Source organism: Eretmochelys imbricata, chromosome 1 (genome assembly GCF_965152235.1).
Source record: "Eretmochelys imbricata isolate rEreImb1 chromosome 1, rEreImb1.hap1, whole genome shotgun sequence".
Classification (NCBI taxonomy): domain Eukaryota; kingdom Metazoa; phylum Chordata; order Testudines; family Cheloniidae; genus Eretmochelys; species Eretmochelys imbricata.
In genome coordinates this window covers 268,182,785-268,452,110 of record NC_135572.1, presented here as the reverse complement: position 1 = coordinate 268,452,110, position 269,326 = coordinate 268,182,785, and the positions used below count along the sequence as shown (strand labels likewise).

The 269,326-nt window shown below is 45.5% G+C and overlaps 3 protein-coding genes and 1 pseudogene across 8 annotated transcripts; 1 reads left to right on the top strand and 3 right to left on the bottom strand.

Annotated features, from left to right (window-relative positions):
* The first annotated feature begins 18,325 nt into the window (after positions 1 to 18,325).
* CHADL (chondroadherin like) lies at positions 18,326 to 24,600 on the top strand. Its single transcript, XM_077807595.1, has 4 exons — positions 18,326 to 18,484; positions 19,403 to 21,076; positions 23,280 to 23,446; positions 24,246 to 24,600. The coding sequence occupies exons 1-4, from the start codon at positions 18,326 to 18,328 to the stop codon at positions 24,481 to 24,483; spliced, it is 2,238 nt and encodes a 745-aa protein (XP_077663721.1). The 3' UTR covers positions 24,484 to 24,600.
* A 4,450-nt stretch (positions 24,601 to 29,050) lies between these two features.
* On the bottom strand, positions 29,051 to 52,124 carry L3MBTL2 (L3MBTL histone methyl-lysine binding protein 2). 3 transcript variants are annotated; one of them, XM_077830553.1, is made up of 17 exons: positions 52,005 to 52,124; positions 50,460 to 50,724; positions 50,016 to 50,149; positions 49,536 to 49,659; positions 49,346 to 49,425; positions 44,164 to 44,281; positions 42,842 to 42,976; positions 41,018 to 41,106; positions 38,345 to 38,576; positions 37,212 to 37,291; positions 36,181 to 36,285; positions 34,627 to 34,774; positions 33,839 to 33,921; positions 32,811 to 33,045; positions 31,936 to 32,001; positions 30,754 to 30,876; positions 29,051 to 30,017 (listed from the first exon to the last, which is right to left on the bottom strand). In XM_077830553.1, exons 1-17 carry the CDS (start codon positions 52,023 to 52,025, stop codon positions 29,908 to 29,910), a joined length of 2,148 nt encoding a protein of 715 aa, XP_077686679.1. In that variant the 5' UTR covers positions 52,026 to 52,124; the 3' UTR covers positions 29,051 to 29,907. The 3 variants fall into 3 exon arrangements, with proteins under 3 accessions (XP_077686679.1, XP_077686687.1, XP_077686697.1); XM_077830561.1 differs by lacking the exon at positions 52,005 to 52,124 and adding an exon at positions 51,370 to 51,676; XM_077830571.1 differs by lacking the exon at positions 52,005 to 52,124 and adding an exon at positions 51,522 to 51,676.
* Positions 52,125 to 76,575: 24,451 nt separating this feature from the next.
* Positions 76,576 to 80,344, bottom strand: LOC144259382 (histone acetyltransferase p300 pseudogene; annotated as a pseudogene). The gene is made up of 2 exons (XR_013344840.1): positions 80,252 to 80,344; positions 76,576 to 78,632 (listed from the first exon to the last, which is right to left on the bottom strand). The product of XR_013344840.1 is annotated as a histone acetyltransferase p300 pseudogene (transcript).
* A 21,208-nt stretch (positions 80,345 to 101,552) lies between these two features.
* Positions 101,553 to 234,415, bottom strand: EP300 (EP300 lysine acetyltransferase). 3 transcript variants are annotated; one of them, XM_077830522.1, is made up of 32 exons: positions 232,785 to 234,415; positions 211,168 to 211,826; positions 182,842 to 183,018; positions 177,109 to 177,370; positions 175,290 to 175,403; positions 173,741 to 173,977; positions 153,994 to 154,087; positions 153,161 to 153,298; positions 152,463 to 152,580; positions 151,559 to 151,733; positions 148,954 to 149,031; positions 148,230 to 148,339; positions 147,588 to 147,746; positions 146,744 to 147,187; positions 145,985 to 146,176; positions 144,767 to 144,923; positions 131,678 to 131,796; positions 130,095 to 130,334; positions 129,154 to 129,242; positions 126,612 to 126,692; positions 123,028 to 123,084; positions 121,527 to 121,604; positions 120,126 to 120,193; positions 117,129 to 117,279; positions 116,430 to 116,576; positions 115,789 to 115,902; positions 114,067 to 114,232; positions 113,169 to 113,333; positions 112,199 to 112,273; positions 107,380 to 107,541; positions 106,628 to 106,909; positions 101,553 to 104,904 (listed from the first exon to the last, which is right to left on the bottom strand). In XM_077830522.1, the coding sequence occupies exons 1-32, from the start codon at positions 232,876 to 232,878 to the stop codon at positions 102,655 to 102,657; spliced, it is 7,452 nt and encodes a 2,483-aa protein (XP_077686648.1). In that variant the 5' UTR covers positions 232,879 to 234,415; the 3' UTR covers positions 101,553 to 102,654. The 3 variants fall into 3 exon arrangements, with proteins under 3 accessions (XP_077686648.1, XP_077686656.1, XP_077686666.1); XM_077830530.1 differs by having other exon boundaries at positions 147,588 to 147,743; XM_077830540.1 differs by lacking the exon at positions 112,199 to 112,273 and having other exon boundaries at positions 232,785 to 234,414.
* Positions 234,416 to 269,326: the final 34,911 nt, after the last annotated feature.

Sequence of the window (269,326 nt, the reverse complement as noted above, 5' to 3'; positions counted from 1 at the left end):
ATAAGATTTATTTTTTTTTTTAGCTTGGAAGCAATGCATTTAAAGCCTCCCCACCCCCACCTTTATTTTGGACAAAATGGAACGTTCAAAAACCTGCACCAAGACAGCGGCGGGGCTGGGTGTATGGGAAGGTTAAATGCTACCACCAAAGGACAGTGACTGTCAGCTTTGAACGGCTTGTTTGGCCTGGAATTCACATCCTCCGTGATGTCAGGGGTCTAGATGCACCAACTGACCTGAGCCCTGTACTGCACCAGAAACACAATTCCTTCCTTGCTCCCCCCATCGCGTAGCACCCAGCTCCCCTCCCCAGCCTTTCACAGGGGCTAGGCAGGACTGGTGCAAATTCCTTCTCTGCTCCTGTGGCTCCCTCCTGGCCTTCACTAGGCCTCAGCTCTGGTCAAACTTGAGCTGCAAACATCTTTTCTGCCTTCCCCCTTCTCTGGGTCCTTCTTATGTCCACCCTACCCCCACGGGTGCAAAACTACATGCCAAAACAGCAAGAGAGAGAGAGAGAGAGAGCTGCTTTTTTGGGATGGGGGTGGGGGGGTGGCAGAAGCTGCAAACAATCCCCAGGGAGGAGGAACTGACTCCAAAAGCATGTTCTCCTGAGATTTCCAGTCCAGCTTTGCTATAAATAGCAACCCCCCAGCCATGTAGAGGTTGCCTGTCAAATGGAAACCAGTCACCAACTCTGCCTCTCTCTCCTGGCTGTGAAAGACTTTGTGAATCACATGGGTGCCACAATGGAAATCCCGCTTCTCAGAACTATTTATGTGAGGCAAGAGGCTGTGCATGACCCTCCCTGGAGAGTCTCTGCGGGGGGCATGGACTGGGTTGGATAAAAGGGGCCCTAAGCCACAGGCTTTTCCCATCTCAGTTTTCTAGGCTCTGCTTTATTGTCCAGGTCAGTCACAAGGGGCGGATACAGAACTGTCTGGTTTACTCCTCGGGGCTCTGTGGGTGAGCGGCAGACCCCATTGGGCAATTCCTGCTCAGCTATGGGATGCCAGGGAGCAGTTAGAATCACAGAGACACATACGTGGGTGCGGATGTGAGCCTGGGTGGGGCAGATATGGTGCAGTCTACTTTCTCCTCTGGGCACTGGCTGGCAGCTGTCACATAACTGTGCCAGTCCTCATGCTCCATGCTCTCGTCAACTGGGTCTGTGGTCATCTTGGCTTGGTTGCTGCTCCTGCGATGACGGGGTGACCCATCTTCATCATAGTAGCGCTGGAATTGGATCGGCCGCGTCCGCAGCCTATAGGTGACGGCCAGGGCCAGTGCTGCGAGTGCTAGGAGAGCGACAGCAACACCGAAGCCCACGGCCGAGTGGCTGTGGCCAAGCGGGGCGTGCACGGGCTGTGCATCACTAGGAAGGCCGGCAGTGCGCTCTGCTTTGCACTGCCGGGCGGCAGGGGCCTGGCACTCCAGCAGATTCTCATTCTGGGGGATGACGCAGACTCTGTATTCAGTCCCTGCGTGGAGATCGTGGAGCGTCACCTCGGCCAACCCTCCCGCCACCCGCAGCACCTGCTCATCCTGGCCAGCCGTGTACCGCACCTCAAATTGGTCGTGGTCACCGGAGAAAGCCCAGGCAACCACCAGGGAAGTGTCACCCTTCGTCCTGATGCTGACGCTGCTGATGTGGTCGGCCAAGCATGGGTCCCACCTATCCAGCACACGGTGAAGGGAGGTAGCTGAGTGCATGGTGGAGCTGGGGAGCCTCCTTGTGGTGGTCAGGGCAGTGGAGGTCGTGGTGATAGCTGTGGTAGCAGCCCGTGGGAGAGGTATGTCTCTGGACAGAGCAATGGCTGTCAGTGTATTCATGTTCTCAGAGGGGCTGAGGGTGGTGGAGTCCGTCCCAAAAGGTGGGCAAGTCAGCTTCTGTAACTGGGCAAGGGGGAAAAAAAACTCACATGAGAGAGAATCGGCTCTTCTGTTTCTTTAGGGCCTGGATGAAGCACCAGCAGAGATAACTCCTCCCCACTGACAGGCAGAGGCTTCTGGGAGGGAACAGCCCAGCCATCCTGCACCTCAGTCCCAGATAGGGGTGGGAGATCATTTTGAGGGGTTTAGGACAGGAAGTGGAGAATGCCTGATCCAGTTAAAACTGTGGGGGGATTGGTGATACTGGAAGGATATAAATTACCCAGGTTAGAATTGTCCCAGGATACCAAGGTAATACCGCAAAAACAATGAGGAGTCTGGTGGCACCTTAAAGACTAACAGATTTATTTGGGCATAAGATTTCGTGGGTAAAAAAACCCACTTCTTCAGATGCATGGAGTGACTAACAAATAAATCTGTTAGTCTTTAAGGTGCCACCAGACTCCTCGTTGTTTTTATGGATACAGACTAACAATGCTACCCCTCTGATATAAGCTAATACCTCTTACACAATCAGTCCGGGGGTCTTTTATGGGCAAGAATGTCAGTGTGGCTCTGTTTTCGGGTGACCACGTGTCTCGGAACCAGGACTGGCTCAGTTTCCAGGGCCTGTCCCAACCTGCCAGTGGCATTTTGTCCTGTTTCTGGAAACAACTCTGGTCCCCTGGGGAGACCACCAGCCAACTGAGCTGGGAAAGCTGACAGCAGGTTGAATGGCTGTGGCCCTGCTTCCCCCAGGCAGAGGCAGATACCAGGAGAGGTGTCTGTGTGCTGTCCACCTCCCCTGCACTTCAGGTGAACAGCGGATGCAGGACACAGAAGGAGAGGTGTGCGGGGAGGGACAGGCTGAGAGTGAATGAGACAGGATGAAGAAGGGTGTGGCAGAGAGAGGAAATGGGAGATAGGAAGGGAAGAGCTGTGCTGGTCTTTGCATTAAGCCAACATGAACTTGTATTTGAACAATTCTATTATTTTTATTCACGCCTCACATAAAGTGGGATCCAGAGCCTGCCATAAGCTGTGTCCAGCTCCGAACGCTGACACCCAGCGTCTTCTGCACTGCAGGATGGCCTCTGCGGTGACACCCTAACCCAGCAGCCCCGGCTGCTCCCCACAAGAGCTAGAGAGAGCGGGGGAAGCAGGAAAGAGAGGAGGGGCAGAGAGAGGGTCTGAGCAGAGGAGAAAGAGAGGAAATGAAGACAAAAAAACACAGTAAATAGAGCGTGCATCTGCTTCTTTCTTCCCTTCACTAGCTGCCAAACCTGCCCTGTATGCACCGTCCTGATTCCCCTCCCACCCCAACCACTGAAACACATGAATGCCATGCCAGGCCTACCTATTAACACACATCCCAATTACTTTCTGATTTTCTGTGACCTCCCCAGCCCCTCCACCCAAAAGCACTACCTCCCAGCAGACAATACTGTGGGGGCCGTGGCCTGGAGTGGCTATCTCAAAGCCCCAAGGGTCACGGAGCTGCTATCAGCTGCAATCAGAGGAGATCTTCAACTCTGCGGAAGGGGCCCATGTTTTCAAGCTAAAGGACCGAGTTTCAGCTCCCCAGGGGAATTGGGCGTATTTAAGTAACTGTCTGTTGTCTGCAGCGCATGGAACTGTCCGTGTCCCATCCGCATACTGGCCAGGCCTCACCCTGCCGTGAGATCTGCAAGGGCATTGGTTACATCGGTCCTCTCCCTTTTAAAGTATTGGGCCGAAGGGAGAAGAGACTTAGACTGGAAATCCTGTGCGCCCCGGCCCCAGCCCACCACTTTCATGTATTCTGGAACCACCGGCCATTACCTCTATGTCCACCAGGAGCTGTCCCTGTAGCGCCCCCGGGGAGCTGCATTCCACGGGGCTGCGTTCTTTCCGGAGCACCTTCTTCTGCCAGGTGCGGAGCCAGATCAGGTTGCAGTCGCAGCGCCAGCTGTTCCCAGTCAGATACAGAGTGGAGAGCGACCTCAGGGAGGACAGAGGCGGGAGCGACTCCAGGCTGTTGTTCCTCAGGCTCAGCAGCTCCAGCCAGCGGAGCCTGGTGAAAGCCAAGGAGGTGATCTTCTCCAGGGCCAGGCTGTCCAGGAACAGCTGCCTTAGGGAGCGAAGCCTCCTCCCAAAGGAGAGAGATGTCAGCTTCCGGATGGGGTTACCACTCAGCTGCAGAGTGGAGAGCGTGGAAGAGGTGCGGATGGCCGCGGGCACACTCACCAGCTGGTTCCCGTCTAGGCTGAGGGCCCGCAGGCTGCCTGGGAGGGCTTTGCTGGACACATTGGTAATATGGTTCGCGCTCAGGTAGAGCCGACGCAGCCGCGGGAGGCCATGAAGGGCTTGTTCGGAGAGCTCCAGCAGCAGGTTGTTACTCAGATCCAGGACACTGAGCTGCTTCAGGGAAGAGAACCCACCTGAGAGAGAGAGAGAGAGAGAGAGAGACCCATCCAGGTCAAGCCAATATCAAATGTTCTGTGCTTCAATAATCTCTGATCATGTGGCCCCTCCGCTCCCCTGGCCCTGAGTTACCCCTCCCATTTTCCCCTGGCTAAAAGGAGGTGCTGACTTGGTATCATGGACATGCAGGACCCGTCTGTGGCAGTTCTGGCCCCCATCCTCTCAGCAGTGTGGGGTCTTCAGGAAACCAACAGCTTGGGACAGGGATTAGTAGAAAAGAGGCGTGGGGCTGGTAATGCTGGTTGCTCAGGTAGCCGGCTCATAGTGGTGCTGGGGGCCTATCCATCCAGAAATACCTGGCGGGAGGTGAGCAATCTGGTTGTGCTCCAGGTGCAGGAAGATCAGATTTGTCAGATTCTCAAAGACACCCTCTGGGACCTGCTCCAGGAGGTTGTTGTCCAGGTGGAGATGGTACAGATTCTTGACCCCCTGAAAAGCCCCAGGCTCAATCCGGTGGATGCCACTGCTGCCAAGGTAAATGCTGCTGATCTCAGCCAGCTCTGGGAAGAAGCCTGCTGAGAGGGTGCTGAACTGGTTGTGCTGTAGGTCGAGCTCCACGGTGGCATTGGGAATACCAGGGGGAAGAGAGGATAAGCTGGCATTGGGGCACCGGACAAACCACTGGGAGAAGAAGCAGGAGCAGTTCACAGGGCACTGGGCATTGCCTGGGAGCTGTGTGATGGCCATGACTGGAATCCACAGCAGAACAAGGACCACAATCCAGAGCCTCGACATAGCGTCTCTGTTTGCAAGACAAGGCAGGCAGCGAGTGAGACAGATGCATACATATTGTAAAAGGCCTGGGAACAGGATCGATCACACCTTGTCCACACCTCCCTGAGACTGTCCTTCCCTATGCTATATTCTCCAGGGAATTTGTCCAGACCACTCTTAAATTACCCACTGTCCACAGAGGACTATTCCACAGCCCAGCAGATCTCACTGTTAGGAGATGTAATATAATGCAGCCAACGTGCTCCTATCACTCCAAGTTTAATAAACCTTTGAATCAATCTGAACAGTTCTTAGCCCTTTTGTTTTTACCCCACTGATGGTCTATGTGCTTGTCATCTCACTCCACTTTGGCTGAGCTACAGGAATACTATTATTTTAAATCTTCTCTTAGGTCATTTCCTGTAGCCCCTTTGTGGATTTTAGATCGTCTTCTCTGGATTCCCACCACTTTATTAATACGTTTCTGTTACCAAGAGCTAGCAGAGAATGAAGTTCTCAGAACCAGTGACATGGCTCATCTGCTACCAGCTGCATGTGACGATGTCCTGTGGGGGTCCTGCCTCAGCGCAGGGGGCTGCACTAGATGACCTCTCAAGCTCCCTTCTAGTCTTACATTTCTATGTGGCAGACCCATAGGAACAAAGGAACTGCTGAAACCAGATCAGACCATTGCTCCATCCTGTCTGGTATCCGGCCTCCAACCGTGGCCAGGACCAGATGTTTCCAGTGCCACAGTCTAAGGACACACTGTGCTTTGTCAGCAGCTGCTATAGTGTCAAAGACTCATAGACTTTAAGGCCAGAAGAGACCATCATGATCATCTAGTCTGACCTCCTGCACATAGCAGGCCACAAGACCTCACCCCACTCACTCCTGTAATAGACTGATCCTTAACCTCTGGCTGAGTTACTGAAGTCCTCAGATCATGATTTAAAGACTTCAGATTACAGAGAATCCATCATTACTCTGCAGAGGAAGGTGAAAACCTCCACAGGGTCTCTGCCAGTCTGACCTGGGGGAAAATTCCTTCCTGAACCCAAATATGGTGATTAGTTAGACTCTGAGCATATGGGCCAGACCCACCAGCCAGACACCTAGGAAATAATTCTCTGTAGTAACTCAGAGCCCTCCCCATCTAGCGTCCCATCACCGGTCATTGGGGATATTTACAATGGCAGATGCAACTGGGCCATATGCCATTGTAGGCAATCTCATCATACCATTCCTCCACACACTTATCAAGCTCGGTGTTGAAGCCAGTTAGGTTTTTTGCCCCCACTGCTCCCCTCAGAAGGCTGTTCCAGAACGTCACTGCTCTGATTGTTAGAAACCTGCATCTAATTTCAAACCTAAACTTATTGATGGCCAGTTTATATCCATTTATATATAAATTGGCCCTTAACTTAAATAACTCCGCTCCCTCCGTGGTGTGTATCCCTCTGATGTATTTATAGAGAGCAGTCATATCTCCCCTCAGCTTTCATTTGGTTAGGCTAAACAAGCCAAGCTCTAAGTCTCCTCTCAAAAGGTAGCTTTTCTGTTCCTCGGATCATCCTGGTAGCTCTTCTCTGCACCTGTTCCAGTTTGAATTCATCCTTCTTAAACATGGGAGACCAGAACTGCACACAGTATTCCAGGTGAGGTCTCACCAGTGCCTTGTATAATGGCAGTAACACTTCCCTGTCTCTACTAGAAATATCTCATTTGATGCATCCTAGGACTGCATTAGCCTTTTTCTCGGCCACATCACACTGGTGGCTCATAGTCACCCTGTGATCAACCAATACACCCAGGTCGTTCTCCTCCTCTGTCATTTTCTCCTGAAATGTTCTGAATAGAAGCTGGTCACCTCACTGCCTCTAGGGATCAACTCTGTGCCAGGCAGCAGACCTGGCTTTGACTCCTACTCTCCTGTCCCAGAGCAGGCCCAATGCCCAAACTGGTTTCTACCCTGCCATGAGGAAGATCCAGGGTTGACTCCCAGTCGCCCTGAGCCCTCCCAGGGGACACTGCTGTGCCAGAGAGGAGACTCAAATTTCATTTCTGCTGCCCGGAGTCGGGCAGACCAGGGGTATTCCAGAAATCAGCGCGGTGGCCGACACTTACTGCTCTGGGCTCCCACTTTGGGAGAGCGGGGAATTAGGCTTCTCACCTCTGATGATATTTTGTTCCAAAAGTTTGGAGGGTTTCTAGGGCTTCAAGTGGTCTGGAATAATCACCAGGTATGGCTTTGGCTGGCAATGAATTTTCACCAGTTCATACCAACATCCTCCTTCCTGCCAGGGCAACAGGACAACATGGTGAAAGAGGAGCACAGTCAGTCAGATCGGCTCTACGGTTGGGTAGCTTCATCTTTCGCTGTTCTGCCTTCTTTTATTCTCTTCTCACCCCGTTCTGCCTCCATGTGCCTCTGCCCTCTGATTTCCATTCCGCTCTACTTCCTCCTCTCCCTCTGGATTCCCTCCCGCTCCCAGGGCGACAGACTCAGGCGGTGTCAATCCGCCTTCCTACCGGGAAGGCAACGGCTTTACACCACCAAAGGATCTGGCCCCCACTGTCTCTCTGACTGCTCCTGTTGCTTTCCTCCCAGTTCTCTCTGCCCTGGTCTTGCTCCCTTTCCTTCTCCTCCTTGGCAGGGGGACACTCTCTCTCCCGTCTCCTCCTGAATCAAGTTTGTGTAGCCCAAAGCCGAGGGAGCGAACAGGAACGGCCGAGAGCCTGGGCTTCCTCCTTTTGTTCACTCATGACAAAATGGACTTCTAGAAAAACACTGACTCGGCAATCTGACAGGCAGGAAACGCAGCCCTGCGGTCTCCCCCACCCCGATTTCCTTGGTTAAGGTGTGGCTACAGTCAGGGGAGTCTACGCTGGAACATGGCCCCTTCTAGCTGGATAGCTCCATATCCCAGCTGCTGCCAGGCTCTGCCCTGCTGGGCCCTGCAGAGTCGGTGCCGCTGGAGCAGAGGGGGTGGATTCTGCACTGCCGGCGCAGTCCTGACTGGCAGAATCCCTCGCCCTGGTGGGCATGGCAGGGAGAGCAGAGCAATGCCCAGGGTGCTGAGGGAGGAGCTGGTAGAACCATTATCATGGTCGGAGCTGTAACCTGAACCCACTGGAGCTGGAGGTTCCTGGGAGGGGAAACAAACAGGGGACCTCAGGATGATGTTCCTAATCAAATCACTTCTCTCCCTGCACCACTAACCACTCCCAGGCATCAGCAATATAATCCTCCAAGAACGGGGTGTCTGAGATCATCTCTCCTCCCCTCCCCAGCAACTCATCACTGGATTTAGCTGCTTGAACCGATGGGAAACTGATGCCCTAGGATGCTCATCTCACACCCTCCAATGGGTCTCTATATGGACACCAAGGACATCCAGATTCCTAAACACGGCTGCGGTGCCCCATGTGCCAGATTCTGGTGTTAGTTACACCAGTTTGCCGTTATGCCACCAACATCCGTGGAGTTACTCTGGACTCACACCAGCATCACTGAAACCCGGGCCCCGTTTGATACATGCCCTGTGCTTTGCAGGAAGGCCCTCAAACCCACCAGACTTTATGATGGTGCAAACCACCATCACAGCTTGTTCTTTTCCTGTTACGTTCTGTTTTATTTAGTGTAGAATGAAAAGCTCATACCTAAAAGAAGCCACCGTTCTTGACTGCAGACAGCCCTTAGCCAGAGTGATGATTGTGCCACTTGGGTGCAGGGGTTAAAGTATAGGGGGACACAGAGCTACCCCCTCCCCGCTATATCAGAGGGAGAACTCCCCCCTCTTCCTTAGCTGGTGCAGGGGCAACCCCCTCTTTCCGTTTCAATAGACTGTAACTGCTGCTTGGGCACCTGGAGCGTTCTGCCCTGTCCCGTGGAATCTCGCTGCCCTCTCCGTCTGATTTGGTAACAGAAATGGGGTGGTGGAGTTAATGTGTAGCAGCCCTCTGCCCTGACAAGCTCAAAGCAAGCGGAAAAAAAGGAATGGCTAGTTACTCTCTCTCTCACTCGCCAGCCCTTCTCCACCCGAGGCTCAGCCATCACTCCTGGCACTGGCTGCTGCTGAATGTGCCGCATGCGATGAGCGGAGGCTATTTGCTCAGTCCTAGGGGCCAGGCTGGGGACAGGATGAAAAAAGAAAAAAACAATACCCCCTTCCTATTCTGCGCTGGTCACCCTGCGTGCAGCTCCCTGGGACGAGGAGACCAGCGGGTCCGTCCGAGAAACACGGGCCCGGGGGGCACTGAGGCCACGGCCAGCCAGAGTGGGGCCCCACCCTGCACTACAGCCGCGCACGCAGAGGTGCTCAACGTTTCACGGCCCCGAAGATGTCCCTGTTCTGCCCGTAGGGCACGGCCAGCTCCAAACTGGCTAATCTTCTTGCTCTCATCGCTCTGCACCTTGCCCATCAGCGGGAGTCTGTGCACTCTCCCCCTCTCCACACTCTGCGTGTCGCCGCCCAGCACCTCTCCCCATCTACCTCTGCTGAGCACGACTCCCTCCTACCAATCCCCTCTTCCTCCTCCAGATGTTGTCTCTTTCACTCTTCCCCAGCATGCGGCTCTCTCCCCATCTGCTCTCTCTCTTTAACCTGGGAGCCTGATCCTGTAGCCACTCTACCTGGGAAACTCCCATTGGGCCACCGCATTAGACCCAGGATGTGTCTCTCCCCCACCCCCAATTTTGGTGTGAGTCTGTTGCTTGTTCTGAGTTTATTGTCTCCTATGTTACTGCAAGCTCTATGGGGCAGTTCTGTTCTTCTGTGAAGCTCCAGGCTTATCTATAAGTGACTACTAATAGTGTAGGAACAGTTTCCTTTGGGGCTGCGTATTTGTGCTCCCATCTAGCCTCCAATTTCGCCTGCTTTCTGCAAGAAGTACTTGCTCTACGTTTTCACTGATTTTTCCAAATCAGTGAACGTAGCAAAATAACCCATTTGCAGCAGCTATTTCCAAATGCAAAACATTTCTCATCAGCTCTGCCCTGCCTCCACGGGGCTCCCCCTGCCCCTTCACTGACAAAGACACTCAACATCGCTGGAGCTTTCCATCTCCCTTACCTGTCCTCAGAGGCAGCTCTGCTGGGGGGTATTTGCTGCGCAGCTCCAGTGCTTTAGCCCTTCTCCAAACACCCCATACGCTGTGGACCGATTGTCCTGGTGACTCTTCCCCCTTTCAGCTCAAATGCATCCAACAAGTCACATAACCTGACGGAGGAAGCGGTGCTAGGACATGAGTTGTTTCCTCCTATTGTCTGCAGGGAGAAAGGGCACAGATGAGCTGGAGAAAGTAGAGGCACCAAAAAAAAAAAAAAAAAAATATGGCCACAAAGTTTGGAACCCAGCATGCATCAGTGTTTGAAACACCTGAACCTGCCCAGCCCTCCTTCAGGCCCTTTGTCCCTCTCTGCATTAGGAAATGAGCCAGGTTTGGAAACCATTTTCTAACCTGGCTCCTTCACTTTCACCTGGAGCAAACGAGAATGTGGTTAGCTGGCCTGCGCGGATCACACCAAACCGGGTTCGTGGCTGATTCCGAAAACTTATTCCGGGCCGGCTTCCACCAGCCCAAGAGATAGCATCCTCTCTTCTCATCGCTGAGCCTCGCCATCCAGGCCTCTGCTACCTCCAGGCTGGACTGCTGCTGCTGTGCTCTCCCTGGGGCTAACTTCTCAAGGTCAGTGATGGTCTTCAGGCCATCTGGCACCTTCGGTAGTGCCATATTTGACTGGCCTACTGGTGAGGCAGGGCAGACTGGCAGGAGCATGTTACGCCTGATCCCTGCGCTGGCAGCCAGTGCTCTGCCAAGTGAAAACCAAGGTGCTGGTCCCTGTCCATAAAGCCTGAAATGGCTACACCCCAGTAGGCACAGAGCTCCTGTGATGTCCCACCAAGTCCAAAAGTTTTGGCTCTTTGTCCATATCATGAAACTTGTGGGCACGGGGGAGCAGAGAGGTGTCCCTAGCCAACTCCTTGCCTCTGGCATTTTCTCCTGCTGGGAGCACGTCTGACTTTGTTGAGGCTTTGCATGAAATGTGGTTTCCAAAATCTCCGGTCTGGCTCATAGCAGCTTCACAAACTGGTACCTTCCCTTGGAGGTTACATCATGTGCTGTAGAACCTAAGCTTAAAAAGTGAAGTCAGACTGGATATGAACTGAGGCAGCAATGCCTTCCTGACATCAGGCCTGAGAGAAATATCAGCTGCCCCCATCATCTCAAGAGGGTGTGCGCTCTGAAGCCTCATAACAATCATTTGACTGTCAACAGTGTTGTTCACAATTTCGTATCAGAGGCAAGAGAATCACATGATGAAGGTTTCCGCAATCTCCTGCAAATGGCATCTCAGTTTGGTATCACAGGCGAACAGGTTGTAGATGGAGCTTATTTTTTCCAATCTGACATCTGTTTAGCTGACTGGCTTGGTTTGCTCCCTGCTTGATATTGCAGAACAGATGCTTCCCTTTCTGGAACTGTATTTGTGACGGGACATCTACCTGGTAAAGTGCACACAGATGAGACGACTGTGCTGGAGTCAGCATCTGCAATAATTCAGGCAGGAAATTACTTGGATTCCCATCTTGTGGAATCTGGTGTCTCTAGGCGGTTGTGGTGAGGGGGGCTGGAGAACAGGCAGCCTCTGGGTCCCTTAATACGGTCTGTATCATGGAATTGTCCTGAAGCAAACTTTCAAAAAGGTGACAGCCCGATTTGACCCCTGTCCTACTAGAAATTAACCTGAGCCCTCCACACACAAGGGCCCTTGAACTGCCACAGGAAAGCAGCAAGTTTGAGGCTCTACTGACCTGTGGCTGGCTCAGAACTGGAGACCTAAACGGTCATTCTGTCCCCCTGCAAAAGCTGGTTTTAAGCTGCTGAGCAATCGCAAGGCATCCCTGCCCCCCCCCCCCACTCTCAAAGGAGGGCTTAATCCAGCTTTAAGCTGGCCACCTTTCCTTTTCAAAACAAAGGGTCTGATCCTGCAACAGCCTCATTCACACAAGGAGTCCTAGCGAAGCCAAAGGGCTTGCCAAGTGAGGGCTACTCCCGTAGGGCAGAGGTCACAGGGGCAGGTAGGCTGAGGCATGTGTCGCTTAGAAGGACACAGGCCTAATGTTTAGTACAAGCTGCTCCCATTTTGCTTGGATCAAAGAGCAGTAGCAACAGCATCGGCTGGCTCCTGCAGCCACCCAACCCACACAAAGAAGCCAGTGTCATTGGGAGAGCAAGGAGGGGCAGGCCCTCCAAGGCTGAGGTCTGCAAGGAGGACAGAAAAGGCCACAGTCTTGTGTGTCTCCTCCCTGCACAGAAATCCTCCTCCCTTCACCCCACTCCCCGCTGTGTGCACAGGAAGGAGAGACTCCACTGCACAGTGGAAAATTCCACCCTCCTCTCCCCAGCACACATAACATTTACATTAAAAACAAGTTTCCTGTGTTTCTCTTTCCTGTGTCCCGCTGCCCAGCGTTTGCTGCTGAACGTATCCAGGGCAGTCTCTGCCCCTGTCCCTCTGCAACGCGGCTTTTTGTTGTTCAATTCAAACAGGAGCAGAGTTTTAGCTCAGCCATTCCGCACACTGGTTCAAGGACAATCCTTTCCCGAGGATCTCTCAGATGGAGTCTGGCCCAGCAAGACAATTAAAACTCTGTACCCAGCTGCAAACCAGTGTGATCCAAGATCTGAGCAACCCTACAATAACAATACAACGTGCATAGTCCAAATCTCCGGGACAATCAGGCACTAAACATTGAGCCTGCTCCTGCAGCTCTTACACAAACAGCCACATCGGAGTCAGTGGGACCACCCAGGTGAGGAAGACGTGCAACAATGGGGCCCACTAGCTGGTCCAGCTCGTGACCAAGAGCCCAGCCCTGCCCTCACTGGGCCCAGATGGGAGCAGTTTCAGGCCCTGAGATAGTGGTATGGCCGCCTTCTGATCTGCAGGCAGAGAGGTCTGCGCTTCCGGAGCCGAGAGTTCTATTGCAGATGTTGTCTAGCCGATGATCACAACATCTGGCTCTGCACGCTGCGGTCACCTGAATGTTTTAATGATCCCCACAGAGCAGTACTTTGCGCTCCTGATAGGAAGACAGCCCCCCTTTCAGGTGACCACAGCTACATGTTTGCCATCCTCACTCTCCTTACAAAACTCATGGGGCGCATTGAGCAAGGCGCCTACCCGGAGAGTTGAAGCATCTCCCCTCCAGCAAGTCCTCACTCACACAAGCCTAGGAACCAGAGTCCGGTCCAGAAGACCCAGTGCTGACGTTCATTCAGACAGACTAGGGTGTGGCACCAGAAGTGGACCCCTGATCCTGCAAATAGATGCACTAGCCCTGCCTCTCAATGTGGGATTCCATTGACTCTGTGGACTCCTGCACCCACACAGAATCCCACTGACGTCAATGTGACACCATAACGGCACAGGGGTACATGCTAATGCATCCATTAAGGAGGATCAAGGACTTAAACAGCCTAGACATTTGCTAGTGAGAAATCAGCATTTTACTTTATGAAAATTACATTTCAACATTTTTCTGAAAAAGGCTTAAATGCAAATTCTCCACCAACTGAATAATCCAGGGCATTGTACCTGACTGGCAGGAGTCTGAGCAGCACAATGGGTGACAGCTAAAACTCTGCAAAGTAATGGCCTGTTCCCGAGAAGTGCAGAGAACAAGCAACTTCCACTGGAATCAGAGAATATCAGTTTCGCATCAAGTCACTGGATCAGGGCCCTGGAAGATCTAAAAGAAAGAAACAAAAAAAAGATGGCAGAGTTATGTTCCTAAGCTCTCACTAGGCAGAGGGTCCTCGCACAGATTCCATAGACGACACCATCACATGTCAGAGAAGCTGAAACTCCCGTCGTGAAAGAAAGTAGTGGTGCAAAACTACCCATCCATCCTCCCAACTCTCTCTGCAAAGCAAAAACACCACACACACACACAGACACAAACACTTCCTTTAATAAAATAAATGAACTCAGCATTAGGGTTAGATTTTAAATGCACAACAGTCGGGACATTCAGAAACCTGTTTCCTACAGCCACTGTCACTCAGCACATACTAGTAATTTGTATTACTATAGACTTAAAAGAAAGCATTATATACATAAGAAAGCATTAAGTCTATAGTAATACAAACATATACATGTGCACAAACTGGCTAAGTTAGTTAGTTATAATGGAAGCTGCTAAAATTTAATCGATGTGCATTTCAGAGGTGAACCCTCATGCTGGATTAGTGAGCAGTGGGTTTTTATTTATTTTCATATAATGTCTATATTTTAGATTAGGTATCGTTTGTCCGCACACACGTATACACAGAGAGGGGTGAGGAGGGGAATGGGGGAAGGGAGTCAGTCTAGCTCTAACACAGATTTTACTTTTAGTGGCATGGTGACATTCAAGACAAGAAGAAAAGGAGTACTTGTGGCACCTTAGAGACTAACCAATTTATTTGAGCATAAGCTTTCGTGAGCTACAGCTCACTTCGTCGGATGTTGAGCTTATGCTCAAATAAATTGGTTAGTCTCTAAGGTGCCACAAGTACTCCTTTTCTTTTTGCGAATACAGACTAACACGGTTGCTACTCTGAAACCATTCAAGACAAGGGGTTTAAATTCCACAGCCCTTCCTCTACCAAAGGCTTTCCCAGTAAGTACAGAGGGATGCATCTGCTTAGTTGCTGCTCTCCCGAAGGCTGCGCTTCACTTTAGTTTTGCTTCTTCCCCCCCACCGTTCCTCCCCCCCGCAGCTCTGTGTGAGCATAAGCCGGGCTAGGAAAGCAACACAACACTCCATTCAGCTCTCATTTCTGTGAGTAAAGTAAACCACACCCACTCACTCCCACCAGGAGAATTCACAGGACTCTGGTAGCTGCTGGGTGAAAGGATTTCAGTCCCTTCTTCTTTGCCATTCCCATCTTCACTTTCCTCGGTTTTGCGTCACCCTAGCCCTGCTTTCCTGGGGAAGGATCTGCCTTGTGCAAACAGGAGGAAGCAGCTGGGTAAGTTGTTGGGGGCTTGGGCAGGGGGAAGACGAGGCTGGGTTGCAGCCTCTCACTGCTGTGACAGCAGCGCACTTTCACATATTAAGCCCAAATGATTTCAAGGACCTTAATGCAGCTCCTGGTCCTGGGGGTTTGTCCACACTGCACAAGCAGCATGCTGAGCGCTCCCTGCTCAGGAGAGACGTGAGCATTCAGTGACCAGGAAGGCTGCAGGTCAGGACTGAGCTGTATTGGCAGGGCCCAGGACTGGGATACGCCAGGGGTGCACCAAACGAGGATCGCACTCCCTGTGTGTGTGAGTGGAGTCTGGGATGGGTGCTGCTGCTCAGCGCTGAGGTGAGCCAGCAGGGCTTTGTGGGGCCCAGGGCTGGGATAGCTGGGGCTGTTGCAGGAGGGGCAGTGCCATGTGGGGCCCAGGGCAGGCGACGCTGCAGGCCAGGAGTGAGGCACGTCAGCAGAGTGGGATCCCCAGGTGTGGAATAGCCAGGCGTGCTGGAGGACAGGCTCAGCAGCTGTTTGTAGGGGCACAGGATTGACACAGAAGGGCAGAAGGGAAGTGCATTAACATAACAGTGGATGGAAAGCTGGCACTGACCCTGGTTCAGGAGACTCACCAGCGTGGGCCTGGTCTACGCTCAGCTCAGCTCCACTGGGGTTTGCAATGGTGGGAGCCCTGCTGCAGACGGAGCTGTGAACGCTGATATTTGCTATTCTCGCCCGTGAGATTCCCCCCACCCCCTCCCCCAGCTCTAGACTCTCCCACATACATTTTTGCCACTCCACTGACCATTCAAAGAGCCTTTGCTAACGCTGCCCATTTTGCTTCTAGCCACATTCTTAGCTTACACTAATTCGCTAAAACAGCAGCTCGAAGGCCTCGGCCCAGGGCGTGCCACGTCTCCAGCACTCAGAGCGGATTCACTGCCTCATGAAGCCTTGGCTTCTTCCTGTCCTGCGTTACCCCCAGCAGGATGGACAGGGCTCTGGGCAGGCTCAGGGCCGGGAGTGAGGCCCCTGGGTCGTCGGGCTGCTCTGCCACTGACTCTGTGACCTCAGGAGAGTCATTTAAACCTTTCCAGGCCTTACTTCTCATCTCTCCAACGTCTCTAGTGGCTTCTTCCTGGCTTTATCTCAAGCCTATCCTCCAACCTCATCTTCCTTGACCTTTCTGCTGCCGTCGACCTGTGACTCTCACCTCGCTTGGTTCTCCTTCTGCATCTCTGGTGGCTCTTCCCCCCTCCTTTCCCACTTCTCTATGGATGTTCCCTAGCGCTTCATCTTGGGTCCTCTCCTCTTCGCCCTCTCTATCCCATCACTGGGTGACCTCATCTGTTTGCAGAGGTTTAGCTGTCACCTGTGTGCTGATGACTTTCAGATATAGTTTTCTGCTCTGGACCGCTCTCTCATTGACTCTCCAACAGCTCCTCTTGGGCAGTTCACGGTCAATTCAAGTTCAGCATGGCCCAAAACAAGCTTACAGTCTCCCCTGCCAAACATCTTCACTGACTTTGTTCCAGGTTACAGCTGACCCGACCACCATCTCTTGCATCATCCTGGCCCATAACCTGGATGACATCTGTGGCTCCTGTCTCTCCTTCTCCCCAAATATCCGGGCCATTTCTTATTCCTGTCACTCATTCCATCACAATATTTCAAATACACAGCACTTTCCTTTCTGCCCTGAGGATCAAGTCACTTGTCCTCAGCCCTCTTCGGTCAATCAACCGTGACCACTTCTGATCCATCTGAAAATGCTGCTGCCAAAACCACCTCTCTCTCGCTAATTGCTCCAACCACATCACCTCCCACTGAGTCACTTCACTGGCTTCCCACCACCCTGAACATCAAATACAAACTTCTTGTCTTTGCTCCTAAGCCCGGCCTCTCAGACATGGTCTCCTCCCGCATTTCCCACCTCCACATCCAACCTGCTTTGCCAGTGCGGCCAGCCTCTCACAAACACCTCCATCCCCATTACTTCTTCCCCGCTGACCCTTATGACTGGGGCACCCCTCACGACACAGTCGCCAAGCTCACCTCCTTTCACCTCATCCAAGCCTTTCCTAAGAACCCACCTCTGCCAGAAAGTCTATGGGGAAACAAGGTGGAAGTAACAATCCAAACACAGAATCAACTTGGATGAGCCATCCAGATGGGTCCAGACCTCACTTCCAAACCACCTGATCTTATTATGGAAAACCTTGTCCTCCTGACATGTTCACCTCCCGTTGTTGCCTTCTTCTGATCCCTCCCTTGGTGTGTCCTCTCCAATACAGATGTCAAACTCGCTGGAGCAGGGATCATGCCTTTTACTTGTTATGGGGAAGTACCTTGCACCTTTGGGGCACTTGCAAATAAAAAAAATAAATAATGATGATGATGATGATGATGTTACCCCTCTGTAAAATGAGGAGACATTACAGATCCGCCTACCAGGGGTGGTGTGAGGCTAAGCTAATTAGCATTTGTAAAGCACTCAGCTACCAACTGGAAGTTGCGGTACAAGCAAGGATGCACTGGAACAGTGCTATTGATAGCGTGATTCGCTCAGAATGGCGATGAGTTACCGCAGCGTCCTACAGTACCCTCCTTCTCTTGGGATATCTGGCAACAGTAATGCGTGTTGTCACATTCCCATTAGCACATGCTCTTGTGTCTGCAGAATGCTCTCCGCTCCTTTTCTGGCAGCACCGGTGTTGTCCTTTAGCCACTCTGCCTTGGAGTGAGATTATATCTGATCTCACAAACTGAAGCAGGTTGGACCTGGTCCGTCCTTGGAAAGGAAACCTCCAAGGAAAGTCCAAGTGTTGCAGGAGGAGGTACTGGTGATTTAGCTGATGTTGCTCTGCCCTCTAAAGCCCTGATCCAGTGAAGCACGTAAGCATGTGTTTAGCTTTAAGCATGTGAGTAGTAGCCCCAACCCCTTGAGTTCAAGAATGGAAAGAGAATTAATCCAACTCCCATTGAGTTCAATGGGACAACTCACGTGCTTAAAACTAGATTCATACCTAAGTAATCTAAACTTCCCGCTGCACTTTCCCTTCGTCACACTGTCCCCTTCCCTGTCTCTCAAAGGGGCTGTAGCATTGCAATGCACCGTGAAACAGCTGCCACAATCCCCCTCAATCCCAAGGGACGCAGCCTGCGGAGCATTTAGGGTCCATGGGGATGAGAAGCACTGTGGGAATGCACGTCTCTGTCTGATTGGGGTGCCTCTTCCCTTTCTCTCTCTCACCTGTAGCTGCTTTCCAGGATGTGGGGTTCCCTGGGCCTCCTCCTGGCGTCAGCTCTCTTCCAAGCCAGGAGAGTGGCTGCCGAGCGCTGCCCACGGATCTGCATCTGCGATAACATAAAACACCACGTCACGTGCCTGAACAAGAACCTGACAGAGGTGCCCATCACCATCCCACAGGTCAGTCACTGGGCACAGCGAGGGCAGGGAGGAGAGAGAGGCAAACACAGCACGAAGTGCCCTTATACTGCCCCCCCCACCCCCACACTTGCCGCCGCTGCCACCACCGTCGCGGCCCGTCGCAACGCTCCTCACCCCCGGGGCATCGGGGCAGCCAGCCTGAGCCTCTCTCTCCCGGCACAGCACGGAGCCACACAGGCCGCTGCAGGACAGGGGAGAGGAGGCGGAACAAGACGCAGGCCAGTGTAGTTCACTTCGTGCAGATATCTGGGTTCCCAAAAGATCTGTGCAGTAACCTCGCAGCCGTTCAGTGCCATTGCTGTGAAAATCTGAAGGGGGTGGGGTGGGGGTCGAGCCACCTGCAGGGCAGTTTGCAAGATGAGCTGGTCTGCCCAGGGTCAGCTCTTCTACCGAATAACAGCATAAAAATAACTCATCTGATCAAGACAAAAAAAAGTTACAATATTTTCTGGGCAATACACAGTCAGGTCCCTACGAGGAGGTGATTGTTACAGGCCTTAAAAGCTAAAGCAGAGTCAGATGGTGAAATAAGGAAAGAAGGGAAACCCAGATGGCTGCAGGAAGGTAGTGCTGGGGTAGGAGGCACTTTCCCCTCTGAGTCCGTACTGAATTAAGGCTCACGCAGGATGCTAGCGATTGCCGCGCTGCAGGAAGCCTGGGTCAGCACGACAGACGGTCACTACTGAGACCCCAACACAGCTTTCTGCAGCAGACTGGAGGTCCTCTGGGGAGTGTCTCTTCTAAGTACTGACCAGGCATAAGCCTGCTTGTGAGATCTGGCCAGATCACAGCGATAACGACTGCAGGGAGGACAGGGACAGCCAGTCACTCTGCTGCAGAAGGGTAGGAGAGGTTGTGGATTCCATCTTCAGTAACTGATGCTTGTGTAATCAACAGGTCACCCAAAAACTGGATCTCTGGGGCAACAACATAAAAGTCATCCCTGGAGGAGCTTTCCTCCCTATCCCATACCTCACCCACTTAAACCTGCAGCGATGCCATGTGGAGAGTATTGAGGAAGGAGCTTTCAGGGGACTAGGACGACTGATCTACCTCAACCTGGCTTCCAACAGTATAGCCTTCATCTACCAGGAGTCCCTGGATGGGCTATCTTCTCTTCAGCAGCTCATCCTGGAGAAGAACCGCATAGAAGAGATAAAGCCAGGGGCTTTCAGCCAACTGGGCTTCCTCAACTTCCTCAACCTTGGCGAGAACTTCCTGGTCTACCTGCCAGATATGGTCTTCCAGGGTCTGCAGCTGATCAAGTGGCTCCGCCTGTCCCATAATGCACTTCATGTCATAGCCACGGAGGCCTTTGCTGGGTTGCCTACCCTGAGGAGGTTGAGCCTGGACCACAACGAACTGCAGTCCCTGCCCACAGAGGCCCTGTCAAGGCTGTCAGATACCACACGGCTGGACCTGGGACACAACCCTGTCACCTACATCGGCGAGGAGGCCATTGAGATGGCTTCACTGAAGCAGCTGTTCTTGGACAACATGGCCCTGCAGGATGTCTCACACAAAGCCTTTGTGAAGAGCCCCCTGCTGCACACAGTCGACCTCCACAACAACCAGCTGCAGGTGCTGCAGCCGCTGACAGAAGCCGCCCACCTGAAGAAAATCAACTTAACAGGGAACCCCGTAGTTTGCACTTGCTACATGCGGCCCTTCAAAGAGTGGATGGAGAAAGCGAGGGTCCAGGCTGATGTGCCATGTGCAGGTCCTGGTGCCTTCAGGGGTGAGCAGCTGGAGTTGCTGAGGTCCATTGATATGAAATGTGGGGGCCATGCCCCGGACAAGGAGCAGCTCCCCAGCCCAGCCACCCGCAGGAGGGAGACAGAGGGAGATGCTAAGACGAGGTGTCCAAAAGTCTGCGCCTGCTCCCCTGATTTCCAACACAGCAACTGCGAGAACAGAGGCCTCCGGAAAATCCCCAAGGGGTTCCCTGGCAACACCCAGCTCCTGGACCTGCGCCAAAATGAGTTCCGCTCCATACCCAAGGGATCCTTCCCTGGCTTGAAGGAGCTGGTCTCACTCCACCTGCAAAACTGCAAAATCACAGAGCTGCAGCTGGGTGCCTTCCAGGGCTTAAAGAAGCTGGTCTACCTCTACCTATCTAACAACAACATCGCTGCCATAGATGCTGCTGCCTTTGATGGGGCCCCCCAGCTCAGCTACTTGTACCTGGACCGCAACAGGTTCACTCAGATGCCCACCGGGGCCTTCAGCCACCTGCCCAACCTCTTCTCCCTCCATTTGCAGCATAACTCCATCAGCCAGCTGTCAGACGATGACCTGGCTGGGGCAGAGCAGCTACGTTGGGTCTACCTGAGTGGGAACCGCATCACTCGTGTGTCCCCCAGGGCCCTGAGCCCCGCCAAGATGCTAGAGAAGCTGCACCTGGATGAGAACCTTTTGCTGGAAGTGCCCACCGGGTCCCTCCGGGGTTTGCCTGTCCTTACTGAGCTGAAGCTGTCCAAGAATCCCATCCAGTATATTGGGGATGGAGCCTTCCTCCCAGTAGCCAGGTCCCTCCTGCACCTGTATCTGGATAATATGGGGCTAGAACAGGTGAGAGGGAGGGAAGGAGGGAGATGGGCGAGTGCCCCAGCCTGCTAAAGCTGAATCCTACTATACAAGTTACTGTTCAGTCACCTCTCCTCCCTGCTCCCACTGCAGGGCGCTTCCCTGCAGCATGTTCCAGTGTTTCGTCTGGACCAAATGAAGGGGTTTCCAACCCAAGGCAATGGCCCCAACACTGGGGCTTGCACCACTTCCCTTGGGAGACTATTGCTCAGCCTCAGACCTCTCTTGGAAGAAAAGCTTCCCGATATTTAGCCTGAATTGCACCTTTGTTCAGTTTCATCCTGTTACTCCTAGTGATTATGCTCCCTCAGCCTGCCCTAAACAGTCCCTCTCTCCCCCTCCTTGGCAATTGCACCTTTCACAGGTGCCAGATCTCCCCCACATCATTGCCCAGCCAGGTTACAGGCTCTTTGTTTCTTTAATCTGTCCTCATTAAGGGTTTGATCCAAAGCCAATAGAAATTGATAGTTAATAGAAAGATTCCTGTTTCTTTCAATGGGCTGTAGATCCTGCCCTAAGCTCCTCCCCCCAGGGTCCTAATAATTGATATTTCTCTCTCCTCCAATTTGTCAATATTTCTTCTTGTCCTGTGAAGAGCGATTCTGAGGGATTCTTATCTGCTACTCACCTGTTTCTCTCTCCTCTCAAGCACCCCAAATTGCCACCATCCTCCTGCCAGCCAAGGCTCCTTTCAGGCTCAACAAGGCTGCATCCGGGGCCTCCCACATTGCTTTCACAGCAACTCCCAGCCCTGGGGAAGGAGAGCACCAGACTTGGGTCCAGGGAGATTGCCTGGCCATTCAACCATCCTGATCGGTTTTACGCACAAAACCCAGAACGAGGCCAGCGCAGAGCCCAGAGTTTCTCTTGCTTGTAGAGAAGAAAGTGGAACACATCCCTGCCAAATTCTTCTTTCCCTTTCAATGGAAATTTGGGTATATTCTGGGGTCCCCAAAATGAAACCGAAACTGGTTATGTAAAGTAAAGGGGTCTCATTAGTTTTCCATAGCATGACACCCTTGTTCAGCTACTTGTACCGAATCCCACTTCATGCATGACCCCAGAATCCTCAGTGCTGGTTTTCACAGCCTCTCAAAGGAAGTGCTGCAGGAATGGTGGTCACTGAGGTGCTCCTGGAATCTAGAGACCATCCTGAGCACGAGAGACTGAACCAAACCTGAAAACCAGAGGTGGGAAAGTGGAGTGGGCTTTTCCCTTTGTGATTGTCACAGAGGCTGACAATCTCTGCCACAGGGATTAAATTAAAATGGGGAATTGGATCCACAAAGTCTTGCAAGTAGAAAGCATGTATTCTACGGCTCTGACCCAACTAAGCACTTAAACACGAGTAGCAGCCTTGAAAATGGCACTGCTCATATGCTTAAAGTTAAGCACATGCTTACATGCTTTGTTGGACTGGGGCCTGTTTAAACTGAGATAAAAAATAAGATGAAAATCAGCTAACCAGGGGCTGAAAAAGCCCCTACAATCTGCTCAGTTCAGTGTCTTGCCATTAATTAAAGGAACACCTGAGTCAAGGTGAAAAGCTATACTAAGCGTAACACATCCAGTTGCCAAAAAGAACAAAATATCAAATAGAAAAGGATGTTAAATATAGCTATTAAAAATTGCACATATTTATATAACACCGTACAAATGTTATTTGTACTTTCAAACACAGAACAGGTGAAATTCCCTGCTCCAAAGAGTTTACAGTCCAGAAAATAATGTAAAATTAGATAGGACACTGCCAACTTGAGTCTGATGCAGGTTACTTAAGAGACACAAAGTGCAACATTTCAATATGTGAAGGAGGTAAAGGCTTTCAGAGCTATTTAAGGGAATTAATATTTAGCACTAAATATTCAGTACCACAATTACATTAACCAATAAAGACAGAGAACTCACTTTTCACAGTAACTTTGAAAGTATCTGCTTCTCTCACAATGAGCTCCTGCTCTTCCTTTGTCACAAATTATGTCATCAAACTGAACTGCCTGTTGGGAAGTATTGATACAAAGTGACAGTAACACAAGCCCCATTCACAGTAGAGACACGAACCAATGAGAGCTATTTAACACACACAAACACACACAATCAGAAAGTGCATGCAGATATTTAACTGCCTATTAAAATCATCCACGGGCTGTTTTCCTTTGACTCATCAGCCCCATCTCATCATTTGCAGCTTTCCTCAAGGGCCTTTGCTGGACTGGGTCCCAGGATGAAGAGTCTGTACCTGGACAACAACAACATGCATAACGTGCCTGACTTGTGCAGCTTCACAGGGCTGGAGGTCATCAACCTGAGAGACATCCCGTTCCACTGCGACTGCCAGCTCCTCCCACTGCGCAGGTGAGTCACTGCTTAGGTCCAGCAGCCTGGCTGGGTCTGACTGATAGGAGGGTGTGGATCTCTACTCAGTTCCTGCCAGGGAGATGTTCACGCCACTGAAAATATCATTGCAACAGGCACCAATTTGCAACCTTGCTGCCAGTCTTAGCAGGGATGCTAATCCATGGGAACATTGAAATCCATGGGACTTAGGTGCCTAAATACCATTGAGGATCTGGGCCCTCCTGCCTAGAGGGGAGCACTCCACAGTATTACTGAGGCATATGGGCAAATGAGGGCAAAGAGGAAAAGCAAAGGAACTGGCAGATCAGAAAAGACCATAGGTCCTCTGGTTGCCTGTCTCACCCAATTCCCAACGCTTGATGCTTCCAAGTGAGGTGTAAACGGCACATAATGCGCCTCATTGGGCTGTAGCCTGGCATGTATTTCTTCACGACCTCAGTTGCTGCTCACCTTATACCCTGAAGTGTGAGGTTCAGAACCCCTGAAATATGTCCTGGCTGGGGTGACTGCAGCTGCGATTCTTACTCTACACAACTGCCTTTTTGGGGTGTTAAAACTTTCCAAACTGTTTGCACATGTGGGGAGACTGAAGTGCCCTGCCTGAGCTGTCCCTGTTCCAGGGGAACTCAGAGGGCGTCACTCTCCAGGGCAGTCAAGCCCACCCCAAACTCCCTTTGAACTTGTTAACAGAGAGCAAATGCCCTGGTTTGTCAGTGCAGCCATTTGTGCCCGTAATTTGCTAAGTCCACCTGGAGTTTTTCTCATCTCCTCCCTCTGTCTCTTGCCCCGTTTTCAGATGGATTGATAAACTGAACCTGCGTGCGGGAGCCACCTGTGGGTCCCCTGCAGAAGTCCGCGGGCAGAAGATCAAGCTTTCTGCTGTCTTCAAAAGCTGCCCAGGCTGGGGTATGGCGAAAGCCAGAAGGGCCCATCCAGACAAAGTCAAGGCCAAAATCAAAGCAGAAAGAAGTCCCAGCAAGGAAAAGAGGTCAGGAAAAGCCCAAGCCAGAGGCGCCAAGAAGAGCAAAGCATGAGAAGGAGCGGCCACACTGCAGTGGCTAAAGTGTCTATCAGCAGTGTGTGGCTGTGGAGGCACTTCACCAGCTAGTAGGACGCAGCTTCATGAGAGAGAAGCTTTAACGGGCTTTTATCCACGTTGCAGTGAGATTTCCATTGCACAGCAGAAAGGAGCAAACCTGACCGCAGCTATGGGAGACTGAGCTCCGGGGTTCTGGCGGGATGGGGGCTGGAAGGGATGTATGTGTGTAGTGTGTGTTGCAGGGGGAGGGAATTCAAAGAGGAAATCGCATTGAGAGGAAAAGGCAGATGTGGGAGTTCCTTCTGACAATCCTATGATGCTTTTCATGAGGGAGCATCCCCTCCCGCCCCCCCCGCTTCTGTGCCAAATTGTAGCTTGAACAGTTCCGTTTTGCCTCCCTAAGTTCCTCTTGCAGTTTCAGTAGAACGTGTTATTGTTCTCTTCCTGCCCTAAAGCGCCGCATAGTGCTGCTGTGCATTATGTTTCACCCCAGAGGTGGCTGATTTTTAGTGGTGGGGGAACAATCGGCTGTCCAAAGACAGGGTTCCATGTCATCTCTGATTCAGTGGCCAGCCCTTGCTGCAGAATTGGAGCTTTCAGTCAAAACCAATACACTTCTAGCCCGCCTCGTTGAGCAGGTAATACTGGAAACACAAACCAAGCGTAACACATGCAGTATTGACTTTGTGAGTCTGCAGAAACCCTGGAACAATAGCTTTGGGGGGTAAAACACACCCCATTGATCTCAGTGGAGAGTCAGGTCTCAAACCTTGAGATGACTGTTGAAATGCCAACATTGCTAGCTGTTCCACTACTGAAGGTTTCAGAAGAAAAGTCCAGCAAATCCCCGACCGCCCCCTGCACCTTCCCTCGTGTCAACAGCTCCAACTGTCTCCCCGCCCAAGTCCCCAGATCTCCCCCTCACACTGCTACCCTGCAGGTCTGCGTCCTTAATACAAACATCGGCAGCAAATAGAACATTTATGAATCTAAACCTCAAAATAAACAGCACAGGGGGCTACTGTACTGAGTGTATTATTTATTTTTGTTCAGAAAAGCCCCTATTTTATTTCACATGAAGGGGCTGCAGAATCTCCCCTTTCTCCAGAAAAGAGGAAGCCACACTGCAGCGCATAGGTCCCCCTCACAGCACACTAGCTGGTGCCTGGTCTACATTGAGCGAGGTGGCAATGCTCTCTGCTGCCCCTTCAGGAAGAAAGGCTCTGTAGCCAATTTTCAGAGTAGCAGCCGTGTTAGTCTGTATTCGCAAAAAGAAAAGGAGGACTTGTGGCACCTTAGAGACTAACCAATTGATTGGAGCATAAGCTTTCATGAGCTTCATCGGATGAAGTGAGTTGTAGCTCACAAAAGCTTATGCTCAAATCAGTTGGTTAGTCTCTAAGGTGCCACAAGTCCTCCTCTTCTTTCTGTAGCCAATGTGACTAGCTACACGTTATTGGAGAAGGTACATTTATCCATAATATAGGTATCACTGATCCTTTCCAATGCAGGCAGCAGTTGGATATATTCAGCGCCTCCCCTTCTGCCCCCTCCCATTTCAAAACACACTTAAAGGCAGTGAAAGACTTTTAAGGATTGGTGCCATCTAGTTTCCTGTGTGTATGGGGGGTGTCAGTTACCCACAATCCTTTGCAATAGCAAACTTATCCCCAAGTTTCATGTATCGTTTCAACACCTAGGGCCAGACCTTTGGCTGGTTTATATTGGTGTAGCTGGCCTTGAGTTATGCTGATTTACACCGGCTGAGAATTTGACCTCTAGACTTTGTTCGTGCAGACTGAAATGTTCTAGGGAACTGGAGAAAGTGTTGATCAGTTACAAGGAATTCTGCAGGGACCTAAACTTCGGCCTGGTCTACGCTGGGGGGGGGACGGGAGGAATCGATTTAAGTTACGCCACTTCAGCTACGTGAATAATGTAGCTGAAGTCGACGTACTTAGATCTACTTACCGTGGTGTCTTCACTGCAGTAAATTGACCGTTGACGCTCCCCCATCGACTCCGCTTGCGCTCCTCGTTCTGGTGGAGAACCGGAGTCGACCGGAGAGCGCGCGGCAGTTGATTTATTGCGTCTAGACTAGACGCGATAAATCGACCCTCGCTGGATCCATCACTGCCCGTTGATCCAGTGGGTAATGTAGACATTCCCTTCCTTAGCTATCTCAATTTGCCTTTTGCCATGCAAGAATCACAGGGCTACTCCCCCAGACAGGGAAGAGGCAGAGGGCTGCTCAGGACAGCAAAAGCGTTTCACATCTGTTTGTGTAAGGGACTTGAGGCTGTGTGTGCGTGCGCTCATTCTCTAGTTCGCTTACAGCAACAGAATGCTAAGAGCCTACACCAGAGGCGGGCAAACTACGGCCCGCGGGCCACATCCGGCCCCTGAGCTCCTGGCCCGGGAGGCTGTTCCCCCTCCCCCGCAGCCTCAGCGCGTCGTGTATTAAACGGCCCCGCGTAGGACTGTGCTGCTGGTCGCAGTTACGGAGAGCAATTTACTACCCTACACCGGGGCAACGCTCTGGGCGGTGTGGCTGAAGCGCCGCCAGCCACCGGTGCTCTGTGCTGTGCCGTAAGCGGGCAGGGAGCGGGAGGGGTTGGATAGAGGGCAGGGGAGTTTGGGGTTGGTGGTCAGGGGGACGGAATGTGGATGGGGTCAGGGCAGTCAGAGGGTGGGGAACGGGGGGGGGGTGTTGAATGGGGGCAGTCAGGAAGGAGAGGGGGGGTTGGATGGGACCGGTGGGGGGCAGGGAGTGGGGCTGTGTGTGTGGATGGGGTAGGGGTCCTGGGGGGGCCATCAGGGAACGGGGGGGTTGGATGGGGCAGGAGTCCCAGGTGGGAGCCTTCCGGGGGCGAGAAGCAAGGGGGGGGCGGATAGGGGGCAGGGGCACAGTCCAGCACAGCCTCCCCTAAGCAGCCCTCCATACAATTTCCGAAACACGATGTGGCCCTCAGGCCAAAAAGTTTGCCCACCCCTGGCCTACACCATATGGATGTATTATACTGCAAGAGAGTGGCAGGAAAGGACTGGCCTTGTCATTCCCCAGCACTTCAAAGAGTCATGTCCCTTCAGTATCACATGCTGCATGGGCTCTCTGAATTGCTGTGAGGAGAAATGGCAGGTGTGTTATCCCAGAGGGCCTGCTCCAGCCCCTTTGCTCACAGCTAATATTCCAGTTCAGAGGAAAAACAAACCTCAATAATACACTTCCCCTGGGGCTGGAGTTTAACACCTCTGCAGCTCCAACAAGCAGTGCTCAATCCAGCATATTTGTCCATTACAGTATGAGAGGCTGGTGCCTGAATGCAGCATGACCAATAAAATACATCTGCCATGCCTGGCACCCTTTCCAATGGTGGGAGGGGGGATTCAAAACCCTTTTCTTGCACTAAAGGCCCTGTCTCAACTTGGGAAATAGGTCATGTTTTGAAAATGTCTTTCAGTCACAACCTTTCTTTCTAGTGTAGGCAGGGCCTAAGTCAGGATGCGGGGTCCTGCCATTCCAACCATTGCTTCCTGTAGCAGACAACCAGCTTGTGAGGGCACAAGGAACAGCAAAACACTCCAAAATGCCCTGCCCCCAGAGCAGAAAAGGGAACCTTAGAGATGATTCAACAGCATCCAAGGACCCTAAGTGGAAGTGAAAATCATGTTGAAACAGTATTCTCCACTATCTTATTCTCCTGTATCATATACTTAAATGACATGAGAGCAAACACAGTACTTACCTGTATCACTGACACCTTCAGAGGATTAAAAACAAAAGACTGTTTAAAAGGTAGCATGTTAATCACCGCCGACAGAGTTTCTGCCTTTTGCATTTCACTCATCAAACTAGATGGTCAAACAAAAGTGAAATTGTCCTTCACCGGCCCATTCTTACGCACTAGCCCAGTGCTGCTGTGTTTGGGTTTCCACGGGGAAATGCAGAATTTTTTTTACATGAAAAGTATTTTATTCAAATTAGGAACAATTTCCAGGAAAGCAGTTATATAAATATGGGGGTTGAAAGTTAGTTGGCAGCTTAAGGAAAGAGCCAGAGCCCCTTGAAAAAAATTCACTGGACAAAGGAGCTAGAACATCTATTACTGCACACCTGACCATCGACTTGTATGAAAGTCAGAGCTCAGCGTGGGAAGGGGAGAGGCTAACGCCACAGGAACAAACAGTTCTGTGCCAACTGGTGCCAGGCAAAGTTCACCTCCCCTGCACACACTCCATCCTAGCTGGCGGCTCCATTTGCTGGGTGTACATACGCATCCTTCACGTTGCCATGATTGAGGACTTGACTTAGGGGACCCTTTCAGAGACCTAGAAAGCAATTCTACCACAGCGGCTGACAAGGAGCCTCCCCGACTGTGCCATGTTGCTAGCAGCTGGCACATGCTCTTTGCAGATCTTACAAACAAGCAGAGGTGGGTACATGAGGGCTAGAATACAACCACCACAACCACACCCTCCTTACTGCTTTCGTGTTCAGACTTCCCCTCTCACCTCTTGATCAGAGCAGGCATTTTGTCGTTTCTGAATCCAACAGATGAGTCTTTGACCTTCTATTACATTTTATTTACAGAGCATTATGGTACATTTCATTGGTGGAATTTACTCTGGGATTATAAAAAAATAATAATAATCCAGCAGCATTGTGCATCCTGGAGCGGGGAAAGAGCCAACATAAATACCCTACTGTCTTTGTCTGGGCTGGATAAGATTTAGCTCATCTCACAGCAGGTGAAAAAATTAATTTATGAGTAAAATCAAGAGAGAAATTCCCTCCTGTAACTTGTTTTCTACCTCCTCCATTTCCCAGCTGCTCTCTAGAGCCCTCTTAGGTTCCAGGTCCGTGTCACAGAGAGGATGAGAGAGAGGGATGAGCACATCCTGGTTGTTCCCCTAGCGACAGCAGCCATGTTCCTGACTTACTTGCTCTCCCTGAGACCGCATACAGTGGTTGTGGTTCTGCAATTTCAATGCTTCTCAGATCACAGATCGCAGGCTCCAGACACCAGCCTGAAATGCTGTCATTCTCCACACTGCAGCAGCAGCTTCCTACAGAGCTCAGAAAGAGTCATGTCTGTGGGCTAATAGGATTTCCCAGACTCAGGAATCCACCCTCAGACTGCAGCCCATCAGCTAAGTATGAGCCATATTGCTTTCAAAGTTTGGTGCCTTTTCTGGAAGCTGTGACCTGGGGTTTAAAAAAAAACCCAAAATGGAGCTTGCAGACACTGGGGACTGTTCTTTTGCGAGGATAAAGGGGAGTTTTGTGACATTTTGCGAGTGCCCAACCCAAAGGAACGACACCCCTTCTTGTCTCCTGCACAGCTTTACTTGGGGCTTCCCCAGAGTGCAGTGCACATCCTTGCTCAAGGCCAGGAGATCCCACCTGAGGGATCAGGGATTAGTCCTCTACCTCCTGCTTTATGCTGCTTATCAGAATGGGAAGCTCTGGGGCTGCGAATTCCACTGCTGACGGGTCGATAGTTTCCTCTTTTACTTGCACAGTGATAACTATTGAGAGACAGAAAGAGGATAAATCAGTCCACCCAGAAAGCTTCATTAACAGTTGGTGTCAACAGCTCCATGGGGCCCACTCTGTTCATATGGACACCCAGTGACAAATGCTTTGGGGGTCCTATCAGTCCCATTTCCCAACGAGCAGGTGCCCACATCACATACAAATACCAGCCCAACTGGCCCCTCTTCCTGGCAGCCTCAGCAGAGACCAAGAAGGGAGCAGAACACAGAGTGACCTCCCTCTCATCCCTCCAGGTCAGGGGAAGCCTATGCTGTGGGTGCTATACCTGTTCTGGGACTAAACAGGGCAAGTCAGCCTCCAGAAGCAGCTGTGTCATTCTAGGACCTTTCTCTGTGGAGAAATTCTCACTCACTCACACAGTCAGAAACGCATCCCCACTGGGACCTGCTGATGCGGGACTCAGCAGCGAGGCGTATCTCACATACAGCTGCTCACTGCATTAGGCAGCAGTCAATTCCTTTGTTTAGAGGCAGCTCTGTGTATGCTGGGGCTGCGCGAACCCTCGGCTTTCACTGCCATGGCGTTATGCAAACCCCCAGAACCTTTTCCGAGGAAGAGACAGTTAAGTCTTGGCTGTGCTGTCTCCCCAGCCCAGGCTATAGGGACCCCATGCCACGCCTGCTAGGAAGGGGAGCAGGCCACAGGATTGCTAATGGCACCCAGCATGTAGGAGAGGGGCTGCAGGCTGGAGTGACTCCCTCTCCTTACTCTCATCAGGTGCTGGCTCCTGTAAGGCCTTGCTTGCAGCTTTTGCTTCTCGTTTTGCTTTTGGGCCAGCTGGTTTCTTGGCTGCCTGCTTGAGGGACCGGGTTTTGGCAGACATCTTTTTCCCTTAACAAAGAAGAATAAAGAGTGTTGGGGAAATCTGTCCTTTTACTAAACACTGCGTTCAACCTCCCAGGGCAGAAGCTTCACGGGGCAGGGCTAAGCACACTTGAACAGCAAAACACATTCTGATCTGCTGCAAGGTCACAATATTTCTCTCAATTGGACACGCTCCCAAGTTGCTGGTGGCATCTCGCTCTGAAGTGGTGGGCAGCCTCTGCAGGGGTTAACTCCCCACACTCCAAAGAGAGGCAGTGGAAGATGGCTATAACCACCTCTCTTCCCATCATCCTAAATATCAAGCTGCCAGTTCTTACACATTAAGGCTGTGGTTCAGCACAGCACATAAGTACCTGAGTAGGCCCACTGAGCTCAGTTAAGTGCTTTGCTTAATCCTCAGGGCCTAGATCCTGAAAAACTGGCAGGGTGACCCTGTATTTGGTGTCTGTATAATTTTGTTAGTTAGGGCATTATGGCTTTTTAGACCATAAGCTCTGTGGGACAGGAAATGTCATTTACTATGTTTGTACAGCACCTAGCACAGTGGGGTTGTGGATTTTAGGTTCTCTGTCTCTCTCACACACACACACAGCAACAACATGGTCTGAGCCCATTAGCTTCTTGACCATCACCATAACCATTCTCATCATCCCCTAACACTAACTGTTAGAAGCTCACATCATGGACTGATTCCAGCTACCCAGGCCAGGCTCTCCATCATATCCACGGACAACGGGGAAGCTGCACGTTGCCGATGAACGTGTCAGTCACCTGGAAGCGTTCTCAGAGGCAGGCAGTCCTAGTCTAGATTGCAGCCAACCGACACAGCCTAGCAGCCTCCCCCCAAACAGTGCCCATGTCTCTCCTCAGCAAGAGCAGCATGACGAGATGCAAAGAGGAATAATGAAGCTATAAACACACACTGGACCAAGTGTACCCAGAGTCAGAAAAGGCCCCTCTCCTGCCTGCGGTTAGTCACACCTGAGAGGGTTTTTTTAACAGTTTCTAGCCAATGGGGGAAAAGAAGGGTGATGTGGAGGCAGGGCTAATCAAACTATCACTCACTTTTCTTTCCATAGGGTTTCTTCTTCTTCTTCGGCACCTCTTTGATCTTCACTGGCGTCGTGGGCTCTGTCACCAAGGCAAGAGGAAAATGAAAGCTGAGCTCCATCACCAGCAGATAACTGGGATGCCATGTTACAAGGCAGATACAAGACCCACATCCACCAGCCCACTCCCTCTCCCTGAGCCAGCCTGCCACAAAAGCAGAGGGAAGAGCTGGGTATAGTGGTGCTGCTAGGTGTATGGATGTGAGGGTGAGCATGACAGGCTGGGCATAGCTGGGGGCGCAGTGGTACACCAGGGAAGATGGGGTAGGGCAGGGATGAGGCTAGCAATTCTGGGATGGAAGGAAGGGATCTGAAGTGTAGCAGTGGCAGCCCCTACTAGTTGAAGAGAGGAGTGACACTCGTGTGAGGTTCACCCTTATCCTAGAGACTGAGGGCATCAGAACATCACAGGGCCTGGGAAAGGGAAGGGGGGCAGAGCTGCACCTGCTTCAAGATTGGGTGGGGTAAGGCTGTACTTGAAGGAAAGGAGAGTACAGCTAGAGGGGGGCATGGAAGTGCTCGTGTGATGCCCTATTTCAGCAGGAGCAATCCCCCATTGATTGATGGGACAGAAGACAGGAGAGACTAAAATCTACCTCAAACTGCCAGTCTTCTCTCCTCACCACGCAGATCTGGTTCCTCTGGTCAGCGAGTGAGCCAGGCTGAGAGAGGGCGTGAGGGGTGCATGGAGTCCATGTGGGACTAGGGAGATGGTTTCTCTTCCCCACAAGTCACAGAGGAGCAGGACATGCAAAGCAGTGGGTCAGAAACCTGCCACCAAATTCAGCATCACCACAATCGGGGCAGAGGAACCAATCAGCGTTCACCAACCTGGGGCCACTGGTGGCTGCAGCTGGTAACCCGTCAGCTCACACCAGCCTACAGCATAGATATCTGGTGACTCACAGTCCACCCACTGGTCATACTCGCTGTCCCAGCCATCAAAGTGGATGCTGAGGAGGCGGTGGACCACACGCTTTACGGTGGCCACGCAGATGAGTCGGGGCTCCATCAAATCCACTGCTTCCAGCTTCATGCCCGCCTTGAAGCCATGGTTTGGACAGTCCTGGGAAGAGGAAAAACCCAACCCAGTTACATCCAGGCCAATCCCAAGTCCTAATGCAAATACACCAGTGTGGTTATGCCTGTAGCTCAAGAAAAGGAGACAGAGCACAATGATGCCTCTTTGGTTTCTCTCACCAAAGTCCATATCGTGATACCTACGGGGGACTTCAGCTACCCCCATATAAACAGGCCCAAAGCCCACAAGCCCCGCCGTTCCGCAGCAAAGCTCAGCCTGACCACAGAGAGGCCAGATGCTAAACCAGGGTTTAGCTTTGCAGGGTTCAAAGGACGTCTGACTGAGCCCAGTGAGCCAGCATAGGCATGGGGACCGAGGAAGTGAGACAGGTGTGGCATTATCCCATGACACCATCATGCCATTTTGCTGGTGTGGAATGACTCCTGCCTCCCCCTCCCAGAGAGGGCTGCATTTCAGTGCGGAGATTGATCCCTGTATGGACAATCTGCGACGAGCTTGGAGATCCAAGTGTGGACTTGGAGTGTGGGCTTTAAAGAAATGCAAGTTGCCCTAATCAAAAGCCCATTCCATTATGAAATTCAGAGAAAGACAGCACCCCTTCATCACCAGCCACCAAGTGCTTTACTCATGCAGCCTACAGGAAAGAACTCAGGACACATCCTCTGACAGCAGTGAAACCTCCCAGGCATTCCCAAATAGTTTCAGCCGCTAGCAAAGAACAGCCCAGCTCAGAAACTCCCATGGTGTGTTTGGTCCTCCCTGCATGCTGGGTCCAAGCTGGTGTGTCTGCCTTGCCCCCCTCCCAGCCGGTACTCACCATGTTGAAGAGCCGCACTGGCACAGCTTTGGATTTGGTCTTTTCCAGGTAACTTGCCCAACTGAAATTCTTTGCATCATACCCTGCAAAAGTAGAAAGGTCACAGAGCATAAGAGCCGGGAGAAAGAGAGAGAGTGCAAGGAAGAAGCAGCAGCTCACAAGGCTCCACAACTAGCCTCCTGGCACTTCCAGGATGCAGCTCAAAGGAAGATAAGAGGAACTGCATTGCTCTGCCACTGCACAGCAGTCCGGGACTCCTTTGCTGAGCACAGATTGGGAACAGCATCAAGTGGTGCAATAGGTTTGAGACGTGGACAAACGTATCCAACAGGGACTCAGCAGAAATTGAACAGCCCCTGTCAATAACCACATGCAGGAGGAAATGGACTTTAAACACTTTACTAGGCATGATCACTCTCCTGCCACCAGGAATGTCAAGGGCAGTGTTGAAAGCAGGAGGAGACCCCCATTTTCTGGATCAGACAACCCAGGAGGTCTAGAATCCGCTGGCAGTGACAGAGAAGGCAAATTCAGACCACACTTCCATTTTATTTCAGATTAGGACCCATCAAATACCAAACACTCTTTGGAGCAAGGCGTGGGAGTAAGGCCAGTTTGAATGGATCAGCTGTTGCAACCTCACCAACCTTGACTCTTCAAAAAGAAGCAAGCAGGCCTGGGCCCCACAATTTTGGTCAGTCTGAGCCACAGTTGTGTCATCATGTGCCCCTAGGAGACGTGTAGCCCAGTGACCTTACAGTTCAGGGTGGGAGGTTTCAGAGTCTCACCTTTTGGAGGGGTCAGGTCGATGTTGTTCTTCTGGCAGAAGTTGACAGGGAAGATGGCATGTGAGGAAGCATGGTAACAGAACCAATCAGAGCCATCTGCAGATGCTGCCCCATCAATGCCAATCATGAGATAACCGTCCAGCAGGACCTGACAACACAGGGGGAGAGCATGAGAGGAGCAGCTTAGCTTGCTCTAAAGCCTTTCATTCTGAAAGATCCCCAAGACCTCTATGGTTTGTCTATCAGAGGATCATGCCCCCACTCGTGAAATGCAGCCACCTCTGGGGTGGAGCATGGTAGGTGCTAAACAATGCACAGCAATACACTCCAATGTTGTATCACAGATGGGGGAGTGGTAGCTTCTCCAGCTGAAACTGCAGCAGGAGTTTTAGTCAACAGGACCCAGTGACCTGGAATGGAATTTGACAGGCACACAGGGCTGATGTCAATACTCTTGGGAAAAGTGCCATAAACTTAAATAGTCAGGAGCTCAGTTTTCCATCTCAAAGGACAGTGCCTCCAGCAGCACAGAGCCCCCTCGAGGCAGTGCTGGGTCACTGGTTCACTACTGACCCAAGAGGGAACAGCACAACCCACTGACTCACCACCACCACTCCCCGCTGTGCCTTGGGAGTCCCCATCCAATCACCAACCAGGCCTGACCCTGCTTAGCCTATCAAATATAGCAGGCGCACATGATGCCAGGGCTAACAAAGTCGCCTATTCGTTCCCACCAGTTCCAATCCCTCAAAATGGATCGCGCCAGACACGGCTTCAGGGGAACATTTTCTGGACAAATAAAGAGCCCTCCTGTAATCTCGTCAACCTTTTGCTTCAAGTCCCCCCCTTCGGGTTGTACGGGGAGCCGATGATTTTCTGGGAGAGAACTGGAAGCCCACGGTGATGCTGCCTCTCAAGTTATGCAAAGTGGACTAGAGTCTAGAGAAGGAAAAGGCTCCCTGGGATCCTATCGCCCAGCACCCTGCCAAGTGATGCAAGGCGCTTCACAGGGAGCGAGCAGTGAGGGGAGAGAAAGCAAGACTGGGAAGCCAGGCCATGCAGAATGTATGAACACACACAGCGCTTCCCCTAACACTCCCTGCATCCCTTTATTCCTCAAAGCCACGCTCTGTATGCCGCGCTGACACCCTCCAGGAGCTGCTGAGGTCTTCTGGGAAAGCAGATCCTCCCTTCCGATTATCCAGGGGCAGAGGATGTGGGAGAAGAGCATAGCACATGTGCTGCATTGACAAGGAACTCAACCTGCTGCAGGCAAGCACACCTGTCCTCAGGCAGCATATACACATCTGTAAACTGACCGCAGCCTTGAGTGCCCCAGCTGCTGAAGCTGCGGGCAGCTTGCTGGCCCCTGAACAAGCACCCCAACCTCCTTCCCTGCTGCCTCACTCCCTCAGAGCCCTCCCAAAACAAGAGCCCTGCCTCCTCTCTCACAAGCCCCCGACAGGCCCCCTACCTCGTCCTGCTCTCTAAGGATGCTGAGCAGAGGCTCAGATGTCATAGGCTTCGACTCTGTCCCCTATCAGCCCAGGTTACCTTGCACACAGTAGCCACGCAGATGTTGCCCAGATTCAGGGGGTCAATAGCTTCCAATTTCATGCCTTCCTCGAACCAGCCACCCTCAGCGTAAACAGCCCGCACCTGAAACAGACCGCAGGGAAAAGACAAACTGGGCGTCACCGTCAGGACCATGGCCCGTCTCTGAGTGCAAAGGGGATTCAAAGACATGGCGGGGCACAGCAGGGTGGAAGAAGGGGAAGGGAAGGGAAAGGAAAGGTTGCCCTGAAGCAGAAAACCAAATGACTGAAACACGATTGGAGGGGGAGGGGGGCGCTAATGTGATTCAAAACCAGAGGCAAACTAACCCCAATGGAACAAAGAGAAACTCCCATAAATCAATCAATAAATCAATCAGAAGAGCCAGCCATGCCAATGCCATCCCCCACCGAGAGCCAACAAGCCTCCCAGCCTCCCATGGAGCAAGCCCTTCCTTCCAGCCCAGCCTCTGTAGCACACAGGCCTCTTACCTGACCTCCCTCAGTCCAGCCCAATCTCATGTCAGCATCCCCTTCCACCCTTGGCTGAAGACTACTGTGCATCCACCACCCGATCTAAGTACAGGAACACCTCCCCGGCGACCCCTGCGCAAGCCCTCTCCCCAATCGAGCCTCTCAGCTACTCCTCACCCAAGCCACTAGTCCTGTCTGCATCCTTGAGTCCCTCCACCCTGACCTTGAATGAGCAAACATCCTCTCCTGCTCCTGACCACATCCCCCACCCCATCCTCAAACATCCCCCATTCCAGCTCCAAGCCCCCACAGCACGCAAAGCCTCAGGGCAAGTGAACCCCCTCATACCAGCCCCGAACAAGCCCACTATGCGGAGTTCTGTGGGCTAGATACTCCTCCGCTGTTGCAAGGGAGAAGAGAGCTCAGCATCTACATGGGTTAGAGTCCAAAGAGCTGTGCTGAAGTGCGGGATGGGTCCTACCGTCTCCTGGCAAAGCTTCCCCCCTCATCCCTTCTTTGCCATGGCAGTCTCAAGGCGCGAGGGCTGAGCTCTCCTACCTTCTTGAAGAGGTAGGGGACAGCGTCACAGTAGATCTTCCGGAAGGTGGGATGGTTTGCCATGTCACTGCGCTTTTCTTCTGCCAGGGGAGGGAAACAAGGAAGAGAAGCAGAAATGAGACATCTACTGTGACAGAGGGGGAGTCCTGCTAAGTCACCATCTGATTGGAGGTCAGCAGCGATAAGAAACAGGAAGGCACCAGCTAGTCAGAGGGGGCTGGAAGGGGATGTTCAAAATTACAAAGGGAAAAAGGATCAGTCCCTTTGTATTACCATGTCCTGTATTATGGGAATAAAGGGTCCCTTGAACTCAAAGGATGGTAGATTTATCACAGATATAAACTTCTATACACAATATATGGAAACCAGGCAGAGATGTGCTCTGGGGGCTCAGCAGAAGAAAGGGAAGGACACCTATGCTGAACCTGGATTTCTTTTTTAAAGCATAACAAAGCATGCTAGCCCCTTTAGGAGTGGGTGCTGCTAGGCTGCCTCTTAATAATAATGAGAAGAATTCTAGGAACTGATGGGAAGAGTAGTCCAAGGACATATGATGCCTCTTGGTCCCTGGACTCCCCTGGGGAACTATATTGCCCACAAATTCCTCTCCTTCAAGGGCCAAGCCCCAGAAAGAGATGACCTAATGTCACATGCTCTTAAAGGGGCCAGCAAGCTTTGTCACATAAGGCTCAATAAATGTATAGCCATTAATAACATCTGTAACTATGCAGGCTAACATAAAGGTACAGTGTACTCACATTTCAGGGGGGAGAAACTGACTGCCTCTTGGGGAGTCGAATAAGAAATCACACTTGTACCACTGACATGCAGCAGAGTTTAATTGGCCAGGTGCGTTATACTGCGTTGTTCGGCCTTTGCAACATCTCATAATGGATACCAGAGGGTAGGTTACATGGCCAGACAGAACCACTGGTCTGCTATGCTAGAAGCAGGTGATGTGATTACCACAGCTGGCCCAGCTTGCAAGATACGGGATGGCCTTGTCAGAATCAGAACCATTCCATGAAAACCCAGGACTAGGGTCAACTCTAATCTTGTGTCAGTGTCTCTCTGGGACCAACCAATCGACAGCAGGCTGGGAGAGTTCCGGGAAAGGCCACATGGATTTGTACCTGTCTTCTTGATGTTGTGACCCACCCTACGTGACCAGCCCACTGGGTGGATCAGAGTGCTCCACATATGGCACCAGAAGTCATCATCGCTATCCCCATCCTCATAGAGGAGCCTCAGCCGGCCACCAATCACTGTGTCCACTACTGCCATGCGCGTCCGAGACACATGGGTCTTGTCCACTACCTCCACCCGCATGCCCTGACGGAATGGGTACTTCATGTTTTCCGCCATCTGCGAGGACAACAAACAAACAGGATCTCTCAGATCCCTTCGTCCCCAAACGCTTCACACAACACGACTCTCTCCACATGCACACTGATCACTTGGCTGCACGTCAGCGCTGGGAGGAACAGATACCTCGAGGGAGGGACACAACAGCCATTCTAAGACCGTGTACAGGGAGACTTTGGCAAAGCAGTAAAGTGCCTAAAACCACTATGGCTTTCTGCTAAAAGCAGCCAAGTCAGCAGGCTGTAAATTGGCCATTCAGCAGTCTCCGTTCAACCAAGGCAGGAGGGGAGGGGTTTTTTTCGGGTGCCACAGAAAGGGCAGCTTGACCCCGCATCCTTCCTGATAAGAATTGTGTTGAAGTTGCTGATACATGCATCTTAGAAGAGCAGGATGTGCTCCAGGAATGTCTATTGGGGCCTCAAGGCTGCAAACTCTGGAAAAACCCACACCTGGTTCATCGATAATCAGAAGGAACCTCTCGTTTGACCATTGAAACTGCTTACTTAAAAGTTTGCTTTAAGGGACATGTCATTCTATTACTAATGTATAAATAAGGGGAAAAAATTTGAGGTAGGGGGACTCTTCAGGACTGGACTCTCCCTCTGGATGAATTTTGTGTTCCCCACTAGCAGACGGGCTGCCGTTGTGCCACTCGAGAGCCACACTCAGCTTTGGTAATTATCAAAGGTTGGGGGTGTTTTACTAACCTGTTGCAGACATGTGTATAAGTGCTTGAGACTAAGTAAAGTTTAGCTTTAAGTGAAAGCACTCTGGTGTTGTCCTGTTTGTGCCAGCCATCTATCGGCTGGACGGCCGTGTCTCCCCTGATATATTTCCTGACACCACCTTGCACAGAGTAAAAGTTACCAAGAGCTTTGGGTTGAAAGAACCCCGGGTAACAACCGTGCCACTGCACAACTGGGGATAAGAAGGGCTGAATAACCAGTCCTAGTGAAATCCCTGTTACAATTATAGTTTGGTAGAATGTAACGCCTCCAGCTCAAACTGGGCCAGTGCATGGGGCTCACACCTCACTTCTGGTGAAAGTGGCCATAAGGTCTTCCATAGCTACCTCTGGTCACAAACTTATTGGAGTCTCTCAGTTGACTCAAAAGGGGAGTGGGATCAGGCCCTTTGTTTCACACTTCTTAGAAAGACTGAACCTCCAGCAACACCCTCCAACCCCACCACTATCCTGGAGCACTTGTACAGACTGACTAAGAGACTCTGTGCTAAGTCACCCGCATCACCCTCACTTTTCCTTGGGGGGGACTCCCAAATTTTGATCAGGCCCAACCCAACCTATCCTTGAGAACGTTCAAAGGCATCTGTAAAGTACCTGTCACCTTGGTCTATCAGAGCCCAGGGTCTCAGAGTGCAGTGAGATCTAATGCCATGTGGCAAAACGCACATTAGCAACATCTCTGTGGGGACACAACCCCACATGTGCCTTGTAGAAGGTTTTCTCCAGACTTGGCCATGAGGAGTAAGTGTATTTGTGTCTGGGAAAGCCTTGGACATGGTAACATTCCAGTCTCTCTTTAGCACTTCACTGCCAACTCTCCCAAGAGCTTGTCTCCACCACGGCTCAGTGGGTCTGACAGATTATCCCATGAACAAACAGCTTCATTGTAATTGCCTCAAACCATGGGAGACTCTAGTTCAGTGTCTCCAGTTCAATGTCCCTGACTACCCTGGATCCTGCAGATAAGTGAATCCCGTCAAGGTCTTTTTCTGCCAGCCATTTCATGGTATTATTTTCCCCATCAGAAATTTAGAAAGAAACTTTTCAAAACGTGCCAGCAGGGGGAGCCTGCCTTCTCGCTCGACTCTGACTGGAGTCACATCTACTAACACTCCTTCCGATTATTAAAAAAAACCTGCCTGTCAAGATCTTAATGAGTTTTCACACGCAGTGCTACTGACTGTGTGCATTTCAGGAGAGCCAGGGACGCTAGTCTCGTCAGTTTTGTTTTTCTCTCATTCCCCAGCATGTTGCCGGGCTTCCAAAAGTTAAGAAGAATGTTTCTATTCAAAACAAACAGCTCATTCACTGAAATAAAACAATTCACATTAAACAGCAGGATTTACTTGTGTGCGTACGCACAAAGGAAAACAAAACCCTCACCAATATTTTGGGCCTCAACTGTTTAAGAACATCCTTTTAAGCCCTGAAAGAGAAGCAGTCAGGCTGACTGGGTCAAAGGAACCCACATTGCCAAAGGAGCATTCTGTCCTACTTTCCAGGTGTGTCAGGCAGCCCTTAAAGGAAAATGCCCTCCCCCACCCTGCACTATGCTGGTTCTCCCTCCCAGTACCAATGAGCAACAGGAGAGGTAAACAGAGCTTGAACCAAGAGAGGGAGACTCCCCCCACAGTAGTGTGTCTCCATCTGTGAACTGGATGGATGGTAGAACCTTTCCCTTGTCCTTCCCCTTTACCTTGATGTGGAAATCCACAGGGATGGTCCTTGCTCCCACCAGCCTTTTCATGAGGTACCCCCTCCAGTCTGTGTACTTGGCGTGGATGGCTGTACAGAAACAGAGAACAACAGCTCATGTTCCTTGCCCATTGCACCTTCATGAGGACACAAAGTTAACAATGCATTTGACCTCTTCCTCCTTTCCAGGAATTGCCGGTCTAAATTCAAGATGTTCTTCCCATTCAGATACACCAATGATCACTAGTCTTTCACTCTCACACACTCACAGCCACACTGCAGCTATATACGAGCAGAATGTCAGGTTTCTGATAAGCTCACAGAGCTTTGCCACCATTTGGCACAGAAAGTAGAAGAAAATTCATTAATATTCTTTCCGTTATCTTTGCACCAAGGAGCCCCAGTTACAGATCAGGATCCCATTGTGTTAGGTGTACAAATATAGAACAAAATGGCAGCAGAGTGCTATTTAAAATAATGGCTGGTACAGAGGAGGTAAGTCAGCCCCTAACACAAGGATGAAGGGGCACTTCATGAAAATTAAAAGGCACCAAATTTAAAATGGATAAAAGGAAATCCCTTCAAACCAAGGGTCTGTTGGAGGTGGGATACTGAGCTAGAAGACATGATCTGTGCCTTGGAAAACTTACAAGCTAAGATCCCAATCCTGCAATTGGATTGACACACATGGACCTGTGCACCCATGCAGGGCCCCACTAATTTCAAAGGGGCTCCATTTGGGAGCAAGAGGCTGCCCATGCTGATATGACTGCCAGAGCAGGGCCTAAATTGGGACATGAGGTGGTATAGATTCCAAAGCCAAGAAGAGACCATTATGATCCTTTAGTCCAGTGGTTCTCAACCTTTCCAGACTACCCCTTTTCAGGAGTCTGATTTTTCTCATGTACCCCAAGTTTCACCTCACTTAAAGTCTTGCTTACAAAATCGGACATAAAAATACAAAAGTGTCACAGCCACACTAGTACTGACAAATTACCATATAATTATAAAATAAATGAACTGGAATATAAATATTGTACTTACATTTCAGTGTACAGTCTATAGAGCATTATAAAAAAGTGATTGTCTGTATGAAATTTTAGTTTGTACTGACTTTGCTAGTGCTTTTTATGTAGCCTGTTGTAAAACAGGCAAATATCTAGATGAGTTGATGTACCCCTCTGGAAGACCTCTGTGTATCCCCAGGGGTATGCGTACCCCTGGCTGAGAACCTCTGCTCTAATCTGACCTCATGTATAAGACAGGCCATAGAACTTCCCCAAAATAATTCCTAAAGGAGATAGTTTAGAAAAACATCCAGTCTTGATTTAAAGATGATCAGGGATGGAGAAGCCACCCTGAGCCTTGGTAAATTGTTCCAAGGTAATATGGGCCTAGGGAGAAGGCTGGGATAGGCTGTGGAAATGGAAAGCAACTGAGTAAGATGTGTAAGTCAAGACATGTCAATTTCAACCTATGTAAACAGCATTTAAAGAACACCCCCACATGCCAGAATTCTGCTCTTTTACCAGCACCCTTCGTGATCCTTCCAGTTGAGGATGGATAGACACAATTCCTCCCATCACCCTCCAGCACCACTCCTAGTCAACCAGAGGGAGTTGCAGAGAGAGAGCAATGCAAGAAGCTGCTTTCTGAGGACCAAGAGAAATGGACACTTTATAACAGAAGACAGCAGCGGATCTGCATTCCCAATCATTACGAACATGACACTGTGAGACGAAGCTAGGAGAGAAACCAAGACTGCTACATGTGGAATTAAACACTGGCATCTCCTCTCACAGCATGACACCCGACAGGCACTCACTCTGTGGGGGTACCAGGATTTTGCTGTTGATGGCACACCAGCCAATGGGGTGAATGTCCACTGTGCCCAGGTTGCACCAGAAGTCATGGCTGGAGTCATTCTCAAAGCCTTCGTACCGCAACAGTGCTCTGTATCCTGCCGGAGACAACAAGAGAGGGAAGAGATGCATTAAATCTTTTCTCTGCTCTGATTACTTTGTTCCCTACAATACATTCTCTAGTGCTCCAAGAAAATTAGCTTCAAGTGACTCAAGTGAAAGGACCTTCCACCCCTTCCCTTGGAAGACGAATGGAGCTCAGCAACACAAAGTCCTCCCACGAGACCTGCCGGTTTACCTTGTTTAGGTTCCATCTATTGCTCCTAAACAACTCTTCTCCCTCCTGGCATTTCCCCCTTTCAAAGACCCTTGGATGCAGTGATGAGCTGCCAAAATCTTAACAACCAGTTCCCCATAAAAAGTTCTGATTTAAGGGATGTGCCCCAGTATGTATTTTTTGTACCAACAGGGTTACCATACGTCCGTATTTTCCCGGGAGGAATTTTTAAAATTTAAAAATTCCTCCTGGACGGCCATTTAAGAACCAAAAAACCTGACCTGTCCGGGAAAATACGGATGTATGGTAATCCTGCCTAAAGTTCTTTTTTAAAAAGATGGGCCTGAACTAGAAATGAGCTCCATTTCACATGTGTGGGTCCCGGCCACTCCCTGGGGGTGTGCTAGAGTGACCAGATGTCCCGATTTTATAGGGACAGTCCCGATTTTGGGGTCTTTTTCTTATATAGGCTCCTATTACCCCCCACCCCCTGTCCTGATTTTTCACACTTGCTGTCTGGTCACCCTAGGGTGTGCACATGTGTGGGTCCCAGCTGCTCCCTGCCCCCCTCATTGAAGCAGGTGTGCAGGGTTACTGCCCTGGGAACTGCAGGGCAGCACTGGATGTGGGGCCAGCTGCAGACAGGGGCGTGGGGCAGGGCTAGCTAGAGGCAGGGGGTGCAGGGCTGGCTGCGGGCAGGGCAGGGGATGCGGAGCTGGCTGGAGACAGGAGGGTGCGGGGTTGGCAGGAGGCGTGGGGCTGGCTGGAGACAGGGCAGGGGCTGACTGGAGGTAGGGGCTGGCTGCAGGCAGGGCACGGGGGTGCAGGGCTGGCTGGAGACGGGGCTGGCTGTGGGCAGGGCAGAGGGTGCGGCACTCACTGCCTGGATGGCTCCCGTAGCCCCATTAAAGCGTCATATGGCCAGGCCAGATAGATTCAGATCTGATAAACATCCCTCAATTATCGCCAGTCCCTGTCGGTTACTGATAAGCCTCTCAAGAGACCTACCTGCAATCTGGATGACAGAGGCGATCCAGTACACCCGGCTGGGGAGCACAGCATCGCTATTCAACACCTCCACCTTCATCCCTTTCATCACGTCCTCCCACTGCTCGAACAGCGGCACCTGCAAGATTGGGGCAGAGATGACGGGAGAGGAGAGAAGAGAATGGTAATTATGATCCAGCCTGCATATATTTTGCAGACACAATCTGCCTCTTGCTCACAGAGCTGTGCTTCACAATGTATGCTTTCATTTAAACCAGTTCTTTCTGGCCCTTAGGGCTGTAAAGAGAAACTATGACAACATGAACTGAGCATAATGAGGCACAATTGCCTTCGTAAGTCTTCACACAGCCTGACACAGTAAGCTCTGAACTGTTCAGGCTTTGAAATCTAAAGATGGCTTTAGCGCCCAGATCGTAACAAGACTGATGACACCAAGTTGTTCTCTGGCTCTGGGCCAAGCAGCAGGGACTGCGTAATTTCAGAATGAGAAAGAAGAGTTTTCCATACTGCTGGTGAGCTGTGACCCTGCAGTGCCAGTCCATTAGGATAAGAGTGCTAATCACCATGAGAAAAAAGAGGCAATTGCTCCATGGAAGCTGGCTGCCCCAGACAATTACCAGGCAGCTGGACACCAGTTTGAGGTCACAAAGACCACAGTAGGGGCTACTATCACAGTTGCTATTCCAGTTGCATGGCAGTACAGTGTTATGGGGTGCGTGAGCAAGGTGGCCAATGTGCCAGAAATCACTGAAGGACTTGATTACAATTTCCAAATTGTTTCGGAGCTATCAACAGAACTCATGTGGCCCTTCTTCTCCCACAAGTAAATCAGAGGAGCACTGGCCCATGGTGACACCAGTCCCAGGGGAGCAGCATAGCAGGTACCTGAACACGTACACAGGAAGACCACCCAAAGCACATGATGCCACAATATGGAAAAATTCTAGAGCTTAAGAATGGACCAGAGGGAGGGAGAATTATTCCCATAATAAAATATTGACATGAATGGTGTCTCCACCCCCACTGTGATTCTAAGTGCCTAGCCATTTTTACCATGGCTAACAAAACCACCTCCTAACCACACCCACCCAGAGGATACCATTTTAGCTATATATTTAGCAGGAAGGTGGTAGGATGAGTTTGTTTTTTTTTTTTGGGGGGGGGGGGGGGGGCTGAGAGCAAGGCAGAGATACCCAATGACAGCACAGGGACAAGCATAGCAATTATAACATCTGTTTACTGCATAACATATGTGAAACTAAGGGAGATGACTTCTGTGAACAATGTAGCAAAGATGCAGAATCTACAGGCAGCTGACCAGGCACGCTGCTGCATTTGAAGCTGTTATTCATATTAGTAGTGCATGCAAGGGGTGAAGTATGAGACAGAAGCTCTCTATTCACCCACCTTCAAAGTGTTAATGGATGGTAGGAATTCAGTTTCTGCATTAGGACTCTGCTGCACTGGGCTTCAGTTTCTCCCTCAGTGGCAGAGGTGATCTATAGTCATTATCGCCTGAGCTTAGGGCTCAGCTTTGCCACCTCAGTTAGCAGCTTTCAGAGGTACTAGCCCCAGTGGTTTCAGTGCAGGTACTTGTCAATGTAAGGGTGACAGATGGAGGCCCTTCACGTGTACAGCGTGGAAGTTTATGGCAGAAGGTACTGGGGGGGTTCTGATGGGCTAATTGCTGCAATTAAGAGAGGTTATGCAACACTGGAGTGGAGGTAGCACATCCTTGTTTGTATGCATGTATATAGCTCCCACTTGGGTGAGCGACGTGGTGTGGGGAGGGAACTATACAGAGGAATAATTCAGTACAGTATTACAGTTAAAGAAGAGGAGGGGAGCTAAGTCAGCCAGAGGCTCTCTTATCCAGGAAGATTTTTATTAAACACCAAAGGCTATAGGCCAGCTGCAAGATCAAGACATAACAGCACAGTGCAATAGATCACAGTGGGTGATTTGTTGGAGCCACATTTACACTGTAGCGTCGGCCTGGAGGCCTAATGTTGCGTCAAGATGGCAGCCATTTTCTCCCGAGCACTGTTTATTTGGTGTTTTCTTTAGGAACTCTCTCTTCCATTTGCACGTCTCATTCCACAAAGAGTTCTGCTTCATTTTCTTGTCCTCCTGGCAGAACCTTCCCTTGTCTCTCATTTTAACCACCTTCTGAACCTCATACATGAATTCAGAACCCTGGCACATGTTCAGGAACAGGTCTTGTCTGCTCTTGTCCTGGTCCCCAAGGTCTGTGAACCTTTTCACCACAGTGGATCTGATCAGCTTCCCCCCAGGTTTCTCTGGGAGGTCTATACTGGTGCAATGGGTTACTGAAATAAAGAGAGAGAGAGTTAACAGCCAAAGCAACAGCACATCCAATAATGATCAAATTAATAATTTCACTTCAGTTTCAAACTCTAGTCCAAGAAGAAAGTATCTTGCAGGAAGGAACTAGAGATGGCAAGGACATAGCATTGGTATTCACACACCACTTCTAGGACTAAGGGTGGGTGAAGATGCTACTTAATAGGATAGAGGAAGAAAAGCCAGGAATGATCCTAACTGAATTAGGAAAGGTGACTTAGATCTCTGGCCTACACACAAAATTGCACCAGTTTAACTGAATTGGCTTAAATTGCACCTTCAGTTATTTCAATGCAATTCTGTGTTGACACTCCTAAAATCCATATAACCCTGGCTTACAGATAGCCAGTTTTAAAGTAATGGGTGTCCACGCATGGGGCTTGAACTAGTTTAACTCAACCAAATCATGTCTGTCAGCACATGTTGTGGGCCATCCTTACTGTGGGACAAAAAAGATCCTGGGCATGTTTGTGAGCATCCTTATTGTGGGCCATAAAGGATCCTGCAAACCATCTCTCTACGGGGCTCCCGTCAAGGGAAAGAAGCCATTTTAAAGAGTAAGAGAGAAAGCTGGTAAGTTTGGAGTAGTGGTTCACACAGATGAGAGGGGACCAAGCTTTGTGAGAGCTTTTGTGGGGGAGAAGGGAAACTATCATTGCCCTAATACTTGATGGCAAAACTGGAGGACGTGCTCAGAGATTTTCCAAATAAAATGTTCCAAGTGTGGGAAAAGCCAAGGGCCAAGACTAGCTGGTGTCTGATAAATGTAGAGGATTTTACTGTCAGACAATCGGGAATAGGCCATGCTATTACTGTATCCCAAACCCATGGGCTGTATTTTGCTTGCTTACCTCTTTGCCAGTAAAATATGCCAAAGTGTTTTCCAGGTTTTTAACAGCAAGGCAGACTGATGGGAGGCTGCAGGTAGATAGAGGCACCAATCTGGTTCGGCAGCCTGCACTGCAAATGGGGCAGACGGATATAATGTCACATGAATGTTGTGGCCATTGTGCCCAGCCAGTAGTTTCCTGCAATTAGAGTCTCTTGTTTTTAGACTTTTTACATTGCAATCTCCCCAAGGATCTGCCAAGTTGAGTCCAGCCACACAGTGTCGCTCAGCCAGGCACTGTGCAGGCGTCTCCACTTTGACTGGGAACGGAGGCCTATGAGGCAAAAGGAAGGAGCGGCACAAACAGGTAGAGTGTCTGGGAGGTGACAGAGCAACCAGAACAGCTGAGCTGATGAGGGATTTGGCAAGAGCTGCAGAGGCATGTGAGTGGAGACTGGCCCCTGCTAGAATAAGGGAAGGGGGAAAAAAAATGGGTATTTCCACCCTCATGCAAGGTTATAACTGCCCTTTTTACATATAGTAACAGCATCCAGAAGACCCTTTCCCCACCCTTGTGAAATAAGCCTCCCCCCTTCCCCAATCAGTACATAAAACAGTAAGAAGGTGCATACCTGCTGCTGTACAGGGCCCCGTATCTCCTGATTCCTTGTCCTGCCAACTCAGCTTGGTGGTCCTCTCCGGATCCAGGGTTCTTGAAAGCTGGCAATGCAACCAGCAGCTTCAGTTCAGCTCCTTGTCCTGCTAGTAGGACATGGCTAGTAGGCCATGGATCTACTGTTTTTCTTAGAGTCCCCTCAACAAAGCACTGCACGTGCCTCCATGCTAGTTAGTAGCAAATCGGGCAGAGTGGAAGGGTGCTCTGAACCTTATCATACTAGATCTTCCCTGCCTCCATCTCCTCACAGCACCATCTGACATGCCAAGTGATGTCCATCTCGGCCAGTCTGAACTCAGTTGCCAAGTTATACACTAAACCAGGCTGAGCTGGCCAGAGACCTCTTCCTCTCCCCAGACAGGCATCAGAGACCACACATCAGCCACAGGCCTGTGGCAGCAACCTTGTAAGATGGTCTCCTCCAAGACATGCTGGCGATAGAACCAGTTGGGTTGCAGAAGCAGATGATGTTGCTCGCTGTGAGAATACAGAGCTCCGTGGTAATGGGCTGTGTGATGCTACTTGTATGGGCAGGTGGATTCCAGCCAACTAGAGTTTTACGCCGCAGAATGTGGATCACACAGGCAATGACAAGCGTGATGGGGATAGTTATTGAGAGGACAATTGGCATCAGCGGGGCTAAGAGAACAGGCAAGCTCCACCCACAATGGCCCTGTCTTGATGTAGACTGGCATAGCAGGGAACCAGTGGCTGTTAGCTTCGCTCAAAGCAAGCTAATCCAGATGGCCGTGGCCTTGGTGCACTGCCAGTAGTGTGGTGTCTGGATGTGGTGTGTGCTAGGGGACAGCATGGCAGCTAGCGCAGCCATTTCCTCTAGTCCATGACATCACCGTGGAGTGAGAAGAACAAAGTAATACCAGAAAAACTAAAGACATTGTGTGAAGAACCACCCACAGCTCAAGTGGGGGTGGTGGGGAGAAGACATACAGACAGGGTTTCTATTTCTAAAGAGTTTGGGGTTCCTTCCAGCACAACTCGGGAGGACAGAGTCCCACCTCCCTCCCTGATGCCATTCAATGACATTTCTATCTCGCGTAACATCAAGATCCCTGCCTATTTTCCTCCTGGGGACGGAGCATGCTCCCTCCACAGGATTCCGGCATGACCAGCAAGGCTCAGACTCCCTCCCTGTCAGGAGGCAGAGACAGAGTCTGATATCCAACTCTTCTACACCATGTGGCTTCCACACCTCTTCCTCACTCATCTCATGCACACAGGAGGAAGCCAATAAGCCCAGGTAACATGACACACTGCACACAAGCAGAAAGGCACAGAAAATAAGGAGAACTCACGTGTTTGAAGCAGCTGACGGGGGCAGCCTTGTAACCATGGTCCTGCAGGTACTTTCCCCAGTCAAAGCCCAGGACAAGGGCTGCAGGAGGACACAAAAGAAGAGTGTCAAGGTCAGCTGTTCTGAAGAGGATGCAGAACACAGCCTGTCTAATGCCCAGCTCCTTCTTCTCCACACCCACCTGCACTTACCATCTTGGCCTGTCAGCGTTCCATCTGCCAGTTGACCTGTCCCCTGGGAATGGAGGAATGCCCCAATTTTGGCAGACCATGCTGCCTTGTGCAGAACTTTAGCCTTCTTTGTAGGCGGTTTGCCCTGGGGAAGCATAAAAAGAAGATGAGGTTGGGATCCAGAGGCAAAGGGATAATGTATCCCTGAAGGCAAGGTGCAGACTCACCTCCCTATCTCTGGCTGAAGGATTTGAGAGGTCATGACATTCTTCTACACTCACGGGGCCATGAAGAGCCAGAATCACCATGGATACCATGCAGTTCTGCCCTCCCCATCTTTTCCCACCCATGTAGAGAGCAGGACCCTTAGCATGCCCTTGTGTCCCTCAAGGAAGGGAGGGAGGTACCAATAAGCCTCCAGCAAGCATGGTCTTGTTGACACTTCCCCCTACAGGCGAGTCCCACTTTGATTCCAGAGGCCACCGGGTGGGTGTCACTCACCTGCAGCCTTGCCAGGATGCTGGCTTTCTTGGAGTTTGAGGAGTAGCTCCTGGAGCAGGAGACGCTGCAGAAGCGTTTGGTCTTCGAAAAGAAAGCTTCCCTTGTGCCCACGATCCCACACATTTCACACACAGCTGGGGGAGAGGAAGATACTCAGAATGAGAGCTGGGGGTGTGGCATTAACCCTGCAAGGGCTAAGCTCAGGCCAGCAATGTTACAGTGCCAGGAAGCGTAACTAACTTGACTAACCCCAGCAGAACCCCGAGAGCCTCTTGACAGAACTCAGAGCATAGAACACAATCACTGGGCAGTTCCACTCCCAGGGCATGTGTATTAAGCTAAACCACCACACATATCCTGAAGCACTGTACTGCTTTCAAATGGGTCCATATCTGTTTCTAATTAGCTATTGTGCCTCCTTATGGCACGCAGAGCATATAGTACCTGGCTCGGAGCCGCTGTCTTCCATCAATCGGCCTGTAGTGGGTGGATGTAGCGGAAGAGGGGAGGTGGGCAGCTCCCCAGCTTCACGATCTGCCACATCATTATCACTAGACTCATCCAGGCAGGAGCTGCTGTCACTGCCCATGCTGCTGTTGTAACCCCGGAAACTATCATAACCCCCAAATAAGTCCAAGTCATCGTCATCATCTTCATCCTCCTCTTCCATCCGCTTCAAGGATGGCATCTTGCGGCAGAAGGGAGACAGCTAACGGAGAGAATAATACTTCAGACCCAAGATTTTCAACATACCCTTATGCAGTAAGCCTGGCCTCAGCACAGCAGGGTTGTCCCACAAGGCTTAGGGAGGGAAAACCTGGTGTGGCTGCTAAGGATTCTATCTAGCAGACTCAAGAGCAGGTGTCTCCCACTCACTTGGGATGTGGGGGGAGGAGGGGAAGAGGACTCCCACCCGCTCAGTGAGTTCTCTTTTAGGTTTTACCCATCAGACTCAGCGTTCCCACAGAAAAAGAATTCATAGTCACAGAAGTGCAGAAAGTGGGGGGTGGCAGAAAGATGGAGAGGAGGGCCACAGTAGAGGTATAAGGAGAGATCAGTTTACAGAGGCACACAGCAAGGTAGGATCAGCAATAGTCGCACTGGAGGCTGACTGGTGACTTCAAGATCACCAGTCCTTTACTGCTCCCAGGCGCTAAAGCAGTAGCATAAGCTTTTAGGGCAAGAGGCACCCTTCAATCCCTGCACTCCATATTGCTTTCCCACTTCCTCCCGCCTCAAAACAAGAACGGCCAGACACATGCTGGGGCACAGTGAAACAGACTCGGTCCTGGTGTACGTAAGCAGATCCAACTCCCATTAAAAAACAGGGGGCTTCCAGCTGCTCCCATCGAACCTGAACAGTTTCCCGCAGAGGCGGTGGCAGGAAAACAGGAGATTGTTCACACGGCCCTGGGCACGGGGCAGAGCCAGAAGCCGGCAGCGAAGAAGTCCAGGGGCTCAGCGGCTACACCCCACGCCGAAGCCGGGCACCACTGATTGCGTTACCTCAACGGAAGGAGCCTGATCTACCCGCAGGCAGGTGGGGGCCCGTTACCGCACCACAAACCAGGCCCTTTTACGAACAGAATTCAGGGGACCCCCTGCGAAGGATCCCCCTGGCTGCCCACACCCCTGCCAACCCCTGCGGCGGGCGGGCGGGCTGGCCGGGTCCCTCGGGCCAGGGGCCGCAAAGGGGGCGGGGCGGGCTCCCCAGCCACTCCCCGGGGCGGAGCAGGCTCTGAATGGCGGCTTCTCACCCAAAGCACCTCGCCGCTGTAACGCCGGGTGAGCCCCACCCTGCCGCAGCGCAGGGCCCCCGGAGCCCCGCAGGGCAGCGCCTGCCTAGCCAGCCCCGCGGCGAGACGGGGGAGGCCGGAGCTAGCGTGTCCGGGGGCCGGGTCCCGGGACAAGCAAAAGGATCGGAGGCTGCAGTATCTCTCTGCCCCTCCTAGGGCCGGTGTCCGGCCCCCGAGGCTCCGCTCGGCTCACCTCGCCCCTCTCCTGCTCCATGGCTCCCGCCCGGCCCAGCTAACAGCTGGACGCCGCCATCAGGCACATGGTGCCTTCGCTGACCAGGCCCCGCCCCCGACAGGGCGTCACACGCCAGCCATGAGGGCGTTAGCTTCACCGTCCCCCATGTACCAGAAACGCCTATTGGCCCTTTCCTCCCGGCCAATCCCCGGAGAGATTGCTGAACAGCCGGGAACGCGTCCCCTCCCGCCGCGAGGCATTCTGGGAGTTGTAGTTCGCAACGCCCAATAGCTTGGCAGAAGGCGGCCACGGGCTGGGGAGGGCGGTTACAGCCCGCCCCTGAGGCAGGTTTCAGAGTAGCAGCCGTGTTAGTCTGTATTTGCAAAAAGAAAAGGAGGACTCGTGGCACCTTAGAGACTAACCAATTTATTTGAGCATGAGCTTTCCTGAGGCAGGTGGCTCCCGAGGCGTGGTCCGTCCTCCCGGCTGCATCATTCTCCCTACAGCCCTAGGTGGGGTGAGGTGCCTCAGGCCGAGCCTCCTTCTGTCTACTCGCATGGGCGGGGCGGGGCGGGAGGGGGGCAGGCGCGAACCTCCAGCCGCGATCGCTCCTGCCTGGAGCCCGCAGGAAACCTGCCCGGTGCTCTCCGGTGCCAGGGGCCAGGCTAGTCCTGGTGCCCGCTCTCAGGCTAATTCTGGTTTTCATGAAGCCCCAGCGCCTGCAGCCAGGCGGCTGTGTGATGGTTTCCGCCTTAAAGTCAGAGGGAGTGTGGAGAAAGCGTCACACTGTGACCACCCCCCTGCAGCCTGGAGACTCAAAAAGCAGAAGGCGAATAAAAACACCCAGTTCTTTTACATAATCTCAAGATTTTTAAAGCCAAGCTCTTGATTTTGGATGAGCATGAGTCATGATTTTTGAACATTGGAGGGGCCCTAGGGCAACTTCTTTTTTGGTCCTGGCTTTTGTTTGTTTCTCTCAGCACTTGGGGACTATGCACACCCTTAATGCACACTGGTTTTCTTGAGAAACAGCCAGTCATAAAATATAGGAAGATGGCAAGTTATTGGGGTACCTTTCTGTCAGAGAAGAGTGGTAGCCATCCTCAGTGCTGTAGTTCCTGTCCTGACTCTTAAAAGTTGAGCCTTTGCAGGAAGACAGGTTTCAGAGTAGCAGCCATGTTAGTCTGTATCCGCAAAAGGAAAAGGAGGACTTGTGGCACCTTAGAGACCAATAAATGTATTTAAGCATAAGCTTTTGTGAGGTACATACAGCTCACTTCATCAGATGCATTCAGTGGAAAATACAGTGAGGAGATTTATATACACAGAGAACATGAAACAATGGGTGTTACCCTACAAACTGTAAAGAGAGTGATCAGGTAAGGTGAGCTATTACCAGCGGGGGGGTGGGGGAGGGGAACCTTTTGTAGTGATAATCAAGGTGGGCCATTTCCAGCAGTTGACAAGAACATCTGAGGAACAGCTGGGGGGGAGGAGGGAGAAATAAACATGGGGAAATAGTTTTACTTTGTGTAATGACCCATCCACTCCCAGTCTTTATTCAAGCCTAAATTAATTGTATCCAGTTTGCAAATTAATTCCAATTCAGCAGTCTTTCCTTGGAGTCTGTTTTTGAAGTTTTTTTGTTGAAGAATTGCCACCTTTAGGTCTGTAAGCGAGCGACCAGAGAGATTGACGTGTTCTCCGACTGGTTTTTGAATGTTATAATTCTTGATGTCTGATTTGTGTCCATTTATTCTTTTACGTAGAGACTGTCCAGTTTGGCCAATGTACATGGCAGAGGGGCATTGCTGGCACGATGGCATATATCACATTGGTAGATATGCAGGTGAACGAGCCTCTGATAGTGTGGCTGATGTGATTAGGCCCTATGATAGTGTCCCCTGAAAAGATATGTGGACACAGTTGGCAACGGGCTTTGTTACAAGGATAGGTTCCTGGGTTATTGGTTCTGTTGTGTGGCGTGTGGTTGCTGGTGAGTATTTGCTTCAGGTTGGGGGACTGTCTGTATGCAAGGACTGGCCTGTCTCCCAAGATCTGTGAGAGTGATGGTTCATCCTTCAGGATAGGTTGTAGATCCTTGATGATGTGTTGGAGAGGTTTTAGTTAGGGGCTGAAGGTGATGGCTAGTGGCATTCTCTTATTTTCTTTGTTGGGCCTGTCCTGTAGTAGGCAACTTCTGGGTATTCTTCTGGCTCTGTCAATCTGTTTTTTCAATTCTTCAGCAGGTGGGTATTGTAGTTGTAAGAATGCTTGATAGAGCTCTTGTAGGTGTTTGTCTCTGTGTGAGGGGTTGGAGCAAATGCGGTTGTATCGTAGAACTTGGCTGTAGACAATGATCATGTGGTGTGGTCTGGATGAAAGCTGCAGGCATGTAGGTAGGAATAGCGATCAGTAGGTTCCCGGTATAGGGTGGTGTTTATGTGACCATCGCTTATAAGCACTGTAGTGTCCAGGAAGTGGATCTCTTGTGTGGACTGGTCCAGGCTGAGGTTGATGGTGGGATGGAAATTGTTGAAATCATGGTGGAATTCCTCAAGGGCTTCTTTTCCATGAGTCCAGATGATGAAGATGTCATCAATGTAGCGCAAGTAGAGTAGGGGCATTGGGGACGAGAGCTTAGGAAGCGTTGTTCTAAGTCAGCCATAAAAATGTTGGCATACTGTGGGGCCATGCGGGTGCCGCTGATTTGAAGGTATACATTGTCCCCACATGTGAAATAGTTATGGGTGAGGACAAAGTCACAAAGTTCAGCCACCAGGTTTGCCGTGACATTAACGGGTATACTGTTCCTGATGGCTTGTAGTCCATCTTTGTGTGGAATGTTGGTGTAGAGGCTTCTACATCCATAGTGGCTAAGATGGTGCTCCTCCCTTATGAAAGTCCTACACATCTGAAGTTTTTACAGTTATCTGTATCAGCTTGTCATTTGAATTTTCTTTGCAGGAAAGGAGTTGCCCTCATAGTTGGGGACCACAGATTTAAATAGATTTTTATAATTGACATCTTTGCCCTTCATTTGCTAAAACAGCAAAATAATTAACCAGTCTGACATTGAAGGATATCATTGGAATCATTGAAATGAATGAGCAGTTTACACCTCAGAGCTATTGTTTCAGGTACTCTGAGTCTGCATGTGTTTCTGGCCAAGTTATGCTGCCTTGTGTTTTGAGGGGTCCGCTACCACCACTGTAATAGCTAAATATATATTTGAAAAAAAAAAAAACAGGCACTGGAGAATATCTGAGACATCTGTCCATCTCACCCCAACTACTCCTTCAAACCCTTTAGTGGGCATGCATGCAAAGTGCAGCATTAATTCTTATTATAGTCTTGCTGAACTCAGCTTCAAATCAGGGAAACCTTAAGTGATCTGGGGGTTACCTAATGACAATTTGAGACTGGCCTTTTTTCCTAATAAAGAAAATCCCCACTGTAGAAGTGACATAGCACACTGTTACCATTTCATTAATGGAATGGGGGGGTGGATGGGGGAGGGGGAGAAGAGATGTTGGTAGCCCATTTATTTCTACAAACAAACCAAGCTTAGGTGGTTTCCACCCCCTTTAAGTTGGAGTGTTTTGCTTTTACTATTTGACAATTAGTAGAGACTGGCAACATCTGCCAGAAATTAAATAGGTTCCCCCCTACCTTGCATCCTGTTGCTAAGACTCCAGTTCCACAGCCTACCAGGGACAGCTGTAGCTGGACAAAAAGGAGGGGGGCGGGTTACTCCTTATTGCAAAGCTGATCTGCTCTGAATTAATTAGTTTCACACACTGTTGGAGTTGACTTGAGTATCTATGGTTTGCCTACATCTCCTGATCCTAGGAGGGCACAATGTAAAGGGGAGGATATGTGACCAGCCCATATGTCTCCTCTGGGAGAAGCTTCCAGCCCCACCTCCCTAGGCCAGGGCACCCAATTCCTCATTGGCTCCTGGTGGGCTGTGGCCACAGAAGCAGGAAGCTCATGCCTCTGGGCCCAGCTGGAGCCAGCCCCTGTTCCCCCAGGCGGAGGCCAAGGAACCTGCTCCCAGCTCCTTCCCAAGCACCCCCCACCCTGCACACAGCCTCAGGACCACCATGCTCTCCCTGCCTCTACCAAAGTTACCTGTCCTTCTCCTGCTGTGCCTCTCCCCAGCAGCCAAGCAGAAAACTGCGGGGGGCAGCACTTGACCCCACAGGCCTTCCCACTTTGCTTGGCCTAAGCAGCGAACCGTACTACTCTAGGATATGAGAGTACATGTCAGCTGTTAGTCACATTTCTGAGTACTTTCCAGCAGTGCATTAAGCAGTTATACCACACATCACCCTAAGAGCCTATGTAGGTGGGCTAGAGGTGGTGGGACTGGACCCCAAGCCAATGCCAGAGCAGAAGTTTAGATCTAAACTTTGAGCCCAGCTGAAAAAATATTAGACGGTTCTGTGGGGGTAGTGAAAGGTTTCTCTTCTCTCCCCTTTTCCAAGTGGTTGGTTCTTCAGGCCGTAAAATTAAGAGGCAGGACATATGTGTCTGCTCTAGTCACCTTTGGGTTTTGCTAGTTTCTGAACCTGGGCTTAGCAAAACAGTCTCAAGGTTGTTGCAACCTGAATGGAGTGGTGGTATGTGGTAAGACAAAGGGGAAAGATTTTACAGTCAGAACCCTAGAACCTCATCAATAGTAACAGGAAGTTGTTTGGGGATTATTTAAATGAAAGGTGCTGGGAACAGCAGTTATCTGGAGACATCCAGAGATGCTGGTGCAGTTTTCTTCTAGTTTACACCAGAAGTACAATATTGATGTAACTCACTGAAGTCTGGGGAGTTACACCTATTTAATTCAGAAGAGATTCAGATCCAGGTTTCCCTGGACACATTTCTAGTCACCTGAACCTTTAAAAAAAAAAAAGGGCGGGGGAAGCCTGCCAAGCTGTACAGAGTCAAAGAGCATTAAAGAGTTATTAAAATAAACTTCTAGGGAAGTTTATGTTAGACTCTTACTTTGCATTTACAAATCTGAATCCATCATGCCAATTGTACACCAAGAAATTGTAGTTACTTGTTAATCTTGTCCAGAGGAGGCAGCTTGGATGATGATAGTCCAGACAGTTCTTCCTGGAGGTTGGGATCTGCCAGAAGTGCCAGTCAGCTCTCCACAAAGCCTGTTACAAAAAGAATAGTTAGAAGTTCTTGGAGGAAAACTGCTCATTTGCCAACAACTTTGCTAGACACAGTTAAACCCTCCAGTTTGGTACAGGAGGATACACCCCTTTCTTACAGTAGCCAGAATGTTCAAATACTATGGAGTTGAATGGGCAGGTTCAATGCACTATTAGGCTTCCTACATGCCATTACCAAGAAGCCTTAGGCTCCAGATGCTAAAAGCTCACTTGGGAAGACTAGAGAGGCAGTTCAGAAAAGGCTACTCAAAGGCTATGCTTATGTCACCAGCAGATCCAGAAGGTGAGTCATCATGTCAAGGACAGAGTGTCTGATATAGAAGCTAGGTTGGCCCCCTAGAAGGAAGGCAGGTCAAGCCATGTGGATTACTGAAAGGGTGGCATCTTCAGATATCTAGGTCAAAGATTAGGGTAAACTCATGGACAAGAAGCCACTAACAGGTACAATACAGTTTAAGCCATGTTATTCTGCATTTGTACTTAAATAGAGGAATGGAAATGTTACCCACTATTGAAGATGGATTTTAACCAAGTTTTACCAAGGATACAGAAATACAGAGTTCTTAAAGCCATCTCCACCACCAGGCAGGGGAACAGATTTTAAGTAGATTATCCTCACTCATATTACCAGAGTTAACAAGGGTGCATTTAAAGCATATGGCACAGTATTCAGACAGAGATCCAGGGAGACACTTTAGTCTTTTATAATATAGAAACATTTAAGGGGCGCCACATAGCAGGGACTTTGGGGATTCATTTATTATGGGCACAATACAGTTTTATTGTGCCGCTGGCTAGGGAGCAGAATCATCAGGTACAGCATCAACATGGATAAGATATGGTCTCCCCATGTTCTAGTTCTGTTGCAAGTTATTTGGGTACTGTCAAGAGCACACCCCCCATATATCAGAAGGGCTTGTCAAACCAGTTTTTCCCCCCCACCAATGACCTAGTTCTTTATTGGACCTAGAATGAGAGACAATACGATCAGTGCTCATTTATGGACATTTCTTCTCAGCCAATACCAGAATGCTCTGAGTAAGAGGTATCCAAATAATTAGGGCATATGGTTTAGATGTCCAGAAGTGACATATCTAGTCTCATACTTTGTACAGCTTCTAGCACAGTAGGATCCACCCAAATCCTGAATGGGGCTTCTTGGTGCTACCTGAATACAAGTGGTGAAAGCATCCTACCAGGCTAGCAGGCTGATTTAATAAGGTCAAGCAAGGAGACTCATCTCACTTGATGAGCACTACTGTTATTGTCTTATTTAGGCTTAGAACTAGCAACAGATGTATGACAGTCATGTTAGTTTCTGGTGGTATGGAGAACTGGTTAGACTCCCTGTAATATGTCGAGAAACATCAAAAGACCCATATTGTTCTTACTAGCAGATATTCTTGTTATGGCTGACCCATGCCAGGTCCTTGCTGCTGCGGAGCTGGCAATATACCAAGTCCTTGCTGCCCCAGCAGCCTGTTCTCTTGCACTTCCCGTATGTGTCTGTGGATTTCATGGATCTTCTCAGTTAGCAGATGGTGGTATTCCTCCCGATTTAAGGAAACAGGGGAGAAAGGAAAAGAACCTGTAGATTAGACAGGGTGGGTGAGATTCTGTGGCCTGCATTGTGCAGGAGGTCAGACTAGATGATCATAATGGTCCCTTCTGACTTTAATATCTATGAGTCTATGAGATTGCTTAAAGAAACCCCTACCAATATGCTGTGCATGTACAGAAGCTGTCCCAACCCTAAATTATGCAATGAAGGAGAGTCAAGGTCAGATACTATACGGATTCCCTGCAAGGGCAACCAAAAAAAAGCCTCTTATTTGTGTGAAGGTATAAGAATTAGGTTTCAACATCCATTCTTTACTGCATGCGAGGAAAGCAGACATTGAAGTCTGGCACTACAGGAAGAGAGTTTCTTTGCTGTGAACGTATGCAGATACTAAGCGAGAAGGACACATGCTTTCCACTCACTTTCCCATTCCCTAAAAAAAGCCTTGTGACATACTAGCTTGCATTTTTTTTGGACCCTCTGGTCATTCATGGCTCTCAGGACAGCTCTATTTCAGATTGAGCTCAAGCCATAGGGTTTAAGGAACGCTGGAAGCCATTTTTGTACACTTTTTTGGCAGAGTGCTCCCTTGTTGCTATCACCAGTTCAAGGGCACTGGGGTGGTAATTCAGGTTTTTTGCTACTGTGTCACCTTGATGGTATTGAGCAGGCCTAAGGAAGAGTGCTGGCAGCCTCATCGAACTAGGACTCTAATTAGGGCTGGATCAGTGGAGGAGGACTTGACACAAGCCTAAGCCGTCACCAATACAGTAAGATCTGTGTTTGGTCTGTACTCTCTGGAGCTCTGGTAGCAGAGATAACGCCACTTACCCTGCTGTTTGCTTGTTCATACGACTCCCCTTCCACTCTCCGAGCAAATGACACCAGCCTCTCTGTGCGCTCATCTCCCAGTACGGAAGGATCGGGATTGGGATAAATCATTTGGACACTAAACAGGAAGACACCCATGCAACAGAGGATTCAGTTTCTTCTAACTGAAAAATTGCTTCTCAGTCAGTGACAGGCTTTTGGTTTGTATTTCAGGAATCTCAGGAAAGTAGTTCTAAGGCCTTGAGCAGGACACTTCAGGGGGGCGAGCTTTGACTGACAGCCATGTACCACTGTTCTCACCCCATCCCAACAGGTCATGCTGCATATAAAAAGGTGAAAGACCAGCAAAGTATTTTATCATACTGAGACAAACTCCAGGGAAGGGACTGCCTCCTTACTTATTGGTAAAGAGCCCAGCTCAGTGGGCTCTAATCTCAGCTGGAGCTCTTGGCTTTACTGTAATATGAAGACAAAGTTTCCTTGGTTATAAGTAAATATTACATAGAACTTATGTTTTTCCAGTCTATAGTCTTCATTCCCCTCCACCCCCACCAAAAAACCCCCTCCATTACTGAAGCCTACAGGTCCCTTCTTTTTACTTTTCAGCAAGCCACTTGGAGCATCAGCCACCATCTGCCTTTATTTGGCAAGGGTAGAAGAGTGTGGTGGACAGCGGCGTGTTAACGCCTGGGCCAACAAGGCCTAGGGCGGCAAATTTATAATAGCAGCCAGAGGCTGCTTCCCCCAGTGCCGGTTTGCACCCTTTGTCCCCGGCCCGACCCTGCCCCAACTCCACCCCTTCCCCACCCCCTCTCTGCCCCTATTGGTCCCCTTCCCTAAATCCCCACCCCAGCCCCGCGTCCTCTCTTGAGCACACTGCGTTCCCCCCCTTTGTGAACCTGTTTCGCGCACAAGCACTGGCAGGGAGCGGGGAGAAGCAGGACCCAGCAGTGCGCTCGGGGGAGGAGGTGGAGTGAAGGTGAGCTGCGGGCGGCAATTATTTCTGGGCCTAGGGGCGGCAAAATCATTAATCCGCCACTGGTTGTGGAGAGAGGCAGAGAATGGATTTCACGTGAAATCCCACGTTCTTCGATATAGGGCAAAGGACTTCTTAATTCAGAAGCCTGTCCCTCTTCTTGGAGGGAGAGAAGTCCCCTTGTGACACCAGAAGCCTACATCCTCTGAACATGCTCATGCTGTGCCAGGCTCACCGATTCTTGCCACTGGTTATTCCTGCCAGTGCTGGATGATTGTGGTGCTCTTGGCATAGGACCTAGGTTGGCGACAGCTGCCATTTCATCCATCACTGGGCTTAAAAACGAGGGGGACGGGGAGAGAAGAGAGATTGTTAAGACTTGGAGTTACAATTAAGATCTTAGGTAGCAGCTTTCATCTTAACACCTTTTGCAATGGGTTTCTAGACCACAGCACATGGGAATCGTTGGTGCACAGGGGTGCAATGCAGGACAAAAAGCCTAAAGGTTATCCATGAGCCACACCGCAATGGCATATTCCTTCTCCGCCCCCCCCCCCCCGCCAATGTTCTGCTTCAGCAGGGCTAGGAGATGCCCTGTGACCTCACTCAAGAACACAGATTTACACGTGTGTATTCTGCAGCATGAACCCAAAGCAAGTCCCGGTCATCTTCTAGGCCACCTGTCCATTGAGGCAGCAGCAGTGCCCAGGCAGAGCCAGTGAAAACTGAGCCCTGAAGAGACCTGTATGCAACTGGGGAACCACTCAGAGGAGGTTGTCCAGAAGCTGTTCGGTTCTGCACAGACTTCCCCAGGACATCACTGTAGTGTCACTTCAGGGACTGTGTATCTGCAGCTCCCCAGTTAAGGGATATTTGAGCTACATATAACCTGCCTTGGGTTTGTGCCAGGGAGGGCAGACCAGGGCTCAACACACCGAGGAGGCAGCTGTATCCAAGTCTGAGGCAACACCTTCATTTAGCCCAGGAAGCAAATCCCATCACTGCCAGTGAGACATAGGAGGAATTTGGTTCATCAGAACTCTGCCTAAACAGAAGTATGGCCAGGACTCCGGAAATAACAGCCACCTGTTTTTGAGATATGTGCTAAGGATTTAATGGCCATGAGCACTATTAAAGGACAGCACCTCCAGAAGCACAGGCTCCTAGCACCAGAGGAAGTGTGCCCCCAACAGGAGCAACTCACTCCCCTACCTGCAACAGCTTGGGTATTCCCTGAAAGCCTGTCCAAGCAATGACAAAGATCACCGCTCTGCATGGTCTGTCTGTAGACAGAGCTATATGAACTTGTCCAGAGGATTCCAAGTTTGCTGTCCAGGCATAGAATTGGAAGACACAGAAGCCTGTGCAGCTGCAACAAGAGGGTCTTCACTTCCAAGGACAGATGCTCAATTCTTAGTCTGAACAGAGGGTAGGTTGATCAATATTGAGTACAACTTTTCTTCTTTGGGATTTTTTTAATCTGTGTCTGGGGTGGGCGAGGGGGGAGAAGAGAAGGGAATTTAAGGAAGAACAGTCTTTCATGCAGACAAGACCTTACTTGTCAAAGTTTATACCCAAAGGAAACACAGATTCAGGAGGGAGACTGGGGCGTGGAACCTCTACACCTGCATTCACTCTCAGAGTGATGGGATCTAGAGATCAAGAAAAAAAAATGTCTGCATCTTGACCAATAGTTTGCCACCCCTTCACTAGGCTTTGCACGGTTATTTTAAAGAAACTACCCATTTAGAAAACCAATTTAATGTCTGGGAAGTGAAGATCCTTTACAATTTATCTTGGAAGTGTGATGAGAGGAGAGAAAACAGGGATTGGAGTCGTTCTGAAGAGCAAACCAGTCACTGGGGTAGATCTCTTGTTATCACAAGAAACCCTTCCTAGGTCACTGCCAGGAAGGTCCATGGCTGCTTTTAGCATAATCCATTTGTTGAACTAGCAAAGAATAAAGGCAAAGCCTTAGCTGCATGCTCCCCCAGCAGACAGTAACCTCCTTCAATATCTCCTAGTACTTGCCTCTAGTAGTAGCATAGCGGCTTTCCCTTCAGGTTTTTCTAAGCTTCCTGCCTGATTTTGATACACTCCTATGTTCAGCTCTGCCAAGAATCATCCATCTTGTGTAATACATATGCTTTGCCCCCCATCCCCTCTGCTCCCACACCACCATGTTGATGTCCCAGAATCAGTAGGGCTGCAGGAATTGATCAGAATTTACTCCCTTACTGTCAGCCCGCTAGGGATTTTCTTTAAGACTTTTGAAGTATTGCTCCTTGTACAGAGGCATATTAAATATAGGGGAAGGTTTGATACCAAATAGGAGCAGGCAACCACTAGTGAATGCTCACAAACTGGGTAATTCAGGAAGGCACATGATTAGAGGGGAAGAGTTTTGAGCAGTAAGATTCAGACAGACAATTCCTTAACCAAAGGGAACTTTAGGCAAATATGTCAGGAATTAAAGTGGTACTGTTGGAAGATGTTCCAGTGTGGAAGTCAGGCAGAAATCCAGTTGCCTTTCTCTTCCAGCATTTAGACCAGAGATTCTTAGGTCACTAGAACATGAGACACATTGGACAACACACTGTCAGCTGGAATGTGACCTTACTTTGTGGATTCCTGGGAGATGGCCCCTGGGTAGATTGTTCTGGCTGCTGACCATTTGCTTGAGGCCAAGGTAATCCCTCCATCCTGAGATGCCCCCCAGATCCTTTTCTGCAGTACTCCTTCCTTGGTGCTCATTTTCCCATTGTGTTTTGGGGCAATTGATTGTTCCTGTCTAACTGTAGTATTTGCATTTGTCCTTATGGAATTTCATCCTATTTATTTCAGGCCATTTCTCCAGTTTGTCTAGATCACTTTGAATTCTAATGCTGTCCTTCAAAGCGCTTGGAACTCCTCCCAGCTTGGTATCAACAAATTAGGTATACTCTCAGTTTAGATAATGACATAAATATATTGAATAGAACTGGACCTAGGACAGATCCCTGTGGGACCCCATGTGAAATGGCCTCCCAGCTTGACTGAAGCATTGATAACTACTCTGAGTAGTTATCCAGCTAGTTGTGCACCCACCTTATAGCAAGGTCATCTAGGCTAGATTGCCATAGTTTGCTTCTGAAAAGGGCATGTGAAACAGTATCAAAAGCCTTATTAAAGTTGATATACATCACATTTACTGCTTCCTCCGTATCCAGTAGGCTTGTTACCCTGTCCAAGAAGGATACTAGGTTGGTTTGACATGATTTGTTCTTGACAAGTCCATATTGACTGTTACTTATCACATTATCTTGTGGTGCTTACAAATGGATTGTTTGATTATTTTCTCTATTATCTGTTCAGGTATTGAAGTTAGGCTGACAGGTATAATTCCCAGGGTTGTCCTTGTTCCCTTTTTATAGATGGGTAACTTGCCCTTTTCCAGTCCTCTAGGATCTCCCCCTTCCTCTAGGAATTCCCAAAGATAATCACTAATGGCTCAGAGATCTCTTCAGCCAGTTCCTTATGTATTCTAGTATGCCTTCCGTCAGGCCCTGCTGACTTGAAGGCATCTAATTTGTCTAAGGTCAGGCCTACACTACAAGCTTACATTGTTATAGCAGTGTTGCTCGGGGGTAGGGGGTGGTGTCTTTCTTGCATACCCCAGAGCAACATAGTTTTGCTAGCATAAGTGGTAGCGTGCACAGCGCTAAGTCAGTGGGAGAGCTCTTTGAGGGGTGGTTTAATTATGTCAATAGGAGAGCTCTCTCCCATCAGCATAGAGTGGCTACAAGGGAGATCTTGGCAGCGCAGCTACATCGGTACAGCTGTGCAGTGTAAGGTCTCTAGTGTAGACGTGGCCTAAGTTGACAGGAGAGCTCTGTCTGCATCGAGCATCTTCACTGCAGCGCTACAGCAGTGCAGCCCCCTCAAAGCTCCTGCTCCCACACTGTTCTTGGTCTTCCTCTTTCTTTGAGAAATTTATAAAAATGTTTTCTTGTTACCTTTTATATCCCCAGCTAGTTTAATCTCATTTTGCCCCTCGATGCTTGTGATTTTTATATTCATCCTTTGAAATTGGCTCTAGTTTTTACTTTCTGTAGGACTACAGTTTTAGGTCATTGAAGATCTCCTGGTTAAGCCACGATGGTCTCTAACCATACTTCCTAGGTTTCCTTTGCATTGGGATAGTTTGCTCTTACAGCCTTAAAATTTACTTTTTTTGTTTGTTGTTTATCTGAAGCACAGACCTTCAGTTACGATATAATTCCTCCCTGCTTTCTCCCCATTCCTTCACATCCTTTGTTCATCTCAAGAGTCCTCTTCCATTTTACCCAACCCCCCATAGCCAGTCACCCCCTTCATACCCACCTTGAAAACCCATCCCCATGCCAATCTGAAAACTAGACTATGTAGAAATAACATACTGTGAAGCCTCTCAGCCTTTTCCTCTTGCCTGAGGCAATTGTATAATAAAAAAGTCTACAGTTTTCACAACCAGCAGCCAGAGAAAAGGCTGCAAGGAAGTGTTAGTAGATGTACATAAGGAGAAAAATATCTTTCCCTCCATTTGTTAGGGAGGTCAGAGTCTTCCAAGCCACATATTGTTTGTTAGAAACCAACACAGGGCTTTGCCTCACACTAAGGGTTGTACAAGCAAAAGAGAAAACCCAGGTGCCCACCGTTAAGAGGGCAGCATGGAGAGGTAGCAGCAACACATCTAGGACTGTCAACAGCAGAGTCACCTTTTACCAAAAGCTAGCATCACAACCACACAGGGAGCAAGAGCAGAGAAAAAGGGAGAGACAAGGTACATACATATCACCACCAGTTTTCTGCTATCCTGTGGCTGTCTCCCACTTAGCGAAGATGTAGATATTTTGTGTTTTCATTCTTGACACAGTAGCTTTTCCCATGTAGTGACAGACTTGGAGGGAGCAGGCTAAGGAGGTCCATTTAAACAGTTAATAAGGAGGAGTGAAGATGTAAAGATTAAGGAAAGACAGTTCTCTCTTTCAGCCTGGGAACATAAATCAGCCTGGGTTTAAAAGGGTGGAGAAACAGTACTTCGCAGCCTTGCTATACAGAACTGTTAAATAATCACATCCACTTTTTAAGGAAAATCACAAAAATCAAAAGCTATCAAGCACAATGCTAGAGGGAAGAGACTTGCTCTTCAAACTTTATATTAAAATAAACAGCTTACTTAATAGCAGTCCCCTACTACACATTTCCCTATTCCCATTCTTACATGCATTTCCCTCCAGGAAAGCTTAGCTATAGAGACCTGGCTTTTCTTTATATACCAGTTAGCTTTGCTACTAGCGCTCCCTCTTTCGCAAAGGATCCTAATCCCAATCAATAAATAATTGGGGTTAGGATGTGGTAGAAAGTTACCATCTCATTAGCTAAAGGCTCACAACCATGGGATCACCCACAAACCTGTTTTGAAGCCAATGGAGCTATGTTCTTAAGTCTGTCCTGCCCATGAGTCCCAGCTTACCTATTCACAATCAGCTTTGCTTGGGGGAAAAGGTACTAAAAGGGACTGTACTGAGTGAGTAATATTTACATTTAAACTATTAACCAGATTAACTATCTGCTCCACATTATTCAGATAATGGCAAATCCTCCTTTGAATCTTCCTCAGCTACACCTTGTGTCAGTGGCTGATCAGTGGGGAGGCTCCCAGACAATTCTGTTTGGCTGAGAGTGTAAAGTTTCTGTACTGCCATGAGTAATGCCCCCCGTTTCAATGAGCTCTCTGAAGGTGGACATCTGTGTCAGTGCGCAGGCCCAGAGACTTCCCTGGGGCTCTGCACATGTGCAGGGATTTACCTGCCCAGAGCTCATGACAGGACCAGGGCCTAAGCAAAGTGAGGGATTTGGTAGGACAGAACATTAGCTGGGCTGCCACGTCAGTGTGGGTTAGAAGGGGAAGGAATTAAGATGAGGCTTTCCATGACCCTGGAGGGATGGGTTAGAAGGTGCTGCCTTTAATAAATCAAATATAAAGCAGCCCTTACCTGTACCCACTGTTGGAGAAAATACAAAGATTTCCTTGTAGACATATTAAGAGGCTGCCTTGGTGTATTTTTGACAAACACCTTGCCTGGGTCGACAGTGCTGAGTCAGGGTTTAGTCTTAGCATCAAGCTTATTGGTGAATGCTCTGTTATAGAGAAGAAAGTTTGGCATTTGGGAGGGACAGAGGATTTTTCCAAGCACTGCACAAAGTTGGTTCCATTGCCCAGTAACAGAAGCCAAGGCATAAACCCAAGAAGTCATAAAACTGTGAGTCTTCTGTTTATGTATTTTTACAAAAAGTTTCACTCTTTTTTTACATCTTTGCATAGCATTAGAAGAAACCTGCATTTGAAGTTGAGAAAGGTAGGGGCATGTGAATTGCCATACCACATCGGACCAGTGGTCCGTCTGGTCCAATGTCCTCTCTCTGACTGTTCAGCACCAGGTGTTTCAGAAGATGGTGCAAAAAGCTCTCTAACACAGTGGTTCTCAACCAGGAGTACATGTACCCCCGGGGGTAGGCAGAGGTCTTCCAGGAGGTACAACAATTCATCTAGATATTTGCCTAGTTTTACAACAGGCTACATAAAAAGCACTAGCAAAGTCAGTACAAACTAAAATTTCATACAATGACTTGTTTATACTGCTCTATGTACTGTATGCTGAAATGTAAGTACAGTATTTATAGTCCAATTGATTTATGAGAAAGTCAGCAATTTGTCAGTAATAGTGTGGCTGTGAAACTTTTTTTTGTATTTTTATGTCTGATATTATAAGCAAGTAGGTTTTAAGTGAAGTGAAACGTGGGGTATGTAAGACAAATCAGATTCCTGAAAAGGGTACAGTAGTCTGGAAAGGTTGAGAGCCACTGCTCGAGGAGACACTTATGGACTAATCTGTGCGTAGTGTAAGCTGTGTGTTAGCTCTTTTCACTTCTAGTTTGGCTTGTTTTCTGAAATATGAGAGTTCATTATGTTCCTAATTCTCTGTTTTCCTTTTTTACAAACTGTGGCTGTCCTCATTCTCCATTTAAATGGCTGTTCCTTAAGATTTTGAATTATATTGTATTTTGTGATAGATTATTGTAGTGTGTGTGTGTGTGTGTGTGTGTATTTTAAAAAAAATCTGGTTTCAGAGTAACAGCCGTGTTAGTCTGTATTCGCAAAAAGAAAAGGAGTACTTGTGGCACCTTAGAGACTAACCAATTTATTTGAGCATGAGCTTTCGTGAGCTACAGCTCACTTCAGAAGTGAGCTGTAGCTCACGAAAGCTCATGCTCAAATAAATTGGTTAGTCTCTAAGGTGCCACAAGTACTCCTTTTCTTTTTGAAAAAAAAATCTGAGTTTCAGTGACTGTCTGCTTGTTCTTGTATTATGAACTAGGGTAAACCAGAGTGTCTGATCTTCCTTTTCCACGCTAGTCCTATTTTATACATTTCTATTCTGTCCCTTCTCTCAACTAAATGGGTCCCAGTCTCTGCACTCTCCTCTCACACACAAATCTTTCCCTCCTTACCGCCTTTCTTGCCTGTATCTGAATCACTTCACTTTCTGCACCCCATTGATTTGAGAGAGGGTAGCTAAACCTCAATGTGATCTCCCAGGGGGTGTGAATCAAGGATTTCTATATTGACATTTTCAGTATTTCGAACTCATTCCTTAGGCAGCCTTAACACGTCCTAGCTTTGCTTTTCTGACTGGTGTTGCAGTGGCTTTTCATTGAGCTGTCCACAGTGATGCCTGCGTGTCAGCAAGCAAGCAAAAAAATTCCCTCTTGATTTTTTTTCTTCCAGGCTTCCCGTCACCTCATCTCTGCCCTCATAACCAAACTGTCTCTTCCGCCGATGAATACGAGTTTCCTTGAAGACAGACCCAACTCCTAAGTTCTCCACCATTTATTTTGCAGCAGTGATGGCATCTTCAAATCCAGTGTCTCTGTAGGCCACAATGAAATCAAGGCAGCTTCTCATCAAAGTATTAGCGGTCGCGATGGCCATCGACTGAGTTTGTAATGCCTTGTTTACAATGTTTACTTGGAACAGGATATTGTGGCAAACCACAGCTGAGAGCAGAAATTTGAAGGTAGTGATCTAGTTTGCCAGGCTTTGTGCCTCATGTCGGATTCTGGCTTTGGATTTACTCAACTGCACCAGTTCCATCAGGGCATTGTAAACCTCAGTCACTTGGTACCTCTCTGGCCTTACGCTGTCAACGCAGCTCTCCCAGCAAGTGTCACTTCGCAGCTGCATGGTCAGATTTGTCACATTGTCCATGAGGATCTTCCACCTGATAGTTGATGCTGAAAACAGGACGTATATCTGTAAGCTAGGAAGTGTATGGTCACATCCTCACATTCCAAACTAGTCACATTGAAATAAGGCAATCTGGGGCTGTTAGAAGGGTGATCTGATCTATCACCTCCAGAGAAAGGGAAGAGCCTAAAGGATGTGAAAGGAAGTTTAGTTTGATAGTTTTCTGTTCGGTAAGAATTCACTTATCAATAGACACAGCTGGGAAACCCTAATGTCTTTATAGATGTAGTTGTGAAATCCTCACTTCTGTATTGTTTTGTCATTATAGTTCCCATTTTGCTATTGTTTATTTGCATGGTCTCTGTCTGGTTCTGTGATTGTTTCTGTCTGCTGTATAATTTTGCTGGGTGTAAACTAATTAAGGTGGTGGGATATAATTGGTTACATAATCATGTTACAATATGTTAGGATTGGTTAGTTAAATTTCAGGAAAATGATTGGTTAAGGTATAGCTAAGCAGAACTCAAGTTTTACTATATAGTCTGCAGTCAATCAGGAAGTAAGGGGGGGAATGAGGGTGGGGAAATTGGAATCATGTTTTGCTAAGGGGGGGAATGGGAACTGGGACACAGGTGTAAGGCTCTGTGGTGTCAGAGCTGGGAAGGGAGACTCTAAGGAAGGAAACTGGAATCATGCTTGCTGGAAGTACACCCCAATAAACATCAAATTGTTTGCACCTTTGGACTTCGGGCATTGTTGCTCTCTGTTCATGCGAGAAGGACCAGAAAAGTAAGCGGGTGAAGGAATAAGCCCTCTAACAATATCCTTTGCAGTGCTCCGAAGAGAGATGCTGAATCTAAAGAAGATAACCCCACATCTGACACAACCAGGCTGAGGGAATGGCAGCTGCAAGGCACAAAGAAAGCCCTTGGATTCAGCACAAGAATCCTTGCCACTGTTTCTTCCCTTCAGGTTCACGCAGTTGTCGTGGCTGCGGCAGTCATGAAGCTTTATTTTATTCTCATTCAAAATGTTCGTAAACAGTTCTGCTAGGCCTTATCCAGTAGAGTTGTCCACAGACCGTAAACAGATAAAGTGTTCCTTTACTTGGATACATCTTCGTCGTCAACCAGTCTTACTGTAAATGACATCTTTTCACTGTGACTAATGTCAGGAGTGCAGTCCGTTATTTCGGTGTAGTGCTTCGCTTTGCTGAACCGCGTCAATATGTTATCAAGCACCTTCCTTGCCATAAGGTCAATCAATTTGTTTTGGATTGTTTTGCTGCAGTAACGGTCCACAGCTTCTTTAAGAACTACTCGATGTAGGTGCTCATGCATAACATCATTGTATTTCCCAAGGAGCTCTACCAAACTGAGGAAATTACTATTATGTTCAGTGAACAACTTATCTGACGAGCCCTGGAAAGCCAAATTATTCTTTGCAAGGAAGAGGGTAATTGAGATCAGATGCTCAAGCATGTTCCTCCAAAGCTGGGTTTCTACATTAATAATTAGCTGATTTTCTACGTCTAGACATTTATTCAGCTTGAGCCTGGACTCAACCTCCATCCACTTGAAGTAGGCCGTAAAATGGCTGGGTGACTTTTCATGTGGCTTCAGCGCAGCAGCTAAGAAGTTATGCCAATAATAGTACCTGGAAACCACAAGCAAGGATTTGCGTTCTTGTCAAATATTTTGGAACAAAACCAGAACACTTTGTCAGTTGATTTCAAGTAAATTAGCCAACTCCGATTCAGTTTCTCACCATTGTCAAGCACTCTTTCACAGTGTGACTTTGAGAAGTGTCATTTCTGTTCATTCATAGGTGCCGACTCTGTGGGTGCTCCAGGGTCCGCACCCACTGGCAGCCAAGCTCCCCCTCCTTGCCTCCTTCTCTCCCTGCCCCCGAGCGCGCCACATCCCCGCTCCTCCCCCTCTCTCCCAGTTCTTCCCCCGCCTGTTTGGCGGTGCTTAGGACTTTTCAGGAGGAAGGGGGAGGAGCGGGGATGTGGCACGCTCAGGGGAGGAGGCAGAGAAGAGGCGGGCAGGGGTGGGGACTTGGGGGAAGGGGGGGCAGTGGGCACAGGGCTGGGGTAGATAAAGGCAGGGTGGGACCGGGACTTTGGGAAAGGGGGTGGAATGGGGGCAGGGCAAGGGCAGTGCAGGGGTGGGAAGAGGCGGTTCAGGGGCAGGGCCGGGGGGTGGGGGTCGAGCACCCACCACACAGAGGGGAAGTCAGCACCTATGTGCTCATTTACTGGAAACATCATATCCTTGTATTTGCCCTGGTCATTCAAAATTGTACAATCAGTATCAGCAGAGTTTAGGATTGCCGGCCATAAAGCAGGATCTGATGCACTGATTTGTGGTGTGCAATTTTTCTCACCGCTGTTTCGGTCATCATGCAAGGCTGATTCTTCTTTATCGTTTATTTCCTTTTCATGTAAACCAGATGTTTCTTTCTCATTACTCTCCTTTTCACGTGAGCCACATTCTTCTTTACCATCACTCTCGTTTATGCTGCCAGGAACACTGGACGATTCTCCATCACTTTCCTCGCATTTCCATTCCTTATCTTCCGGGTAAATCTGCTAATTCCTTAGCAATAGGAATTCCATCATTTATGCTTCTCTCCTCAATTTCTTCTGCATGGGAATGATCGCCACTGCCTAAAGCCCAGTCTAGGTTGTTCTGTTTCAGATATTTTCCCATCAAATTTTCCCCTTGAGGCAAACTAGATTGCAATTGAGCTTTTTGCTTCCTATACTGAGCTCCTGAAGGCTTCTTCAGGGACCTCTTTTATTTTCTATGGGGGAAAATAGACCATATTAGAGAGAGCAAAAGTCTACATTCCACAGTCTTACAAACTCATCAAACATCACATGTTAAGCATGGCACAAGAAGTAACAGTATTTCTTTTATATTGTTGCATAGATAGGGGTTCAATAGATATCTCTGGAGTCTCACTAAATATGTCTTTTTATTAGTAGCTATGTACACTCCTCAAGTCTTAAATCACAAGTACACTTTCACAATTACACAATCAAACAAGGTTCACAGTATCGCAGCTGGGCTGTCACTTCAGATCATCCTTATATCTCACTGACTGACCGGCAATGCCCTGCCCATAATATATCTGTGAGGGCATGGCTGACAACGTTCTAGGAGGTTCAAGGAAAATGCTGTTCTCAGAAAGTCTGGAAGGTTCCACGAGATTCTACAAAGGTCCAGAACATTCTAGCAGGTTAGTGAAAAATGAATCCACATATGGAATACCTGAAACATTTTGCTTCAAACATTCTATTTTCCCTTTTGTCACTAACAACAAAAACAGCACCCTGAGTCCGGTGCCCTCCAAGCCTGGCACTTCAGGTGGTCTCCTGGGTCGCCTGCCCCTAAATCCAGCCCTGGATGGATGGACACACACCCTTTACTCACTCTGGCAGGATTTGCCAGCCTGGCAGTTTGTCATATGGCTGAGGACGTTGTTCATGGTATGGCAATAAGGGAGGTTGCATTGTCGTACCTCACCATTTGCCTGTTCCTGCCGCTGGCACTTGTGAGCCTGTAAGAGGAGAACGAGCTGCTGTTGAATGAGTCTGCGTATTGCTGGGTCTGCCATATGTTCTCCCAACACCATCTCCTGGGGAGCTGCTGGCACCATCCCAGCTTGCTGAACTTGAGGAGTCTGCTGCTGGCCCTTGAGGGAGGAGGTGGAGGTGCACACAAATTAAAACCAAAGTAACTTTTTTCAAATACAATTCAATCAATGAGTAACCAGAGGGTACGGAAAAATCAACACTGCTAAACAGAACATGAATACAATTGTGCATTTAAAGAAATATCCCACCTGCCCTTACCACTAGTTATCAGAACTAGGAGCCAAAAGCAGAGGTGAGTTGAAGTAAGTGTAGAGTGTGTCGGCACTGATATAACTTGCAGCTTCTTCTGGACCCTGGCAATGCAGGCAGCATAACGATGTAGACTGTCCCAGGCACACACCCCTTTACAATATGTGATGTATGCCCACTAGGTCTAATGAGAGTTGGGAGACAGGTGTAAAAGCTGGTGAAACTTACATTGCAGGGCCAGGAGAGAGAAGGGTAGCAAAACAAGGAACAAGCAGGAGGGGATTAAGAGTGTATGTAGTTAAAAATCATTCCCATCCCCTTCATTTATCTCCGCCTTCTTCAGGATTCCGAGTGTGTACTCCAGCTCCACATCTGCTCCCTTACACATTAGTGAGTAGGTGAAGCGGACTGGCTAGATTTTAAATCAAAGCTATGCAAATCACCAATTTTAATGATTTAAATCAGCAAGCAGGAAACAGGTGATTTAAATCACTGATTTTAATCATGTTTTGCATTTGTTCTTTAGCTATTTTCTTGAAGACCAGGTCAATTCATGCTGGTTAGTAGTGGTCGGGCTGACCTAGGAGGGCTGGCCTTAAAAGCCAGAGGCTAAGCGACTAAGGGACCACAAACAGGGGCATTTAAGAGGGACAGGAGATTCCCCTGCTGAATGAACAAGGTGTGTGGACTAATCTCGGGATGAGTGAGCGAGCAAGCTTGTTTGGCTGTTTTTGGCTGTTTGTTTTTTCTTTCTCTTTCGGGTTATTTAAAGTTACAGGGTCAGTTGGGATTGTGTGTTTGGGGGCTGTTTGAGCCTTTGTTCCCTCGATCAGCCTTGATCATCTTTGAACAGCCTCCATCAGCCTTGGAGAGAAGGCCTTAAAAGCTAAGTGACCAAGGGGAGACAATAACATAGACCGTCATACCATTGGGGCAATACTCTGGTAGAGCTATACCACCACCTGGCGCTCTCAATCACTGACGCCTCAACCTAAGGTCAGTCTAGCCCACTGGGGTACTGGGAAATCTCCCAGGAGGCCCTTTCCCCCAGCCAAGCACAGCTTAAAAATATGGAGGGTGTTAGAATCCTGTCTCTTTAAAACGGGCAGAGAAAAGCCTCAGCACTCCACACAGGCAGATCCCAGGGGGGGCCCCCTCAGCATTGCCTTCCTCTGGCCGTGCCTGTGTAACCCACACACCTTGTGGGTGTGGAGTTCTGTCCCATCTAGTGGCACTGAGACCACTGAGAGAGAGAGAGAGAGAATGAGTCGGCTCTACAGCCTTAGCTAAGAGCCAGTTGGCTTTTAGCTCATGCGGTAGAGGCTCATGCCTTGAGGTCCATGGTTCGATCCAGCGACCAGGCTCTGTCTGAGTTATGCCAGCACTCCAGGCGTTGACGGCTTCTGTCAAATGAAAGGGTGAGGTGCTATCACAGTGCCCTGTGGGTATAGCTCCACAGCAGCTGGGAGATGGGATTCCCTGCTTGGATAGATGTACATATGCTAGCTCTGCTCAAGCTAGTGCCGGAAAAAATAGCAGTCTGGCCCAGCAGCAGCTAGCACACTGATGAATTGAGCCTTTTTCGTGCCTTCAAAGCCCTGCATTACTCCACCCACACCTATTTAATCTGACCTTCTGGTTTAGGTCATCCAACCAGCCCAGGTGCTCCCTTTGTCACTTCTCCCATAGCCAGCTCTAGGCTTTTCCCCACATTGCCCTCTAGCCCCGGAAGGCTGGTTCATGAGGCCACCACCGTCTCCTCATTCACATCCTTTGGGAAGACCCTCTTATCACAAGGCCTACTGGGAAGGAGTCACTCTCTGCTCCACCATACTGTGCATACAATGTTGCTGAGGAACCCTGCAATCTAACTGCTGTCACCCAATCCTTCATCTGCCACCCCACCCTATTGTATTGTGACCCCCTTCAGTCTATCATGAGCTGAAATTAGACTGCAAACTCTCCAGGGCTGGGACAATCATTTCTTATCTGTGCTGTGAGCAGTGGTGCCAACTCATGATTTTAATTGTAGGCACCTTTTATTAGTGGGGCCTCTGAACTTTACTGGGAGTGTTCCAGGGGAAAAGCCTGTGTGTGGCAATCTAATCTGAGAGACAATTCCCATGGTGCCGTGGGGGAAGGGGGGGAGACTTTCTCATGCAGGGAGAGCTGGCGGTGGACTCTATTTTGGGGGAAGGAGTGAGATTCCTGCTGGGGAGCTCTGACCGTACCAGGAGCTGCTGCTGAGAACCCGCAGGGGCTTTGATCGAGCAGGGAGCCTCAGAGGCTGTTGTTGTCTTCACTGTGCCTAGAGCTGACTGGGGTGGGCTTGCAGCGAAGGAACTGAGAGTAACCCCCACTCTGGTTTGGGAAAGTACTTGCAAGGGAAGGGGCACAGCAGAGACTGAGTCTGAGGAGAGGCAGAATGATCTTCCCACCGAACCAGGACCCAGAGCTGCTGACCTTTGGTGGAGCCAGCTCCAGTCATCAGAGGGGTTGTGCAGCTTGTTGCCTTGGCTGGAGTGATACGCAGAACCAACAGAGCACTGTCTCCAGCTGCAGATCTTCCAGCGCGCCCACGCAAGCCAGCGTCTAGGACTCTGAAATCCAGAGGAGTGTACACTTGGGATGGGGTAAATGGTGGCAGTGTAAATGCCAGTTAGATAAGTTTCATTTATTGCTGTGTACTGTATTTATTAATTGATTTTATTCAATTTCCCCTTGTGGATTTAAATTAGTAGTGACACATAATCTTAGGTTTCAGAGTAACAGCCGTGTTAGTCTGTATTCGCAAAAAAAAAAGGAGGACTTGTGGCACCTTAGAGACTAACCAATTTATTTGAGCATAAGCTTTCATGAGCTACAGCTCACTTCATCAGTGAGCTGTAGCTCACGAAAGCTTATGCTCAAATAAATTGGTTAGTCTCTAAGGTGCCACAAGTACTCCTTTTCTTTTTACATAATCTTAGACTCTTATACCCTGATTTTTTAAGTTGTTAAGTAAAGGTGCGTTCACTCTAATGCAAGTATATTGGATTTATATTATTTATAATTGATATTTTTGAGTTACACCCATGCCACAGATTATATTATTATTAGAATAGCTTTGTTCCTGGAGGATCCCCAGGCACGCCATTGAGTGTGTACAGGGGCCAGCCACGTGGAGGCACTGCTAATTTTAAATTCCTATAGGAGTAAACCCGGGGTTCTCAAACTGGGGGTCCTGACCTCTCAGGGGGTCACAAGGTTATTTCTTGGGGGGTCGCGAGCTGTCAGCCTCCACCCCAAACCCCGCTTCGCCTCCAGCATTTATAGTAGTGTTAAATATAAAAAATTTGTTTTTTAATTTATAAGGGGGGGTTGCACTCATATGCTTGCTGTGTGAAAGGGGTCACCAATACAAAAGTTTGCGAACTACTGGAGTAAAGGGACTGTAGCAGAGGGGTGAATAGAGGATTCCCACCTATCCAACAGCACCACTGGGATACTCAGGATCTTCTTGAATGTCAACAACATCAGGCGCCCAGGCACACACGTGAGTGTTGGCTGCTCCCGAGTAACCCAGAGAGGAAAGGGTGGTGACACAAGTCTCACGATATTTGGTGTGTTTTTTAAAACCCCAGGCCCGGGAGTCAGATGATTTAATGAGACTTTCAGCTTTCATTCAAAAAAAATTGTTTCGAGCCTGCCTGGGTGCAGAAAAAAGCCTGAAAACATGGCTCAAAACCTAAAGACAAACATATAAACCCTAAAATGTTATATATTTATTTAATCTCATGATGGGGGGGGGGAGGGAGCTGACTCATGCTCTTTGAACACTTGCCACTGGCAGTATTGTGTGAAGGGTGTTAATGCTGTGTGAAGGATATTATAAAATAACACACCCTAATACCAGTGGCAAACACACGTTGTTTAATAGTTTGACTGCACCAGAAAAGAAAACAATATCCTAAAGCATTTTCACAACCAGGAGTACAGAACAATTCTAGCCCAGAATAGCCACTAATCTCTGAGAGCCTGTACCCTAGGCTGCAGAGCTGGAGGGGGGGCACGGCACCTGGGCCATGGCCTGACCACTTTTGAGCAGGTACATGGAAAATAGGGTTGCCATTGACTAGGCCGCGTTTTCTACTCTCTTGCCAGTTAAGAGATGTCACTTGCTGGGTCTTCGTTTTGTTGATGCTTGTGCGGTGATCTTGTAACTAGCGGTCACACTCCGAATGGCTGGAAGCATGCATGGCAGCCACCCAGGTCCCACTCTGCATGCGCAGCAGGCCGGGGCCTCACCTGACAGTTGCCAAAACCGCAATGGCACCTCTCAGCGCCAAGAACCAGCCGGGAAGTGAGACAGACACATCAGCCAATGGCCAGGCTCGCCAGCAGGGAAGGGGTCAGGTGTGGAGTAGGAGAGATGGGGATCCTGGGAGAGAACAGTATGGGGGGAGGGGCTTCCGGAGGGCTGAGGCTCTTGAGAGGGGGTAGACTAGGCCAGGGATTTCAGGTTCTCAGGAATGGTGGAGCACCTGAGAGTGGAAGAGAAGGGTCATGCAGAAGGTGGCAAATCTATGTTCCCCAACTTTAAAGGGGGCATATGCTGCACTAAATCCAACCTCCCTCCCCAGCACCCCATTCTTCACAGGAACTAGTGGAAAGCCAGGGGTTTGTGGGGAGAAGTAATACAGGAGAGCTCCTGTAGATGGCCCATACAGATCCTCTCTCCTGGGATATGTCCGCACATGACTGACCCAAGAATTATCTGAGATTTAATGAAGGATTTTTTCCCATTAGGTTAGTAGCTAAAAGGGCACCTGCAGCCGCTTAGCCTTGATAGCCTGACCAACCCCACAGTGCATTGGTCTTACTCAGCTTGAAGTTTGAGGCCACTTTCAGCAGGAGGCTGCAGCACCACTGCATCTTTGGGAAACACTCCCTAAGCAGGCCTACAGCCTGGCGCTCTGGGACTCTCCTGACCAGTGCTGTCACCACAAGGAATGCAGGCTTCCGAGCCAGGGACAGAACATTCTCCTTGAGGTTGAAACAGAGACCAGCAACTTGGCTAGGATGAGGGAGAAGCCTGTCAAGGGCATTGGGAACGCAGAGGTGGGATGTTAAATGGCCCCTTTTGAAATGCTGTGGGGCGAGAATGGACAAACTGCTTCCCCTGGAATACACTATGCCGCAATCACTGAGAGGGAACTTACTGAGCAGCCCTATTGCCTTACAGTTCATAGTGCCCAGGACAGGTGCTGACACAGATAGATGGTCTCTTTCTCTCCATGCTGCCCATATAGAAAACTTTCCCCTTGTCAGGCCAGTTATCTGTGCCAAGGGACACAGGCCTACTATGCTTCACTATAGCTTAAGCAAGATCGTCTAAGAAATGTCTTACAGGGTACAGGCCTGTAGGTTCCTTGTGTTACTGCTAAATATAATAAAAGGCTAAACTAGCTCTATGGGCTACACTGCTGGCCTGGTGGAGTTGTTGGGGTGGCTGGTGTTGGTGAAGGCAATCTTTGCTGCCAACTATCACACCTGTCCTCTGCATGCTCGCTATCCTCCTCTCTGCTGCGGATGGTGCTGAAGTTGCTGTTGGAGGAGCTTGTGTTTAATCTTAAGGCAAAAGGGCACCAGGCACTTGTTCTCCTGGCAGTGCTTAGCATGGTAGCAGCAAAGAGCAATGAGCTGTTTGCAAATAGGGCACCCTCCGTTGGTCTTGCGCTTGCAGCCTTTGGTGTGTCGGACAACCCGCTTCATCTTCTGACAGGACGGCAGTGAACAGTTGGCATTACGACACTGGCAGGCATGGACAAGGGACTGGATACAGCGCTGGATGCTCAGGCGGCGGGAGTCACCAGGGCTCTGGGTGGTTGCAGTCTGCTGGTTGTCGCTCTCATCGTCTAGGCCAAGGCCCAATTTCTCCATCTTGTGGTCGTGGTTTTTAGTGTTATAACAGGTGATGCACAGGTCGTAATCCTGGAAACAGACAAAACATTTTGAAAATTAAACAGCTGTCTACATAACCTGACACAATAAATATACAAATGGGGTCATGTCACCAACAAGGGAGCCCAACTGTCCCAGATGGACTGTGGTGGGGGAATTGGCCTTTTTGTTAATTATAAAGCCAGAAGGGACCATTGTGATCATCTAGACCACTGCTTTTAGAAAACATCCAGTCTTGATTTCAAAGTTTGCAGTGATGGAGAATCCATCACAACCCATGCTAAATTGTTCCAATGGCTAATTACTGTCACTTAAATTTGCACCTTATTTCTAGTGTAGATTTCTCCAGCCATTGGATCTTGTTATACCTTTGCCTGCTAGATTGAAGGGCACTCTCATCACATTTCTTTTCTCCACGTAGGTAGCTCTAAACTGATCCAGTCACTCCTTAAACATCTCTTCGTTAAGATTGAGCTGCTTGTAAGCATGTTTTCCAATCTTGTATTCATTCTTGTGGCTCTTCTCTGAACCCGCTCCAATTTATCAACTTTTTTTTTTTTAATTGCAGACAGTAGAACTAAACGCACTATTCCAGCGGAAGTCACACCAGTGCCAAATAGAGATACTATGACCTCTCTTTTCCTACTCGATATTCCCCTTTTTATACAGCCAAGGGTCGCACTCGCTCTTTTAGCCCGTGTTGCACTGCCTTGTAATGTTCCTTCCATGGGCAGCAGGTCGCATAGGCTGGGGGAGACTTTGCCGCCCCAAAGAGCCAGATGTGACCTGCCCCCTGCTGTGACGCTCCCTGCGGACAGCTGTGGCTCCAGTCCTCTGGCTCCGAGTCCAGTCCTGTAGTGCTCCGGGGCTGGGGTCAGCCGCCTTCCCACGCTCCAGAGCTGGGGAGGCTGGGGCCATGCGCCACCCACCCTCCCAGTGCTCCTTTGGGGCTGGGGTCTAGCTGTGGGACTGGACCAATGGCTGCAGTGCCGGGGGAGGCTCTGGGCTTGTGGCGGGGTGGGGGGGGGAGTTGGTTCCAGCAGGGGTGGAAGGGTTGGGGCCTGGGGCGGAAGAGGAGGGGCTGGGGGCTGGCCTCCCACAGCCGGTGGGTCACACGCCACTCATGGTTCCCTCTAACCATTGCGCAGGCAGCTGTCAGTGTGAATGTACAACAGCGCTTTCCCTTCTGCGCTTTCAGAGCAGCGCTGTAACTTCCAGAAAAGCCCAGAAAGCTGTGGAGGAGAAAGAGGCGGCTACGAAGGAGCTCACAAATCCCTACGTGCAGCCTCAGGGGAGCGATTGGTACTTTTCCAAAAGATGCAGGGGCTAGAGGAGAAGTTCGAAGGAAGTAGGGCTCAGGGACAGGGAGCAAGAGAGGAAATACGCTGCTCGGCTGCCAGCTGAGGGGCTAGAAATCAGATGGCGATCGCGGGTGGAGAGACTCAGGGAGCTGGACTGGGTTTGCGATGTGTTCGAGAGAGAGAAGAGGGACACCGCGCCGAAGGGGGACACAGAGTGTGAGAGAGATCGGAGGACCGGAGCACCGGTTCCCATCCCCACGGGTCTGGTGGAGCCAAGGGAGCTGGAGCAACCTGCAGGGCCAGTTACTAGAAGCAGGGCGAGAGAGTTAGCACAGGCTGACATGGTACCTTCAGGAGCGGAGTCGGAGGTTGAGGCTCAGGACGGGAAGTTCGCAGCAGCAGCTGGGAGCAGTCTGCAAAGGGAAAAGTGATGCCCCAGAGTGGCGCAGCAGGAAGTGGGGTCACGTGTCCTTTCAGAGGAAGTGACTGGGGGTGCAAAGGTGAGCAGAGCAAAGGGGGCAGCGCTCTCCTCTGCCCCTACTCGTGACGAGGGGGTGCCCTTAGAGACTGGGATGGTTCAGGGACTAGCACAGGGGTTCGCAAACTTTTTTTTTTTCCCACGGACCACTTGAAAATCGCTGCGGGGCTCGGCAGGCCACTTACTGAGCTTTCCAAATGTTGTTTGTTCCGTTAGCTAACGATTGGAAAGTGCTTCGGATAAAAGCGCTTTATAAAAAACCTTAATAATAATAAACTTCTTTTGCTCTACAATAAAAGCACACAGCTCATATTTTAATAGCAGTCGTCTGACCTTTCTAATGTGATGGAGGCGCTCTCTCTCCCCTGCCACGGCAGCCCCTGAGCTGGGGCTGGGAAGGGGGGGGGGGGTCTCTCCCCTGCCACAGCAGCCCCTGAGCTGGGGCTGGGAAGGGGGGGGAGTCTCTTCCCCCCCCCACAGCAGCCCCTGAGCTGGGGCTGGGAAGGAGGGGGAGTCTCTTCCCCCCCCCCACAGCAGCCCCTGAGCTGGGGCTGGGAAGAAGGGGGGGGTCTCCCCAGCAGCCACGGCCCTGGAGCTGGGGAAAGTCGTCTCTTTCTCTGGTCACTGCAGCCCTGCATGTTCCCAAATTCCCCCCACCCCCTCTTCTCACCCCAGTGCCCCCTCCCACCTACCCCCTATTTCCCCCAAGGCCGCCACCTCACCTTTCATGTGCGTCTTCTCCAGGGTCCAGGCACCTAATTAGTGGGGCCACGCCTGTGGGGCCCCACTAATTCGGTGGGTGGCCCTTCATTTGCTTGTGTGCAGCCACCCAGGTGCGCATCTTCGAGGGAACTATCCGCAGACCACCTGAATGGAGCTTGCAGACCACTCGTGGTGGTCTGCGGACCACAGTTTTAAAAACCTCTGGACTAGAAGATGCAGTGTTACAGGTGACACAAGTAGCTAGTATCTGTGATGTAGTAATCGCTAGGTTACAACACAGAGAAAGACACCATCCAAGGAATGCTAGATCTGCTCCTCCACTCAATGTTACATTGACACCATATAGGTCAAGATCATATAGCCCCTTCGGGTGGGAACTTATTGACATTTGGATGATCACCAGCACTGCCTAGGTCCCTAGAATTTCAAGGACCTTCTTCACTCCCTTGGTATATGCTGGTATCACCTGGCGTACCTGTAGAACACCCAGTGTTCATGGACTTAGAATCATAGAATATCAGGGTTGGAAGGGACCCCAGAAGGTCATCTAGTCCAACCCCTGCTCGAAGCAGGACCAATTCCCAGTTAAATCATCCCAGCCAGGGCTTTGTCAAGCCTGACCTTAAAAACCTCTAAGGAAGGAGATTCTACCACCTCCCTAGGTAACGCATTCCAGTGTTTCACCTCCCTCATAGTGAAAAAGTTTTTCCTAATATCCAATCTAAACCTCCCCTACTACAACTTGAGACCATTACTCCTCGTTCTGTCATCTGCTACCATTGAGAACAGTCTAGAGCCATCCTCTTTGGAACCCCCTTTCAGGTAGTTGAAAGCAGCTATCAAATCCCCCCTCATTCTTCTCTTCTGCAGACTAAACAATCCCAGCTCCCTCAGCCTCTCCTCATAAGTCATGTGTTCTAGACCGCTAATCATTTTTGTTGCCCTTCGCTGGACTCTCTCCAATTTATCCACATTCTTCTTGTAGTGTGGGGCCCAAAACTGGACACAGTACTCCAGATGAGGCCTCACCAATGTCGAATAGAGGGGAACGATCACATCCCTCGATCTGCTCGCTATGCCCCTACTTATACATCTCAAAATGCCATTGGTCTTCTTGGCAACAAGGGCACACTGCTGACTCATATCCAGCTTCTCATCCACTGTCACCCCTAGGTCCTTTTCCGCAGAACTGCTGCCTAGCCATTCAGCCCCTAGTCTGTAGCGGTGCATTGGATTCTTCCGTCCTAAGTGCAGGACCCTGCACTTATCCTTATTGAACGTCATCAGATTTCTTTTGGCCCAATCCTCCAATTTGTCTAGGTACTTCTGTATCCTATCCCTCCCCTCCAGCGTATCTACCACTCCTCCCAGTTTAGTATCATCCGCACTTAGGGATGTCCTGTGTCAGAGTGGAGATGCCTTAAGTGTAGGATGTGGAGGTTTTTATGGCGAGTTACCCTGCTCACCCAGTATTATATGCAGGGGAAAGTTCTGATAGCTCTGATGCGGAACGTGCTGATCCGGGTAAGAGAGTCCCATATCCTGTATCGAGGAGTCAAAGCCCAGAAACCATAGATTCAGATCCAGGCAGCAAAAGCCCACATCCTGATCCAGGGAGATGAACCCTAGATTCTGATTCAGATTGTCCCATGGCAGCTGTTACAGAGATTAAGTCCCTAGATTTGATAGCTAAGCAAGTAGGGATGATGGAGGATGCTTTGGTTGTGAGGCATGCACAGTGTGTGCAAGAAACTGTGAAAGTATTTGGCTTACCAAGGGAAGACTGGGTTAAAATCCTACAGCTCACAGTGAATTGAGCATTATGGAGCGTTACTCCCTGAGTATACAGTAGGAGAGAGATCTTTTAAAGAAACAGTAGCCCTTTGGAATATAACCAGCACCCAGGACAAGCTGGCATGGCCATCCTGTCTAACCTAAAGCAAAGACCCAATGCTGGTTGGTAATCCTGAGTTGCAAGCCCCCCCATGGCGTAAACTTTGCATCCGAATAAATCCAGGCACTTGGCATCCTTAGGGTATGTCTACACTACGAAATTAGGTCGAATTTATAGAAGTCGTTTTTTAGAAATCGGTTTTATATATTCGAGTGTGTGTGTCCCCACAGAAAATGCTCTAAGTGCATTAACTCGGGGGAGCGCTTCCACAGTACCGAGGCAAGCGTCGACTTCCGGAGCGTTGCACTGTGGGTAGCTATCCCACAGTTCCCGCAGTCTCCGCTGCCCATTGGAATTCTGGGTTGAGATCCCAATGCCTGATGGGGCTAAAACATTGTCGCGGGTGGTTCTGGGTACATATCGTCAGGCCCCCGTTCCCTCCCTCCCTCCGTGAAAGCAAGGGCAGACAATCGTTTCACGCCTTTTTTCCTGAGTTAGCTGTGCAGACGCCATACCACGGCAAGCATGGAGCCCGCTCAGGTAACCGTCACCGTATGTCTTCTGGGTGCTGGCAGACGTGGTACTGCATTGCTACACAGTAGCAGCAACCCCTTTCCCTTTGGCAGCAGACGGTGCGATATGATTGGTAGCCGTCATCGTCATGTCCGAGGTGCTCTTGGCCAGAAGCGCCTGGGCAGACATGGGCGCAGGGACTAAATTTGGAGTGACTTGACCAGGTCATTCTCTTTAGTCCTGCAGTCAGTCCTATTGAACCATCTTATGGTGAGCAGGCAGGCGATACGGATTGCTAGCAGTCCTATTGTACCATCTTCTGCTGGGCAGGCAAGAGATGAGGATGGCATGGAGTCCTTCTTCACTGTCTGCTGCCAACCAAAGATGTAAATGATAGATGGAGTGTATCAAAACAAGAAATAGACCAGATTTGTTTTGTACTCATTTGCTTCCCCTCCTCCCCCGTCTAGGGGACTCATTCCTCTAGGTCACACTGCAGTCACTCACAGGGAAGGTGCAGCGAGGTAAATCTAGCCATGTATCAATCAGAGGCCAGATTGTCCTTGTTCCAATAAGAACAATAACTTAAGTGCACCATTTCTTATTGGAACCCTCCGTGAAGTCCTGCCTGAAATACTCCTTGATGTAAAGCCACCCCCTTTGCTGATTTTAGCTCCCTGAAGCCAACCCTGTAAGCCATGTCATCAGTCGCCCCTCCCTCCGTCAGAGCAACGGCAGACAATTGTTCCGCGCCTTTTTTCTGAGCGGACGCCATACCAAGGCAAGCATGGAGGCCGCTCAGCTCACTTTGGCAATTAGGAGCACATTAAACACCACACGCATTATCCAGCAGTATATGCAGCACCAGAAACTGGCAGAGCGATACCGAACGAGGAGGCGACGTCAGCGCGGTTGCGTGAGTGATCAGGACATGGACACAGATTTCTCTGAAAGCATGGGCCCTGCCAATGCATGCATCACGGTGCTAATGGGGCAGGTTCATGCTGTGGAACGCCGATTCTGGGCTCGGGAAACAAGCACAGACTGGTGGGACCGCATAGTGTTGCAGGTTTGGGACGATTCCCAGTGGCTGCGAAATTTTCGCATGCGTAAGGGCACTTTCATGGAACTTTGTGACTTGCTTTCTCCTGCCCTGAAGTGCATAAATACCAAGATGAGAGCAGCCCTCACAGTTGAGAAGCGAGTGGCGATAGCCCTGAGGAAGCTTGCAACTCCAGACAGCTACCGGTCAGTTGGGAATCAATTTGGAGTGGGCAAATCTACTGTTGGGGCTGCTGTGATGCAAGTAGCCCACGCAATCAAAGATCTGCTGATATCAAGGGTAGTGACCCTGGGAAATGTGCAGGTCATAGTGGATGGCTTTGCTGCAATGGGATTCCCTAAGTGTGGTGGGGCCATAGACAGAACCCATATCCCTATCTTGGCACCGGAGCACCAAGCCAGCGAGTACATAAACCGCAAGGGGTACTTTTCAATAGTGCTGCAAGCTCTGGTGGATCACAAGGGACGTTTCACCAACATCAACGTGGGATGGCCGGGAAAGGTACATGACGCTCGCATCTTCAGGAATTCTAGTCTCTTTCAAAAGCTGCAGGAAGGGACTTTATTCCCAGACCAGAAAATAACTGTTGGGGATGTTGAAATGCCTATAGTTATCCTTGGGGACCCAGCCTACCCCTTAATGCCATGGCTCATGAAGCCGTACACAGGCAGCCTGGACAGTAGTCAGGAGCTGTTCAACTACAGGCTGAGCAAGTGCAGAATGGTGGTAGAATGTGCATTTGGACGTTTAAAGGTGCGCTGGCGCAGTTTACTGACTCGCTTAGAACTTAGTGAAACCAATATTCCCACTGTTATTACTGCTTGCTGTGCGCTCCACAATATCTGTGAGAGTAAGGGGGAGACGTTTATGGTGAGGTGGGAGGTTGAGGCAAATCGCCTGGCTGCTGGTTACGCGCAGCCAGAAACCAGCACAGTTAGAAGAGCACAGGAGGGCGCAGTACGAATCAGAGAAGCTTTGAAAACCAGTTTCATGACTGGCCAGGCTACGGTGTGAAAGTTCTCTTTGTTTCTCCTTGATGAAACCCCCTCACCTCTTGGTTCACTCTACTTCCCTGTAAGCTAACCACCCTCCCCTCCTCCCTTTGATCACCGCTTGCAGAGGCAATAAAGTCATTGTTGCTTCACATTCATGCATTCTTTATTCATTCATCACACAAATAGGGGGATGACTACCAAGGCAGCCCAGGAGGGGTGGTGGAGGAGGGAAGGAAAATGCCACACAGCACTTTAAGCACAGCACTTTAAAAGTTTACAACTTTAAAATTTATTGAATGCCAGCCTTCTTTTTTTGGGGCAATCCTCTGTGGCTGAGTGGCTGGTTGGCCGGTGGCCCCCCCACCGCGTTCTTGGGCATCTGGGTGTGGAGGCTATGGAACTTGGGGAGGAGGGTGGTTGGTTACACAGGGGCTGTAGTGGCGGTCTGTGCTCCAGCTGCCTTTGCTGCAGCTCAACCATACACTGGAGCATACTGGTTTGATTCTCCAGCAGCCTCAGCATTGAATCCTGCCTCCTCTCATCACACTGCCGCCACACTTGAGCTTCAGCCATGTCTTCAGCCCACCACTTACTCTCTTCAGCCCGCCACTTACTCTCTTCAGCCTGCCACCTCTCCTCCCGGTCATTTTGTGCTTTCCTGCACTCTGACATAAGTTGCCTCCACGCATAAATGTGGAGGCTCCAGCATGGCATTGGGGAGCACAGGCCATTGGCTGCACAGAGATGGGAGATCACTGTGCAGCTCCATCCAGGACATGGACTCAGCAGTGAGGCTGCACCCAACCCTGACACAGCGCAAGGGCCGGGCCTGCCCTAGAAACACCCCATGGCCTTGCCCATCCGTGCCAAGTGCACCAGGTGTGGGCAGGCAGGTGCAGCAAGGCAGGATCCAAGTGTGGAGGGGCTTAGTGTGGGGGGGATCCAGGTGTGGGTTGAGAGGGTTTTGTGTGGGGCAATCTGGGTGTGGGTGGCTCAGTGAGGGAGCCGGGTGTGGGGAGGGATCTGGATGCACAGGGTCTTGTTGCAGGGTCCTGGGTGCAACGGTAATAGGACTCTGCAGGGGGGATTCAGGTGAAGGTGGTTGGGGCGCAATGGGGGGGGGGTCTGGTTGTGGCGGGGGATAGAGCTCAGCAGGGGGGTCTGGTTGTGGTGGGGGATAGAGCTCAGCGGGGGGGGTCTGGGTGTGAGGGGGCTCAGTGGGGAGGGGATCCAGGTGCAGCTGGTTGGGTCTCGGTGGGATGCGGATCCTGGTGCAGATGGTTCATCAAGGTGGTCCAGGTGCAGGGGGAGTGGGGCTCGGCAGGGGGGTTCTGAGTGTGGGGGGTGAGGCTCGGCGGGAGGACCAGAGTATGAGGGGGTCTGGCTGCATGGGAGGCAGCTCCCTGTACAGGGATCCCTCCCCATGCAGCTGAGGAGTGATGGGTGCAGGAAGCAGGAGTGGGGGGAGGGGCCTTTGCAGAGCTTCCTGCAGCCGGGGGAAAAATCTGGGTCTGACCCAGCCCTGGATGCCATGCAGGGGAAGAGGAAGTCCCATCCTCCCCAGCCCAGCCTGGTCTAGCAGCTGAGCCTGGTGCAGGGTAGGAGCCACCAGCTGGGTCTTCCCCAGTCCTGCCTCCTGCCCCACAGTGATTTACCTCTCTTCAGGCTGCCCTGGGCCCATGAAACATACTGCTGGGAAGGGTCATGTGACTGCTTTTGTAGCTTCCCTTTGCTTCCCTGTCAGAAAGTCATTTTTCTGCAGGGAAGCAAAGAAATCTGTGGAAGACATAAATTCTGTGCATGCGCAGTGGCGCATGATTTCCCCAGAAGTACAACTTAAAATTAAACAGCTGGTCACTTTAAACCAGGGGTTGGCAACCTTTGAGAAGCGGCATGGCAAGTCTTCGTTAATTTAAGGTTTCGCGTGCCAGTAATAAATTTTACATTTACAGGGCCCCCGCGACGGAACCCCAGACTGGCAGCGGGCTGAGCAAGGCTGGTGGCTGGGACCCCGGCTGGCAGGGGCCGGCGGCTGGAACCCCAGACTGGCAGCGGACTGAGCGGCCCCAGACTGGTGGCGGGATCCCAGCCACCGGCTTTGCTCAGCCTGCTGCCAGTCTAGGGTCCCCGCTGCCAGCCCCGCTCATCCCGCTGCCAGTCTGGATGGACGGAACCCCGGGCTGGCAGCGGGCTGAGCGAGGCCAGTGGCCAGCAGGGGCCGGTGGACGGCACCCCAGACCGGCAGCAGGCTGAGTGGAGCCGGCGACCAGGACCCTGGCTGGCAGCAAAGTGCCATTAAAAATCAGCTCGCGTGCCACCTTTGGCACACGTGCCGCAGGTTGCTGACCCCTGCTTTAAACAATGATCAGCACAAGGATCAATATATAGGAAAAGAGATTAGCTGCCCCTGCATATGGAAAGTATGTTGTAACTACGATCGCTGATGCATTACAATCTCTAAGATTGGGAAAAGTTCCTGATGTAATAAAAAAAGATGATCAGTTGTTGAGTTGGTATTGCCCCAAATGTTTTCAAAGGCTGGGAAAGGAACGATTCATATGTTTGGATTCGTGCCAGCGTTTATCAGGAGGTATAATGAGACAGCTAAAATCTGACACACCTCACCCCAACCGAGACAGTTGTTCTCTTTCTAAAGATTGTAAGATGACATGATCTTTGTATGTCTCATTCATGACCTTGCTACCAGTGTTTGACCGAGACAAGGATGTGGACATGCAATTGGTGGTTGTAGGTCACCTTGAAGACGACATCTCCAGAGAACGCGTCAATGTGCCTTCTTTGGTGGTCCATCACACTTCAACTCAAACCCGGAAAATTCCGCAGGTGGCCTGCTGCGCTGAAAAAGGGCCTTGGTACATCTGTAGATGTAATGTGTTCAAGACAGACACTGTCCTGTGTGGACTTTAGGGAGAGGAGTTATGGAATAAATCACCCTCATTGTAGTGCCTGGTGACGTTGACCAAGTGGAAGACTCTGATGGAGAGGGTGACCTATGTTGGACATGGCCAATTTTGTGTGGTAACCAATCAAAAGAGGTACAAATATGGTCCCTTGGTGTGACCTGTCACAGACCCAAATTTTTGTTTTACTCCAAAGCAACCTACTTTGACAGGGAACCAAGCCATTTCCCCTCTTCCCACTTTTGAAAACATCACCATCATTGAGTCTGACCCAGCCTATGAGGATTTAAGTATCCAAAGTACACCCACATTTCTTGTCTATAGTCCTCTGTTAAGCTTACAATTAAAGTCATTACTGGCTTGTAAGGAGACCCACCTCATACAAATTACTAACGATATGAATAAAGACAGGTTTCAGAGTAGCAGCCATGTTAGTCTGTATCTGCAAAAAGAAAAGGAGTACTTGTGGCACCTTAGAGACTAACAAATTTATTTGAGCATAAGCTTTCGTGAGCTACAGCTCACTTCATCGGATGCATGCCAAGCTATTACTCAAATTAATTAATGAAGGTGATGCGTCTTCAATAACCCCCAGGAACGATGATGGGTTATTGCCCAAAGAATTGCAATAGGGGTTATTTGAATTGTTTTAGGATGCATGCAGTATAAACCCAACAAGTACTGTCTAGGCAAAGACCTAGACAGATACCAAATATTAATTATGGTGACTATATATCCATGGTACCTGGGGTACCACTCCAGAAACACTTCAGGGTTCTGAGTCTGTTTTTACGATACCCTTCCTCCACCCTGAGAGGTGGAATATGGCGTTGTACTGTCTCTACAGATGCCTGACCGTCTACAGCCATATCTCTCTGACTGGGTTCATTTATAAATCAGCCTGTCAAAGGGGGCATGTAGCCTACAGGGCTAGCCTGCTTGCTTGCCTATATATTTTTTCTTATAGGTTTCTTATTTTCTTATTATAATAGGTTTATATTAAAGTATGCTAGCTGTAATGTAAGGGACCTACAGGCCACACCCTGTATGTTGAACTAAGGCAAAGTTAGCATACATATGTTTGGGACCTTTCTCCCAGATAGCAAAGTTGGCATACGCATGTTCGGGCCCTTTCACCCAGATAGGTGATGATGAATTAAAGCATAAGGTCCATCTATGGCTGTGACCTTTAACATAGATAGATAAAGGATACATTGAAGCAGGTTGGCATAAGGGGCTTTCTAAGTTCATATCCTCTTTAAACTTAACAGGTACAGCACAAGGAAATAACCGATATAACTGGGTAGGACAGAAATAACAAATGTGGGAATGATCTAATGTCATTAGTACGTATGTATATGTCATCAATATGTACAAACATGGCAGTCTATGGAGTATGTGTACCCTAGCGTAGTGTGGCTGAGGAAACCAAGTTTGGACATAGAAGGGGGGAGCTTAGGTGTTCAAGCCGTATAAAAGGGGTGACCCACCAGGCCAAAGCAGCTTAATTAGTTCTTTGTTTATTAGTCTGTTAGTGTTTTACTTAACTAACTTACTTTACTGACTTAAACTTACAATTAAGAACTAAGTTACCTTCTTTAGCTCTTAGGTCTTTAGCTTTTCCTAAGCTCTGCACCTCCCACTCAAGAACTGAGGAACCTGGACCCGGACTATCTTGGCATGCCAGAGTTGAGGCGGGTCCTTTGTCTCTTACTGCCAGGTTATCAAGGATGGGTATGAGTAGAGTAATCAAAAGCTTTACAGTATATAATATCACAGATATCTCTAGAACTATAGTATTGCATTTAGAAAAGGAGGACTTGTGGCACCTTAGAGACTAACCAATTTATTTGAGCATAAGCTTTCGTGAGCTACAGCTCACTACATGCATCCGATGAAGTGAGCTGTAGCTCACGAAAGCTCATGCTCAAATAAATTGGTTAGTCTCTAAGGTGCCACAAGTCCTCCTGTTCTTTTTGCGGATACAGACAAACACGGCTGCTACTCTGAAACCTGTCATCATTGCATTTGTAACTCTGATTATTTTACCATTTGATTACTATTCCATTTAGCTCAATAAAAGGCTACATTTGTCTCAGTGTGAGGGTCCTGTCTTGCATCCTGAGGGTCCTTGCAAACTCTACATAGCCTGCTTCTGGGACAAGAACCTTATCATCTTCTGATCAGATTAATTGACGAGCCTACAACCCATATGATCCAAATTAATAATATGAACCTCCTAAAATCAGGAAACACTCTCCCTACTCTTGTGAGCTGGCCTGTTGCTAGTCCACTGAGCCCCAAACTGTGGGGCACAGTCCCCCGCGGGCGGTGTGTAGGAATATTCGAGGGGCGGGGAGAGCTGCGGGGCCTAGGCCAGTCCCCACTGGGGGTGGGAAGGGAGCGCCACACTTCCAGACCTGCTCCACTCCCAGCCTCACTGCATCCCCAACCCCATTCAGCCCCAAGTCATGCTAGACCTCCAGGCCCAATCCGCCCCCATCCCCAGCCCTGCTCTGCCCTCATTTCCTCTCTATGCCTCCCACCCAGCTCCACCTTCAGCCCAAGCTCCGCTGCTGCGAATCCTTGACTGGGCAGTAATGGCAGGAAGGGGCACAGACAGATTCTATTAATGGTAAAGGTGAGGTGGAGAACACGACTGGAAATGTTTGTGCACCACTGTTTTTCATCTCATTATACTGGGGCAGGCCTTTCTGGTAGCAATCACATGCCTGTTTGTTATGGTGTTGGTTTGTTTTATAATGAAAATAAGATCACAGTCATTTTTAAAATATTGAGCTGAAAAAATACTGAAACTTTATTTTAATCAGCAACCCAAATATTTTTTCAGTTCAGTTCCAGATCAGTAGGTAGAACAAAATTATGGTTCCAGTTTAGTTCCCGTTTAAACACCAGTTTGAACTGGTTCTCTGGTTTAACTCCCAGGGCAGAATAGATTATTTGGGCAGTTCAGATACCAGGTAAGACATCAAAGTGCTCTCAGGTGGTTCTAAAATAAGCAACACAGGGACAGAGAATGATTCTAAGCATCTAAACAATGAGACTGTCTCACCAATTCCTTGCTTATTCAGCAAGGAATCGCTAAAGGAGGTAGGTGGGTGAAGTGGCTCCTGGGCCAGGGCTGTCAGGAGGATCCTGGGGGGTGGTAGGGCACTGGAGAGGGGAAAATGCAGCGGGAGGCAAATCTATGTCTCCTCCCACACACACACTTTAAATGGTGCATCTGCCTCCCTAAATCTAACCCCCAGAGTTAGGTTGCAGGCTGAGAGAAAGACCCCATCACACAGGTGGGGAGATTTTTAAAAGCTACAAATGGGAGTTAACCATGTTGCCAACTCCTGCAATTTTATGGTGGCTCTGACAACGTCTGGTGATCTTCTTGAAGCTCAAGGGGCTGGAGCCCAGAGCCATCTCAGCTTTCATTTAAAAATCAAACAAACTTCCTCGGCCTCCCACTTGCAGAAAAAAGCTTGACCAGGTGATGAGAGTGTAACCCCCCAGGCTCAGAAACCAGCAGGAAAATGCAAAGCACCAGTGTTAAAAAAAAATCTCCTGGACGCTCTGCTCCGCTGTGCTGCCCTAGGTGTGGGCCCTGTGGGAGGTGGGGGAGATGCCTCACAGCCCACTGGATATGGCTTTTCCCCAGGGTCCCTCCCTCTCTCTGTGAGCAGATGGCCCTGCCCCTTCCCCCAGGACTGGCAGAGCAGGGAGTGTTTCCTCTAATGGAAAGGGGAGGTCCCCCACTATCAGCACTCTCCCCTTTGCGTCTGGTTGCTCCTGGCCACGTGCATCTCTCGGGCGGGGCGAGGCACAGAAGTGCTGTGTCACGCCCAGGTGTCACCAGTGCCACACACTCAACTTATCCCTACCGGTGTCACCAGCCAGCTTGCCACCACAGCCCCATCACTCAGCCCCTGGTCGCACAGCCAACGGGCATTCACCCCGCCTGTGTGCAGCCAATTAACACTGGAGACGGGAGCCACCAGCCTCCACCACCATCCCTGAGGGAGGCCTTTCTGAAACCCAGTGCAGCACATTCCTATTAAAACAAGCCCTGAGATGCATGCTGCCCTCTACCCCCAACAGCCCCGTACTCAAGCATGCTCATTAATATAGAGTGCGTTACCCAAAGGAAAGTATCACAGCGCCCACTGCAGAGGGGCTGTCGAAGTAACCATACCTCTTCTGCTGCTGCGGGAACCCAGGAACGCAGTGGTGCAAACACATTACAACACTGCTTAAGACTGTCTAGGCTGTGTAACTGCACTGAGGGAGAGTCAAAAGCTGGGGAAAGGGAAGGGCATGTTTGCCCCCCGCCCATCCCTGCAGTGGTTGGCCCTGTGCTGGAATAGCAGAGGCCAGGCCGGACGGAGCCATTTCCTGGAATCGAAGTCATGCGTCTCCCACTCCCCACCACAAGGCAGCTGCTACATCCTGTGACTGACAGAACACACGCCGAGCTCTGGGGAAAGGAGGCGAGAATTTCATTTCTTGGCTGTAGATACTCGACTCTGTAGACTTGATGCAACCTGCTGAATTTGCTTGGGGAAAATGCTGTGTTTAAAAAAAAAAATCTTATTGTTCATGCAATACAGGGATGGCGTTAGCTATTTTGCCTTACGCCTAGTTCACATTGTGAGGGGCCTGACTCATGATTTGGGGGTTCCTAGTGGTACAGATGCTAGTATGGACAGGACAGTTCTGATGACCCAGTTATTTAGGCGGAATTTAAGCTGGCTGGAGAGAAGCTAGTCGTGGAAATGGTTCCATGCTGCTCTGGGTGCTTTCTGTCTGCTACTGTCCGGTTTAGTTCTGGCAGCAGAATGCAGAAAATACACCACACAGGCTTTCAGACCCTTCCCCCATCATTTTACTTTCCTAGGGTCTATCTACGCCAGCCAAGCTATCTGCCAGTGTGGGATCATGCGTGGAGGCCTGGATTTGAGAAATCTAACATCCACAGAACTGGCTAAATCTTATGACCTCTTATAAAAACACACAGAAAAATGCCTTTGAGGATCAGCAATTGTCTAGGAAGTTACTGGCGTCCTAAAGTTACCCAGTTAAGCCAGTGCAGTTAGAGATTAATGTGACTGGTTCATGAAGTCTGCTAAGCCCTCTCCCACAATGCACTAGTCACTCTCCAGTTGGTCTGTCTGGTGTACTTTCTGCATTCCACTGCCCAGGGCGGAGCTTGGCTGGAAGCCACTTAGTCGTACAAATACTGCTGCAAACTCGCTGCAGCTCATTGGCAATTTCCTCTTCTACAGGTGCGTTCAAATAGTACATCTCGGAGCACACCATCATCCAGCTGGCCTGCAATGCCAGGCAAAAACTAAGGATGGCAAGACAAAATTATATGATCAAGGACTAGAATAACCAGTCCAGAGTGGGAGGAGGACAGGCCCCTTCAACACTGCACCTCTCCACCCAGCCCAACACTCAAGGACAGCAGGAGGCCAGCAACATTAATCCTGGATGATAAGGAGGGGCAGTAGGGAAGACCAGGATGTGGAGGAGCATGACAGGGAACTACCAGGCCCCAAGGACATTTTTGGGGTCCCCCAGGATGACCACGTCAGAAGACTTACAGGGATGGTGTGCACAACATGGCAGACGGGTTGGAATCGAAGGAAGAGGCACCCTTTAAACAACGTAGCATTTTTTTTATTGCGCAATAGACCAAGAGCAACTGAGAGAGCAGATGCAAAACGTGACTTTTCCAGGTCCATGTTCAAAGCAGACACAAAAGAACAGGCATAAGGGTTTAGGAGTGTTTGTCAAGCCTTGTTGGCACACAAACTGGAACCAAAAACTAAACTGGTCGTGATTTACACCGTTAGCCACAAGTCAGTATGCGGACATGTATTTCAAGAATAGGAGTGTTCTATTTCAATATTCATAGACAAGATGTTTAACTATTTTATTCTCTCACCTGCTATGTAGTTCTGAGGACTTTTCCACACAGCAAAATGTATTGAAATGGCTCTGTTACAGCCGGTGTCTTTTGTGCTTTGGGTAACACTGATCTATCTGAGATAACATTTTAATCTGATAAATCCAAGACAATAAAAAGGTCCCCCAGCCAGAGCCGGTGCTAGGCATAAGCAGACTACACAATTGCTTAGGGCCCCAAGCAGCTCCCAGGAGACCCCATTAATTAATAGTATGTATTGTGGGTGGGGTGGCCCCCAAAATATTCCTCCTTAGAGCTACCAATGGGCTACCACCGGCACTGCCTGCAGCCCGAGTGAAATCCTCAGTGACGTCAATGCCACCTTCACCACTTTGCTCCTAGTTGCCTTCCTAGGGCTTGTACTTGTATGACTGATGGGCCACTCTTAGCTGGTGTAATTGCCGGCTGGTTCCCTTTTCCTCTCACCAGGGTTGACCCTAGACCAAGTGGCGCCCCAGGCAAGGAACGTCTTCAGTGGCCCACACTTCATTTGTTAAACTTTTGAATACCCTATTTTTTATTGCATTTGTAGCCCATTTCATGGTTTGATGCACAATTTGCACGCATGAGTCGTCCTTGTCATATAGTCACTACTTACACTCTTCAAGTCTTAAAACACAAGTATACTTTCACAGTTACACAAGGTTCACAATATCACAGCTGGACACTCACTGCAGTTAATTCTTATATCTCACTGACTGACTGACGCCGCCCTGCCCCTTGTATACCTGCGAGGGCATGGCAGACAACATTCTAGGACAGAGGTGGGCAAACTTTTTGGCCTGAGGGCATCAGGTTTCGGAAATTGTATGGAGGCCGGGTTAGGGAAGGCTATGCCCCCGCCCCCTATCCGCCCCCCCCTTGCTTCTCGCCCTTCTTCCCCACCCTCTGACCGCCCCGACCCCAATCCACACCCCCGCCCCCTGACCATCACCCTGAACTCCCCTGCCTCCATTCAACCCGCCTGCTCCCCACCCTCTGACTGCCCCAACCCCATCCACACCCCCAACCCGACCACCACCCCGAACTCCCCTGCCCTCTATCCACCCTCTGGCACTGCCTGCCCCCTTACTACACAGCACAGAGCACCGGTGGCTGGCGGCGCTTCAGCTGTGCCGCCCAGAGCATTGCCCCAGTGTAGTGTAGTAAATTGCTCTCCGTAACTGCAACCAGCAGCATGTCCCTACACGGAGCCGTTTAATACACTCCGCCAGCAGCATGGTGCGCTGAGACTGCGGGGGAGGAGGAACAGCGGGGGAGGGGCGAGCCTCCCGGGCCAGGAGCTCAGGGGCCGTAGTTTGCCCACCTCTGTTCTAGGAGGTTCCAGGAAAATGTAGTTCTCAAAGTCTGGAAAGGTCCATGAGATTCTACGAAGGTCCAGAACATTCTAGGAGGTTAGTAAAAAATGGATCCACAGACAGAATACCTGAAATGTTACTTCCAACATTCTATTTTTCCTTTTGTAGGTAACAGAAACAGCACCCCGAACCCAGCACCCCCCAAGCCCGGAACTCCATGCGGTCACCTGGGTCACCTGCCCCTAAATCCGGCCTGGCCTCTCACTCCCACAGCTCCACTCCCTGTGGCTGGTGCCTGTTTCCTGTCTAGGGTGACCAGACAGCAAGTGTGAAAAATCAGGACAGGGGATGGGGTGGGTAAAATAGGAGCCTATAAAAGAAAAAGACCCAAAAATCGGGACTGTCCCTATAAAATCAGGACATCTGGTCACCTTATTCCTGTCCTCCACATTGGGCTGAAGCGGAGGGAGTCACAGTGATGCATCACCAGCTGCTTTTACAGGCTCTGCTTAAAAAGTAATTTACCAAGGGATGAAAAGGGGCATTTGGTTGGCGATTGCTCCTCTTCCATTACGGCCTCAGAAACATCAGACATTCCAACTTTAAAAAACAAAAAACAAAAAAAACAAAAAAAACCCAAAACTTTAGAAATAGCAGCTGTTCCTTGGAGAAGACAGCAGCCGCTCTCCCAGCCCTTAGTCTAAGGTGTGGTGGTGTTTGTTAGGCATTTAAACAAGAGATTAAAAAAAAAATTGAGCCCAAACTCAATTGAGCCTCTCCTCCAGCAGTTTAGCTCCACTAGCCAGTTTGGGTGCTGCCAGTGGCATTTATTATACTAAATAAGGTCTCTTGACTGTCACCTTGTCCCCCTCTTCATTTGTCTGTTGAATACACCAGTTGTCTCATTATATGCCAAGGTTGGAAGCTCTTTGGGATGGGAATATTAAAAAAAAATCCCATTCCTAGCCCCATAGAGCCCTGATCCATGCTGGGAAATCTCTAGCTACTAACACAATATGAAGATCTTCATTCGGGCACAGTATCCTTCCAGAAAAATGGCATCCACTCATCCAAGTTATTAATGTAAAAATCCAGAAAGCTAAATAAACTCCATGAATCCCTTCTTCAAAGCTTAGCAGCCCTGGAGAGGGCTTTGTTGTGTAATGTGCAGTGAAAGTGCTAAACAACACATCTTTAAATCCAGACTGGCACGTGTGCTCTCTCTCTCTCTCTCTTCTCTACCTCAAAGAGCAGTTATTGGGTGGGATACAGGAACTGCTGGGTGAAATCCTATAAGTTGTGATATACAGGATAGACTAGATGATCAATGTGGTCCTTTGTGGCCTAAAAAAAAAAAAATGAAGCTAACAGAACGAAGATGCAGAGAGAAGATGCAAAAGATTTTTGCAAAGGGCTTTTTGGCCATGTGTACAGGGCCTCCCACCTATACATTATATGTGAAACACACACATTCACCTTCTGTAAGGGGAGTTGCATGCATTTAAAAATCCTTATTTTGGTATTTGACAAAGCCAGGTATCACCACCCCTACAACAATCCCCCACCCAAAGAAACAGACAATCCTATATCATGCTTGCATGGCCAAAATAATGAAAAGGCAGTGATAGAAGAGCCTTATAACTCTGAATTCAGCTAAGATCGGCTTCTTTAAACTGATTGTTAACATTCATACAATATTGACTCTGAACAAAACAGAATTCAGTGAGAGCAGTCAGCTTGCAAGATACCCCCCTGCACCTCATGGGCGCCTAACTGCATCTTTGGCTATTATTCCAGCTCACAACAATGGATGATTAACAAAGTGAGTAGCGAAGCACAGTCACTTGCAAATGCCTCCTCCAGGAAGAGTGGTGAATTACACAACAGACGTTCACACTTGGTAGACAAGCAAGCATGTTATTGTGTTACTGTGTGTATATACTCTCACTAGGGTTAGTTTAGGGCACGCAGTCAACACAGGTGACTACAGATTAGCACGGAGGCATGTTAGCGGAGTTTAAAAAAATAATGGCCCTGAAGATCACGTTAAATGGATCCCTAATGACATATACATCAAAATAGTTTCAGACATTAGAGGTGAGATGGCTTATTGACAAATAGCTTTAGGTCTAAACTAATGAAATGTGTAACTCAAGCCCTTTGGAACAAATAGAACACAGGGAGGACAATACACCAGGGCCAAGGTTTTCAGATGTATAGGATCTTACTGACCAGCATCTCTCAATATCAGTCCACTTCAGTGTGGTGAGTGCTCAAAGGTGCAGCACTGGGATGGATGCGTTCCTGCAGTTGCTGCTGATACACTGGTTGTGGTCATACCAGAGCAACCCCAAAAGGAGAGCCGTGTTTGCAAAGGCATGTAACACCAAACACATTTCACTTTTAAACGAAACTCCAGCAATCCCAGGGCCATGAAGCAAAAAGCAGCAGGTGGAAGAGGAAAAATTCTCCCCACCTTTTCTCAATCAATCAGTAAAGTTCAGCAGTAGAGGAAGCTGATTGAGATGATGCACCTCTAAGTAATTCCAACAGACCCCTCCCCCTGTTCTTCACAGCAACTGATGAATAGCAGGGAGTTAGTCAGGAGAAGTAATACAGGAGAGCTCCTGTAGATGGCCAGTACAGACCCTCTCTCCTGGGATATGTCTGCACATGACTAACCCAAGAATTATCTGAGAGATTTATTGAAGGATTTTGTCCCATTAGGTTAGTAGCTAAAAGGGCACCTCCAGCCGCTTAGCCTTGATAGCCTGACCCAACCCCACAGTGCATTGGTCTTACTCAGCTTGAAGTTTGAGGCCACTTTCTGCAGGAGGCTGCAGCACCACTGCATCTTTGGGAAGCACTCCCTAAGCAGGCCTACAGCCTGGCGCTCTGGGACTCTCCAGTCACAAGGAATGCAGGCTTCCAAGCCAGGGACAGAACATTCTCCTTGAGATTGAAATAGACACCAGCAGCTTGGCTAGGATGAGGGAGAAGCCTTTCAAGGGCATTGGGAACACAGAGGTGGGATGTTAAATGGCCCCTTTCAAATGCTGTGAGGCGAGCATGGACAAACAAACTTCTTCCCCCTTGAAGGAAAGGAAAGTTACTTAGCAGCCCTATTGCCTTACAGTTCATAGTGCCCAGGACAGGTGCTGACACAGATAGTCTATTTCTATCTGTGCTGCCCACATAGAAAACTTTCCTCTTGCTGCTACACAGGATTTTCCTAATCACAGTTTCCAATTCTCTAGCAGTATCTGCCAGACATCCTGTACTACTAACTTAGCAAAGTAATACCTTCACGCTAGGTTAGAATCCAGGAAAGGAGGAGGAAAGAGGGAGGTAGATGCAATTCTGCATGGCAGTAAAGCCAAAGCCCCCTGTGGCCTACAGACACACTTGGTAACAGTGATGAATGTGGGAATTTTGGTAGTATTTTTTATTTCTATGAGCACCTCAGTTTCTCTCTGGGCTTTGTATTGCTATGCACTAAGTGCAAAGGGAAGGGGCAAGGTATTGGAATCTTGCAATGGCCGGTCTGGATATCAGTGCCATTAAACTGAATAAAGTCTACACCCATGAATGGAGGAGCCAGAAGACACAAAGGAAACCCCAATGGCCAGGACATTGACTTGTAGCCACCAACATTCTTCTCACCTCCCCTGCAGGCAAACTGGCCCCATACTGGAGATCAGAGGGGAAAGGCATCACATGCTGTGTTAAGAGCTGTGCTCTCCCCTGGGATGGGGACAAAGAAGAAGAAGAGAAAGGAAGCAGAGTTGGCTTCTACAGCAGCATGACTCAGGGAGCTGACGCTCATGTCTGAACTCTGTCTTAACCTTTGCTTCTTGATGCTGACCTATGGACTTTCAGATGCTGTATGCCAGGGGACTTGGCTTGGAGTTGCTACAAATATCTATCAAAGCACTGCTCCCTCCAGGGGTGAACAACAAGCCTCCCACAGGAGCCTAGCTCAGCTGGACTTGTTGCAGGAAGCCACAGAAAAATAGGAATCCCCGGCCCCCAAAGGCCCTGTCTCAGAGGATATGGGCCTTTCCCTGTGGAACTGTTTGGATCCTGGGGAGTTACCCCTTCAGCCCCCAAGGGGCTGGTTACACGCTGGGGCAGACACCAAACCTTGCAGATCCATGACCGTGACAACCTGCTGCTGGGATTTTGAAGGCGAGCCAAAGCTGGTCACAACTCAAATCCACCCTGAAGCTCTTGGGGTCTCCCTCCCTCTGACCCCCATAATGGATCAGATTAGAGACTGATCATTGCCTACCCAGGGTGTAAATTTAGGGCAGATTTAGCATTAGCTAAGGAAACAGTCTTCACTGAAGCCTCTACAGGCACTGGCCCTGCGGGACAGACTGGAAATTTTAGGTTAGAAAATGGGCACTCTAAACTTTTGCCAGAGCCATCATCCTTGGAAGAAGGTTGGGATCAAGCAAAATAGTTCCTGGAACTGAAATCCCTAGCAAAGAAATACAAATTAACACTAAACTGAGTATCTATTATGGAACTAGGGTTAGCTGGAGGAGGAAGCAAACTGCACCTTGTCGTTAGAGGCTGAGGGATGAGGAGGAGTTCCGGCGTATGTGTATGCAGCCTTAGTTCCTTCCAATCTGCCCTGCACCTTTCCATGGCACAACAGAAAGCCTGCATTAACAGGCTGGAGAATTCTGGCTTGGTGTGGAATGTGTAGATACAGTTCAGGAGTGGTGATCTGTATTAACAATACTTGAGAGAATCCCAAGCTTCTCACTGGAGTGCTTTCCATGGACCCTAATGAGGGCTCCCCACCAGCTTTCATGTAGTCTCTACCTAGTAGGTGTATTATTGTCTTTTAGCCCAAGTTATACTCATTTCTACACTGTATTTCTCTTCCTTGTTGGTATTTAGACCTTTCAAATACTTCCTAGTAGCCATCCTATTCCCCTGCCTTCCCATAGCTTGTGGCAAACAACGTTCGTTCTTTCAGTCTTTTCTCACAACTCACTACCCACAACACCTTATTCCTCCAGTTTGACCCATAGGCTACACCTACACTTGGGAGCTGAGTTTGCGACACCCAACACACACAGTTGTACTCAAGCTACCCTGCTAAAAATAGCATAGCCAGGATAGAAGAGGTGTCGGTTCAGACTAGCTGTCCTGAAGACATCCCCAACAGGATCCCCTGGCTCTGTACCTGGGCAGCCAGCCTGAGCCGCAGCCTGTGCTACCCCGGTACACTGCTATTTTAAGTGCACTAGCTTGAGCAGAGCCAGTGTGGGTTCATCTACGCAAGCTGAGAATCACACACCCAGCTCCAAGTGTTGACAGTCACAATGTTGGCACAAAAAGCTCTTCAGGGTACTCCAACAGGAATGTGGTCTTTCAATTTTGTATCACCCAAGCAGAAGTTTGGGTTTCATATTAAGGAGCGGCCTGTGGAACTTAAGATGCTAACCTAGTCAAACACACCAACTGGAACCTATCAGGCTGGGATGGCAGCTGTGTAATGGAGGGGGACCATGTCTTGTTTTGGTAAATTACAGAGTGAGCAGATACAATTACAGAGTCTTACCAAAATGTGCATTTCTAATGCTAATTATAAACAACCCCAGACTGTAAATTTGCTTTAAAAAATGGCAAAAACAAATGTACATTAAATAATTCTCCACCATAACTTCTGACCACCAAAAGTGTAAGCAGCATATACTCCGCTGTCCTCACCATTTTAAAAATAAGCACCATAGGTGGGAGAGAGGAGAAGGGAAGCAGTAAAAAGCAGGCTGTCTGTCTCACACAGTTTATTTAACAATAGGTAATAAGAAATCAATTTTAACAGTCTATACAGTGATCGAAAGTTCGTATTTATAAGTAATCAACCTTAATTGCATGATTTACAACATTTGAGGGTTTTTTGCTTTCTATTTTCAAGTTTTACAGAAAGTGGAAGAGGGTGGGGAAAGGGGGGAGAGAGAGAGAGAAAGCAAGCATAAAGAAGAAACCCCAGGGACTTTTCTCAGGTTAAAATCATCCTCTCGGAATTGTTTCTTACCCTCTTTTTTATTTTTTTTCCTTTGTTAGATGTAAAAATAACAAAAAAATTCTTTCAAGAAAACAGAAACCACAATATATATACTACATCCATTTGGCAGCTGCCCCTGTGTATTTGCAAAAATGTTGTACAAATTATTTTAATACTTGAAGTTTTTTTTTAAGCTCAGACTCTTGTATAGAAAATTCTTGGAGGACAAAAGTAGACTTCAGGAGGGGACTGGGTTATTTAATATTTTTACATTTTTTCAAAGAATTGACATCTTTCCAACCAAAGAGGAAAAAACTGGTATTTATTTTTAATATATATTTATATATATGTAATGTATTTTTAAAGCAACATTAACCCCTTTTGTCCTCCGGTTTTAGGAAATGTTCTCCTGTGGGTTTTTTGCAGTGATGAAGAAAAACCAGAATAGGGAAAATGTTAACCATCTGCCTCAGTAAATAATAACTATCAATATTACATATTTTCATTAATTTAAAAAAAAAATAAAACCTATTGGAGGCATGAGAAGGGGGCCAATTTAGTCAGCGGCCAAAAGACCACCCTTTTCCCCTCCACCTCCCAACGCACGCATGCGAGGAAAAACAAGAAAAAGGACTGGTTATGATTCCAGCCATAACAAAAATATATTCTTTGTATTCTATTGTCCCTCAGGTTTATTTTGTTGGTTTCTTGTTTTTAAAACCACAAACTACTGCTGCAGAGTTCGGATGTGTTCCAGGGAAAAATGTTGTTTTAGCTAAGAAAGATTCAAAAAAATTTGTCTTCAGTACAAAAAGTCTTGAGAAAATAAGTTTTTTTTTTTGCTCCCAAAATGCTACAATGTGTCTAGTGTATGTCTAGTGTACTCTGTGAAAGGTTTGAATTCAAGTCTGAGTTATCGGAGCTGAGCCCCAGTTCCGTGGCGCTTGTACCATGGAGGCCTGCCATGCCTGGATTGCCAGCAAGCTGAGAAAGCATTGCACTCTGGTCCGGGCTGGCAAAGTGCCCCTGATCCATGGGGTTAGCCTGGGCAGCTACCAGTCCTGGATGTGGGGAGCTGGTCTGCGGAGAGACATGGTGTGGAGAAGGTTGAGGTTGCATCCGAGGGGAAGGGCTGGAATGGGGGGGCTGGGACTGGGGTCGTGGTGAGGGTACAGGCTGTGGAGAGCGCACTTGATTGGTGAGCGATGAAGGGATCTGCTGGCCCTGTAAGTGTGGGGACTGGGCCTGACTGGGGAGCATGTGCTGTTGGGGGCTCATAGGGTTGGGCTGAGCTGGGGATCCCATTTGCTGCTGAAGTAGCCTCTGCTGGAAAGCCTGCTGCAAACTGGCTCCTGTCTCTGCACTCATTGCCTGTGGAAGCTGGCTCATTTGTCCCATAGTTCCTTGCTGCATCTGTTGCATATGATGCTGCATCCTTTGCTGTTGCTGCTGCTGCTGCTGCTGCGCATAACCGACACCCTGGGGCTGCTGAAACTGATTATGGTTGGCCATCCCGGGCCCCAACCCCGGGCCTGCTCCTTGCTGCTGCTGCTGCTGATGGCGCTGCTGCTCCATCATCTGCTGCCGTCTCATTAGAAGATCCCGGAATTGCGGAGACATCCCAGAGTGATTCATGTTCATCGGCTGTGCCTGAGGGTTCATCCCACCCATGGCCTGCTGAGGCTGCTGCTGCTGCGTCTGTTGGGGCATGCTGGGCCTTTGGACCCCGGCCTGCATGGGGTTCATATTTTGCATGGCTGGGTTTGGGTGCACCCCTCCTTGCTGCCCTTGCATGGCTGGCTGTGGTTGAAGCCCTGGCTGCCCCTGTGGCATTCCAGGCTGCCCTGGCATACCTTGTGGATTTTGAGACACTGCATACTTGGCGGCCCTCTGCTTGATGAAAGCAGCCAGTAGCTGAGGGTTGGAGTGGAGAATGTTAAGCACCTGCTGCTGCTGCATGGGGGAGCTGGGAGACCTGAGAGTCCGCAGTAAGTTTTGTAAGGCTGCCTGGGGCAGAGATGCTGGTTTTGGCTGAGGCGCACCAGGAACCTGACCCATTCCTGGCTGAGGCGCCATGTTCATAGGCTGCCCTGGCTGGGCTACTGACATCATGGATGGTCTCTGCATTCCTGGCTGGAGCTGCTGTGGTTGGGGTAACCCACTCTGGGCCCAGGGTGGCTGCTGCTGGATTCCTGCTGGCCCCATCCCTTGGTCTATGTGACCGCCAGGCCCTCTGGCCATCTGGGGAGGGTTCATCCCCATTGGTGGCATCGGATTCAGTTGGGGCATCTGGTGCTGAATTGGCCTTTGGAAAATCTGAACTTGTGCCATCTGACGCTGAGTCTCTGCTGCTCGCTGGATCTGCATGGCCATCTCTACTGCAGCTGGAGGAGGACCCTGGACTGGTGGCTGAGCAGTCTGAGGTGGAGTTGGAGGAGTTATCTGGCCACCTGCTTTGCCCTGGGACACAGCACCAGGGGGTTGAGTTCTCGGCATGGTGTAGGGCGGCATAGTATTGGGAGGTGCAGGTTGGGGTTGCGAGGCAGGCTGGGGTGGTGGCTGGGGTTGTGGGGTCTGTGGTGTTGGGGGTTGCTGGCCTGTTGGAGTTGTTGGTGTGGCTGGTGTTGGTGAAGGCAATCCTTGCTGCTGACCTACCACACCGGTCCTCTGCATGCTTGCCATCCTCCTTCGGAGCATCTGGGCCTGCTGCAGACGGTGCTGAAGTTGCTGTTGGCGAAGCTTGTGTTTAATGTTGAGGCAAAAGGGCACCGGGCACTTGTTCTCCTGGCAGTGCTTAGCATGGTAGCAGCAAAGAGCAATGAGCTGTTTGCAAATAGGGCACCCTCCGTTGGTCTTGCGCTTGCAGCCTTTGGTGTGTTGGACAACTCGTTTCATCTTCTGACAGGATGGCAGTGAACAGTTGGCATTACGACACTGGCAGGCATGGACAAGGGACTGGATACAGCGCTGGATGCTCAGGCGGCGGGAGTCACCAGGGCTCTGGGTGGTTGCAGTCTGCTGGTTGTTGCTCTCATCATCTAGGCCAAGGCCCAATTTCTCCATCTTGTGGTCGTGGTTTTTAGTGTTATAACAGGTGATGCACAGGTCGTAATCCTGGAAACAGACAACATTTTGAAAATTAAACAGATGTCTACATAACCTGGCATAATAAATATACAAATGGGGTCATGTCACTCAAGGGATATGGACTGTGACTGGGGGAGGGGGAAAAATTGGCCTTTGTTGATTATAAAGCCAGAAGGGACCATTGTGATCATCTAGTCTGACCTCTTGTGTAACACAGGACATACCACTTCCCTGGATTAATGTCTATTCAACTAGACCACTATTTTTAGGAAAACATAGTCTTGATTTCAAAGTTTGCTGTGATGGAGGATCCATCACAACCCATGCTAAACTGTTCCAATGGCTAATTACTGTCACTTAAATTGGCATCTTATTTCTAGTGAAGATTTCTCTAGCTTCAACTTCCAGGCATTGGATCTCATATCTTTGCCTGCTAAATTGAAGGGCACTCTCATCACATTTCTGTTCTCCACATAGGTAGCTCTAGACTGATCAAGTCACCCCTTAAACATCTTTTTGTTAAGCTCAATAAACTGAGCTGCTTGTAAGCATATTTTCCAATCTTTTATTCATTCTTGTGGCTCTTCTCTGTACCCGCTCCAATATATCACTTTCCTTCTTGAATTGTGGATGGTAGAACTGAATACAATATTCCAGCAGCCCCACCAGTGCCAAAGAGAATAAAACTCCCTCTGCTTCATATTCCCATTTATACATCCAAGGGTCACACTAGCTCTTTTGACCACAGCATCGCACTGGGAGCTGATGTTCAGATGATTATCCACCACGATGCCCAAGTCTTTTTCAGAGTGATTGCTTCCCAAGATAGTCCCCTATGACCAGTGACCTGTGTTGGCCATTATTTACCACTCTCCCAGTCTTTGGATCATCTGAAAAATATCACTAATAATTTTATATTTTCCTTTCAGGTAATTTATAATGTCCTCTGTGCCCAGGTATTGGCAGAAGTCCAAACAAGTAACAGTGAAAAGTGTGTGGGCAAAACAATATCTGACATTTATACAGACCAATAGCCATGGCTTGGAAAACCTGTTTGCCCTGAGCCAGTAGAAATCTCACCTGACCAAGTGGGGTCAGGGGACCACTGGCTCCTTCCCCAGAAGGAAGGAGAAGCTCAGGGAACAGAGTAGCCACTCATCTGCTTGCTCTTCTTCAAAAGAGGAGTGGGGCACAATAGTGCCACTTCTTTAAGAAGGGGAGAGGGAGGAGCAGATTGCTTTTCCCAGTGAGCAAGGGGAGCACAAAGCAGAGGGGCCACATGGAGAACAGATGGGAGGTAAAGGGGCTTTGAAATTCTGAGGAGGACAGAAGTCCTGCCAAATGGTAGGGGGCCTGGTATTCCTAAAATTAGTTAAGAAAAGAAAACTACCAGAATTCACTAACTCAAGAACCCAGAATTTGGTTATTTAGGTGTATGTGGGAGGCAGAATGTCAAATTATATTTGCAGTTTCTCAGAACTGAATTTAGGGCACAGTCAGTTTACTGGTGGAGGAGTGAAGATTTAAATGAAATAGGCGTGGTTAAAGTGATTGTAGCCTTTGGGGGCATACAGCAGCACAGCTACTTTTCACTCAGGCTAGCACACTTAACATCCCCCATTTCAAACTGTCACAATGTAGACTGGACAGACATTGCTATGAATGTAGGTTTAGAAGTGACTTAAGGTGTTTTTTCCCCGCTAGCTCTGGGCACCAAGGTTAAGGAGACTCTTCACCTAATCAGGCATACCTCACAGACAGTGCAGTGCCATCTGGTCTCTACATGATGCTTGCATTCATTGCAGGTGTAAACAAAGCGGTCCTGGCTCTGGGTATGCAGCTCCACTAGCATGCACATGGTTGACCACTGAGCTCTTCGTAGTGAGGAGAACTCCAGGTGCTTGTCTCTAGCAAGGGTGAGGAAGGCATCACGCCCGTCCATCAAGTCACATGGAATGAGTGGGTCAGGCTCAACAATGGGAGGCAGGGAGTTCGCTGCAGGGCCAGCGATGAGACGGATCACAAAGAAGACCTGAAAAGTAAAGCAGAAGTTAAAATCAGCAGTTGACCAAGAGGCCATCAACCTTAACTACATGATAAATGTCATTTCATGACTACTGATGTTAGCATGCTGTGATGGGTGGGATGGCTTCGCATCAAGCAGACAACTTGCATGGGTCATGAAGGAATTTCCACTTCTGCACATATAACACTACATAATTCACCAAGTGCACTATGGCCCCTCCCCCGCTTTCCTCTGATGCGAATACTGACCACTGAACTAAATGGACCAATGGTCCAATCTGGCACAGCAAAGACTTTTACTTATGAAAGTTCTCTACACAGCACAACTGTGATCTGTATTTATTCCCATAGCCCTGATGGGAAAGCGTCTAGATGGGGATTCCATCTACAAATACGTACTCTTACTAAATTCTATATTCAGTGTTTGTGCACTTGGCTGTTCAAACAGTAGATACTTCTCAATCCAACGGCTTTTACCTCTTTGTGCTTCTCCATAGTGGCATACAGCTTCTGGGAGAGATCGTTGGAGACATTGGGCATGCCAGGCTTCTTCTTATTGCCACGACTTAAGCTGCTCTTGTTTTTACTTGTCTTCTTATTATTCTTCTTTTTGGCATTTTTGCTGTCTCCCTTACTCACCTGCCAGAGAAGCCAATAACTTTGAATTTGTAGAATAATAAGAGGCATTTAGGTGCCTCTGACAATTATTTAAAAAGACAGTAAATCCGTATATCAAAATTTAAAGCACTTTATTAGGCTAGCACCTCCAGTCATTGGAGAACTATAAGAAAAGCTTTCACAATTTACTAAGAAGCTAGGAAAATGTTCTTACCAACTGTCCTGGAAGTCTGAATTAATTTGATCAGAGTCATTCCAAAGATGCCAGAGTGGCAATATAACCATCTAAAAAGTATTTGAAGAGTGTAAACACCCAAAAGAGATATTTGTTTAGGTTGGACTGAAGGGGTAAAACAGAGAAAAGGGATAAAATTAATCAAAGACGGCCAATCAGAAAAAGGTTTCTCCAATGGTGAGCTCTATTAGATTGTGGAATCATCTCCATGGAATGTAACAAACAATCTTGATACATTTAAAGCTGGAGAAGTCACTGAAGAACACATAAGGAATGATAGTGCACTGTCCAGAGACCTGGGGAAGGAGTAGACAGTTCAAGTGACTTTAAGGACTCTCTCATTTCTGTTATCTTCCCACCAACAAAGCCTCCCTAACCACTTATTCCGGCTTAACTCATCTCCCTAGACTGCCTCCAACAGAGGTTTATACCAAGTTTTGTCTTTATGTCCAAGAAATGGGATTTACTCCCACTCTGATCTTGATTAACATGTGTATGTGAGGATAATGGAAGCTGCAAGGGGTGACAATTTCAATTGAAACTGACAAAAGTCAGTTTCATTTCAGTCTAGTGTGATCACAGCTCACTAATGAGTAGTCATGCCTTCTAGTCCCTTTTGTAGATGCTTTTTATGTACTTTATGTGAGAAATTGGGTATGGGAATACAGACTTTAAACTTTATTTCTTCAGTGGGTTTTATTCTGATAAACTTTAAAGTAACTTTGTCAAGATGAAAATTTCCAAAAAGAAGCTATTTGATATAATCCCCAATTCCTAAATAAAGATTACTAAACTGTCTTGTTTGCAAGAAGAAAGGTGAGATCTGGCCCTAAGATATTCACACTTATTTGGTGCTGAACCTTCCATAAACTGCTGGCATAATGCCATCTCAAGACCCTTTCACGTGGACAAAGCCATGTCAGCTTCTTTAGAAGTGTATTTGATATTTTTGGTGGTGTCGGGATGTTCCCTGAATGAAAAAACTGCACACTTAAAAAAAAATGGCTGGTTTCAGCAATACTCACTCTCTCTCTTCCCTCCCCCCGATGCTAGCCAAAAAGATGACCTAACTCAAACACAATCATATCAAGCAGCATGGCTTCAAGGGAAGACTCATCTGCTTTGTCCAAAGGCCTTGGAGGAAGGTGCTGCAAGGCGGCATAGGAATACCATAATAATTAAGGGTAAGACTGAGAAGTCTTGCCTTTAGAATCAGCAAGCCACCTGAGGAAAGGCTAAAGTTCTAGAATCCCAAGACTGATCACCTCTGGGGGAGGACGTCACAACATCAACAAATATGCCAGGCTTTGGCCAGTCTACCTGTATGTGAAAAAGCCTGCTAGCAAGCAGCACTGTCAGCAACATCGCTGTCTGGCCCCATGACTGCAGTTCCCGCTTCTATTTCTGAAGAGCCTAGAATACTACGCAAACCCTCCGTTATCTTAAGTATCTTTTCCCTTTTTCTATTTTTGTCTTTTACTTTTATTAGCTGGGAGACATCCCAGCCTTTTTCATTCTTTAATTTTAGGGTGTAAAAAAGTAGCTAAGTACATGAGCATCAGTCAAGTCGACCCTGGGAAGCTGCCAGAAAGTAAGTTCCACAGGCTTAAATAACCCTACAACAAAGTCTCAAAAATACTCATGAAAGCAACTTCAGTCTTCCGAGTCCTAAGCAATTTAAAACTGACAGCTGTAAACTAGGGTATGTAAACTGCTAAGTCAGGGTTGTCAGACTTCTGCTTATCAAAGTATTCTGTAGAGACCTGTATTTTAGTTGCTTTTTTTTTTTTTTTTTGAAGGGGGGGGGTGGGAGGGAGGGAGGGAGGATTAGCTACTACTAATTGAATTGAACTGAACTAAGAGAATTGAAATCTAAAGAGGAAGATTTTATTTGGTTGTGGTTTAGAAATTATACAATTTGTTTTCAGTATCAAATATTTAACCAGATCCAAGTTCAGACTGACTAAACCTTGGTAAAATTCTTAGTTGGTGTTTATAACTGAACTGACAGCCACCTCTGTAGATCCCTTCTTTGGATTTATAAGGACTAATTATTTGTTGAATTAATCTGATAATTTGACTAATTTGATCATTTAATTCAAATCTACTAACTTGTTGATTTAGCCTTGATTGATCTTTTTGCTTTAGCCTTAGTTTCAGTGATATGCTTTCTTGATTTTCATAGCTTCAAAAAACCAACCCAAACAAGGATCCAGAATATCCTGGGTGGATATTAGCTGGTCAAGTTAAACCCTGATCTCCCTCAATTGATCTTAGACTCTCTCAACTTTTAGACCATCTTTGTTAGAGATTGAAAGACTACATAACCGCAGAAATTCACGACTGGAATGTTAAATGAATGGTTATAATCTATTCAGGAAGAACTGAATGGGCAAAAGGGGAGAAGGAGGGGCACCCTATGTTGAAAATGGCATTACCTGTTTCTGAGTCACTCATAACTCGGACAGAAGTGATCCTGAATGCTCATACATCAATATCCTAACAGATAAAGCACACGTGGGGTATCAGCTGGTGTCTTCTACAGATCACCAAATCACACTAGGGAACAGGATGACTGCCTCCTTATCTACCTCTCTATGATCTGTAGGGGGGCGGAAAAAAACTGATCATGGGGGACTTCAATTTGAGTGACATATGCTGGAGGTCTTATGCTGCGAGTACTAAAAACATCCTTGGAATTTCAAAACATCATAGATATCAATTTCCAAACTCAAAAATGTTGCAAGCCGACCTGGGCGAATTATTTATTAGACCTCGTCTTAACAGAAAAAGAGGAATTGATCACAGAACTAAAAAATAATGGTAGCTTAGGTATAAGTGATCATGACTTGATCCCATTTATAATATGCAAGCAGAATAAAGGCCAGACCAGTTTTTATATATCTATATATCTATCTATATATATCTATCTATATCTAGATCTATATCTATATAGATATATATATATAGATATATATATATTATATCTATCTCTCTCTCTCACACACACACGGTGCTGATTTCACAAAGTTGAACACAATTATGAGCCAACTCAGCTGGGAGGAAGAATTTAATCTGAAAAATGTGAATGACAGTTCAGAATCATTTAAGAACACCTTACTAGATGCATAGAAAGCCACAATTCCACAATCGAGGAACAAGGCTGTACTGCGTAAAAAACCGATCTGATTGAGAGAGGAAATGAAGGCAGCTGTAAAAAATATATAACAAACGGAAGGAAGGGAAAGGTGATAGAAATGAATATATATCAGAAGTTAGGAATTGTTGAAAATTGATAAGGGAAGCCAAGGGGCACAAGGAGAAATCTATGGCCAGCAGAGATAAGGACAATAAGGACTTGTAAAAATGTTTTAGGGACAAAGAATCCGGACAATGATATTGGTCCATTACTAGATGGAAATGGTAGAATCATTAAGAATAATGCAGAAATGTCAGAAGTATTCTTTCCATTCCACTAGTACCTCTCGAGGATGTTAAACAGGAGCTACTGAAGTGAGACATTTTAAAATCAGCAGGTCCCGATAACTTGCATCCAAGAGTTTTAAAAGAGCTGGCTGAGGAGCTCGATAGACTATTAATGACGTTCTTCAATAAGGCCTGGAGCACTGGGGAAGTTTAGAAGAAAGTTAATGCTGTGCCAATTTTTAAGAAGGGTAAACAGGATGATCCGGGTAATCACAGGCCTGTCAGGCTGACATCAATCCCAGGCAAGATAATGGAGTGGCTGATAATTAGTAAAGAATTAAAAGAAGGTAATGTAACAAATGCAATTCAACATGGGTTTATGGAAAAACAGATCTTGTCAAACTTGGTATATTTTTTATGGGATTACAACTCTGGTTGATAAAGATAGTAGTGTTGACGTAATAAACTGCTGCAAGGCATTTGACTTGGTAACATGACATTTTGATTCAAAAACTACGACAAATTAACATGGCACACATTAAATGGATTAAAAACTGGATAAATGACAGGTCTCCAAATATAACTAAACAGGGAATCATCATCTAGCAGGTGCATTTTCGGTGGGGTCCTGCAGGGACTGTTATTGGCCCTACGCTATTTAACATTTTTATCAATGACCTTGACGAAAACATGAAATCATCACTGATAAAATTTGCAGATGACAAAAACTGGGAACAGGTCAATGATTCAGAGCGATCTGGATTACTTGATAAACTGGGCACCAGCAAACAATATGCATTTTAATATGGCTAAATGTATACATCTAGGAATAAAGAATGTAGGTAATATTTAAAGGGTTGGGGACTCTATCCTGTGAAGCAATGACTGAAAAAGATTTGAGGGTCATGGTGGATAATGAACATGAGCTCCCAGTGCAACACTGCAGCCAAAAGAGCAAATGCAAGCCTGGGATGCATAAACAGGGGAATCTTGAGTAGAGTAGAGAGGTTATTTTACCTCTGTATTTGGCACTGGGTGCGACTGCTGCTGGAATACTGTGTCCAGTTCTGGTGTCCACAATTCAAGAAGAATCTTGATAAATTGGAGAGGGTTCAGAGAAGAGCCACGAGAATGATTAAAGGATTAGAAAACATGCCTTATATAGTGATAGACTCAAGGAGCTCAATCTATTTAGCTTAACAAAGAAAAGGTTAAGGGGGTGACTTGATTACAGCCTATAGTATTTACATGGGGAACAAATATTTAATAATGGGCTCTTCACTCTCGTAGAGGAAGATGTAACATGATCCAATGACTGGAAGTTGAAGCCAGACAAATTCAGACTTGAAACAAGGTGTAATTAACCATTGGAACAATTTACCAAGGATTGTGGTGGATTCTCCATCACTGACAATTTTTAAATCAAGATTGGATATTTTTCTAAAAGATCTGCTCTGGGAATTATTTTAGGGAAGTTCTATGGCCTGGGTTATATAGGAAGTCAGACTAGATGACCAGAGTCATCCCGTCTGGCCTTGCAATCTATGAAAAACGTCAGTCATGGACTCACTGTTACGCTCATTCTGCACTACACAGCACTCTCATAGCAATTAAGACAAACCAAGGCTAAAGTCCAGTGACACAATGTGTCCACCTGAATCTGAAGATAAACTGGCTGAGAATAGTTTCTAAGGCTCCCACACAATGATTTTCTGGCTCCCAATTAAGTAGAATGATAGCAAGAATTCAACTTACAGGTAGGGAAACAGGAGGGGGAAATGGGCACCATCTGGGAAAGCGGGAGAGCTGAGTCTCAAAATAAACATGCATTTTAGATAAGCCTAAAGACAGTTATTACCACCCCCAAATGGAAGTTTTAAGCCTTAACAACATTTAATTCTGCACCAGGGACCTAGGGAAACTAAGTGAAGATATAAGAAAAGATGGAGAAATATCATGAAGAGTTAGGTAAAAGGAGTCTCCTTACATCCGTGCTCTCATTACTAGTGTTCTCTTCTCTCTTCCGCTCTTCCTCCTCTTGTTCTAGTTCCTTAATGCTCTCCTCCAGCACGTTGGGCCAGAAGTCCCCTTCAAAGTAAGGCAGCTCTTTTGCACTTGTTAGACGATCTTCTGTTGCCTGCTTAAAAATATCCTACAAAAACATACAAACCCGGTTATAGCTATCATAACTATCCAAATGAACCAGGGCACCCTATTCTCAGACACAGCAAAAAAAGCACTGAAGACATCAGCAAAAAAGCACTGAAGATACATTTAGTGGTGCTTCAATTATGGATAGTTTGGGCCGATGATTCAGGCATTTAGTCCCTACAGGGAAAAAAACCCATTAGTAGCTCAGTAGACTGCTAGCCAGTCACTACAAGCCCCACATTTATTAGATAGAGCAGCAATATCCCAACACTTCCTACAGCCCTTGATCTCAAGTCAACATAAACCTACAGACTTTAGGTCCTTCTAACTCCATCAGCAGCCCAACCCTTTATGTTGTTTTTTTTTTTTTTTTTAAATCGCTAAAATATCCCCAAAAGATTAACTCTGTTCTTCATACTGACAGTCCCATATTGGCTGTTGTTCTCTAGTATTCTCATGGCCTGTATCTTTGATTTTCTATTTCTTTGGGAGCAAAGGAAGGTGTGACATTACCGCATACCTCTTTTACTAAAATGGCTTCAAAAGATGCGTGGTTTAGATAGGATTTACTTATTTTAACCCCAGACTGCTAAATACTCAATCCAGTTCTAAAACACAAGTTAATGCCTTACAAATTTCTTTGAATAATCCTACATTGTAGGGCAAGCAGTGGGAAGAGAACCAAAAGAGACTGCTCATGAAATCCTACTGAATCTAATTTACATTTAACCAACCTTGTAGTCATGGACAATGCGCTCCGACACAGATTTGTCCAGCATCTTTTTATACCATTCTTGCAGTCGCTTGGGCTTGGGTATCTTCTGGTCAGGAGGATGGCAATGGAAAATATAGTCATCTCCTTCACTAGGCGGGCAGGCCCAGATATGTCCAGTTGTATATCTATCGTTGTAAAAAACATCAATACATCAGGATGCTAATGTGTATCACTAGGGTCTTCTATTCCTTTCAGCCACAAGGTGGAGCCAGCACAAAGCCTGCTGGTATTACAAGATGGACAACTACTGCAATCCTCTTCCTGATCTAAATTCTAGAGCTGTCACTATATATAAGCAATGGATACTGTTAATAAAAACACTGAGTTGTATTCTGATTGGCACATGCATACAATATAGCCATGCATATTTTTACTAATTAATGCACAGCCCTATTCGGTGCAGCAAAAATGCCATTTCCACCCCATCTACAGGTAAAATCACTAAAGCCTGACATACGCTTGCAACTGTCATCTGCCAACTGCATTACAATTAGATGAGAGAAGTGTAAATTCTCAGAGCAAAGAAACGGAACATTTCAACACTAGGAGCCAGGATTTTCCTTCCCCAGCAAGACAGATGAGCTGCCTACCAGCAGATGAGATCCAAAAACTAACTTGTCTTCTGAAACCTACTTTACTTTCCCAGCATTGATTCCTTTCCCTCTGCCTTCAAGCCCAATTAAAGGAAGAAAATTCCTCTATACCTGGGAGTTCTCCCAAGTATATTTCCTCTATAGCTCCTAGGGAGCATGTCTTTCAGTACCATAAAACCTGAAATCATCTAGAAAGTAATAACTGTGAAACGCTATAGGACCACAAAGCCAAATTTGCCCTCAGTTCCTTTCCCTCTATTGGTAATTTGAAAGATTCCCAAAACCAGGGAAAGGAGAGTAGACAATATGCTCAGAATTCCAGTTATAAGTACTCTTCCTCGCTTCACTGAGAACAGCCTCTGCAGATCCCCCATCGGACTCTAGGGCCTTGTCTTCACAACCACTTAAGTCAATGTAAGTTACATCGCTCCAGGGTGTGAAAAAGCCACTCCCCAGCGACGTAACTTACATAGATTTAAGGTGGTGTCTACACTGTGCTATGTCGGTGGGAGATGCTCTTCGCCGACATAGCTTCCACTTCTCGTTGAGGTGGATTAATTACATTGACAGGAGAGCATGCTCTCATTAATGTGTGCGTCTTCACCAGATGTGCTAAATCGCACTGGTGCCGATTTAGCATGGTAGTGAAGACAAGCCTTAGGAAACTTAGCTAGCAGCAGTCCTCCCCTCCCCAAAATGAGCACCTGACATCACCCATAAACACAGAAAGCAGCATGAAGTGAAGGTGTGGACTGAGCTTCATATAGCAGTTTTACAGACACTGGAATAAGGAAATTCCTTGGTGGGAACGTAGCATAATACATGGGGCCTGCTTCTAAGGTCTTTTACACCTCTAAAAAAACTGCTCCACAAGTCTCTGCAGAGAAACCACAATCTCACTGCAGTGTCATATCCCCTTCCTCCTCCTAAACCTATCTCCCATGGTTTTGTTGCCCCTTCCATTATGTCACAGGTTGAAATTAGATGGCATGCTCTTCAGGGTAGGATCCATATCATTTTGTCTGCACTGACAGGTGCCTAGCACACAACTGGATGCTGTAAAATAGGAAGAAGGATTAAAGGCTTACCCTAATTTCTTGACATATTCTAGGTATCCAATTAATATTTCATGATAGACAGCAGTCCTCAAGCATTTAGGGCGGAAGAAATGAACACTGTCGAGGTAAGATATGTATACTCGCCTAGACAAAGATGGGGAAAAAAAAAATACATGACATTACAGAACAGAAGGCCAGAAGTATTTCACAGCATTTATATACATTAATCCATGGTATTTTCGGTCCTTGAAGTACCTAATGCACAAGCCACTGTCTTCAAAGGCTATGGGTCCCATCTACCTCCAGGAACTCACATTCCTTTACATCACCTCTGGTTTCCAAATTTGACCTCCCCCTCTCTCTAGAACAGTCTGCTCCCTCTTCCTCACTGATTCCCTGTTTCTTTACAAACTAGACTCCAAAATTCATCTCTTTCCTGCTGCTGGAATACCATAACCAAATGCCCATTCTGTCAGCTACCTATCTTCAACTCCTTCTTACTATAACCATATTGCTGTAACTGTTTTGTGTTGGGATATACTATTATGAATAACAAAATTTAATTATGTTGCATTAAAGTTTTAAATCTGGGACTTCAGAAGGTTTATCCCACTGAGATTTCAGAGCAAAGTAAAATTTAACCTCCCTTGACTGGCACTGCAGTTCCTCACCTCTGATTGGGCGGGGGGCAATCTGAGCCATACTCCTGTACATGCATACCGAAGAAGCACAAGTCTACACCATCTATCTCCTCAAAAGCAAACAGGGCTTTTGTTCGATAAGGGAAGGACTCTGCCATCTCTCCACTGTCTACAAACCTGCAGATATCATAAGATAAAGAGGAGAGTAATAAATACTTTCATTCCATCAGGACAGAGAACACCACATGGTGATACATAAAGATAGTAATTAAGACAGGATTTGCAACGCATGGTCAGAGCCATTTGTCACAGGCAATGGGAAAGCAAACACTAACAACTATATCCCAGAGAAGGAAAAGTGTCCAAAGTTATCCTGAAAGTTTGTTCACTTTTCATCTCAATCTTTCTGGAGTGGAGGGATTTTAGTGTTTACATAAAGGACAAAACTAGAAAGCAACAAATACAAATAATCAAAGCTACAATACAATGGAACACAGCTTTGTTTTAAAATTGTTTAGTTTTAATCTCCAGAACTTTAATATACTTCATGCAATTTAATATAAGTGGGTGTGACATCACTGACAGCCAATCAAGAAAGCTGTGTTGGTGGTGTTCTGAATACTAGACACACTTTGCAGTTGCCAAATAGCAGCAAATGTAGAAAACTCAAACACCTATCTTTTGGGATGATGCTGGGAGCAGGCAACATTAGGACTTGAAGGGATGTACCTTGCTTTCATTCCAGGTTTTACTTCTACAGTTTTGTCAGAGGCATGAACCACCCTGACTGTGACCTCTCCTGACTCAGGGTGATTCTGTCTTCTCAGAAATTCGTTCACTCTGTTCTCCAAGAAGGTACCCAGCCTTGTAGATGGCAACCCTGCACAAACAATAAAACTCTTAACATATGCATAACTGGAATTTCAAATTCTATTTCTCTATTCATGTATTAGATTATGAGTGAGGGCACTGGCAGAATGGGCCAAGGACCAGAGTAAATCGGAGGTGCTGCCTGTTGAAGTTTCAGGCTGCCTATCCCTGTCAGGTTCTAGCCAATACTGTCCATACCCTCATTCTCTTGAGGAGAAATTCGCACTTTTTGGACAAATAAAAACCCCTTCTAAATAGAACTATTCCATTTATATCCACAAGGATTACAGTCATCTCTCCTTTCAAACAAAACCTAAACAAAGGAAGAGCAAGTATACAGGCATCTGAAGGAGTATTTGAAACTGATAGTCCACGTAAGTACACAAAGAGGCCTCAATCTCTTTTTGAGCCTGTAGATACTCCTGCAATATTAACAGTTTCTTGTCCACAGCCTCCCATTTTCACATTTGGCACATTCTTGAAAATCCCCACTACACAACAGCATTGAGAGTAAAATTTGTAAGTAAGTAACTGGAAACCCCAGCTAATTAAACAAAATTGGAAGCAGCCCTCCCATTCCTCACAGTGTTCTCAGTAAATCCAGGACACGTGGATTATGGAAAAAGCATACAGATGGTCTAACTTGAAGCACTAGTCTCAAAGTGGGTTGGTTTCCATTTTATGAGAATGCAGTTGAAGAAAAAAGCTCTGGGATGGCTAAGATGCAAACCCAACTATTTTTTCAACATTTCAAGACAATTCAGTTCTCTAAATCTCCTCCTTGCCCTTTGTCAGAAAAGCTCACTAGAAAGATAGAACTTTTATACTGTGCAATTGCTAACACCCCAGTGTCAGTCAAGTTTTGTTTGGGCTGTTTTTATGAGTATGAGCAAAATTAAATGCAACTATTTACTCAACTTTTAAAAATGCAATTTAAAGCTGAGTGAAAGGAGTCAGATTGAAAAGCTTTCAAAATCATCTCTGTCTAAGGAACAGACAATGACAGTACAAGCTTCCCACGCTTTGCCTTCATCCTGATATCAATCCTGCCCAAGGAGAAGCCACCTCTAGTACAGAGTGGTTTTGTTTCTGTGGTCAAAACCAAATAGTCTGCTCTGCCAAGACTTCTAGAGGTGCCAGCTGTGGGACAACGTTCCCTCTAATTTTTGACAAGCCATGGCGCAAAAAATTTCTTCTATGCAAATATTTGAAGCAGAGTTCAAATTTGTGCGCCATAAGGCAAATGCGGCCAAGTGAGTATTTCGTTTTTTGTGCGTGCGGTGTCTCACCATGTGCGCGGGATTTGGATCTGTGTGCGTGCGCACACGCGCACAGCTTAGAGGGAACAGTACTGTGGGGATGACTTGAATGTATTGTCTTCACATTTAAGCAAGACAGCAATCATAGAGGAGCCACTCCCCAACAACACTAGTAATATTAGTGACTGAGGTAAAAGGCTCTGTATCCCACATTAACAGTCCCCATAACCATTACATTAGTAACAGGGCCGGATTAATCTTTTGTTGACCTGGCACAAAACATATTTGTGGGCCCCTATGGGGGCCTTGGAGCAAGAGGCCGGCTGGGGGCAAGGCATGGCGTGGGCAACCCCACTCTGCCCAGCGTGAAGGCAGTGTTTACAAACTGGCAGTTGCCAGATGCACACTGGCCCGCCGATCCCTGTGCTGCCAATGTGCCCCTTCCCCGCGCGGGTCCATGGTGTACCACACAACCACCCCACCGAGCACCTCCCCCGCCCCAACAAATGCACAGTGCCCTGCACCCCCCCCCTGCAGTCAGCCCCATTACAACTCCCCAGCACCACACACAGACCCCTCACTGCCCAGCATCCCAACACACAGATCTCCCCCCCACCACTGCCCAGTACCCTTCCCCACAGCCCCACCACAACTACACAGCACCCCCCCTCAGCAGAGCCCACTGCCTAGCACCCCAGAACACACAAACCTCCCCCACTGCCCAGAGCCTCCTACCCCCTCACATCTCAGCATCCCCCCATCACAGACCCACGCCCTGCCCCTGCCAGCACACAGCAGGGATCCCCATCCCTGCCAGCACAGTGCTAGGGGTCAGGACAGCTGAAACTTGGGAGCAAAGAGTGGCCCCACTCAACCCTACCCGCCTGGTGTTGATGGTGCTCACAGTGGAGGAGACATTTCCTTGCATGGGCAATGGAGCGGTGGGGGAGAAGGGCAGTCTCCAACTTCCCCAGCCAGATGCTTCCACAAAGCAGCAGGGAGAGGAAGGCCCTGCCCCAGGGAGCCCAAAGCAGACGGTCACCAGCCTGGAGTGGCAGCTGCCTCCCCTCTGCCCCAGTCTCCACTGGCAGCTGCTGGTCAGTGACGGGGGCAGAGAGGAGCCCTCAGCCGGCCAAAAGGAGCAAGCAATGGGCTGGGAGGAGGGGTCAGGGGGTGGGGAGGGGCCAGCAGGCGGGGCCAGGGGCAGACAGAAGCCCTGGCTGGCAGGTCAAGAGGAGCGAGTGGTGGGGTGGTCATGAGCCGGGGATAGAGAGGAGCCAGCTGCTCCGTGCACAGCGCAAGTGGAGTGGGCCAGGCCCTCTTTTGAGCATGGGCCCAGCAGCAGCCATTGTAAACCTGGTACTGATTAATAAGTTGGATGTGTGCATTTTGAATAAATACTAGGGAAGTGATCTGGCTGAAATTATCTTCCCATCTCTATCCCAAAACACATGGAACCCCAGAATTTAAGTAAAAGTTTAAAATTCTTAAAAAAAGACAAGAGGGACAGGAAAGTTTCCCCTCTCTCCCAATACATTGTTAAGCACTTAGCTAATACACCTGAAATGTTCTCTGAACAAGTATCAGGAGGACTTACTTTTAGCAGAGAATTTGTTCTCTTTTCTGGTTCGTCCTGTTTTCTTTAAGCAGCCATCACACACAAAGCTGAAGTGGAAACGAGAAAAAGGAATGAATAACCCCATACCTAATGCTGCTAAGGTATTTTCCACTGAATGCATCCAATGAAGTGAGCTGTAGCTCACGAAAGCTTATGCTCAAATAAATTTGTTAGTCTCTAAGGTGCCACAAGTCCTCCTTTTCTTTTTAAGGTACTCATAGTAAGATTCATGACATGGGTTTGAAACATCAGAAAGAAAACATTCTACCAGATGTTGAAGACTAGGGAACAGCCACACTGAAAATTTTGGATAAAACTGAGGACAGGAGGAAGAGAATGGCAGTAACTCTACCAGTGGAAAGTTACTGTCATCTTAACATTTGGAGCTTTTCAAGACAGAATAGGAGAAAGCTGAATGAACAGAGCATGAACACAGCTGACCTTTACAATATGGGCTTCTTCCTCTGAAACCTCAGGTATTACCACTGATGGAGACAGGATCCTGCTTAGAGGAACTAATGGTCTGATATGATATAGAAAATTCTAGGATTCTAGTACACAAAGATTCCAGACAACTGTAGGATTCTTCCCCAAGCAGTTCAGGGCCAACCACCCTTATAAAAAGAGGAATAGGAGTAGCAAAATGGCAAATCCCCAAATTGTGCAATCAGCACAAACTATTTGAGTTTTTTACAGAAATTTACTTACACCAGAATTATAATTGATCATTTGTTATCTTAATCACTATAACTAGGAAATACTAATAGAATTTAAGTTTACTAAAGTCTTTTGTATTTTTGAGTTTCCTGATTAAGAAAGATCTACAGCAAGTCCAGCTAAGATAAAATTGGAGGTTTAGACCTTTTCAGGATGTAAACCGCTCACTAGCTGGGGTCAAGAAGATACAGTCTGCCAGTTCTATTCTTCAGCGATGCAAAAGTGTTTAAACTGAAGTTTATATAACACAGAAACACATATCCCAAAGAGTAAGGAAAACAGACCAACATAAAGCAATGGCAATTTAGTAATTATGACATCAGCATTCCTGGTTAAGGACAATCATGACTTACTGAACTAATATCTAGAAGTTCTTCTTTTACATAAAGGTATCCTAGTGATCAGCAATGGTAAGAAATGCAGAACATTTTAAATCAAGACACCATCCATTATTTAAGTTTACTTGACATTGGCATGGATATTGTTTAAAATTTTAACAGCTAATGGAATGTCTCCTATTGGATCAAGTTTTTTTAGACACAGGATTTCATATTTTATATATATAAGTAATATATCAAAATATAGGTACATACACATCAACACCTGTATAGCAACCAAATGTCATCTATTCAAGCATGGAAGGAAAAACAGCAAGCAACTCACCCAGATGGCCAGATTATTTCATTATGAAGCACACAGATCTGGTGCATTTTTCTCCCACACTCTATACATTCAACAAACCTGGATGTCAGAAAATAAGTAGGGAGAGCACATTAAATCAATGACACTAATTACAGGGTTACTTAAGTTAGCAATATTTCAAAGATAAATGTTTACTAAAACTCTACCTCATGCCTTCCCTAACACAAAGAATCAAAGGGAGACAGGGACCCTGTTCCTTGAGAGTTCAGAGATTTAAGGGTGGACCGGTGTCATTTGTGCTAGATGCCTGAGATCAGAAGCAGCCTCTGAATTTTACTCTTTGGACTGCAGAAGTACTACTACAATGATGGAAGGGATAGGGTTATGAGCCACATTTCCAGTCTTTCCTTCCATGACCTTTGCCAAATTGAAAAGCAACACTGACTGATCCCAGGGTAGGCATGTGCCCCTCTGACCTAGTCATTAGAAATTAAGAGACATTTTAGCAGCTGCAATGTAGGTAGCTGAATTAGGATCTGGATTAAGGGGCTAAAAGGTGATAAAAAAAGCACTGGTGAGATGTAGGGGAAACAGATTGCTATCTGGTCACCACTGGCTCCAGCACCTGAATGTCCACTACTTTGTTTCTCCAGCAAGAAGGCTAGAATAGCAGCCAACTCTGTATAATTTAACATACCCTGTCCTTCTGGTATAGCTCCCTGCAAAGTAGGAAGATTATAGAAACCAAGAGCAGAAAAATGCTGCTGCAGAATGATCTGATATTAATTTTGACCTCTCCATGGACTGTACCGGGGTGGCCAAACTGTGGCTCATGAGCCACATTCAGCTCTTTTACCATTAAAGTGTGGCTCGCTGAGCCCCTACCCATTCTCCACCTAACAGGGGGTAAGAGGGGAGGGAGGGAAGGAGGGGTTTGGCCCTCTGCCTTGCAGCAGGGTGGTGGGGTGGGGACTTCTGCCCTGTGAGGAGGTGGGTCTCGGGGCTTTAGCTCCACAGGGTGCACCTGCTGGGGCAGAGGGCTTCAGCAGGAGCAGGGTTGAAGCCCCGAGCCCCATGAGGTGCCTCTCACAGAGCTGAAGCCCCAAGCCCCATCAGGTGTGCCATGGCTCTCGAACTTCTGAAGACTGTTGTATGCAGCTCAGAGGGTCAGTAAGTTTGGCCACCCCTGAACTACACCAAAAGAAAGAGCTTCAAGTAGCACAGCTATCTGCATGCAGTTTTCTATCAAACATCAGAATTCAAGAAGAGTGAAATGGACTCTGCAAGTCCAGCAGTCCATAACCTCAGGATTTCATTTTCTTAGGTAGACCTGTGATGATCTGGACTCTCAGGACAGAATGCAAAAGTTGGTGCTTGCCCACCAGCCCCTGCTGGCCAACTAATGGAGCAGCATTAAGCTAAGAAAACTATGAAGTGATGGGTTTTTCCACAGGGGGTGAACAAGGAGAATGGGGATATAGATTTAAAAATAAGTAAGTTGAGTTGCCAGAGTGTTACTTACAGTTCAGGATCTAGTGTATCATTTTTCCTCTTAGAAAACTGTTCTTTGTTTATCGTACTAAGGAGAAAGAGACAGATAACTTAGTTGTGACATAAGATAAGCATTCATAGTACACTAATTTCCCACATCTTGAGCGTACCCAGGCACATTCACTGTAACTGGATTTCTTAAGTGTTTATGATGCTGTGAGGAAAGGCGTAAGAAAGAGTTCATAATGAGATGGCTGAGCACAAAGTATGTGCTTACTCCTCCCTGCAGCAAGGATGCCCTTCTATTGGAGAGTGACTACTAGTGCATGCCTCAGGTAGATTTGAATCTGAGAAGTGCACCAGTAATCTAAATGCACACCCTGGAATGGCATATAGCTATCTCAGTTTGGGGCTCAGTTTTACATTTCATTTTTTGAAAGCCTTTTAAAATTTAGTTTTGGGTTAGTTTATGAAATATATCTTTCCTCTATGAGAGACCGTTCCTACAAGGATCTATGGAAAAACTGGTATAAGCTATTATTGTGTAGGGAATACTCTATTCTCAAAACAACCTGGGTTATTCAGACCCCTTCCACAATGAGACCAGTTATAATAGCCTTCTCCTGGAGTAACACTTCAAAAAGAAACATCTGCTTCCCCCAGCAGCCTGGCACTGGTACCCAACCATATCGCTTTTCACTTAATCTTGACTATATCTTTTTACCCATCTATTTAACAGAAAAATCCCTCCAACCTTTATGAGTCTTTTGGTGATGGGGTCCCAGCCATGAATATCTGGGACGTGGCTTATGGCATAGTAACATTGGTCCAAAGAACTAAGTAGCTTTGAACTATCAATACCTAAAACCACACTGAACTTCAGTAAGTAGAGCTGTGTGATTTGGAGGGGTTGAGCGTGTGGAGAGAAGCATGCACTGAAGTTATCACAGGAACAGGGAATCAGTCCAAGTTGCATGGGATTGCTTCCCCTTCCTAGTCCCTCTATTTCAGGGTTCAGCCTGGGTTTTGCAAGATGCAGTCATCCTTCCCCAAAAATTTGAGATTTATATAAAAGGGCCAACCCTCCCTATCATCTCAGAAGTTGCATGCTATTCCTCATCTCACACATCAAAAAGTTCTGGTTTTATTAATATTCTCTCCCAACCCTTTTCTTCTAAAAACATGCTGTCGGGGGAGATGATAGGGAGAGAGGTCCCATTACCTTGAGTCCAATGAGTTTACAGGCTGCACCAAAATTAATATGAAACAAGGAGTGGTGGCATACCAAAAAAATTAACTACTGACTCATTTGAAGGAGGAGACTTTCAAATTCATTATGTAGTAGCCACTTATTTATAGGATGGGGGAGTACACCACAAATTATAAATTATTTTCTTCATTTTACTACTGTCAATAGACATTTCAACACCATTTACTAGTTAAATTTAATAATGAATACAGTTCAACTATTTGTATTTGCAATTATATTACCAAATTTGGTGTACAGAAATTAAGCCGCACTCACCACAGAGGGCCACCTTTCTTCATTCTACTTGACACTGTTGCAAATTGTGCTATTCACTTGCCTAATTTATGTGCAAGGTAGTTTATACATTGCTGTTTGGCAAGTGGCAGTTCATATGTTCTAGAAGTCTTACAGATCTCAGATTATTATAAAACTGTTTAACGTGAGTAAACTGTTACCCTTGATTCACAGAATCATAGAATATCAGGGTTGGAAGGGACCTCAGAAGGTCATCTAGTTCAACCCCCTGCTCAAAGCAGGACCAATCCCCAACTAAATCATCCCAGCCAGGGCTTTGTCAAGCCTGACCTTAAAAACGTCAAAGGAAGGAGATTCCACCACCTCCCTAGGTAACGCATTCCATTGCTTCACCACCCTCCTAGTGAAAAAGTTTTTCCTAATGTCCAACCTAAACCTCCCCCACTGCAACTTGAGACCATTACTCCTAGGGATACTATTGGAATTCTAGGGACACTACTGGAAATGCTGACTAGCACTCCAAGGCCACAACACCCAGTTCTTCTCTCTGCCCCACAGAAAATTGACAAGTGCTCCCACAGCGACCCTAGGTGTAAATGATCCCTCTGCAGCTACTCTAAATAGTAGCATACCCCTTACTGTGACCAAGATTTGGCCATTTCCTGCTTTTGACAACTTTTGCTTCCAGTAGAAGGCATCATCTTGTACCTTCCTTCCTATATGCCAGTTTCCAATTACCCAGATTCAGAATTTTCGGAGTTCCCTCTTTCTTTCCCCCTATAGAATCTACTTGACACCTTGCCCCAAGGAGGTTCCCTGGAGAGTCCAATACTCGCCCTGATCTGCAAACTAACAACTCTGCACTCATCTGCTCATCCATTGGTTTCCTTCCTCACTGGAATTCTCTGATGCAAGCCATGAGGAAGCAAACAATGTCTTAGCAGTTGTCAGAGCATCACTTTCACTACTATTACTATACAGTAATCCATGAATTCTTACAAAAATGGGGATTGGGGTGCAGGAGGGGATGAGGGCTCTGGCTGGGGGTGTGAGCTCTGGGGTGGGGCTGTGGATGAGGGGTTGGGGGTGCAGGAGGTGTTCTGGGCTGGGACAGAGAGGTTTGGAGAGTGGGAGGGAGATCAGGGCTGGGGCAGGGGGTTGGGACATGGGAGAGGGTCAAGGGGGCAGCTCCCAGAAACAGCGGCATGTCCCCTCTCTGGCTCCTACACGGAGGTGCGGCCAGACAGCTCTGCACACTGCCCTGTCTGCAGGCGCTGCCCCTGCAGCTCCCATTGGCTGTGGTTCCTGGCCAGTGGGAGTTGCGGGGGCGGCGCTTGGGGTGGGGGCAGCATGCGGTGCCCTCTGGCCGCCCCTACATGTAGGAGCCGGAGGGGGGACGTGCTGCTGCTTCCGGCAGCCGTGCAGAGTGGGGCAAGACCCCGACCCCACTCCTCAGCTGGAGCACCGGAGCGGGGCAAGTTCCAGACCCTGCTTCCCGATGGGAGCTCAAGGGCTGGATTAAAATGTCTGGAGGGCCGGATGTGGCCCCAGGACACAGTATGCCCACCTCTGTCTTACATGATTATAAGATGCTGCTCCAATAAAAAGGGTCTTAAATATCTGAATGGTAAAACTGAGTTATTCTTGCTTGTAGTTTTAGGCAGAGAACAAGGCAGAAGAGTGAACAGAAAAACCCTCCCAAAAGCAGAAGGGCTGAGATCTAGAAGGATGTTTGCTATGCACCCTACCCTCTAAAAACTGTCAATTTTCACGTGAAGATATTTCCTGACCTCTTTTTAAAGTGATATTCCTTTCCTTCCCTAATAGTATAAGTTTTGAAAGAGGTGATTGATTACTCCTTTCCCCTTACCATAGTATTGTCCAGGATTTGAAAGACAGGTGTCCTCACCCACACTTATGATAAAATCCAGATTTTCAAGCTTCTTCCCTCGCTCTATATTTGGTCCAACTCTTGAAGTAAGATTAAAGCAAACCCCTTCATTGCCTAGGTACTTCCTAACCTTTGAGAGTGCATTTTAGACCATGCTATAGATCAGAACTATCACAAAAATATATAAATAACTATCCCAAGCAGATATATGGCTACTCACGTTTGCGGTTGTGATGGGTCATCCCCCAGAGAAACGCTCTCCCCCTGGATTTCATTGAAGCACTTCTCACAGAAATGATACCTGTCAGCAAGAAGGCCATATTTGGGTGAACTGTTCCGTCCACACAACACAGCCCAAGCCAAGCAACGGAGCCACCAATCACAGCAGGCCAAGGAGGGGACGGGAGCAGAGAGCAGGTCATCAACGGCGACAGGGATATTCAATGATGTAGATTTATGGGCCCCACAGTTTGTGTTTGGTTGGTTTGGTTTTTTGGTTTGGTTTTTTTGCAATCAAAGCCAAGTGCAGACAACGACAAGCATGAAGGAGAAATAAAAAAATAACACACACACGAACAAACAAAGAAATGGGGGTTGTAGGACAAAAACAAAAAACACAAAAGCAGGACAAGACAACACAAAGCAGAAAGCCAAGGCAAAGCACAGATTAGCATTAAATCTCAAATGGAATCACAAGCAGCAACTGATTATAGCAAATAAAACAAAAGAGTATTCCATTTTAGCATACCCGCACCCTCTTCATTTTAAAAAGCAATGCCATATAAAGCAAAGAATCAAAATGAGGAAAGGGAAGAGGGTAGAAGGAAGGATGGATTGCTACTCTGGCATCTGTATCAGGATAGCAATTCTGTCTGCAAGAGCATCTGCTAGGAGATGACCAGAAGGGGGAATCTTCCACCTTAAAAAAAACACTCAAAGACTAAAGGGCCACAGGATTCTCTCCTCACTGAAGTGGACCCCATGGCTTGCAATAAGCTACAAGAGTCTCACTTCCATCAATTTAAAGGGACAGTAATCAGTCCTCAAAACCACCATCCATTTGTTTTAGGTCTGTCAAATTAAATGTAACACAGGTATTTGAAATGTATTAATTGCATTCATACTGCTCTAGATTCACACAGTATTGCCATACCCCAATTTTGAGACACAAAATAGTTTAGATATCAACAAAATGAAGCCATTCTGTGGTGTTTATTTGTATTTGAATGAAACTAGAGTGTTTTATTCAAGATCTGTTCCCCACCCCTCAAAAGTCTATTGAAACTACAGTCTCTCCATTACTAATCATGTTAACTGGAGTGTACAAAACATCTAAAAACAAAAGGAACAAAGAAAAATAAAACAAGCTGTGACAGTTTATCATAAAGCAACACAAACCAACGCTATGGGATCTGTAAAGCTAAAGAGGTCACTTTATCCTCTCTGAGCTCCCTCCATTACAGATGGAAGCTGAATCATGATTTTACTTAAACATATATTATATATGCACAGTTTATATATTACATACACACATTTATTTAAAGATCAGAAGTGAATGACACTCAAGTTATGAAAGCAAGTGTGGGTTTAGGAAGAAGATTCTTCCAGTCCATTTAGTGCTCACCAAAGGACGGCACATGAAGAGAAACTATTGACTCATGGCATGAAATGTTCTTGCATATAAAACTACTGAACCTTCAGATTCAGATTTCTTTTTATGAGACACTATGACCTCTTTTCTCCACTCCTCCATTCCTACCCCTAAAAACCTCCCTTGATGCATTGCAGCAACCCTCTCCCTGCAGTCAAAGAGGGCTGGATGCAACTACTGTTCTGCAGATTCTCAATAATTCTTTCCACCCCTACAGGCTGAATATACTTCCTCTCCTGAAAGACCTGGCTGGCTTCAGGATGAAAAACTTATTTCTTTGGAAGGTGCCAGACCAGAGAACAGAAAGCAAGAACCACACTGAATAAAAGGTGGCATAACTGGAAGATCCCTCTGTTTAGACTGAAGCGTTTAGTAACAAACCAAGGGCTGCCATGCCTGAATGTTAAGCATAGTGTTCTTTCAGGATAATAAGAAATATCTAGCAAGAAACCTTCCCTGGGAAGTCAAAGAGGTTTTAATCCTTTAATAAACTGCAGGTCAAACATACTAGCCAGGAAGAGAGTTTTGGAAGTGACAGTATTTTATATTGTTGCTGACAGCCACGGAAACGCAACAATTCACTCAAGGGGGCTTGTGATGATAAAAGCACTAATTCCCTCAGCAAGGTTTGAATAATTAATGAAGTATGTGTCAAAGACAGCTATGTTATTCACTGCAAAATTCTTCATAACAATAGCACAGAGAACCAGTTACTTGCTGAATATGATCAGAAGTTCACTGCACAAAAAAAGTTACTAACTTATCTGCTGAAGGATTGTTGTGTACTGTTTGGCAAGGAGGAAGGGCGATATAATTTATGATAGCATAATATACTGATGAAAACAAAATCTAACTACAGGATAAAAATCTACTGAATACCACAAGTGTTTTCTTTTTTTTTTTGGAAGACAAAGGAATAAGAGCAAAGGGTGCAACAAGCTTTTTTGCAGAATGGCAGCTTGCTAGTACACAATGTAAGCTGTTCAAGATATTTCCAGAAATTTAGAATGTGACATGAAGGTATACACATGTATGAAGGATGCATACATATACAGGCATGCCTCTGCCCATAGATTGATTGGTGATGCATGCTGTAACCAGTTTTACTTACCTGTTCTGGTAACTGTAATAAGTGGCATCTCGAGGGATTGTGCACAGCTGTTTGCCATAGCAACACAAAGTCTGTGGCGAGAACTCTAACTGCAGAAAGAGAAATTTTCTTAGTATTCATGCATGTTTCCACTGGCTCTCCCTGAGAAGTGGGTATGACCCATACAGTGAAGATCTGGATTACTAAAACTGCACCATTCTGTGCACAGATCTGAACAGTACCGTATGAGAGTCTATATTGAATGTTAACACTATAAAAATATTCTGTTCAGCTGTCATTTACAAGTTAGCCATTTCTTTATACACTTTTCCCCAGCAGGGAATGCACTTCCCTATTCCATGATTGGGTGAGTCAATTATATAATACCACAGAGAGATCACTTTGTTATAACACTCAGAAAAGCTGATGTACCTATTCCAAACTATGTTTAGCCTTAATACATATCCTCACAAGCTTGCTTCTAGTGTATAAAATAAAAAAATGTTGGTTTTAAGCCGTTTGTGTAGTATTAGATATTTTATGACCAAGATTTTAAAATTGACACCTAAAATTAGAGTCTAAGGTCACATCTTACACTGCAAAGAATCCCATTAGCAAGTGTTAGAGTCTGGTTCAACTGACCTGGGCTCATGGTACAGGGCTAAAAACAGCAGCGCAGACATTCCTGGTTGGACTGGAGCACAGGCTCTGAAACCTGGCAAAAGGGAATGGGTCTCCGAGCCCGAGCGGGAACATTGACACTGCTATTTTTAGCTCCATAGCCTGAGCCGGCTGACAGGTCTCAGATTCACTGACTTTTTTTTTTGCCCTTAAATAAGTGGCTTGATTTGCAGAAGTTCTGAGCACCAACAGCTCCCACTGACTGCTGCTCCTATGCTCTTTCATATTATATATTACACATGAAGATGGGAAAAAGGTTTAAGGAAGTTGCCCTTCCTTACCTTTCTCCCACAGCAATAACCAAGGCTCTGCATAACCGGATCAATTTCTTGTTCAAACACCTCTGCCAGTCTGGAGCAGTACTTATACACGCGGGATGTCTTGCGGTTATAGAGCCAGGCGTTGTTGAACATGAGCCAGATATCATCCACATATTGCCACGGCTCCTGGTACTGTCCTGTGTCTAGCTTCCTCTTGATGGTAGAGAGGTCCATGGGGTTCTTTACTATATCAAAGTAATCCTGCAAGAATGAGCGGCATTTCAAACAAGATCAGAGAAAACGTATTACAACATGATAGCGTGTGTGTTCTTTAGACAAGATTCCTCTTCAATACTCTTGCAAGCATTAGAAGTACCAACCCTAGAACAAAAAAGAGCTGAGTAATGCCAACCATGGACTATTTGTGACATACAGTGCACTCTCTCAGCAACGTCGTCCCTCCCATGTAGGGCCTTCCTTCCATTATTTTCAAGGTTGGAAGGGCAAAGTAAAGTATCCAAGAAACTAAGATGGCCAGGGAGACTAGAAGCCCACATTTACAATCACTATCATTCTATTACATACTTTTATTGTGTATCTATTTAGTTTGATATTCAATTATATAATTTAGTATTGTTCTGAAAGTGTAATACTGAAATAAAAGTCATGTAAAATAGAACAATGACTGTACATACTGAACAGGTCTTTGCAGGAATTGTGGACCAAAGCACCTGAAGCAGGATGCTGTCATGAGTTTTAACCTTTGATACATGGTATATTTGTGTGCACCAAGGAAATGAAATTAGTCTATCGCAATGATACTCAGACCTCTGGTTCAGGAGCCAAATTAGCAATCAACATTACCCAAAAGAGCCACAGTAGTGTGAATTAGTAGTTTCATTTACTGCAGTATTGGTCATATTTGAACAGCACAACAGGGGAAATACTTAGTGTTACATATAATTCTCACATCAAATAAGCTAATAATCTGTGCGAACTGATAACTTAATTGGTTAATAATAGTAAAAGCATTCCTAATTGGTTAATAATTAAATCACACTGTTTTAATATCATGTGCTGCAAAGAGCATTGGCTAGATCCAACCACCTTGACCTGGGTTTTTTTTTCCCCTACTTCTATAGCATTTAACAGTGCATGATGTAAGTTACTGTTTAAATGAATTTTCCAAAATATTTTAGCGTTGATAAGCTTCCTGAACAGTTGAGAAACTAAACTGTTGCCACATACTTAGGGTGAGAACGGCTTCCCTGGTTTCCCAGGACTTTGAGACACTGCAAAAATAGGACAGTTTGCAAATGTCCAGCAAAAGCCAGTATATGTAGGATTCCATCAATAAGAATAATTTGATGTCTTCCCATTCTTTTATTTTCTCTTTAACAGAAGACAGAAAAATAAGCCTTAAAAATAAGTTTCTCTATGCCACAGATGTGGTACATGCCAATCCTAAATCCAAACTCTTCCAATCCATCCATATAAAAATGGAGACAGGACTACAGCAGGCCATTTGGTCTCCTCAGGCAGACAAGTCCTGGAGTAGAAGCTAGGAGTTAAAAAGCAGGGAAACAGCTTGATAATAAACTTACAGGAATTCCTAGTAGTTGGGGGTCCACAGGCTGTCTGAAAGGAAGGGACTCAGGATCCTGCCGGTAAAGCGCCTCCAGTGTTGGCATAAGTGCCTGCCGCAACTCTTCAGGTTTGAAAACTTTTGAAAAATAAATACATGCAAAGTTGGAGTAATGGCCAGAAGCAAGGAATCTGCTGTAAAATTTGAAAGCTGTTGAAAACACCCCCTACACACTCTATATAAAAGAGACAAACATATTGTGCTTACACCACTCACTGCAATGCTAGGTTTTGTGGAAGACACAAATCTGATTAACAGTGTCTGATGTGAAGCCCATAATGTGAAATGACATACTGAATACAGAAAAAAACATTTACTTACATGTACACTAACTATTGTTCTTCAAGATGTGTTGTGCACATATACATTCCATTGCAAGTGTGCACACCCAATGCACTCAAATATGAGATCTCTGCCCGCTGTACCACAAGGTAGAGCATAAAAGGGGCATGATTGCCCCCTCCCTCCACTCTTTTTCACTGCTGTCTAATACCTGAATTAGCGGGGAATGTATATGTGCACAACACATCTCAAAGAATAGTTACTGTACAGTTAAGAAGCCATTTTTTCGTCTTCCAATGATTATGCACATATACTTTCCACTGCAGGTGACTCACCAGCAGTTTCCTTACAAGTGGAGGGACTTCAGATTATTTGAAAAGAAACTGAAGCACCAACTTATTACACTACATTAACATCAGCATCTGGAGAAGGCATGTACCAACCACACTGCTGCTTTGCAGGTGTCCACTACAGGAATGCTGGTCAGGGAGGTTGATGAAGTGGAATGAGCCCTAGTGGAATGTGCCATTACCCATAGTGGAAGAGACTGTAAGATCATAGCAAAATCTGCAGTCCAAAATCCAATGAGATGCTGAGCACAGGCTATAAACAGCCTGCAAGACTTTGTGAAAAACTAAAGTGTCCAGGTAAAATGCCAAAGCACTGCAAACACACTAGGAGTGAAGCTTTTCTTCAGCCTTGAGAATGAGGGCTTGGGAATAGAGCCCTGAGCGGATACAAATTCATATCTGTGGACATAAAAATCTGTATCTGTGGAGCTGCAGGGCTCTACTGGGAATCACAGTGGTGAAAGGAGCAGCACTTTGGGCTGCCACTCCTAGGAGCCAGCACCCCACACCAGCAGCTCCTCCGGCATGGCTGTACTGCTCCGAGCCCTGTCCACTGGGGCGGGCACCAGACTCACCGGCAGCTGTCCCTGGTCACGCTGGTGCGTTCAAGTGGCACGCACACTCCCAGACAAGAATCACTTCCACTCAGCGGTCTGCGTCTCCTGTCCAGGGGGTATGTGAGCCGCCTGAACACACTAGTGTGACCAGGGACAGCAGCCAGTGAGCCTGGTACGGCTGCAGCCAGTAGTCATGTCAGAGGAGCTGTGAGCATGGGGCACTGGTTCCTGGAAGCAGCAACCCAACAGTACTGCTCTTTTCACCACTACACTTCCCATTAGAGCCCTTCAGGTCTGTGGATACCAATTTATATCCACAGATATAAATTTGTATCCCAGCAGGGCTCTATTTGGGAAGAACACTGGGAGACTAACAGTCTGATTAAGATGGAATACTGATACTACATTAGGCATAAATTCAGGCTGCAGCCTAAGAGAAACTAACTTTGTGAAAAACTGTGAAAGGAGCGTCAGCTAGAAGCACCTGAAGCTCTGAAACTCTCCCAATACATGAATTTGTTACAAAGAACCCCTCTGTTTCTTTGAGAACAGCACAAGAAATGTTGCTGCCAGGGGCTCAAAAGGGGTGCCTTTAAGCAAGACAGTACTAGATTCAGATCCCATAACGGTACCAGATCAGACACAGGCAGGTACACATTAACAAGACCCCTTAGAAATCTAGAAACCACGGGATGTGAAAACACAGAAAAACTATCCATGGGAAGGTGCACGGCAGAGATGCATGTTAGGTGGACTAACAACTAATTGAGAAATCAGAGGATTTTAGATGCAGTTGATTATATGTATATTGGACTATCTCTGTGCGATTTGGTGGTAAATGGTGAGATTCCACCCAGATCAAAAACGTTTTCCATTCTGCTGTATACATGGCTCAGGTGCTGCTTTCCTGCTGCTCACCAAGCTGGCTTTGACATCTAGGGTTCGTAATCTCTCACAATTACTCAACCAGAGATCATTGATGCAGTGAGGTGCAGGGACTGCAGGTTTTGATGCAGACACCTGTCCTGGTTTTGAGCCAGGAGATCCTCAGCCAGTGAAAGTTATGGGTGACCAAGAGGAGAGCTAATTAAGGTTGGAACCAATGTTGTCCCTGACAGGCCAGTGCTACAAGGATGAAAGTTGCCTTGTCTCTTTTTTGTTTCCTGATCATCCTCAGAATGAGAGGGACTGGAGGGAGTGTGTACCGCAGATGGCTTAACCAGGGGAAAAATGGTTACCGTACCTACTTTTTGTAACTGTTGTTCTTTGAGATGTGTTGCTCTCATTCGATTCTAGGTATGTGCGCGCCCACTCGCACAGTTGTCGGAGACTTTTACCTTAGTGATATCTGTAGGATTGACTGTGGCGCCCCCTTGAGTGCCGCGCTCATGTGTCAGTATATTAGGCGCCGCTAACCCTATGCCCTCTCAGTTCCTTCTTGCTGGCAACTCTGAAAAAGGGGTAGGAAGGTGGGTAACGGAATGGAAATGAGCAACTCATCTCGAAGAACAGTTACAAAAGGTAGGTAATTGTTTTTTCTTCCTCGAGTGTTTGCCCATGTCTATTCCATTCTAGGTGACTCACAAGCAGTATCCTCTGAGCTGGACTTGGAGTTCAGAGTTTAGCGGCTTGTAGTACTGCCCTACTGAAGCCAGCATCATCCCAGGCCTGCTGGGTAAGTGCATAGTGGGACATGAACGTATGGACGGATGACCAGGTAGCCACCCTACAGATGTCCTGCATAGGCACTTGGGCTAAAAAAGCTGCCGAAGAGGCTTGCGCCCTGGTCGAGTGGGAGGTTACGCATGCTGGAGGGGGCACCTTCACCTTATCATAGCAGTAGCAAATGCTGACAGTGATCCAAGAAGAAGTTCTTTGAGCAGACACTGTGCGACCTTTCACCCGGACATCCACCGCAACGACTTGCAGAATGGCTTGGTACTTTCAATGTAGAAAGTGAACGCTCTCCTGATGTCTAGGGAATGCAGCCTACGCTCTTCCTCCAACGTATGTGGCTTTGGAAAAAAAGACAGGTAAGAAAATGTCCTGGCTCGTATGAAATGGACTACCTTGGGCAGAAATCGCAGGTGTGGCCTCAGCTGGACCTTGTCTTTGTAAAAGACCAGTAGAGGGCAGTTCCAAGGTGAGTGTCCTAATCTCAGAGACCCGGCAGACAGATGTTACTGCAATCAGGAACGTGACCTTCCAGATAGGAGGAGAAGAGAGCAGGAAGCCAGAGGCTGGGGAGGAAGACGGGGGGGAGGAGGAGGGAGATCTCCGTGTGCTGCGACAGCACCAGATTCAGGTCCCACAGAGGAACAGGATCCTTGACATGCAGGTAGAGGTGCTCAAGGCCCTTGAAGAACCAGGCTGTCCTGAGCGAAAATTGACCTACCCTTGAGCGGCAGACAAAAGGTCAAAATAGCAGCCAAGTGGACGTTGACAGATGAAAGGGACAGGCCTTGGAGCTTGAGATGCAGAAGGTAATCCAGGATTAACAGCAGCAAGGTTTGCTCGGGCTGAACACCCTTATTGAGGTCCAACAGGCGAACCGCTTCCATTTGGCTAGGTAAGTTGCTCTGGTGGAGGGCTTTTTACTGCCCAACAGGACCTGTTGGACATCAGCTGAGCACTTCTGCTCCTGCTCATTCAAACATGCAGCAGCCACGCCAGCAGGTGCAGTGCCGCTAGGTTCAGATGCAGAAGACTGCCGTGGTTTTGGGACAGCAGGTCCAGCCAGAGCAGTAGCTGTAACAGAGCACCCACCGAGAGATCCAGCAGTGTGCCGAACCAGTGCTGGCACGGCCAAGCTGGCGCCATGAGGATCATCTTCACCCTGTCCTGCTTGATCTTCATGAGGACTCTGAATTAACAATAATGGGGGGAAGGTGTAAAACAGAGCCTCCAAGCACAGGAGCGGAAAAGTGTCCGACAGGGAGCCTCTGTTGATCCCCCGAATCGAGAAGAAAATGTGGCATTTCCTGTTTTGTCTGGACACGAACAGGTCCACCTGGGAAGTTCCCCACTTGTGGAAGATGAAGCTGACCACTTCCAGATGGAGGGACCATTTGTGGTGAGATGAGAAGATCCTGCTGAGGTGATCTACCAAAGTGTTCTTGGTCCCGGGAAGGTGAGCAGCTACGAGACAGATGTCATGCTGCAGACAGAAGTCCCAGAGCCTGAGGGCTTCCTGGCAAAGGGAAGACAATCTGGCTCTGCCTTGCTTGTTGATACAGAACATAGTTGCTGGGCTGTCTGTTAGGACCTGAACCATCTTGCTTTCTATGTGAGGTAGGAAGGCTTGGCAGGCCAGGCAAACCACTCTAAGCTCCCTGATGTTGAAATGTAGGGTGCCATCGCGACTGCACAAATGACCTGGCATGCCGAGATTGCCCAGGTGGCCTCCCCACCCCAGGTCCGATGCATCAGAGATGAGGATCACCAACGTGGATGAAGCAGTGAAAGGGATTTCTTCCAACACTGACGCAGGATTCTGCCACCAGGTGTGTGAGGACAGTACATGGTCTGGAGCCCTGACCATGCTGTGCGTGTTGAGGATGTAGACAGATGCTAGCCATGCCCACAGGAGCCTGAGGCGGAGCCATGCGCGTCAGACCACATATGTGCAGGCCGCCATGTGTCCCAAAAACTGCAGGCACATGTGAGCGATGGTGAGAGGGTGGTCTTGCATGCACGAGATGAGGTCCACCATGGCTTGGAACCAAGCCTCAGGAAGGAAGGGTCTGGCCCGAGTAGAGTTGAGCATCACTCCAATTAATTCTATGCGCTGCAGTGGAGTTAAGGTTGACTTTCTCTCCTTTATTACCAGCCCAGCTCATGACAGGTGGAAAAAAAGATTGAGAAGCCACCCCACCTGATCCTGGGACCAGCCCTTTAGTAGCCAGTTGTCAAGGTATGGGTTGAACACCTTGATGCCGGAGATAAATAGCCACTACCACTATGCACTTTGTGAACACTCTTGGGGCTGACAAGAGACCAAAGGGCATTGCTGTGAATTGAAAATGGCGCTGGCAAAGCATAAGACAAAGAAAGCGCCTGTGCCTTGGGAAAATGGAAATAAGTGTCCTTGAAGTCGAGGGTGGCGTCCCAGTCTCCCAGATCCAGGGAGGGGATGATAGAGGCTAGGGAGACCATGTGATACTTCAAGTTCTTGAGAGACTTGAGACAACACAGGTCCAAGATAAGTCTGAGGCCCCCTTTTGCTTTCGGGATTAGGAAGTAGCAGAGTAGAACCCCTTTCCCTTCATGTCCTGAGGGACCTCCTCTACTGCCCCCGGCACAGGAGGTTTTTGATCTCCTGGACAAGCAGTTGCTCGTGAGAAGGGTTCCTGAAGCGGGATGGGGAAGGGGGAAGAGAAGGAGGGTCGGCCACGAATTGCAGGGTGTAGGCTGAAGAAATTGTGTTGAGCACCCAGCAGTTCCAGGTTAGCCGAGACCAGACTGATCAGAAGAGGCGAAGGCAGTCGAGGAGAAAGAGGGAGGATGGATCCAATCGTTCCCCTCTATTCGACATTGGTGAGGCCTCATCTGGAGTACTGTGTCCAGTTTTGGGCCCCACACTACAAGAAGGATGAGGAAAAATTGGAAAGCGTCCAATGGAGGGCAACAAAAATGATTAGGGGACTGGAACACATGATGTATGAGGAGAGGCTGAGGGAACTGGGATTTAGTCTGCAGAAGAGAAGAATGGGGGGGGGGGATTTGATAGCTGCGTTCAACTACCTGAAAGGGGGTTCCAAAGAGGATGGATCTAGACTGTTCTCAGTGGTAGCAGATGACAGAACAAGGAATAACGATCTCAAGTTGCAGTGGGGGACGTTTAGGTTGGACATTAGGAAAAACTTTTTCACTAGAAGGGTGGTGAAGCACTGGAATGCGTTAACTAGGGAGGTGGTGGAATCTCCTTCCTTTGAGGTTTTTAAGGTCAGGCTTGACAAAGCCCTGGCTGGGATGATTTAACTGGGAATTGGTCCTGCTTTGAGCAGGGGGCTGGATGAGATGACCTCCTGAGGTCCCTTCCAACCCTGATATTCTATGACTCTAAATGACTGGGGTGTCGTCCTCGAGAGCACCATCAAAATGACTGCTTCTGGCCTTCCTGGTTTCTGGAAGGGTCAGGCTGAGCAGATGGGTGGGAAGACTACGGGTGTCGCTGCTTAGATCCCTTAGCTCTGTCCTTTGTCCTGTAGGAACCCGATCGGGGATTTCCACAGGACCTGGACTGCAGGGGCAGAGAACAGAAAGGCTTCCTGCCCTGCTGAGTGTGAAGGCCCAAGGAGCGGAGGGTGGCACGGGAGTCTTTAAGGCCATGGAGCCTTGAGTCTGTGAGCTCAGAGAAGAACCCCACCCCCTCAAAAGGGAGGTCCTGAATAGCGGCCTGCATCTCTTGGGACAACCTGGAGGACTGCAACCAGTAGCTGCACCTCATGGCCAACATGGAGGCGACCACCCTGGCTGCTGAGTCAGTTGCATCCCAGGCCATGTGGAAGGCTCCCCAAGCCACCACTCTACCCTTGTCTACCAAAGCAGTGAACTCCTGGGCTCAATCCTGTGGGAGGGCCTCTTCAAACTTGTTAAAGGAGTCCCACAGGTTAAAACTGTACCTAACAGAGCCTGGTGGTTAGACATCCTGAACTGTAGGCTGGCCATCCAATAAAATCTCTCTGCCAAATAAATCAAGTCTCTTGGCATATTTGTTCTTTGGTCTGCCACTAATGCAGCCAGGCCTGTGCCTTTCATTCACAGTGGACACAACCAGCGACCCCACTGGAGGGTGCGTGAAGAGGGGATGACGACTGCATCACCTGTGGAGGAGCAGGTTTCCTCTCCCTCTCTGGGGACAGCTCCTTAAGTGCTGGGGTTTGGTGCGCTGCCCGTGTCAGATTTGGAACCGCATTCTGACTCCAGTGTCAGCAGGGCCAGTTTGTCCGAGGTGGCCTGGGAGAGCTAGTGAGAACATGGGACCGGCATTACTGGCACACCCCACGGATTCCAATACCACCATTGAGTGGGCCACTGTCCCTGCTGCCATGTTGTTGCTGCGGGTGCTGCGCCGGTCTCACAAGTCAGCAGCAAATCACCCCTTCTTGACGAGGGGCTGAACTCCCAGTCCGACTCGGACCACTGCCCTTCTGGCAACCAGGGTGGAACTGTCGAGGCCTGAGTCTGCCGACTGACTCTGGTCGGCGACCGGCGAGGTGAGGGCGAGAAACTGCGCCTGCCTGATGAATGGAGGGAAGGGGACCACTGCCGTGACAAGGAGCGGCCCCGCCTGGGCAAGGACCGACATCTGGGAGACCGTCTGGGTGAAGGTGACCTGGGCCTCGGCGATTTCAAACAAGAAGCTCGCCAGTATGGTGGTATGGGGACTGGTGTCTCGATTCCGGTGTCCCATGTCTTGCAGGTGGAGAGCATATTGAGGACCTGGACCTTCTAGTTGGAGATCTAGGATACGGTACCGGGGTCCGAGACCACAGAGATCTGCGCCTGCGGTCTGGTGACCGAGGGTGTTCCACTGCCCTATGAGGCGGTCCCATGATCAGCTTGGCCTTAGACGTCAGGGTTTTAGCAGAGTCTGCTGCCTGGTGTAGCACCTGCAGTGCCAGTCGGCCTACTTGTTCTTTAGCTGCAGGGGCCACCTTGGGCAATGAGGGCCCTGGGAGGGACCGGGGTCCCCTGCCTCTCCCTGGAGTTGAATCCCTGGTGAAGCTCTGGGGGGCATCTGGCCTGACATCTGTCCTTTGCCCAAAGCCCCGTTTCATTCCAGTGGTAGGGGGCTCTTCTTTTGCTGCTTCTTAGGCACTGGCAAAGGGGAAATGGTGCCAGGCAGTGCCTAGTGCCAGCGGTGTGCTCCATACCGAAGCGCTCGGCATGGGGTCCAAGTGGGAGGGCTCTGATGCAGGACCAAGTGCAGCCTCCATGAGGAGGGCCCTCAAGCAGATATCCTGCTTCTTTGGGTTCTATGTCGAAAGTTTTTACAGATTTGACTCTTGTCCTTTCTATGGGATTCCCCCAAACACTTCAAGCAGCTGTCGTGGGGGGTCACTGATATGCATTGACCTGCTGCATGTCGAGCTTGGTTTGAAGCTGGGAGAGCGGGGCATGCCCCACTTCAGGGCAAAGTCCCATCCAGGACTAATTACCAACTAACCTAAAACTTAATGGCTAACTAAGTACCTACAAACTACATCTGAAGAAGATAAAGGCTGTAAAGAACTGCTAATGCTCTTGCAATCTGCAAGACAAGGCGCTCCAACCAATCATCACGGGCAGTAAGAAGGAACTGAGAGGGCGTAGAGTCGGTGGTGCCTAATATACTGACGCATGAGCACGGCACTCAAGGGAGCACCTCAGCCAACCCTACAGATACCACTAAGGCAGAAGTCTCCAACAACTGTGCGAGTGGGTGTGCGCACACCTAGAATGGAATGGACATGAGCAAGCACTTGAAGAAGAAGAAGAAGGGCATCTGTCATGGAACCCTGGGCTTCCCCTTGCTCTGGAGCAGAATCTCTTACATTTGTTGCTCAGGTTGGCTGCAAAAAGGTCTATTAATTGGGTAACCCCACTGGCGGAAGACCTAGAGCAAAATGTCTTCTTATTGACCATTTGTGCTGGTCTATAAACTACCTGCTGATGGAATCCATAAGAGCATTCCTCACCCCTGGAAAGTGAAAGGCTTTTTAGTGAGACCTTTATATAGAGGATCCACAAATGGATCGCTTCCTGGCGTAACTCAGACAATACTGCACCTCCCTGCTTGTTCAGGAAAAACACAGCAGTGGTGTTGTCTGAGAACTTGAACCACCTGATTCCTAATGGTTGATGTAAATATCTTGCAGGCCCAACACATAGCTTGAAGTGCCAGCACATTTATAAGGAGTGAAGCCTCCTGAGGCAACCTAAGTACTTGAGCCTAAAGTTGACTGAGATCCCTCCCACCCCACACACACATCCTACCATGGCAACCCTTAGTAGATGTGTGTGTCACAAGAGTCATATTTGGTTCTGGTATGAAAAAGGAAACCCCTTTGCATATGTTCGGATGGTCCAACCACCAATCCAGGGACTAAAGCACTCAGACAGGTGCAAATGTCCTGTGAATTTCTGCTTGGCTGATATACCAAGTGGAGCCAGGTCTGCAGACATCTGATGTGAAATTTAGCATGCAGAGTCACATACATGCACATGGCCATGTGACCCAGGAGTTGTGGACAAATGCTCTGTTGTCATTGGGTTGGATTTGAGGGTTTTGAACAGAGACTATGGACTGAAAACTGTCCACGGGGAAGTAAGCCATGGTGCACAGAGGACTGCTTCTATGAAGGTTTTTCATTGTGTTGTCATAATTCCGATTTCTCTACATTTAGTTTTAAACCCATATGAGAGAACAGATGTCTGATGACGAGAATGCTGTTTTGGACATGGATACTTGATCTTCCCTGAAGTAGCCAACTATCTTGGTAAGGAAACATTTGTATGCCTAGGCAGTGGGATGCTACCACCATCATGCACTTAGTGAATACCCTTGGGGCCAATAATAACCCAAAGGGAAGCATCACGTACTGGTAGTTCTTGCTGCCTGCTATGAACCAAAGATAATTTTAGTAGTCAGGGTGTACTGCCACATGAAAGTAAACATCCTATAAATTGAGGGCAGCATACCAATCTCCACAGAAGGGATAACTGAAGCAAGTTGGTTTTCTAACTGGTTCATTTTTTTTAGGTCTAGAATGGATCAAAGACCATCTTGTTGGGAATTGGGAAGTACTGGGAAAATAAACCTTTCCATTCTGTGTTGATAAGGAACCTGCTGTATGCCTCCCAATTTAGAAAAAAAAGACACTACTTCCTGAAGAAGGGATGGGAAAAGTGGACTGGGGAAAGGAAAGGAATTTAACTAATAATGAATCCCTCCCTTACTGTTTTGAGTGCCCACTTGGCTGATGTAATCTCTTTCCAAAAACTACAAAAGAGGTAAATGCTTTCTAAATGGTGGGAGATGAGATATAGTTGGTGTGCTGTCCTCAATCAAGTAGTCAAAACTGGCTTCGGAGTTCTAAGAGGTCTGGTGAAAAGGGGCTGCCATTGACAATGACAATTGACAATGTCTAGCAGGCTTAGACCTTCTTTTAGAGGTCTCCTGAGACCTTAGCTAACAGAATGGTCTGTAACACGTTTGAGGCATAAGCTGTTTTTTCTTTGTTACTGGGGTGTAACATCAATTCTGAAGTGATGGCCTCATCCAGGAAGACAAAATATTGGGGGGAGGGTGGGGTTATTATCTAGACATTCCTCCCTTGCATCCTCTTCCTCTGCTTGCTCCAACAAAAGAAGGGGCTGAGGGTTTGTAGAAGAATCTTCCCTAGAAGTCCCCAGTATGGGAGAAAGGAATCTCCCCTTAGACTGACAGGGATCTAGACTCTCTTGGATCAGTCCAAGATGCCCAATAAAGCTGGGGGGCAGGGGTAGGTGTTCCATTCCAATCTTTGAACCATGAATGGTGGTATGTACCACACAGGGGCCTCTTTGTAAGAATGCCAATCTTGCCCCTTGATTCAGGCACCTCTAGAGCATGACCTGAACCTCCTTGGTGGAGATATGGGTCTACCATGGTCAAAGTCTGAAGGAAATATGACTCCCCTAGGTGAATGGAGGAGATGCTCCAATTGGCGTTTGTGAGCATCTCGGCACCATCAAAAATCGGGATCATGTCCTAAAGGTACTGACATGGAGGATATATCCAACAGTCATGGAAGCGAGACAGGAAGGCAAAAGGATAGGTTGATGCTGTCAACGAGGGCTGTATTCAAGAAGCCAATGGAAATGATGGAGCCATGACTGTAAATGTCAGGGCCAACAGTAACGGTTGAGACTTACTATTGGCGCTGGACAATATAGTAAAGGAGAGTCCAGCAGGGGAAGACACAAAAGGTCCTTTGCTGCAAGTAAGGCCTGCACTGTTGGTGGCACCAAAATCAGAGGCAAATGTTCTGTTCTCACTGCCTATGGTATGTATAGGACCCAAATGCTGAGGATGAGGATGCTCTAGATAACAGTAGAGATGCTGATCTCAATGGAACCAGAGTGGATGGTGCAGTCTCAGATGGTGCTGGTGAGAATCAGTGTGCAACTAGACCTTGACTTGGCACTGGAAATCTTCTGAGATTTTCCTGTGAGGTGAAGAGTGAGGCTTCAACTCCCTACCAGTCTCAGAAGACAAAGATGGTTAAAATGCCTTGAAGAGGCTGCGAGAGAAGAGAAAGAGTGGTGTTTCTCAACAAATCTGGGCTCAGAAGCTGAGACAGCTGGAGGGACACTCCTCATGGACAAGTTGTCCATCCTCTTGCGATTAGGGTCAGGTTCTGAAGAGGAATGCATTGCCTCTTCCATAAAATGAATTTTAAGGCAGAAATTCCTCCGTTTCTTCCTCCATGTTGGAAAAGAGGCACCAGTAAGACATTTGTGTCTCACATGCCCATGCCCATGCCCATCCCCCTCCCCAGGCAAATTAGGCAGCTTTTGTGCCTATCCATAACAGTGATCATGGCCCTGTTTATTTGAATGCTGGGGATTAAACTAAGCCTAAACTATAACTCTAATTATGTGTAACAGAAGTATTTCTCTAAAGGCTGGATAATCAAAGCTAAACAATGACAGGGAGTGCCAACTCTTACCACAGGCACCAAGAAAGAACTAAGAAGGAGGTGGTGGCCATTCCCCTTTTATGCCCTCAGCTCCCAGCATGAAGACAGCAGTGACGCAGACTGCCTTGGTGACACAGCTGGCAAAAGTCTCCAACTTGAGTGCACTGGAGGGTGCATTCACCTGCAGTGGAATGTACACGTTCACAATCACTTGAAGGAGAACAGGGGTCTTCCTGCGTTATAGGAGTTCAAACTGTAGTATCCAGTAAGATCAGCTAAATAGCTAAAATCTGATCAGTTAAGAGTAAATCAGCATAAACGATGGCAACCTTTGGCACAGATAAAAATGGTCCCTGAACTTTGGGGAACCGAAGGGAGGAGCTACACACAACACTGAACAGGTTTATCTGGCATCTGCAACCGGTTGGTAACTGCAGGGTACACCACAAACCTGGAAGTCGCCAAGAGAGTCTAGGTTGGCAGTTTTTGGAATGAGTCAATCCTTATTAATATGTAGAGAGTAAGCGTCACAATCCACTAACCTATAGGATAAGGGTATCCATAAATTTCTTAGGGTATGGAAATAAGATTTGGGTATAGTAGGTTGGGCCTGAATTACATAGCGTCAGGATCCTATAAAATACTATGTAAGAATATCTTAGAGTCTCTTTTCTTTGTTCCCCTATATTTTATAGACTATCTTCTATCACCTCAGCTTGTGTAGTATAGTATAACTACTCAACATTCCCAACTATTGGGGAACCATTGTGTTACTGGGCATACCAGAAGTAAGGCTGGTCCCTCACCTCCTATTACTGGGTCCTCAAGGAATGTTGAGAGTATGTTAGGTTAAGGTACTTATAATAGGAAAGTTACCACCAGGAGTTTTGGAATTCTTTTACTGTTTTGCAGTCATAAGTTTCATACCATTTATTATTCTTTTGTTAATCTCAATAAAGCTTTTATCAGTTTGGTATTGTCCTCAGTGCAAGTATTTGTGCCAAGCACCCCGAGAGTCCTCTCCCGATATAGAACTCTGAGTTCTCGGACCCTTTAGTCTGAATTGGACAAGAACCTATAAATCTTCTGTTCGGATGGCATCAGTGGCGAGCCATAACAACTAACCCATAAAATTCAGGTCAACACCCCCCAGAGATTTGAATCCCAAGACCACAACAGTTTTCTTGCTTACTTTTCCTCTTAGACTGTCCTGGTGCTGGAGAAGACTGAGTAGCTGGAGTATTGGGTCTTTCTTCCTCTTCCTTCATTTCTGACTTCACTTCTGGTTTCTTCTCTTCTTGCTCCATTGGTGCTGTTATACATTCCTTCACCACTGGTTCCACTTTAATCTGAAAAGCAGATCAGATTCCCTTCACTTAATTCAATATAAGCCCCTCATTTGCTCTTGTTGTGAGGATATAGTAAGGCAATGTCTCTTCTGGGCTTAGCTACAGCTTGCCTGCCATTTCTTTCTTTGGAAAAAATGACCCTTCCTCACTCATCCTGGCTCTCCCCTAAGCTCCTTCTTCACTTCTCCCCATGTGGTCTCTGCCAAGATTCAAATTGTTCTATGGGTAATTTATTTAACACTAAATCACAAAGACTGATCCCCCCACCCTTTCCTCTATCCCATGCAATTGGTGGGGAATCCCACCTCCCTGATCACTAGGATCTAGTCTCCTGTTTGGCTTTTAATGTGAGGACACTATAGTTTCTATCCCTTCTAGACAAAAAGTAAAGCTACTTTCCCATGAGGCCACAAGTTCCTTTAATGAAAAGTGATCAGGACTCTAGTTTTTCAGATCAAAGATATAACCCACAACAGCACAGTTCACTATTCTAGGGAATTAATCCTATAGTGACTGATTACACTAGGGAACATTTTACAGAAAAGTAACAGTTGCAGGCACATGCTCAGCTCTCACTGGGTTGGCAAAATTGAGGACCTCAATGCCAAGAGCCTACTGGCTGCTGCCACCATTTTAAGCACTGTCATCTACCCCCGCTCAGAAACAGGTCTAGGAGAGAGTGCCTAAAATAATGGTGCAGCTGGGATCTAGTGCTAGCTTAGCCAGAGCCCTAGAGGGAACATCCTCTTCTTTTGCCTTCCTCTGCAGCATGGGGCACGGGTCACTTGCTGGAGGATTCTCTGCTCCTTGAAGTCTTTAAACCACGATTTGAGGACTTCAATAGCACAGGCATAGGTGAGAGGTTTTTCACAGGAGTGGATGGGTGAGATTCTGTGGCCTGCGTTGTGCAGGAGGTCGGACTAGATGATCATAATGGTCCCTTCTGACCTTAGTATCTATGAATCGATGAATCACAGCACTCTCATCTCTCTTCCATCTCTCATATAAGTACTGACCTTGCCCAACCAATTCATGCCAGAAAAATTTAGCTATCCTCTCACCTCTGGTTTCTCCTCCATCTGGAGCTCTGTTTGTTCTGGCCCCTCTTCTTCCATTTTAATATCCATTTTCACTTCCTGCAAGAGTGGCTGCTGCTGCTGCTCAGGGATAGTCTGTTGCGAGTTCACTTCTGTGCTGCTGGTGGATGGTGGGTTTGATACCTGCCCATCAATGCTTACAGCCGGCTGTGAAAGCTGCAGGGAAACTCACAGTGACTAAAAAGGGCCAAGCAATTATGCTGCAAAGTTTACTTCATTAAGATGTGCTTTTCATTTGCTATCATGTTTCCTCAAATTTAACTGCACCTCACTTATTCCCCTCCCTTGAAAAAAAAAAACCTGACTGTTGCACAACTCTGGTCTGAGGAAACATGCTATTGAAATCTGCTTTGGACAGCATGGCATTTTAACAATTTGATATGCCTACTGTACAATTCCACCCATACACATGCATGGAAATAAATGCATTAAGAGATACATCTACTATATTTTGAAGTAGGCTCCTGAATGTGCACTAAAATTCTCTAAAACCCTTCCAACATGGAAGTGTCAGGGGTTCCAGTGTCCAGTTTACTGGTCCTGGGTCTTCAGACAAAAATGTACTTCTCAAATGTAATGCATACCCATATTGGTTCAGATGCCTCTTAAACAGGTTGTTCACCATTGTCTTGGACATAGGACAAGTAAACAAAGATCCTGTCTGAAAGAGTCTCACATCTGAGTATCCCTGGGGAAAGCATAGAAATAAAAATATTTTCTTACAGGTGTTGTGGGATGCTGAGGCTGCAGTGGTGCTGTTGGGGTGGGCACAGATGCAGTCGTGCTCTGTTGTGACAGGGGTTGCTGCTGTTGCTCTGCCGAAGGGGTGACTGGAACTGGAGGTTGGACTTGTGGAGGCAGCTGTGCCTGTGGAGGCGTTGGAGTCTGCCTCTGCGGGGGGTGCATAGTTTGTGACTGCGGTCCAGGTGGCATTGATGTAGGGGTGGGGGCAGTGGTGGTGGCTGCTGGTGTTGCTTGCGGCTGCTGCTGCTGGGATCCCAGACCTGGGGGAGTGTGGTGAGGTGTTGGGGTGCGGCTAGGTACTGGAGAGGGAGAGTTTCGGTGCAAGGTAGGCTGTGGAAGAGGTGGGCAGTGAATATGGCTCCCTTGAGAACCTGGAGCCATTACAGGAGAGTTCACAGGACAGGAAGAGCTGGTCATTTGTGCCTGTGGGAAAACAAGTAAATATATACAATGACTTGAGACAACAAGTGCGAGAAGGGAAGGGATTACCTTCAAGTGGCCACTTTTTACCTGAGTTACTAACACCTATCAGTTTAAAAGTATGACTAGCAATACTGTTGACTTTTTGCATTTCATTTACTTTAGTGAAATGAATGGGATTGTTCAATTTGACATTTTTGTTCACATGCACAATGCTGCAGTGTTTAGGTTTCCCACAACTCCTAAGAAAAATTTAAATACAATTAACCAGTTTTCACTGATATTTAAATAAGCATTAAAGAACAACATTCCCTATTCCTCCAATTACCCAATTGAAAAAAAAATAATAAAACCAGCTCACAGAGCCTGTCAGTGAAACTGCTCCCTTAAGTGAAGAACATACTTGAGACACTGGTGTCTGATTGCCAGGCTGGGTCATAGGCATGTTTGTCGCATTCATTCCTGGGGAGGAAGCAGGGAACTGGTTCTGTTGCAGAAACTGATTTTGGCTGGAAGGTTGGCCAACCCCTGGCTGCTGCATACGTGAAGCAAATCCCATCTGCTGGAAAAAAGGAAAGGCTTATTTCACAGTGGATACATACCCACCCTTAAAAATAAAATTCTATAACGTAACATCCACTGTATGGCAGAGCAATTGACAGATCTGACAGCCACTTACGTGATGCAGCATGGCAAATATGCTAATGCTCTGCTCAAAAGCAGGAAGATATTTTTACAGTTACTTCCTAATGCAGTTTATGATAGGAGTTCTGGAATTCAGACTGGGATCATGCCTCAAGTTTTTTGGGTTAGTTTCTGATAAATTCCACTGTTTCAAGGCTGTAACTGCACACACAATTTAAATCTAAGCCAGTATTAGCAGTTCCCTCACTGATTTGTGAAGACTGGCTACTCATAGTGGAGATGCAAAGGGAGAAACAACAGGACCATAGAGCAAGCAAAGAATTACTGTTTGGATAACCATAATTAAACAGGAACACCAAACCTAAAGAGTTCAACATACTGGACTGAAAAACATCCTGACCTGGTTCATGGCCCCAGCCTGGCTTAGCTGTCCAGGGTGCTGAAGAGGAGGAGTTTGCCGAGGACCCATGGGGGACAGTTGCATGTTCATCTGGCCAAACTGGTTCATTCCTGTATATTTACCCCAAAAAGATTTTAAAATAAAGGTTTCAGTTCTCATTTGGACGTCATTCAATGTTTTACACACAACTCCAATATGCTAAGAGAAATCTGTCTTTACATTAACCAGTTGCTTGGCAGAGTTTGAAATCAAGTTTAACATGTCAACTCGAACTCCTTCACATTCCTTCAGAACACAAACTAGGCTTTCCTGAAAGATACGTGTATCTATGAAATTGCTTTCAGGTATGCATTTTGGTGATTTTACTAATATTTTAAAATGTTGATTTACAAGAGACTATACTCTGTAATTTTAGAATCTGGAAAACTCTCCCCCAAAACCAACAGAACCATTCATCCAATCCACACTCTCAAATACCACCTTTTAATTTAACAAACAGCTGAAATCCAAGACAAACAGCTCTCATTCTTCCAGGATCATGAAGCACTATATCATAGGAGGAAGATGATTTTAAACAAATGGTAAGGAAGAGCAGAGAAAACTACATTCTAGCAGACTCCAGTGAGGACTGCTTGATGTCATATAACCATTGGGGAAGGCAGAATCCAAGACTTCATCCACATTCATTTAGAATTACATGGGCTTCCTTTCTTTGGACACTTACCCGGCTGTGTCTGCATGCGATTCATCATCTGATTTGGCACACTGGCACGAATCATGGTTGGGTCAGGAAGGGGACCATCTGAAAAAGAGTTGGAGAAACAGAGGTTGGGGAGTTAAGACAACAGTCCATCCTCTCAAACTTCACTTTTACAACAATTACTTTATTGGGAAATATTCAAATCAACTCCAAACACAGTGAGACCACGTTAGGTCCTAAAAGATGACTCAATGGAACAAAGATGGAAAAACTTGTAAATACAAACACGTGTGCTATTTCTTAACCAAAAATAGTTTAAGAAGTCTGAACTTTGTGAAGTTGAGGACTAATTTGCAGCATATTAAGGAGCTACAATGACTAGATGCCAGAGGCTTAAAATGTCTCATGCACTATTAAGCAGTGTTAACACTGTTCTGTATAGGTTAAACAGCAGACTGATAAATTCAATTAGAGTACCAACCTTGAAAGGACCTGTATCTCATACACTGAAATCAAGTTCACAAACTTTTTATCAAAATGCATCCTCACTTTTAAAAAACCTTAGACTAACCAAATTGTAGAGTGACATTCTGAGGTGAATGGATGGCTCAGGGGATTGGGAAAAACATTTAGCTTTTTGCCTCTACATCACTAATTCCATCTAACCCCAGTCTGGTGAGCAAAACTCATTACAATATGATGGCTGTTTAGCAGCCTGCATGAAATTCAATATTCAATTAAATTCCTATTTGGAAAATGCTTCTAAAGCTCAAAAACTAAATGAGCACAAGAGAAAAAAAATCCCCTCATTCTTAGAGGTAGGTGGCCTGTCAGGAGAATGGCCATACTGAGCAAAGGGAATAGCTCTGTGAAATAAGTTTACAGAGCTTCAATTGTACTTAGAGTACTTCAGTCTCCAGAGCTGTCAGTTCAGCACCTTGCACCAACACAAAACTAACCTTAAAAAACAAGTATGTTTTAGCACAAGTAATTTGTCATTTAATTATTACTGTAAAAAAGTGTTTTACTTACGGAAAACATATAAAAGACAGACAGACCAACTGGAAGGGGAAAGAAGGCTAGAACATAGGATGGTGTCTGTCCCACTCCATCTGACCCCCCAGTCTATTCTATCACACTGATCACCACAGCTGACATTTCTACATCCATTGTCTAATATTCCTTGGCCATGAGCAGATTTGTTTGTTGGATTGGTTGTGGGAGTTATAACATTGTAAGTGTAACGTGAGAATTTGAGCAAAAAATGATTGGAAATTTAGCCATCCATCAATCCAAGCTCTTAAGTTATTGCTCAGCATTACCCAGATGAAGCACACTGGGCCTGATGAGGTTTAAAGACATACCCAGGCACTCCTGTAAAATTTGGTCTTGTCACCCCATTTATTTACGATGTCTGAGGGACTTTTGGAGTGATACTACAGACTTCAACATCAACACGCTAATATAATATCTAGTTCTACTTCTTTTTTTCCCCATCAAGACCAAACTATATTATTTCTCGGATATCCCAGCACCTGAGAAACCTAGATAAAATCCATTGCATCCACAGCCCTTAGGGGCTCCGATTGGATAACATGGAAGCGATTATTGTGAAGGAGTGAGAAGCATTATGAGAAATACACTGAGATTTTGACTTCACCCACAGATGAGGGCATCTGTCCATCTGTCAAAATGACATGCAATTTTTGGGGTCTTTTTGGACTTTTAATTCTAAATTCCCAAATGCATTTCTGGGCAAAAATATTTTTTACTTCTGAATTTTCAAGAGATTAATATACATCCTTTTGTCTCCACTGACAACCTCTGTAGCGTCTTCTAGGCATATGTCAGCTCCAGGCTAGCTTACAGCAATGTGCTCTCCACTTTGGATTACCTTTAAATAGCTACCGGGAAGCTGCAAAAAGTGCAGAATATGGCAACTTTATAGGTAAGGGCAGACTGTCAAGAGCACATCACACCAATGCTCTAAACTGGTTACAATTCAAATTCTCTCTTTTTTTTTTAAGTTGTAAATGATTTATGACCCAGCTATCTCAGAGCCCTTTCCACAGTCACTATAACAACTGCCATTAACCAAGTTACAGTTGACTTCAGTCCCCAGAGCTGAATTCTTCATTCACACTGTCGCTGGGTCTTCTCAGAAATAGGCTCAGCTGTGGAATTCACTCAGTTGATCTGTCAGAATCCAAGTCTTGCCACTTTTAGGACACAATACACGACAGCTCTGCATACACTCTCCAAAACAAGTGTTTGGTATCCACAGACAGACAGAGGCAAGTTCAGTTAGTGCACAAGATCCCATGTGAAGTTTTGCCTTATCTTGTCAAACACCATTTTCCTCCACCAATTGAGCGCAAGTTAACTCAGATTTTGCAAGTAGTTCTTGCAAAATCTCACACAGTGAATAGGCAATAACAGGAAAATGCTCTCACCACCGTACCACATACTATTACACACTGAGCCACTTCAAGTTCTTCTAGAGAATTAGGCAATTATAATTTTGTAACATTAGCTGTAAAATGGGGGAGAAAGACTCCCATTCAGGACCACTATAATGATTTCCCTGCACAAGGTATTCCCTTTTATTAACTAACCCAACTGTTCTTACTTGCAGACATCCCCGGTTGTGGCTGCCCCATATTGGGCCCTTGATTCATGGGAGCTGGAGGCATGCCTGGTGCATTTGGTATCATGTTCTGCTTCTGCAGTCTAGTCCTTCGTTTTTCCTCTAGTTCCTTCTGAATCTTATAGATCTTCTCGGCTAACAAGTGGTAGTACTCTGCCTGTTGGGGTATAAGGGACAAGAGAATAGTGGAGACATACAATAAGTAACGCTTACAGATTAACGCTTATGCTCAAATAAATTGGTTAGTCTCTAAGGTGCCACAAGTACTCCTTTTCTTTTTAGATTAAAAACTGATGACCAGGTTCAGTGCTGGGAAAGACTTCCTTCTCCCCCTGCATATTAGAGTGCTGAGAAGAGATTTTCCCATTGGATTAGGTGAGCATATTACACAGTATTTCCTGCAACTGAAGACTGACTGACAGTGGAGATTTATTCTACCCATATTGTGCATTTATTTGACACATGCCACAGTAAAGGGTGAGCTCTGGGTTTATACTGTATTTGGGAGAAAATGAGAAACCTCAAGCATGGCACATTAGGATAAAAAGCTTTCAGACCACAAACGTGTGTCAAGCAAAAAGGCAAGATCTGAAACTAGGAAGAGACTGGAGCTTGCTGTTGCCCTTGCATATGCCAGCATCACCTTTAAAAAATAAATCTCTGCACTTTTTTCCCACTTTTGGGACACAACTTGTCAGTTAGGCCTCCACTCCCACCCCAGAAACACCACTTCATTTATTAATGGTACATTGAGACAGTACTTCAACACTGACCCCATGAATACCAGAAGCTGACTAGTCTCCATAGCAGTTGTGAATTCTGTCCACTATACTGACAGACTCATGCAGGCTCTCTGCAGCTATGGTGGGAAAATATGGCAACTCACCCTGCTATTTGCAGATTCATACATGTCACCTTCTACCTTCCGAGCATATGCCACCAGGTTCTCCATGCGCCTGTCTTTTAATGCTGCAGGGTCAGGGGTAGGAAATATGGCTTGGACTCTGAAGAGGGAAAAAACCATGAAACAGATTAAAAATATGCATCTTTTGAATTGAAATAAAATGGCCCCAAATGAAGTTCAAACACAAAGGGCTTTAATCTCTATTTCAAGCATCTAAAGAAAGTTAGAGATCATCATACATAGCAGCTTTAGGAGTCCCTATGACTCCATCGCTTTCCCGATCTCTCCCCCAATACTGCCATTTTGGAGCACAGGGCTATGTTTGATACAATAGGGATCAGACCTAAAGTAGCATCGGATATAATTTTAGGATTTAACATAAGGAAAGCAAGTAATCCCATATTTTTGCCATTATTTCTTCTGACCATCACCCCACCCTAAATCCACATTCATGTCCTATCTTGGTCAAAGCAACAGGCTTCCTCAACTTTAAAGCCTAAGCTACTCACTAGTAGCTGCTTCTCTCCTTTTGTGGGTGGGGCAGAGTGGGGTGCAACTATAAAACATTTTAAAAAGTTTCTGTGTTTATACTGGCTCCTTAGCCTCCTAATCTTAGAAAATACTACAACCCTTCTAGTTCCCCCAACCTTCCTTGGCAGAGGGAGATACCAGATACCTACAGTTTATGAACAAGATGATTTCGGAGGTCCTGAGTAATATCTTCATGCCACTGTTTTCGAATTCCGGTGTTGGATGGCTGTGCTGCTGTTGGCATAGCTCCCAAACTGGTAACACTGGCGCTTTCGCTCATCATGGGACTTCAAAATAGAATAATATGTTAGAGGAGGAAAAAAGGCTAAACTTATGAGCTTACATTAATAGTCTATTTTATACTTAAGGATGACAAACCACTATTTACTATTCGATTTACACACTACATAGGAATCACTTCACTGATCAAGGAAGCAAACCCACCTCTGGAGTGAGGCAAGATGGATGTTTGGTAGTATGGAGCAGCACTACACAACTATTTAGGAGACTGACATCAACACTACCAAATCCAATGGAAAACAGAGCAACTACCTAAAAGGAATTTGGCCCTGACACTGGGGTTTACTTCATTTCCCTTGTAAAAAGTTTGACAGAAGTTGTAATTACCTCTTTATATCTCACCTGAAAGATGAGGCACCAGAGTGCCTCTTAGCCCCACGGCAGAGGGATGACAGATTTGCAATATAACATCACATCCAGTAACACCTGCATGTTTGAGGTCTAGCAAAAAACTCACTCAGCCTAACCGTGGTAATCCATGAGACCTGATGTTTTTAACCATACCAAAAATGCCCTCAAATAAAAAAAAAAATACTCCCTTTTTCCCCCCAGTCTTAACTGCGAAGATTAGACAAATCTCTCAACATGGGAGTAGGGATTTCTCCCCCTCAGATTTTTCTGAGGTGAACCCTGTTCAGTGTTTTCAGACTATTTTTTAATCCACGTGAAATGTTCAACTTACTTTTGGGAATTCATTGCTGAATGCAACATCGACTCAGGCAGCAGATTAGGGGCTTGAACCCCCATACCTCCATTCACACCCATAGGATTAGCATCTAGATAGCAAAAGGAAGAATATATTAAAATGAATGGCTCACCACCACACAAGCTCTTTACTCAATCCTCCTCCCTCAAGAGAGGGAAAAACATTGGTAAAAAAAGACAGACATATGGATAGCTCTGAATAGTTATGAAATACTCACTTGAGGCTTTCAAGACATCTTCCCCTACTTAGACATTTTTCACGAAGCAAATACTGATTCCTTTGCCAATCAGTGTATATTGCATACTTGTATATTTCTAGGTCTTCAGAGGCCAACGTGTGTATCAGCTCTGATAATTTCCTGAATAAACTGTTATAATCTCCTCCTCTTTCCTCTCCAACAATGCCACCAAGACCGGAAAGGCAGGAGAGAAGAACAGAGGAGAGAAGTTACTTACCTTTTACAGTAACTGGGAATTCAAGATGTGTGTCCTTATGGGTGCTCCACTTTAAGTGTGCCTGGGCCCCATGTGCTTTCATTGGAGATTTTCTGTAGCAGTGACTGTTAGGCTAATGCATGTGCCCTACACATCCTCCTGCTTTGTACCAATGATATATGGGGTTGCATGGGCAAATCACCCTCAGTTCCTTCTCTACTGTAAAGCCCTAAAGAGATGAGACTCTGAAGCAGAGGGGAAGGAAGGCAGGCAGGGTACTGGAGCACCCACAGGGACTCACCTCAAAGAGCTCCAATTACTGTACGAGGTAAGTAACTTCTTCTTCGAGTAGTCTCTCTGTGGGCATCAACCACCAGAATTCCTAGCAGTACCCACTGAAGGAGACAGACTGAGTTCCAAAGCCCCTAAGGCTGTCTGTAAGACAGCAAAGCCAAAGGCAGCATTCTGTGCAGGAAGCATCAACCAAGGCATAGTGTCCAGGAAAAGCATGAATTGAAGCTCACATAGCAAACTTGCATATTTCCATAATAAATAATGTCCTTTAGTCGAGCCCCAGACATGGAGTACGATCTTGTAGAACTGACAATGACTTTAGAGGGAAAGGGAATGTTAGCAGCCACATAACAGGTGAGTACGCACCCAGAAACCCACTGGGTTGTCACAGCTAGCTCTGTCCACAACAGAAAAACAATCTTGGGGATGACTGAAAAAAAGTCTAGACCTGCCCAGATAATAAGCCAACACTCTTCTGACATCTGATATAAAGAACAGCTTCCTGTTTTGACTGATGACTGGTGTAGAATACTGGGAGATGAAATGATTGATTGACATGAAAATCTTAAGTAAGGGGTAAGAAGCATGGAATTGTCAAAGAGAAACTATCTTTGAAAACAATGGAATATGGAGAGTCAGCCACTAAAGCTCCCAGTTCTCCACTGCTTTAGATAGAGATAGTAGCCACTAGGAATGCTGCTTTTATGGAAGGGTTCAGAAGCAAGCAGATCACTAACACTACAAAGGGTGATTTCATCAAAGCGCTGAAAACTAAATTTAATTCCCAGGAGGGAGTAAGGTGTCTAATATTAGAGAAGAGGATTGACAGATCCTGTATAAATCTTGACACTGCAAGATGAACAAATACTGAGAAGCCTTGTACTGGAGAATGGAATGCTGTGATGGCAGCTAAGTGAACTTTAACAGAACTCAAAGCAAGTTCTGCTTTCTTCAAAAAGTAAATAAGTATTCTAATACCTCAGAGGTGGGAAAATCAATAGGAGACAAATTATGGTGAACACATCAATTACAAAACCTTTTCCATTTCTGAAGCTAAGTCTTTCTGATGGAATCTTTCCTACTGTTTAGCAGAATCTCCTGAACCCCTATGGCGGTAAGATAGTACTAGCTCCGAGAACCATCTAGGTATCAGGACTTCAGCAGCAGTGTTCAGCTTGGTTTGAAGGACATTCCCTGAGTCCTGTGTGAGAAGACCAGGCATCAGCAGAAGATTGATAGCTGGTCAGGAAAAGAGGAAAAGGAAACCAAATCTGTCATCTCAGCCAAGTTGGTGCAAACAAGATGACCATGGGTTTGTCCTGCTTGATTTTGTTTAAGACCCTGAGAATCAGTGGCATTGGAGGAAATACATATAGGAGTTGGAAAGGAGAAAGGCATTGTCCAGAGAATGGTGACCCAACCCCCCCCTTGAACAGAACTGCACAAGTTTTCGATTGGCTGTGGGGGCAAAAATCCATTTTTGGAAATCCCCAGACAAGACTAGAGTCTGGATCTGTCTAGTTCCCACTAAGAGAAGCACCTGCTGAGACCGCTACCTTCAGTGTTCCAGTGGGTAGGCAGACTGCTCAGATCAGAATATTGTGAGCTATGCGCCAGTTCTGTAATTTCACGGCTTCTGTGGAAAGGAAAAGAGAATCTTGCTCCCCCTTGTCTATTATAGTACATACTGGTCCTGCTCTCTGATTGGACTGATTGGCCTTGAATCATGAATAGAAAGTGCAGACAGGCATGCCTGACAGCTCTGAGTTTCAGAGCACTGATGTGTAAGGTGGACTCTTGGGCAGACCCTCTGCCTTGGACAGTATGATCCTAAAGAAGAGTTCCCCATTCAAAGACGGACATGTCAAACTATCACATGAGAAGGTAGCTGAACAGAACCCACAAACATACTTTTTTGGATTCCTCCACCATTCAAGGGAAACTAGAATAGGATGGGGATTAGAGACCTGAAGCAGGCTTGGAAGCAACACAGGTGCAGTTGAGCAGGAAGTCTGACAAAAGGTACATGCTGCAGGCATGATCTGGCAGTGACTTGAGAACAGATCTGAATTTGCACGATCAGATGTGACAGCGCAAGGAACCTAGCAAATAAACTCTGGTTGCACTGGCGTTTCAAATAGCCCCTATAAAAACTATCCTTTGTAAAGGCAGGAGGAAGGACTTCCTGAAGTTGAGCTGAAGACCAATACTGCTGAACAGAGACAAGGCCAAGAATGCTGCCAATCTGTGTAGGTATAATCCCTTGAGAAGCCAGTCGTCAAGCTAGGGGAAAGATGATTACTCACCATTAAGGAAAGTTGGGCAGTTACCGCTGCCATGACTTTCATGAACATCTGGGAGCAGTAGCTAAACCAAAAAGGAAGGATGAGATATTGGTAATGATCTTCCCCACCATGAAGCACAGAAATTTCCTGTGAGAAGGGTGTACTGCAATATGAAAACACATCCTGAAGGTTGAGGATCGGGAAGTAGTCCCCCAGACCCAGAGATGGAATGATGGCTGCCAGTGTTATCGTGAATTTCCGTCACTTTAATAAAAGTATTCAGCATCCATAGATATAGAATCAGTCTCCATCTACCCTTCTATTTGGGAACAGAAGTCCTTGGAATAGAGCCCTCTTTCCTTATATTGAGTAGGAACTGGTTCCACTGCTCCTAAACAAAGAAGTGGGTTCAGAAGAGGTTCATGAGAAGGGTCCCTCCAAAGGGAAGGGAAAGGGAGAATGGAATGGAACTGAATGGAGTAACCCAGAGTTATTATAACTTCCAACACTCATCTGTCAGAGATACTTTGCTCCCATGAGGTGTGAAAAATGGAAGAGATGATCTCCAAAAGGTGGAAAGTTGGGTAGCGTAACATGATGCAGCAAGAGGCCTGGATTGGCATGTTCGTGCTCCTCAATCGAGTCAAAAAGAATGTTTGGCTATCGTTGGGCTGCTGAGTTGAGGTTGCTGTGGCAGATGGTCCCTGCTGACCTTCTGAGTCTATCATGATCATCTAGTCTGACCTCCTGCACATTGCAAGCCACAGAACCTCACCCACCAATTCCTGTAATAGACCCCTAACGTCTGACAGAGTTATTGAAGTCCTCAAATCATGGTTTAGAGCCTTCACATTATAGAGAATCCACAATTTATACTAATTTAAACCCGCAAGTGACTTGTTCCCCATGCTTTAGAGAGGAAGGTGAAAAACCACCAAAAATGTCTGTCAATCTGGCCATGGCGAAAATTCCTTCCCAACCCCAAATATGGTAATCAGTTAGACCCTGAGCTGTGGGCAAGATCCACCAGCCAGACACCTAGGAAAACATTCTCAGTAGTAACTCAGAGCCCTCCCCATCTAGTGTCCCATCACCAGCCATTGGAGTTATTTGCTGCTAGCAGTTGCAGATCGGCTACATGCCATTGTAGGCAGTCTCATCATAGAATCCCCTCCATAAACTTATCAAGCTCAGTCTCGAAGCCAATTAGGTTTTTTGCCCCCACTGTTCCCCTCAGAAAGCTGTTCCAGAACTTCACTCCTCTGAGCATTAGAAACCTTTGCCTAATTTCAAGCCTAAGCTTGCTGATGGCCAATTTATATCCATTTGTTCTTGTGTCCACACTGGCACCTAACTTAAATAACTTTCCTTATGAAATCTGGGGTTTATTCTAGGTGGTGCTGATAGACTAAGGAAAGCAGAGAATTAAGAAGGGCATGATCTCTGGTGCGATCTGAGATACTCTAAACCTCTTTTTATTTGCAGGCATAGATATACCCAGAGAGTGAAGGGTCCTCCTGAAGTTCTCCAAAGTATGCAGCGAATTGTCTGTGGTGTCACTGAATAATTTTAGACCATCGAAAAGGAGGTCCCTCTATAGTGTTCTGTCATCACGATTTCCTGTGATGTCCAGAAGCTACGATACCCTGTGCATTACTACTGCCATAGCAACGGAATGAGAAGCCTGCAGGGTTGCTATAGCCAAGAGCTGCCCTTTAGCAATGGCGGCTTGAAGCTGTTCTTTGTGCTTTTGTGGTATATGTTCAATTTAAAAAAACAAACTAAACTTGGTATAATTAGTATCACTATTTTGTTACAACTGCCTGACAGTTAGCAATTCAGAACTAACATAAGAACACAATAATGGCCATATTGGCTCAGATCAATAGTCTATCTAGCCCAGCATCCTGTCTTTGACAGGAGCCAGCGCCAGATGCTTTAGAGGGAACCACCAGAATGGGCAACTGATCAAGTGATCCATCCCCTGTCATCCAGTCCCACCTTCTGGCAGTCAGATATTTATGGACAGCTTGAGCACAGGGTTGCACATCTGACCATCTTGGCTAATAGCCACTGACAGAGGTATCCTCCATGAACTATCTAATTCTTTTTTTAACTAAGTTACACTTCTGAATTTCACAACATCCGCTGGCAACAAGTTCCACAGGTTGACTATGTATTGTGGGAAGTAGTACTTCCTTAAGTCAGTTTTACACGTGCTTCCTATTAATTTCATTGGGTGACCCCTGGTTTGTACGTTATGTGAAGGAATAAACAACACTTCCTCATTCACTGTCTCCACACTATTCATGATTTTATAGACTTCTATCATATCCTCTCTCTCTCTCACCTCTAAGATGAACAGTCCCAGTCTTTTTAAACCCTCCGCCATACCTCTAATCATTTTTATTTTTGTTGCCCTTCTCTGCACTTTATCCAATTTAATACATTTTTTGAAAGCGGGCGACCAGAATTCAAGGGGTGGGTGTACCATGGATCTATATAGTGTCATATTTTCTCTTATCTATCCCTTCCCTAATGGTTTCTAACATTATTTGCTTGTTTAACTGCTGCTGCACACTGAGCAGATTTTTTCAGAGAGCTATTAACAATGCCTCAGATCTTTCTTGAGTGGTAACAGCTAATGTAGATCCCGTCATTTTCTATGTATAGTTGGGATTACGTTTTCCAATGTGCATTATTTTGCATTTACCAACACCAAATTTCATCTGTCATCCTGTTGCTCAATCACCCAATATTGTGAGATCGCTCCCTTAACTACCTTGAGTAGTTATACAATTTTGTATTGTCTGCAACTTTACCACTTCATTAAATTACCCCCTTTCCAGATCATTTAGGAATACTGCTCCCAGTACCGATCCCTGGGGTCCCTGCTCTATTTACCTCTTTCCATTGTAAAAACAGCATTTATTCCTACCCTTTGTTTCCTATCTTTTAACCAGTTACTGATCCATGAGTGGTCCTTTCCTCTTATCCCATGACTGCCTACTTTGTTCAAGAGCCTTTGGTGAGTGACCTTAACAAAGGCATTCTGAAAGTTCAAGTACACTGTATCAACTGGATCACCCATGTCTAAATTGGTGTTGATATACTCAGAATTCTAATAGATTGTTAAGACACAATTTCCCTTTACAAAAGCCATGAAGACTCTTCCGCAACGTATCATGTTCATTTAAGAGACTGATAATTCTATTCTTTACTATAGTAACAACCAATGTGCCTAGTACTCAAGTTAGGCTTACCAGTCTAATTGTCAGGATTGCCACTGGAGCCTTAAAAAAAACCCAAAAAAACTAACCTCAGCAACACATTAGCTATCTGCCAGTCATCTGGTACAGAGGCTGATTTAAGCAATAGGTAACGTAACAGTTAGTAGTTCTGCAGTTTCATATATAAGTTGGGCAAGTACCATCCGCCTGGTCCAGGTGACTTATTACTGTTTATTTCATGAATTTGTTCCAAAACCACCTTTACTGACACTTGAATCTTGGACAATTCCTCAGATTTCTGACCTAAAAAGAATGGTTCAGGAATGGGACTCTCCCTCATATCCTCTGCAGTGATGGCCAATGAAAAGAATTCATTTAGCTTCTCTGCAACAGCCTTGCCTTTTTTGAGTGCTCTATTAGCACTCCAGCATCCTGTGGTCCCACTGATTGTTTCACAGGCATCCTGCTTCTGCTGTAAAACTGTAGAAGAGTAATCCACGTGAGCACTGGGTACTTTAAAAAACACTCTTGCCAGTAGGCAGCCCAGGGATCCCAGTATGTCCACTGGGAAGACTATATACAGTATATGTGAATGAAGGGGACATCCTGGGTTGGTCATACCAGGTGAGATGTCTGGTGGGCTCTGACAGTAGCAGCTTGAGTCTCTCTCCCCACAGGTCAGCTTCTGGATAGACTATCATCAGTAGGCAGTCAGCAGAATCCTGCACAGAAATCTGAGAGTCTAAAGTACTCGCCACTTCTTTATAGTCTAGTGCAGAGGCAGATGGAAAGAGGAGTAACTGGTATCTTTCAGAAAGTGCCAGTACTAGTGATATAGGCAGTCTCTGCAAAAGGTGGGATATAAAGGATACCACCAGTTGTGGTACAGGAATTCTCAAACTCCGAGGAGACTTTGGCTCTTAGAAATAAATGGGTCCTCTGAGAATCTCGATTCCTGCAGTACCGGGTGAGACAGCGTGTGATATGGTGAGTCCCAGCCATAAAGATGTGAAGTATCCAGGGTCGCACAACTGTATCCCTACCCGCTGTACTGATGCTCTAGGTACGAGCAAGACAGTGGAAGATGAAGAGTGTGCTGCCTTCTTACTAGAGTTCTTAGGATTGATAGTCTCTCACCCAACTTTGAATGGTACCGATGGCTTCTGTATCGAGTGGTGGGTATTGTGCACTCTGGAAGCTGACAAGGACTTAGGACAGATGATTTCTCACTACCAAGACCACTTGAAGCTCTGCAGCGTGCAAAATCTCCAGTCTGGTAGACCTTTTAGAATGGTCTTTGTGAGGAAACCCGACACTCCTCTTGGAGGAAAGTCTTCCAGATTCACTCAAAGGTCTGTCCCTCAAAGTCCTAGAGGGTGAGCAACCCACAGAAGTTGTTGGAACACTGGTTGCTCAGAGGCTGATGCCCCTCTGGTTTCTGAGCCTGGATCTGAAGTGAGACAAAGACAGAGCTCCATCAAAAGGAGTCAATGCTTTATATCTGTCTTTCCTTGAGTGCCTCTTGAAGCTAGTGCAAAACTTGCACTTAGATAGTACACATGTATCCCTAAAGCAGTGAATACAGCACAAATGGCTGTCACTCACTGGGAAGGGTTTCTGGCAAGTGAGAACATTTGAAACCTTGGGATATAGGCATGTCCCAGAAGAGAAAGGATTTCCGAGGAAGGACCCCTCGTACAGGGGGGTGGAGGATGAGGAAAGTCCCGACCCATAGAAAAATGGAAAAATCAAAACAAGAACGAAATAAACTAAAAACTAATGTAAGAAAAGATCTAAAAAATTGACTAGCAAAACAGAAGCCACGCTTAGGCAGGCACTACAAACTGCTCTGTGTCAGGCCAAGGCTGTTGAGGGCAGTTTGCCAGCAGAGCCCAATATATCCTCGGTAAAGGACAAGTATGCATAGGGCACATGAGCAAGCCAAATGGGCGCTGCTTCGAAAATCTCTGACTGAAGGAGCATGCACACCTCAAGTGGAGCACCAACAAGGACTCAAAGAATTATCATCATCTCCTCCTTTTTCGTAGCTGTTACATGTAACTCAAGCTTCTTACTTCCAGAGAGTTTCATAACACTGCATCGCCTACACTACATTAGTTTTCATTGCTTTTTTTGTCTTTACTTTCACTTCATGCCATTTATACTAATTCTACTCTTGGGATGGTTTCCCAGTAACACACACCAAGTCCCCTTCCTCTCCAGTTTAAAAATAGTCAAAGCACTAGAAAATATATTATAGGAAATAATCGCTACTAGCAAGAAGATGGATTGGGTGACAAATTACTTTTTAGCTATAATTTTTAAAATTCACCCCCAAAACATTTCATTAACAACTTCTGAAAATCTACCTGTTCTGCAAAATACACTAGCTCTTAGAAAACATGTTTTTCCACACTTATACCAACTCTCACTTAAAAAGTGATCTCTGAAGCCGGAATTTTGTTTAGTATGCTTTACACATTGTAAAGCATCCTACAGAAATAATAATGACAAGACTTAAAGTGATTTAAACCTCTTCATGTAAAATGTCACTGTCTAAACCCTACGGCCTTATGGCTTAAATAGCAGCTGTGCAATTCAGGCTACACCATTCAATAGAAAATGGTTCATTTAGACAGGAGATGTAATTACTGACATCCATGGCAGAAATCAATCCCTTAGACTGGTACAGGACTCAACAAAAATCTAACCTCCTTCAGGAGGTTTAATAGGAACAGCTTCAGTAAATTTTAGATGCTACCTCCTGCAACCAAGAATCCTAATTTCTGTCAAATACCAGTAATACTTCAGCTCAAAGTAATTCCTTACAGGAAGAGTTTTGATCATCACTTGAAAGGCTCTCCTAAAAGCAGGCCTCCATGTGAGGGAAGGGGTGCATGCACAAGTAGGAAAGGAGTACAAAAGTTTCCTGGCATAGAGTACAATAAGTGCTAATTATTGTTATTACTGCAGAAGTCAGCTACCTCTCTGCTTCGTCTTATACAATCATTTGTTTCTATTCCAAACAAACAGCAATCTAAGTCACAAACTCTTATTGCTAGTTGACAAAAAATGTTATCCCAGTTCCTTTGAAATACCAAGGGGAAGTGTTCTCAGTGTGAATCACTGTGTCCAAGAGGACATGAAAGTATCAGTCAGTTCACCATGTCAAGAGTGACTTTTCAGGGAGGATGTGCAGTTTAAAATGGAGACTAACTGAGGGAAATTCCTTTCCTCAGGATATCTGTATAACAAATTCTTCTATACTCCTTTTCCACTCTATTTTTAAAAACTCTACTAAGGCAAAGTTACAACAAAATGTTAACATACTACATCATACAGTACTTATTTCAGGATAAGTTTAATAGTCAAAAAACCTGGCTAAAGATTCCAGCTTGCTGGTTGGGGAGCCTCTTCCTCAGAGTATGCTAAAAAAGGGTAACCAAATTTCTACATAGATATCTCCTCTTCTGTATATACTTGATGTGAAAGCTTTTCATTACAAGCACTGTCCAGGCTTTTCTGTACCACAACTCTAAAGAAGTCCTATTTTCCCAATATGCAATACAAAAAGTCTTGTTGCTAACAAAAAATATATTTGCCATTCTGTTTTTAAAATGGAGATCCTTGACTGGAATATAAAGTATTTAGGTTAAGGGATCTCAGGGAAACTGGCATTTTGTTATAAGACAAAACTTGAATAATTTCCTCCCCAAACCATCCAATTCCTGGACACAACACCACATATGAAATATGTTCCCCTTTCCCCACAATCCCTCCAACAGAGTACATTCCTGGTAGCAAAAAATATGATGGATCTTAACCGGAGTCAAATGTTATCTATACAGTAATTTATAAAAATTTTCTTTGGGAGCTACACAAATTGAAGATGTACATCACCTCTTCCATATGAAGATCCACTCACCTAGATCAATTTCTTTGCCCAAATCCCTCTCCTGTCTTGTCATCTGGGTTGTTTTCCTATCAACATCTTTTTCAATCAAAATTGTACATATCTTAGAAACTGAACTTTTTGTTCACACTTGCTCCTGGGTCAGCTCCTCAAAATGTGGTTAAAAGGTCTAGATAGAGCAATCTTGTATCCAGAGTTCACAATAAAATGTTTGATTTGTAAATACTGAAATATGGGATCTACATATTATTTACATTATTACGTATCTCTTGGTATGATTTCAAATCAGGACCTAGGAACAGCTGTCCAAATTGAGTAATCTCAGCTCTTACCCACAATGAATAGTCACTTCGATATTTCCTAGGGATAAATTCATGATTACTAGTGAAAGTAGCTAAGGAAAAGGCTTTGATAACAGGTGCTTAAAAAAATTATCCAAAGCTAAGGTGGTCTGGATGAAAGGGTGATTTTTTTTATTTTTGGTGACCTAAATTTTGTTATTCTTTGAGTGCTTATGTCCATTCCAATGTAGGTGTGTACTTGCCCCGAGCACGGTCACCAGAAAAGTTTTTCACTCAGTGGTATCTGTTGGGTTGGCTCTGATTCCGCCTGAAGTTGTGCTCTCATAGCACCGGTATAAAGGGCTCTGCCAACTCACCACCCCCTCAGTTCCTTCTTACCACCTGTAACGGTAGTTTCATTCCTGCTTCTGCAAGTACTCCTCAGTGGACTTTCTCTAAACTCTGTAGAGAATTTAAGCCCACAGCAAGAAGGATAGAGATGCTAGATTTCACAATATTCTCATCGAGGCAGCGCTCTGACCTCCATAAGAGCCAGGCCACTGGGACTTGGCACCGAGTACTTCGGCCTCAGTAAGAAGTGCCCCAGCCTCACTTTGAGACACCCAGCACAGTTTCCAGTCGCCAGCACCAATGCAAGATGCTACAACTGCGTCTAAGGAACCATGGCACTATCAAATATCTCCAGTGCCAAAGAAAGATGCACCGGCGAGACACTAGGCGTTGTTCACCCTCGCCAGTGCCTATGAAGAAACAAAGGAAGATAGACAAATGGGCTGATCTCCAACACGGAGATCAGCAGGACAAGGGAACACTGCCAGGGTGAGACCTGGGTTGGGCCACCCTGAGATGCCGACAACCCATGCTGTGCCATTGACTCTGGTCCCAGAATGAGAGCCGTTGAATCTAGCACTGATAGACTCATCAACATGAGACAGGTCAGAGGTCCAAAACCCAGCCAGTGTTGTCGATGCCAGAGGCCTTCACAGCAGCAAGGGACTTACTTGTGCTGTCAGTACCAACGTTCCTGGCTCTGTGGGAACTGTCAATGGCGGCACTGACATGAAGGACTTCTGCAGGCTTGAGGCCACAGATAGTTTCAAAGGGGAAACCAGCCATGATGGCACAACCCAGGCCCCACCCTCCCAGCACCGCTCACCAGCGCTGGTTGGCACTGCTCTACCCCAGTCTCTAGAGTGATCCTTGGAGATGGACTCTTAAGCAGAGTCCTATGTCTCACGGCGGAGCCAGCAATTCCAGTCTAGGCACTATCCCGCCATTGACCCAAGTCAAAGGGTGCCGTCAGGACAGTGGCAGTTCCCCATATAGTGACCTTTTTGGAACCTCTGGGCATTTCCAGTGCAACAACGGTCCCATTCCAGGAGATCATATTCAGTGGCTTCAGAGCCCAGACTGCCACCACCACCAGAGCACGATCCAGGCTCCAGTACAGAGGCCGGTGCTGTATGTCGGGAGATGGCACCATGGGATTCGGCTGGAGCTGAGGACAAAGAGTAGGGGTTGGTGCCTGTCCAAGCATCCTCCTCCTTTTCCCTAGATAAGGCGGTCATGGAGACTGATGTTGCACCCCTGCAGGAGGATTATAAGTCACCCTCCTTAGGAGCTCTTTATGTATCTCAGAACCTGGAAATCCAGGCATTGATCTTATTCATAGAAAGGAAAACTACTCAACTGCTCGTGGCAACTGCAGGCAGGATGTAAGGCTCCCCAGTCTCCGCCCAGATAATGTTATGGTGGATCACCTCCTGTATCCGCACATGCTATGACCTGGCAAAAGTCCTGGCTCTGGACCTAACGGCACATTCCACAAAGGTACAGGCATCTTCAGCTGCATTTGTGGCACAGGTTCCCATCCAGAACCTCTGTAGAGCAGCAATGTGGTCTTTGGTCCACACTTTTGCATCTCACTATGTCATCACTAAGCAGGCCAGAGAGGATGCTTTCTTTGGCAGAGCAGTGCTACAGTCTGCTTGTCAATCAACTCCGAACCCCTGTTCCTACACTTGTTTGGGAATCACCTACATTGGAATGGATATGAGTAAGCACTCGAAGAAAAAATAGTTACTAATCTTCCATAACTGTTGTTCTTCAAGATGTATTGCTCATGTCCATTCCAAAACCCTCCCTCCTACCCCGCTATCAGAGTTAGCCAGCAAGAAGGAACTGAGAGTGTGGCAAAGAACAGTTACAGAAGATTAGTAACCTTTTTTTTAAACCTAAAAGTTACTATAGCTGTAAGTGGGGTCCAGTCTTGTTCAAGTTTTAAAGTGTTTGGATGGTCTATTGTTAACCCACTTGATCACATTTTAATTATGATTCATAATAAGCCAAATTAGGGAAAGCTAGCCCACCCCACTTGGTAGGCTTATCAAGAACTTTAGAACTCACCCTTTTTCTTTTGTGGAGGAATTGTTAGAATTAACATGATCAAATTTAGAGTTCTTATATAAATGCCTGCCAGCAACAAACCAGACTAGTCAGGATGAACACATCTGGTCAAATTTTAGCATCCACATTAAATTTAAGCAATAGGTATATATGATGCACAATTGGCAAGATCTTTTCCTTCTTTAGGAATGACCACAATTTTTGCCTCTTTCCATGAATCTGGTGTCTTGCTCCCCTGCAATATACAGCAGAACTTCAGCGTTACGAACACCAGAGTTACGTACTGACCACACCTCAGTTGGAACCAGAAGTACAAAATCAGGCAGTATCAGAGAGACACCCCCTCCCCCCCCCAAAAAAATCGCAAATACAGTACAGAACTGTGTTCATCTACTAAAAAAAATAACAGGAAAGCAGCATTTTTCTTCTGTGTAGTAAAGTTTCAAAGCTATATAAAGTCAATGTTCAGTTCTAAACTTTTGAAAGAATAACCATAACGTTTTGCTCAGTTATGAACAACCTCCATTCTTGAGGTGTTTGTAACTCTTGAGGTTTTACTGTACCATTAATCAATTCAGTGACAGTAGGCTTTAGTGCTCTAATACTCCACAGGAAACCCATCAAGACCTGGAGCTTTACTGGATTTTGAATTCTTAATTACAACTTCAACATCCTCTGCAGCAATTAGCTTACCAAGAATGGCCATATCATCCTCTGAAAGCCAAGGTAGCTTCACACTCCTCAAATGCCTGTTTAAAAGTTCAGGATTTGGAGATTCTGAAGCATACAAAGATGGAAAAGTTAATAAATGTTTCAGAGATCTATTTGATGCCAATTTCTAAGTCTCCCTTTTTATTTCTCATCAGAGGGATGGCCGATTTATCCTGTTTCTTTTTTTACTTTCTGGCTAAAAGCCTATCAGCTTTATTGCCCTTTTCATAATATTTTTATTTAATATATCTAAGTGTTTGCTCAGCCTTATCTATCTGTAACGGGTTAATCTTCCCTCTTACCTTAATTATATTCTTCTACACTTTTAGATCATATAGATTTAGGTCAACCTTCTTTAACCAAACTCTTCAAGAGCTCTCCTCTTGTTGAGGTAGGATTCTCTATTTATAAGGATACCCCTCATTACTGACTTTCCAGCACTCAAGACAACATTTTCAATTATCCCTTTTTTATTCTGTATATTCTTGAAAATTTTCTTCCAGGTCTTGAATTCTATGGGGGTGGGGGAAGGGTCACACAATAAAGCTCTATTTAACATCTAGGCCTTTCATTTTTCCACTGAGTCCCAATCTCATAATCTAGTACATGCAGCTAGGTGCACAATCAGACCAAGTTATAAATCTCAAATTAGTTTTTTTGACTAAATTAGCAAAGTCCTAGAAGCAAAAAAGTCATATTAATCCTGGAATAAGATCCATGAGTAACAGAATAATATCTACAGTCAGATTTACCATAATTTTAATTCTGAGACCCAACTTTTTAATATAATCTTTTCTATTAAAACATAATTAACACCTGCTTCTGTTCTCTAATCCCTCTTTTCTTTCTCTCCTCCCTTCCTATGAATTCCCCCATATTTGCCTCGACCCTGTGGCCATTTCAGTTCTCTGCTGGGGGGATAGGAGGGAGGTGTTTATGTTAACCTTACCCTTCAGCTCATTTATTCTACCCTGATCAAATTGGCCCTGTCAACACTGTTTCTCCACTTGTGAGGTAACTCCCTTCTCTTCATGTGTCAGTATATAATGCCCACATCTGTAATTTTCACTCCATGCATCTGAAGAAGTGGGTTTTTACCCAAGAAAGCTTATGCCCAAACAAATTGGTTAGTCTTTAAGGTGCCACCGGACTCCTCCTTGTTTTAGTGATTTCTTGGTGATTTGTGGCACTAATGCCTTTGATCCCATTCAGATTGTTCTTGATCTGATTTGCCTATTCCCATGTCCGTAAGTACCTCTTCCCCCACTTTCTGATCTGAGACAGACATACATACATCTATCCTTCCATTTAAGGAACAGTCTAAATGGAATCCCCAAGTGTATCTTATATTGTTCTTTCTAAGAATTGTGGTCACATGGTATAGTTCTCTTTACTTTCTAAGGGCTGAGATTGCCAGATCTGGGAAAATCTGTATGGGCTGGTTAAGAATCATCAGTGGTTCAGCTCCCTCCCTCATTGCTCTCAGTATTGTATCCTTGTCTTGATAGTAGTGTAGACAGACAATTGCATCTCTTGGTCTGGAGCCTGCGGGAAGCCTGGGGAAAGGGATCTGTGAGCCCTCTCAATATGAATGTAATTCTTATTGCCCAGTTTTAATAGGTCATGGAAAATATCATCCAATGTGTCCAGAATACCTTTAAATCCTTATGTTATTCCTGTGTTCTCTACTTTCCATGTCCTCTAGCTTTAATTCTATTTCTTTTTCTCTGTTCAATTCCAATTCTTTCACAGAGATTAATAGTGCTGTCCAATTGCTCATTTAATCCTGCTTCCACATCTGATATTTTTCCATTAATCTCATTTCATTTTTTAATATCTAATGAAAGCATGGAACTCTTCCCTCACCTCCTTATTCATCTTTTGATTTCTAACAGCAGGTCCTTCAGGTCACCCTTTGTGACTGGGGCTTCGCTACCCACCTCCACAGTCTGTTTGCTCGAAGTGGAGTTACTCTTTCATGGACATGTCTTCATTCTGGGGGGACAAATCTTTGTATTGGAAGATTCCTTTCCCTTCCCAGACATCTAGATCATCTTTCCTCCTTGCCTATTGTGCCTCTCCCCCAAGATGGTTGTCACCACACACTTCTACACTACCTACCTGTGGCTACCACTGCCATACTTCCTCCCCCAGCCACAGCTTTTTTTTTTTTTTTTAAAGTTCTGCAGGCTGATGGCACTGGATACTTTTGCTGAATTTTCTCCCCCAGAAGCTGCTCTCTGGGACTGGGATCTGGCCAGCTCTCTTCACCCTTCTTTTTCTCTTTCCAAAACTATCTCCACGGATGGTTATTCACATTTAGGGCACAGATCTTTTGATTCAGACTGGCTTGGTTCTTTTTATCTTCTTAAATTGTTTTCGTTTCCCCTCCCCTTTATTGCAGAGAGCTGGAGTTAACCACCATCTTGTTTGCTACTTTAGCCACACTCCCTCCACTAATTTATAAAGTGTATTGTGTATCATAGTCCAGGACTAAGTTCTGCCATTCAGATAAGCTACAATTCCATGGACATTCACTCTGGTGATAATGGCAGATCTAAGACAGGAGAGAGTTACAAGATACAAACTGCCATACCAAAGAAAGCCATGGTCCATCTACACTGGTACACTGTTTGACAAGAGCTAGTGCTGTCAGAGGAAGGGTTCCTCCTTTTCTGATCAGTTAAAAGTTTCTGTAATAGTGGAATACTACAGCATGGAAGAAGGACATTTCTTTCTAATCTCAGGTGGTGATCAGCTCTGAAGCCTGAAGGTTGTAATTTTTCTAATGTTTAGTTGCAGATACTAGTCTTAATCACTTGTGTAATGCTATTTTGAATCTTACTATGCTATCTGTCTCAATATTCTTCTCTAGAGTGTTCCACGTATGGGATTATGTGGGGAAAATCAAGGAAGTGAGGAAGCCGGCAATAAAAGAGAATCATCACTGATCCTGCTGATTTAAGGAAGTTTCAAAGATTCCCAGCCCTGGCAGCTTTATCTTTCACTGTTAAGTTATTCCTGTGCTATGTCTTTGACCCACAGAAGTCTCTTCACACAATGAAAATTTCTCTTGGTTTTACTGTCGCTGCTGCCTTTAACTTCACCCTTTACCCATAACAAAACAGAAAGACATTTGGTTAACAGGAGTGCTCACTGGGTCTTCTGTAGTCAGTCTATTTTTATTTACTGCCATCATTTCTCTTACCCTCTCCAAGTAAAAAGCAAGTGTTAAACTTCTCAATTCCTCATCTGCCATCCTTCATGCCAAGGCCTGAATTTGTTAGCCTTTCACAGACCCATTCTATTTCTGACAAAACTGAGCACAGCATTTGAGGTGAGGTCAAACTTATCTGACAAATCTGCATGAACATCAGTATTTACCTCAGTGAGTGGCTAAGTCAGTAAAGAATCCATGTTAACTTGCAAAGCTATTCAGAAGGCATGTCGGCTGCTCATAAATTATGACTGGGAGAGGAAAGAATACCAGGAACTGACAATCCCTGATTTGAGAAGCTAATCAGTATCTAAAGAAGGGTGACATTCACAATAGGACTACATAAAGTTGGAGTCCCAAGTCTAATCAGACTCCCATCATAGTGCTGGCTCTTTAAAAATGATATTACCACCATGAATGGTGTATTCCTACAAATTTGTGTGTGCTTGAGAGGGACATGGGTGAACAAATCAATGACAACTCGTTTGAAGATGATTCAATTGGCCAAATTCTTGAGAAAACCTTTGAAATTGTACTTCTTGACACCACCAAGAAAGGAGATTTTCAGAAGTTTACCATTTTACACATCAAGCACAATCTAGACAAGAATTACTCCCCCCCTCTTGATCAGCTCCAAACTGGCTAGTCTTCATAAATGCTATTCTTTACAGACTGTGGCAGAATATCTAAACAGCAACAATCATTCACAAGTATTAAAGATACTAGTGGAGGAGGGAAAGAGAGGAGTTTCATCTTCATGATGTACAATGGTTTGAAAGTTTAAGGCTTTATGGTTGGTGGTTTTACTTCAAAAAATTTTGGTTTGTTGGAGGATTTTTTTTTTCCCTTTTAGAAAGAATCGGAGAACTGAAGAAAGTCACAGCTCTCATCTAAATGGGTTGTGGTACTCAAAACTTTCACAAGGAGCTTTCCTTCCAAAAGTCTGATGGGAATCTGAGTCAAACAGGTATTATAAAATGATGAGTTTTGTCGTCTGGCTAAAAATCTCTTCCTCTCTTAACTGGTCAGGTTTCAGTTTCTTGTAGGATAACATAAGACTAATCATTCAGGCTTGATTCTCCCAGCAAAAATGCCAAAACAGGGAAAAAAAAAAAGGGGGGGGGGGGACACACTCTTGCAGGCTACCTTCAAAGTCAAGTAAAGTATCCTTCAGCCATCTGCAAACTACAACGGCATTTTGCATTTATAGAAACAAGCATGAGAAAGAAAAAAAAGGTTTGTTCTGATGAAGCTATATTGTATATCAATAGCAAGGCCAAGCATGAGAATAAGAGCAGACCAAGGTTGAGAAAAATCAACAGTAATCCAGGGCAGAACTGTGTCCTTTGGTGTTATCTACAGTCTTTGTATTCAGAAATGAGAATAGCACAGATTGGCTAAAATGAAAATAATCTGAGGAGAAAAGGAGCCACACCCTGAGGGATTGCAGTCTAATTTCTCTCCACTAATCCAATAATAATAATAATAAAGAACATGAATCTCAAAAGGCTCTCCAGAAACTTCAGAGAGCAACTGTCCTCGGAAATAGGGTTTAGCTCTAGCACACATTTCTCCTATGACTAAAGAACAGAAAAATATTCTCCAGAAAATAGTCTAGAGATACGAGGAAAGCCAGATCAATCAGAGTGGGTTGGGAAGACCTTGATATCCATCAATTGAACCTTAAATGCACCACATAGGTTACTTCACAGAAAACAATAAAATTCTGCTTATTCTGGGCTTTTCACCTGGGTAAAGACAACCAAAGAATGGCTATGCTAATCTCAAAGCATCCATTTAACTGTCTTAATTTGCATTACATTTTGTTTTGTTAAATGAGGTTACTCAAATGCACCATCTTTATTTGCGAAGAAGAGTCACACTGGAGTGGTATGAAGCAAATATTTTACTTTTGTGTACTTGCACCTACTGCAAGCATGAATGTGTATGGACTGCTACAGGGCCACATGAGAATCTCATCATCTCAGTGTATCACATTTAAAAGGTTTTATTCTGAAGTGTTTTAAAGATACACAGCTATGTATTTTTTTTAAAGTTCTACATGAAAGCACTCGAGTTTGGGGCAACTGGAAGGAGGAGCCCCAGGCGTTGGACAGGAGTGGCAGGAGGCCTAAGAGGGAGAAGAGTTGGGGAGCCATTACCTTTTCCCCTGGGCTTGAAGAGTTACGGTTAACTTCTGGGACAAGGGAACATTCCACCTCTTCTCTTCCCAGAGGGGAGTCTCAGGAGAAAGCTCATCTCACTCTGGGGCCCCCTGCTTGCCTTCTCCCGGGCTGGTCTCTTCCTATTACCATTCCTTTCTCATAGCAATCACGCGCTTATGTTATTTTGTCTTGTTTTATAATGAAAATAAGATCACAGCAGTATTTTAAAATACTGAGCTTAAAATTGCTGAAACTTTATTTTAAGCAGTAACCCCAATTTTTTTTTCCAGTTCAGTTTCAGGTCAGGAGGTAGGACAAAATTCTGGTTCAGGTTTGGTTCTGGTTCAAGTAAAAATTCTGGTTCAAACTGGTTCTCCGGTTCCAGTTTGACTCCCTGGGTAGCTCAGATACAAGGTAAGATCTCTAAGTACTCTTTGGTGGTTCTAAAATAAGCAACGTAGGGACAGAGAACGATTCTAAGCATCTAAACAATGAGTTGAGGACAGCAATTCCCTATTTAGCTCTTTCAAATTTTTAAACACTACAAAACAAATGACAATGCTGTAAAATGCTTCAATCTGCATCTGATCATGAAGTCATACCTGCATTCCAGTATTGTGCAAGGTGTGAATATACACAAAGCAGTTCTGAAACAAAAATACTTAAGGAAATCTTGAAGCATTTTCGTATCATGAAGCATGCATTAGACAAAGCACAGAAGATAGCTGCATACAGTTTGTATTTTAATACTTGAGTGTCAACTTACTCATGGGGTTCATAGGGCGCAGACCCTGGGGTGACTGCCCTTGCTGCTGATTCTTCACTTGAGCCTGGGATTGCGTCTGCATCTGGTTCCCTTGATAGGTCAGTCCAAGGGCTGCATAGGCCCTCTCAATGGAGCTAGGGTCAATCTGACTGGTAGTGTTTATAGAGGACGTAGTCTGTTGCCCTACCCCTACAGAGCCAGTATTTGCAAGTCCTGCGGCAGCTCCCCCCAGTAATGCTGGAAAAGACAGATACCATATCAACAAAAATGTCAGAAACTGAGACCAAAGAAAAAGGTAAAAATGCACAAAATTTCAATTGTTGGTATGACCAAAATATACCCTTACAAGAGCAGTTACATGAGCACCCTGGTCAAGAGAGTCCACAATGCGAAGTTTGAGGAATTTTACCCTACCACAATGTACTACTTTCACTATGAACTGGGAACAGTAAATTTACACTAATATTAAATGTACTGGACATGTCAGTTTGCTTTAACCAGTTTAAAGCTCAAACAGCACATAATCAGATGTTAAAGGCCCAAGGAGCAGAGTCCTTCAGATTGCTCATGGAGTTCTTTATTTCTCTCTCTCTCGATACAAAGTTTCGGAACAGAGGTAAACAGCCTAGAGGACCAGTTGTGAGAAAAGCACAAAGTAGCAAGGAGAATGGTTTGGGTTTTTTTCCTGGAGGGAATACTGGGAAACAGAAGCATTGGGATATTTAGACAGGAACAACAAAGGAGAGTCAGACAGCAAGAAAAATTTTGGGCAAGTAACATCAGGAGAAGGATGGGGGAGCATGCTGGGACATAATGCAGAAGCTGCCAGGGTAAAAAGAGATGAATTTATGTAGAATATTCTTCACATGGCAGAAAAGTGTCCGCTTAGAACGGGAAGAAGAGGGGCTGGTCAGGTGAGAAGCAGAAGTTACTTTCATTCAACCTTAGCTGAAGGTCAGAAGAGTATGTGGTAAACCCTACAAATCTTTTGCTCTAATTACACATACGGTGTTCTGTTATCAGGGCATTTATAAACCAGAAATTTTAAGAATTCCAAAACTAGACTTTGAATTCAAGTAGTATATAACCTGGCATAAGTATAACACTGTAATATCATTTAATACTTTCATATTGAACTGAGCAGGCAAAAGTTCTTAGAACACACCACTTTTTAATCTTTAGTGTGCAAACCCCACTTTCACAGTTCTGACAAGGATGAAAATGGACATGCCCAACATTTCTTCTCTCAGAACTACCAGCCCGTGGGCTGCCCCAGCATCATGCTGGCCTCCTCTCTCCAGCTAAAAAGGGCTAAATTAAGCTATCTAAGGGGGGTTCTCAACATTATATTGGGTACTAGCTAGAGAAAGAGGGGATATTCTTCCAAAGCAACATGAAAATCCTTATCCTCACATGTTAGTTCCTGGATGACACGGCAGCTCTACTCTGATCCATACTCTTAGGGGCTTACAATAACACAGATCTAACACTAAACATGACCTTTTATGATTAATCTAGTATGCAAAGGCTTGAATTGCATGAGGCTTACACTGTTGGTTTCTTTTGTCCCCAGCATTTTTGAGAGGCAAACACACAGGACAGTCATGTCTTGTACAGTTCTTCCAGTGTGAGATGATTTGTCGTGAAGATGCGCAGTGTGCCACTAGGAAAGGGAAGAGGAACAAAAAATTTTAAAAAGATAATTTTACATTTTCATTTCTCCACATGCTTCTCTCTCATGCCCATTCACATGTGCACGCGCACACAGGACCATCAAGTCATGGCTCTATGAAGGACAACAGCACAAAATATCTTAATCAGAGATGGCAGAGATTTATTAAGGTATCTGGTCTAACCTCTTACCAGGACAGGATTTAGAGTGTTTTCTTTGCAGAAAATAAAGAGGTCTTACAGTTCAGTTTTGTTGCTAAACAAAAGTTAAGGTCCTTTCCATTAGGTTTATATATGCCATTCTGCTCTCCTTTCTCATTTCTGCTTTTAAATTTGAATTTAGTGCAGGTGAGAGTTTTCAGAATAAAAATCGGAAATCGAAGCATGCTTACACACACACACGCACCCATCCATACCCAGTGCTCTTAGCCAAACTGTCCCATGCCTCACCTGAAGGAATCAGTTTTGGGGGCAGAGGGGATTTTTCGTGTTTGCTTGCTGTCCTTGTCAACAACCCCAAATGATGTACAAGTGTCAGAAGAGTGTGCAGTTGCCCACTAGCCACTACAGACTGTTTCATCCTGTTTCTTTTCCATCAACTAATTGTACAAAAGCCAATGAATAGCCAGAAATCTGCAACAACTGTCATTGTTTCAACTTTCTCCCAGGTCAGTACAGACCAGAGACAAGAGGCTTCAATATTAAACAAATCCCAAAACATCCACTTTCCTAGGTGTTAATTCTTTCATACTTTCAGTGAGAAAAAAAATTCAAGGGTGTTTACCTAAGCCTTACTGCCGAACTTAAACTGAACTGTGTAGAACTGTAAGTAAGTTAAAACAAGACTACAAGGTATGCACAAAACATGGGTTCCATTTTGACCCATTTTTAACTACAACATGAAGGACAACCGCTCCACAGCCAAAAAGGGCATATAAAAAAAGTGTATTCCTTGATGGCTTATGTTTACCTTTACTCTCTAGGAAACTACCATTGGAAGTCTTTTAATAAAAGAAGTGGTCAGGACCTCAATTTTTATTAGTCATCCTAAATACGGTACATTTCCAGCACCACAGTCTCCAAACACGCATATGAGGCACTGGATGCTTAATGACTCAAAATATAGCACTCTCCCCTCTGAACCCCCAACACCAGCTACTGCAGCACTCCCTTGGCAGTTTCCAAACTAAGTACTGTCAAAGCTGACCCTTTACCATGTGAGATCTGACAATATCACAGCCAGAGGTCAAATGGCTGTGGGCCATTGTTAACAGTTACAGTAAAGCCTGTCTTAGAGACCATCTCTGAAGGGAGACCACTTGTCACTGCAAGACTACTTGCAGAGGCCATAGAACACCACTGCTCTCTGGTGTGCAAACCTTTGAAAAGAGACCTCCAACAAACAACTACTTTTGCTAACTCTCACAAGTGATCACTCTTGGTAGGTTTTATTGTATTTCAGAATGGGGACAAAACTTGAATGGCTATGCCTCTGCATCACAAAAGATGCTTAACCCTTTCTTTTCTTAGCATGCAGATGTGATCATGGAAGCATCCTGCTGTCAAAACCCTCTTATAAGCTAAAAATTCCCCAGTGTCTATAAGTGAGAAAAATTCTACATCGTCTCCTTCATGGAGTCCTGTCCAATCCTATATTTATTCTTGTAAGCACACTCACATGCTCACTCTCTACTTACCCTGGCAGGATTTGCCAGCCTGGCAGTGTGTCATGTGGTTGAGGACATTCTTCATGGTACGGCAATGAGGGAGGTTGCATTGTCGCACCTCACCATTTGCCTGTTCCCGCCGCTGGCACTTGTGAGCATGTAAGAGGAGAACGAGCTGCTGCTGAATGAGTTTGCGTTTTTCTGGGTCTGCTGTAGGTGCACCTGACCCCATTCCCTGGGGAGCAGCTGGCACCATCCCAGCTTGCTGAACTTGAGTAGCCTGCTGCTGGCCCTTGAGGGAAGTGACAGAGACACACACAAATTAAAATCAAGTCCCTTTTTAAAAAGGGTCAATTCACTGATTAGCTAGATTATACACAAAATCACATCATGAATACAATTTTGCATTGAGAACTATACCTTCCACCTACCTTTAACCAATGATTACCAGAATTAAATATTTATTAACACTGTTGCACACTGGTATTGAAACTCGTTGCTGACAACAGTACTTTCAGCCTCTTTCCTCCTCCCCATCCCCCTTTCCTTTTTTTCTACCTTATCTATATGATTTTCTTAAGGCCACTTCAATTCACACACACTTTCAGATTGACTTGTGAGGCACACTACTTAAAGTCTCATTAAATATGACTAGATCTAAACTTCATTTTTAAAACATCAGAAAGAGCTGTGGGTGAAGCTGTTTAAATGTAAAATAAATCTAACAGAGAGAAATCCTGTAGCACTCGTACAATTATTTAAAGAGCTGCTAACAAAAAAAGTCCTCCACCTTTGAAAGCAACAGAGTCGAACTGAAGAGGAGATGGTTGGGAAGTTGCCTAGTCACAAAGTTTTCATGCAGGCATACAGAACACAAAGGTTCTACCTATTCTCTACCAGAGATGCCACACAAACTTCCAGGTAGTGCACAGTATAATTAGCCTAGACTGTGTTGTTCCATTTAGCATTTCCTTCAAATGACCTGTGATGAGTTCTCTGCTGGGCTCGGGGCTCCTCTTTGTGCCTTTTCAATGTGAAAACCTGAGGCTTCTGATGGACTGTCTACTTCTAATTAATTTGATGTAATCTCTGATGAGGACTGAAGATTTTTCTGGGATCTTCTGAGATTCACTATCTGTGTGATCTTGTCCCCATGGTTTCTTTAGTTGCTTTGAATAGCATTATCAACATCCTCCTTCCGCAAAAGGAGGAGAGCGAGGTTAAGGGCACCATTAAGTCTTAAGGCTCAAGTGCTGCCATTTACTGGCTTGTTTGCAACCTTTCTGTTTTAGGCAGGAGACTTGGGAAGGTAATGTTTGTTTCGTTCTAGGTGCACCTGGATGTATAAGTCATCTTAAGCAGGTTTAAGTCTGAATTGAAGCTTTCTGAAGAGGAGATTGTTCATGACCCTTACTAGCACAATCCTCCTGATGTTTTGACATTTAGGTTACCTGGCTATAGTGGTCATGCTGGACCTTTCCAAGGATTCTGCAAGTACAAGAGGTTGCTTCAGAAACTATGCCTACAGTCCTGTGTATGGAACTACCCTCTTGATATATGAGTAAAGGACTGGAATTACTTAGTGATGAACTGTTCTTCAAAATAGCCTGAAATGCAGTATTCAGGACTTTATCCTATTTCATCCATACTCAATGTATATAACGCTTCCTACTGAGATCGCCTCTAAACATGAGGTGGAGTATGAGTATGCCAAACAAACATTTATTTCGACCCGTGGATCCTGTTTGATCAATATCTGCTTTGGAGATGTGCTTGGTCAATACTGATATCCAAAGCCATTAATGCTATCTCCTCCTCAACCTATGAAGACTTAAAGTTTGATATTAGGTACTGGTAGTCAGTACAAGGATATCCTCTTTGGTGCCTCCCGCTCTCCTCCTCATCTTCTGAGGGGATACGTTAAATAGAATGATGCTAGAACTCTGGCACTATTTTGGACATTCTTTCCAGGGAAAACTATCAGATATAGTACAAAAGTGTTTTTCCACTAAATTTGTACCAGCCACACTTTGACTTATCCTGTAACAACTTTTGCAACGGCAATGTATTCCCAAGACAAAAAGTTTAGTGACTATAATTTTCTCCTAGTAGGACTTTTAGCAGGGCTCTTTACCACTTACAGAATGCAGCAACACTGTTGTGTTAGGAATAAACACTGGCTGCCTGTTAATGACAAACTGATTAAGACAGTCCTATTGGTTTTTAGAGTTCTGAAAGATTGTAGGACCTCATATTATTTATATTACTGTAGTACCAAGCAGCCCTAATCACGGACCAGGACACCATAAGAACCCTTTTCTTGTTGCTTAGTTTGACAGGTAACCAATCTCATACCAAGAGTTCCATCATTATGCTTTTGCTGTTGTGGTATGATATTCAGGGATGGTCAACCTGTGGCTCTGGATCCATATGCAGCTCCCTGGATAGGCACTGACTGCTACAGGCACCAACTTTCCAATGTGCCAGGGAGTGCTCACTGCTCAACCCCGGCTCTGCCACAGGCCCTACGCCCACTCCACCTCTTTCTGCCCCCTCCCCTGAACCTGCAGTTCCCTTGCTCCTCCCTCCCGCACCCCTCCCCCCCGAGCCTCCTGCACGCCACAAAACACCTGATCAGGAGGTGTGGGGAGGTGCTGATCAGTGGGGTTGCCCGTGGGTGGGAGGAGGTGTGGGGGGCTGCTGATGTATTACTGTGGCTCTTTGGCAATGTACACTGGTAAACTCTGGCTCCTTCTCAGCCTCAGGTTGGCCACCCCTGCACTATATCACTAAGACATCCGTGCCATTCACCCTTCCCATTTTTCAAAAGAATCAGACGACACTGCTTCCAGAACTTTTTTCAGTAACTTCAGTCCCTGTATAGGATTCTCCCTTTCCTGTTTTTTAATGAGAAGATTTTTGATTGTATTGCATTTAAATTGTTGTGTAGCACCCCTAGGGCCTCTGCATGAGCACTGTATAAATAAGATCAGCGAAAACTAAATTAAGAGTGCTTTAATATCTCCAATTTAATTCTAGAAAGCTAGTTCGAAGTGGCTTTTGGGCCACAAACATCTGCTAAAACGAAAGTCTAGCTTCTAATGCTTAAGAGGAAGGAGAAATCTTTTCTTTTTAAGGATGAACCTATCAGAAACAAGTATGTTCATAATAGTAAGAAAGGGCTGTCAATTAATTAGGGCTGTCAATTAATCGCAGTTAACTCATGTGGTTAACTCAAAAAATTAATCGTGATTAAAAAATTGCAATTAATTGCACTGTTAAACAATAGAATACCAATGAAAATTTATTAAATATTTTGGATGTTTTCCTACATTTTCAAATATATTGATTTCTATTACAACACAGAATACAAAGTAGACAGTGCTCACTTTATATTATTTTTAATGCAAATATTTGCACTGTAAAAATGATAAACAAAAGAAATAGTATTTTTCAATTCACTTCATACAAGTACTGTAGTGCAATCTCTTTATAGTGAAAGTAACTTAAAAAATCTACATTTGTTTTTTTACATAACTGCACTCAAAAACAAAATGTAAAACTTTGGAGCCTACAAGTCCACTCACTCCTACTTCTTGTTCAGCCAATCATTAAGACACACAAGTTTGTTTACATTAACAGGAGATACTGCTGCCTGCTTATTTACAATGCAACCTGAAAGCAAGAACAGGTGTTCACACGGCACTTTTGTAGCCAACACTGCAAGGTATTTACGTGCCAGATACACTAAACATTTGTATGCCCCTTCATGCTTCAGCCACCATTCCAGAGGACACGCTTCCATGCCGATGATGCTTGTTAAAAACACAATGCATTAATTATATTTGTGACTGAACTCTTTGGGGGCAGAATTCTATGTCTCCTGCTCTGTTTTACCCGTATTCTGCCATATATTTCATGTTATGGCAGGCGTTGACGATGACCCACCACATGTTCATTTTAAGAACACTGACAGCAGATTTGACAAAAACGCAAAGAAGTACCAACATGAGATTTCTAAAGATAGCTACAGCATGCGACCCAAGATTTAAGAATCTGAAGTGCCATCTAAAATCAGAGAGGGACAACATTTAGAGCAGGATTTCAGAACCCTAAAAGAGCAACACTCCGATGCAGAAACGACAGAACCCGAACCACCAAAAAAGAAAATCAACCTTCTGCTGGTGGCATCTGACTCAGATGATGAAAATGAACATGCGTCAGTCTGCTCTGCTTTGGATCGTTATTGAGCAGAACCCATTATCAGCATGGATGCACATTCTTTGGAATGGTGGTTGAAACATGAAGGGACATATGAATCTTTAGCGCATCTGTCACGTAAATATCTTGCAACACCAGCTACAACAGTGCCACAGGAACTCCTGTATTTACTTTCAGGTGACATTGTAAACAAGAAGTGGGCAGCATTACCTCCTGCAAATTGTAACCAAATTGTTTGTCTGCGCGATTGGCTGAAGTAGGAATGGAGTGGACCTGTAGGCTTTAAAGTTTTATATTGTTTTATTTTTGAATGCAGTTTTGTTTTTTTTTACATAATTCTACATTTGTAAGTTCAACTTTCATGATAAAGAGATTGCACGAAAGTACTTTCATTAGGTGAACTGAAAAATATTTTTTTTTTACAGTGCAAATATTTGTAATCAAAAATATAAAGTGAGCACTGTACACTTTATGTTCTGTGTTGTAACTGAAATCAATATTTGAAAATGTAGAAAAGATCCAAAAATATTTAACTAAATGGTAATCTATAATTAACTTCGTGATTAATTTTTTTAATTGCTTGACAGGGCTAGTGTTTATCCTTTTTGATACCCTTTTCCACTACTTTCTACTATGAACATAGGAGGCTGACACAAATCCATTTAAATTATTTTAAAAGTTTTTATAATCATGAAATGCAAAATTAAAGGGCAGTTGGAACCACCAGCTCTTTTTTATGAAAAAAGACGACCCTGTGAATAAGCGACGTGTCTCAAAAATTAAGTGTTCATTTTAATTCTAGCCCTTTTGGCCACCCACTTCACTCAAGAACCCCTTTTTTCCTCTGAAAGTTCTGCTTCAACAACAGAAAGGGGTAGCGCCATCACCAAGAGTAGCTGCCTGAAAACAGACGCAACAGAACAGCTGCTGCTTCTAAAACATGAGCAAAGCTATTTGGGGCTGGGGCCATCTTTCTGTTATACGTTTGTACAGTGTCTTCCACAATGAGACCCTGGGTCTGTGATTGGGGCTCCCAGGTGCTACCACAAAATAGATATAACTACAAGTGGGGAAAACAGAAGGGTTTGTTCCTTCTCTCATGGAAATCTGGTAGTGGACGGATGAAAAGCAGCTCTCCAGACAGAAAGCTGACCTGAGGGAGTACAGTGGAACACACCAGTGAAGGAGGTGGGAGGGAAAAAAATCAGGGCTGGACAGAAGGTAATAAAGCTCATTCTGGGCAAGGACTCACTCCCTCTGCATAGTTACCTACCATCACCTCTCCTCCCAACATCCCTTTAGTCTGCCACCATTGGGGGGTGGGGAGGGGAGAGCCACTCACTCTCTGACCTCCTTTCCCGGCTCTATATTTCACAGCGAGAGCTAGACCCTCCTCCATGCATACCCATGACACAGGGGGACAAAGAGAATGCACACGGTATTTGATAGCTATAAAATCCTAGAGCAACACAAGCAGAATATTGCAAGAGACCCATATTTGAGCTGCTACCATTTGAAAGTGGAACCTATAATTCTACCTACCATGTTAGGCATTCCTGTCCCAGGAACTGGCTTTTTGTCCATTGGAAACTGTGGTAAGCTGTTTGGTAGCCCAGTCTTATTCTGCATCTGGGGACCAAGTCCACTGGCTCCAATCTGCTGCCCAGTGTTCTGGCTGTACGGTGAGCCATAAGGACTGGGATTGCTCATCATTCCCATCTAAGAATTAAGAAGAAATTTAAAAAGTTATACTAGGTTTAGTTAGGAAGATGTGTTTCCATTTAAATTTTACTTAGCTTACTATTTCATATGGTATACTACAAGAAGAGACTAACTGGCATATAAAGAACCAGGAACCAAAAGTATTCTGCTACATGAGGCCCTGACACATGCTGCCCGTTCCTTCTCCAAACCACTTTATGTACCTCCATACCCTTATCACAGCAAGTCTAACACATTGATTAGGTGGTCTTCTTTAAGAGTTCTGTAGAACTAGTTGACACCTATGCTAATCTAGTTAGAACTGTTGCAATATTTTCAATGTAAAGCATTAGTCCAGCAAGTTGATCACTCAAGGTTAGTTTTCCTTTTATTATTCCTTACTATGGTGCTCATCACTATATAGCGGTAGAGCACTTCACAAATTACTATTGTACCCTTGCATCAGTGTGTGGTAAAAAAGCATCCCCATTTTACAGATGGAGAACTTCGGCATAGAGAGCTTAGGTGATTTGCATATGGTCACACAGGTAGACTGTATGAGAGCCAGAAACAGACCCAGACCTCTCAAGTTCCAGTACAGTGCCTTAACCACAACATTGTTCCCAGTTAGAAGTTAATCAAACACGGCCTCACTCCACTCTAACATACCTGAGCTAGTCACAGGCACATTTTTACAGAGCAGTTCGTATTCTATCACTGTTTTCCAGACCATATTCTCTCCTCACCCCCAGAGCCATGTTATGAAATACACACACACTCGTCTATAGCAGGGTTGGCTAGCAGTCTTCTTGGACAAGAAAATCTGTCCTGCAAACATTGCTAGAGTCTTGCTAGCAATAACCATGTTATATCCAGTTGTAACTAGCACTGTTGGGAGCCCACTGAAGAGAAGTTTAAACTTACTAAGATCTCATCTATAGTGAAGGGTTGTCTACACAGGAGACTTAGTGAGTGGCAAGCATAGGTGCCCACAGTAACCTCCTGGGTGAACCCTGCTACCACATACTAGAAGCTCTGTAATGCACTTTGACATACTGCTATCAGCATATCAAAGTACACTAAGGAACTTTTAGTGCACGGTAGCAGAGTCCACACCGCCAGCTAGTGCACGGCAGGCCAGAATGCTGTCGCTTTACACCCTGGCTTGCTATGCGCCAAGCCTCCATGTAGACTAGCCCTTTGTTTGCTCCAATTACAGCAATCAGTGCTCAGCCGCCTGCATAGCAGCACCAGCATTAGCGATAGCACCTCCGTTCTCATCAGTGGAGCTTAACCCAAAAACTCCTACCCATCTGCTAAAACTTCCACCACCTGCACACCAAACACCTTCTACAGTAGGATTGTGTACTTGTAATACAAAAACCAAGAGGAAGTATAAAAATTCATTAAATATCAGACACACAGGAAATGCCATACTGAATCAGACCTGTGATCCAGGTAGTCCAGTACCCTGTAGTAAAGTAGCCTGTCCCAGATATCTGAGAGGAAGGTGTAGCATGGTACCCTGCAGGCAGTATGAAGTTATGAAATCTACCCACAGGAAGTTTCCTCCTACTCCGCATGAAAATTTGTATCCTTTTCAAAGCAGTTTTTCTAGGTTTTAAAGTCCTTACTCTACCATCACCATGGATGCTCTTGCTATATATCTATCACTGTAGCAGATGCATTACTCATTTATACATTTAATTCAGTAAAATGCTCTGTTTTTAGTGCATCAGAAAGATGCAAGAGAATTTCCAAACTGCTGCACTGGGTATGCCTCAGTATCCAGGACACTTGCTTAAGAATTTAGGTCAACATTCCCATTAAGTATAGAGGACATTGTGTCCCGTCCCCCCCACCACCCCTTTCCCTTCCTTCACCCCCTCCAATCTCTTTCCCTACACTGTGAATTCCCTTATATTCCATTCCTCCTTTGGTTTCCTCCTATGCCCACAAATCTCTTATACTTCTCTTTTCTTCTAGCCTCAGACCCATCTATATGGGTTCAGCTCTTTGAGACCTCCATTCCAGTCTGTTCCTCAAAACTCTGCAGTTAATCAAATCCTTTTGTAGGACAGTCATCTAGCTCCACTTTTAAGTTTAACGCACCCTATTTCCTATATATCTGATTTTTTGCATGGACAAACAATTTAAGCCTGAATTTCCTCAGCTTTTCTATAACTGGTTCTGCTTCACACTTCCTCTAACTTTGGTTCATTCTAACACGGTTCATCCTTGTAACTCCAAGAATCCATCTTACCATTTTCATTTTGTAAAATCTCACTATTTTCTCAGACAATCTGGAAATTGTCCAGCAGGAAGACTAAAAATACAATAAAGGTCAGCACAAAAAGTTCTCACCACTATTCAGGTGAGGTGTTAACATCCTTCCATCCCGTAACACATGGGAAAGAGGATGCTGAAATATGTATCAGAATACTATTATTCTGGACACCTATTTGGAAACTCCATCTTATATACTGGCCTCTGATTAGCAGGTATTTAGTCAATTTAAAGCCATTCAATCTCCTTTAGCTGTTCCATTTCCCCATTCAATAAAAGAGCTTATTGGCATCTGATAGGTTTGTGTCTCCTCCATTACTATTCTCCAGGCTGTTCTTGGGTCCTCTTCCTAGAGTGAATAACTGCAGAGGCTGCTTCTACTGTTCAGAGCTCTTTCAAGCTGCAGAGTGAAAGCAACTTGCTTCTCAACTTAATTACTGCCCTGAGATTACCTGTGGCTTATCTAAAGGCTTCTTTTTTTCAAGTAATAGCTTTCAGTGATCCATTACAGTGGTTCTTCAGCCAGCATGCAATCTCTAGGTCAGAACCAGACTTGTCCATTACTGGCAGAAGGGGAGTGGCTCTCTTACTGAAAAGCCGGCCACTTGAGATAACTTCTACCAGGCAAGATAAGTTCACCCAACTCTGAGAAAAGCCAACCTTATAATACAAAAATCTCACATTAGTTAACAGTTTCACCTACTGCTGTGCATATGATGGATCTTTAAAAATAATGGAATAAAAATTGGTATTCATTTTAAGCCGGAGTGATCCTCTGTCTAGATATAGTGATATTATCTGAAGGACATTTCTAAGTAAGCAGATAAAATTTTCCTGTTCACTCAATTAACACCCAAAGATCCCATCGGCTGAGGAATGGATATTTACTTTGTAGAATTTGGTGAAATATGGATGAATGTGGCTATAATGCATTTGATCATAAGCATATGACTTCTGCCCATGACATTACAACAGTATTAAAGAAACATTCTAAGGTTTAACATATTAGTAAAGGTCTTTACCTTTAAGTCTCTGAAGTTCTTCATCTGATCTCCATCTTAATTTTAAGAGATGATTTAGGGGCTCTAGTTTAGTTTAATGTAGACTCTGGTAGCCCCATATATGTCCAGCATACACCAAAAATTTTCCTCAGTGTGAAGGTGAGAGACACAAGGATATTTTTTTGATATTTTGGGGGATAAATAGTGGTTCAGTCAGAAACATCTTCTGTTTCATATATACCCAATACCAAGACTAGATCGGGCTCCTGCCTGACACCTATCTGGCAGTTGTGACCACCACCACCAGGAAATCCACCTGGCTGGACTGCAAGTACAAGACCTCTCTCCAGCGTTCAATCAAGTGTACCACAAGTGCAATTGGTAGGAGGTAAGATTCCAGGGTTATGTCTCTATAATATATCCTTTTGCAGAGGATGTATTATAGAGCCCAGATGCAAAGACATTCTTCTTGCCAGATGCACAGAGAATACTTGATGAAGTGCAGATGTTGTCTCATACAACATAGCAGCCTTCACATGCCCAAGTTAGGGCTCTCCAAATTAATTCTAGGGCACGATTCACTTTTGACAGCGATAAATAAATTCATGGTCTCTTCACCAGTATCTAAACCTCACCAAAGTCTTAGAACATATTTGACAACTTTTTAAATTGACGTTAGCAGTATGATATCATCCAAGTAGCTCTCTTTAGATACTTGCCAAATACTTTGAAGCTAGCTGACATTTGTCTGGTTTGGGGTGCAGAACAGATGCCTGTCATAATACAACCTATGTGGCGGGAATATGGGGGGGGGGGAGAGGTCACATTAGAAAGAGCCTCCATCTTGGCCCCTAGGTCTCTATCTGACAAAGTAGCAGCGAATCTTCATTTTAGAGGCAAATAGGTCCATTTCCATCTTTCCAAACTGTTAGACAAGTAGCAAAAATATCTAATTGGAAGCTATACTCTGTTGATCTTTTGAGACAGTCTGCTTCTGGTACAAAAAGCATATATGCTCTTTGTTTCAAGGGGGATATATCAAAAAGTGGTTCCTCTCCAGTCAGAAGAGCAGAGAGATACAGAGTGGTCCTGGTTTTTGGTTTTGTTCTTTTTTTTCTTAAATAAGCTCATGGTAAGTGTGTTGTCCATTGTCAGTATGTATGTTGGCTATGAATTTAGTGCTTTGAGACCATTACAGGCCTGTCTTGGGATTTGGACAGCTGCTACTGCCTTCTTTGAACCCTGTTCTGTGTATTACATTCATCCAGGAGTAGGTTCCCATACTGCAAGGCTGTAGTGATAGTGGGTGTGCGCACGTAAGTTGTGAAGACTGACTTGACTGGCTATTTTAATATTCCTTTCTGAATATTCTTTCTTCCATCATTTTAGATAACTATGTAAAGACTGCAGGACTAACTTACTGATGGTAGTCAAAATGTAATGTGGAGGAGAAATCTTTGTATCACTCATCCTGAGCCACAGAGTCCCATATAAGCCAGTCACCACAACAGGATTGCCCTGGAAGAGATAATGTGACCACCACCAATGAAGGACCCATCAAACATCTGAAGCGACTGTCAAGTGGTGGTAGATATTCTTATGTAGTAGAGACCCAGTGTAATCAGAAGTTCTGAAGAGGTGAAGATGAAGCACTGTTCATGGAACAGTTTACATAAAAACCACCACCATGCTGACCAGCTCAAGACATTGGTCTGTTGATGTTTGTAGACTGCTTGAGGAACAGCCCGATGAAGACTTGATTTGATAAAGCTTTTCCTTGGGAAATATTAAGAGGCTCAGAGTGGTTATGCAGAAAGCTCATAGGTTTAGAGTTACTGAGATGGGATATGGCAGCTTTGATGGTTCATTGCGAATCCCACACTTTAAAAACAATGAACAGCCTGGAAAGCGTGACCTTGTATGACTGCACCTTCAACATCATATTGTCCAGATAGTGGTAGATCTGAATCCCCTCTTGTCTATGGCTGTCTACCTGAAATAAACCATCTGAACATGAGAGGAGAGGATTCCAAACCAAAGGTCATCACCTGAAAAACTTATCGTTGTTCCCGAATGCAAAACATTAGTTGTTAGCTGGGACACACTGGAAATATAAAGCTCCTTGAGATCTATGGAACATAAATCTCAGAGCTAGTTTTTGGTTTAGAAGATGAGCAGGTCTCTATCCTGGAATCAGTTTTGCACATGGTTACAGATGAACAGGTCCAGAATTTCTATCATCCCAAGGAAAATGGAGTTGAAATCCATTAGAAGTGATACCGGACCAGACTGAAAATAAATTCTTAATCCTTTCTCCCAGGTGAAGACAGGCCCAAGCCAGCAGACCTTCACTGTCTTGCAAAGAATTCTTTCTGGACAACTTCTCTGGCTAGTATTGGAGAAGAGGAAGTTACCTTGTGCAGTAATGATGGTTCTCGGAGATGTCTCTCTCTATGGATGCTCAACTGTATCTGCGCCTCTGATGGGAGATTTTAGGTAGCAGCGTCCATTTGGCCCACACATGTGCTCTCCCTCCTTCATGCTCTTCCTAGAGGCTAATTTAGCCCTGTGCGGGCAAACCACCCTCAGTTCCTTCTCTACCGCAGGGCCCCTGGTTGAGAACTCTGAAGTGGAGGAGAGGAAGGTGGGTCATGGAGCACCCATAGGGGTACACATCTCAAGGAACCATAGTTACTGCACAAGGTAAGTAACTTCCTCCTTTTCATGTAGTGTCCCTATGGGTGCCACACAGTAGGTGACTTCACAGCATTCTCCCCCACCATGAAGGGCTGGGGCTTCAGAGTGCAATCTATATTTGATGATACAGTGGAGCTGAAAATGGCATCAGAAGCTGAGTCTCGAGTAATTGCGTAGTGTTCTGAGAAAGTATGAGCAGAAGCCCAAGTTTCTACCCTGCATATTTCTGAGATGGGAACATCTTTAATAAATGCAACCAAGGTGGAAAGTGATCTCATGGAGTGTGTGTGAATTTCTGATGGAGGTAGCAGGTTATGGGCATGACAACAATAGTTAATGCAGTTCATGACCCATTTGGAGAGCCTTTGTGCTGATATTGTGGAGCCATTGGATCTGTCCACAATTGAGAGGAAGAGTTTAGAAGATTCCCTAAAGCCCTCTTGACCTGTCCAAATAAAATGTTATGGCTCTCCTAACATCAAGCATATGTAGTATTGCCTCCCTGTTGTCACAATGAGACTGAGAAAAAGTTGGGGAGATGAATGAGCAGGCTCATGTGGAAGGACAAGGCCACCTTGGGGAGAAACTTTGGGTGAGGCCTCAGAGTGATTTTGTCTTTAAAGAGAACCATGAAGAGCGCGTCCACCATCAACACTTATTTCCCCTATTCGTCATGCTGAGGTGATGGCCACTAGAAATGCTGTCTTCATTGACAGGTGTAGAAGAGAACAAGGTTCAAAGGGTGGTGTAGTTAGGGTCCCATGTTGGAATTGGGCATCTGGTGTGAGGAGGTGGTTTCCCATGCCCTTGAGGAATCTTTGTGTTGTTGGATAGGTGAATATCAAATATCCATCCACCCACTGGTGGTATGCTGTCATGGCCATGAGCTGTACTTTGAGTGAGCTAAGGGAGAGACCAGCTCCTTTTGACATCTAGTATATAGTCTAGGATCAAAGGGAGGGAGGAAGATGTCTGAGCAACTTGTTTGGAATTGCACTAAATTAAGAATAATTTCCACTTTTGCAGGTAAGTGCAACAAGTCATCAATTTCCTACTGAGCAGTAACACTTTTCACCTCCTCAGAGCAGCAGCTCTTGGTGTGTTGGAACAATGAAGCAGCCAAGCCTGGAGCCAAAGGATCTGTAAACTGGGGCGATGGATGTGTCAGTCATTTTGGGAGAGTAGGTGAGGAACCGGTTGAAGAAGAATTGGAGGACAAGGAGGTATGGGTAGCACACCTGTCTCGGTCAGTTGGTACCATCAATATAATGCTTGCTTTTTCCCCACCTTAATTTTAATAGGACCTTCGATATCAGAGGGAATGAAGAAAAGGCGTATAGCAGTTCTTTGCCCCATTGAAGAAAGCATGCATCATAAAATCATAGAATATCAGGGTTGGAAGGGACCTCAGGAGGTCTAGTCCAACCCCCTGCTCAAAGCAGGACCAATCCCCAACTAATCACCCCAGCCAGGACTTTGTCAAGCCTGACCTTAAAAACTTCTAAGGAAGGAGATTCCACCACCTCCCTAGGTAACGCATTCCAGTGTTTCACCACCCTCCTAGTGAAAACGTTTTTCCTAATATCCAACCTAAACCTCCCTCACTGCAACTTGAGACCATTACTCCTTGTCCTGTCATCAGCTCTCACTGAGAACAGTCTAGATCCATCCTGTTTGGAACCCCCTTTCAGGTAGTTGAAAGCAGCTATCAAATCCCCCCTCATTCTTCCCTTCTGCAGACTAAACAATCCCAGTTCCCTCAGCCTCTCCTCAAAACTCATGTGTTCCAGTCTCCTAATCATTTTGTTGCCCTCCGCTGGACTCTTTCCAATTTTTCCACATCCTTCTTGTAGTGTGGGGCCCAAAACTGGACACAGTATTCCACATGAGGCCTCACCAATGTCGAATAGAGGGGAACAATCACGTCCCTCGATCTGCTGGCAATGCCCCTACTTATACAGCCCAAAATGCCAATGGCCTTCTTGGCAACAAGGGCACACTGTTGACGCATATCCAGCTTCTCGTCCACTGTAACCCCTAGGTCCTTTTCTGCAGAACTGCTGCCTAGCCATTCGGTCTCTAGTCTGTAGCGATGCATGGGATTCTTCTGTCCTAAGTGCAGGACTCTGCACTTGTCCTTGTTGAACCTCAGATTTCTTTTGGCCCAATCCTCTAATTTGTCTAGGGCCCTCTGTATCCTATCCCTACCCTCCAGTGTATCTACCTCTCCTCCCACTTTAGTGTCATCTGGAAACTTGCTGAGGGTGCAATCCATGCCATCCTCCAGATCATTAATGAAGATATTGAACAAAACCGGCCCGAGGACCGACCCTTGGGGCACTCCACTTGATACAGACTCCCAACTAGACATGGAGCCATTAATCACTACCCATTGAGCCCGACGATCTAGCCAGCTTTCTATCCACCTTATAATCCATTCATCCAGCCCATACTACTTTAACTTACTGGCAAGAATACTGTGGGAGACGGTGTCAAAAGCTTTGCTAAAGTCAAGGAACAATACGTCCACTGCTTTCCCCTCATCCACAGAGCCAGTTCTCATCATAGAAGGCAATTAGATTAGTCAGGCATGACTTGCCCTTGGTGAATCCATGCTGACTGTTCCTGATCACTTTCCTCTCCTCTAAGTGCTTCAGAATTGATTCCTTGAGGACCTGCTCTATGATTTTTCCAGGGAGTGAGGTGAGGCTGACTGGCCTGTAGTTCCCAGGATCCTCCTCCTTCCCTTTTTTAAAGATGGGCACTACATTAGCCTTTTTCCAGTCATCCAGGACCTTCCCCAATCACCATGAATTTTCAAAGATAATGGCCAATGGCTCTGCAGTCACATCCGCCAACTCCTTTAGCACTCTCAGATGCAGCGCATCCGGCCCCATGGACTTGTGCTCGTCCAGCTTTTCTAAATAGTCCCAAACCACTTCTCTCTTCACAGAGGGCTGGTCACCTTCTCCCCATACTATGCTGCGCAGTGCAGTAGTCTGGGAGCCGACCTTGTTTGTGAAGACAGAGGCAAAAAAAGCATTGAGTACATTAGCTTTTTCCACATCCTCTGTCACTAGGTTGCCTCCCTCATTCAGTAAAGGGCCCACACTTTCCTTGACTTTCTTCTTGTTGCTAACGTACCTGAAGAAACCCTACTTGTTACTCTTAACATCTCTTGCTAACTGCACCTCCAGGTGTGATTTGGCCTTCCTGATTTCACTCCTGCGTGCAAGAATAATATTTTTATACTCTTCCCTCGTCATTTGCCCAATCTTCCACTTCTTGTAAGCTTCTTTTTTGTGTTTAAGATCAGCAAGGATTTCACTGTTAAGCCAAGCTGGTCGCCTGCCATATTTACTATTCTTTCTACACTTCGGGGAGGTTTGTCCCTGTAACCTCAATAAGGATTCTTTAAAATACAGCCAGCTCTCCTGGACTCCTTTCCCCCTCATGTTATTCTCCCAGGGGATCCTGCCCATCAGTTCCCTGAGGTTGTCAAAGTCTGCTTTTCTGAAGTCCAGGGTCCATATTCTGCTGCTCTCCTTTCTTCCTTGTGTCAGGATCCTGAACTTGACCATCTCATGGTCACTGCCTCCCAGGTTCCCATCCACTTTTGCTTCCCTTACTAATTCTTCCCGGTTTGTGATCAACCTAGGGACTATTTCCCAAATCTGGCTCTGAAGCACTAGCGGAGACATTTCTTGTTCTAGTAAGTAGCAAACAGGTGTATTGTTGAGGTTCCGCATGACTGAATACATTGTGGAGCACTGTTTGGGTTCATTTCCCATTCATGGTTGGGTGAGAAATTACCACTGAGACGGACTGCTGTTATATTTTGTACCCCTGGCAGGCAACCGGCTGATATGAATACACTGTGGTGGATGCACCAATTCCAGAGTTTTAGCACTTCTGTGCAAGGGAGGGTGATCTGGCATCCCTCTGGCAATTTAGGTAAAACATACACACTATCTTGTCTGTCATGATTTTCGAGTGAGTATCCCTGATGAATGGGAGAAGGTGTTCACAAGCCTACGGTTGATATAGAGTACAGCTTCCATGGGGACCATTTGCCCTGAACTCTGCGATTGTTTAGGTGGGCTCCCCAGCCTATCAGAGAGGCATCTGCTGTTACAATCAGTGCTAGTGGTGGTTGTGTGAATATGATCCCTGTACTTACATTGGATGGGTCTTTCCACCATTTCTGACCCTGGAGGGTATCGACAGCAGCTTGTTTAGCCTGTCCTTGTTTGGATTCTAAGCATATCTGAGCCATGTCTGTAGATACCTCATAAGTAATCGGACGTGAGATGTCAAAAATATGCATGACACCATGTGCCTGAGAAAATGAAGGCAATTTCTGACTGACATTTGTGGGCTGGCCTGAACTGTCTCTAGGAGACTGGTCAGGGTGTTGAATCTGTGCAGCAGTAGGAATGCTCTTGCTTAAACTGCGTTGAGTTCAACCCCTATAAACTCCAAACCCTTTACTGGAGTCAAGGCCAATTTCTGGGTATTGAGTTGTAGACCCAGTTGCACAAAAATGTCCTTTGGGTGGCTCATAGGGAATCTTTGAAGGAACGAGCCTTGAGAAGGCAGTCATCCAGAGACGGGTAGATTACGATATCCAGTGTTCACAGATGCGTTGCTACAACGGAGAACCTTGGAGAATACTTTGGTGCCAGTGAGAGACTGAATGGAAGCACTCTGTACTGGTAGTGGTCCTGCCCAAAGGTAAATTGAAGGACTCTTCTGTGGGACGGTAGGATTGAGATGTAGAAATAGGCATACTGTACGTCAAGGGAAGAGAACCAATCTCCCTGCTCTAGAGATGGAATAATTGCTGCTAGTGTGATCATCTTGAATCTTTGTGCCTTCACATATCTATTTAGTGCTCTTTGATCTAATGTGGGTCTCCAACCTCCTTTTCTCTTGGGGATCAGGAAATATTTGGAATAAGAGCCTTTGCCTTGGAGGTGAACAGGGTCTGGGGTTTTATGGCCCCTAGGTACAGATCACCTGCTATTTCCTGGCATAACAGTCTCTTGTGATAAAGTAACCCTTAGAAATGGTCTCCAAGACTCATTTGTCAGAAGTGATGTTTTCCCAATGCTGGAGGAAGAAAGCTAGGCAATAGCCAAAGGGATGTGGAAGGGTCTGTGTGTTGCAGCTGTTATAAGGAGTGCTTGCTCAGGGTCTTGAGCAAGGCTTCAAAATTGGTGCTTTGAGGTTGAGGGCTGAGATGTTGAAGATTGGGAGGCTGCCTGTTTCCACTTCTGCATTCTAGGTCTTTAATTGTGGTTTTTAGTCTTGGGGAGAGGTGGGGGTGGAGAGACTCTGCGAGATGGTTGTAAACTAATGAGTACATTCCTAGAGCGTGCAGAGTAGCTCTGGAATCCTTTAAAGGGTGATGCTGTACATCAGTCTCATCAGTGAAGAGTCTGGAGCCCTCAAAAGGGAAGTCCTCAGTCATCATCAGTACTTCCTTAGGCAGCCCTGAGAGGTGTAACCATGAAGCCCACCTCATTACCACTGCCATCAAAACTGAGCAGGCTGTTGTCTGTAGCTCTGTTCTCACTACCAGCTGGCCCTCATGGATGACTGCTTGAAACTGTTCTAGTTGTGTTTCTGGCAAGTGGTCAATAAAGGCACTGAGTTTTCCATAATTTATGTGTTCATACTTCACCATTAAGACTTAATAGCTTGAAATCCTGAATTGCAGAGTTGCTGAGGAGTATGCTTTCCTTCCAAATAAGTCCAGCCTTTTCCAGGCTCTATCATAAGGGTTTGATTTAGCGTAGTGGTGCTTTCCTTGCAAATTAACAACATCCATGACAATAAAGTTAAACTGAGGATGCATAAAAAGAGTGCGCCTCCTTGGGGGGGGGTGGGGGAGGACACAGTACTTCTCGGTCGTTTTACATGTCAGTGCAATGGAGGCTCTTGTCTGCCAGATGATCCTGACAGGATCTAAAAGCTGCTCATTGACTGGAAGGACAATTCTTGAAGAGGAGGTGGTGTGTAATATGTCCAGGAATTTGTGGTGGGTATCTTTCACTTCAAGGGAGATTTTCAGTGCATCAGCAACCCTCTTAGTGAGATCCTGAAAAAGCTTAAACTCATTGGCCTGTGATGGCGGATGGGACATCACCACCTCATCAAGTGAGGAGGAGATGGAGATATTTGCTGGGGGTATAGTCTCCTCTTCTAGTCTGGCCTCCTGCTCCTTAAAGGTTTCCTCCTGACGTTCTGGGGCTCTGGATACAGAGACTGTAGGAGATCTCCTAGTAGACTTTCTGTAGGAGACACTGGATGCCCAAGTAGTATGGTGCCTGTAGGCTGCCCACGGATCTCAGTATGGGCACTGGGGAGGAGGAAAGGATATGGGTGGCAGCACCCACAGGTGGCCATATCAGGAGGGTTGGGGATCAGTGCGTGGGTGTCATTGGGAAGGTCCCGATTATTGTAATTATGAGGCATGGTGAGATGCCAGAGAGAGGTTGTTGTTTTGGTCACCCTGGCTGGAATACGGTGGGGCTGATAGGGAAGCTGGAGGCGAATGCACCAGTGCCTCTGGTGATTCTGGTAACCAGGACATGCTTGATACCAGTACCAAGTAGTGAGAACTCTGGCATCTCCATGATCATGAAGGTATCGTTGGGATCAGTACCATCAGGAGTTATCGGTGCTGATTCATCAGTACCGATGATCTTTTATGGGAATCGTGGTCCAAACAAAGATTGCTTTGAGGCGGTCGGTGCCCAAGGATTTCTTTGGTGGTACCAATTTTGCAAAGACGGTACGGTCTTTGCTCTTATCTTTGGCAGGCAGTGCCACCACTTCAGAGCCTGTGCCCTTCAGCCCAAGGGTCCCTGTATCTTCTGGGTACCATGTTTCAGAGCCACCAGTGCCAAAGTGACCAATCATGCCAGGCTCTCTGGCTGGTCAGGAGATCAGTTTGAAGACTTGCAGCCCTCTTTTTTTTTTTTTTTTTTTTTTGAAGCTTTGCGAGGGGAGTCAGAAGATTTTCTCCTCGGCTCTCCCTCCCTAGGATTTGAAGGATCTGGGATGATCTTCGCCGCGGAGGGGATTCAGGACTGGGGGTCCAAGGCTGGTTTAAGAATATGCTCCATGAGGAGGAATTTCAACTTTAACTCAATTTTTTCAGGATCTTCAACTGCTGACAGAAGATGTACTTCTGCAGGATGGGAGGCAGAAGTGTCCGTCTGTAACAGGAGAGGCATCATTTACAACTGGGGTAGCGAAGCATGCCCCTTCCACAGGGTGATCCCCAAAAAGGGGGGGAGGGTTGGAGAATAGGGAGAAAGAAAAAAAAAATTAAAAATGGAAGCTCGGCATGCTACAAAAATAAACAAACTCTATAAAACTAAAAACACTATCAACTATAATGAAACATGGAGATCAGAAAAACGGACTGCTACTTTTTCTGTCTCAGGCCAAGGGCAGTTGAGAAGGAACTGAGGGAGGTTCACCCACACAGGGCTAGAAAGCTTCGAGGCAGAGAACAAGGGAGGGAGAGCGCATGTGCAAGCTAAATGGACACTGCTACCTAAAAATCTCTGATGAGAGGCGCAGGGGCACAGATATACCTATAGTGGAGCACCCATAGGGACACTACTCAAAGAAGAAGAATCTCTTGGTCCTGACCAATTGAAAGAGACAAGAGTTTGACAATTCTTGTATAGCTGACAGTTGCAGGGAAATATACCTGAAGTTTCCCAAGTATCTGGCAAAAATGGAAGGCTGGGAACAATTTAATTCATACTTGAGGAATTTTTAACAGCTTTCAGGAGAAGCTTGCTTAACAGTTTCATTCCATCAAAGTGTGCATAAACAAGTTTGCCTTTGTAAGACTAAGCTGGAAAAGGGAAAAGACTGAAAAACTCCTAAAGAAGAAAACCCACAGAGAAAATCTCTGCCTCAGAGCACAAAGACAAAATTTTGCAGGAATACCATCACCACCACATTTCACTAAGCATGCTTCTAGAAGGCATGGACAGGCAAGCTGCACTGGGAAAAGAGGAACCACTTACCTATCTTTGAGACTTGGAAAGAGTGAAAAAAACACCAGTTTCAAAACTGAAGATCCCCATTGTAGGAGGGAATTCAACATTTCCATCTATTGGCGAATGGAAGAGAAACTGAAAATAATCCCCTTGCCTGCTTGATCTGGACCTTGTTCTCTGAGAAGCAAGAGTGTGAATCATCTCATACAAAACATTTGTGTTGCACATTGCAAGGAAGACAAGTCCTAGGGCAGTCGAAAAAGTTAATATTCTCCTTCAGAACAGTACCTAGTTTTTGTCCCTAATCAACCAAGAATCCTGGAATAGGATGACCATGAACTTGAATTTGTAATTCCTCATATCAAGTTCACAGAAAAAGGACTCTTCCAAACAGCATTCATACCTCCTAGATAACTAACTTTAGGCACTCACACTGCATCACAGTGCTTTAATGGCAAAACAAAAACTTTTAACCAAAGCTTAAGATTCCCTCAGATCAAAGCCTGGATCTCACCAATTTATGGTTGTGAAAGCCAGTCTCGAGAAGCCCTAGAAACACAGCACATGTACACTCTGGCACCCAGAACAACCATGAAGAATTAGCAATCCATACTTGAAGGCCACATGCAATCTTTCAATCCAGAACATCTCTAGTATTTTACATATAAATTAGAACAGTGGATTTGATATAGGAAACACAAAAAGGATTGATCATGGGAGTCAACAGCTTCCCGTATACATAGCCAGCATGTGTTGTCTTAAAGCAGTTTTGGAGTGATCTAGCATTCATCCAGCACCTATAAAAAATTACCGAACCAGAATTAGACAGAATTTCCCCATCACTGCAGCCTAAAAAACAAAAACAAAACCAACCACACACAGGCTGGCATCTTCACCTTGAGAACATCAGCTACAAACCTCACCAAAAATATTTCAGTTTCCCCTGCATTACTGGACTGAAACTGGGGCTTTGCATTGGAGCCGTTTTCATCATGGTCCCCACTGCTTATTTGTTTGAGAGGCAGGAGGAATTCACTTTCAAGATAGCTGCAGTCTTTTAGAGCAGCAGTTCTCTAGCAATTCTACACAGCGGTTGATAGTGACCTTTGGAGAGGTTGTAGACAATTATTTCCTCTAATTTTCACTAAACTGTTTGAGATTAAGTTTAAAAATCAATCAATGAATGCAATTTTACATTCTCTCCCTCTCACTGAATTCCTCTCCTAATTCCTACTAAACCTTCATTCTCTCATTCCCACACTTTCCATATTCATGCCATAGCCCACAATAATATTTTCCTCTCCTTTTACTTTCCTCCCCCATTCTTCCATTTCATAAGAACATAAGAACAGCAATAGCGAGTCAGACCAAAGGTCCATCTAGCCCAGTATCCTATCTTCCGACAGCGGCCAATGCTAGGTGCCCCAGAGATAACAAACAGGTAATCATCAAGTGATCCATTCCCTGTCGCCCATTCCCAGCTTCTGGCAAACAGAGGCTAGGGATATCATCCCTGCCCATCCTGACTAATAGCCAGTGATGGACCTATCCTCCAAGAACTTATCTAGTTCTTTTTTGAACCCTGCTATAGTCTTGGCCTTCACAACAGCCTCTGGCAAAGAGTTCCACAGGTTAACTGTGCATTGTGTGAAGAAATACTTGCTTTTGTTTTAAACCTGCTGCCTATTAATTCCATTTGGTGACCCCTAGTTCTTGTGTTATGAGAAGGAGTAAATCACACTTGATCTCACACACCCTCTTTCTCACTTTCACTGTGTGAGAAAAGTTACATGTACAGGGAAACCAGGGGAGAGAGTCCATGTGATGAGAAGAATGAGACATAGTAAGAGGTAAAGCGAAGAGGAGGAAGGGGAGAAGATATAATAAAAGTGATTTATGGAATGAATGAGGAAGGAAGAAAAATGTGGAAGTGAATGAAGTAGACTGAATGAGGAAAACGGATATAGTAAAAGAGGGATAGGGAGAAAATGAAGTCACAGGTTTTAAAGTTAAGCTCAGGTAGTCATTGAAGAGGAACAGATAAGGGGGAGAGAAATAGACAGAGTTGCTTTCCCTCCCTGCCCCAAGATGCAAGCAGCAGCAAGGTGCCACCAGGATTGGGAGAGGAGGTGAAGACTCTGGAGTCCTTTCTTCTCAGCCAGGAGTAGCAGTGGCACAGGAAAAGCATCCCCTCTCCTTCTCAGGAAAAGACAGCAGCGAAAAGTCTGCTTTGGCAGATGCAACAACAGCTGCTGGGAGCAGACAGGGAGCTACAACACTACCACTTCACACTGGGAAGCAGATGCCTCTTAAAATAGGAATCTTTCATGTGCAGCAGGCACTACTGAGTGCCTTGTGGTTACCAGTAGTGTGGCTGCTCATGAAAGTTAAGTAGAAGCAGGGTTAGAGATTAAGAGGCTCCTTAGGTTGTAAACTCCTTGGAATATGGACAAGCCTTCTGAAACGTTTGCACATAGTAGGCACTACCATAATCGAGAAACCGCACTGCATTGTTCTTGTTTCCAGTTACTTCTCTAGCTAGCCAAGCTCTTCAATGAAAGACTAGTGAGGCGGAGTAGACTCCCTCCAGACTTGAGAGCGAGGGACCACTACCCTCCCTTTGGTGGGCAGAGCCAGACGTGCCCCACCCCCACTCGCCAGACAGGCAGGACAGGAAGTATAAAGGGAGGGACCTGCAGCTCAGTTGAGCAGGAGCCTCGGAAGGAGCCACAGACGAGCCCATGCAGTGCAGCACTCTACCTCCAGAGGAGGCAGACCCTGGAGAGGAGTTGCCGGGACTGCCATCCACAACAGACCCTAAGAAAACAGAGGACGCTTGGACTACATAACCCCGTCTCCAGACTAGTTGGAAGTCACCCAGGGAAACCAGACTTTAGTCCACTTTTGTAGCTGGAGCAGGGGTCAGCATGTTGCAGCCTGAATCCCTGCTGACCCAGTGGCGGAACAGTCCGCCACTGTTTTGGCCCTGGGCTGGGATCTGGTGTAGTTGGATGGCCTGGGGTCCTCCTACCCCCCCTTACTACCAACCCCAACCCTGGGGTGGCAGCCTTTGCACCCATAGGCCAGAAGGCCTGTGCTTGGCTTGTGGCTTGCCCCCATCAGGAGACAGTGAGCTTTAGACTGTGTGTGGGCTGCCTACCTTAGCCAGGAGGCTTAGGCGAACGCCTGTCCCCTGCTCTGCCCCGCCCAAAGAGCCAGAGCTTTAGACTGTTAGTTACTGCTAGACCCAGCTAGGAGGCTGTGGGCTAAAGACTGCTCATTATTCTGCCCCACCCAAGGGAACTAGAGCACCAAACTTTTACTTGTTGTTTGCCTCTGCTAAGCAGCTACAGAGCTATAGAATTCTTACTGCTCAGCCCTGCCAGCAGGACCCAAGCCCGAGTGCTGTTACCTGACACAGCAAGGCGGAGTGGTCTCCCTCCCAACTTGAGAGCAAGGGACCACTTCAAACAATCCACAAACCTAGCTGAAAATGAGGACTACCACAGCTACCTCCTACCAGCTGTCACTGCTGTAGTCACAGAAAACGTAGACATCAGCCAGCCAGCAAGGAAAGAAGGAAGCATGGACAGGGAAAGGAGCTGTCTACCCTCATGTTTTTCTTAATTTCCCCACCACTGTACTAACATCAAAAGCACCTCCATCAGTGGTAGCTATAGTAGATGCCCTAGTACACTCGCATATTGGTGAACTTCTGTGGCCATTTATTCATGAGTAAGGTAAAGTTTTGTCACAAGTCCTGGCGGCTGACCACCAGCCCACTGCTCAAGCCCCACCAGCCATCACTCTGGCAAGGGTTGAAGCTAAAGAAGTCACGGAGGTCCATTAAAGTGAGGGAATCCGTGACTGCCGTGACAAAATTATATCCTTATTAATAATGGATGAATTATACCAAGGAAAACTAATTCTGTAAACAAATGCTGAATGACAATTTTTATATTTAAAGAAAACAGGTAACTAAGTCTGTTATGCTGAAAGACCAATACAAAATATGAGCAGACCCAACCAGCAAGTATCAATGGCAAAACTCTGATGAGATGTTTAGCCTTACTCTTTATCCTGGGCTGCTGACCTTGGACACTAGTCTTGCGCTTCATATTTCATATCAGCCTCTGGTAGTAGATGCCTGTCAAGGTTCCTTCCCCACTCTGAACTCTAGGGTACAGATGTGGGGACCTGCATGAAAGACCCCCTAAGCTTATTCTTACCAGCTTAGGTTAAACGTTGCCACCACCAAAGTGTTACACAAAGAACAGGGGAAATGACCACTTGGAAACGTCTCCCCCACAAAAAAAAATCCCCCTAAGCACTACACCCCCTTTCCTGGGGAAGGCTTGATAAAAATCCTCACCAATTTGCATAGGTGAACACAGACCCAAACCCTTGGATCTTAAGAACAATGAAAAAGCAATCAGGTTCTTAAGAGAATTTTAATTAAAGAAAAAGTAAAAGAATCACCTCTGTAAAATCAGGATAGTAAATACCTTACATGGTAATCAGATTCAAAACAGAGAATCCCTCTAGGCAAAACCTTAAGTTACAAAAAGACACAAAAACAGGAATATACATTCCATTCAGCACAACTTATTTTATCAGCCATTTAAACAAGACAGAATTTAACGCATATCTAACGAGATTGCTTACTAACTCTTTACAGGAGTTCTGACCTGCATTCCTGCTCTGGTCCCGGCAAAAGCATCACACAGACAGAGAGAACCTTTGTTTCTCCCCACCCCTCCTCCAGCTTTGAAAGTATCTTGTCTCCTCACTGGTCATTTTGGTCACATGCCAGCGAGGTTATCTTAGCTTCTTAACCCTTTACAGGTGAAAGGGTTTTTCCTCTGGCCAGGAGGGATTTAAACGAGTTTACCCTTCCCTTTATATTTATGACATGCCCCCCAAATCACAGATAGGGTGGAATGCTGACTGTGATTTCTTCCTGGAGCTCTAGGAGAAAACAGAGTTAATAAGACACATGCACCTCTAAATATACTACCAAGACTAACAATATTTTCCACATCTCAAGGACGATTTTAACCAGCTGATTCTGGGAAAGTTTCATGGGAGAGTGCATCAGCCACTTTGTTAGAAGCTCCTGAGATGTGCTGGATGTCGAAATCAAAATCTTGGAGAGCTAACCTCCACTGAATAAGTTTTTTGTTATTTCCCATGGCGGTATGAAGCCACTGTAGCGCAGCATGGTCGGTTTGCAGGTGGAAACGCCGGCCCCAAACGTATAGGTGTAGCTTTTCCAGAGCATAGACAATGGCGTAACATTCTTTTTCACTGACTGACTAGTTGCTTTCCCTCTCAGACAGCTTCTTGCTGAGAAACACTACAGGTTGGAATTCCTGATCCGGTCCTTCTTGCATTAAAACTGCTCCCACACCACGTTCGGACGCATCTGTGGTTACTAGGAATAGTTTGTCAAAGTCTGGGGTCCTTAGCACAGGGTCAGACATAAGTGTTGCTTTAAGCTGGTTTAAAGCCTTCTGACACTCTTCGGTCCACTGAACGGCATTTGGCTGTTTCTTTCTGGTTAGGTCTGTCAGTGGGGCAGCGATTTGGCTGTAGTGCAGTACAAATCGCCTGTAATATCCGGCCAAGCCTAAGGAGGATTGGACCTGTTTCTTTGACTTTGGGACAGCCCATTTTTGGAGAGCATCCACTTTGGCCTGTAGGGGGCTGATAGTTCCTTGACCCACCTGGTGTCCAAGGTAAGTCACTCTGTTTAGGCCTATTTGACACTTCTTAGCCTTAACAGTTAGTCCTGTCTCCCTTATGCGCTTGAAGACTTTTTGTAGATGTTCCAGGTGTTCTGCCAGGAATCCGAAAATATGGCCACATCGTCAAAGCAGGCAACTGCATATTCTCCTAATCCCGCTAGGAGACCATCTACAAGTCTTTGGAAGGTAGCGGGTGCATTCCGCAGCCCAAAAGGGAGTACATTAAATTCATACAGCCCGACTTGTGGTAAAGGCTGATCTTTCCTTGGCGGATTCATCTAGCAGTACCTGCCAGTACCCCTTGGTTAAGTCCAAGGTAGAGATGAACTGGACCTGTCCCAGTTTCTCTAATAGTTCATCTGTGCGTGGCACTGGATAGTTGTCTGGGCGAGTTACAGCATTTAGCTTACGGTAGTCCACGCAGAAACGTATCTCCCCATCTGGTTTGGGAACTAGAACCACTGGAGATGCCCATGCACTGCCAGAGGGGCAGATTACCTCCCATCTGTAGCATATCCTGGATCTCCCGATCTATAGCAGTTTTAGCTTGAGGAAACACCCGGTAAGGTGGGACTTTAATCGGGTGAGCATTACCTGTGTCAACGGAGTGGTATACCTGTTCACTCAGTCCTGGGGTGGCTAAGAATGTCAGCGCGTAGCTAGTGCACAGCTTGATCTGCTGTCGCTGCATACGCCCAAGGGTCATGGAGAGGTTCACCTCTTCCACACCACCAGCACTTTTCCCTTCGTAGTAGACACCTTCAGGCCACTCAGCCTCATCTCCTCCCCGAGTTGTAAACTGACAAACCTTTAATTCTCTGGATCGATTAGAAGAACTGAGAGGCGGTGGGTTGCTCGGTGCCACCATCCAAGCTCTCTGGAGGCTTTCATCTGCTTCCTGTTGGGTCGGGAACTGTTCCCTTGATGCTGGAGACATCAGTTCCTCATTGGATTGTGGACCTAGGCTTGGTCCCTCTGGAAGCGATGTAGGGGATGGGGCTGTTTCCGTTGACTGTGAACCGCTCTCCGCTGGGGTTCAGGCTCCAGCTGAGCCTCTTGTGTAGGGTTATTGGCTGCTGCCAGTTCAGGTTCGGTGGGGCCCTCTGGTGTTGGGGTTGCAAGTACTGGATTCAGTGCTGGCAATGGTTCAGGTGCTGGTTGTTCCACCAGTTCCGGTTCTGGGGCTGGCTCTGTCTGGGTCTCTGGGATTGGATCCACTACTGCTGTTGCAGACGTTGGCATGGGGTCTGGTTCCATAACCTCTGACCGAGTCCTGGTAGAAGTTTCCAGAACAGAGCTAGGCGTGACAGCTTCCTTAGTCTGGCTGCAGGTGACCATTCCCACCCTCTCGGCTAGCTTCACGTGATTGGCCAAGTCTTCCCCCAGCAGCATGGGGATGGGATAATCATCAAAGACTGCAAAAGTCCACGTTCCTGACCAGCCCTTGTACTGGACAGGCAACTTGGCTGTAGGCAAATTGAAAGAGTTAGACTTGAAGGGTTGAATTGTCACTTGGATCTCTGAGTTGATTAAACTGGGGTCCACTAAGGAAGCCTGGATAGCCAACACTTGTGCTCCGGTGTCCCTCCACGCTGTGACCTTCTTCCCGCCCACACTCACAGTTTCCCTCCGCTCTGAGGGTATCTGGGCCTGAGGACCTCTGGTGTGATTCTGGTGCAATGAACTGTAATCTGTTGGGGTTCTTGGGGCAGTTGGCTTTTACATGCCTCGGCTCGTTGCATTTAAAACATCGTCCAGCTGACGGGTCACTGGGGCAAGGTGGGTTGCTGGAGAATGGTGTGGCAGGACGATAAGGTGTCTGGAGTATTCCTTGGTGTGTAGTTGGGGCCTTGGGCTGCCCCCAGCAGTAGGGTGTGGTCTGAGGGTGTCCCTTCTGGTATCTGCTCCAACTGCAACCAGGGTTGTTCCTCTCTCCTCCCTCCACCTGTTTTGTTCTGGCTTGCCCCACCTCTCTGGTGGTCTGGGACTGCTCGTATCGATCAGCATAAGAAGCAAGACTTTCTCCTGAGTCCATTTCCTTATCCCATAAACTCTGTTTTATTTCCTCCTTCGACATTCAGGAATTGCTCCTGAGCTATCAAATCACACATTCCATCAAAACTAGTGACACCTCTTCCTTTGACCCATTTATCTAACAGATCCTTCATCTTGTTTAGATAAGACACATTAGTTAGTCCAGGCCCTCTCTTAAGGGTTCGAAATTTTACTCTATGTTTCAGAAGTAATTTGAAATTGCTTTAAAACCAAATCCTTGAACTTATTATAGTCAGAAGCCTCATCAACAGGCATCTTATTGAATATGTCCAGAGCTCTTCCAGTCAATTTTGCGACCAATGTAGTCATCTTGTGAGCTTCAGGAATTTTATGGAGAGTGCACAGTCTCTCAAAGGTGAGAAAATATTCAGCAATATCACTGGATTCATCATACTGTGGACATAGTCGCTCCCATTTGTGGATTGTTGGGGAAGGATTGTTAGGGTTATTCAGTAGATTCCACTCAGCCCTTACCTTCTCCAACTCCAGTTCATGCTTCCTCTCTTTTTCCTTCTCCTCCATTTCTTTTTCCTTTGCCTCCGCAGCTCTCCAGTGGACAGCTTCTTGGTTTTTTCCTGCCTCCACAGCTCTCCTGTGGGCAGCCTCTTTGGCTGTTTCTGCCTCGGGCTCTATCATGTTTGCCTCTCTGTTTTTAACTAACTTTACACCCGAGAGTTAGAAATAAAAACAAAAACAAAAAACTTGGCTTGTCAAAAAAAATAGGTTGTGCTGTAAACTGATACCTATGTTCTCTGATAGGTTTTTTTTTAAAGGATTTTTCTGTAGGCTGACGATGACTAACACCTTTGTCTCCAGGCAAATAGACAGAAAAACCCTATAGTTGCTTTTAGCTAAAAAAACTTCAGGTCTGTGAAGACTTGTGAATTTCCCCGCAGGAGGTTAACTACCCTGCCTTTAGATAGAGAAACTCCAGCTCACAAAAGACAAATCCCTTTTGTTATGCTTGTTGCTTTGTCCCCTTTTACAAAACCCTTCAAAATCTTTTAAAATCCTTCTGTGCTTCTGGTTCAAAAAAAAAAATCTCAAAATGATTTCAAATTAATCCCACTGCTCTGCCACCATGTCAAGGTTCCTTCCCCACTCTGAACTCTAGGGTACAGATGTGGGGACCTGCATGAAAGACCCCCTAAGCTTATTCTTACCAGCTTAGGTTAAACGCTGCCACCACCAAAGTGTTACACAAAGAACAGGGGAAGTGCCCACTTGGAAACGTCTCCCCCACAAAAAAAATATCCCCCTAAGCTCTACACCCCCTTTCCTGGGGAAGGCTTGATAAAAATCCTCACCTATTCGCATAAGTGAACACAGACCCAAACCCTTGGATCTTAAGAACAATGAAAAAGCAATCAGGTTCTTAAGAGAATTTTAATTAAAGAAAAAGTAAAAGAATCACCTCTGTAAAATCAGGATGGTAAATACCTTACAGGGTAATCAGATTTAAAACAAAGAATCCCTCTAGGCAAAACCTTAAGTTACAAAAAGACACAAAAACAGGAATATACATTCCATTCAGCACAACTTATTTTATCAGCCATTTAAACAAAACAGAATCTAACGCATATCTAACGAGATTGCTTACTAACTCTTTACAGGAGTTCTGACCTGCATTCCTGCTCTGGTGCCAGCAAAAGCATCACACAGACAGAGAGAACCTTTGTTTCTCCCCCCCCCGCTTTGAAAGTATCTTGCCTCCTCATTGGTCATTTTGGTCAGGTGCCAGCGAGGTTATCTTAGCCTCTTAACCCTTTTCAGGTGAAAGGGTTTTTCCTCTGGCCAGGAGGGATTTAAAGGAGTTTACCCTTCCCTTTATATTTATGACAATGCCTAATAAATGATAACACTACCTCACCAGTGCCTGCTAGAAGAGGTTCTGTCCTACCGAGCCTAAGAGCTTACTGGCTGCAGTAAAAGCAAGGGTCTCCAGAGTTCCAACGCTCCCACATGAACGCCTGCCTACCTCTGATACTGCTTGGGAAAGCAGACTATTAGCCAGATTTTTCTCCTCCCCTACCCGGCGGGGGGGGGGGCGGGGGGAGGAGGAGTTACACACCCATCTAAGAGTGAATTTTAATTCTTTAATTGGATCAACATACAATCATAAAGGCACCCTTCATCTGCAAGCACTTCACACATCAATCCACCCACTAATGAAGTATCCACATTTTGGGATAGAAAACAGCAGCTATTTAAGAGGACATAGCAATATTATGGCCAAAATATCACCCCTAAAAGTGTGGTTTAAGATGCCAATGAGAAGAATATTTCTATTATGTCCCTTAACTGCACCAACTTCAGAAGTTCCATATCTGCTATAATAATTCATCTTTCTCCTTCTTCCAGCTTTGGACACCACAGTTCATAAGACTCAAGTCATTTTAAGATTACGTTACCTGCAGGATTCTAATAAAGGTGCTTTGGCATAGTTTCAGTTGGGATGCATTTAAGTTGTGAGGGAAAAAAATATGTTCTTTCTACAAAATTAAGAGTATCTTTACTTCATTCAGTTACAACTGGAATTCTACCTTTTAAAAGTTTTGTTTGTTGGTAAGGTAGGGACCAAGCCAAGTTACCATCCTCTAACAAACCAAATCTAGATTTTTACAAAGTGATCTGAACAAGTCTGCCCCATGTTTTTAAACAGCCTAACTTCTGAGCTTTGTATACTCCCAAAATTATGTATTGAATCAGATGATTTGAGGACTACTCAACCACAACTATTTAAAAATATTTCCAACAGATGTAAAGCTTTACACACAAATGAAGCGTTCTAATCGGTGTCCATGATGTACCAGGACTGACTAGTCTTTCATCTCCTTTTCATACTAGGAGAAAACAAATTTCTTTGAACAGAAATTAAAAATATTTTACTTCGAATGGCTGACATGACTTGGCCTTCAGATTTGGGGCACGCAGGACAGCAGAGTGCAACCACCACCAAAGAAATACACAAATTATCATATTTGCCTATGAAACACGTTCCCACTCTGAATAAGAACATGAGTAGAGCAGGCAACATGATAGTAACCAGAAGGTACGAACAGCAAGCTGCTGAACAGCCAAAGAGGCAGAATAAAAGGAGTATTTTGTTGACGATTAACTGGCTCAGGGCTGATGGAGTTGTGATAGTGTAGGTATTATTTGACTTGTAAATTTATAAAATACCAATTGGAAACTTGTCCAATTCAAGGCTGGTATATCTAGGCTCCTAAAGACAAATAAGACTCAAATAACCACCTTACTCCTAAGCCCAACTTTATTCAGGAGGTGAGACCAAACCTTTGGTCATGAAGATAAAGTCCAGGTAGCTATCAAAAAGGATAATCCTCTGTAAATTTAGAGCAATTCTGTTCCAAGCATACAATCCTATCTCCAAATAAGCATCCCAACAAGCTTGGTAATAACACGCAATTAAGTTCAGCTCAGGAAAATTTTTAAAACAAATTTGTCTGTCATGAAGGGTGTGCCAGGCTTTCTTCCACAGGATTGCAAAGCCGGCACCCTGCATATTCAATATCACGGACCCTTGGTAAAAACGTTTCCTCTTCATACTGAAACCAGGGTATTTATTTAGAAATAAGTTTGATGCAGACATGAAGATACTACCTTGCAAAACAAGTATATGGACTTTTACAAAGTGGGGCATTTGCTGAACTGAAGAATTCTGGATTTATGCACCTAACTTAAGTTGCAGGACTAATGTAGTACAAATGAATAAAATTTTACCTATTTCCTGTATTTTTAAAAATCCTTCATACATCAACACAATCCATCAAAATTAAAATTTTAACTTGAAAATGTCCTTAAAATGCTTACATTTGAAACAGTCTCAGTAGGTATAAACAGAACAGATGGCCTTCAAATTCCTGTTGCAAGAATAGGTGAACTTCGACTCCCACCTTACACCTAAATCGAACACAGCTAGCAGCAGGCACATTCAGGCAATGCACACCCTGTGCTAGCTCCCTTCCCACTTCCCAAGTTCTGCTGGCTCCTCTTAGGCACACCCCTGATCCACTACATCACTAGTTAAACATCACAGAGGAAATGTTTCACTAACTCCATAGAGCAATAATAGGCCTTCAAAGCATAAATACAACTATTTCTGCTACCCAAACTGAAGAGCCATTACACATTAGTAAATCCAGGCTCCCAGGTTAGAAAAACTACCACTGTAATTTACCAAAATATTTTTAAACGGCCAATAAAAAGTTATATTTAACAATTATGTTTAATTTCCTTTTCCATCTATTTTTTGAAGATTTGGAGGTAGGAATGATGAGGGCAGATGGGTGGAGATACACAATGGTCAGAGATATTACTGTTATTAGCTTCTGCTAACTCCACTGTAAGTAGTGAAACATCGGCTCCCTGCCAACAACTAAACCAAATGAAGACATTCTGGAATTTCAGCCTCCATTTCAGACTGTTCCTTCTCATCATGCAGTTCAGCTACTTTATGAGCAACGTATATTACAATCAAAGAAGACATTAAAACATAGGCTCAAACAAATTTCATGTATCTTTATAGCTAAGGTTTCTCTCTCCATGTTAAACCCTATAGAAAATATATTTGTATCAACTCAGCTAGCAAATTAAAAGCACTCACATACTGCACTGATGTATTTGATTTGAAATCCCAAAATGCAAGCAACTAGATCAAATCTGAAATGCTTTCCCTCCTTATTCGGATCCACAAAGCACACTTCAGGGCTTAGGTCGAAACAGGTTGGGGACAGTGTAAGTTAACTATATCAATTCAAAGACTGACCTTGCAATCTTAGGAAAGGTTTTCTCCAAATTAAACAGATGTTTTGAAATTTGATCAACTTTTATTGATACTTAAATCTAGTAATTAAAATCCATCTTGAACTGCAATGTATTAATCTTGAAATTAGTCAGTGTCAATTTTTAACTTGAAATAAGATTCCACATTGGACTACAGAGAACAATGCATCAAAATTCCTTTCTGTATAGTTGTTTTGATATGCTTCTAACTACACACAGAGAAATTTCAGTTACATTGAACAATTATGTTTAATTTCCTTTTTACAGCACCATTTGAACTATATATTGCAACCCACACCCTTTTGTAATGGTCATGTTTACCAAACAGTCCAAGTGATCTTAGTCTACAAGATTAATATTAAAAATCAACAGTCAAAGGACAGCTCACTGTTGATATGCTTCCACCTACTGGGTATCTACCGTATTTACTACTACATGAAGCTCACAGGGTGAAGTTTATTTCTTAGGATATTCATAAGACAATTATTTCAGACCATTTTATTAAAACTAGTTAAGATCTAGTCCACATTACAGACTAATATTCTAAGTTTGGGGTTTCATTTTTTTAATTATTTTTATTTTATTAAAGTTTAAGGGTGCTTTTTATGGAATAAGGTGGCTGGAGAAAAGCATCCCAACCCAATAAGCTTCCAAAATTTTCATTTTGATTACAGCATCTGAATAAATCTCTCTTTAAAGTGTTTTTTAGAATAACTTTCCCTCTTTGACCAAGCCATGATATAATTCACTCTGGATGGAAATTGCATAATAGTTGACTGATTGTTCTGACTTCTGATTTTAGAGTTGAACCCAAAGCTTGGAAAAATATTCCAGGTCAGAATATTTCTGAGGAGAAGGGAAATGCCTATTTGTAGTTTCAACTCTGTCACGCCATATCATTTCCATTGTCAAAACGGCCCAGTACAACTCCTTTTTACTCTTTTCCTCATCTCAGTACTAAAAACTCATTTCCTCCCCATTTACCAAAAATGTTTTCTATTCTTTTTTTCCTGCTTTCCAGTTTATTCCCTCACCTTGGAATGAGTCGTCCAAATTTTATATCAAACTGGACAGGTCTAACACTTACCCAGTAAGAATTCCAATATGGGTCCATAGAAATTTAAGTCAATGTTTAATAAAAAAGGTCTCAAACCCACTTGTTCCACCAAGGAACGTATTTATGGACGGGAATAAAATCTACATTCTCAGATCAAAATACATCAGAGAATCTTTAGTTTAATTTAGAGTGGTAGTGATGACAATGTAAAAAATTAACACTTTTTTAAAAAGTAACAGACACCTTCATCCAGCAATATTGGTACATGGCTCTAATGAATGTACCTTCTTATAAGTTCTGTAATTCTCACCTTTATATAACTCCTTTGAATGCCTCTAATGCCAAAAATTCTTTTGCACCAAATTATCTAGAAGAAAGTGTTCCCTTATAATAGGGGTTTTGAAGACAGTCAACAATGAGTTTTCTACCCTAGTTCTTATAAATGTCAAAGTTACCACATGGAATAAGTAAAGTAACCAAGCTTTTCTTACCTTGTTCATTGCTCCAGGTTGTGGCCCTCTCAGTCCTGTCTGTCCTCCCATCTGGGGAGAACCTTGCTGCAGTGTCTCAGCCAACAAGTTACCAGCATTACCTATTCCTGGATTTGGATATGGCATGTTGGGTCGCCCTCTTCCTGCTCCAATTGAACCGTTCATGACTTGCCCTTGCATCATCCCCTGTCCATTGCCTGCAGCCAGCATCGAAGGATTCATGCCAGCATTCATCCCTGTGTTCATTCCCATACCAGGCTGATTAACTGGACTATTTACTGCGGGCATCATTCCTGCAGTTGACTGGGCTGAAGGACCTTGATTTGGTCCACTTGTACCCATCCCCATATTTGGAGACGTCAACCCTGCCTGTGCCATGGGGCTTTTAACCATGCTGTTTAAGATTCCCATTCCAGGACTGTTCTGTTGGGTTTGACTTGCCATGCCTTGGCCTGGTCCCCCAACCCCCATATTGAGGTTTGGGGAACTACCAGCCCGCAGCAGTTCAGACAGCTGCTTATGTTTAGATGCAGCATCTTGTGCCATGCCAAGACTGGTTTGCAGCTGATTAATGTCACCACCGTTGGTAAGTCCCAAATCTGTGGAGCTGATTAGTTCATCTGGCAAATCGTGTTCCAGATCAAAGAGGGATCCAAAATCTAGAAGAAAAAAACAAAAGAAGTTTTTAAAAATTCAGATCAACTAATGAGATCTGAAGATAAACCAGAACAAAATAACCAAGGGTCTATGTCAGATGAACAACACACCTTCACATTGACTACTGGAGCAATATTAGAGCATCCACTAGTATTTGAAGTTGCCAGCTCGCCTTCCTGCAGACCACCTCTAAAACTTCAAAAACTTTTAATGAGATGACACCTTTGTTTCTTTATGATGCATGAAAAATGCCTCACTCCCAACCCCACATAAGCCAATTTTGCTGGAGGACCTATTGGATGTCTCAGAGCATGTTTGTGAGCTCTCGTTCTGTAAGTGCAGGAGTTTTAGATTTTTAACAATGACGTCCTTTTCCAAAGTGTTGGTCACTGAAGTTAAACAGGTTTTAATAGTCAAAAAATAAAGTTTTGAATCATTAAAAATCCCTTCCCCTCAATTTCTCAGCTTTCACTTAACTAAGGCTTTGTCTATATTACACACCTTGTAGCAACACAGCAGTGCCACTACAAGGCGCACAGTGTAGCTGTTTGTTGGCAGAAAAGAGCTCTCCCACCGACAAAAAACTTCCACCCCCAACAAGTGGCGGTAGCTTTGTCGGCAGGAGAGAGCTCCTGCTGACAAAGCGCTGTTCATACCAGCACTTTTCGTCGGAAAACTTTTGTCTTACGGGGGTGGGAGGTAACATCTCTGAAAGAAAAGTTTTGTTGTTCAGTTGCCAATGTAGACAATGCCTAAGTCAGGCATTTTTTGAATAGGCACAACCTGCATTTCTAGTGTAAAAGCAAACAGAAGACTTCCTTTATAAATCATGGAGTAGCTAAAAGGAGATGTCCTTTTTCCCTTCTTTTGCTGGTCACCTTAAAATATTATCCTAATTTTGAGAACCAAAACAAAGTTACAAAATTCAATGGATCTTCACTGGGTAACGCCCACTATGAGCCTATTTGGCTGCAAAGAGTAGAATTATAAGCAATGTAAACCATTCCTTCCCTATACAGGAAGAATATGTAAGAGTGAAAGACAGCAGGATCGGGAATCAAACCCATCTCTCATGTGGCTATGCAGTGTCACCACTAAGGTAATAAACTGGCATTTTAGTTTCAGACAGTTTGCATGCTCGGAGATGCTTGGAATGTCATTGCCAAGATACATTACAACAGCCCCAAGTTTTCTTATCTAGGAAGATCACAAATACTTGAGATATGCCATAGGTACTATGCATCTCTTAATCTGTACTGAGTCATAGTGACCGGCATATTATTTTTACAGTGTTAAATATAAACCAAGAAGTGTTTACACAAAAGATCATCTATTATATTATGAATTCATAGTATTTTAATGACTAAGGAGCATGCTGCCTAATGTTTATAGTTGGACACTATATTATAGTGGACACTATAAAATAGTTAGCGATCAAGTTTAATTTTAACCCTTCTTAAAAGAAATTTCATTTCATGAATGCTCTATTATAGCAGATATTTTACTTTACTTTCAAAGAGAAATTATTCAAGACTGTTAGACAGCTGATAGTGTTGCCAATACACTATTTTCACACTATTGCAATGCTGATTAAGGGGAGGTGCCAACTCTACTGAAAGCCAAAGAATATGACCACAGCAGTCCTTGCTAAAATATTAAAATTGAAGAATTAGTAGCAGAAATAAGAAGCAGGTTAAGTCTGAAAGGCTGAATTCCATTAGATACTTTCTCAATAGAGATCACGATGATACAGTAACCAAGTTGAAAGACCTCAGTATTTGCAGTCTTGGAAGTAAGCATTAATTCAGAAATGAAAAGTAAACCATCAAAAGAAACCTTCTGGAAGTTTTGCTGCTGGGGATTAGCAAGAGAAGAGTTACTTGGGTGGACTAAGATGAAGCAATTTCAGTTCTATTTAAAATTTTAATGCCCCTATCACTGCAGTATCCAAGCACCACAGATAAAACTATAGGCCTTTTGGGCAAGAATTTTGCTTCTACTTTACAGCACTCCCTTATTACTTCATTAATTGCTGCAGTCATTTGCCTCAGTGAAGTGTAAACAGACCATCCTTTAGCCTCCATTATTTGGGGGAAGTTTGTGCAAAGGATAGGCCTTGCATTATACTTCAACAGTGGATCTTTCAATAGCGCCTTCCTTTTGACAGTCTTGTAATTTAGTTACTATTCTACAGATGAAGTTAAGAGGAGAAAAAGGGGCCCTTAATTCTGCTAAGCATACCGTTCCCAGAAGGCAGACCTAAACTTCATACAATTTCACATCAGAAGGAACAGAAAGGACTTCACTTGCTTATTGAGAATAAATATCAGTGAGTGAAAGGAAACAGGAAGGATTACAATGAAGAAACCTCTTAAAAATAGCAAGAGGGAAAGAGAATTGGGAAAGCAATAAAAGGGACATGTGGTGCCCTGAAAAGACTAAAAAGAATGTCAAACGTTGAGAGACTATCAGCCAGAAAACACTCAAGTTACCTAGCGTCAGCCTAAGAGGATCAGTAAGGAAGGGTCAGAAACAAGGGAAATGTGATTCACAAGCTAAGGTCCACGGTCCAGCAAAGATCTGGAGAGCCATTCCTGGTGGTTAGCGGAATAAAACTGAGAATTAAAGCAGAGAAATTATGCAAGAGAACATGGTCCATGAATGGTGCATCTTATTAAGCGAGTCACAGAACAAAAGCCAGAAAGTCACTGAATCAGGAAATTCCTGAACATGAAGAACTCAACTCCCTCTTCAAAATATGATGGGACATCCTGTCCATGGAAAGGCCTGTGTAAGGTATTTAAGGTACGGACCAATCCTGTAAATCAGCATGAAATTCTTGTTTTCAGGATTCTAAAGCCATATTTGCTTTTCCTCATGCAGGGAAAAGATCACTCAGCATTTCTCTGAAGATCTAACAATCCCATGGGATTCTCCCTCCTAGATCTCCATTTATAAGTACATGACGGCAGAATTCTAAGCCTTAAAGCTTTCTGGTCTCTAAGAACAACTCTAGCATCCACAAATGTAAGCCAACCCCTACCCCTCATTGGTAGTCATGCCAAATGAACCTTTCAAGCAGGGAGAATGCACCAACAAAATAATCAAACAAAAAAAATTTCCTCAAAAGGTAAGAAATTATCACGTACATGCAGAAACAACAAGAACAAAATCATACTACATTGTGGGAAGGTGGCTGGGAGATCATCCTTTTGGCATTAAACATTAAGAGATACAAAATTATAAATATTTTTTCTCTTATCAAACAGGGAGGATAAAAATTAATTATTTTTTTAAAAAAATCAAAAGATTTTAAAATTAAGATTTTTTTAATTTAAATAGGTTTTTCCTCAAAAATTTTTATAAAAAAATTTTTATAAAAAAAATCCAATCTTAATTAAAACTATAGCTCAAAGATATCTCACCATGGAACAGGGATTATAAATTCTATAGTATGAGGCAATATATTCATGTAATGTTTAAGAAAAGTTTTGTAAATGAGTTCCAATAGTTCATGGATTGGAGACCCAATCTTATGGGGTTCCAGGGGCTTCTGTATAGAAAGATTAACCTGAATTATCTACCCGATGGGACTCAGTGCTCAGTCTAGAAGATATCACCATAGAGGCTTAGTTTTGCAGTTCTCAAACTGTGGATTTGTGTCTTCAGAGATAACATGCTTGTTAACAGTAATGTTTTTAAAATATAGAGGTGAGAAATAACAGACCTCAACCTTATTGTCCCTCTGCAAATTTGTGTACACAGAGTCAATCCCTTACCTCTCTCTAAAAGTGCAAAGTTTCAAAAAGTTTAATGAATAGAAGATTGTTGGGGGTGAAACAGATCTGGACAAGGAGAAGAAGTCTGGAGATAAATATGAGAAGCAGGGGGACAGGCAGCAGAAACAAAAGCGAAGCTGCTTGAGCAGCATATTCCAGAAGTCTTGAGGTCTTTCTGAGTGTAGCCTTCATTGACTACCATACCCTTCTCTCACTAGAAGGGAAAACCTATAATGGCAGCAGGCTGTCAAAGAGATCCAGTTTGGGAATATTTTAATGAAGTTCCTCTACCTGTGGGTAAGACAGGCATGCATGCAAAATGCGAACAGTGCAACAAAGAAATGCAAGGCCTGGTTACCCGAATGAAACAACATCATGAGAAGTGCTCCTTCTCAGGAGGAAGCTGCGTTGAAGATGATGAAAGGAACATGTCTGAACATGCAGGATCTTCAGGTTGGTAAACTTTTTTATTTCATACTTCTTTCTTAAGGACTGCCTGTCTTCCTTCTGGACTATTCTTGAATTTTCATGTTTGAGCCAAAAATATAGTTGTTACTCCATGACACTATCATTTTAGATGCAGTTGTGATAAAAAAATAAATAGCTGAAATAGGCAGAGGTTCCTTTTACAATTTCACCTTTAAAGTAGTACTGAGTGTCAGTGAACGCAATGAGTAATACTAAATGAGCAGTATGGTAATATCAATCAAATAACTGCATTGGACTTATTTTGTTTAGGCCAATCCATCCTCAACATTCAGGATTCTGAATACTATCCACCTTCAAGATCATCATTTTCTATAGTTTCAGAGTTATCTGCCAATGATAGTGTTTCAGTCACATCACGTATGTCACATAGCCACAGTATATCACCTGCAGCAAAAAGAAAAAAAAAACATCTCCATCATCCAGAAACAACTATCATTAAGTTTGTGATAAGAACCAGCAAATTACAAAAAGAGGTAATTGATGAAAAAACTGACCAGTTTGTTTATGCAACAAACTCTCCTTTCTGTGGGATTGAGAACCCACATTTCATTAACATGATTCAGTCATTAAGACCAGGACACAGTCCACCCAAAGGAACAGATGTCACAGGCTAATTGCTGGATAAAGCATATGAAAGAGAAATTGAGCAGTGTACAAAAGGTCTAGAGGGTAAAATTGTTAACCTGAGTCTTGATGGGTGGAGCAAAGTTCACAACGATCCTGTTGTATGTGCTTGTGTGACAATAGAAGGGAATGTCTTCCTTACAGAAACAATTGATACATCAGGAAATGCACACACAGCAGAATACTTACAAGAAGTAGCAGTAAAAGCTATAACAAACTGTGAAAAAAAATTCAAATGTCTAGTACGCAGCTTGGTCACAGACAATGCTGCAAATGTATCCAAGATGAGAAGAAATCATCTAGAAGAGAGAGTCCCAAGCTAATAGCATACGGTTGCAGTGCTCATTTGATGCACCTCCTAGCCAAAAAGACTTCAAACAAAGGCCAATGTTGTTGAAATCGTAAAATACCTCCATAACAACCACTTTTCAGCAGCTCCTCTGAAAAAAGTGGAGGGAACCAAGCTAATTCTCCCATAAGATGTGCGATGGAACTCAGTAGTGGACTGTTTTGAGCACTATATCAAGAACTGGCCTAATCTGAGGAGAGTTTGTGAACAAAATGGTGAAAAAAAATAGATGGCACTGTCACAGCCAAAGTCCTCAACATTGGGCTTAAGAGAAATGTTGAACACATGCTGAAGACCCTGAAGCCTACTTCTGTAGCCTTGAACAAAATGCAGAGAAATAGCTGTTTTATTGCTGACGCTGTTGAAATTTGAAAGGAACTGAGTGAGATCTTAAAAAAAGAGAAATATGCAATGACAGAGTTAAATTACAAGTATTAAAAGAACCAAATGGGACAAGCACCATCTCCAGCTCATTTTCTTGCAAATGTGCTCAATACTCGGTACCAGGGTCAAACCTTAACTGCTGAAGAAGAGGAGTTGGCCATAACATGGACATTAAGCAATCACCCCTCCATAATGCCAACTATAACAAACTTCAGGGCTAAGGGTGAACCATTCAAGCAATGTATGTTTGCTGATGAGGTTTTAAAGAAAATCACACCAGTGAACTGGTGGAAGTCACTTAAGTACTTTAAATTCAGAGACTGTTGAAGTGATAATCTCACTTTTAACAGCAGTAGCTTCTTCTGCCAGTGTACAAAGAATATTTTCTTCCTTTGGACTAATTCCAAATTGAGAAATTGTTTGGGACCTGAAAAAGCAGGAAAGCTTGTTTGTCTTTTCCAGATTATGAACAAACAGGAAAATGAAGGCGAAGATGACTGAGTTAGCTGCAGAAGCCAGTATTTTAAGTTCCTCATGTTGACCTGGCTGACAGTCAATTTAATTTTTCTTTTTTAATATATTATTTAACTATTTTAGTTAAAAATTAACAAAAACAAACCTGATTTTAAAAAACTTGAATGTTTAACTAAATTCAAAAATTCATATGCTAGTTTTGTTAAAATATTATATGTTTGCTGTTGAAGAAAAAAATCCAGCATACATAACGTTGTTGTTTTAGTTAAATAAAAATTTAGATGTCTGTCTGGTGATGTTCTCTTCCTAATACAGCATGGCAAGAAAAGCCTCCAATATTAATGATTAACCTGTTGAATTGGAGATATTTATGAAGTCATTGGGAGGTTGACTATCTGCTTCAATTACCTTTGGTAAATGAAACAACAAAAAAATCATTCATTTTCTGATATAGCTGCAAAACTAATCTGAAAAGTTTTCAAAATAAATCACTTAAATTTATAGTGTGTACCTTCTAAAAATGAAATCTACATCTCTGAGTTGTGAAGAATATGTATTAAGGTTATAACAACCAACAAGAATGCCCTTTTATGTAGAAATCCATGATTAAATCGAGTCTTCCTGACTAGTGATTTAAATCAAATCCACCCTGAAATATATCATTTGCCAAGATTCTCACTTCTGAAGAATACAAAATGGTTGTCTCAGGAGAATAGCACTAAGTATTAACCAAAAATATGACGTGAACTTGAGCAAGGATAACGGCATTCTGTTTTGTTTTTAATGACAGGTAAAGTCAAATTGAAACCCAAATCTTCAAAGTCTTTTACAGCCAAATGATAGTAAACAAACACCAGACAATGTTCAAACTTTGAAAGGAAAATCCTAAAGTCAACCAAATTAGTAGTCCTAAAACCAGCAATGATTTTGCGTTCGCACATTTTACAGACAGATCCCATTGGACTGAGGGACCAAATATGAACAGATTCAGGAAATTGAGTTCAGCAATACTACTTTGTGTGTACTTACGTACATGACAGAGTCACAGCTCATTTAATATTCATATGCAGTTGCCCCAAGATGTACATTGTCTGCAGACTGTAGAGGCCGCTTTGGCTCTGACCAAATCAGCAGTGGCATGGCTTGGCCACTGACTAGCAACTCAAGAACCTGGTGTCAAAACTAAGGAAGTGGAGTCAGCTTTCTGACACACTGAGTCTTCTGCAACCTAACTATCTCTTTCACCCAGAATGCACCAAAGATCTGACCAAAGTAGGGGAGTATGCACACATTTGACCACCACCAATGTAATGATTTGTGATCTCTAGAGAAATCATGGCACCCTCCCAAATACAGAAGTTACTACATGATGGAAACAGGCACTCCGGTTTAAGGTCGGAAGCAAAGCACAAAAGTCACCAATACCCAGGAAGCGACCTTCAGTGTTAGGGTCGTTCAGAAGGATCCTTCATTAGGTTAATCTGGGGATCCATTAATACCCTGTGTTCACAGGTAAAGTGAAGATGTAGAGAAGAGGGAACGTTTCACCCTAAGAGTTCAACGATGCATTACTGAGACATCTGACCTATTTTTAATTAGGCCATATCCAAAAGGTTACCCACAAAAATAGTATTAGAGTGGAGTAGCCTCAAGGTGCAAAGAAGATATGCAACAGTTCTCTTATGAGCTGCACCAACAGCAGACACTTCTGCTATGCCCAAAGGTCCTTTTGTCAGCTAATGCCCATGCAACCATAGAACTCATCTGTGAAAGAAAAACATCCCATGAAATGTTACCATATCAGGAACCACATCGTGAGCAAGATACAGACTGAACAAGTTGCTTCAATCCCACAGTCTTTCACAGACCGAATATGGTCAAAACCATAACCCTCATAAGCCAACAATGGCCAATTTGTCTCATCACTCAATTCACAATGCCCTCATATACCATAAGACAAGAGAACACACAACAGCCCTAACCTCTCACCGATGCTGCCAGATGCTAACACACCTCTCTTACAGCAACCACAGCTTTCCTGCACTACCTTGAGTGCACAGAGTCTTCTCCTATCTTGGTCCATTATTAATATCTGGATGTTCACTGACACCACCAAGAACTTGCACTGCTACGGTTCACCTTAAACTTTCTTAGATCTCAACTTGTTGGAAGTATCTGCACACCAGGGGATACACATTTGTCAGCTCCAGTCAGACGAAACCTTCTGACCTTACAATGGGATGGTAGTTATTCCCTGCTGGCACTAACCAAGGTATAGACCAGGAGGTCTCAGTCATGCACTGAATGTGATGCTTTTTTACTTTCATAGTGTGTGAGTCATCTCTTCAGGGGATCCTGGCTATCCTGTGTTAATATAGATCATTTTGGTACTGCATGGGTTTTATGGGTTTTCCAGTCTGCAGCACGTCCAGGCATTCAGCCTGGGAGCAGTTTTCCTCCTACCAGTCACTTGGAGACTCACCTGACACCTAGGTGGCCTTAAGTTATTCAAATTCATACATTACTGTCAGACATTACTGTAACACTGTTGCAAAAAAAAGCTAACATCATTCTGGGATGTATTGGCAGGAGTATTGTAATTCTTCCGCTCTACTCTGCGCTGATTAGGCCTCAGCTGGAGTACTGTGTCCAGTTCTGGGCTCCACATTTCAGGAAAGATGTGGACAAATTGGAGAAAATCCAGAGAAGAGCAAAAAAATGATTTAAGGTCTAGAAAACATAACCTATGAGGGAAGATTGAAAAAATTGAGTTTGTTTAGTCTGGAGAAGAGAATATTGAGAGGGGACATAATTTTCAAGTACATAAAAGGTTGTTACAAGGAGCAGGGAGAAAAATTGTTCTTCTTAACCTCTGAGGAGTGCAAGCAGCAATGGGCTTAAATTGCAGAAAAGGCGGTTTAGGTCGGACATTAGGAAAAACTTCCTGTCAGGGTGGTTAAGCACTGGAATAAATTGCCTAGGGAGGTTGTGGAATCTCCATCATTGGGGATTTTTAAGAGCAGGTTGGACAAACACCTGTCAGGGATGGTCTAGATAATACTTAGTCCTGCCTTGAGCGCAGGGGACTGGACTAGATGACCTCCTGAGGTCCCTTCCAGTTCTGTGATTACTAACCAAGATCCTGAAGGTGAATTTGACCTTTGATGTACTAGGAACTGAGTGCCCTAGCATCTCAAAGTTGTCCTATTTAAGGTGGAAAACAGTATCTCTAACATTATTTATATTGCAGTAATGCCAGAGACAGACCAGGACCACATTGAAAAAGGCACTGTACAAACAGAAAACAAAAATGGTCCCTATCACAAGGAGTTTACATTCTTACCAAAATATATCCTTACTGATTACATAGCAGAGAAGCAAAACTTCAAATGGGCTGAGGCACTCTATGCTAGTCCCTCTCTCATGTTTTCTGGCTCAGGTGAATCTCATTCAGATTAGAAAACTGGAGGAAGTTCTCCTCACTTCATCAAGATTAGTCTTACTTGTTTCTGAAAGACTATTAATAGGCCCTTCTACCAAGTTTCTGGGTGATTAGCTTCTAACAGAGGATGGAATAAACCCAGTTTTTTTGGAACTTGCACCAGAGGCCTCCAGATACCTGAGAAGGTTTTTGACCTCATAGCCTAAATGTGTTCTGCAGATGGGAATCAATGGCCTCAAAGTAGTCGATCTTCAAAGAATAGGTGCTTTAATTGAAAGGACAGTGTTTTGTGTGGACAGAAATGCCTGAAGGATCTTGGCACAGAAGCTGTATAAGATGATAGAACATGCAAGGTAAGCCTTGAGGCAGATTCTTTTAGCAGGTAAGACAGGGCCTTGAGGCTTCAGTCTAGATCCCCCTTTATATGCAATGGGAAGAGAGATGAATCAAAGTGGGACTTCAAAGAATGATCATCCTTCTGAACAACCCATCAGCAGTCCTGATATGCATCAGTAAATCGGACTATGGAATAGCTCTGTCTGAAGTATAAAATGAATTAACGAGTGGACAAGGCTTGATACCAGCGCTTCTCTCTGCTTTGTCCAATAGACACTTCAAGCAGCACTGTCTTGTACTTGGCACACTCAGTCTTCCACATCAGGCAAAACTATCAACAAGCGCTCAATATTCCATGCAGAATGCCCCATCAGGATACCAACTCTAGAGCCCTGCAAGCATTAACAGGTCCACCTCAAAGCTTTACCATCAACACTGACTGCTGGGTGCCACACAATGCAGGCTACTGCATATGAAACATATGGCATTTCTTTTGTGCTTTCAGGCAGAAGCAATGGCCATGAAATGCTGAGATCAAGATATTCTCTACAGAGAGACCTGAAAGCTATCCAGGAGAAGGCCTAGAAGCAAGAAAGAAAACACCAATCCAAGCACCAAAGTGTAACCAGCTATTTGGGTTCACAGTGAAGCAACTAGACTGGGGATCCAAGAATGGAAGCTCATGACCTGAAGTACCCTCCAAAAAGATAAGCTAAGAAGACAGTGAGCCAAGGATCCTCACAAGGCAAAACACACTTAGATGCCCTGAACAACTTAGTTCAATACCCTGAAACAAAGATAAAGATAAAATGTCAAATAAACCCAAGGAAGAGGTAAAACAAAGTGCTACCAACAAGCTCTGGAAGTTACAATGTCAGGGACTAAAGGTCTCCTTATGGGGAGACAAAATGACTCTTTCAAGGAGAGATGTGACACAAAAAGAACCTCAGCCAGGGAGGGACTGAAGAAAACCGAAGCAACAAGAAATTGGACTGCAGTGAAGAGCAACTACTTTGGTTGAAGGGGCAAAGCTTTTGTGGGAAGCTCCATCACTGACTGATCAAGGAAAGGACTGGAAATTTCAGGTGGTAGCCATTAGAAGTTCAGGTGGAATGTGACCGCCAGTAGATGCTCTGCTGTTCTTTGGGGACAAAATAAAACCTTTAACATTTGCAGAGTTCCACCCTGTTCTGTCTAGGAAACATTCAGGAGTGAGGATTCTACCAAATGATATTTAGAAATGGTCAGTGTTATAAACCCCATTAAGGGCAAATAAATGAGTCCAATAGCATTTTCATTGTAAACCCCTCTGAAGCAACAAGCTTCAAGCTGAAATTTAGTGTACAAGGACTTTGTCTGATAGTTTTTTTCCTACTTTTTTTTAAAAAAATTGTGGAGCCATTTTTAATTAGAGGGCAACCAGAGATTAACTATACCACTGCTGTATTTAAACAGAATCCAATAATCTGATTTAAGATCAAATACAGGCAGAAATTCAAACAAGACCTAAAAAAGTACAAGATTCAGATTCAGAGCCCCAAAAGCTACGGAGTTCAGTTACACATCAAACCTCACAACATCCTAGGATGCTAGTCCCTAAACAACCAGAAGTAACTTCATTTCTTTGTGCCTAGAATACGAAAACTTGATCCAAAGCTGCAATTTTTTTTTCCTGCATCTGTTTCAGGAAGCTATAACCTTTTTGCTTTAATACACCATTTGTATTTTGGAAACTCCAAGAGCCTCTGGCATTAGGCTTTTAATTCTCCTCACTGTAAGAAATTGTGGTTTTTGCTTCACCTTACCACCACATCACACCCCGAAAAGCCCACTTTAATGCAGTATTCATGTGCATTCTGCCTCAAGGAACTCAAAGGGAAAATAAGACGCCTGAATTCAAAGTTTGGGACTGCAAGCAAAATCCTACCCAACAGTTGTGCCTAACCAGAACAACTTTTTAATACCTCATGTCAGGGTGATCAGAATCATTGAAAGTCTACAAATGGAAGCGTGTAAGCCATTTTAGGAGAGTAAAGCAAGCGTTTCAGACAGAGGCTCGTAGCCGCAACCCAAAGTTTGTTGGTGAAAATGTCGAACTTAGTGGCAGATGTACATATCACCTCATCCACCAGGTTGGGGTTTTTGTGTTTGTTTTTTTTTTTTTTTGGGGGGGGGGGGAGATTGTCACACATTTGATATAATTAATTTGCAAGGGGCAAGATGTCAAGTAAATGTTATAAAAAAGACCATTTATTGCTATAGCCCCAATCTGAAAAGAATGCATCTTGGGGCTTATTCTTCGCGCAAATTCTTACACTGTGTAATTTGGATATATCCCACATTCCCTGATCGGAGTGCAGATTCTATGCCAAGTACCACACAGCTCTTCCTCAAAAGAAAACCTTCCATTTTCCTCAGAACAGTGATCTGAAAGTTCACTGAGGGCCTGATCCAAAGCCCACTGAAGTCAATAGAAAGACTCTGACTTCAAAATGGGCTTTGGATCAGTGCCACAATCAAGAGCACTAAAACTACTGAGCCATCTGATTCAAAGAGGTTGTAACCCAGTTTCCATCCTGTTTTTATTCTGGATTTGACATCTGGAGAACTTTACTGCTTTTACATTAAACTGATTGATATATTAAAGTTTTGTTACTAATTGGTCACTAAAATATTTTGAAATAAAATGTTGAAGGTTTACAAATGATTGAGAGTGCTTTTCACCAACATGAGCTAGGGAGACATTTCAGCTCATTCACCATTCTGAAAGCGATTAGCAATAACTTTTTAAACTTCCCCCTTTAGTTACCTGAGTAAATCTAGCAGATTTTAAAATACACAATGCAAATCCTCTACATTAGTTTTACTTAGTGACTACTGGCCCAAGTTATAAACAACATGAGGGGCCTTGGACATTAATAGTTAATAATGGCCCCAATATACCAAAGTAAATGCCTAGCTTAACAACAACTCAATCATTTTGTTAATCAATTTATTGTCTAGTACATTCCCCAGTCAAGGATGTGCCACCAATATATAGCAAAAAGAAAAGGAGTACTTGTGGCACCATAGAGACTAATCACTTTACTTGAGCATAAGCTTTCGTGAGCTACAGCTCACTTCATCGGAAAGCTTATACTCAAATAAATTGGTTAGTCTCTGTGGTGCCACAAGTACTCCTTTTCTTTTTGCGAATACAGACTAACATGGCTGCTACTCTGAAACCTGTCAATATATAGCATAAGCTTTGTAAAACTAGACTGATTCAAAATAATACTCAGCCTAAGAATATATAAGCTTCAGACAGGAATTTCATTTGTACAGTTTTAACAAGTTTTGAAATACTTACATATTTGAAAACTGCTGTATTACTGAAGAGTCAATTTTCTGAGCACTATGGGCCCTAGTACGAGTTGAAATTAGAGGTGAATGAGCCTATTTTAGCATACTAACATTGTGGACCACCAGAAGAAAGCACAATGAAGCAACCATTCACTATTATGCCAGAAAGGATGCGTTTCCTACCTAGAATACCAAAAAAAAAAAAAAACAGCAGGCCGCAGGGATATGCTGGCCGCCGTTTCCCGCAGCTCCCATTGACCGGAAATGGCGAACCGCGGGCACAGGGAGCTGTGCCTCCAGATGGTCAACACAAACATGTCTCGCGGCCTGTCAGCAGATTACCCTGATGGGCCGCGTGCCGAAGGTTTCCGACCCCCATCTACAGTCACTATACATTTTAGAAATTCGTCTGTAGGAGAATCACCATGGCTCACTCTCACTCATGCTTCCCAGCATCACCCGCAGAGACTTGTAATTAATCTGGTCCTGAAGTCCAGCATCCTGTTGGAAAAATCCTAAATGCAGGAAGAGAGCTAATATAGGCATAGTTTTGCACTGGTCCTGTGGAAAAGGACAGGAGGACAAAAGAGAAAAACTTCTCTTGCCATTGTACCTCACACAAGCAGTGGTGAATCCCCTGTACTACTGCTGCTCCTGCACATACCATTTTACAACAGGAGAAGTAGAGAGAATCTAACTAGTGCCACATCAATTCCACATCTCTCCTGATGCAAATGTAACTGAGATAACTCCACAACTGGCTGAGTTACCCACTACAATTCCTCCATCTAAAAATGGTAGCTGTTCAGAATTCTTGGAAAAATGAAAAAGTGCCAACATTTTCTTTAAAAAAAAATCATACAACAAAAGCATAGCTGAAGACAGTTATTTGTATATGACAAAGTAAAGCCTTCAAAATACACAAAGATTCAGAGACATTTGTAATTTTGTGCTGTGATTCATATAACAATCTAACATCAGGAAACATGCTTTAAGGAAGAAATATCGGATCATGCCCATGGACATGTTATTTACCACTTAGCAAATAAGAAGGTTCCTGTGTATAAAATAATGATTTACGTCTTGCTTGTCGCATTCATGTATCCAAATTCAGTGGGATCACGATGTTTTGCATGTCACTGACTACAACCATATGCAGAGACAGATGTATTTTACTTCAACCTGCTGCTACAGTTTTGGTAAAGCCTGAGAAGCCAAATCCTTGGAGACCCATATAAGTAGTTTAAGCTGACAGGTAAACAAATCAGCAAAATTACTTAGTTTGTCAGATAAAAAATCTAAATGACTTTGGGCTCAATCTCCACAGAGGGGCACTGGTTAATGTGCAGAGAAAGATTAAAGTAAGATCATTACATCAATAGAGCATGCACTGGAAGACCATCCCACTGAAGCATGAAAGCAAGTCATGGAGGAGAGACTAGAGACAACCAACCAGAAGCGCGGGGGGGGGGGGGGGGGGGGGGGGGGGGGAGACGACTTGCAATAGATATACTTGTAAGTCCCATTAAATCCACTGGCAGAGAAAGACTGCTGTACACTTTGGACATAGCAATCCATAGCAAAGAGCCAGAATTCTTCCAATAGTATACTTAATCTTCCCCCCAGCACCCAACCCACACACATTAGTAGGGAAAAAAAATTTCTACACAAGAGTTTTAACGAAGAATTGATTACGGATCTGAACTGATAGCTCCTTTTAGGCAGAGTTAAGGATTCAGCCTGAAAGAGATCATTTAACAAGAGACCATCTCAACCACATCTACTTAAAATTAACTAGGTTTTGTTGGAATCTAGCATCTAAAATTCCTGAATGCCTAGGGACCTCTTGAGTTTATATATTACACACAATTTCCATAGACCTTTAACTTATGGTGTATATAGTTTTTATTTAAAAAATTTGTAGAACATTTCAAGTTTACATACGCAATTCAGTGTGTAGGAAAAAAGATAAATAGTTGTAGGTATCATAAGATTAGGAATGGAATGCAAGGTTGTGAAGTCTGCAGGATCATTGATTTTTGAATCAACCATCATAGAAATATCAAGTTACTGTTCTTCTCAAAAATCTTATTCTAACCTTGACAGTCCACTTGACTACAAACTAGAAATTATTTCAGTTCCCTCAATTGTTTACTGTTGATTAAAATAATTGCCAACTGTAATACAATATGTATTACATTATTTTCTACCTGTCCAACCCCCAAATTAAGGGTTCTTTTTAACAACTGACACCATTAACACTTCAAAAAACAAAAACAGGAAAGAGAAAAACTAGAACTGGGTCTCACCAGAAAAGGTAATAAATCTAGTTTTTAAAATAATTTCTACAATTTAAATATACGAAATGATTTCAGGTCTTAGTTTTGGGGTTTTTTTAAAATGAATTCTCTAATTTTTCAGGTACCAGAACAAGCAGTTTTAGTGAAAAATACATTTAAGTTATAAAAATAAAGATTTCCAAGTGAATTCTTGACAATTGCCTACAGCTTCGTTGCTGATGGACAGTATTTTATAGTAAAGGGTGTGGAAGATGTGTGACTTTGTGATAGGGCACAGGAACATGAGTCAAGAGACCCAGGTTCTATTCCTGGCTCTGTCGCTTACCTGTTACATGGTCATGAACAAGTCACTTCACCTCACCTTCCTCTGCTCCCTCTCCCTACCCTTTGCATATCTTGTCTACTGAGACTGTAAACTCTTTGAAGCAGGACTGTAACTTTAGAGTCTGTACAATGTCTAGCACAGTCTCAGTTGCACAATTGTAATACAAGTAAAAATAGTTTTATTTGCTATAATACAAAAACTTTGTAAGTTATCTGATTATACAATCTATTAAAGAGGCAGCAAATGAAAATAAGGTGAACTGCAACAGACAGACTCACCCAAGTTTCAGAGAGAAAGAGCACATGTAAAATTGAAAGGGGGGGAACTCAGGATTAAGATCTGATTGCTGTGCAAGGGGGCAGGAGTTAGACGTGAAAGGAGAGAAGGCTAGAAAGAAAAAAGTGAGGTCAAACAAATGGAGAGAAACTCCAAGAAGGAGCCTGAAAACTGGGTAGAGACTTTTTATCAATTTCTGAAATAGACAGGGAGCCAGGTTAAAATTTGAGGTGATGAGTTTCTAATGAAGAAACAACCTTCCACATTTTAAAGTCAATGAAAATTAATTTTTCTATTACAGTAATCTAGATGACAGAAGATGAGAATATGAATCATTTTTATAAGAGGAGCAAGTCCTGAAGATTTTCAATATGAGAAATGTATACACCTTGGATACGAGGGTTGCAGAAGAATTAAGGGTCAAGATGAGAACAAATCAAGATTTATAAAAAATGGATACCAAGTGGAAGGGAGATCAAGGGAGTGTACATTTGGCTGTAAGGGCTGCTGTTAATCAACAGAATCTGATTTTTGGATATGCCTAGCCGAAGGACACTAAATTCCATACTCTGCTACTACAAATCTGTATATTAACAGTTCTCAAGAAATGAGAGAGTTGTTTAATATTTTACAACTAACTTACATTTCAAACAATATTTTTTTATCCAACAACCAAAAGATACGTACAGTATTACAATGTTATAACGTTTATCAAGGAATACAAAGTTCAAGATATCCTCTCCAATATATAACACCATTTAACACCCCTGATTAATGGAAGGAAATCTTGCCCAAAATGAACTTAAAAAAATATTTGGTATTTCTGAAGACTATTTGGGATGCTAAATTTACATAAAGCACTTGTCAAGCATTTCATTACAGTATTAATGAAAATGGAAGACTTTTACTCCAAAGCCTAGACTACACAGAGAAAGGTTTGCTGGGTATACATATACCAGCAGAATCTGAGTGAAAGCTGCATCTACGCTTTTTTAGCAGTGTTTCTGCTAATACAGCTTATACCAGGTCCCCAAATGAAATACACTATATCAGCAAAAGCACTTTTATGAAGGAATGTCCATGTCTACACAAAGGCTTTCGCAGGGACATAAATGTCATCAAAAAAATCTTACCTGATATTGCTTATAATAGCAGAAGTTTCTAGCATAGACCTGGCCCAAGTGTTCAGAATTAGCATTCTTTGCAGAACTCAACTTACGGCTTCACATGTACAGACAGGTATCAGTCCTCCTTCCCACCAATTTTTGTCAACTGTTCACAATGAAGCGGTACCAGTACTTTTGTAACTACTGAGAAAATCTAAGATGTTCAGCTCCTAAAGTCAAGAGTTTTTAAGGGATGCATTAAGAATTACAAGGGATGACAAAACAAGATGTAAAGTTTAACCATTAATTTACTAGAAGAAAAACCATTCACAATATCAAGATTTTTTTTATACTCCTCAGTATCCAGGAGAAACAGTATTTTAGTGTTGGCAAATGATATGAACCTGTAGTTAAACACTTGAGCTGGCTTGTAATACAGTATTCCCTTCCTGCTTCTTCTTCCCCCGGACAAGGAATTTAGCCTTTATTAGAATTTATTTTTATAAATATTATTATTTATTATTATGTTTTATATAAAACATTTTTAAACTGTAAAAGCTCTTAAGTTATACCACATTCTGTGGCTTCAGAGTAAATATTGCTTTCAAAACAGGAGAGAAATAACAGCCAAGGCTTCTTAGAAAGAGATCCAGCACTGCGACACAGTGGGGAAGAAGCGACTGGATGAGCAGAGAAGTGAGGTTTACTAGTGCAACCCCATGTGAACACCTTTTGAATTCTCCCAATGCATTTTGTGTTCTGAAACAGAATCCCAATACCTTCCTTTTTTGTGTGCATTCTGAAAATGAACTAACTAAATACTCTTGGTACGTAACACACACACAATTGTGGATGAATTATAGACCAAGTCTTGGCTTCTGTATGATGAAAATATTTGACATCTGCTAGTTTCAGCTCTAGCAACTCAACTAGACTCACCACTGCTCTTAGGTCTCCAATCTGCCAAATCCATATTTTAAATTAACACTGAACCAAATAAGCCAACAGTGAGAAATATACAAAAAGAATCCCCTTCACGCTTGCAAGCAAAGCGAAATGGCCACAACAATTTAGAAATTTCTGACACCTCACTTTATGAGCACAATCAAGTTCACAAGCTAATATTTAGATTACTGCAAAAAACAAAAACAAAAAAAAAAAGTAATGTTTCTAGTAAATAATTAAGGTAAGTTCAAAAGCATGATACAACAATTATCCTAGGAGTGGGGCAACACAACCCATTCTATAGCTGGGACCTACCACACCACACTACACAACACATCACTAATTTAAAGTTACTTCGGGAAAAGAAAGGGAAAAAGCCTTAAGATATAGTAAAAACTGGAGTTGTGGTGTTTATGGAAACAAGTTATTGACATGAGACAAAAAACAGTCAAGCAATGGAAGTGAAGGAATATAACCCGCAAATGATGGGTTTTGACTTAAAGAAACACTGTAATATTCAACTTTACAAGATACATGTGCTTCTGAGATGAAGGCATAATTATGTCCAGGTAACAAACATAGTACTGTGCCTCAAAGCCCACAATGTTAATATGTTACTTAACATGAGAACCCAGGGTAAAGAAGTCTTCATCAATAACTATTGAGTGTAATTTCATATGAAAAAATTGACACTATCCAAAGCCTTTGCATTATCTGTTGAATTAAGTAAAGTTTGAGTTTATACAAGTCTTATGAAGAAAGTACATTCTGTTTTGTCCAGTATTATGTCACATCTGAATTCCTAAGAAATAGTTAAAATATCCATAGTAAGTGTTTGACTATACCTATACAATGATTCCTCAACTATTAAGTCACTCAATACTCCTGATTAAAATGCTTACATATTATTAAATATATTGAATACCTGCACTTGTTAAATAGAAATAAGCTCCTTGTAGCCTGGCACAACTAATGTTTTTATACTTTCAATCAGATGCATAAAAAGTTTCCACCTGTCCAGTTATTCTAAACAGCATCCTGATCCACACATAAAAAGCCTGAAGTCAAACTTGGACCTTTCTACACAATTGAAGGGGGGAAAATTATATGATTTTGAACTAAAACAATTCCCTGTTGAATTATCAACTTGACAGGGAAAGGAAATATATGAAGGCTACTGAATTCAAGTACTTGCTTTCTAAGTAATGCTAAAAATCAACCACTGGGTCTGACAGGAGAGAAGTTCCTCTTCCTCCACCCCATCTCCCTCTTCTATTAGAGACTAGACCTGTTGATTTTGGGACAGAAATGTATCACCCCCCTTTCACAGTCTCTGTAACTCTGCCTATGCCTTAATGTGCTCTAAAAGTTCTCAGCAAACTTCTTTTTTAAATTACACACCAATTAAAACTTCATTATTCCAGAAGAAAAGATCAGCAAAAAAACTTTTTAATTAACGTGATTCCAGTTAAACCAGTGCACAACTGAAAGCTAGACATTTAAACATCTTGTTTACTGTCTGATGGCCACCCATTTTTTACTTATTTTCCTGGTAGCTCAAACAATTACAATGAACAAGAAAACTGGTGCCGACAAGGAACAACCTTAACTAGCCAATGTATAGCAGGAGGAGACAGACAGAGTTGGGGAGTCCCCAAAGTTTTCCTTTGGCTTAGATCTAAAAGCAAGTTTTGAGAAACAACTAGGGGCAGGCTGCTCAGTACTCTCAAAGCAAAATGATACCAAATACTTACCTGCTTCTTAATAAGAGGCAGTGAAAAGAAGAACAGCTTATTATTGTTAATTTCCAGTACAACCAGTTTACATTTGCTGGAGATTGGAACACCTAAAATTTACACCCTCTAGCTTGATTTCAGAGCAACTATGGATTGTTCCTCCCTACAAAACCACTGTTAAAAATCTTTGCAAGATTACAAAGAACAAGCCCCGTTCATCTTCACAACCCAATAAACATACATGGGAATTTCAGACATTTTGGCCTCACAGCAAAGAAATGGGAGATGCAAAATGAACTGCGCTCCATATTGATTCTTAATGCAAATAAGATGAAACGCTATGTGTTTGCATGAAGATAAAAAAGATCTTAAAAAGCCTTACAAATCACTAAAACCTGCAGTCTAGGTCTTTAAAAACTAAGACTAAGCTAAATTTCTAACAAAAAACAGAACCATTCTTCCTCAGAGAAAGACCAGGTGAGAAAGGGTGAAGGGAAAAGGTAAAAAAAATAAATAGAATAACCAGAATGCAAACAAGGGATAAAATGAGGAATGGAAGAGAATTCATTCCCTTGTTCAGAAAAAAATGTGATGTAAAGTCCTTACATATAACCCAACAAACATTAAGAGACAGATGTGTGTGTATACACATGCACACAGTTAAGACTGATGAAGAGAATGCTTGTGTACACTATTTTATGCCTATCTCTCTATATATATTTCTCTTAATCTGACTAAAGAACTTGATATAATTATTACAACGAAAAGGATAAAAATGGTAGAATTGTTAGTCTCTCTGCAAATGGCCATATGCATAATAAACCAAACAGCTTTCCTCTCAATCACGTCCAACAAATAAAGGGCAAGAGCAATTAAATACCCACCGAGGAGATTAATACACATAGGTGCAGAGGAAAAAGGGGTGCAAATGGGAAGACAGGAAGGGGGAGGGAAGAAGTAGAGCTGGAGAAAAAAGAGGGGGAAAAGAAGGGGAGAGAAAGGGTTCTAGGTGTACAGCTGGGATATGCAGGGGTCTGGGCCCCTGATACTGACCTGTGCCGTCGCTTGCGGACACGGAGAGCGCCGGTGAGGAGAGTTTAGGCCGCTTGGCTGAAGGCGGGCCCGGCTCCACCACATTCTCGGCCATTTTTAATTCTTTTTAGACAAACACAACGAGGAGAGAGACGGGGGATCCCCAAAATCTTCGCCTTCCTCTCGGGCCCCCGACTCAGCTGAAGACTAAGGAGAGCGAGCGACGGATCTGGAGGACGCGGGGGTCCAAGTTCCCCTTTTTCTGCCCCTCGGATTCGGTCTCTGGTAGGGTGGCACCGGCTCAGCGGGGGGGAAGGTGGGGGGTAGGGTGGGGAAGAGGCCTTTTCCCCCGGGCCACGGGCAGAGGGGACGGGAAGAACACGGAAAGCGCCCCCGCCAGAAAATAAAAAGGAGAGAAGAAGCTGGTGGGCTTTTAGTCAAATTAATCCCGGCTGTTGTGCTGCTGGTGCTTCCTCATCTCTGCCACCATCATCTTCATCCTCCGGGGGGTCTCCTCCTCCTGCTGCCGCCTCACCGCCGCCATCAGCCTCTTCCTCCTCGGCGTCGTTCTCCTCCTCCTCATCGCCACAAGGAGGCGGGCGAAGGAGGGGAGAGGAGGAGGAAAAAGGAGAGAGAGAAAAAAAATCACCCTCCTCTAGCAGCTCCTTCCCTGTCCAACACCACCCTGCAAATAAAAAAAAAACACCCACCGCCCGCGAAGGGGCTGGAGGGGACGAAGACAGCGCGTGTGCGGGGTCCCCAGCTCCCCCTGCTTCTTCCTCGCCAGGCACTAATGGCTGCAGAGAGGGGAGCTGGAAGGATGAGGAGGGTGAGGATAAGTCCCAGGAGTCTCCGCTTCACATCTTGTTGTGCGGGGAAGGAGGAGGGGTTGTTGTCCTGATGGAGGCAACGCCGATCCCGAGATGGGGGTGCAGGGGCGGGTTTCAGCGCCCCCTCCGCTCTCTCGCTCAGCCCGAGGAGCCGGGTGCCCCCCAGAGCAAGCGGAGGGACCGATCCCAAAGCAGGAGGAGGAGGAGGAGGAAGAAGCAGCCGGCCCCTCCCCCCTTCTCTCGCGCTACCTTCCCCCTCCCGAGTGGCTGAGGATGGTTATTAGCGCTGGGTTTGGGCAGGGCAGGGCAAGGCAGGGGGTGTTGGGCTCCTCTCTTCCCCCCACTCCCTGCGCTCGGCGATGGTCACTCTCCGCCTCTCCCACCGCCGCTCAGGCGCTGCTAGGACGCCCTCTCGCCTCCGCCATAGGGGGCGGGGGCCCCAACGGGGGTCCAGACGCCTCCCAAAATACCGGCCCAAGAGGGGGAAATCTCCCCCTTATGGATAAAACAGACCGCGGGGGGGGTCTCCTCTGCTCCGGGGCGGGGTTGGACGGGGCTTGGAGCGAGGAGGCCGAGCGCGCAGGCTCCCTACTGCCCCTGCCTGGCTCTCGGCGGCTGGCTGCGGGGCTGGTGTGATGTATGTGGGGGATGCGTCTCGGACTCTCTCTTCTCTCCCCGTTCCCCGCCCGGGCCCCTGGGTCTCTCTGCGCTGCCCGCCCCCTGGCTCGCCCCGTCCGGCTCGGTCTCTCTCGCCCTCCCTCAGTCGCTCACACACAAACAAAATGGCGGCTGTTGTTTCTTCACTCTCCCGAGTCCTCACAGGGAAGCGAGCGGCGGCGGCGGCCGGAAATGAGCCAAGAGAAAAAGGAGGCGGGGCTAGGGGTGGGGGCGGAGCCATGCGGAGCTCGCACTCACAATGGAACGCGGGGGTTGGGGGCTAGAATAGGGGGGGAGAATCGGGGGCGGGGCCAGCTGAAGTCACGAGACCAGGCCGACCACTCAGCGTGCGTTGCTCATCGGTCCCTTCCGCAAACTCCCTCACCTCCGCCCCTTAAAGGGGAAGGAGGACGAGGGGGAAAAACCATTTCTCTTCCCCCCACCCACACGGTGTATTATTAGTCGGCCGAAAAGTGCAGCGCGGTGGTTGCTTGGGACAGGCCTGTTGCAATCCTACAGCTGAGGCGGGGGTGGGGGGGGAGAGGACGCAACCTGAAGCAGGCAGCTCCTCTGCTGCACAGCGGGGCGGGGGCACGACAGCCCGCGGTGCGGCTCTCCCTGCACGGCATACACTGCATAGACAAAGGCCCCACAGCTAAGCCCCTGGATTTGGGAGGGGAAGGTTTCTCAGGTGGAAGCAGAGCAGTACTTGGCCCATTTTCTACGCAGGTTCCTACACAGACAGCTGGGTATAGATATGATGAGCTGTCTGCACCTATATGTATATTACATCATTGTGCTACCTATGGTTGATAAATCATGGTGCAGGCGTGTGATGCAAAGCTGTGTCTAACCAGCCTGGCAAAATTCCACCTTCCTGCTTGCCTGGGAGAAGCAATTTTATTTATTTAAAATACAGGCATGGACACTATTTTTTCTCCCCCATTATCATCAATCATCATCGGCAAGCACAGCTGCATAGATTTTGTACTGGGACTGATATGCTTTTATGACAATTTTGCGAGGTTGGTTTCTCACAAACACACAAATTCTGATCTCACCTACGCTACTGTACAATGTTATTTACTATGTATCAACATTGGGCTTTGCTCTGCCCCAGGTATAGAGATACTGCCCCATCCAGCAGTTTAAATATATGGCTACTATCCTGCATCTTGTTCCATGTGGGCAGACCCCTACATCTGTGCACAGACCTAATGACTTAAACAGGCTCTGCGCCCACCCAGAGGGCTCCATGCATGCAGAACAAGTTGTAGCAGCTAGGCCTAAAAGACAGGCAAGAATGTATGCAGGGATACAAAATCTGGTGATAACTCAGAAAGGGGAGTTGTTTGGTTAAATTAAAAACAAGAGTGTCTTTAGGGTGACCAGCAAGCGTGAAAAATCAGGACGGGGGTGGGGGTAATAGGAGCCTATATAAGAAAAAAGACCCAAAAATCAGGACTGTCCCTATAAAATCAAGACATCTGGTCACCCTAAGTGTCTTCTTTCTTGCCACTTCCCTGTTCAGGGTCAGCAAGTTTTACTGCCTTCTTTCAAAACTCATGACCTGGCGGTCACACAAATTAGTATTTTGATGGTTTGCTAATATCTGGTTCATGTACCATATCTTTGTCCTCTCCCTTGGTCATCTTCCATCCAAGATCAGCTCAAGGGCCATTCTACCAATATAACTCTCAGGTCTTTGCTGGACAAGTCCATAACAATGTAGTGTAGCCTCCTTCAACTTGTCTTCAGTTGGGACAACTCTCAGTAGGCCCTTTACAGCCTCAGTTCATTTCCTCTCAAGGAATGTCCAGTAATCTCACCATCTCAACATCTTCATTTCCATAATGGAGAGCATTCTGATTTCTTTTTTTGTGGCTGGCCAAGACTCTGTTCTGTACATTAGTATGGGTTGAACTACAGTTTTACACACTACCTTTTAACTTTATTGGTATCTTTTTATCACAGAGAACTGAGGTCAGCTCCCACTATTTGTACCAAGCTGCTTTGATATGATGCCAGACATCATGTAGGAGGGAACCATTGTCAGAAACCATTGATCCTAGGTATTTAAATTATTTCACTCTTCTAAGCTGTCTGCCTACAATATCCTTTGTGGTGGGTCCTCCTCCCTCTGTTGTCAAAGCCTCAGTCTCACCAAAGTTCACTGTAAGTCCCACCTGTTCAAAACTGTGTTGCACTTGTTCAAAGTTGGTTTCCAGTGTCTCACAATCTTCTGCACATATCACTAAGTCATCAGCAAACACCATATTCCAAGATGACTCCCTTCATATATTCTCACTTACCAGATCCATGAAAACCACAAACCAAAAAAGGCTCCAACACTGACCCCAATGCAGGCCATTTACTGGAAATGCTTGCTGTAGCCTCGTATGGATTGGACTGTGGTAGTCATTCCATCATACATAACCAGATAAAAACGGACATATCCTTCTGGCACACCCCTCCGTTGCAAATTCCACCAAATTAATTATCTTGGTACATGATCATATGCCTTCTCCAAGTCCACAAAGACAATACCTAGTTGCCACCTCTTTTTTCTCTGCGCTTCTCCTGGAGGATTCATAGAACTATGGCGTAGATTGTATTCCTTCCACACATAAGTCCCTACTGACCCTTCCAGACTTCAATTGAGCCACACAAATGCTTTTCAGTAATCTTCTCCCACATTTTCATAGCATATGATATTGGCTTAATTGGGCAATAATTAGCATACAGTGTAATATCTCCTTTATGTTTTAAAACAGGCACCACAAAGCTGTACACCATTCATCCGACAATTTCTTTTTCTTGAGAATATCATTGAACAGACTTGTAAAATACTTGACACTTTCCCTTCCCAGTGATGTCAGCGCATCCACCCGTACTTCATCAGTCCCAGGTGCTTTCTCCTGTTTCTTTTTCATAAGTGCCTGTACATCCTCTTCCTCCTGTATGCAATCTATCACACCACAGGTTGGCTTACATATACATAGTTTTCCCTCGGATTCTCCTCATTGATCACTCTTTCCAAATGATCACTCCAGACTTCGTTGATTGGTTCACCATTCATTTTCAATAACCGTGTTCATTTCTAATATAAACAAACTCTTTTACATCCCTTACCATTTTCTTTCTCGCCTAAGCGAGTTTGTAGATGGTCTGTTCTCTCTCATATCCTCCTAATCTGTTATATAGATTGCCACAAGCCAAATTTTTAGCTGTCACAACACTTATTTGGCCTTTTTATTTTCCTCCATATATGTCATTTTATCATTGCTCAAACCACTGGCCTGCCATTTTCTAAAGGTTACCTTTTTCTTCTCAACGGATTCTTTAACTTGAGGATTACACCTCTAAGTCTCCCTTTAAATCCTTTTTGGTACTGGTTTCACCACTCCAAGGACTTCATGTGCCATCTCCAGCAATGTTAAGTTTAGTTTGTGCTCACTATCCTCCACACATCCCTGTGTGTAGTCAGGAAGTCTACCTATTACTTCTTGTTTAAAGATTTTTTTTATTTCCAGTGTTAAGTTTCCACCACTTAGGCTTTTCCAGTGCTCAGGGGTTCAGGTGTTTTGAGGACTCTGCATTCTGAAGTCCGTAAGAAGAAGTCTGTGCTGGTTCACAGTACACTCACTGGTGTGACACAGTGATGTCCTGCTCCTCTCTTCTGCTCTTTCTATGCAGACACAGAGACCTTCTGTTGTTAAACACCCCAGTGCAGTCTATTTACATTTGCTCTTCCCAGCACATTACTGGTCCTTACACCATAATTAATTACAGTTTCAGGTTTCTCCTCAGTTCTCCACCAAGGAGAAAAAAGAGAAGAGATCCCTCTACCCAGAGATCGTTCCTGGTTCTGGCTCTGCTAGCTTGCCTGTCTCTCTCCTGCACTCTCTTCCTGTGCCTTTTTACACCTCCTGTGTTAATGGGCCAATTTGCTCATTAGTCCTCCCACAACTCATTCTAATACACCAATTGGGCCCTGTCAGATCTACCTGGAGAGGCAGGGCGGATTAACTGGTGTTGAAGTGACCAGAGTGCTGGCTCAGCTGTTGGTTCCTAGCACTCTGTCATAGCTGAGTATTACCTTACAAGTCATTATTCATGACGTATTATTATTCTACCTCTTCTTGTTGTTAAAAATAAATCAATTTGACACTGCTGGCATAGGTTATTAGGTGGCTTTCCCTCTTCAGAAAGGGTGTGTTTGCAGTCACCAAGTCCAGTGCCAGAAAAGTCTGTAAGACCATTTCCCCCTTGAAGTTTCTGGTTCCAATGCCATGCCCTCTGTGGACTGCTTCATACCCATCCTTCACATTTCTAACATGTGCATTTAGATCTGCTCCTCTCTCATTGGATGGTATGTTTCCAATAAGGCATAATAACTCATCTAAAAACTCCTCTTTTACATTTTGATTCTATCCTAGCTGTGGTGCATGCCCACTTATTATATGGCTATTTACCTCTCTCCAGCACAGTTTAACACTCATTAGTTGGTTTGACCATCTGGAAACCTCTATCATATGCCTGTGCATGGTATAATTCAGCATAACTCCAACACCATTATAGGAGGTTGAACTCTCTGAATAGTAGATTTTGTGACCCTCCACTAGTATCTTGGCTTTATACCTTTTCCATTTAGTCTTTTGTACATGTGCCACTTTTACTATTCTCCTCTTTAAGACCTCAAATACCTCCAGCTTTCTTCCAGTCACCATTCCTGCGTTTCAACGTGCATACCTCAGCTCACTCCACTTACCAACTTGCTTCTTTAACTTTTGCATCCATTGCCCGGTTACAATAGTCACACAAGACTGTTGTATGTCTCTCACAGGGAACACCCTAGCCATCTGACATGGACATCACGTGACATGGACATCAGTTCACATGAGCATATCTATTGGACAAACTTTTCAGGTCCTCTGTCCAAGCTGGCACCCTTGGTTTGAAATGGGTGTTTCCCTTCTCCTAGGTCCCTGTCGAGGCTACCAAGCCCCACCTGTACTGGCAAAACTTATTTTAAGGCGGTGTTTATTTGCTTTGACATACGTATCATAGGGTCTATGTGGCATTTGATAGAGGTAGTGACACCACCAACTATCCCACCATGCCCTGCTAAGAGATGCCACCAGTTGCTCTGCAACTGTTTACTGGAAAATTGCAGCTGTTCTACCTCTGTAGGATGTTCCCCTATCGGCCAGCTAGGGACATGCCTGATGGGAGTTGGTTGCCCCGTCACAGGAAATAAAAAATTGAGTAGTATATTCACATGTGGGTTTGTATTTGAAAGCTTTGTGATACAAGTGGCTTTTCAAGAGGCACTGAAAAGAAGAAAATCATAGAATCGCAGGACGGGAAGGGAACTCGAGAGGTTATCTAGTCCAGTCCCTTGCACTCATGGCAGGACTAAATATTTCTAGACCATCCCAGACAGGTGTTTGTCTAACTTGCTCTTAAAAATCTCCAGTGATGGAGATTCCACAACCTCCCTAGGCAATTTATTCCAGTGCTTAACTACCCTGATAGTTAGGAAGTTTTTCCTAATGTCCAACCTAAACTGCCTTTGCTGCAATTTAAGCCCATTGCTTCTTGTCCTAGCCTCAGAGGTTAAGGAGAACAATTTTTCTCCCTCCTCTTTGTAACAACCTTTTATGTACTTGAAAACTGCTATCACATCCCTTCTCAGTCTTCTCTTCTCCAGACTAAACAAACTCAGTTTTTTCAACCTTCCCTCATAGGTCATGTTTTGTAGACCTTTGGTCATTTTTGTTGCTGTTCTCTGGACTTTCTCCAGTTTGTCCACATCTTTCCTGAAATGTAGTGCCCAGAACTGGACACGATACTCCAGCTGACGCCTAATCAGTGCAGAGTAGAGCAAAATAATTACTTCTTGTGTCTTGCTTACAGCACTCCTGCTAATACATCCCAGAATTATGTTTGCTTTTTTTTGCAAGTGCTACACTGTTAACTCATATTTAGCTTGTCATCCACTATGACCCCCAGATCCCTTTCCACAGTACTCTTTCCTAGGCAGTCATTCCCCATTTTGTATGTGTGCAACTGATTGTTCCTTCCTAAATGGAGTACTTTGCATTTGTTCTTATTGAATTTCATCCTGTTTGCTTCAGATCATTTCTCCAGTTTGTCTGGATCATTTTGAATTTTAATTCTATCCTCCAAAGCACTGACAACCCCTCCCAGCTTCCTATTGTCCGCAAACTTTATAAGTGTATTCTCTATGTCATTATCTAAATCATTGATGAAGATATTGAACAGAACTGGACCCAGAACTGACCCCTGTGGGACCCTACTTGATATGCCCTTCCAGCATGACTGTGAACCACTGATAACTACTCTCTGGGAATGGTTTTCCAACCAACTATGCACCCACCTTATAGTAGTTCCATCTAGGTTGTATTTCCCTAGTTTGTTTGTGAGACAGTCATGCAAGATAGTATCAGAAGCCTTACTAAAGTTAAGATATACCACATCTACTGTTTACCCCCATCTACAATGCATAGTTTAGCTCAGGGGCATAGAAGTTACTGCAGATTTACACCAAATTACAAAACAGAATTTGGCCCACATGTATTTAAAATATTATAGTTCTGTTTATCATATATAAGGTGATATTTTATATACAGAAAATTATACCGTGTATTTCAAATGTACACACACATTCCCCCTTCTACGCTTGGTATGAACCTACAGCAGATCTCTTATGTTATATGCTAAGTTACACAATATTTAATTAATAACAATCAGTCACAGAGCCTTTCTGCAGTTTAATGGGGATTATTGACTGGCCAAAAGTTCCTAAAATCTTTAGCTCTAGTCAGGTATTATTACCCAGGAAATACCCTGAAGCAAGGTTTAGAGGAGGGGGTTGTTTGTTATTTTTGTTTTGTGTTTATTTGCCTTGCTTTTGTAAGTTGAAAATGGAAATGAAGCATAGGCCTGCATATTTTTAAATAGAAAATGTAGTTTCAGTTGGTCTGCATGGGATATTTATGAAGATTAATGTCTCTTACATTAGCTTGTCAATGAATCATATGCATCATTTTTCAATACTACATTTTTCATGAGTGTTTTTGTACTCTTCAGGTGTCTTTATGTGAATTCAGGAGGGAGTTTGTGGGGGTTGTTTTATACCCTCTTCCTGCTTCCTCAGTATGCGAGTGTTGTGGGAGCTCTAAGGTGTGTGTGTGGGGGGGAGGGGGGAACAAAGGCACTTAGGCTCCTAAATGCTAGACTTAGGCACCTAACTCTGGGGATTAGGCACATAAGTCTCAGTTTTGGCTCCATTGAGATCCACAAAATTCCCACTGAACCCTGTAGGCACCTAAACTCACTTGGTGCCTAAGCTTTTCAGTTTAAAAGTTCCCTCAATTCCTATGTTCCTACCTCTGGGCATGAACACTGCTGCCCCCCAATGATTGTTTAAGTATTTATTCACAGTGGAACCATCATTGGGCTAGCAAGAGAGAGAGAGACTCTTGTAGTCCAGTGGTTACGGCACCCATCTCGGAGGTGGGAGATGCTGGGCCCAGTCCCGCTGCTCCAGAACTCTTTCATTAATTATCCAGAGTGCAGCAGCTTCAACAGGAGAGACTGAGGGAACCCCACATCAGAATATCCCCTGGCTCAGTGATGAAAGCACTTGCCTAAGAGATAAGAGATCCCTCTTCAAATCCTTTCTTCCTGCCTCTAGCAGAGAGGGGGGAATTAAACCTGGGCCTTCCACATCTCAGGTGAAAGCTCAAACCACTAGGCTAGAAGTTACAAGGTGGGCACAACCTCATATCACCCCCATTTTGGGTGGAGAGAGGCAGGCACCTAACTCATTCCTTCAAAAACCAGCTTAGACTGCAAAGCTACCTGACTCCAGGTGGTGGATTCCCATTCATGGATTACAAAGGTGATGTAGAGGGGCACCTCCCTGCAGCCTGGATTTCGGCGCCTATCTCCAAGAGAGGGGTGGGGTTTAGCACACATGCCTCTAATTGGGAACTCCCATTGGCAAGCTTAGGTGGCTCCCTGACTAGCATGCTGGCTTTTGTGAATGGCGTTCTTAGGCACCTCACTCTCCCCATTCATTGTATAGGGAGCTTAGGCCCCTCGCTTGGCTTTGTGGATCACAGAACTGTTCCTGTGATTTTCTAGGTGCCATCATGATGCCCAGCACAGCAACGCTGAAGTCCATTTGTGGATCCCAGCCAGGGTTCTCAACTGTTTTTTCTCTCACGCCATCCACATTCAGCTACCCAGAACTACATTCTCTGAAGATTACTCCTGGGGGACTTTTGCACCACTGCGTATGTGCAGAATTTATGTTCCCTGCAGATTTCTTTGCTTCCCCACAGAAAAATGACTTTCTGACAGGGAAGCAAAGATAAGCCACAAGAGCAGTCAGGCAACCCTCCCCATCAGTATGTTTCGGGAGCCCAGGGCAGCCAGCAGAGAAGTAAATCACTGTGGGGCAGGAGGCAGGACTGGGGAAGACTCGGCTGGTGGCTTCTAACCTGCACCAGGCTCAGCTGCTAGTCCTTCCTGGGCTGGAGAGGACAGAACTTCCTCTTCCCCTGCACAGTATTCAGGGCCATGTCAGACCCATCCCCAGGTTTCTGGACCCCCCTGCAGAGTCCCATTACCATTGCACCCAGGACCCCACAACAAGCCCCTGTGCATCCAGATCCCCCCCACACTTGGATCCCCCACTGAGCCACCCGCACCCAGATTTCCCAACACAGAACCCTCTAAACCCACATTTGGATCCCTCCACACTAAGCCCCTCCACACTTGGATCCTGCCTTGCTGAGCCTGCCTGCCCACACCTGGTACACCTAGCACGGAGGGGCGGAGCCCTGGGGTGTTTCTAGGGCATGCCCGGTCCTTCCACAGTGCCAGGGTTGGGTGCAGCCTCACCGCTGAGTCCATGTCCCGGGGAGGAGCTGCACAGTGATCTCCCACAACTGTGAAGCCAGTGGCCTGTGCTCCCCAATGCCATGCCAGAGCCTCCACATTTATTTGACAAATAAAAGTTGCAGAATTTTAAAATATTTTGCGCAGAATTTTTAACTTTTTGGCGCAGAATGCCCTCAGGAGTAATCTTGAAGATGCACGATAAGAATTGCACCTGATATTTGAGGAGACTCAAAAGCAAGAGAGCCATTTTCAGAAAAAAGATGAGAGAAAGAATGAATGCAAGTTTATATCCCCCTAACAACTTCCCATTCTTTCTCTCATCTGACCTCAACAAGTTTCCCTCATTCAGCATTTGTTTTCAGGCAGCTTGTTGGTGTCTCCTCCAGCACCAAAAGGAACTATGCAAATGGCGTTTTGCTCAAACTGTTCCAAAGTTGCTTCTATAGCATATATATTAGTTTCAAAGAGAAATCTTTAAGACAGAGGCAGGGTTGTAAAGATAGTTTATCTAAGAATAAAGCCTTATGAAAACATTGAAGTTATAGAAAAATAAATATTTTTTAAACCAGGAAATTCAAAGTTAAGAGTAAGTGTGACAGGGTGGACTAGGCCCTGAGGCACCTTGCTGGAGGCTTTGCAGCCCTGCCACACTCTACTCCAGAAAAGGCCAGTAGAGAGGTCCTCCAAGCTGCCTAGAGCAGCTGTGTGGGAAGCAACCAATCGGCCCAGCAGGCTAGTATAAGAACAGCTGCAGGGGCAGACTAAGAGCAGTTCCTTGCTAGAGTTGGAGGAGTGTGGATGGTTGATGGAGCTCAGCTGACATAGTACTGCCTGAAGCCAGGGAGACTGAGAAGGAGCCGTGAGCTGGTTGCAGGGACTCCATCAGGACAAAGCCCTGAGATAAGGGTGAAGAGGGCACAGGGCTGTGTGGAAGTGGCCCAAGGAATTAGAGCAGCAGTGTGACTTAGATAAAGGGACACAGCAGACAGCTGCTATCAGTAGGGTCCCTAGGCTGGGACCTGGGGTGGTGGGAAGGCCCTAAGAGGGTGAAGACTTTGTCACTAGGAAGGGAGCCCTGGGGAACTGCTCTATCCTGGAGCATGGACAACTTGTGGGAGATGTTATAGGAGGCACTGAGAGAAATCCCTGATGGACTTGAACTCTGGAAGGGGTTTTGCTTTGCTTTCCTCTCACAGACAGACTCTGTGTGACTTGGCTGGAGGGCTGAGTCACCAAAGACACACCACAGAGAGAGAGTGTGCAGGTACACCCACCTGGCTAAGGGCGGGAGGGAGGTGCTCATGAGGTGAGTACCCTGTCACAGTAAATCTTTGTTTTTAAAGATTAAAAGTCTGAAATTAATTGGTGTTACAAACAACCTGCTCTCTGAACTCACATTTGCAGCTGCCATATTATATATTCTTTACCGTGCAGTCTCAGTATATGATCAATATCTTTATGAGGTGGTTTCTGCATATTTTCAGGCAAGGATAAAAGTACATAAATTCTTTATGGACTAGCATCTGAGCCCTATCACAAACTGAGTAAAGGAGGTACTGAGACTAAATACAGCCACTGTATACTTCGGAGGGAGGATGAGGTAGATTATTCTTTATGGTCCAGGCAGCCTAGAAATCTGAGACCATGTTGGTTTTGGACTCTGAGTTGGATAACCAAGCATATGTCAGGGCTTGCTTTTTGCCAATGTACAGGTGGAAGTTGCGGAAGAGGGCTTGAGTTTTTGTTGGTGGTCCATATGTGATTGTTGGAGACCAGTTCACAAATTATATATACAGTGTAGTAGATGAGTTTGTAGTCCCAAGCACACAGCTCTATTTTTTTTTTTTTTTGACAATATGGTAGGTGGGCCAAAAGTGGTGTTCCACATAACAATGTTAATCTTTTATGTCAATGTCAGAGTTGAAAGGCATCACCTTAAAAAGCTCACCTCCGTCTCACATTATATTGCCTCTTATTGCTACAAATAATTCCTAAGGTTACAATAACTAAAATATTAGAGAATAAAAAACTTTGTTTAAAAAAAAACTATGTGCATTTTGACAGCACTTTGGGTAGAGTCAGTTTCCCCTATTGCTTGTGTTGATCCTTCACACAGCAACAGCGAAAACAAAAAATATGTTTTGTAATAGAATGTTTGTAAAGCCACACAGAAATGGCAGTGGTACTCAGGGACACCTGCAATAACTAAGACTAATTTAAACTTTTTTTTTTAAGTTGATAGTGTCCCTTTAAAGTTTGTGGCTTCAGTAAGTCTATAGAAACACAGTTTGCAGTTCCTGACCACATCTGGTAAGGAACTAGTGCCATATTTGTAAAGGTATTTAGGCACAGTTAGCCACATAAATACCTTTAAAAATTCAGCCCTTACTGCCCAACCAACTCAAACAGAGCTAAATTGTTACAGTATTAGAAGTAAAAATTCTGAGCTCTGGTTCTCAAGAGCCCTGGTCCTACAAACATGTACATGTGTGCTTCACTTTACTACATTGAGTAATCCCATTGATTTCAGGTGACTCTCTGTGGTAGTAAAATACATATGTGTTTTCTGGATTGGGGCCTAGAAGAAAAGACTAAAACAAATGTGGAGCTATTTGTCATTCCAAAAAGATAGACCGATTAAAGTAAAATATCAGGTTGACTTATAGAAAAAACAAAGTGCCTCTATTTGCTTTCCATCCCCTACCGCTGTCGGTCTGTCCTTAGACCATAAGCTCTGTGGGACAGGGAGAGACTGACTTCTCGAATGTCTAGAAAATGCTTGGCACGCTTTAGGAGTTACCACAATCTAATATTAATTAATAATAAAATCCATAGATTAGACTTGGTAGCAGGATTATGCTCCTAAACAGCTCAATCTTAACTATGTCCTATAATGTTTCTACAGTGATAAATAATTTTCATAATTATGAATCTAGGGTAAATCAGGTCAAACTACTTTCCTCAGAGGAATAAATATAAGGAGTGAATTACGTGGGAAAGCAACTGAAGTAAAAGAAAAGTGAAAAGAAAAGGAGGATTTGTGGCACTTTAGAGACTAACCAATTTATTTGAGCATAAGCTTTCGTGAGCTACAGCTCACTTCATTGGATGCATACTGTGGAAAGTGTAGAAGATCTTTTTATACACACAAAGCATGGAAAAAATACTTCCTCCCACCCCACTCTCCTGCTGCTAATAGCTTATCTAAAGTGATCACTCTCCTTACAACGTGTATGATAATCAAGGTGGGCCATTTCCAGCACAAATCCAGGGTTTAACAAGAACATCGGGGGGGGGGGGGAGAGGAGTAGGAAAAAACAAGGGGAAAGAGGTTACCTTGCATAATGACTTAGCACTTAGAAAAGTGAGATACCTCTGTTGGTTTCTGGAGAAGAACAGGATTATGGAGTTGGATAAAACCCCACACATGGTGTTAAGATCAATCAAAAGAGACCATATTTGGGTCTCTCTATTGCTAAAAGTCCCTATGCTTTATTTAATTAACCTAAGAATACACATGTGGCACCAATCTGGCCAGGTCTAGAGTATTCTAAATATTCTATCCCTATGCCAAAACAACCATGTACACTGTTAGAAAGCGATCAGGAAATACAAAGTATGCAATGTTCCAGAGTAGCAGCTGTGCTAGTCTGTATTCGCAAAAGAAAAAGGAGTACTTGTGGCACCTTAGAGACTAACAAATTTGAGCATAAGCTTTCGTGAGCTGAGCTCAAATAAATTTTAGTCTCTAAGGTGCCACAAGTACTCCTTTTTCTTTTTAAAGTATACATGAATTTTTAACATTGTATCCATTTTTCACAAAAAAAAAAATCAAGTCTACTTACCCAGCTATCCTACTGTGCCTCAGTTTCTCTAACTGTACAGTGGGGATAATACTACTACACCACATTGGTATTGTAGGGTGTGATTAATTTATTATTACTATAATTATTCTGACTGTAATATGTGAGATCATTGGATGAAAGGTGCTATAACATGAGTAATTATAATGAGAATCTGTTTAGGGAAATGATGAAATGGTAACAGAACAGGAGTATGGAGCCTTGCACTGATATCACTGGTTTAATTTGGCCTGAGACTGGTAGTAATTAAAAACTGTTACTGTGCAAGCTATTTTGTGGCCTGTAGAAAACTAAGATGACAACTTCCCCTTCCTACTAAAAGTGTCTTCATTATAATCGGCACTAATTATTAGTCATGTTTCCAGACTCAAAGAAAGGCAAAGGACTGAATGGACAAAGAATTAATTCGCAGCCTTCTGGTGACTTGCTTTATGGTGCTCCTGCTAAAACTCTCTCATACATCCTTTTATCTCTGACACTATGATATAACAATGTCCATCTTTTATATATATATATATATATATATATATACATATACACACATACATAAAAGATGGACATTGTTTGAGAGAGAGAGCCGGGGGGAGAGGTGTGTGTCTCTGAAGCTGTCAAGCCAGCATCTTTCATTAACTAAATTCACTTTGAAAGGAAAATAAATATTCCCAGCAACATGAAGTGTTAGCCAAAGCAACATGACACCTCAGGGAATCTGTGACACAATTCTGTAATCACTTAATACAGCTCCTTAATCCTCAGGCAAGAATCATTCCCCTCCAGTGGTAAAGCTTGCAGTATAGGGCTTAGGAGGAGGCTAGCGTCTATGGAAAAGGGTAGAGGCCTGTGCCCAAGCAAACATGGATTCTGAGGGACCTGTGGAAGTCTAGGGATATGTACCTGGAGGCTCTGTGCTGCCTCAGCTGATCTGGCTCCCATTGAGCTCCCACAGCTTCCTGGCAAACAATCATTGGTGCCATGTTACTGGGACTCTTCCTGCCCCAAGTTGCATTATCTTTTTTGGGAATCTGCATGGGGCTGGAGTGAGTGACTGAGCATGTCCTGCCTCAGTCAATTCCTCCTGCTCCAAGCCCACTACTCTACACCACCTTCCCATGTATACCTCTGACCCATGAGGTCTGGAGGAGAAATTACCCCCTTCCACATAGGAATGAGGAGACCCACGCATGGAAGGACCCCTCTGTGCACAGTTCCTGGGGAGAGGAGATGATTTCTGGCTCGAACTAGAAAGTAATGCCAGTGTCTATTAGTTATTTCTGGAGGGCAAGAGACAATGGAGTAAGGAACTCTGCTGAATGGACTATCCAAGTTAAAACCCAGTAGCACTTTGATATGAGTCAAATTCTATTAAACACATAGAGACTGGGAGTGGCTAAGTCATTATGCAAGGTAGCCTATTTCCCCTTGTTTTTTCCTACCCCCCCCCAGATGTTCTGGTTTAACTTGGATTTAAACTTGGAGAGTGGTCAGTTTGGATGAGCTATTACCAGCAGGAGAGTGAGTTTGTGTGTGTATGGGGGTGGGGGGGTGAGAAAACCTGAATTTGTGCTGGACATGGCCCACCTTGATTACCATGCACATTGTAGGGAGAGTGGTCACTTTGGATGAGCTATTACCAGCAGGAGAGTGAGTCTGTGTGTGTGGTTTTTGGGAGGGGGGTGGGGGGGTGAGAACCTGGATTTGTGCAGGAAATGGCCCACCTTGATTACCATGCACATTGTGTAGAGAGTTGTCACTTTGGATGGGCTATCACCAGCAGGAGAGTGAATTTGGGGGGGTGGAGGGTGAGAAAACCTGGATTTGTGCTGGAAATAGCCCAACTTGATGATCACTTTAGATAAGCTATTACCAGCAGGACAGTGGGGTGGGAGGAGGTACTGTTTCATATTCTCTGTGTGTATATAAAGTCTGCAGTTTCCACAGTATTCATCCGATGAAGTGAGCTGTAGCTCACGAAAGCTCATGCCCAAATAAATTGGTTAGTCTCTAAGGTGCCACAAGTACTCCTTTTCTTTTTGCGAATACAGACTAACACAGCTGTTACTCTGAAACCATCCAAAAACTGGTTCTCGAGTCCAGATTTATGTTGCTTTATATAAAAAAGCTTGGGTTTTTGGCAACAAATAAAATACTTCCAATGCTATGCCCCAGAAACACAATCTTGCTTAGTCACAGTATTTTCAATATCTACAAACACCGAGTTCTGTTGCTAAATGTGTAAGGCTCAGCAGTTTACCAGAAAAAGTGTTTCTTCCTTGGAACGCATGTTTTTGCTTAAAGGGAGTTCTCCAAAACACTTGATTTCATTAGCAAATGCAACATTATATTCTCAAAAACACATGTTATCACCTGGTAAGTGAATAACAAAAGGGAATTGGCCACTCTGTTTAATAAGGAGTGAGGTAGGTTGTGTATAGGAAATGCAGTCAGTTTTGACATCTCCTGAATATAACAAATTAGACTTTAAATACTGCTCTAGTACCTCTCCCTGTGGGGGGTTTGTTTTTTTCAGGTTTTAATTCACAGACCGATTAGACCATGAACTGGGAGTCATTACTCAGTCCTACATTCTCTTCCCACCTCTGCATCTACCTTGCTTTATAACCTTAGCAAATCAATTCCTCTATGTGGCTCAGTTTTCCACCTGTAAAATGGAGACGACACTTCCCCACCTTCATAAAGCACTTTGAGATCAATGAATGAAAAGTGCCAAATCTTGGTATTCTATTACTACTTATGAATAAAAAAAAGGAGTACTTGTGGCACCGTAGAGACTAACAAATTTATTAGAGCATAAGCTTTCATGAGCTACAGCTCACTTCATCGGATGCATTCAGCGGAAAATACAGAGGGGAGATTTATATACACAGAGAACATGAAACAGTGGGTGTTACCATGCACACTGTAACAAGAGTGATCAGGTAAGGTGAGCTATTACCAGTAGGAGAGCCTTTTGTAGTGATAATCAAGGGGGGCCATTTTCAGCAGTTGACAGGAATGTCTGGGGGGGGAATAAACATGGGGAAATAGTTTTACTTTGTGTAATGACCCATCCACTCCCAGTCTTTATTCAAGCCTAAGTTACTTGTATCCAGTTTGCAAATTAATTCCAATTCAGCAGTCTCTCGTTGAAGTCTGGTTTTGAAGTTTCTTTTGTTGAAGAATTGCCACTTTTAGGTCTGTAAATTGTGGAAAAGCAGCATCACTTGCCCCATAATCTCAGCCATGCAGAACACAATGCCGTCCACAGCCTCAGAAACAACTCTGACGACATAATCAAAAAGGCTGACAAAGGAGGTGCTGTCATCATCATGAATAGGTCGGAATATGAACACGAGGCTGGTAGGCAGCTCTCCAACACCACTTTCTACAAGCCATTACCCTCTGATCCCACTGAAGGTTACCAAAAGAAACTACACCATTTGCTCAAGAAACTCCCTGAAAAAGCACAAGAACAAATCCACACACACACACACACCCCTGGAACCCCAACCAGGGGTATTCTATCTGCTTCCCAAGATCCATAAACCTGGAAATCCTGGACACCCCATCATCTCAGGCATTGGCACCCTGACAGCAGGATTGTCTGGCTATGTAGACTCCCTCCTCAGCCCCTACGCTACCAGAACTCCCAGCTATCTTCGAGACACCACTGACTTCCTGAGGAAACTACAATCCATCGGTGATCTTCCTGAAAACACCATCCTAGCCACTATGGATGTAGAAGCCCTCTACACCAACATTCCACACAAAGATGAACTACAAGCCGTCAGGAACAGTATCCCCGATAATGTCACGGCAAACCTGGTGGCTGAACTTTGTGACTTTGTCCCCAAATGTGAAAGTTATGGGTGAGGACAATCTATATTCTTAAATCAGCGGCACTGCTATGGGTACCCGCATGGCCCCACAGTATGTCAACATTTTTATGGGTGACTTAGAACAACGCTTCCTCAGCTCTCAACCCTAAAGCCCCTTCTCTACTTGCACTGTATTGATGACATCTTCATCATCTGGACCCATGGAAAAGAAGCCCTTGAGGAATTCCACCATGATTTCAACAATTTCCATCCCACCATCAACCTCAGCCTGGACCAGTCCACATAAGAGATCCACTTCCTGGACACTACGGTGCTAATAAGCGATGGTCACATAAACACCACCCTATACCGGAAACCTACTGACCGCTATACTTACCTACACGCCTCCAGCTTTCATCCAGACCACACCACATGATCCATTGTCTACAGCCAAGCTCTACAAGACAACCGCATTTGCTCCAACCCCTCACACAGAGACAAACATCTACAAGATCTCTATCAAGCGTTCTTACAATACCCACCTTCTGAAGTGAAAAAACAGATTGAGAGAGCCAGAAGAGTACCCAGAAGTTACCTACTACTGGACAGGCCCAACAAAGAAAATAACAGAACACCACTAGCCATCACCTTCAGCCCCCAACTAAAACCTCTCCAACACATCATCAAGGATCTACAACCTATCTTGAAGGACGACCCATCACTCTCTCAGATCTTGGGAGACAGGCCAGTCCTTGCCTACAGACAGCCCCCCAACCTGTAGCAAATACTCACCAGCAACCACATACCACACAACAGAACCATTAACCCAGGAACCTATCCTTGTAACAAAGCCCGTTGCCAACTGTGCCCACATATCTATTCAGGGGACATCATCATAGGGCCTAATCACATCAGCCACGCTATCAGAGGCTCGTTCACCTGCACATCTACCAATGTGATATATGCCATCATATGCCAGCAGTGCCCCTCTGCCATGTACATTGGCAAAACTGGACAGTCTCTACGTAAAAGAATAATTGGACACAAATCAGACGTCAAGAATAACATTCAAAAACCAGTCGGAGAACACTTCAATCTCTCTGGTTGCTTGATTACAGACCTAAAAGTGGCAATTCTTCAACAAAAAAAACTTCAAAAACAGACTCCGAGACTGCTGAATTAGAATTAATTTGCAAACTGGATACAATTAACTTAGGCTTGAATAAAGACTGGGAGTGGACGGGTCATTACACAAAGTAAAACCATTTCCCCATGTTTATTTCTCCCCCACACACACTGTTCCTCACACGTTCTTGTCAACTGCTGGAAATGGCCCACCTTTATTATCACTACAAAAGGTTTCCCCCTCTGCCGCCCCCCCCCCCGCTCTCCTACTGGTAATAGCTCACCTCACCTGATCACTCTCGTTACAGTGTGTATGGTAACACCCATTGTTTCATGTTCTGTGTATATAAATCTCCCCACTGTATTTTCCACTGAATGCATCCAATGAAGTGAACTGTAGCTCACGAAAGCTTATGCTTAGATAAATTTGTTAGTCTTTAAGGTGCCACAAGTACCCTTTTCTTTTTGCTGCTACTCTGAAGCCTGTACTTATGAATAGTCACCAACAGGACCAAATTCATGCCTGGTGTAACTCCACTGAAATCAATGGAGTTACACCAGAGATTAATTCAACCCACTACTTTAGAGCAGTGACTCTCAACCTTTCCAGACTACTGTACCCCTTTCAGGAGTCTGATTTGTCTTGTGTACCCCCAAGATCCACCTCACTTATACTTGCTTATAAAATCAGACCTAAAAAGACAAACATCACAGTACGCTATTAATGTGAAAATCCTGACTTTCACATTTTTACCCGATAATTATAAAATCAACTGGAATCTAATTATACACTGAAATTATATACAGCAGTATAAAAAAAGTCATTGTATGAAATTTTAGTTTGTACTGACTAGTGCTTTTTATATAGCCTGTTGTAAAACTAGGCAAATATCTAAATGAGTTGTGTTCCAGGGGGTACATCAGGAACCAGATTCCTCCAGGCCCTGGGGGTGCTCAACCCCTTGCTCTGCCCCTGCGTCTTCCCATCCAGTTCCTCTCCCTCCCAGCACCTCCTGCACACCACGGAACAGCCGATGGCAGCAGGCAGTAGGCACTGGGAGCATTGCATGGCTAGAAGTTGCAATGTTAAAGGTGTGCCACATATGGTAATGGCTCAATCCAACTCAGTATCTGTCACCTGTAAGACCCTCCCGCCTCTGAATCACTGGAAGGATGACTGATCTCTGGGGAAATGAGACTGAAGAAAGATTTCTTAAACAAAAAACAGTACAACAAAACTCAGTGGTTGAACTTAACTGTGGGCATTGAGCCCGGACCCAGTTACCCCTTACAAATATAGGTGACTAACAACGGTGTTACTATACTTGAAGATAGACCTCCGGACATGGACAGGCTGCGTGACTGCAACTTCTGATCACAGACTGCCTACTACCTAGATAATGGTCAGCAAGAAGAACACGGAATCTGGATGAACCACAGCTATGGAGCACCTTGAATGGAGATCAAGTAAGCTCTTTTGATATGTTTTTTCTTGACGAGCGTATCTCTCAGGCTGCCGCTCAGAAGGACAGCACTGCTTCAGGTGTGTTCTCCCCTTATATCGTCAGTCTCTCTCTCTCTCTCTCAGCTATACCACATGACTTTAGACACAGTGGTCTTCCTGCTCTTTTACACCAAATGACATAAAACACCTTACACTTCCCCTCCTTGATGGGGAAGGGATATCCCTAGAACTGTAACCATCACATTCCATAGACATTACTTAACTTGAACGATGATACAGGCCCAGAAGCTATAGGTACAGCTGTTTTTCTTTTGAGCCACACAGTGAGGTAGATCAAGTACACAATGATTACAGATTGGATATTAGGACCACAATAATAGGATACAACATAATATTCCATACATCATTAAAGTTTCCAGTCCCCCAAATAGATTCTTCCACCATGGACTAGAAGGAGCCTCATCTTTGATTCACTTTAACACCCACTTAAATCTGATTAGGGGCACAATGCACAGTCAGCAATATCTTTCCCTTCTCAATTTGCTTTAAACAGGCTTCCACTTCCAGGTGGAACATGAGTTGTGTTAGGGCTGCTATCTTTGCTCCACGCTTGACCAGATCCAAGTGGTCATATAAAGTATATTGTACATACACAGTCTCGGTGGTGATGTCATGCCAGACGGTCTCTATCACAACCCTTAATGGAAAAGATGGAGCTCAGACAAAGGTTGACGGAAGGGTCATGTGTAATTCTATAACTAGTTACAATAAACTCACTGCACCAACTCCTTAGACAGAAACAATGGTCATTCGTGAGCACAACGGAGGAGTGATTAAAATCCAAAGTGCATTTTATAACTACCTTCCTTTTGGGGCATTTAAACATACATGGGATCCTTCCAAAACTTCAGTGTTAAAGTGTAGCCTAGACCCTTTTCTTCTAGGCAAGACTGGAGGTCCACAGTATGGTATTCATCACTCTTCTGATGGACCCATTTGCTGATAGCCATAGGAATAAGTACAATTTGTCCCACATTTAAGACTATGGGCACTAAAAGGGTAAACCCATTCCTTGTTTTTTGCTTTTAAGTCCACACACAAGCAATTATTGAATGGTTGTGACGGAGGTAAGTGAAGTTATTTAAATTCCGGCACCCCGGTGCTCTTGCTCAAAAGGAATGAGATGGTTCCACAACATGCCTTATCTCTACTGGAATAAGCCCATTCAGGCCATCCCTCACAATGGACTTAGCCACATCTAGGATCCATTGCTGTGCTTGCAACATGCTAAAGCAAGGGAGATGTTAGACTGAAGAATGTTTAAGGCCCCTATGATGTTGAGGTGACCTGTCTCCTGAATTTGTATCCAGGAAGGTAAAGTATTGGCTATATGATACTCAAGCTCAAATACTATTTAAGGAGGTAGTCAGAGGGTGTGATAAAGAAGCTAAATCATGGCCCAAAGCTCCTATTTTATTGGCCAGGATCTGGTCATCTATAGTATTTAACATGCCTAGTCCAGTTCTAAACCCTTCTAATATTTTTAGCTAAGGTAGCCCTAGGTTTCCTTATGAGAGAGTTGGATGATGGAACCACTCCTTGCACCCAAGCACTCCATCCCACAGTTAGAGGTGCAGTGTATGCAAACCCTCCTTGGTTAACGTTGTGTATTGAAATTTGTATGGGCATTATTAACCTTTTGATGGAATATACTGGATTTATCATCAGTACTCTTTTAAGAAGCTGTTTTACCACCACTGGTCCAATGGAACTTGTGTACGGCCGAGGTACCACAGATACCTTTACATTGACCTTAGTTCCATACAGACTTGTGATAACCCAGTCACCTCTGTCAAATGACACTAACACGAGCATTCACAATACATACAACAGGGAAACTTATATTCTGTAAATTTTGACAAAACCCATTCATGATACTGGCACTGTAATTTTTAACACCTGATGCTATTCAATGGCTACATTTCAGAGTTGCTAGATAAAGACCTGATGGCAAATACAAATGGGCATTTATAAAGGTTTGATTAACATTACCAATACCGGTTGAAACCATTACACTTAAATCCCCAGGTTTTACCTGTATAGGGAGGTCACTTATGATTGACAGACACTTGGATGGCTCCCAAGCCTCAGTCAACCTAGAGCACCCCTTTAGGAAAGTGGCAAAGAGCCATGAACAATTGCCCCTCGTTTCCATGGATTTAATTTGTGCATCCTTATCTAATATGAGCTCATGCTTTTGTTAATCTGCTATGAAGGCCATTAATCAAGTGTTACCCCTTTCTTCTGCCCATACAAAATAACAATAGCCTGTATCCACATAGGCATACCAGTATAATCCCTTTCAAGACTAGCTCAACAGAGCTTCATTCGTCAGTATACTTCTGCCCTTGGGATTATGTACCACATCTTAATGTGTAATGAAACTGATTATGATGGATTCTAACAACTCATAATTATATTCATAAATCCCTATGGGTGTATCCCATCTCTCAGCCATTGTATTCACTTTACAATACCAGTGTTTGTTCTAATTTACAATAAGAGTCCATAAACCTAAGAACAATATTAACACACAACATTTTGCAATCCAGGTGGCTGGATGAATTTCCTGGAATAGACAGAGCAGAGATTTAGGTTAGTGACACTTATTATGGCCCAACACTGCCCTTCCGTTCCTTTAGTTGGGACAAATGGAACCATAAAAAAACCATCTCTTGCCAGATTTTAACTCTACCTGATACACTGTTAGTCTGACCTTGTTGGTTATAACTACAGGGCCTACTCAGAAGGGACTCAGGGTGATGAGTCTCTGAGTAAAATCAAAATAAAAATTTATCCCTAACCTGCCATTCTTGAAATTTAAAGTTGGCATTTAGTCTTTGGTCCATTTGACACATATTCTGCTTTAATTGGGTAGCTACCTCCTTTTGAGCATCACTAATTTTAACCAACAGCTAGGTTATGTACTGGTCTATTTGTACCTGGGGCTGATACTTATGTGGTGGCTAGGGGGGTACCACCTGATCTCAGGAGTCCTCATTGGCTGACCTGTAAAGATCTCATGGGGGTGTAAATCAATGTGCTTCAATTGTGGACCTGATGGCCATTAGGACAAAGGGTAGCTTTTTAATCCCAATTCTTTCCCGTGGGCTCTATGATCTTCCTTAATGCTGTTTTAATCCTCCTATTAGTCTGCTCAATGATCCCCGAGCTCTGAGGATGTCCAGCAATATGGAGATGCTGTTTGATGCTAAGTGCAAGGCAAATGTTCTTAACCGGGTCACCCACAAAGAGGGGTCCTTGGTCAGAGTCAATGACCTCCAGAAGGCCATACCGGGAAAACGTGTAGTGGGGGCTGCAGTATTTTTGAAAGGGGAGGGAGGGCCTCCACTCACTTTGAAAATGGATCCACTCCCACAAGGCTGTAACAGTTTCCCCACGCTGTGCGTGGTAGTAAGCCAATGTAGTCCAACTGGATCCAATGCCAGGGACCCTCAATGGGCTGGGGGAGGACTAGTCCCTTCCTAACTCAATGGTCTGGGTTGTTCTGGGCACATGCCAAACAATTCCAGGTATGATACTCTACATCCCTGGAGATGTCTGGCCACCACCCAACAGTGAGGAGACTTTTTACTGTCTTAATGCCAAAATGACATTGTTGGTGAGCTAAAGTTATAAGTTCCTTACGTTGGCAACCCGCAACTACCAATATTGGAAGGTCGTCTTTCACCTCTGCTCGATTTTGCCATTACCAGTCCACCTTTATGTTCAAATATTTGGTACCCCCGATGATGATGATGAGAGAATAGATCCTGAATCTTTGTCCTTCTTTTGTATCTGCAAAATATCAAGTTGCTGCACAGCTGCAGGTTGCAGTGAGCACATAACATTGTCCGATTTTACCCACAACATGTCTGGGTCTATTAATGCTGTCTCTTTAAATAGGCCATCCACCCTATTAAGCATGGATACCTCAGCCATGTTCTTCCGATGAGCCTGTACCTTAAAGGAAAGTTGGCGCTCTCCTGCCTTCAGCAAATTTCCATGCATGAATAAGATATTTGGCATGGGTTACTGGCTTGTTGTCTGCGGTGTTCATGCCACGAGCCATCCACACACTCATCCAGTCAATGAGGGCCCTCAGGACCCAGTCAGAATCCGAGCAAATCATTATCAGAGTCTCTGTCCACAGCATCCAAAGCAGCTACTATGGCAACAACTTCTGCTGGGCAGAATGGGGCAACACAGTGCTTTGCAAAACCCAATCTGTTGCTACCTGGAGTACAGCGTAACCTGTGTGGGGTGGTGCCTTTTAGATGGAAACAGCTCCCATTGATAACCCATATGTCACAGCCCACTGCTTTAGCTACTTCATATGAGGCCTCTAGCTGGAATGGAGACTTGAGGGTATTAGTCTCCTCCAATGGAAGCAGGCACTGGTGGTCTTCACCTTCTGACAATAGAGTAAACGGTACAGCAGACAGAGACGGTACTTTATCCACCCTCACCTCCCGGTTTAATAAGCAGAGCCTAACCTGCAAGATGGGGATTGGACACCCAGCCATCACTTGCCTTCCCTGATAAGATGTACAGTACCTGACTGGCATGCGAGATGTTCAAAGCACCCCTGGAGCCATTCCAATTATGTATTCCCAGTGTTTGATTGGACCATACAAGGGCCAAAGCTTCTTTCACACCATGTATAACACTGTTCCAATTTGGGCAGCTGTTTCGAACCATAGGCAACAGCTTTGTGCGGGTGCCACTTGACTGCATAAATAACTACACTGATGCCTTTCCCAGTGGTAGCAAGCTGTAATATGAACAGCTTAGCCAATTGAGGGTAGGCCAGTGCAAGAGCCTGCATTAGGTTAAACATTGCTTAATGTTTGTTTGTTTTTTTTGGTTTTTTTTTTTTTTTCTCCCCAGGACAAATTCTTGTCCCTTGTGGAGCAGAATGTGTAAGAGGCATACAAGCTCTGAATAACCATATATAAAATCCCAAGAAAAGCCTACCAATCCCAGGAAAGATCTCCAGGTTATGTCCCTGGGAGCTGGTAATTTGCAGATCAGATTGATTCGATCAGCATCTGGACATCACCCTTCAACTCCAAGGTAAGTGACATTCTGCTGTACAATATGGCTTTTTGCGGCCTAATGAGGAAGCCGGTTCTTTGGATGATCAGGACCTCACTCAAAACAAGCAAGTTCTCTTCCCTGATCTTTGTAACCACCAATATATCATCCACATAGCTGACCACCTGGTCCTTGTAGATTAGGTTTCTCCACATCTTGGTAACATGCTGATGACATATCGTGGGCACACTGTGATAACCTTGCGCTGCTCTTGTAAAAGTCAGCTGCTGATGGCCAAATGTAAAGGCAAACTTATACCATGCACTTCTATGCAGTGGTGTAGAAAACACATCTGCAATATCAATGACCAAGAACTATCTAGCCCCACCTGCAATGGTAGACATTATTTCTGGAAACTTGGCCATGACAGGTGTCATTCTGAGAGCTCTAATCAACTGAACCTCCATGCTGATTGATCAGACTTGAGCACTGGCCAGATCGGTGCATTGCACACACTATTTGTCTCTACCAGAACTCCTTGGATCTCAAAGCATTAGTGATGCTCCCAATTCCTCATTGGACCTCTCTCCAGTATTTGTACCAGCGCTGAGGCCAAGGATCAGGGCCTTCCACCATAATCTCCACATCAATACATCCACAGTCTAACTTGTTCTTTGCAAATACTTGCGGATATTTGTTTAGTGATTTCCAGATGTCTGATTCCCATGTTGGCAACTTGAGTTTGGTAGGCACCTTGAGAGCATTCACTCAATGCAATGATGGTATAATGACTCCTCCTTCACCCTGGCCTTTAACAGTCCTCTGATTGGGAAGATCCACTATGACATCCAAGCACCTCAACCCATCCATCCCTAATATACCCTGTCTATCAAGCTTCTGGAAACCAAAGGAAACTTCAGTGATCAGTGCCTCAGTTATCCAAGTTATTGGCTCTGAAAAAGGCACTAGACTTTACTTTCCATTATATCCTTCAAGTACCTTGATTTCTCTAATCGGTAGCTGTTTTACTGGAGGAACTGCTTTTGTGCAAATTCTACTCATTGTGGCCCCAGTGTCCAGGAGCATTTTCTGCTCGATATTACCAAATTCCCCTCAGACAGATGTTAGTTGCCAGCCTTCCCCCACCTATCATTTACAATAGTGGCCACATGCAATGGGGAAGGGAGAGCTCCGTGGCTTCAGAGGGAGCTTTGGGGTGGTGCTCTTTCCTGTCAAGGGACTGTGTCCTCCCCTGCTAGATTCTCTCCCGCCTCCTGTGCTAGCTTTTTCAGCAGGCTCGAGTTGGCAGACCATCTAGTTGTTCTACAGGCTCGTACTTGCGGAGTGTCTCCACAAATCTAATCTAAACCCATAGTCAGGATCTCTATTTTTGCCATTCTTTCTGTAACTAGCCTTCCCATCATTCCCAACTTTTATGGCAGCCACTTTCTTTGTGTCCCGGGATGTTATTGTTGCTAGGATAAGCTTCCCTGTATAGGTCATACACTTCTTGAGCTCTGGTTTCCAATTCTTTGAGAATAGTTACTCTGGGATTGGCAGGTCCCATGGCCATTTTAATTACAGGGAGCAAATCCTGAACAAACATCTCCCAGAGTTCAGGGGTGTCATACATATCAACTCCATTTACTATCAGAAGCTGACCTGAAAGCCAATATAGTAATAGGTTTCAGAGTAACAGCCGTGTTAGTCTGTATTCGCAAAAAGTAAAGGAGTACTTGTGGCACCTTAGAGACTAACCAATTTATTTGAGCATGAGCTTTCGTGAGCCACAGCTCACTTCATCAGATGCATACCGTGGAAACTGCAGCAGACTTTATATATACACAGAGAATATGAAACAATACCTCCTCCCACCCCACTGTCCTGCTGGTAATAGCTTATCTAAAGTAATCATCAGGTTAGGCCATTTCCAGCACAAATCCAGGTTTTCTCACCCTCCACCCCCCCACACAAATTCACTCTCCTGCTGGTGATAGCCCATCCAAAGTGACAACTCTTTACACAATGTGCATGATAATGAAGTTAGGCCATTTCCTGCACAAATCCAGGTTCTCTCACTCCCTCACCCCCCTCCAAAAACCACCCCCATACACACACAAACTCACTCTCCTGCTGGTAATAGCTCATCCAAACTGACCACTCTCCAAGTTTAAATTCAAGTTAAACCAGAACATCGGGGGGGGGGGGGGGGTAGGAAAAAACAAGAGGAAATAGGCTACCTTGCATAATGACTTAGCCATTCCCAGTCTCTATTTAAGCCTAAATTAATAGTATCCAATTTGCAAATAGTATTCATTTGCAAATTGGATACTATTAATTTAGGCTTAAATAGAGACTGGGAATGGCTAAGTCATTATGCAAGGTAGCCTATTTCCTCTTGTTTTTTCCTACCCCCCCCCCCCCGATGTTCTGGTTTAACTTGAATTTAAACTTGGAGAGTGGTCAGTTTGGATGAGCTATTACCAGCAGGAGAGTGAGTTTGTGTGTGTATGGGGGTGGTTTTTGGAGGGGGGTGAGGGAGTGAGAGAACCTGGATTTGTGCAGGAAATGGCCTAACTTCATTATCATGCACATTGTGTAAAGAGTTGTCACTTTGGATGGGCTATCACCAGCAGGAGAGTGAATTTGTGTGGGGGGGTGGAGGGTGAGAAAACCTGGATTTGTGCTGGAAATGGCCTAACCTGATGATTACTTTAGATAAGCTATTACCAGCAGGACAGTGGGGTGGGAGGAGGTATTGTTTCATATTCTCTGTGTATATATAAAGTCTGCTGCAGTTTCCACGGTATGCATCTGATGAAGTGAGCTGTGGCTCACGAAAGCTCATGCTCAAATAAATTGGTTAGTCTCTAAGGTGCCACAAGTACTCCTTTACTTTTTGCGAATATAGTAATAGTTTCCTGGCAAGGAATTTCTGTGGTCTTTCTGAGATCCTTTGTCAGAGTACATCTTGCCCCTAAGATTTTTGTACGGGTCATACAGCTTCATAATGGCAAGGTAAATTTCTACAGATTCCTGAACACTACCCATCTGAACCTCTGTAGGTAGGGTGGGGCTCATACTCATCTGCGCTCATACTTTCTTTTACTAGTGCAACTGTGTCTTCTAAACTTAAATTGGCGGTCACACTAAGCTTTGCCAGGCAATCCAAAGCATTTTCTTTAGAAAGGGGGCCCTTGTGCTTGCTCATAGCTCACACCTGTTCCAGACCCAGGGCATGGATTTCATACCTCATTTCCAAGGGTCTGCCATGTCCATAATGAACCACAGTAGTGATTATTGGAGCAATCGGAGGGTAGCTTGAAGTCCCCTAGACCCCCAAGACTCATGGGGTTTCTCTGGTGCTGGGGGGGGGGAATACTAGGAATGAAACATTTCTTTCTATGTCACTCCCATCTGAGTCAATAGATGTACTAGACTCCTACCCTCTTAAGAGGTCAGTTTTTATAGCACTTATGACACCCTGCCTACGCTGCAACCTTTGCTTCAACATTATCTTTTTATCACCTACCCTGTGGTTCACAGATGTTTCTTGTCTTGCTGTCTTTACCTCTTTCATTAACTCTCTAGTTGCAGCTTGAGAGCCTTCTAACTTTTTTGACAGCACAGATATGTGCTTTCTCCTTTTTCAGGAGGTTCCCATTCAACTCCTGCACTTGGGGATTCTAACTGGTTAAGCTGCATTGTCAAGTTAGCCATCTGAGCTGTTGTGGCAGCCTGCTGGGAGCTGAACTTTTCTACCTTCACTTCCTTTTCAGACACTTACAGCTTGAGAAGTGGCTACGCTTACAGCTTGAGAACCAACTTCTTGTTTCAGTCTCCATTGCCGATCCAGCTCCTTTGCCATCATACCCAACCTCAAGAGCAAAGCTCTTCTCTTAAGCCTTCCCCCAGTAAAAAGACTAGGTATCACAAACCTTTCCCATGTTCTGCACAGTTTAACCATAGCATCCTCACCACTGAACAGATCATCAGCCCAGGGGTTTTATTCTTCCCAAATAAAGCAATACAGAAGTCAACCCCCCCCCCCCGGAGGTATTTTTAACAAGGTGTTCCTCCACACACCTTGGGGGGAGGGGGGGGGGTTACTAATCATGCACCCCAAGTGAAGGTCCCATAATCTCACACAACAGGATTGTGATTTTGCCGATCCCACCCAGGGAAACCAATGTTTCCCCTCCCTGGACAGCACCCTACTTCCAAGCCTGCCTGTGTCCACCAACTGGTATCAGGCCAACTGTTGTCGCTGCCTCCGAGGCATCCTCACCTCAGACACGGAAACCTCCTCACTAACCTTCTACCCAGTCAGGTTCATTTATTCCAACTGCCAGGCCATACCCTGCCATTTTCCACCCAAGAGAAGCCACCTCTGGGCATCAAGCAGGGATTTTAAAATGGGACCATGGACTCGGATCCTTTAGCTCTCCAACTCCTGTCCACTGGTTTATGGAAAGGGAACACTCAACCACCCAGGGACGTGGCCTTGCTAGGCTACCACTAGTCCCGGCCTCCCAGGGTGGAAAACCAAGAGACCTAGGACATGACCCCATTCTCTATCGACAGCCACCACTCACAGTAAAATACATGTACTCCAGGATGGGAGTGATGTTCACTTCCCACAGGTCGCAAGGGACCTCAGCTCAAACCACATGAGTAAAGGAAAATAAATAAAACAGACATAAGCCAGAGACTGGTAGAGATCCGAGCAGTAGACTCGCAACTATGGCATACTGATCTTAACATTGGGTCCAGCTGCAGTTGCCAGAAACTGTTGCATGGCTAGAAGTTGCAACATTAAAGGTATGCCACATATGGTAATAGATACTGAGTTGGGTTGAGCCATCACCTGTAAGACCCTCCCGCCTTTGAATCACTGGAAAGATGACTGATCTCTGGGGAAATGAAACTGAAAGATTTATTAAATGAAAGAACAAATAATTCCATGGTTGAACTTGAAACTGTGGGCAATGAGCCCAGACCCAATTACCCCTTACAAATATGGGTGACTAACAATGATGTTACTATACAATGGACTACCAGACATGGACAGGCTGCATGACTGCAGCATCTGATCCCAGATGGCCTACTACCTAGATAACGGTCAGCAAGAGGAATACAGAATCTGGATGAACCACGGCTACGGAGCACCTTGGATGGAGATCAAGTAAGCTCTTTTGACGATACATTGCCTCTTGACGTGCACATCTCACGGGCTGCCACTCAGAAGGACAGTACTGCTTCAGGTGTGTTCTCCCCTTAGTCAGTCAGTCACACTCTCTCTCTCTCTCTGCCATACCATGTGACTTTAGACCCAGTAGTCTTCCTGCTCTTTTACACCAAATGACAAAGCACCTTTACAGGCGTGAGGGAGAGGAGGTGATCGGTGGGGCTGCCAGCAGGTAGCAGATGCTGGCTGGGTGGGGAAAGCTGGCTGATGGTGGGTTTAAGATTGTATTTAAAATGAACAGTTTGATAGTCCTATAGATTGGAAGAAACAATTATATCTGTGTCACTACACAATAGGCCTCAGTCTTGCCTATATGAACATGTAGTTTGAACTCCTACTGAGGACCTTATGCTACAAGTATTAGGTTTCTATTAGCAATGGGAGGAAAAATTCTATGCACAGTCAACTTACATCTATGACTCTCTGATATCACTGATGCAGAAAAGCTAACGGAATTTTATTTTACCAGAGCCAGTTAAAAGGAATGTCTTTTGAAACTTGCTAGACATACAAAAGAACTTCCCATATTCCTTTGTTGCCTGAGTTGGATGCCAGTGACCTATACCAGGAATAGCCCCACCCTCACAGACACACTGTTCACAAGCTAAGAATTTCTAGAGAACATTCTGAATCTATTCATACCCCTTTACCTTCCTTACATTCTAAATTCTTTCCCTTATTCATGTACTTTTCTCATTGTGTTTATGATATTTTTCTTAACCCAGAAGGTGTTTTATTCAGGCTCTGTAATATTTCTGTATATGCTGAAGTGTAATATGTTTGAAAATTTCCATTAAATGTAAACACAAAGGTAAGGTAATTTTTCCCTTATGCTTCAGGGCACCAAGTGAGTTCCTCCTGGAGATCAGGAAGGAATTCTCTCTGCATATAAAGAAGTAGATGGATGTACTGAGGTTTTTGGATGGGATTGGCCTTCTTCTGAAGAAATAGCTAATCTCCATTATTGAAGGTGTGATAACAGATTAATGAACATGGTCTGAGCTGGTTTAGAAACCCTATCTTCCTTTAACAATAGAAGATTCCTTCCGCCGCGTGCGCCCTCCCCCCTAACACTGGGTGTTCTCTCTCTCTCTCTCTCTCTCCCCTACAGGATTACATTCTTGAGCTCTTTGCCCTATAAGGAGAGGGAGATGCCTTCATTGCTACTTACCTTCTGCACACAGATAAAAGTCAATGATTAACCCCTCTACCAAAAGCCCGTTGAGGCTTGCACAAAGATTCTGCCTAAAACAATAGGGCTAATCATCAGTTCACCTCCCTTATTTAATTTATCTTTTGTCCTTTTGTCTCCTTCTCACTCAACTTTCTTTGCTAGCCCCAAGGTTTCAATGGCCATGAATTTGCACCATCCCCCACTCCAACTGTAAGCCCTCATATTTCAAGTAGTTGTGTGACACCTTGTAGGCTGCATCCATTAATAGAGTTCTGATAACCACTAAATGCTCCATTGGGTCCTAGAGCGAAGGAAGTCGGCTCTTGGAAAGGGGATGAAAACGGGATATTGTTACACTGTTTAAAAGTCACCAATCCAGCAACAAAAAGCCAAAAGTTCTACTGGACACCTGCTACTTATTTTCCCATACAGAATTCTCTTCCATGAACTGAAATCAGCAAAAGGATAATGCGTGGGAGCAATATCAGTAGACCTTGACCTAGTTTCTCAGCTGATTTGCAATGTTTATTCAAACCTCATTTAGAAATTCCCCTACTTTCCCTTTTGTCTGAGACATAGCAAGCTAGAGGGATCTCCCAGTGCGATGGAGAATGGCAGATGGATGTGGATGGACAGGAGCAGCACTGAAAGAGACTGCTGCCAGGTGCTGGGGCTGAGATGGTTGGATCATCACATGCTAGAGCAGCAATGAAAAGGCAGCCATTCAGAAGTGAAGCTGAGAGGATGGGATCAGCAGTGACAAAGCCTTCACTCAGTAGTGCCTCTGCTAGCAAAGGACAGGGATGATAGGCAGGAGAAGCACCAATAAGGTCACAAAAGGGAGTTGAGAATATTGACATGATACAATAGACAGGGCCGATGCTGAAGGAACCTTTGTCCTGCAGCATGGCTGATAGAAATAGATGGACAGAATATACTGAAGAGGCCTTCAGTAGGTACTAGGCCTAGGAAAAGTAGATAGCACTGGATTGAAAGAAGGGACCCATACAGCACTAGAATACATTTAAAAATTTTATTAAAGTTAATGTTTAAAATCAAGTTTACATAAGTTAAGAGGGAAGGTACTAGACATCTGGGGTCAGGCTTGGGTTATGGGGGATTACAAGTATCAGTTACAAGGTTCACAAGGTACATACATATCACATAACCAGCATAGATCCAGATGGGGGTATGGGAGTTTTTAAAGCATCAGTGGATAAATGGGCTTGGGTACACCACCCATTGAATGTATTAAGAGTCCAAGTCAGTATTGGTGTAGAGAATAAGTACACGGGTGGGGTGCGTCCCTCGGTTCATCAGGGAAGGAAATGGTTATTTCCCTGGTCGGTGTTCTCGGTTACTAGACCTGGTATTGTCAGTGTCCTGTGATGTGTTCCATGTAGATGTCTCTGGACCACCTGATGGTATCAGACACCATGAGCTGTCTTATGAGCTGGGCGTAGCGTCGACCAACTCCACACACTCTCAGTACCAGTTTGTTGTGGGGGTCCCATGCGCCCAAGGCTGCCACAACCAGGGCATGGATCTGGACCTCATAGCCCTGGGCTCTCAGGGTTTCGGCCAGCGGGGTGTATTTCAAGGCCTTCCGTGCTTGGGCCTTGTGGAAGGCCTGTGACCTGTTTTCAAATAGTACCATGACATCTACCATGGAGACCTTATTCTTTTCTGCGTCTGTCACGATGATGTTGGGTCGCAATTGGCTGTCTGTCCCTGGGATGGCAGAGTCAACGCTGATCTTCCCCAGGAATGGCGAGATGGCTTTTACCAGCCAGTTCTATTATCCCTGCATGTTCTGATAGGCCTTGGAGCCTAACTCACAGCAGCCTCTCTGTCTCCTGGTGGGTCCAGTCTGGGAGAAAGGGGGAAATGGGGAAAAAAGGAGCCACAGAGAAGTGCTTGGAGGTGTGGGCTTTGCTGCTGAATATCTAGCCTGTGTAAACATGTGGCAGGCAGTAGAGTGGGGCGGTGCTTGGGTTCTGGGGAGCAGAAAAGTGGGAGGTATCTATGTGAGGAGAGGATCAAAGGGTCTAAATCCTGCATAGCCCAATGCTGGCATTATCGAAGTCATATGGACTCCTGTCACACAGCAAGTCTTGGCAAGTTTTTTTTTTTTAAAGCTACAAACATTCAAATATAAAAATACTTCCATGTATTTTCAGATGTAACTAAATTAAATAACTTTGGGGGGAATGCTTTGTAAGTATTATAGATTAAAACAACTGTTACTAAAGCAAGTAATTCAAAGTTAAGGGTATTAGATTAGAGAGAAGTGTAAGGTACTTTATAAGGCACAAATCACATTGCTATCTGAGCACGAACTTCAAGTGGGTGGGAAAGGCAAAAAGTATAGAAATGTACAGTTAAAGTCATAAAACAGTTTCAACTCTGCCCCATTATTCTGCCCCTATGATGTATGAGGCAGATACATTTTTCTAACAACTTGAAGTCTGCACTTCGCAGCCTCTGACCTCTTAAATCCTGACTAGTCATAGCACTGAGCATATAGTACAGGAACTAAATGCTTTTTGCTAAGGATATTAAATTCTGTATTATTGCAGCTTGGCATAGTTGGCATGTACATCTGAAACACTTTCAAAAGGATTTTCACCTAGGTGAAGTTAAAAAATTCCACTTATGTATATTTGCAAAGGCTTGTCTCAGCTTACAAAGGATGGAACATGTATAGGGTGGGAATACACAGGTTTATACTATATAAGGTAAAGTATATAAAGTGTGACAAAGTTCCTCCTCTGCCTTGGTGGGTCCTGTGCTTATTGGCGGATTTGCTCACCTCAGAGATTCACAACAGCCCTCAGTTTGGACACTTTTGCTAGTGGCTCAAACCTGCCATTCACTCAGCTAACCTCATCACTGGCCAGCATGGGAAAAAGGAAGAACAACAATCCCTGCAGTCTCTGCTGATCCACCATGTGGGTCAGGGAACAGTCCAGAGACCTTCCCCTCTGGTGGAACCCACAGTCCAGGTCACTCCTCCTGTGTCTGATCAGGAGTTGGGAGGTTTGGGGGGAACCCGGTCCTGCCCTCTACTCCGGGTTCCAGCCCAGGGCCCTGTGGAATGCAGCTGTCTAGAGTGCCTCCTGGAACAGCTGTGGAACAGCTACAACTCCCTGGGCTACTTCCCCATGGCCTCCTCCCAACACCTGCTTTATCCTCACCACAGGATCTTCCTCCTGGTGTCTGATAACGGTTGTACTCCTCACTCCTCCAGTAGTACACCTTCTCATTCTCAACTTCTTGCTCCCAGCTCCTCGCACGCAAGCCACAAACTGAAGTGAGGTCCTTTTTAAGCTCAGGTGCACTGATTAGCCAGCCTGCCCTAATTGATTCTAACAGCTTCTTAATCAGCTTCAGGTGTCCTAATTAGCCTGCCTGCCTGAATTTGTTCCAGCAAGTTCCTTCTTGTTCTGGAACCGCCCCTGTTACCTTACCCAGGGAAAATGGACCTGCTTAATCTGGGACTAATACATCTGCCTTCTAACACTCTCCTGTGGCCATCTGGCCTGACCCTGTCACAAAAGATAAGTGCAAAGTACTTCACTTAAGTAGGAAAAATCAAATACACAGATATGAAATGGGTAATAACTGACACAGTGGTAGTACTGCTGAAAAAGATCTGGGGGGGTTACAGTGAATCACAAATTAACTGAGTCAACAATGTGATGCAATTGCAAAAAAGGCAAATGTAATTCTGGGGTGTATTAAGGAGTGTCAAAGGTAAGACTCAGGAGGTAACTGTCCCACTCCACTCTGCACTGATGAGGCCTCAGCTGGAGTACTGGGTCTATTCTGGGCACCACACTTTAGGAAAGATGTGGACAAACTGGAGAGAGTCCAGAGAAGAGCAACAAAAATGATAAAAGGTAGAGAAAATCTGACACAGGAGGAAAGATTTAAAAAACTGGGCATGTTTAGTCTTGAGAAAAGAAGACTGAGGGGGGGACCTGATCCCAGTCTTCAACTATGTTGAGAGCTGTTATAAAAAGGATGTTGATCAGTTGTTCTCAATGTCCAATGAAGGTAGAACAAGAAGGAATGGGGCTTAATCTGCAGCAAGGGAGATTTAGGTTAAATATTACACAAAACTTTCTAAGGCCTAGTCTACACTGCAAAGTTTGGTTGATGTAAGCCACCTCCTGTCAAACCAGCTGTGTATGTGTCTACACTTAATTTTTTCTCCCGCCCATGTAAATGCCCCATTATAGTGATACAGTAAAACCATCCCCCCAAATGGTGTTGAGCTATGGTCAACAGTCTGAGGTTGATGCAGCACAAGTGTAGACACTATGTGACCTATTTCAACACTCTCAGTC

What these genes read in the sequence shown, in the direction of transcription:
- CHADL (XM_077807595.1), top strand. Translation starts at nt 18,326, where the DNA reads ATGTGGGGTTCCCTGGGCCTCCTCCTGGCGTCAGCTCTCTTCCAAGCC. An exon ending in ATAATATGGGGCTAGAACAG is followed by an intron (nt 21,077 to 23,279) that starts GTGAGAGGGAGG and finishes CATCATTTGCAG; the next exon opens with CTTTCCTCAAGGGCCTTTGC. An exon ending in CAGCTCCTCCCACTGCGCAG is followed by an intron (nt 23,447 to 24,245) that starts GTGAGTCACTGC and finishes CCCCGTTTTCAG; the next exon opens with ATGGATTGATAAACTGAACC.
- L3MBTL2 (XM_077830553.1), bottom strand. Translation starts at nt 52,025, where the DNA reads ATGGAGCAGGAGAGGGGCGAG. An exon ending in CTGTGGATTTCCACATCAAG is followed by an intron (nt 38,577 to 41,017) that starts GTAAAGGGGAAG and finishes TTGTCCTCGCAG; the next exon opens with ATGGCGGAAAACATGAAGTA. An exon ending in TCACAACATCAAGAAGACAG is followed by an intron (nt 37,292 to 38,344) that starts GTACAAATCCAT and finishes CTCCCCTGGCAG; the next exon opens with AAGAAAAGCGCAGTGACATG.
- EP300 (XM_077830522.1), bottom strand. Translation starts at nt 232,878, where the DNA reads ATGGCCGAGAATGTGGTGGAGCCGGGCCCGCCTTCAGCCAAGCGGCCT. An exon ending in AGATGGAGGAGAAACCAGAG is followed by an intron (nt 144,924 to 145,984) that starts GTGAGAGGATAG and finishes TCTGCTTTTCAG; the next exon opens with ATTAAAGTGGAACCAGTGGT. An exon ending in TGCCCCCCGCCCAATCAGAG is followed by an intron (nt 115,903 to 116,429) that starts GTGAGGAACTGC and finishes ATCTTTGTCTAG; the next exon opens with GCGAGTATACATATCTTACC.